Below are 275,685 nucleotides of genomic sequence, written 5' to 3' on the forward strand. Positions count from 1 at the left end.
GCAGCAGTGGGTTTCAGGCTGTGACTGGGGCCTGGGGGGTGTTTGGGGTCCCTGGGGAGCTGCTTTGGACGGGGATCAGTGCTGGGGGGCTGGCAGGAGGTGTTCTGTGAGCCCAGAGAATCCTGCTGGAGGTTGGACTTTACAGATGTGTCAACTTGGCTCTTCAGCTGGGGACATGCTGACCTGGCAGGGAGGGAAACTAGAGCTGGCCTGGAGTCCCCCTCCATCCCATGGGGACTGGCTGGGGCCGATGGGTGCAGGCAGTAGGGAGGTGGCAGGACCTGGAGCTGTTGGGTGTCAGGGTTGCTTGGGTGGGGTGCTGGAAAATGAGACTTCTGCTCCAGGCTTGGATGAGCCCACTGGAACCGGTTAGACACGCTGGGGATGGGGTGAATGACCACGAGGTGTGGCACAGGATCACCCCCAGCATCCAGGGGGGCAGGAGCATCCCCAGATCTCCCAGCCTCCTTTCACCAGGCAAAATGTTACCACCCAGCGGGCGCTTTCCCAAAACCCAGGGATTTTTGGAGCTGATTCCTGGCACTGGTTGAGACGGGAGGCAGGAGAACGTGGCCAAACGTGTTTGTGACGTGGCCAAGAGTGCCCGGTGGCCCGGCTGGGACAGCGGGGGCTCCGCTGCCCGGGACCCGGCGGGCTGGCGGGGGCCAGCGCCGGGGACAGAAGCACCGGGTGCCGCGGTGTGTCAGCGGCAGCAGCGCCGGGAGCGGGCGGTGATTCACGGCTTCCCAGCAGCTGATATTTATTACTCAGCCTCGCTGCGGGGCCGACATGAAATGTGGTACGGGGAGGGGGAACAAACACGGAGCGAGGGGCGGCAGCGTCGCCCGTGAAACCTGATGGGTTTCCCCATCCTCCCCCTCCCGCTGCTCTCTCCGGCTGGTGGATTTTGATGGAGGAAAATAAACGCTCACGAAAATCACTCTCTCTCCCTCCCGGCTTGTCCCCGTTTGCCCTGTGCTTTGGCAGCTCCGCCGGGGTGGGCTGGGACGTGGCGGGAATGGGAGCGAGGAGGGAGGGACGGCAGGAAGGGGCTCCCCTGGGACGCTTGGCCCCAGCGGGGTGATGGGACTGAACTGGGACCCTCCTCCTGAACGGGACCCCCCTCCTGCAGCCTGCTCTCCGTGGCTTTTGGAGAAAGCCAGTCAGGATGTGGAACTGCCCGAGGTATGCGGGCAGAACTGCCCAGGTCGGTCCACGGATGAGAGGCAGGGATGGGATCCCAAGGGATGAAGAGGTGGGGGAGAAGGGGGCTGGTCCCCAGAGCTCATCCCACACCCTGAGGAGGGTGGTGTGGGGAGAGTGAGGCAATTTGAGTCTGGGGGTGGATCCGATGGAGGGAGGAGGACCCACGGCAGCAGGGTGGACCCACGGCAGCAGAATGGATCCATGGCAGCAGGGTGGATCCACGGCAGCAGAATGGATCCATGGCAGCAGGGTGGATCCTCAGCAGCAGAATGGATGCTCAGCAGCCGGGTGGACCCACGGAAGCAGGGTGGATCCATGGCAGCAGAATGGATCCATGGCAGCAGGGTGGATCTGGTGCAAAGCAAAGGAGCCAAAGCAGAAGGATGCAGCTGCTGCGAGGGGACAGATCCAGCACAGAGGGATGGGTCGGGTGCAGGCGGCTGGTTGTGCTGCAGGGGATGGAGCTGCTGCAAAGGGACAAGTCTGATGCAGAGGGATGTGACTCAGAGTGACAGAGTGCCGGGCTTTGTGTATCTCTCCCCCAGCCCTGCCATCAGCCCCGGCCTGATCCCCTCTCCCGCCCCAGCATCGCAAACGGGTCCATCATCTCCCCTCGCCCCCTCAGCAGAGCCCCACCTGTGCCTCAGTTTCCCTGTGCAGCAAGGGGCAGAGGCTGCTCCGTCCCCGTTTCCCTGTGTGCCTCCGTGTGTCCATCCACCCTCCAGCAGCACGGCGAGGACGGGGGCTCTGACCTCCTCCCGCCGCGGCCGGGAAGGGCCGTTGTGAGCTTCCCCCGGGTTATTTCTCACAGCTCCAAGCGCCGGTGCGCGGCGGCAGCTCCCGGGGATATTTTTAGCCCGCTGCAGGGAATCACGGCAGCGAGGGCTCGGGAGCAGCAGGAGGGAGGCAGAGAGGGAGAGGTGCCGCAGCACGAAACCCTGCCAGCATCCCTGCTCCAAAAACCTTTTCCAGGGAGGAACCCCGCTCTGGGATGGCTGCGGGGTCACACCCGGGCTTGGCACCCTCGCATCCCTTCACGGCCTGCTGGCACCCGAGGGACCAAGTCCCTGTGCCAGCCGAAAAGCGGGGCTGCAGGCTGGGCTGGGCACGCACAGGAGCCGAGGGCGGCTGCGGCACAGGAGCTGCGCAGGCTGCCCGAGACAGGAAGACATCGGAGAGCAGCGCTGTCTGCATCCCTAATCGGCCCCGCTCCCCGCCCAGCGCTGCGGGAGAGCCGGGCCGGGGACCCGGGAATGCCGGGCCAGGGAACACGGGAATGCCGGGCCAGGGAACACGGGAATTCTGGGCCAGGGAACACGGGAATTCCGGGCCGGGGACCCGGGAATGCCGGGCCAGGGACAACGGGAATGCCGGGCCAGGAACCACCAGGAAAGCCAGGCCAGGGACCCCAGGAAAGGTGGCCCAGGGATCCCAGGAAAGCCAGACCAGGGATCCCAGGAAAGGTGGCCCAGGGATCCCAGGAAAGCCAGACCAGGGATCCCAGGAAAGGTGGCCCAGGGATCCCAGGAAAGCCAGACCAGGGATCCCAGGAAAGGTGGCCCAGGGATCCCAGGAAAGCCAGACCAGGGATCCCAGGAAAGCCGGGCCAGGGACCTCAATGAAACCGGGCCAGGGACCCCTAGGAAAGCAGGAGCAGGGACCCCTGGGTGCTCCATCCCTGTGGTGGGTGCTTCTGCCCACCCCGCTGCTGCTGCCACCCCTGTCCCCATGGGTGGGTGCTTGCAGCACCCGTGTGGCACTGCCACACACAACCCCATGTGCACATGTACACACACACCCGTGTGCACACGTACACACACACACCCCCGTGCGCACATGTACACACACACCCACCCATGTACACATGTACACACACACCTCCGTGTGCACATGTACACACACGCCCCTGTGTGCACATGTACACATGCACACCCATGTACACATGTACACACACACGCGTGTGCATCCCTGGCAGGGAAAGAGCACCCACCCCATGAGCTCTGGGCTCACCCACCCAGGCCTTGCCGAGTGGGGAGGGACCCCTTGTGCCAGCCCCACAAATGCTTGTTGTTTTATTCTCCTGTGACCCTCTTACACCCAGTGCCAGCAACGCTCCCCATTTGCCACACCCCAAAGCCCATTACAGCCTTCAGCAGCTGCAGAGCGCTCGGTGGCTGCTTCTCAGACACCCCAGGATTTGGGCACGTGAGGATCTGGGCATGCAGGACCAGGGCTGGGCACCCCAGGGTGCAGGGCTGGGCACTCAGAGCTAAGGCTGGACACCCCAGGGTGCAGGGCTGGGCACTCAGAGCTAGGGCTGGGCACCCCAGGGTGCAGGGCTCAGCATCCAGGACCAGAGCTGGGCAGCCCAGCATGCAGGGCAGGATTGCCAGGACCAGGGACAGACACCCTGGGGACAGGGACAGACAGACATTCACCCCTGGCAGCACCAGCGGGGCATGAGGCTGATATGTGAGGCACCACCCTCCTGTTCCAGGCAGTTTCCCAGTTTATTTTCTCCCCTATTAGATTCCAGCTGGCAGGATGGTTCCTATAAATATACATAAGGGCTCATTTACATGACAGTTTATTCGGGAGCAAATTCCACAGCTGCCTGGCAGACGCTCACTGCAGTGGGTGAGAGTCGTGCCCGAAACCAACGCTGCCTCAGTTTCCCCATCTGCAACCCAGGTGACAGGGAATGGCTTTCCCCACATTTTTGACAATCCATTCCTGGAAAACCCAGGGTGTTATTATCAAGGCTATTTATAGCCTGGTAAATGTGTTATTAATATGATTATTTGCCGTGTGGCAATGGGTAATTGCCCTGGGTGGGGATAACACCAGCATGTGTGAGGTGCTGCATGGGGACAGTCTCAGACCCAACCTGCCTCCAGGGGGGGAAGCTCACCCCAAAAACCCCAGGAGGGCACTGGGATGTGCCTGGTGGGCGATGGGGTCCCAGGGCAGAACAGGAACCCAGGGCAGGTGAGGGGCTTTGGTGGCTTCGTGCTCCAGCGCTGGAGTCCAGCTCTTGTTTCGATCATGATGATTAGCTGAGTCACAGCTGGGGTGCTGCTAATTAAATGTATTTCTTAATTAACAAGATCACAGAGAAGGCCTGCCAGCCCGGCCTGGCTCTCAATCACGGCTGACAGAGGCAGCTGCGGCCACGGGGCTCGGCGGGCCCGAGGTGTGGCGGGCACCCGGTGCCCAGCGCTGCCCGCGGCTGCTCCGCTCCCTCCTGCTCCACAAGGCAGCTCCCACAAGCAGCAGGAGGGTGAGGATGAGGAGGGCTCATGGCTGGCATCACCCAGCCCTGGCTGTCCCACTCTGGGGTGCAGCGAGTGCGTCAGGGCTCAGGGCTGGGCCACCTCCTGCCCTGTGACTCAGGGCTGCTTCATCCCTCCCTGCCACCTGAGCCCCGACCCAGCCTGGCTATTAATTAATATTAATAATAACCCCCTGCAGCTGCTATTCACTGACCTCAGAGCACAACCTGAAGTAACCCCCGTCCCGATGGGGAAATCTCCATTCCTCACCGGATAGGGAAACTGAGGCACGGGAACTGGGGCAGGAACCGTGCCAGAAGCTTTCCCTGCGCACCCATAGAGGCTGGAAAATGAGGAAGCAAAACCCCAGGGACTCCCCCCCAGCCTCACGGCAACGCATGGATGGATGAACCACAGTGAATGGAGGGTTTTTCTAGCTGGGAAAAAAAAAAAAAAAATAGAATGAATAAATAAATAAACAAATAAATAAATAAGTCCATTGTGCCCCCCCTTGCCGAGCTCTGCCCGCGGCAAGGGGCTGCCGCTTCCCTGCGAAGTGGGAGGCTGAGCTCCCCGGGGGGATTTCGCGTGTCCTCGCCCGCCGGCGCGGGCAGGAGCCGGACCTGGGGCTTCTCCCGGTTTTTGGCAGTCTGGTCATGTCCTGCCGGCGGAGCAGCAGGACTGAGTCACGTTCCAGCGGCAGCAGTGACTCACGGCCACCCCAGCCTCCCGGGGAGCAGCCAGCACATTGCAGAGATTCCTGGATGGAGGAAGGAAAATAAAATTAAATAATAACAACTGCCAGCTTCCCCCCCACCACCTCCGCCCCTTTTTCCTTCCCCCATCCTCCTGCAACACGGGAGCAAGCAGCAAATTCCTGCGGCACCGGGAATCACCTCCCGCCTCGCCAGGCGCCGGGATGCGCGGCCGGCTTCCCACCCGCACCGAGCGCCCTTTGCCGGCGCCTGCGGGGGCCACGAAAAGCAGGTGGAAGCTTCCCCCCCTCAAACCCTCCCCCAAGCGCGGGGACACCCCCACACCCCCACGGCGAGGTCACTGCAAAAACGGGGCGCAGCTGGGTGGATACTTGGGATCCCCCTCTGGATCTGAGTTGCTTCCTAAGGGACTTGGGGGGGTGAGGAGCAGGGTGGGGTACCCCAGTCCTAAGGTTACACAATCCTGGCTGTGGGGTTTGTTGGTTTTTTTGGGTTTTTTGTTGTTGTTGTTGTTGTTTTTTTGGTTTTTTTTTTTTGAGGGGGTATCACAAGTATTTTCCATCATTTAGCATCATCTCACATCTGTAAATCCCCCCATGCAGGGGGTGCCCCCGGACTCAGGGCACACAGGGCTCCCCGCAGCCCTGGCACGGCGGGAGCGATGCCCCGGGGCAGGGCCCTGCTGTGGCTGCCTCCCAACTCAATTTATTTGTGATTTAAAGCGCTTGGCGGGAGCAGAGGAAGCCCCGGTGGGCTGCAGGGGCTGCGTGGTGGGAGCGGCTGCGCTGCTGCAGCTCCAGCACCGCGGCGCTGCGGCCACAACTGCCCAAAAAATGCCTCAGGGAGGGGGGCTGCCCCACAGCGAGGGGTGTGCCCCCCAAAATCTTACAGTGAGGGATGTGCTGCCCCAAGAGCCCCATGGTAAGAGCTGTCCTGTCCAGTATCCCGCAGTGAGGGATGTGCTGTCCCCGAGCAGGGACTCTGTGGGTCACAGCCCCTCCAGGGAATACCCCTATGGAACTCAACACCTACAAACAGTGTGTGGGGCTGGCCCCTATGGAGCCCAGCACTCATACAACCAAAGCCCAGAGGTTATAGAGCAAAATCTGCTGCTCCAGCAAAACAGACACCTAACAACAATCCCTAGAGAGCACAGAACCCCATCCCATGTAGTGCAGAGGGACCTGCAATTAGTGAGTGAGAGAACATGCCCGGTGGAACAGCCCCCAAAGAGGGGGACTGGCCAAGCATGGAGAGAGCCTGTCCCTATGGATCAAGAGCCCGGACCCCACAGAGCAGCTCCCAGAGCAGCCCTGCAGGCTGGGCTGTGGGGTTCTGGAGGCCCACATGGTTTCATCCACCCCTCACCTGGAGGGGCACCCACTGAGCCCCTTCCTGGGGATCAGGGGAGATTGCACCTCACAGAGCCCTGCAAGGGGGTACCACAGCTGTGCCCCTGCCACCCCCTCTGCTCACTCGTGCCCTCGAACCTCTCCACATGCCCCTCCCGCATTTTGGATGGAGGTGTGGTACCCAGGCAGGGTTTGGGATGAGCAGGACAGCGCAGCCTCTGCAGGGCAGCAGCTGCAGGGACACAGGCTCCCCTGGGCGGGCTGGGAGCTCTCTGTGCTGCCTGTCCCGGCCCCAGCACAGCCACTGTGGCTTTCACAGGGTATTTTGGTCAGTACTTACGGGAAGAGGCGTGGGGACCCGTGAGGGGATGCCAGTAAATGGCCTCTGAGCCTTCCCCATTCTCGAGAATAGGAAACTGTGGCTTTTGCACGGGGGTTTCACTTTCTGTTCTGGAGGCGGGAGGCCAAACTGCTCTGCTTGACCACTGCTGTGGCACCGCCTGGGGATTGAGACAGGACAGGCACAGAAAATTCATCTGTGTAGTCTCTGCACATGTAAAAGTGTTTTTTGTTTTTTTTTTTGTTTTTTTTTTTCTTTTTGTAGGAAGGCAGAGTTGGGGAATCATACAAACCCCTTAAAGTTGGGTCTCCCACCCTCCTGTTTGGGGATGCTCAGGGCAGCGATGCTGTCTCCCTGTCTTTGAGGGCAGCACAATGCCAAAGCCATGCCAGTGGCCTGCTCCAGTGCCCTGCCACTCCCTCTGTCCCTGGGCCACCTCTCTGTGCAGTCACCTTCCCAAGGACTCATGGGTGCTGCAGTGGGACAGAGGTCCCGAGAGTGCTGGGGGTCCGGAGGGAGCAGAGCAGGAGCTGGTAAAAATAGCCCCAGGTGCCCTCTGCCCCGGGAGCGATTCCTCACTGGGTAAACAGGAAATTTATTCTTAGGCCATTGACGAGCTGAGGGCAGCTCCCTGCTCGGGGCTTGTTTTGTTCCTCGCTGACACAGCGGTGACGCCGAGGTGGAAGGGCCACCACGCAGAACCTTCCAGCCCCGCGGGCTTCCCCTTGCTCACTCTTTCCTCCCTGCAGCACCAGCACTGCTGGGGTTTCCCCTTCCCACAGGGTGATGGTGGGAGGTGAGGGCTGTTTTGGGGTGTCTCTGGAAAGCCCTGTTTGTGCTGTTTGCATCTGGGCTCAGATGGCACCCTGAGGGGCAACTGCTTTGGCAGAGCTCTGGCCCTGACATGCAGCTCCTCCTCTCCCCCTTCCTTGACAGGATCTCTTGAGTTGGAGGAGATAAAACCATCACAGTTTACCCTGTGCCAGGATGAGCTGAGTTGAATAGATTGAGGAAGGACACTGCTCACAGCTTTTTCCTGTCTCCTCAAAGCCCCCCAGAATGATGGCAGCTGTGGTTCATCTTTACCACCCCCCCATCCTTTCCCCAGGTGTTATTCCCATTTGCAGTATCCTGCTCCACCTCCCTTCCCAGTGTGCAGGGATCTGTTCAGCCTGTGACACCCCTGGGCCCTGCCCAAGGCTGCTGTGCTGGGGCTGCTGCATGGTCCAGGCAGCAAGCCCTGCCTGCCAGGGATCATGGGCTCCTCCAGCTCTGTGCACGAGGCCCTGGCAGGCTCAGAAGTGGCAGCTTCTGCCTGGGCAACATTTTTAGGGAGCTAAAGAGAATGCAGAGAGAAAAATGTGGGGCTGCAGCCTAAAGCATTGACTGAAATAGGTGCTCGTTATGCTGATGGTGGAAGGGGGGATCCCCCGTGTCACCCCAGCATCACAGCAGCACCTGTGTGGATATGACCTTGTCCCAGGGTGTTTTCCCCCTGGACACGTAACTGAGGGAGGTACAAGGCTGGAAGGTGTTTGTGGGCAGGGAAAGTCTGGGATGGGCAGGAGTGTGGGCTGGCTCAGTGAGGCAAGTGAGGGCTGACTGTGGTTAAGGAGTACCCCCACACCACAGGGCTGCAGTGTGAGGCCAGGAGCGGTGACAAGCTGGAAAAGGGACATCCTGAATCCAGCACTGGGGTTCCCTGGGCTGCGAGGCTGAGCTACAAGCTGGGTCCCGGACATATTTGTGACATATATGGCAATGTGGAGCCACGGGGACAATCCCACGGGGCTCTCTGCAAAACAGACGTGCAACAAAAGGCTACAGGGTTACAGAGAGGGTCGCAGGTGGGTTTATCCCGGCAGCCCCAGCCCCGCAGGCTCGCCCGGCTCGGGCCATCCCCGCCCGGCTACGGAAGCGCGGGGCGCTGCTGCCCTCGCGTGGCCGCCGGTGGCACCGCACAGCGCCCGGCGTCTGCGAGCCGCGGGTCCCCAAAATCCCCCAAATCCCCCAAATCCTCCGCTCTGCCCAGCGCGGAGCGTGAGCAGCGAGGGACAGGGCATCCGGCTTGTCCGTGTGCTGCCAAACGTGTCCCCGTCCTGCCCCTGTCAGGATGGAAAACCAGAATGCAGAGATGTCGGGGGTCTGCCCAAAGCCAGCAGCGAGAGCAGGCAGAGCAGGGCTGGGAACGGCCTCATTTGGCTTCATCTGCATCCTCCTCCTCCTCCTCCGGGTGCGTGATCCCCGCAGCAGAGCGTGCCATGGCCTTCATCCAGCGTTGTTTCAGCTCCTCAGTGTCGGCCACGAAGGTGAACACCTGCCGGGACTGCGCCAGCTGGAAGAGGTGCCGGGACTCGCTCTGGGGCATGTCCCGCACCTGGTAGCCCAGCAGGGGGATGGAGGTGTGGGCTCGGACATCCTGCCAAGAAGAGACAGCGGTGGGAGGCGGGGGATGACAGCGGGATGTCCCCTGGGCACAGCGGGACGTCCCCTGGGATGGATTCGAGGCAGGCCTCACCTGCGGGGCTGCATAGATGTAGAGCACGAGGGGATCGTCCTGTGGGATCACGAACCAGCCCCGTGTGCCCCCCTTGCCGTTCTTGTCCAGCAGCTGCAGGGTACTGCAGAGCAAACTCCTGCTTGATACCTCTGCAGCTCCTTTCTGCCAAAATAACCAACCAATCCCTCAATACCCAGTGCAGATGGTAGAAAGGGCATTGAGCTGAGAGAATTTCCTGGGGAATTCCCTGCCCACTTCAGGAAACCCCCTGAAGGGGGTTTAAAGGTCCCCCTGTCTTAGAGGTCTCACTCCCAAAGCAGGTCCAGGTGAGGGGCTGTCCTGGCCATGACGATGCTGCTGACATTCTGTGGTGAAGGGAGCCCTGGCTGCTTGATCCCAATGCTTAGAGCACGAAGGAGGGAGATCAACTCATGCACCTTCTGACTGCTGGGGGAGTGACTCCCACCCCTCCTGCTGCGGGCGCAGGGCCGGGCTGGGACAGCGAGGCTGGAGACCGGGGTGGGTGGCAGTGCTCAGAGGGCAGCCTGGGGCGGAGCTCACCTCCAGGATGCCTTTGTGCTTCCCCTCGCGGTCCTCGAGCACCGTGTGGCCGGTCAGGAAGATGAAACACTCCTGGCAGACCCGGTTTGGGCGGTTCCCATCGTACTGCAGCTCGGCCTTGTAGTCAGAGCAGCGAGCACACACCACCTGCAGCCACCAGACAGCGACACTGGTGACACTGGGGCAGGGCTAGGGGACCCAGCGACAGCTCCATGAGGAGCTGAGGGGCAGGAGCAGCCCTAAGCCTAGGGATGGGGTACAAGGTGTAGGAGAGGTGCACTCCTGGCCCAGCAGGCACCTGAGCAGGCCAGGAGGGATGGAGGGGGGCGCGGGGGGCTCACATATCCACAGGCTCGGCAGTGGTGCCTCCGGCGGGTGATGGCGTTGAAGGGCTCCTTGCAGCGCATGCACATGGTCACCAGATTGTCCCGCACCCACTGTGGGGCTCGGCGGCCCAGCTCCTCTGTCTGGGGGTGGGAGACCATAGTGTGGGTGTCCTCACCCCTTCCCCTCCTCAGCTTCCACCCAGGTCGGTTTAGCTTGAGAAACTGAGGCACAGCAAGGTGTTTTCTTCCAGGTGGGGCACAGGGAGAGCAGAAAGGTTACCTTCAGTGCAGGGGTGTCTGTCTCCAGTCCATGGACTGCTGTCTTAAAGGTCTCACTCCTCTTCTCCTTCCTGTCAATGGCATCTTGGAAGGCCTAGAGGGGAAGGCAGGACTGGAGGGGCACTGGAGGTGCCCTGACCCAGGCATCCAGCTGGGATGAGGGGGCTGTGCCCCCTCTCCCAGCACTCAGTGGTACCTTGATCCAGGCGTTCATCTCCTCCCTGGACCTGGGTACAAAAGGGACCTGGATGAGCTGTTGTCCCTCCTCCCTGAGGGTCTGCATGATGTCACTCTTCCCCTTACCTGGCTTGGAGCTCCAGCGTCCGCTGCTTTCCCGACACCAGGAAGGTGTGAGGGAACTCAGCATCCTTCAGCTCCCGCACCTGTGGGAGACCAGAGAGGAGATGTGGAGGTGAACCCACTTCCAGCAGCCCTGGACCTTTCTCCATGATGTGGAGCACAGGGATGTCCCGCTGGCACAAGCCCTTCAGCCCCTCAGATCCCACAGGCACAAGATTTCACTGGCATTTCCCAGGATCAGAGTATCAACCCCACTCACAAAGCCACCTCTGCCTCCAGCTGCTCCCTCCCTCCTGAGGAAGTTTGGGCAACAGCCACACCCCAGAGCAGGGGCTTTTGGAGCAGGCAGGAGCTGGGGCAAGCACAAAGACAAGGTGTCTGTCTGACCTTCATGCCCCCCACATCCATGCGGAGGTGGACCTGGAACTCGGCGCCCACCTGGATGACCTTGGGCACGCAGTACAGCAGCATGTTGTTGAACTGGGAGGGGAGAAGAGGGTGGGTTGGAGCCCAGCACTGCCTGCTCTGAGCTGTGGGCTTCCCTGGGGCCAGGGGTCCTTCACTGCCCAGAGCTGAGCTGGTCCTTGGGAAGAATCCCACCTCAAACCTATCTGTTTCTGCCTCAGTCCCCTCCCACCCTGCAAATTCCCAACCATGTCCTGCACAGGGTGCCCTGCACTGAGCGGGGTCGAGTCAAACCCCCATCCCCAGCTCTGAATTCAGCCCCTCAGTGTTCAGGTGACCCAGCAACACCCTGGCCAGGCTGTGCTGCCCCTCTCCCCACTCCTGTCTCATCTGCTCCCTCCCCTTGCCCCAGGCATCCCAGCTCCCACCAGGAACAGGTACTTCTCCGATGTGCTGTTGTTGCGGGTGGAGATTTTTTGGATTGGTCCCTCCTTGATCAGCTCATTGGAGGGATCCACGATGTCATCCTCGAGGCCCAGCCTCTGATAGACTACCCAGAGGTTCTGCAGCCGTTCCTGGGGTAGGCAGAGGGACCTGTTCTTGTGGGGTGCTGAGCAGCCAGGACCCTGTCGCTGCTGGGTCCCCTCCATGCCCGCCTCCCAGCCTGTTGCTGAATACTGGGAGAGGTAGCACAGCTCTCTCAGCCCAGACTGATCTTTGGGAGCAGCTCCCAGCCTTGACCAGCTGGTCACACCCCAGCTGATGCTACAGATGTGACTTCCACAGGCTTGGGGTGGTGAGGTTGGGCATTGAGAGCAGGGTTTAAGCTCCACAGCTGAACCCACAAGGCTCTTGTCCCTTTCAGGGGACTGTGCCATGAGCTGCAAAGCATTTCCAGCTGGGACAGAGCCTCACCATCTCGGCAATAGCTGCATTGGAGTGCTTGGCCACCATAAAAATCATCTCCAGGGCCTCTGCAATGAGAACAGACAGGAGGTGAAACACCTGCTCTGGAGCTGTGGGAGGAAGCTTCTGGCTCTGTCCCTCATGGATGCACATGAGTAGCAGCTGCTGCCCTTCCACGAACACAACCAAAGTGGCCCTGAAGTGCTGTGCAGGAGTCTGGGTACAGCTGGACTGCACATGGAGGGGGCTTGGAGGGACAGACAGCCCACTTGTGTATCCCTCCATCCCAGCAGGACTGGGAACTGTGTTATCCACAGGGGTCTGAAAGCTCTCCCACCTGCCACAGGTCTCTTTAGGGGATACTGTGGACACCTGACACACCATCCTTTCCCTCCCCCAGCTCCTCAAAAGGAAGATTAATCCCTCTCCCTGCTAGAAAATGATCAGAGAGGTTTATCCAAGGGCACAGGGCAGCTGGTGAGTGAATCCAGGTTTTCTGGTGCCCATGTACAACACCAGGCGTTGTTATTTCCCTACAAACCCACCCTGTTCTCCCCACCCTGGAGACGCAGAGTCCTTACTCTCGGCGTCGCCCCTGTCGGGGGACTGGGGCGGGAGTTTCCGGACGTAATCCTTCAGCAGGAGCTCGTAGCGTGGGATCCTCTGCACAGGTTCCAGCATGTGGTGCTGCAGCGTCAGGTTAGCACAGACCTTCCTCTTCTGGGCAGGACAGCAGGCACGGAGAGAGGAACAGTGACCAAGGCAGCTCCCACCCGCTGTTGTTTCCACGTTCCCAGGAGATTTTGGGAGCTCTGCTGCGACGCCCCCACCCTGCCCTTACCTGGATGTCAGCAATGAGCTCCTGGAAGGGAGGTGATTTCTCTGACCAGGCAGTGATGAGCTCCACGGCCTTGTCGAAGTTCTTCACGTACTCCCCGTACATCTTGAGGAAGGGTGCAAGCTTCTGGATGACATCCCCAATGCGGGGGTTGCTGTTCCTGCAGGAGGGAACCACAGCAGCTTCCTCAGGACAGACAGACAGTGAGGGATGAACTGAAGGACCACGGTGGAGGACTGAAGGACCCTGCTGCAGGCTGCTACATCCCCACAGTGTTTCCTGCCCCCACCTTGCAGCCAGCCTGGGCTGCTCATACCCAGGCACACCCTCAAACCACCTGAGATGTCTCCCAGGTTTCCATACTCTGAGTGTTTTAAGGAAGTGTTTTCCAGCAAAGACACTTGGAGCAAAACAGGCTGAGTTCTGGTCCTGGTGAGAGCCCACACTCCGTGCTGCTCCCCCATTCTGGCCCTCCTGCAGCTCACCAATCCTCCATGCGCTTCTGCAGCTCTGGCAGGAAGAACTCAGCGTGGAACTGGTAGATGGAGGAGATGTTGGAAAAGATCATTTTCACCACCTCCTCTGGGACTGTCTTCCCAGTTTTGGCTTCTTTCATCAGCTCTGTATAGAATACCTGGAAGAAAGAAGGGTGAACAAAAAGGGCCAGGGAGGTGTTTGAGGATCCCATTCCCCCTCTGAGACTGGTGCATCACCCAGTGAAAGGCCTGACTGTGCACTAGGAAAATCCCAGGCCCCAAGAGGAGAGTGGGATGGAAGGCTTTGCTAGGACAAGGGTGCTTCCCAGAGGTGTGGGGTATAGGAAAGGCAAAGGCCAGACCCAGTCTCTGGCTGAAAAGACCAGCAGCCCATGTGTTTCTCATTTTTACAGCTTCAATCCCTCCAAAATCCCCTTGCACTGGTCCCTCCATTCCCCAGTTCACCTGGTCAAGGAGGTGGAGGCGGTTGACATAAGCCTGCTCTGTCTCCAGCAGCTCCAGCGCGATTTTCTTTTCCTCTGGCTCCTGCATGGGGAGCAGGGCTCAGTCTCGTGGGCAGAGATGTGACCCTGAGCCAGCCCTGCCTGAGCGTGGGCACCCACCAGCCTCTGGAGCTCACCTGGCTGCCAGGCTCCAGGCCTGGGCCCTGTGGCCTCCTCCAGCTGTCCTCACGGATTTTGCATCGCAGAGAACGGAGGCATTTGAAACTGAGTCCACGCTGACCTTGCTGATCCTTCTCCTCCTCATTCTCTTCTCTGCTCAGGGAACGCCTCTGGCTGGCAGGAAATGCTGGAAGCTGCTGGGGCTGCCTGCCTGCCTGCTTGTCCCTCTGGGCAGATGTGCTGTCCCTGCTGCAAAGGAACGTGATCAGCTCAGCCATTGCCCCAGCACAGCCCCCAGCTTAAAGCCACCAAAAGGGACAAAAGCAGCAGCTGCCCAGCGCTGACGCTGCTCTGCTCCGCTACAGCCCTGCAGTAAAACATCCTCAGCATCCTCCACAGGGCCAGGATCCAGCCTCTCTTCTCCCAGAGCCCCCTGCTGCTGTGCCCAGTCCCTCTCCTGCTCTAGAAAAGCAGGATCCTGCTGTTTATCCCACCCACAGCTCTGGATTTCTGCCTGCTGCCACCACGGAGAAAAGCAGGGAGAAGCCAAATAGCCAAGAGCTTTGAGCCAAGAGCAGGCCATGTGTGGGTGGTTTTACAGACAGGTTGTTTTTGGTGGTGTTCTCTCTTCCCTTTTCTGGCAAAGACAAAGAAAGCAGGTCCAGAGCAGGCATGAGGGAGAAGCCAGGCTGTGAAGGTGACAGCAAGTGACTTGTCTGTCATCCAAGAGCTGGTCACTGCAGGAAACTGCTCTGGGCAGAAACTGGAAAGACATCCACTGTTGGCCTGCAGACAGGAGTGGGATGGGTAGGATGGGAAAGACATGAAGAAATTTGACACCAAACTGCAAAGTTGAGAGTAGGAAGTGACTTGAGGTGCAGACGCTCATCTGAAGACGATGTCAGCTCCATCCTGTGCTCAGGATGTCTGTGAGCTCAGGAATGCATCCACAGCCATGCACAAATCCCCTCCTGTCCAGGGGACTGGCAGAACCCTTCAGAGACAAAGAGGATTTTTCCATCTCTCTGGTGCCTCCCAAACCTCTATCATCCTAAAGCCACAGCTGAGTCCCAACAGGGAACTTCTATCTTTCTACTTATGCTGACTTAGGCCAAACCATTGTCTGCTCCAAAATGCTCTGCTCATTCCCAAGTTCCCCAGCTTCCTCTGAAAGTCTCAAGTTACTTTTATTTCCTCTAAATCAAACTCACACTCCAGAGCAAACAACAAACACGCTGCAGCAGTGACATGGGGGCAGAGCAAACACTGCAGTGGTTCCAACACAACATCCCTGTGGGATGATGGGGACAAGCACAAAGTCTGGGGACAAGCACACAGCAGAGGTGCAGGAGTTCCTAGAATGAAAGGAAATCTTGTGCCTCAGCATCTTCAGGAACTGCTGCAAAACTCACCTGCCCAAACACCCAGCCCCTCCAAGGCTCACTGAGAGCATCTCATGGGTACAAGGTATGGCAGGATTCTGTAGCTTGATCCATCAGAAGGAGAAACTGAGGCACAGCTCTGACTACTCACCTGAAGCCTCAGAATTACTTTTACACCAGAGCCAGGGCCGATCCCCTTGCTCAGACCCCAGCACATACTCCACTCCAAAGGCAGGAGCTGTTTTATGAAAGGAATTCTTTCTCTCCCTTAACATAACGCCTTCTGTTTCCTTTCCTAGGAGCCACATCTTTGCAAACAGGTGAACAGTCTGAGGCTGGAACCCTCCCAGACACTCAGGCAGTTAATTCTCAGTGACACCCCTCTGCCTACATATTTCCAAACCACAATTCCTTTCCCCAGCAGCAGCAGCATGCACCAGCCAGGCTGAGTGTGAAGATGCTGGGTGTGGGGGAATGGCCTGCCACAGCCTAACCCTGAGCCAGGCAGAACCACTCACACCCCACTGAGGTTTTCAGATTCTGCTCATGACCCACAGCAGGAGGAAGACATTGAGGCAGACCTGAGTTGTGAAGAACTGCAAATCACCATGTCAGCTTCTCCACATGCTCCAAACCACCTCCACAGTGGGTTTCTTCCTTCCCAAACCCATTCCACGTGGAGCCCTAACACACCCTCAGCACCCAGAGCCCTCCTGCCTTACCAGTGCTCTTCAAACGCAGCCACCAGCTTCACCACACTCTGCTGATTTGCCGCCTTTCCTTCCATGGCATGGGCTGGGAGCAGGTCCTGGGTGTCCTGGAGCTGCAGGGGCAGGTTCTGGGGACTGCAGCTCCTTCTTCTGTCCCCCTCTCTGCTCTGAAGTGTTTCTGGCTGCAGTTTGGGAACAAGGATTTGCACGAGGCAAAGCCCACCCGCTGCCCCCTCTGTGGTAGCAGAGCTTGTTTCTGGGTTGGCCTCAAAAGGGAAGGGAAAGAGGAAGCACAGCAGTTTGTGGGTAGGAGAAATGCTGAGAAAACACTGGGAATCGCTTCAGTTTGGGAGGGATCCAAGTGGTGGCACAGCCAAGGCCGAGCAGCAGCAGGGATGGTGTGACCTGGGACACCTCCCGGCTGTGCAGCCCCGGTGGGGTGGGCTGTGTCCCACCAGGGTGGGCTTCAGGGTGGGAGTCTGGACAGCCTGGATGGCTGGAGGGGCCAGGAGTGGGCTGGCAGGACCCTGGTGCCCAGCTAGGGCTGATGTGTCTGTCCCAGACTCCAAGAGCTGCATGGCCGTGGGGCCAGCCAAGGAGTGCTGGTAACAACAGACAAGGATTTCGGTAACAACCATGAGAAAGAACAAGAGGTGGCTGGAGAAGGGGCCACGTGGAGGTAGGGCAAGACTTTTCCAGAAAGATCTATAGGAGTGCACTGTGCATGAGAACCAGTTTGCATGGCAAGTGAGAAACCCATCACAGAGCTTGTGCCCCAGGAGCCTGGGCACCCCATCAGCCAGAGCAATGCTGGAACCAGCACTGGAGATCTGCTTTGCTTTCTTCTCTTTTCCTTTCCTTGTATTTTTTGGTGTTTTCCTTTTGTTATGTGTAGTAGATATAATTCGTGCCATTTCTAATATGATATATGTGATATTGAATGTTTGTTAGAGTATCCACGTTTGTATTAGGATTTCCCCGCCACCCTCCCAGGGAGACTGGGTGTAGATTAGAAACTGATGTACAAGTAAGAAGGTGCGGCTCCCCAGGAGATGAGATGGGCCATGGCTGGGGAGATACGGGAACCCCAGGTGCTGATCATGGCCTGAACGACCCGAGATGGATCTCATGGAAATCCTCAGGCAGATCCATGTGAATGCAGCATTCCCGAAAATTTCATCAAGGGATTCAACAACTCCAGACACTGAATTGTTCTCCCTCATCTCCAAAAAAAGAGAATCTTATTAACATATCGACTCTGAATAGAAGAAAAGACTGATTACTGAAATCTTGGCCTCAGGCGGAATTTTCCCTATAAAAACCTCTTGTGCCAGGATGGAGGTGTGTGGGCACGGGGAAAAACCTCTGCTGAGGCTGACTCCTTGTGGCACACCCAGGGCCGACCCCGGGCTCGGCTCTGTTCTTTCCTTGTGGCTGGCTAGATAGAATTTGATTGCAAAATAAATATTTTATTTTTTCATATTAATTTGGCTAGACAAATTTTCATTTATAATCCTTTCCTCCTTTCCTTTCCCTTTCCTTTCCTTTCCTTTCCTTTCCTTTCCTTTCCTTTCCTTTCCTTTCCTTTCCTTTCCTTTCCTTTCCTTTCCTTTCCTTTCCTTTCCTTTCCTTTCCTTTCCTTTCCTCCATTTCCATTTCCATTTCCATTTCCATTTCCATTTCCATTTCCTCCCGTCCCTCCCCTCCCCTATCCTCAACTCGTATCCTCTTTTCTCTCTCCCCTTTCCCCAAACCCCTCTACCGTGTGCCCACAAACCCGGTCAGGCACTAAAACCCAACTCCACAAATCCCTAAAATCCCTAAAATCCCTCTCCGCTTTCCGCGGCCTCTCCCGCCCCTCTCCCGCCATCGCCGCCCCTCAGGCGGGCCCCCCCCCTCCCCCGCCCCGCAATGGTTCCCCCCGGCCCGCGCCGCAATGGTTCCCCCCGGCCCTCCCCGCAATGGTTCCCCCCGGCCCGCGCCGCAATGGTTCCTCCCGGCGCGGTTCCCCCCGCCCGCGCCGCGGTGGTGCGGCCGGCGCGCGGCGCGTGACGCGCGAGCCATGGCGGCCGTGGCGGCGCTGCCCCCGGGGCCGCTGTCGCCGCCTGGCGGGGGCGCGGCGGACGCGGCGGGGCCTGAGGGCGCCGAGGGCCTGTTCGTGCTGCTGGGCGCGGGGCTCGCCGCCGCCAGCCACCCCCTGCTCTACGTCAAGCTGCTCGTGCAGGTCCGCTCGGCGGTGGGAGCGGGGAGGCGGACGGTGGGGTGGGAGTCCCGTGAGTGACGGGGGTGGCGGCTCCAGGAGAACGGGATTAACGGGAGGATGTCCCGTTAATGCGCCCATGGAGGCCTCCGTGCGCTGGGGGTCGCTGTGTGTACAGCCCTTCCCGTGTGACGGGGCCCCCTGCGCGATGGGGGCGCCTGTGGAAGGGGGGTCTCAGTGTGTCTGTGTGTAACGGGGTGGAGAATCGGGACCCCGGTGGAACGGGAGGAGGTGGATTCCTGCAGTGTCCCTGTGGAAACCCCCATGTTATAGGGTTATATGTACATGTTATGTTATATATGGACAGCACTCGCCCTTACAGTGGGACCCCCTGTGCAATGGGGGCAGCTATAGAATGGGGGGCACCTGTAGAATGGGGGACCCCCATATGTAACGGGGTGTCCCTGTGGAAACCTCCATGTTATAGGGTTATATGTACATGTTATGTTATATATGGACAGCCCTCGCCGTTACAGTGGGACCCCCTGTGCAATGGGGGCAGCTATAGAATGGGGGATCCCCATATGTAATGGGGTGTCCCTATGGAAACCCCCATGTTATAGGGTTATATGTACAGTATGGACAGCCCCCCACATTAACAGTGGGAACCCCTGTGCAATGGGGGCAGCTGTAGAATGGGGGGCACCTGTAGAATGGGGGACCCCCATAGGTAACGGGGTGGGGTCCCTGTGTGTGATGGGGGATTGGGACCCCAGTGGGGTGCAAGTGGATTCCTGGTTCGTGCCCCTGTGGAGGCCTCCATGCCCTGGGGGTCACTGTACATGCAGCCCCCCCATTAGAATGGGACCCCCTGAGCAATTCCAGAACGAGGGACATCTGGGTAATGGAGTGCCCCAAGGGAATGGGATCCCCTGTACACTGGTGGACCCTATACAAAAATCAGGTTCTCTATAATAGGAGGGTGAGGATGCCTTCTACAACAGGGGCACCCTATACAGGGACTAGAGGACGCCATATAATGGAGGGGTGAGGCCCCCCATACAGTGGGGGCTCCTTTGTAGTGGGGTGCTGGGACCCCTCCTGGGAATGGGGACACCCAGTAATATGGAAACCCCTATAAAATTAATCCTCTACCATGGAGTCTTCCATATAAGAAGGGATAGGAAACCCCAAGACCCAGTCAGTAACAGAGACCCCCTAAAATGGGAGAGTGGAGGACCCTCTGTAACCTAGGGACCCCATAAAATGGGGAAATGAGTGCCTGAGAGTGATAGGGGGATGCTGGGATCAATTCTGTTCATCCCAGGGACTTTGAGAACGCCAGAACAGAGACCTGCTCACGAGGTTTCTCTCTCAGGTTGGGCATGAGCCACTACCTCCAACCATTGGAAGAAATGTATTGGGAAGGAAGGTCCTGTACCTGCCCGGCTTCTTCACCTACGGTGAGTGACTGTCCCTCCCTGCCAGCACGAGGTCCTGCCCTCATGGAATCAGGGCTGGGAGCTGCCAGGCAGGCTGAGCTGACCCCCAGCAGCACTCCCACCTCCCCTTGGGATCATTCCGAGGCTGCAGTGAGGCATAAACCACCACAACTGCTTGTAAGGCTGTCAGATTCATGTACCTGTTGCTGGAGACAGGGGGGTGTTGGTGCTGCATCGTGTTCCTGTGACACTTTGCTCTGGGTTTGCACCGTGGTGGAGGGGTTTGGGAGGTTTTAGGTGGTGTAGGCTTGTTGCAGAAGGATTTTTTGTGTTTTGGAGGTTGCAAAATACTTTCCTTCTGCTCCAAAACAGCCCTGGAATAACCTGCCCCCTGCTCTGCTCATTTGTGTTGTAGATGGAGCTGTAAAGGGACAAAAATACCAAGAAAAGGGCAGCTAATATGTTTAGAAGGAAAAAAAAAAAAAGTGTTTTCCTGTTTTTGTGGGTGCAGCAGCAGGAGAGGTGGGTGAATACTTTGTGACCTGCTGTCACAGCAGGTTTCCCATGGGGAAAGGGAATGCACTGTCCTGACAGCTGACTTGGTCCAATCCCAAAATCAGCCAATGGTATCCATGGGATGGAACCAGCACAGGAGCAGGATGAGAGCACTGGAAGCCCATCCTGGGACACCCAGGGCTGGAAATGCTCCAGTGCTGCCCTTTGGAAGATACAAGTTCCAAAGAGATGGGAAGTGTTGGGTGGTGGGGAGGTGCAGAGCCCACCTGGCTTTGCGTGGACAGCACAGGACAGGGGTCAAGAGCACATAGTGGGTTCTATCCCACCTTATTGTATGTAGGAGAAATGGGATCTCTGGGCTTTTTTTGCAACTGAAGACCTGAGGAAGTTTGCCTGGGAGAAGGTGGTGGGGCAGGAACTGAACATGGGTTTGTGAGATCCGTATGAACCCTGAGTCAAACCTTGCTGGGGTGGAGGAGGAGGTGACAGCACAGAGCACATGGGATGATCCCCCCCTGCCTGGTTCAGTCCAAACTGCTTTGGAGCCCTTTCAGGTGAGCAAAACCATCAAAAGACAAAATAGCCCAAAATAGCCCAAAATAGCCCAAAATATTGTAGCTGTCCTTCCAGATTAGGCAGATGACAGTAAGAATTCTTGTCCCCCAGTAAGAAGTTTCTTTAGGACTGTGACAATAAATCACTGTGGGGCCGTGGAGTGGCTGCCGTACCGAGCTGAGCCTCGTATGGTTTCAGCTGAACCCTGGGGCTGTTTTGGGGTGCTCTCCTTGCATGGTCCCCTTCCCCACTGACAGCAGCCTGGTGTTGTCCCATCCAGCCAGGCACATTGTGGAAGTGGATGGGAAAAGAGGCCTCTTCCGTGGCCTGACTCCTCGCCTCATCTCAAGCACTTTATCAACCATCACCAGGGGGAGTGTGAAGAAGGTAAAGGTCAGCTTCTCTCTCCATTAATCACCTGCAGGGTCAGTGCTACTGCAGCAAGGGCTGCACAGGAGGACTGATGCACCATCCCTCTCCATCTCCTAAGGGAATAGTCCTCCAGTGCCCTTATCCTCAAAGCATTTTTTTGATAGATTTATAAACCATTTTAATTTGATTTGGCATCCCTGTGCCTTGTATACTCTGTCAGCAGTTTTGTGACTCCTCTGTTCTTGTATTTTACTTTCCATCCTTTCTACTCTTGTGTTCCTTCTTGCCTGTTTGTCTTGTCCTTGTATCTAGAGCATGGCTTTTCATGGTTTCCCCCTGTCCTCAGACATTGTGGGTCAGCATCTTCATCAGTTCTGACTGTGTTGCTTCCCTCTCCACTCAGGCTTTTCCACTGGAAGACATGGAGCACGTGTCTAACAAGGATGATATGAAAACTTCACTTAGGAAAGTGGTCAGAGAGGTGAGAAGTGGATATTGTGCATTAATCAGTGGCTGGGGAAATCCCTGGGGACTTGGGTGAAATTACTTGGAGAGAAACTGGGGTGAGAAGTTTGTGGTGAGAAGTGTGTAGATTTGTTTGTCAGTTTAGTGGCTGTTCTGTGTCCATCCATGAACTAAATCACAGGAGTAGAAGTTTATCACAAGAACACATCTCTAAAGAGGGACCCGAAATGTGTTTTCCCACACTGAGGGAAAGAGCCTGGGCTGTGCAGGAGGAGCAGCACAGTTTTTCTCACAGGTGTTTTCTCCTCCCTCCCCAGACGTCCCATGAGATGATGATGCAGTGTGTGTCCCGGTTTGTCTCACACCCGCTGCACGGTGAGTCCTGTCCCCTGGCTGCAGCCCCCTCCAGACTGGGCATCACCCAAACCCTGCTTACTCAGGGGGATGATTCTTATGATACTTCTCTGTCACATGAGGCTGATGCTGGGCTTTGCCTTCAGCCACTGACACCACTGAGCAATGTGTTTCTCTCTTTCCACTCATCCAGGACCTTGTCCTAGAGATTCCATTGGGGTTAGGGCCAGTAGTAGCCTTCCAGAGCCTAAAGGGGCTCCAAGAGAGCTGGAGAGGGACTTTGAACCAGGTTATGGAGAGACAGGACACAGGGAATGGCTTCCCACTGTCAGAGAGCTGGGTTAGATAGGATATTGGGAAGAAATCCTTCTCTGTGAGGGTGGAGAGGCCCTGGCACAGGGTACCCAGAGCAGCTGTGGCTGCCCCATCCCTGGAAGTGTCCAAGGCCAGGCTGGACAGGGCTTGGAACAACCTGGGACAGTGGAATGTGTTCCTGCCCATGCCAGGGGGTTTGGAAAAAGATGATCTAGCAGGTCCCTTCCAGCCCAAACCTCTCTGTGATCCTCTGAAATCCTTCCCACCACTTACAGGCTCAGGAAAGGCCCCAGTCTCTAATGAGTCTTGCAGTGCCGATGACCACTGAGAGGAGCTGGAGATGCTGTGAGTTGAGGGAGAGCAGAAGGGTCATGTTTCATTTTCCTTCCCATCCATTACAACCCAAACTGGATTTGTTTGTCTATCAGCCCTGTGTTTCTTTCCTCCCAGTGATCTCCATGCGCTGCATGGTCCAGTTCGTAGGCCGGGAAGTCAAATACAGGTGAGTGGCTGCAGGGTCTGGGGTCTCCTGTGTGCTCCCATGCCATGGCAAATAGGTTGTCCAGGAGGCTTGAGGGACTGAAAAAGGAATCTGAGCTGTGCTTAGATGGTGGGGCTTGAAGGGATGTGGGAAAACTGGGCTCTGTCCCTGATGTGCCTCTGTTCCACCTTGTGCCCTTGGGGGTTTGGGGCTGGATCACCCCTTGCTGACCACACAGTGAGTCTCCCTTTTTCCTTTGACTATTAATGGAAAGGAAAGGCAGCAGGGATAACACAAAGCTTTGCTGCAGCCCTGCTTAGTCTGTAGAATTTTTCCAAGCCTTTTGCAGTACCAGCTGCCTCTCTGCAGGGCAAAAGTGCCTGTGGAGCAGCATGGAGGCATGCTAGACAGGATTGCAGCCAGTCCACAACAGCCAGCTCAAGTTCTCAAAGGCAGGACAGGATTCTTGGGCTTAGAATCAGCCAAATCAAACCATATCGCACAACATCTGTAGCCACTCACAAATCCCCAGAGCTCTTGTACCTTCAGATTGAGCAGTTGTGTGCAGGTTGGGTGCTTTCAGAGTACAGACATGGCCTTCCTTCCCTCAAACCTACCTGGTCTGAGGAGAATAAGCAGAATAAGCTGCCTTCTGCTGGAGTAATGGCTGGGGAGGCACTGCCATGGCTGGGGGCTGCAGGATGCGTGTGAAGCTGCACAGGGCAGAGGTGGAACAACTCTGCACACTCACAGCTCTTTTCCTTTCTTGGCAGCGGTGTGTTCAGTGCCATTGGCAGGATATTTAAGGAAGAAGGGATCCTGGGATTCTTTGTGTACGTGAGTTGCTGTTTAAATACTTTCTCTCATAGCCTGAAGACACTGATGGCTCTCTCAGCAGCTCTGCCAACCCGAGCAGGAGTCACACTGAGCTGAAACCTTGTCTGACCAAGGGAATCCCACATCACTCCCACGATTAAATCTATGCTTTTAACAGCACTCCAGTTTGACCATTAAGTTTGCCCCAGATCTTATCTTCAATCAGACCTTCAGAGCCCGGAGGAAGCTGTATTTTTTCTTATCTTTCTTTTTCCCTAGGTGTTTCAGTGAAGGGCCATTTAAAGCATTTGTTTGTGCAACAGGCACCAAGATCAAGTGTAACAATAAGTTCCCTTGTTGAAATGAAAGTCAGGGCCTGGATAAGCATCATATTCCTCTGCAGAGCACCGTGGTTGCTTGTAATGGGCAGCTTTACCTGTGTGCTTGGAGTGTGGTGGTGCCTGGACCAGGAGGAGCTGAAAGGTGTTTCCAGCTGCTTACAGAGCATGGCAAATTGGTGCATCACTGAAGTGGAAGTTTAGTGGACACGTTTTTGCTTGAACCCTTAATTAATGCTTCCTGCCTTTCTTTTTCACATCTTTATAAAAGCAAAACCACCTGCTGTCTCTGCTCATGGTGAGGAGATAATACACTTTATTATGTCAATAATAAAGTGGAATTTCAGTAGGGGTTTTCAGGATGTCTTTGGCTCTGCAGTCACAAAATATGGACCTCTAGATGAAATCTGAATGCATCAGGAAGAGGGAGGCAATCACAGGGGGTCCCACCCTGTCCTTCCCCAAGGGGAAATGGCCAGAGATCTGCAGAGACCCCATCCCTTGAGTGTCACTGCTTCTTCTTTTGGCAGCCCACAGTTTCTCAGCTGAGCTGTGCAGCTCCAAATCTGCTCCACTAAATACAGGATCCTCTGGGATGGTCCCTGTGAGTGAGGGATGGCTGGAGCAGGCTGCTCACAGCCCTCCACCTCCCAGGGAAGTGATCTGAAAGAAGCCACCACATTCCCTTCCATCCACATAGAACACTGCTGGTAGCCTAATGAAACTTAATGGTTCTCAGGAAAGGCTTTAACACAACCCAAATTGTCTCAGGAGGGCTCTGAAGTTCTACATGCTCTGTAATCCTGTTAGGAAATCCCACTGCTTTGAGGGGAGCACAAACTGCATCTGAAGGACCAAACTGTTGGTTTTCTCCTCTCAGCCCTGGTGCAATCCCAGCACATCCACTGCCTAAAATCATGGCAGTGCACTTGTTTCTCATGGCCTTATAACCACCCCCAGCAGTAACAGTGGCACACACTCTCTGGGTGTGTGCCTATCTAGAGATAAAGACTTTTCAAGGATGCATTTATCTCCCTTCCCCTCACATCTGCAGCAGGCTCCTGCCAGCCCAGGAAGGTGTTCCCTGAGCTCCAAAGCTGCTGGGCATGGTCAGCTCAGGGTTGGCTTGTCCCAGGTCCCTTGCACTGGGGTTTCTGCTGTTGGGTCACATTACTGTACATCATTGAGGCTTCCTCCTCTGCCTGCTGCTATTCCAGCTTTTCCTCATCTTCTAAAAATATTCCCAATTCAGATCTTGGACATCTCAGGTGTAAGAATTGCAGCACTCACTTTTTTATGTCAACAGTAGTAAAGCTGTGTAAAGGCAGCACTGGAATTTCAGGAGGGGTTTTCAGGCCTGATGTCTTTGGCTTGTTGGCTTTTTTTAGTTCCTTTCTGCAGCTCTCAGACTCCTGGTTTCCAGTCATCCAGCTCAGACAGCAGCTGTCATTGCTTTGGAGGGGAGGAAGGGATGGGATCCTTATTGGAATTGGAATAAACAGTCTGATTCCCTATCAACAGTTGGGTGAGGTTTTCCTTATGGGGCTGCCCTGGCCCAGCCCTTTGCTTCTGGACTTTATTAGGTTCTGTTGTATCTGCAGCAGGAGCTTCAGACTTAACTTAGAGTTAGAAAAAGAATGTTTTTTACAAAGGCTTAAAGCCAAACACAAAGCAGAACATCTCTTTGGGGCCAGAGAGCTTTGATTTCTTTGTCCTGTCTGCTGCTCTCATGTATGACATCTTTGAAGCCAGTGAATCTTCTGTTGAAGGTTTCTGCTGTGCCTGGCCCCTGAGATCTCAGCTGCATCCCCAGGGCTGCTGGGGCCTTAACAATGCACAGCTTGTTTCCAAAACCAGCCCCAGTTGCTGCTCTGCTGCTGCAGCAACCACAGCAGGAAACAAACTGGTCCATTGGTCTGAGGAGGCAACGTCGTGTTTGGGAAGAAATAAAAAACTCAGATTAATGTGCCTGGAGGTGGCTCTTTCCAGCTCAGCAAACACTTGTGTGGCTCTTGACTGGATCCTTTTGCACTGGAACAACCCCTGCAAAAGCAGGAAACCCTGCACTGCAGCACCAACAAACTGGAGAAACCCTCTGGAATATTTCGTTAAAGTTTTAGTGCTATTATCTGCAAAAGCTGGCAGTGCTGGTGCTGCTGGGAGCTCTAGTGTGTCAGTGGGAGGCATTAACCAAAGAACTGTGCTCCTGGGGGCAGCAGGGACTGGGAAAAAGAAGTGTTCCCTCAGCTACTCCCACTTCTCAGTGGAGCAGGTTGTGCAGGAACAGCCCCTCTCATTTTGATTTCTTAAAGAAGGGAGATTCCACAAAGAAATGAACTTCTGATTCTGCATCCAAAAGAGCATCTTCAGAAATGGAAATCACTTAATCTGTGTCTCACTTGGGTTTCTCAGCAAGAGTTGGGCTATGAAGGGATTTGGGATAGAACAAGGGGAATTGAGTCATGCCCAAAAAACAGATCCCAAAAAAATTTCAGCCAGAGCAGTACCTGTAGTACCAAGTTTGAAGGCTGAAAGAGCTGAAATCTCTCTTTTCAGTTCCTCCCAAAGTAAAAATTTCATTTTGGGGGTGTGGAGTTCCTCTGAGCTGGTAGAGGGAAGAAGGGCTGGGCATCTCAGGAGTTGACACTGGGACCCTCCTGCACCTCACACCCCTCTTTTTGCCCTTGCAGTGGGTTAGTCCCTCACATCCTGGGGGATGTCATCTTCCTCTGGTGCTGCAACCTCCTGGCTCACTTCATCAACACCTACGCTGTGGATGACAACGTGAGTGGAGGGAGGGCTCCTGAGGGAGGGCTTGGGGTCTGGACCAAGCACCTGCAGTGGGAAAGAGTAACTGGGAGCAGGGGCTGATTTAATACAGACCCCAGGCTTTGGGGACATCCCTATGAGAGAGCTGGAGGGGCTGTGTCTGCTCAGAGCTGTGCTGTTCCTGCACCCTGGGGGATCACAGTTCCCCAAATGCCTTCCCAGACTCTCAGCTGGAATGCAGCTGCTCTCCCTTGCTTTCTGCATCGTTCCCTGCCCCTTGCCCTTCACCTCAGGCACAGGAAGTGTCACGTAATGACAGTGCCAGCCTGGTGTCATCCCCTTGCTCCACAACCCCTTTGGTTTCTCTCTGCAGTTCAGCCAGGCATCGGTGATCCGGAGCTACACCAAGTTCGTGATGGGGGTATGTAGGCAGCTGCCCTGTCCTTCCCCCTCCTCCTGCCATCTCTGGGCTGAGAGCTCGTGCTCTGGGGACTAAGGCTGGTCTGTACTCAACATCCCTTATCCAAGGATAACTCTGCTAACATGCAAAAGCTGGAAATAGCGTTTTTGACATGGGGAGCGTTAGAGAGGCTGCTGGTTTTCTGTGCTTTCAGATCGCTGTGAGCATGCTGACCTACCCGTTTCTTCTCGTGGGAGATCTCATGGCAGTGAACAACTGTGGGTATGTCCTTCACACTGAGATCTAAAGCTTTCCCTTCCTTTCTTGCAGCCCCTTGTCTGAATGGGCTGCTAACGACCGTAAAGCTTTCCTACAGCCCCGTAAACTCTGTGGCACCTCGAAGAGCTGGCTCATTTCCTGTCCCAGGTTGCTTATAATTTTAGATCAGAGGGCACAGACACGAGCAGCAGAAAAGCTCAGGTGGTGAGAAATCGGGAGAGTTGTGGTGGTGTGGTCCGATCTGAGCTGAGCTGGAGGCACAGGGATCAAAAGGACAGTGCTGGCTCCAGGGAGCAGCACGAGGGAAGCAGAGTTCTTACTGCAGCGATGGGAGCAGACAGGAGCAGGACCAAGCCTGCCTTCCCAATTGCACTGCTGCAAATCTGCATTTTTGCTCATGAGAGCGGGATCCAAGTTTGATGGCGTGCTTTCTCAGTATCTGCTGCTTTTGAAGGTGTAGATACAGTCCTGGACTCTCAAAGTCTCCAGGCAATGCTCCTTGTTTGTGCACTCCAGGGGTAATTAAATTACAGATCTGCTGCATTGTAAATAACGAGCTGTCACTTGGCCGCCAGCCCGGTGCAGACACTGTCCCCGTGTCCTCATTCACACTTCCTGCTGCTCTTTTGTTACCTGTGTGGCTAAGGTGACACATCCAGCTCAGCTGTTCCCTGTTGCCGTGCAGGTTGCGTGCCGGCCTCCCTCCCTACGCTCCCGCCTTTGCATCCTGGATCCACTGCTGGAGGTACCTCAGTGCTCAGGTGAGGGAGCAGGGCACACACACGGCTTTGGGCTCCCTCTGCTCCTTTCCCAAATCTCCAGCATTCCCCAAAAGTGCCTGTGCTGCATCCTTGCCTTGCTCTGTAGCCTGATCCTACCCCTCCAGTTCTGGCACTGGTACCAGCGTGGCAGTGCTGCTCTGCCCATTGCACACCCCGAGCTTTTATCCCGTGCATTGCACACAGCAGAGTCTGTTCCCCTCTGCATCTGTCACCCCTGCGGGAAATGCTCCGTGGGTGCTGGAACCTCACTTTGTCCTGCAGAGCAGCCCAGGGTGCCCAGGCTTTGCAGCCCTGCCTTGGCCATGGAGTCGGGCCCTGCTAAGACAGCTGCAGTTCCCTGGGCAGGTCTCAGGCTGCCCTGACCCCGGGCTCTCCTCCTCAGGGGCAGCTGTTCCGTGGCTCCAGCCTGCTGTTCCGCAGGGCGCCCGTCCCAGCCGCCTCCTTCCCCATCGACTGAGCCTCGGCAGGGACAGCTCATCAACGTGGACTCCTCAAGAAACCCCAAGCTTGTTTCGGTATCTGTATATTTCTATTTTCTGATCCAAAGTCCATGGTGCCACAACTGACACCTCCTCTCCAGCAAGGCCAGGAACAGACTTCTGGACATCTGGCTCATGCTCCAGCTGGACCAAAGCTCCATCCTCATGGCTGTCTCGACTGGATGTGTCGCAGAGAGAGCAGAAAGCCTTTGTCTCTTTGGTCCAGGCTGTAGCTCTGGAGTTGTTGGGGAAGTCCAGGAATCCAGAAAATGCCCAGGTACTAAAGGAGCCAGCCATGAGCTGCAGGGACAAAAGACTGCTTTGTTCTGCCTGAGCTGAAAAGCAGCAGGAGATTCAAGGTCACCTCCCTGGGAAGGTTATGCCAGGTGACAGCCTCCTGCCTCAGCCTTTCTGGAGAGAGCTCCTTTGCCTGGCAGGTAGCTCATCCTGGGCAAGATCAACCTGGCAACCATATTTAAGGTTTGAGGGTACCTGAACACCCAGGAGCATCCCACCTCCCATGGGCAGGAAAAGGAAATTATAGGATCAAAACAGGGAAGGGAAGCTGAGTCCTACTGCAAAGAACAGAAGAGTCCCAAAGAGCAGGTCCAGCCCAGCTCAGGGCAGCAATGGGATGTGGACATGGAGAGAGCCCTTGGGAAGGGACCTGTGCTGCCAGTGGTGCTGCTTTGGGCAGGATTTCAGTCGTGGAATGGACTGTGTTTAGGATACACCCAGCAGAGCTGTGGGCTGGGCAGGCAGCCTGCACACTCTGGGGGAGGCAGGTGCTGGGTTGGACTGTCCTGGCTGCACCAAGGGGTATCTCCCAGCCAGCAGCACCACGAGCCCTGCTGGGCTCCTGCTCCTGTCACTGATGGAAACGGAGCTGCTGGGATCTGAGAGCTGCACACAAAGGCCTCTCCTTCATCTGGGGCAGCCTGCAGCCTGTCCAGGGCTATCTGCAATGAAGGGATACACCTTGAGCTGGCCAAAGGCTGGTGTTCAGTGGAGTATGGCTGGCTCTATGTGTAGCAGAGCTCACCAGTGGCACCAGGGCAGGATTGATGCTCAGCTCCCCAAATAAGAATTTCTTTGCACCAGTCTGTGCTGTGATGGCAGCCAGGCAGATTTCCCGTTTCAGTTCCCCACGAAGCAGTCTTTTGCACAGAGGTGATGCTGCACTCCCTGGGAAGAGGTTTAGCATTTCTTGAGCAGGTTCCCATGTGCTGCAGCAGCAGCAGCTGGGGTTACATCTCATCCTGGTCCTCTGGGGACCTGCCATCACAGGGGTTTTTTTTCTCCAGCAGGCAGGGTCGATGCACACCCCCAGGCAGGGCTTGCAGGGCAGTGGTGGTGCGTGCTGGGGCTGGCAGCCCCCACCCAGCTCCCTTCAGTGTCGTGAAGTTGGTCCTGTCTGTCCTCCCTCAATCCCATTTGTGTTACAGTTAAATAATGCATGGACCTGTTCTCTAACACCAGAGATTATTTCAAAGAGGATTTAATTATGCTCCAAAATACAGTTATAAAACAACTATTGGGTGGTTTGTTTTTTTGGGTTTTTTTGGTGATTTTTTTTCCCCTGCATAATGTGCTCCCTCAGGGAAGGTTTCAGTTTAAGACAGGCACTTCCTTTGGTCCTTTCTCCAAATCAGGGGCTAAACCAGATGTTTAAAACTCAGATTCCCTCTGATTTTCCTCACCTCCATGGAAGGTGGGCATATTTAGGCTGAGCAAACTGCAGTGGGTGCACCTGGAGTGAGGCAACAGAGGGCTTGGGTGCTTGAAATAATATATGTGGAATTAGGTTTTTGGAGTTAAAATTGACCCTGACATCTTCTGGAAGGGGTGATGGAGACCCTTTGCTGCTCTCAGACTTGTGAGGTGGGCCCAGCCATTCCATCTTCCCTCACAGCTCCATCCTTCCCTACTGGCCTTCAATCAACTTGTTTTATGACCTGCTGCAACACAGGGCATTGCACCTTCCAGGTCACACAGCACCTGCTCAGGAACAAGTACCTTTGCCCTCCAAATTAAAGCCATCTTCTGCTGCTCCATTGCCTGTCAAACTTCTTGCAGCCTCTGCACGGCCTGCCTGCAGCCACTGCAGGGAAAAGTGCTATTTCCTGTCCTTTCAGGAATTTACCTAAGGGATTTACCTAAAGCTGCACCAGTGTATGCATCCTGCCAGTAATTTCTGCCCAGTTCATCAGGGCCCACAGACTTGGCTGAAAACCCAACAGTTGACTGTAATTTTTGCTCAATTTAAATGAAAACCAGGTTTCAAAGCTTTCAGTGCACTGCCTTACTTTGAAGCAAGGGGCTGCCATTCTTAGGATGATTGAATATTTTCTCACCTCCTGATTCTTCTTGTCCCATTCTTCATTTGAGGGGCCCCACCACCAGGATAAATCTCTGCACCGGGAGCAGGCAAGGAGACAACCCAAACCCTGCTTGGGCATCCCTCTGCTTTAAATTGCTACCTATTAGTCTGTGCCTGACCCTGCAGCTGGTGCTCAGGTATCCCAGCTGAAGGGGATGGGGCCCCATTCCCACAGGAGAGGGGATCCAGGGTGGAACATGTGGTCGGGAGAATAAATGAAGGGGTGGAGGAGGAGGTTTGGGTCTGGCTCCTGGGATGGAGTTAGGGGTTTCTCCCACTGGTGCTCCCCTGTCTGCCCAGGAAACAAACTCTGGTTTAAATATTGACTCTCCTGCACAAAGCCAGGCTGAGTGGGGATCGCTGCTGTTCTGTGCCCGTGCCGTTTATCAGCCTCCAGTGGAGAGCTGAGATTGCCGGGACTTTGGCCTCATCTGCTCCCAGCTGCCCGGGGGAGAAGGGAGGCAGCGACAGCAGCCAGGAGAGGGAATCTCAGGTCAAGGCTGCTCTGTCTCCGCTGGGCATGGATGCTCGAGTCTGGCAGGATCTGGAAAGCAGCAAGATGAGCCTTTGTGCCCAGGGAAGTGCAGCTGAGCTCAGAGCCAATGCTCCATCCTCTCCTCTCCCCTGCAGAGCCGTTCTGCTGAAGACCGTCCAATTCAGTCCAAACCCCCTCCTGGCCATGCCACTCTCCTGCCATGGAGCTGGGAGGGAAGCATCCCAGAGAGCTCTCCCGATGCCTGGATGGTGCCTGGTGTCTCCCTGGTGTCTGGTCAGTGGAAGGCCAGGGGCTGCCAACCCTCCCCCTCAGCCATGGAGGGCCCCATCTTGCAGCCACGCATGAGGAAGTGCCCTGTGGCACAGCTGCCCTCGATAAGGCTGTTTGCTCTGTTCTCCTGCAGCGCTGAGCTCCACGTAGGCAAATAATTCCTTAAAAGAAAAAAAAAAAGAAAAAAATAATAACCCTCACAGAGGAGATTCTGCTGCCGGGGTGGTGGGGCCGGTTGGTGCCTGGAAATGCTCAGGGTGGGGACTTGGACTGGACCCAGGCAGCAGCAGTGCGGTGGCTCTGGACCTGTCCCTGTCTTCACACAGCCATCCATCCCCTGGGATGGCCTCCACTTGAAATGCAGGATCCAGAGCCTCATGGATTCCCACCTGGATAAGGGAAATCCCATCTGGAAACAAGAAGAGGCCACAAAGATCACGGGAGCAAAGCTCGGCACAGCGGCCTGACTGCCACGCTGACAGTGACACGGCTGGTAAGAGGATGGGAAGGATGTGGGGAAGCTGCTTTCCATGCTCCTGCTTGCCTGCTGTAGGCCTTTTAGGGTAAACTCCCTGAAATCCCCCTAATCTAAGATGCTGTGTTCCCTCCTGGGCAGTGCTGGTGGTATTTCATCCCACCCTGAGGGGATCTGGGTCTTTTGGGGAAGAGGTGGCAGCACAAGGTCAGCACAAGGTCAGACTCCTTTCCCTGCAGCCACCGTGACCCCTGCACACCTGCCTCAGCACTTACACCGTGCTGGACCCCCCATCCCAGGGGAGAAACAGGAGGGGCAAAGTCTCCCCAGCTTCAAACTCAGCCCCTCTCCCCCCGCCGTGACCCCAGGCCGGGCTGGCGTGGCGAGGGTGGGCATGGCTGCGGCTGCGGCCCTGGCTCGAGGCGCTGACCCTCGCTGCAGACCTGTGAACGCTCCCATCCCTCGCGATGGAGCTGCTCCCCGGGAAGCCGCCTGCGCTCTGCGGCCGGGCGGCTCTTGTCAGGCTGCCAGAGGAGGCCGGAGCAGCGTCACATGCAGCAAAGTTTTACAAGGCGAGCGAGCGGCTGGGGAGAGGGACGGGAGAGGGACCGACACCGCACGGACGCGCACGCGGAGGAACCTCCAGGCTCCCTCCAGCTCTCATCCCAACGCTGATTTTTTTTTCCTTTCGTCCTTTTTTGCTTTTGTTTTTGGAAGAACAAAGACTTTGGGGTGGGTTGGCGCTGTTGTTTTTCCGGGGTTGCTGTCGGTGGACGGGGGGAGGCTGGAGGTGGAGGGGGGAACCGGTGGCTTGAATGCAAGAAAGTCCCAAATTTCCCTGGCCGAGTTGCCGAGATCGTCTGTGCGAAACTTAGGGGAGGAAAGACGGGGGAGGGGGGGGAAATAATTAAAAAATAAAATATGATTACGTCACTCGGAGCAGGGGTGCCTTCCCTGCTGCCTGTCAGATGCGCCTGAAAAGAACAGGGCAATAAAACAACAGCCGCCTCTGTCTCCCTCGTTAAACACGGCACTAATTGGATGTTAATTTTTCCTTGCTCTTCTCGCTGCTCGATTGTGAGGGCTCTGCCTGGCTCTCCCTCTCCTGCTTCCTTTCTTTCCTGTTGCAATGCTCTTGGCAGCTCTGAGGGACTCCGGACTGTGCGCTCTCCTCCCGCTCGTGGACTGGAATAATTCAGGAGCTGGGAGAATTAAAAAAGACGAGGCGCGGGGGCGAACGGTTCAGAAACGGGGCGGGCGTGATGGATTTTGAGAGCTACGCTAATCTCCCCGTTTCCCGTGCATTGTCCTGCCGACTTGGAGCTATTCTTTTCCCATTTGATTTCTCTTCCCCTCCTTTCCCTTCGTGTTGGGTTTGGACTGCAGGGCAAAAATATATGTTTCAAAAAAAAAAAAAAAAAAGCATTAAAAAAAAAAGGGAAAAAGGCAGGAAAAAATAGAAAAAAGACTTAAAAAAGGGGAAAAAAGAAGAAAAAAGCCAAAAAAAAAAAAAAAAAAAGAGGAAAAGAAAAAAAGCCTGGTTCAATGACGACAAACCCCCAAACCTCCTCCCAGCTCCCCCCGTCTCGCCGCGCTGCCTAACCCCTGCGTGGAAACAGGCGTTTTAGGGAGCCGGAGCAGGAAGTTGTTGTTCTCTGTCTTGCCCAGGTCATCCTTCCAGGGTATGTGTGCAAGGGCGGTGGGCACGAGGGCTCGGTGGGCGCCCAGCAGCCGTGGGCTGCCCCCCGTGCTACCCCCGGCCAACGAGGCGGGTGAGCAGCGCAGGGGGAACGGGGGCCGGGTGGTGTTTTGGGGGACGCAAGAGGGGCCCAAGGGACAGGATGGGTGGGGGAGCGGAGGGGAGGGAGCAGGAGGCGGAGGTGGGGGGAGAGAGCGAGAGCCGGGGAGTAAAGTCCTACCTGGGATCGGTGCCAACTTCCTGCAAAGGGTTACAGACCCGCGGCTTTGAGAGCCCACCAGAGGCGAGTGCGCTCTTGTCACGGTTCCAAGGCGAGATGAAGGCAGCGGGAACAGGTACAGCAGATGCCGAGTGGCCTCGTTTGCCCGCCGAGCGGGGCTTCGGCTCGATTTAAGCCTCGCCGACGAGGAGCCTTCGGTGCTCCCGCCGGTGGGGGCCTCGCCATCCCTGCACGAGGCCACTGGGGCTGTCGGGTGCCAAGGGTGGGGTGGGCGGCTCGGTGGCAGGGGGGGTGTGTGTGCATGGCACGGGGGGGCCTCTGCCGCTCGCTCGCCTTCTTGCCGTTTGGATTAACATGCGGAAGATGCGCCTGTCACTTTGCTTACTGTCAGCGCCGGCTCGGGGATGGGTGACGGCTTTGTTCGGCGCAGCCGGGGGAGCCGTGCCAACTCGGACTTGGCAGGCGAAGCCGGGTGGGCAGGGAGAGGGGGACGAGGGAGCGGGAACGGCTGCTGGGGCGGCTGTGGAGGGACGTGGCCGCAGGCCCGCGTCTGAGCACGGCGGCTTTCTGTTGGCGTGCGCCTCCCTCTCCCTCCCTCTCTCCCGCGCTCGCCTGCGCCCAGGCTGGTGCAGACAAAATGAAAACGTGTTTTGTTTTGGTTTTTTGGCATCTCCCCAGCAGTGCTACCAACCCCAGCTGCCCCCCCTCTGCTCCCTTCCCCAACCCGCTGTGACTCCCTTTTACAATCGGCACGACCCAGGTGCTCGGGCAGCAACAAAATAAGGCCAAAAATACCCCCTGGCACCCAAACCACCCCCAATCTGCCACCCTGGGCAGCAACTGCTCCCAACCGCTCTCCATGGCGGGTGGGTTGTTGTTTGTATGTGTATATATATATTTTTTGCCCTCTTTTTTTTCTGCCCCCATCGAGTCCCTCTCGCGTTGGGTGTATGTGTTCCTATTCAAGGACCCGCCACCTCCTGTCGTGCTAAAACCAGGAAGGAGGGAGCCAAGGGCTCATTTCTGCCTGGACGCCGGGGCGGCGTGCGAGGGAGACAACGATGGAGGACCAGAGGAGGGAGGAGAGGGATGGGAAGGCGGGAAAAGGAGCATGGGGAGGGCGGAAAAAAATAATCCACCTCCCCAGGCCTTTTGTTTAACCTGCATCGATGCAAAGAGGGGTCTTGGGGGTTTTTTCCCTCCCCTTGTCCTTTTTTTTCACCATGTGCTTGAGCCTCATGGGGCATTTTGGAGCCTGATGGGGCAACTTTCCGGAGCGGGTGGTGTCGGAGGTTGATTTTTTGGGAGGTGGCGGGCTCGTCCCGCAGGCGCGCGGCTCCCAGTGCAGGAATTCCTGCCAGCTTGCCTTTGTGCCAGCCTCCGTTGGCCTTGGGTGTCTCGTTCGGATGGAGCCTGGCATCCAGGCACCGCCCATTTCTTGGCATTGAGCTGCGAGGAGAAGGAAAGGGGAGAGAGCGAGCGAGAGAAGGGAAAAAAAAAAAGCTGTCTCACTCAAACTGGCCTTTCTCGGAAAAGGATCCTTCCCTGATGATTGTCCGGATAAGCGGAGCTAAATCCAGCACTACTCAACAACAAAACCACTCTCTTCCACGGTGCGTCTCTCTTGCTGCCTTGGTACGAAATCGAACCTCACTCTTAATTTTGGTTGGTTTTTTTTTGGGTTTTTTTTTTTTTTTGTCCGTGTGGTTGGGGTTTTTTTGCCTTTGATTTGCAATAATGTTTTGTTCCTCCAGTTGCTCCGTTGCTTTGTTGTTGCTGTAACCTGCCTTCTCCCTGAAATCCCTTCCCGCCGAGTCCTCTGGCCCTTGGTGCTAAAACACCCGACTTTAATCGGTCTCCTAGAGAGGGATGTGTAGCAGATAGGCAGGTCCCTACGTGCAGCATCCGGAGCAGAACTGGACAGGGATTTCTCTCCCTGCCCTCGCCCCACCACCCGGGACGTCACCCGGAGCTGGGTGTTGTCGCCCGGGTGCCTCTTTAGTTCCCCACCGGGCACCACCGATGGGGGAGAATGTGTCGAATCATGTCGGATTTGCAATTCAACATGGCAGCCGGAGCAAACGTGGTGGGAGACGCTGGGCACGGGCACTCCCGGCAGCGCCAGCGCAGGGTGGGGGCACGGCGAGAGCGGATGCACGGACAGGGAGGACGAGAGGACAGCGGGGAGGACACCAGGGTGAGGTCAGAGCAGGAAGATAATTTTATTTCATTTCATTTGAAGGGTGTGAGTTCCACCAGGAGCGGTCTGGGAAGGAGGGAACTCAAGCTGCCCGGTTTTGTCAGCATTAACTGTTTAGAAGCTGGCTGGTTCCCCACGCTGGCACGGCGTGCCCGGGCGGGCGCAGGGCTGGGAGATGCCCGGCAGCGGGGCGGGACAGGGCACTCCAGAGGCAGCTTTTCCTGGAGCCACGGCGGCCTCGGGGCCGGGCTGGCTGCTGCTGGAGGAAGCCCAGAGAAGGCTTGGGATGTTCCAGGGTGCTCCTGGAGGAAGCCCAGCAAAGGCTCGGGATATTCCTGGGTGCTCCTGGAGGAAGCCCAGCAAAGGCTCGGGATATTCCTGGGTGCTCCTGGAGGAAGCCCAGCAAAGGCTCGGGATATTCCTGGGTGCTCCTGGAGGAAGCTCTGCAAAGGCTTGGGATGTTCCCGGGTGCTCCTGGAGGAAGCCCAGCAAAGGCTCGGGATGTTCCTGGGTGCTCCTGGAGGAAGCCCAGCAAAGGCTCGGGATGTTCCCGGGCCGTGCGGCTCCTCCGGCCTCGTGCAGGTTCACGCCTCACACCGGGGCGAGGTTTGGCACGACCCAGGCTCCGCAGGGTGGCCCGGCCCTACCCGAGCCCAGGGCTTGCCCCAGCGTGGGGGAATATGCCCTCTTTCTGTCAAATTTAATTTAGGCCTGGCTGGGACACAACAAAAGCAGCTTGTTTGCAGGGCAGGGTCCTCCTTCCCGGCTGCCGTGCACTCCGCAGGCGCTCGGAGCCATGAAAGCCACCCCTCCTCCTTCAACAAATTTTTCCTCCTCTTCCCTGCTGCCCAGCCTCCTCGCTCCTCCTCCTTTCACTGAGAAAAAAAAACCCCTTTTTCAGTGAGGACGCATGGCCCTACAGTAAAACCTTCAAACTGGCCACAAAGCACCCAAATGCTCCGGCCCTTCTCTGCCTCTGTGACCCAGCCTGCACTGGCTGTATCAGCCTTGCTCTGGGGACATTCCCAAAACTGCCTTGCCCACCAGGATGGTGACAGCCTCCCAGAGATGGTGTCCTGGGCATTTCACACCTTCCTGACCCCACAGGGAGCTCTGTGGCCTCGGGCACCCTGCTTTGGTGGCTGGGACGCTGGGGTCCAGTCCTGGACCTTGCTTGTTGTGCTGTTCCCACAACACCCCATGGCTGCTTTGCCAGCTGAAATTCCCACACTGGGGGAGCTGGGAGCAGTCAGGCACTTGTGGGGTCTGACCCTCAAAATGTGCCAGGATGGTCTCTTCAGCAGAGTGCGTGGACACAGTGCATTACATCCAGACCCTTAATTCCAATGAAGAGGCAGCACAAGTGTTTTACTCATCATTCCAGCTTTTCCCTTGCGGATTATTTATACAAAGAGTGGCTGGGGTGAAACCAGACCTTTCCCAATTTGCTCCCAATCCCTATTTGCTTTCCTGTGAAAATCTGGTGGAGAAAAAAATACTAAAAAACCCCAAAACCCACTGAATCTCCTGCAAGCAGCCTGAGAGGAAAAAAAGTCTGAACTCAAGCAAGGCTCTTCTGACGTGTCCTAAGCAAAACATCTGGCACCCCTGGAAGAGCCATCCAGCCAAGGGACACAGCTGTTTTATTCCACAGCTCACAGCAAAACAGGGCTTGTGCTTCCAGAACATGGCTCAGCAGAAAGGGTGAATTCTTGAAAGGGGGAGTCAGATCTTTCTGCTGTTTATTGCCTCTGAATCCCCAGTTTGCTCTCAGGCTGCTCTGGTGTGAGCTCTGCTCCATCTCCTGGCAGGAGACCAGGAGCTTTGCTCTGAGGCTGGAGCCTTGTTCAGCTGCTGTAACCCCCAGCAGGCAGCAGAGCCACTCTGGATTTGCACAGACATTCCTCACAGCAGGATCAGACCCCCAGGTTTTTCGAGGGTGGCTCTGGGTAATTTCCTTTCCTTAAAAGGACCAAGTTTGGCCAAGGCAGAGTTTGAATTGTGATTTCCTTTTCTCTTTTTCCTCTTTTTTTTTTTTTTTTTTTCTTTTTTTTTTTTTTCTGTAATCCCCTACAACTCACAGCAAAATTTATACTGGTGAGAACTGCCTGATTTACAGCTGCAGAAAATGTTGAGCTCTGTGTCTCCACAGGCCAGACCTGAGGGGAAAAGGTTCCCCCATGCTGGACCATCCATGTAAGCAGCTTCACCACTCCCGGAACCACTTCTGGTGGGGAAAGAAGGGGTAAAAGGCAATGAGATTAATTTGACTCCTGTGGGCTCCACCCTCAGCCTTTCCACTAATTGTTCCAAGGGATTTGGGGGTACAAGTTTCATGAGATCCTTGTAGGACCCATCCAAGGAGAGCTGACACTGGCAGGCTCCATGGGGAGCACAGTGTCCAAGCACAGCCAGATCGGATTCACCCTCTGTACCACCCCACAGCTGGGCCTCAGAAGAATCAATACCATTTCTTTTTTTCCCTGCGGTGCTTTTCTCTCTCTGCCACCACTCTCAGCTCCTGATTTCTCTCTAGATTTTTCCCATGGTACTGTTTTTTTATATTGGGTTGCTCATAGCTACTGTTTAACTTTGGGGATAATTGGCTGCTGTGGAAGGTGAGGTTTGGGAGGACGCAGGAGGTGACCAGTTTGTTATTGTAGGGCTGCTCATGGGCACTGAGCTGTGCTGTCTGGCTCTGCAGCTGGAAAGCCCATGAGACACGCAGGGTTTGGCAAGCTAAGGCTGCTCTCCAGGTAGTCCTGGCCACAGAAATATAAGAGAAGTAGCCCAGCAAAGGACACAACCAACATGCTGCATGAGGCGAGGTCTGTGCAGTGTTGCTGAGGTGATGGCAGCCAAATATCATCTTGTTCTGGGAGCTCTCTGGGGGTGGCTTCACGTGAACCTCTCCTGATTTTCTCCTCTATGGTTGCTGCCAGCATCACCATCCTGCTGGGCTTGGGAGGCCTTGCCCAAGGGAGGTGGCCGTGCATCCCTGGCTCCTGCAGGACTGGACAGGAGGTTTCTCCTCATCTGCAAGACCACAACAAATATTGTGCTTCCTCCTCCTCCTCCTTTCTTCTTTCTCCTCTTCCTCTTCCCCCCAGCTTGAGGGCTCAGCAGGGCAGCCACAGCCACCTTTATCTCAATCTTAGGTCCGGTTTGGACTCATGGGATGATCCATGTTGATGTTTTATTGCCAGATGTGGAGACCTAAAGCAGCTTTGCAAGGTGTGGGAGCTTCTGGGAGTAACACCAAGAGTTCAGGTTCTCCCATCCTTCAGTCTGGGTTTGCTCAGCACTGGGCATCAGCTCTGATAAGGGAAAGGGAGGTTGTGGGGCAGCACGTGGCATCCTAGCACATGAGCCAGAGTGAATCTGGATGGGGAGCAGGCAGCAGGGTGGCAGCAGGCACAAGGTGGAAGCAGCACAAACACGGGAGCAGCCTAATTTGCTTGCATCAATTTTGACAACAGAAATGTGAGTTCAGGCTGGTAGTGGAGGCACCCTGGGCATGCAAGGAGAGAAGGTCCCAAAATCCCAATTCAGAGCAACAAGTTGGGTTATAGAGTTTTCCAAGCGGGTGACTCCTCAAAGAGACTCCACCAAAAGTCAGGGCAGCTGCTGATGCCAGTGTGATCGGCAGCTTTAGTGTCTGCACATCTGCTCCCGGAGCTCCAGTTTGAGGGAGGAGGATTGGGCTAAGACCTTTGGAGCTGAGCAGCCCCACAGGGAGGATGCCTGGGACCATCCCTCCAGCTGCTGTGTGTTGGGAGCACATTGCTGCCTCTGAAGGGAGCTGGAATGAATGCAGAGGGACATGGATAAAAGGAGGGCTTTGCTCCTTCCTCCAAGGTGGCACTGCAGAAAATCCAAGCAGGTGATGAAACCCAACCACTTGGCATGTTTCAGTGTCCCAGATATAATACAGATGAGCTTTCCAACATCAGCTTCCAATTCAGTCTGGCTGGTCATCGTACAGCGTGGTGGGGAATTGCTTCTGCTGTTTTCAAGCCACACAGCTTCCTTCTCTTCCTGTCCCCAACAGCCACGTGCTGTGAACACACACCAAACTCCACCCTAAGGGCGGCTGCATCTCAGCAGAGATGAGGAGACACACAGTGAAGGATGTATCAAACCCAACAGTCTTTGCTGTTGACTTTGCTAACCCTGAAATCTTCCTGGCTCTTCAGAGAGGCGGCAGCAAGAGAAGAGCCTGGCAACCAGCTCACAGAGTAGGGAGAGCTGAGCTGATGGAGCCTGAGGCAGCCAGGATCTGCCCCTGACCTGGGGCTGGATCCAGCCTTGCCTGGGCACGGCAGGAGTTCCCATCTGGATCTCAGCTTTGCAGCCCAGGCCCTCCCAGCCCAGGGGATTAGCAGGGCTGCGGTTCCCAGGGCGGGGGAAGGGCTAATGAACAGAGGCAGGATAACGAAGCAGGTAGGGGCTTCCTGTACTTTAGGGCTCAGGAGGAAATCCTGCAGCTGGTGAATCTGGCTACGATTAGTGTCCATTTCTCCCTGTGTAATCAACCCATCTGTTCATCCTTGCGCATCAGCCGTGCACGCCCCGCTGCAGGCTGATGCCTCTCGGGCACTGTTTTCATCCCCATCGGATGAGAACAAGGCTTGCCCTGAGCCCTGGCAGTGCCTGCTCCACTCCCTGCCGGGCTCAGAGCCGGGCTGGGCAGCCCTGGGGGAGCTGCAGCCAACCCAGCCCTTTTTTCCCCTCCTTTTATCCTTTTTTTGCGCCATGTGCTTGATCCTCATGGAGCATTCGCTCATGGGGCGGTTTTCTGGAGCGGGTGGTGTCAGAGGTTGATTTTTTGGGAGGCTCCCAGTGCAGGAATTCCTGCAGCTCGCCTTTCTGCCAGCCTCTGTTGGCCTTGGGGGTCTCATTCAGATGGAGCCTGGCATCCAGGAAAAGCCACTGCTTTGCCCGGCTCCTCCAAAGGGCTTGGAGCAGTTCAGAGGGATCGCTGTGACACACAGATAAGCTCAGCTTTCCAGACTCTGCCTGCTCATCCCAGCTCAGCTTTGCCACAAGCAGGTAAAGATGGATTACGTTTGGCTGCCTGGCTTCAGAGCCTTGTTCATGCCATGGGATGCTGAGCACAGGACATACAGGCCCCTCATGGGCAGGGGAGGGACTGAGCTCTCAGTCGTGCTCCGTAAGAACTCTCCCAGAGTTGATAGGTGCTGTGCAGGCTCTTGAGGGTTCATTTCAGCTTCTTTTCCTTGCCTGTGCAAAAAACACGACAGCCCTGCAGTGGGTTACAAATGTCAGGTAATGCACCAGCCTGGGCTGAAATGAAATCAAAACAGAAGCTGGTGTGTGGATCAATGGGTTATTTTTTGTAGTGCAGTGTCTCAAGTTTGTATGGTTCTTTGGGATCTTCTGAAAGGTCCAGCTTAGTGACAGAGTTGGGATAAAACTCAGGGTTACAATTCCCAATCCTGGTGTCCTGTATACCCAAACAGTGCCAATTTCCACTTAAATAACTCTTACTGGTGGTCACTGGAGTGTCCTGGGTGTCTGTCACACCAAATGCTGTCTATGTGAAGATGAAGGCGGTCCCTGCCCAGGGGAGTTTACATGTGCAGCCCAGTCTTCCCCCATGTGTGGTGTTCAGGGATCCAGGCACCTGAGCTCCTGCCAAAGTGTCACTACAGCCAGGAACAATCTCAGGAATGCAGCACAAGTTAAACATTTCATTTGCTTTCAAGGACTACTTGTTGCTTAATTTCTAAATGAAACCTGTCCTCAGCCCCTGTTACATTGCTCTGGGCTGCTCCTCAGCTCCTAAATCTTCTGGTTTTTGTTTGGTTTGGAATGCACTGATTTACCATAAGGAATAAATGAAAATCAAACAAAAACAGCACTACTTGTTTGCATAGGCCCTATATTGTTCTGTGCTCTGCTGCTACTGAAATAGGAGTGACAAATCCCAATCCCTGGACAGAGGTTTTTTTGGGTGGTGGCTGTGTGCAAACAAGGCTGGGGAAGATAAACAAGCAGAAGAAAAATGGGTTTAGGAAATGACAGTTGAGGATGGTCAATCAACTGATGGGTCAAAGCCAGCACAAGACCATCAATTAGCAAAGCCATATTGATATTGTTTCTCCAAAGCATTTTTGCATCCACAAAGAGGGCTGAGAGCTGGATCTGTGGTCAAACTTGGCTGCAGTTAGGATTCTGTACAGCTTCTATGTTGCAAAGGGGAGTTTTAGAAAGGATTCTGCCTGTAGAAAATATGTCCACAGTTCCAGAAGGGCTCAGCCAAAAGGGTGATGAAAATCTGTCTGTTGGTGTCATCGTCAGAACTGCTGGAGGTGGGAACATTTGCTAATCTTGCTTATTTTAGGGGCCCTGCTTTCGGAAGCAGTTCAGTTCTGAAAATGCAGCTCTGAAAACTCAGCTCTTAAGAGTCTCATACAATACATGCCTCAGACTAGACTAAAGAGGGATGAATTTTTCAGACTGTAGGTTCTTGCTTGCCTAATTATGATTTTCAGCTTCTTTCAATTCGGTCTTTGCATTGTGTAAATGTGACACAGAAGAAATAGCTGTGACATTGCCTGGCATTTTCTGTTCCAGCTGGGGAGGAACCAGCTAAACCTGCAGGGTTTCAGAGCTTGCAGAGCTGGTGTGGAAGGAGATTTTAGTTTCACGTTTGGGAAACAAACTCAGTTCCCTGAGTAATCTAAACTGTCATAATCTCTCTTCCTCCAGCACCCCCAGGCCTAGGGACAGTGTCACTCTTAAGAGGTAACTTTGGTGCCCTGAGGCAGTGCAGGGTTGAGCAGGATTGTTGTATTCATACCAAACATGAATTCAAGGCAAGTAACTTTCACCAGCTCCAGTGTTTATATTTCTATTGGAACCTTTCAGTAGGTTAAAATCTCTACTATGGGTTTTGACTTCCCTGCTCAGTTGTCTCAGTAGACACATAAAGTGCCTGAAGATGCACAAAATGGCTTTTGGATGAGCTCAGGACTGGCCAAAGCCTAAACTGGTTTGTCTTGCAGGATTTGTGGCAGCTGCAGCTCCAAATCCAGTCTGGGATGGGTCCCAGAGATATGGATAGAGAAGCCATCTCTCCCTTCAGAGAGCTCTCTGCCACCATCCAGCTTCTGGAAGAGAGGAGAAGCTGCCCTGGGTGTGAGCAGAGCTCCAGAGCAGGGTGAGATGTGGGTCACAAACTGCTGGGCATGTACTAGAAAGGTCAGCAAATCTTGTCAAAAACCCTGGCTTGGGGTTTGTCTGTGTTTTGTGGGTCTGGAGCCCCAGAGCTTTGTCTGTGATGTGGCAGCTCCATCTTCATCCGTGGCGGGAGCAGGAAAGAGCTTGGATGTACTCTGGCCTTTGTGCTTCAGGAGTGCCAACAGTATGAATAATGTATAGGAGTTCAATTCTTCTCTCCCTGGCCGAGGGCAAGGTGTCCCAGCTGATAGGAACTGGGAGCCCAGTCTTGTTAAAGCCAGTGTTAGACTGAGACCTTCATGAGATCCACTGCCTCAAGCAATTCCATTGTTCAAAGCACATTTGGTTAATTAGTACATTAACTAATAACCTTCTCAGCATCCCAGGTAGGGAATATCTGTCTCCCAAAGGAGGGAACAGGCAAAGTGACTCACTAAGACTGGATGCAGAAGCTTAGCAATGCAGCTGTTAAGTCTGGGTTTTTCTGTCCCAAATGATTTTGTGTGACTGCTGCTGCCTTATGCACATAATTTCCCTGAAACAGAAGTAGAGGAGTCCTAAAATCTCTCAAGAGAGTGCCCAGGCCCAGTGAGGGAAGGTACCCTGGACAAACCTGAGAAGAAAAGAATCCATCCAAATACTCAGAGGAGGCAATTTGCTTCACCCACATGCACCAAGGAATAAAACCAAAACCACTTTGCCTCATTTTCAAGGAAAGCTTTTCTCACCACCTTGGCTTTTTACTCACATCTTCATCTACTCTAAATTTCATGAGCAAATAGCCAGTGTGGGGAGGAGAGAGCACATGAGGAATGGCAGTGGGGCTGTGTTTTTGCAGGCTCACTGGGATGGGATCAGACCAGAGGGATAAGACCTGAAGAGATTCAGACAAACAGCTAGAGGGGAAACTTTCATGCTGAAGAAGTCCTTCAATTCCGACACATGATGATGAGCAGCTGATTTACACAGCTTTGCAGCGTGGTTGGAAAAAGCCCTGAGCTGAAGCACAAGGGTAGAGTTCTTTGGCTTGCCAGACCCATGACAACACCACAGACCCTTTCTCATGAGCCCTGATCCCAAACAGAAAGGAGAAGCTTGTTCTCTCCACCCAGCTCCGACCTGGAGGCGCTTTGTGCTTTGCCTCCTCTCAAATGACAATTCTCAGCTGCAAGGATATGTGTGCAGAGGAATGAGAACCAACCCCTGCATGCAGGGATCCATCCCTGAGGAGGAGAATCTCACTGGGTTTAATTATGGGGCCACGTGCCTTATCAGTCTGCTGGCCTCCAACCAGCCCAGGCAGCCACAGCCCTGCTCAGCACTGGAATGTCAAGGGAGTGTCTGGAATGAGGGAGCTGGTGAGGTCACAGAAGCAGAAGGCAGCAAAGCAAGTGGCTGTCCTGTAGAAGGGACTCCTTTCACACAGCTTAATGCACCACCAGTTTGCTGAGCCCACAGCAGCCCAGATTGGAGGCTACAAAAATATCCCTGTTCAGCAACTCCTTCCTTGTCCTTTGTGAAGCTCCAGCATTTTAATCATGTTCACACCTCCCTCTCCTGACACAAACCATCTCAGCTCCCTCCCAGGTCCACAAAACCTGTGCATTCCTGGTCTCATTCTCTTGCTTACACGTCAGACACTCTCCCCTCCATCAGCTTCCCAAATGTTCCCATTTCTTATCCTCTGTATTCCCATCTTTCCCCCCCTGCGCCCTCATTTGACTAAGATTTCTTGAATAACCAGCTACTGCTGAGGGGCTACATGCAGCTCTGAGTGTGCTGTTGATGGATTGAGCAACCCAGCTCCATGCATGTCCCCAGTCCCGTATTTCTCCATCTCTGGACCACCAGGAAGGTGCTGCTGATGTAGGGGCCCTGTTATTGGGAAAGGCAAAACACCCCACATGTGTCTTGTAAACGTGTCTCATCCTGCTCTGTTCATTTTCACTCAGAATAAGGGTAAAAACAGAGTTCCTCAGGTTGTGGGGGTGCCAGAGCAGCTGAAATTGGTTTTCATTTTTAGCTTCAGTCTGATACGCTGTGTGTGGCCATCCTTGATCTGTTCTTATACACATCTAGAGTCCTTTGGTCATCATTCTCCAACCTGTCTTACTGGTTTTCCTAGAAGAGTATTACACAATAAATGCACTATTCTCTCCATGCACAGGTGTTTTCAAGCAAGCCTGGTCTTCTCAAAGCCTAGTAAAATAAACCAGACTTGGATCTCTCAAATACCTTCAAAATTCCCAGACTTTGAGGTTAATACAAAGTGCACAAACCTACTTGTGGGGTCACATGGCTCCACATCAAACCCATACCAGAAATCAGGATATCCTGAGCAGGTTTTCAGTGGAGTTTGTTACAGGTGATGCTCATTTTTAGGGACATTTTAATAAGCCTAATGGATCACAACAAATTACTAATAAATCCATAACAGCTTTCATCTGGAAGATCTTAGGTTACTTTGCCAGAAATTGCAGTGAGGAATAGTGTTTTTTAACAAAGACCTAAAGATTTAAGTTTTTTCACAGGGTAATTCAAGATGTTGTCATTATGCCTCTGCTCTGAATTACTTTGCAGAGAAATTACCCTCACCACTGACTTGAGAAAGCTGAGCAGGTCCAGCCTCTTGTGCTTAAATTTATCCCATGTGAATATGGCACAAAGTGCCTCATCCTATAGACAACCTTCCTTACAGGATTTTCCTACAGGTCCTGTAACATCTTCAAAGCTGTGCTGGGTTTTGGCATTTCCAGTTCCCTGCATCCTCAAGGGATAGGGCTTCTAATGCAGAGATCTTAGTCCTAAATCCTGGGAATACTCCTGATTTTCACAGCTTGTCCCATCTACAGAAGCAGAAAGCTCAGGGGTGTTTGATTTGTGTACTCCTAAGGGTCTTCCAATGCCGGTTACTCCTAGGCAGATTTGTGAGGTGTTTGCCTTGCTCTAAAACCCTGTCATTGGTTTTGGTGAGGATTTGGAGGAACATAATGCCTGTGGTGGAGGGTGGGATTCATCTGTGTGTCGTGTTGGATGCTAACAGGGACTTGAGCCCTGTGCTTTAGGGAGAAGAGGGTCCAGTGAGAGGCCAGTTCCTCCAGCCGTGGGTGCATTGCCCGGATGGGCAGCTGTGGTGCTGCTCCGTGGAAGGGCAGCAAGATAAAAGTGGTGGAGCTCATGAGGCTTTTTGTGGGCACAAGGTCCTTCTGGAGAGAGCCTCTGTTTCCGAGGCAGGCACGTCCTGGCGGGACTGAGAGTGAGCAAGGAAAGCTGGGGTTGCTGTTCCCGCGGGTGCCATTGGGCTCCGCGCTGTGGAGGCCACGCTGTCCCCAAGGCCGGGTTCCTCTCCCCCTCTCCGCGGCTGTTATTTACACCATTTCCTGCCCAGGGAAGTTCAGGAGTTTGACGTTACTGGCTTGGTTTCCGCTCTCCTGCCCGGCTCCCTTCGGGAGCTCCCGCAGAGCCCGGCAGCAGCGGGCGGGATGGAGGTGCCAGCCTGGCCCAGGGAGGGAAGTGCCACCCATATCAGGCCAGACAACTCGGGCTCAACCGGCTTGGGAGGGCTGGAAAACCAGCCCTGTGTCCATCCCTCCGGCTCAGTCCCGCTGTGGGACTGGACGGGGCCGGCAGGAGGAAGGAGGACGCGCCCGGGCATGGCTGCAGAGCTTTTGGGTTCCTGCCGAATTGACGCCCTCCCCTCTCCCCCCTCATCCTTCCCGCCTGGCCTGCGTCTCCCCTCCCTTCCCTTCTCCCTCCCATCCCGCAGCAAACAAAATGGCTGCTCCATGGCCATTTTGTTTCCCGTCTGGAAGGGGGAACCGGGACGCTGGGACTTGGCTCTTTTTTGGAGGCTGCGGCCATGTCCGAGCCCAACTCTCCCGTCTCTACGTGGCACCGGCTGTAGCAAGAGAGAGAAAGGGAAAAAAAAAGAGAGAAAAAAAAAAAAAAAGGATATTTTGGAATGAAACCAAAGGCAGAGGCAGAGAGTGGGTAGTTTTGGCGTATGTTGAGCACTGAAAATGCCTGGAATTGCCAAACTGAGCTTTTGTATGAGCAGCGTAAGGGCTACTCGGTGCACGCAGAGCCGCGGGGCTGCACGGAATAGCCGGACGGAAAGGTTTGTTCGCTATATTCAATAAAACAGCCCTCCTTTCTTCTGGATTTATAAAGTACCAGAGAGCACTGTTGTCTTAATTTGTTTTTGGACGGGCGGATGGTTTTACACATCGGCTTGGTATGACCAGAGCCGGTCATTGCCGGACGGTAGCATTTTAACCTGTTGTGTGTCCTCTTGTTTTTGGTGCATATGGGATCTGACCTTTCCACCGAGCTGGCACTGCCTGGATTTAGCTGATGTAATCCGGAGGATATTTTTTTAGGGATTTTTTTGTTTATTGCCTTCTTGCCTTGAAAGTTTTCATCTCAGGAATAAAAACATCTTAATTTAAATATTTAAAGCAATAGCTGTTCTTGGCTTTTTAAGCCCTTGCTTTTCTCCCAAGGCTGGAGCTGCACTGTGCTCACAAGCTGTTTACTGCACTCTGTGTGTATCCTGCACACGTAAAGGTGTGATACACAACAGAAACACCATCCACAGGAACACGCCTTGAAAGTTTAAAGCAACTTGGTGGCGTTACCGTAAAATTTTGTGCAGAAGCAGGGCAAAAACACCACAATATGCGCCAGATAAAAGTGATTTTTTTTTTTTTAAGTGATTCTGCATTTCCTTCAGTAGCCTGGATGTCTTGGCGTTAGTAGCCACGTCACTTTGTTTGTGGACACTCTGAGGAGCAGATCCCTGCCCTGTGGCGCGGGGGGGATCAGGCTCTGATAAGGTGCTGGAATGATCATCCTGCTGTTCCTTGAGTGGCTTTCCAGACATGTGGAGAGAAGCAGACACTTCCAGAGCGGAGCTGGGAAGGAGAGCAGAAAGAGGTGAAATGGCTTTCCTTGCACAGAAAGGTATTTGATTTGCCTCCATATCCCCTGGGCTTGTTTGCAGACAGACAATAGAGAGGATGGCAGGGCCACGGTGGTCCTGGAGCTGGGGCTGCACGGGCGGGCGCTGGGCGGGTGCTTCACGGTGCAAATGAAATGTTCTGGTCCAGATCTACATTAGAGGTGGACATTACCTGCACACCTTTCATGAGCACCTTATGAATTCAACGTTGAGAAGGTTAACAGTGTTAACAGAATAGTTTTATAGAGTATTACAGAAAAAAAATTTTCTTCCGATTTTTGAGTTAACCTGTAGAATTGAGTGCAGAACAGGTAAAAATTAGCCTGAAGGATATTTTTTCCTCTTATAATTAGTATTTAATGAAATTACACTGTGAAATATCAGTAGCACCTATCTTTTATGACAAAAATTCTGGGGCATTTTTTTGCTTCAGGAGAGGGTGAGGTATATACAAATTAACAAAGAAAATGCACAAACATTTAGAAAAAGCATTACCTTTATGGCCTAATGTATTTAGGAAGGGTTAATGAAAGATAAGTCATATAACAAGCAGGTTACAGATGCCTGCATTATAGATAACAATATCAGATTCATTAATAATGATCCAGATGTTTAGAAATATCTGATAGGACTCAAGACAACCCCTAAGAGATAAGCAGCTGTTTATAAAGATACCTGCTAATTGTTTAATAATAAATGCGATGACAAAGTTGATGTGAAATATTCCCTGTGTCATTAGAAGTGTGTGGAGTAAAAGCATTGCTGAGAGACATGGGCTGTTGCAGCATTGAATTGTAAATATTTTTACTTCCATTTCTCTTTCCCTATTCATGGTGTCTGTGATTAATTGTTTCAAAGTGAGATATTTAATATTGACTTTAGCATGGGGTGTTTGCAAAGTTGGTTGGCCTTGCTTTGCTGAGAGGTTTTCCTGGCCTTGGGAGAAGCTATAAACAACTTGTCTTCATGGCTAGTTTGGCAAGTGTCATTTTTTATGCTTTCCCGTGGCACAGGGTGTGTCCAAGATGGGTTTTTGGGTTGTTTTCTGCTCTTCGTGTGAGCGGGTTCCTCGCTGCCAGCCGGATCAGCAGCTCCGATTGGCGCTCTGGGGGTCCCCACAATGTTGGGGAGTTACTGAAAACCTTCCATCATTCTCTTGGCTTATTTTTGGTTTGATTTTTAATTTTTTTTTTTTCATGCATTTGGTTTTTTTATTTTTCCAGCCAGGTTGGGAGGAGATGAAGCCAAGGGAACAAAATGGCCACACTCGGCCATTTTGTGCCAACGCCGCCGTTCCAGGGAGCCGGGGCTGGTTCTGCCCCAGCTCCAGGAGGCTGAAAATCCTCTTGGAGACTCAGGGTCCTGATTTCCCACTGAGAAGCCCTCCCTGTCCCTGGCACGTTTCGGCACCGACACAAAGGCTGAAAGTGGTGTCAGCTTTTAAAGCGGAGACTTTGTTGTTTTCTGGTTTCCTCCTCCCCCCTCCTCCATTTCATTCAGTGCTCCTTAATGAACCAGATCAGCTCCTCAAGGCTTCGGAGCCTTTCCAGCTCCTCTCCGAGGTGGGCTCCTTTTAAATGCAGACACTTGGCCGTGCTCAGGAATCTCTGATGCAAAGATATTTCAAAATTTGGGGGGCATCATCTTGGGTTTTCGGCTGGGGTCATCACAAGCCATCCTGAGCCCTGATAAATGAGGAGCAGTTTAGGTCACTTCTTGATTCCCAAAAACAAGTCTGAAAGCTGAACTGGCAATGCTATTTTTATTGCAGCCTGGATGATCTTACTGTGAAAAAAACACACTCTTTTGCCTCTCAATTTTTCTCACCCCTCCAAGCACCTGTAGACAGTGGGACCATGTAGTGACACACTCTGTGCACAGGACCTTCGTGCAGTGGCTTGAAGAAACCAATGAAGTGTTTTCACAGAAATCAGATTTGGTAGATTTTGAGGGACCCATATAAATATGGAAAGTGGAAATTACAGGGCCACTGCCTTAAGGCCTGCACAGAAAGTGGTGTTTTTTGAAGAAGTTCTTGGCAATCGAGTATCCAAAAATCTTCCAAAACTAAGTTGAATCTCAAAAGGCAGTGAGAAGCTTTGGATGTGGGTCTGTGACGCCTACAGACCCTGTTGGCTGTTTTATCCAGAATTTTGCATAGCTGCATCATATCCAGGCAAATTTGGGCACATCTCCTTCCTTCCCTGTCTTTTGTCTTGATAGTTTAGACCTCGAGCCATGAGGAGAGGGAATTCTTGTCATTGCAATTTGTGTAGGACAAACAAGTGTGACAGCGATACTAAGGGTAGGATGCTCTTAGTCATCCTTACCGGGCATAAAAAATCCCCCTGTTTGATCCATAAATCCTCCTGTTTGACTCCTTTCCTCACAGATCCTGCTAAAATCAGGATTCCATAGTCAGCAGCTGGGTATTCCCAAAACCTATACTCATTAAGACAATTATTATAATTAAGTCTTCTGTTTTCAGGTTTACTTATAGAAGTCAGAAGGGATTTTTTTCCCCCCTCTCGCCATATATAATTACATCTATGTGAGCTCAGAGTTATTTAATGTAATTTCCCACCAACAGTTTGAGATTGGCCCAAATGCCTGTTGTCTGCAAAGGTATCAAGAGTGACCTTTGAAATGCCTGCCTGATACATCTGGCTTATGTGCTTAAATTAATAGAAACCACCAGATTGGGAACCAGGAAAAATTGTTCCTCCAAGTCAGTTGCTAAAAATCTCTTTGGAAGAAGACAAACATCTTCTGCCTTTATGCATCACCCAGGAATCATCTAGACCACCTCCAAGTCCCTGACCAGTGCTGCATCTGGTGGTTTTTCTTGCCACTCTTCTGTTGATGCTTGTGGCAGCAGCTTAATTTTTGGGAAGCTGAAACATGTTAGTTTAAACTAACCCTTCTGTCCCCAAGGAGCTGAGCAGTGACTGACCTGATGGACCCTTAAGCCTGGCTGTCACCTCACTGAAGTTCTGGCTGGTGTTGCATGTGCTGAGGAGGGATGTGCATCCCCTGTACATCACTTTCTATGCTGATAAAACCAGGAGAAACAGCATTTCCCATCAGGAGGCTGTTTGGGATGCACTTGGCAGCTGGGATGGGCCGGGCACTCCAGTGCTGCAGGATCCAGTTCTGCCACGTTGTTCTTTCCCTGGTACACCAGATGGCCCAGCACAGTGGGTCATTCCCTGTCAAGGACCAGTTTGTCAAAGGAAATTAAGAGAATTACCTGGACTGTGCTGAATGCCAGTGAGGAGAGCCTGTGGAGAGCTCTGGAAGAGAGCACGTCCAAACCTTGCTGCAGAGATACCCTTACACCTGAGGCCATCCTAAACTCTCACAAGGATTCCAGCTACAGTAGTTGACCAAAAATTTGGGATTATTTAGGCTGTTGCCTGGTAGCTGTGGAAGCACAAAGCATTAGGCAGCTTCTATCCCTTTGGAGACTTCTGCCTGAGCGCCCTCCTCTCCCACCTGCATTCAGCAGATGCTTGTGGAGGTTGGGGACATGTCCTGCTGAGCTCCCATGGGAAGTTATCCTTTGGGACTGTGCTGGGCTGCACATGCAGCCTGCTTGGCGTGGCTCCCTCCTCATTAGGGCTTCTTTAATCTCCAGGGGGAATTCTTTCTTCTCCTTGCAAAAGAGCCTCACACGTTTCTTTCAAACTACCAGATTAATACCTTGCCTCTGTATTTGGGTGTGCAGAGAGTGAAGAAGCCTCAGAAGGTGAGCCAAGGGCTTGGGGGAAAGCCAGTCTGTCTCGGATCCATGCTAATACTGCTTGGCTGGGCTGGAGCATTAGAGGGACAGCACGGCTGCATGTTGCACTCATTTGTTTAGGAAATAAGATCTGCCTTGATGTACTCGATACCATTACATTTGCAGCCTAAAAGCTTCCTTGTACTTAGTTATTTCTAATCTGCTCAATTCCCTGGAGTGCACAGCAGCTAAATTGATGGATTCTCTTATCTGGTCTGGCAGGTTTGTTCTAGATACGCTGTGTGTTCAGGAGGTGAGGTCAGCCTGGCTGGGTGTGCTTGGCGCTGCTGCAGCTTCCCGAGAGCTCTGCTATCTCCATGTGTAGCCCCAGGTTCCAAGGGCAGGGCTGCTGCTTTTGTGCACCCTTGGGTGCATGAAGTCTGCAGCCAGTGTAATTGCCAAGCACAAGGTATAGTCCAAGTGGGTTGAAGGAGGTTTGAAGAAGGAGAAGGAGCTCCAGGACAAGGTTGGGTATGACTCCTCTCCCTTGCCATCAAGAATTTTGATTTTTCATGCATTCCTCTTTGCAGGACCTGCAGAGCAGCCAATGCCTGGATAAGGATCGTCTCAGTGCCTGGATAAGGATCATCTCAATGCCTGGATAAGGATCACCTCAATGCCTGGATAAGGATCATCCCAGTGCCTTAGACTGCCATGGTCCCAAGCTGTCCTTGAGGCTGAGGTAGTAGATTGAATAGTTGTGGAGTCTGGTCCTCCCTCTGAGCTAACTATACAATCTACTGTCTTTCCTAAGGAGACAGTCAGGTCTTCAGGTCTGCACATCCACTTCTACACCAGGTGTGGGGCAGGTGGTGCAAGTAAAGCAAATCCGTGCCTGTGACCCGTCTGTTCTGCTCTGTGGAGGTGAGGTAGTAGGTTGTATAGTTTGGTGGGAGGGATTTGATCCCATTTCAGGTGATAACTATACAGTCTATTGCCTTCCTTAAAGAGCAGCAAAACCACCGGAGGAGGAGCTCCCGAGGCATCATCGCTTCTTTTGTTGAGGATCCAAAAACGCAGCGTGGCATTGTTAAACAACTCAGTGGGTGTTTCTCTTACAGCATCCAGAATTGCATTCTTCCAGGAATTGCTTCATGCCTCAGGCATTGGAGCACGGAGCCACCTGCTTTCAGGGAACCCACCTCTCTTTAAGATTCGAGGGAAATGAGTTTGCACAGCAGCTCCCAGTGTTCAATTCTACTCTTTTTTTTCCAGGAGATGGGTTCAAGTTGTAAAGTGTTTAAATGTGTGTTGATCTTCTCTGGTCTGTCCTCAGGTCTGGAGGGGAGCAGATACTTTTGTATAAATGGGACAGATCTGAGCTCATGCTTTAATTTTGCTGTGCCCAGTTCTGAAGCTTGGGTCAGAACCAGACCCAGGGGACTGTGGACTCAGCCCTGGGAGCTGATCAGATTTGGCTGGTTGGGCCCTGCTCAGGAAGTGCATTTTGTTTTGGACAAGTTCCCAGCCTGTCCCGTGGAGCAGAGTTAGAGGGTAGTTCTTTTTTTGATCTGATAATCCCTTATCAACTGAACTCCTTCACATGCAAACCCTGTCAGGGAAGTTTGGGTCTCTTGGATATTTACATAGGATGAACCAACGATTCCAACTTGTCCCAACGTGGAGACAGGTAAGGAAGAGACGTGAGCCAAAAGGAGCAGGTTCTAATCCTTCTGGGTTCTCCCAGGCAGTCACCTGACAACAGACATGCGAGAAGTCATCATGCTTCAGAGCTCTGGCCCTTGGCAAGGGACAGGCAACTGTTAATTCTTCTGTTTCTTAGGAGCAGATGGGACTATCCCTCTGCCGTTTTCCAGAGTAAGTAGGATCGAGACCACGAGAGGAGCTGTAACACGATCAGGGCTGCATCAGGAAGGACATTTCAGGCCATTATCACGACCATCTTTCTGCCAGGGAGACTGTGAGATCCGAGACACCAGGGAGCGGGGGCAAGCAGAGGACACCTTCTCAGATGAAGTGGGAGGGAGAGAGCAAAACGAAATTGGAGGCCTCAAATTTCACCCTGAGCAAAGGCAGAGGGGGAGGCAGACCTGGCTGCTGGGGCTGTGGGAGTCCCCAGCATGGAGCAGCTCATTTCAGGCCCTTCTGCTGGGACTGGGCGTAGCTGCAGCGAGGCTGGGACACAGCTGGTGGGTGGGGATGCTGCAGTTCCAAACGGCGAAGGAATGCAGCCCTCTCTCCATAAATCTGGCTTTTCAGCAGTCCTGGCGACTTGCTGTGCAAAACTACAGCTTGGTCCTCTGAGCTGCATTATTATCCTCCAGCTGCTTGCTCAGGGGCAGGGCTCCTGCCCGCAGATTGCTTGGAAGGTACTGAAATAGCAGCACGAGCATGGGAACAGGGCGGCATGTCCACTTCATCTGGAGAGGTGTCCCCTGGAAAAGAGCTAATCCCACGTGTCTCAGATGGAATCTGTTCAGTCCCCCTGCGTGGCATTGATACTAATGCAGAGAATCTCAAACAGTGGAACTGTGTGAGCTGGAAGCCATGAATAAAATATTGCTGGAGATAGTCCCTTGTGAAAATAAAATTGGTTTGACTTTTTTAAAACAGAGTCTTTTTATTGCCCTGAAGTGAGCTTGGCTGGTGAACTGGGACATCTTGAGGGGTGGTCACTGTTCCTGACTGAACAGAATCCTGGGTGTGAAAGGGAAGCCAGAGATGAGGATGTGGGGCAGACTGATTTGGCCAAGCAGCTTAGACCATGTGTGCTGGCTGTCAGCAGGTGCTTTCCTTACACAAGTTTTCTGCACAACTTCTACACAAAGCCTGACTTGATTCCTCATCCTCAGTCAGCTCAAGGGCTGCAGGTGGGGCTTCCCTCTGCCTTGGATAGTTCTTGCTATAACACGTTTATAATGTGTATACCAGCAAGAGGAGAACACAGGGTCCACTAACCCAAATAAATCCCATAAAGGGCTAAGAAACCATCCCAGATAAAAGTTTAATTGTTCCAATGCATCCTGGCACAAAGGAGAGGGAAGCTTTTCCCAGGAGGAGGGTGACCAGCCTGGCTGAGCTTCTGCCCATGGATATGTGGGACACTCACCTGACTCACTGGCCAGGATCCCACAGCACATGGCACTGGGGCAGCCACATCATCCTTGCCACAATGTCAGGGAGGAAAAGGCACATCCTTTTAGCAAAAAGCAGCCAGGAAGCAAGATCAAGATCAAGAAAGGTGGGTCCTCCCCAGACCCTCACAGGACATGGAATGAGGCCATTTTCAGCCCAAACACTCTGAGGAAATACTTGGAAGCTGGATGGAGCTGCCAGCAGCATAACCCCAAATGCAAATACCCAGCAGGGTGGAGGTGCTCACCCCAACCTTTCTGACCCACTGCATTCATGGGAGATCCAGGAGCTGAAGCAAAGGAACCTCCTCTCGCTCAGGCAGCAGCAAACACCTCCCTGTCCCTGCTGGGAGCTGGCCCAGGGATGGAGAGAGGTGAGGTTCACAAAGAAGCCAGGCCTCATAAACACCACAAATCCCACCATTTAACCCAAGTCAGCACAGCTGATGGGTGATGCCTTCTCCTCCTCCCAGCACTCAGGGCCATGGGGCTGTAAGAACCTGGCAGAATCTTTGCCAGGGCCACGCCAGTGCCAGAGTCCCCTTGATGCCAAGCCCAGAAATGGAGTGGAAATGCTGCAGAAGTCTGCCTTGAGTGTTTGTGTGCACTGCCCTGTGCACCACACCAAACCCTGCCCAAAGGGCCAAAGTCAGGATTAAGGCAAGCCCCCCAAAGGCTGTGTGGGCAGGCTCAGCCCCGCTGTCCCGGGGAGCAGGGCAAGAGGAAAGCGGATTTCCTTCTGGCTTGGAGCTCTCTGCTGCAAGGATCTCTATAAATAGGTCCTTGCACAACAGCCTGTCCCCACAAGTCCAAACCTTCAGGAAAAGAAAACCCAAGAGTTTTCACAAGGTTCACAGCCCCACACCGCTGATAAAACACTTCAGTCCTGGAATTCTGTTGGTGGCTGATAATCAGCAGCACCGCTGGGCCTCGATGGCTCTCAGCAGGGTGGGGGATCCAGCACTGCAAAAATCAGGGTTTGCCTGAGTGCCCTGATCTTGCTGGGAGGAGAAATGCTTTTCTGCTCTTGGTAGTGTTTCTAGGGAACTGTTAGGGAATGCCAGACTGGCCTTCACCCAGATGCAAAAGCAGACGAGGTCCTGAAATGCTCTCCCAGCTCTGAGCCCTCTCCCCTGGCACGGCTGAGGAGCAGCCTCTGGGGCTGTATTTTCTCATCTGCCCATAAGGCAGGCAGGGATTTCTCCCCCGAAGGCAGCTCGGCAGCAGGAGCTCAGCCTGCTCCCAGAGCGTGCAGCAGCCAGGGCACCTGGGCACGAGGTCATTTAAAATCTGATCCTTCACTACATCTGAGGCTGGCAGTGAAATGAAGCCCAGGAGTGCGGGCAGGGCTGAGCTGCCCAGTTCTCAGCGGTGCCTGTCCCAGTGCCATCTGCTGGTCACCTCCTGGCTGGGCTGGGCTGGCCAGGGAGCTGAGAGCAGCCCCAGGCAGCTGGGCTCCTGCAGGAGAGGAATGTGCAGCAGCTGCAGGGCGGCTCTGCTGCGAAAAGCAGGGGCAGGAGGACGGGGAAAAGCAAAAAGGCAAAGTCAGGTACCAGAATCACTCCAGTGCTGATTCCGCCTGTCGAGGCCCTTTCCTCGTATGCTGCTGCCAGAGGGATGTTCTGATGTTAAAATGCTGCAAAAAAAACAGAATCTTGAGACGTACACTTGTATTTAACTTTTTTTCTGTGCCACAGAGATGAAATTGTGTGTGAGAGGTTTGTGCTGGGCTTCCTAAAACAGCCATAGTTTTTATTTCTTTTTTTGCTCTGAGCTCTTTTTGCCTTGCTTTCCTTGTCCAAGAATTCCTGGTGGGGACACATTTTTACTTTACACTCAGCTGGATGCTCAAGAAAAATTCCCTGCATCATCCTCAATCCCCATGGCCTACTGCTGCTTTTACAAAGGTTTAAAAACATTAAGCTACACCCTTACAAAAAGCAGCACATGGATGCTTTTGGAAAGCTAAAAAACCCCTTCAGGACCCACAGAAGTCATGTTATCTTTTAGCAATTCTATGTAAGCACATAATTAAGAGCATTTTACAGGTATAATAAGTAGCTCCCAGGTGTCCAGATCCCCCAGAGAGAGAGTGAACAGACTTTCACAACAGGATTTATTCAGTGCATGCTCTGGGGATGCACAGGACAGAGCAGCAGTGGAGGACCTGAATAATGGTCTTCAAGTCATCCTCCACCTCATCTGTAGAAATGAAAGGTTGCAATGACCAGAGAAGGGGCTGTATCTCCCCATTATTTTCCTTCCACCTATCTGCAAAGCTTGTCACATATTTAACACACCTAACTGGGAATCCTCAGGTGAAGGGAGGGGAGACGTGGGGTAACAAAACACAGTGGCCCAGACAATGCCAGTGGTCCTGCAACAGGCCCAGGAGCCACCAATAACCTCTAACAATGTCACCTGTATCTCTGGAGCTCAGATTGTACCAGCACAAGTGGGGACTTGTTCTCCTTGACCACACACACACAGATTACATGTCAAGAGGAATCTGTATCTAAATTCAAATACACTGAAATTATGCAAAGAATGAAGCCATGCAGGGAAAAGCTGCATAAAGGAGCTGGTGGCCTCTCTCAGCTCTGGAGGTTTCTCTTCTGTGCATGCACACAGGTGCAGGCACACGCGTAAAATAAATCTGTGGCATTGGAGGAGGCAAGGGCTGCAGAGTGTGAGGAGGAGAGGGGTGAACAGCTGGGCAGTACTGGCCAGAGCTCCATCAGAACCAGGAGGAAACAGAAATCCTGAAAACAGCCACTCTATTTGGACAAGAAGGGAAAGAGGTAAAACTTGTCCAAAATTGAGACGGGCACATTGGGAAGGAAAAGAGCATTTCTGCTGGTAAAAACCACCAAAGCCAACCTCCATGTCTCATCTACAAATACCAAAGCCAACCACCATGTCTCACTGTCCCCAGGTCACCCTGCTGTCCCCAGGGTCAGGCTGTGGCAGGGCCTGCCAGCCACACGAGCAGATGGGTGGGAGAGCTCAACACTTCCAGCCTGGAATGGAATAGAAGCCAGGAAAAAGGAGAAGCATCCAAGGTCACCAGCATTATGGCAAACACCCTCCTGCCCTCAGGCCTGCTCAGGAAGGGGACAGAGTTCCCCCAGCACTGATGGCTGCCCTTGGCTCGCCGAGGCTGCAGCAGAGAAGGCAGCGTAAGGAGGGAGCGTGTGAATTGTCCAAGGAGTCTCCTGAGCCTGCCAGGGCTGTGGAACAACCAGCGCTGACAAAGCCTTGGTGAGGGGTGCAGGGACAGCTGAGGAAGACCCTTCAGAGCAGAAGGCCCAGCAGGATGGCACTGGGGAGGAGGAAGAGGGAAAGGCCCAAGCAGGTACTGGGGGCTCCTCCTTTGGGTGGATCCACACTTGTCTGGTCCGAGTTTGTCTCCAGTTCTTCTGTGTCCAGGGCACCTGCTGGAAGAAGAGAGGAAAATGTGGAGTTAGAGGGGAAGATCTGGCAGAAGAGAAGCTCCCACTCATGCAGGTGTGCCATGACGTGCCCCGAGGCTCCTTGAGGCAGCAGAGCTCTGGTCCAGGGAAGCTGTGTGTTAGTGGGAGCAGGCTGTGAATGGGACCATGCTTCAGAGATGAGACATCCAACCAGCCCCTCAGGGTTAGAGCAGAGTGAGGAAAAGGTTTGGTGGCACATACAAGAGGAGGATCCAAAGGACCAGTCTGACACTGCTCCTCCCAAGCCCTCTCCATGCTGCTTGGGGATCCCTGAATGTCCAAGTGTCCATGCCAGGACAAACTCCACGGTTGCCTTACCTGAGAGGGAGGTCTGGAAATGGGGGCTCGGCCCTTTTTTGTCTTTGGAGGATGATGTTAAACGCAAGAACGTGGGCTCTTCAGGGCTGAGGACCACTGACTTGGAGGGGGTTATGAGCTCAGCTCTATTGAAACCTAGCTTCATCTCTGGAACAGCTTGGCTGAGGGATGGAGACAGACTGGGAAAGGCTGATTTCTCTTTCCCGTGCTCTTTGACACCTTTCTTTATTTCTGGGACTGATCTGGGGCTGAAGGCTGTGCCCATGCTTTCTAATAAGGCTGGATCCTCTGTAGCGAAGGAGCTAAGAGGGTCTCCAGTGTCTGCCTCTGGAGATACATTATAATCTGGCTCTAAGGTGGGCTCAAAGGAAAGAGCGATCCCGGTTGCCTCAGTAGGATCAGGTCTTTTTGGTTCTGGCTTTGTGGTTGTGGCAGTTTTCAGCTGTGTCTTTGCTGTTGTGGCAGGTGCTAGTGTTGTAGCAGCAGGCGTTGGCTTGGCTGTAGTGGTGGTAGATGTTGGTGTGGTGGGTGTTGGTTTGGCTGTGGCTGTAGCAAGTTTTGGCTTAGCTACAGTTGGGGTGGATTTTGGTGTGGTAGGTGTTGGCTTGGCCATAGTTGTGGTTGGCTTTGGTTTGGCTGTAGAGGTGGTTGTGGTGGGGTTTGGTGTGGTGGGTGTTGGTTTGGTGGTGGTTGTGGTGGGGTTTGGTGTGGTGGGTGTTGGTTTGGTGGTGGTTGTGGTGGGGTTTGGTGTGGTGGGTGTTGGTTTGGTGGTGGTTGTGGTGGGGTTTGGTGTGGTGGGTGTTGGTTTGGTGGTGGTTGTGGTGGGTTTTGGTGTGGTGGGTGTTGGTTTGGTGGTGGTTGTGGTGGGTATTAGTTTGGTGGTGGTGGTTGTTGTGTTGGGTTTCAGGGGGGTGGGTGATGTCTTGGTGGTAGTGGTGGTTGTTGGCTTAGTGGTGGTGGTTGTCAGGGTGGGTTTTGGTGTGGTGGGTGTTGGCTTGGCCATAGTTGTGGTGGGCTTTGGCTTGGCTGCAGTGCTGGTGGCTGCTGGCATGGTGGGTTTTGGCTTGGCCGTGGCTGTGGGGGCTGCTGGTGCTGAGGGCTTTGGCCTGGCTGGGGTTGCTGTTGGGAGCGTGCTGGCAGGTTTTGGCTTGGCTGTGCTGAAGGGTGCCTGTGCTGGGGCTTTGGGCTTGGCTGTGGCTGGGTGTGTGGCTGTGGGTGGTGGCTTGGCTGTGGTTGTGGTTGGCAGTGTGGTTGTAGGTTTTGGCTTGGCTGTGGTAGACACTGGTTTTGTGGGTTCAGATTTGGCTGTGGTGGACGATGGTGTGGGTTCAGGTTTTGCTGTATGTACTGATGTTGTAGGTGCTGGTTTGGCTGTGGTGGACACTGGTGTGGGTTCTGGTTCAGCTGTGGTGTGAACTGGTGGTGTGAGTTCTGGTTTGGCTGTGGGCTCTGGTTTGGCTGTGGGTTCAGGTTTGGCTGTGGACTCTGGTTTGGCTGTGGGCTCTGGTTTGGCTGTGGGCTCTGGTTTGGCTGTGGCTGTGGGTTCAGGTTTGGCTGTGGGCTCTGGTTTGGCTGTGGGCTCTGGTTTGGCTGTGGACTCTGGTTTGGCTGTGGGCTCTGGTTTGGCTGTGGGCTCTGGTTTGGCTGTGGGCTCTGGTTTGGCTGTGGTTGGGGTGGATGGCCTTGCCTTTGTTGTCACAGAGGCCGGAGTGGTCTCTTCTACAACGAGTTCTGGTGAGAGATGAAAAGTGCCGTGGGTTAGGGCTGGCTCAGCTGACCTCAATGGATCCCCTGCACTGAGCAGGACCAGCAGAAGCCAACGAGGGCAGAAACAGCAGCCAACCCCTCTCAGGTCACTCTGGGCCATCCTCCATTCTGGGGTTCCCAACCTGGAGACAACTTATGTCCCTCACAACCTCCTGCCCCACAAGAGGCAAAACCCACTGCCTAATGGGGTACAAGCCCCTCCTTATCTTAAGGCAGTTGTCCTGTCTCATGGTCCAGCCCTGGAACTGCAGCTCAAGGGCTTCCTGACAGCTCCAGCAGGGTTCAGAGCTCAGACCCAGCCCAAGGTCACAGTCCCAACAGCCCCTCCAGGGGCTCTGTGGCTCTGCTCACTCACCACACAGGTTGTTCACACAGACTGTGTCCATGGGGCACATTTCACACGAGGCTCCTTCCATGTAGGGTTTTTTGCCTTTCATGTTACCCCTGGAAGCAGAAAACACCAAGATAAAGAAGGCATGAGGGAAGGGGAAACACCCATCCCAGAGAGGGGGCTGATTCAGCTGGCATATCCCAGCCAAGGCAAAACTTGGGATTCATGTAGGATACAGTTCTTGGACTTCTGCCACAGCCTGTCAGGGCCATTTACTCACCAGCCTGACCCCAAGGCAGCTAAAGCCAGGGCAGACAACTCCATGGAGCAGATCCCTCACCCCCCTTAGAACAGAGCAGGGGATGGACACTGGGACAGGGAATACTTGTCTGCCTCATCCCAGGAAGGTCTGCAGCCACTGGGCACTCTTGGTGCTCTCAGAAGCTCCAAGCAAATGGTGCCAAGGCTGGTCAGGAGGTAACCAGCTCTCTTCCCACCTCCAACCCTTCCTGCTGCTGCAAAAGGGCTTCTCCACCCCAGGCAACAGCTGCTGCTGGCAGGGAAGAACAAGGCTCAGGGCAGGGGAGTGTCTGTACCCTCAGCTACTGCCACCTCAGCCTTGAGCAGCTCTCAGGGAAGAAGGTCCCACCCTGGCTGTGTTCCAGGAGCTGAACCAGAACTCAGCAGTCACAATCATAGGCCAGGATCTCCAGACAACCCTTCCTTAGTCTGGGACCAGCCCAAGATAACAGAAGCATTATTTGGAACATCTATTTCTGACCAAGGACAAACCCTGCTGTGACATAAGGGATGAAGCCAGGGTATTTCCAGCACAGAAACCCCACTGAGATGCACCAACCCATGCAGGGCCTGGGACTTACGGGGGATAATAGTTGCAAACAAGCAGGTGCATGTTCTCTGTTTCAATTCCATCAATCTTCTCACAAAAATGTGCCCCACAGCCGATCTGATGTGTGCTTGACCAGACCACCTAAGGCAAAAAACCAGGGTGGAGGTGAGGGGATTGGTGAAGGAAACTTGTCCCCTGGCCTTAAAGGCTGCTCCAAAGACCTCCTCATCCCACAGATCCCACATCCCCATGTTGCTTTGGCATCCCCCACCATCTCTGCTCCTACCCAAGCTGCCAAGAAACACTCAGACTTCATTTCTCTGTCTGAGAAAATCTGGCACCCAGCTCTGCTGAGCAGCCACCCCTCCACCCCAGCAGCTGGTACCTGGGTGTAGTGGCCACACATCTGCCCGGGGACACATGTGGATGTTGTCAAGTTGTAGAATTTCCTCTCCCCATTCCAGTCTTCCATGGCGAATTCTAGTTCCAGGGTTGGGGCCATAGCAAAGAGGTTTTCTCCCCGTCGGCCCCTCTCCTTGTTGTGGTCCCAGATGCACTTCTCTGCATAGGATTGAGCAAGGGCCTCCAGCTCCTTGTCCCAGGTCTGAAAGGAGCTCAGAGTCAGCACACAGAGAGGGACACTGGGCTCTCCAACAGGAGCAAGGCACTCACCAAGGACCCCTGCAATGCCTGGCTGCAGTTTCCCCATTCATGAGGAAAATTCAAACTCCTACCCAACACAGTCCTCAGGAGAGGGGAGCTCCATGGTCAGTCCCAGCACAAACTGAACCTTGGTTTATGGGTCAAAGAGGAGAAGGTCAGGGCACCAGCACAACTCTCACACCCTCTCCTGGAGCTCATCTAACACCATCATGGAGCATCCACAACTCAGCATGGAGAAACCATGAAGTCATGGAGGAAGAAGGAAACCCACTGTGGGTCACGCCAGAGGGGTCTGGGGCCATCCCTCCTCGCCCAGGGTGGGGATAGGAGAGGAATGGGACACATCTCTCCTGGCAGCTGAACAAAGCCTGGGAGCACTGGCTCCTGGGAAGCATCATCTGTTTGCCTGGAACTGAGATGTGGCTGCTGGCCAGGAGCCCCCTCTGGAGCGGCAGCGGCCCCGCCACCAGCTGAGCCCCCAGCCACAGGGAGGAGAACGAGGAGGAGGAGGAGGAGGAGGAGGAGGAGGAGGAGGAGGAGGAGGAGGAGGAGGAGGAGGAGGAGGAGGAGGAGGAGGAGGAGGAGAAGGTGGAGAGCTTTTCTCACAGGCATGCATATGGGGAATCCTGCACTGCAGCTGTTTGGACCATCCCTGATGGAGAGAGCAGCTTGGCTCGGGAAGGCAGCCCTGCAAACAGGGGGTCCTGAGGGGGGACCAGCCTGGACAGAGCCAGGGCTGGATCCAAAAGGTGCCAGACAGGAGGACATGTCACCACTGGGGTGTCGAGGGGGTGAGGACAGGCCTGAAGGCACTGTGGGGAGGAAACACCTGGATGGGACACAGGGTGTTGGTTCAGCTCCCACCATGGCCCCAGGCCATGCTGACAGAGATGGCTGGAGACCCAATTTGGGGAGCACACACCCCTCTCCCTCTGACACAGAGCCGGGCTCCATAAACAGGGGACTCACACCTGCAGACTTGCCTCATTAGTAAAGTGGCTTTAGGATAGAGATTCCCCCCCTTCAACTAAATATTTCCAAAGCAACCAGCTCCATGTCCCAAAAGGAAGCACGGAGTGACCTCAGCCAGGCACAGTGCCATGGCAGCAGGTGAGCCCAGAGGCAAACTCAGCCCAAGCAAAGGTCCCGGGAGGGAGATGAGGACGGTGTTCTCATGGAAAACCTCTACTGAGGAATCATCAGGGCTGCTGTGAGCTAAACATTTGCTGGCTACAAATTGAAAAAGCCTTTGTCCCTGGACCACGAGCAGGTCCTGCGTGTTCAAGCAGGAGCAGAAGCTGCAGAAGGAGCATCTCAAACCTGGGTAGTGCTATCAAAGATTCAGCCACAAGCAGCCCCCACAGGTTTGGAATTGACTTAAAGACGCTGAGAGATCATTTCCCTCAGGCTTTCTCTGACTTTGGCTCTAAAGCCCTGATACTCTGAGTTTGCTGTGCCTGGTGGGATCATGGCGCTGAGGATTCTGGCTCTGTCCCCTTTGATTCTGCAGTTACTGGTCAGGCCTTCTCTCCCTGAGTTTAACTTTTTGCTTCCTCTAATTGTTAAGCTCCCATTTACCAGCCCAAAAAGGTTTTACTCATTCTGGGCAACTTCTGGGCCAAGCAGGGAGTTGTCCTCCATGCACACTGTGACCCAAAGAGGAAAGGACTCCAGCTCTCCATGATAAGCAATTATCCTTCTCTGTGTGATTTGCAAACAATAAGGAAAAAAAATATGTGGTGCAAGATAAAATTTCAAAGCCAAATTCTAATCAAATCAAGAGTCTGAACACGACAAAAAGCAGCAGCAGCACGAAACTTGTTTTTGGTCCTACTACAGGTCCCACTATGACCTACAGTCGGATTTGATTGACTCGATTTTCCCAAGCAAAATAGGGGATCCCACATCTCCAAGACACCAAGTCATGGCGAGGATTAGGAGTGTGATGAGCCCAAATAACTGAAAGACCTTGACTGACAAACTGACATTCCCTCCAATATATAAAAGTACCTTCACCTCCAAAGGCAGATACAGAGCACTGTGTGATGTCCCACACAGCAAGATTCCCCCACCAGCTCTTGGCAATGACCATGGCAAAGTCTCCAGGTCATGGCACCTGCTCAGGGCAGGGTCTCACCTGCCCTTTCTGCCGTCACAGGGAGCTCCAGCAGCCACATGTGGGTGAAAGCTGCATCACTCTCATGGAAGAGCATCTGGGGACTCACATCACATTTAGGAACTTCCAGAACATGCTCAAAGACAACTCCAAAGGTAAAGGAAACTCTTCTCTTTAGGGGCAGTTTACGGAACCCCTTACTTGTAACCCTACAGGAGAATTGCTCTGCCTCCCCTAAGGAGCACCCAGATCCCTCCTCGCATTGAGATCGAGCCTTGGACCACACAAACACCCCAATATTCCTCTGTAATCAAAGCCACTTACCATCTTCATCATAGCCTTGGCAGGAGGAGAGACCTGGGAGCGATATTTATTATGCTCATCCAAGATGATCTTCTTTTCTTCATCACTCAGGGACCAGCTCAGCCCCAGCACAGAGAGCACCAAGAGAACGGGAGGAAGACCTGAGCTCAGCATCGTGCAGGCAGCTTCTGCTCTCAGCAGCCCACGGCTCTGGCAGTCAGATTTAAAGCACCTCCCAAAAGCAAGGAACACCCAACAGCTTGAAGATTGGGGAGGAAATATATTTATTAGAGTTTTGGAGCCATGCAGAACACACCCATCTCACATATCGGCCTTGATGGAGAAGCAGCAGTGCCAACAAACACGCAGGGTCCTCTCCCTGGGACAGACCCTGTGCCTGAATCCCAGTGCCTGGATTGGCATTCTTCATCCAAGCCTCTGCTGCTCCAAACCTCAGCCATCCCCTGAGCCCTCACTTACAGGTCCTCTCTTCTACCTCCTGTTCTATTTTTCTAATCTATAACAATAATCCCACAGCAAATGACACAGCCCTGTTTCCACACGGGTCTTCCCCCGTGCCTGGAATGCAGCTGTTAGAAACAAAGGCAGCAAGCTGCAATTGCTGAGAGCAGTTTGCAGCACAGCAACTCCCCAGACAGAGTCAGAGCCACCTCGGCCACCCCGTGTCTGTGCTGGGGACAGCATTTGGCAGCTGGGGAACAGCCCCTGGGCTCCCCAGCCTGCTGGCAACAGGGCAAGCAGAGGGTTGATGCCTCTTCCCTGAGCCATCAGGAGAAGGGGGAGCAGGAGAGGAAGAACAGGGAACAGAGCTGAAATTGCCCCAAACAGGAGAGCTGGGAGTGTGTGGCTGCCCTCAGGGCTGGCTGCAGTACCCAAAGCATGGCTGTGCGGGGACAGGCTGTGCTCCCTGCCCGCAGACACCGGGAGGGTTCAACAGCCGTGTCCCGCAGCCCCCCGGGCTGCTCCAGCCTCCCCAGCTGCGATTGTGCAAGCGCCCGGCCCGGCTCCAGGAGCTCCGCCGGGATCGCAGGCTGTCGGAGAGGATCAGCGGGTGGGCAGCGCTGGAGAGCGGAGCCAAGTTCGTCACACGCCGCCGGCTTTGCCTCCCCCTCCCCTCCCCACTCCCCAGGCGATGCTTTGTCGGTTTTCCTTTGGTTTTGGACCACCCGGATCACTCCTCTCACCACAACAGCTCTCCTGCTGCCCCCACATCTCTTAGCTCTGTGTATTACCTTGGCCTTCACTAGCTCTGGGATCAGTCGTGCCCTCAATTGTCCAACAATTCCTGCAAGTGGGGTCTGAGGCCGAGATTTCACAAGGTTTTCAATCAGATGGTCAAACCAGAGATTCCCACATATTGCTAAGGTAAATCTGTCACTTGATGGAGACACCTCAATACATTTGCTATTGGATTTCTGGAGACCTGGAGAAACATCTAGAAAACATCAACATAGGCTCCAGCTCCTACAGGCCAGCTCACCATGGCCTGGCTTACATGGAACAAGGTGGTGCTGAGAATTTTAGAGCCATGGAATGAATGGTTTGGGTTGGGAAGAGCTTAACTTGAGAGCTCATCTCATTCCAACCCCTCTGCCATGAGCAGGGACACCTTCCACTAGACCAGTACAGGTGCTGGTCTCTCCAAAGGTGATGTGGAGATGCAGGGCCAAGCTCCCCATTGCCCCTGGCACTACAGCACCCTGGCTGAGCCCTGCAGGAGATAGTGTGGCAACAAGGATGAAGGAAAATGGGATACACAGAGCTTGTGAGGAAGAGCAAACAGCCCAGGAGGAGTCATCTTCAGGGCATGTGGCTCGTGGGGAAACGTGAATAAGAGCTGATGCCTTTGGCACATGCAGGGCAGCTGCCAAAGGGGTGCAGGGCCATTTCTCAATTCCCAACCTGCTCTGACGGCTCCTTCTGGAGCCAATGTCTAAAGCATCAAGATTAGCAGTGCAAGGTCCAAGCCCCACCCTGGAGCTGACACTCGTGTCCAGCCGGCATTAGGTAAGTGTGTGTGGCTTGCAGCTTTTCTTCTGCTCGCTCAAGGAACAGCCCGTCCCCACACCCCGGGGAGCAGCAGCCACTGCATGGGGACATCAGGAGCCACACACCAGCACCTGACGGGCTCTGCTCCAGCCTGCTGGCTCCAGAGAGGCCCCACTCTGCAGCACAGAAGTGACCAAGCCTGGCCTTCTTCTGATTCACATCTCAAGGGTCTCCAGCGGGGCTGGCCGGTGTCTACAAGGCTCCTGCACGGGCGTGGGAGAAACAGGATCTCTTTTCTCCCTACTCGCCTGGATTTATGAGCTCTGGAGGAGTTTATCGTCTTCCACGCTATTCATTTATCCATTCGATTATTTAAAAATGCTGGGACGCAAGTGTGGACTGGGAATCCCTCTGAACTGGGCAGGGTGAGAGTGGAGTATTCCAAACCAGTACCGTGAGTGCCAAGGAGAGCAGAGGTGAGGGAGACCACGGTTAGACACCCTATGGGTGACTCAGCTGATTGTGTCTGTCACCACAATGCCTCAACAGCTGCAGGAACAGCCTCATTCCCACCCAATTCCACCTCATCAGGTCACTAGGAACACCAGACTCTCTAGGGAGGTCCCGGCCTCCTGCAGCCTTTCCAAGGATCTGTGAGACTGGAGCTCACTTGCAGTTCTTTGGGCAAGGTATCAAAACCTCCCCTTGGTCATCCCAGTTTTGCCATTGTGGGTTTCCCACCCTGACAAAGCAGAAGATGTGAGCACCACGTGCCTCTGGCAGCTGAAGACAGGAGCTACTATGGAAGCCGTGCTGCAGACAGGGGCTTGGCAGATTTGGTCCAAATAGATTCCTTACCACCAGAAGAAATGCCCTCCTGTTTTAGTTTTGTAGATGGTTTCAATGGCCTTGAAGGGCAACACTTTTTAGCAAAAAGCAGCCTGGAAGCAAGATCAAGAAAGGTGGGTCCTCCCCAGACCCTTACAGGACATGGTGGAATGAGACCATTTTCGCCCAAACACCGGAAATACTTGGAAGCTGGATGGAGCTGCCAGCAGCATAACCCCAAATGCAAATACCCAGCAGGGTGGAGGTGCTCACCCCAACCTTTCTGACCCACTGCATTCATAGGAGATCCAGGAGCTGAAGCAAAGGAACCTCCTCTCGCTCAGGCAGCAGCAAACACCTCCCTGTCCCTGCTGGGAGCTGGCCCAGGGATGGAGGGAGCCCAGCAGGTGAGGTTCACAAAGAAGCCAGGCCTCATAAACACCACAAATCCCACCATTTAACCCAAGTCAGCACGGCTGATGGGTGATGCCTTCTCCTCCTCCCAGCACTCAGGGCCATGGGGCTGTAAGAACCTGGCAGAATCTTTGCCAGGGCCACGCCAGTGCCAGAGTCCCCTTGATGCCAAGCCCAGAAATGGAGTGGAAATGCTGCAGAAGTCTGCCTTGAGTGTTTGTGTGCACTGCCCTGTGCACCACACCAAACCCTGCCCAAAGGGCCAAAGTCAGGATTAAGGCAAGCCCCCCAAAGGCTGTGTGGGCAGGCTCAGCCCTGCTGTCCCGGGGAGCAGGGCAAGAGGAAAGCGGATTTCCTTCTGGCTTGGAGCTCTCTGCTGCAAGGATCTCTATAAATAGGTCCTTGCACAACAGCCTGTCCCCACAAGTCCAAACCTTCAGGAAAAGAAAACCCAAGAGTTTTCACAAGGTTCACAGCCCCACACCGCTGATAAAACACTTCAGTCCTGGAATTCTGTTGGTGGCTGATAATCAGCAGCAGCGCTGGGCCTCGATGGCTCTCAGCGGGGTGGGGGATCCAGCACTGCAAAAATCAGGGTTTGCCTGAGTGCCCTGATCTTGCTGGGAGGAGAAATGCTTTTCTGCTCTTGGTAGTGTTTCTAGGGAACTGTTAGGGAATGCCAGACTGGCCTTCACCCAGATGCAAAAGCAGACGAGGTCCTGAAATGCTCTCCCAGCTCTGAGCCCTCTCCCCTGGCACGGCTGAGGAGCAGCCTCTGGGGCTGTATTTTCTCATCTGCCCATAAGGCAGGCAGGGATTTCTCCCCCGAAGGCAGCTCGGCAGCAGGAGCTCAGCCTGCTCCCAGAGCGTGCAGCAGCCAGGGCACCTGGGCACGAGGTCATTTTAAATCTGATCCTTCACTACATCTGAGGCTGGCAGTGAAATAAAGCCCAGGAGTGCGGGCAGGGCTGAGCTGCCCAGTTCTCAGCGGTGCCTGTCCCAGTGCCATCTGCTGGTCACCTCCTGGCTGGGCTGGGCTGGCCAGGGAGCTGAGAGCAGCCCCAGGCAGCTGGGCTCCTGCAGGAGCTGCTGCTGCTGCCGGGCAGCAGAGCCACCAGTGACCTGTAACAGCATCACCTGTATCTCTGGAGCTCAGATTATACCAACACTTGTGGGGATTTGCTTTCTCTGACCACACACACAATATACACATCAAGCAGGATCTGTATTTAAATTAAAATAAAATGAAATTATGCAAAGCATGAAGCCATGCAGGGAAAAGCTGCATAAAGGAGCTGGTGGCCTCTCTCAGCTCTGGAGGTTTCTCTTCTGTGTATGCACACAGGTGCAGGCACACGGATAAAATAAATCTGTGGCATTGGAGTGACTGAGGAATGGGACATGTGCCAGCAGTAGAGAGGGAGGAGGAGAAAGGGAGGCAGCCAGTGCTGCAGGCTGTGAGGAGGAGAGGGGTGAATGTGATGTGGAGAGGGGTGAACAGCTGGGCAGTACTGGCCAGAGCTCCATCAGAACCAGGAGGAAACAGAAATCCTCAAAACAGCCACTCTATTTGGACAAGAAGGGAAAGAGGTAAAACTTGTCCAAAATTGAAAGAAACACATTTGGAGGGAAAAGAACATTTCTGTGGGAAACTCCTGGCAAACACCAAAGCCAACCACCATGTCTCATCTACAAACACCAAAGCCAACCACCATGTCTCACTGTCCCCAGGTCACCCTGCTGTCCCCAGGGTCAGGCTGTGGCAGGGCCTGCCAGCCACATGGGCAGATGGGTGGGAGAGCTCAACAATTCCAGCCTGGAATGGAATAGAAGCCAGGAAAAAGGAGAAGCATCCAAGGTCACCAGCATTATGGCAAACACCCTCCTGCCCTCAGGCCTGCTCAGGAAGGGGACAGAGTTCCCCCAGCACTGATGGCTGCCCTTGGCTCGCCGGGGCTGCAGCAGAGAAGGCAGCGTAAGGAGGGAGCGTGTGAATTGTCCAAGGAGTCTCCTGAGCCTGCCAGGGCTGTGGAACAACCAGCGCTGACAAAGCCTTGGTGAGGGGTGCAGGGACAGCTGAGGAAGACCTTCAGAGCAGAAGGCCCAGCAGGATGGCACTGGGGAGGAGGAAGAGGGAAAGACCCAAGCAGGTACTGGGGGCTCCTCCTTTGGGTGGATCCACACTTGTCTGGTCCAAGTTTGTCTCCAGTTCTGTGTCCAGGGCAGATATGGAAGGAAAAGAAGAAAAGATGTAGTTAGAGTAGAAGTTCCTCTTTAGTGAAGGAGCTAAGAGGCTCTCCATTGCCTGCCCCAACCTCTGGATATGGGTCTGACACGGGCTCAAAGGAAAGAGCGATCCTGGCTGCCTCAATAGGATCTTTGTGCTCCGGCTTTGTGGTTGTGGCAGTTTTGGGTTGTGTCTTGCCATTGTGGCACATGCTGGTGTTGTACAAGGAGATATTGGCTTAGCCAGAGTTGTGGTGGGTTTTGGCTTAGCCAGAGCTGTGATGGGTTTTGGTGTTGTGGGTTTTGGCCTGGCTGGGGTTGTTGCTGGGAGAGTGGTGGCAGGTTTTGGTTTGGCTCTTGTGATGGGTGAGAGTACTGGGGGTTTGGTCTTGGCTGTGTTTGGCAGTGTGGCTGTGGGTGGTGGCATGGCTGGGATTGTGGCTGGAAGTGAGTTTTTGGACGGTGGTTTGGCTGTGGTTATGGTGGCCTCTGTTGCCACCACTGGTTCTGGTTGTGGCTGTGAGTTTTGGCAGGGCTATTAGGGTGAATGAAAGAGATGCAGAGATGAAAAGTGCCGTGGGTTAGGGCTGGCTCAGCTGACCTCAATGGATCCCCTGCACTGAGCAGGACCAGCAGAAGCCAACGAGGGCAGAAAGAGCAGCCAACCCCTCTCAGGTCACTCTGGGCCAACCCCCACTCTGGGGTTCCCAACCTGGAGACAACTTATGTCCCTCACAACCTCCTGCCCCACAAGGGGCAAAAACCGCTCCCTAATGGGGTACAAGGCCCTTGTCCAATCCTCATCTTGAGCCAGTTGACCTCTGTTAGGAGCAGCAATTGCTCCTGATGTCTCATGGTCCAGCCCTGGAACTGCAGCTCAAGGGCTTCCTGACAGCTCCAGGAGGGTTCAGAGCTCAGACCCAGCCCGAGGTCACAGTCCCAACAGCCCCTCCAGGGGCTCTGTGGCTCTACTCACTCACCACACAGGTTGTTCACACAGACTGTGTGACTGGGACAGATTTTACATGAGGGTCCTTCCATGTAGGGCTTTTTGTTCTTTATGTTACTCCTGGAAGCAGAAAATACCAAGATAAAGAAGGCATGAGGAAAGGGGAAACACCCATCCCAGAGAGGGGGCTGATTCAGCTGGCATATCCCAGCCAAGGCAAAACTTGGGATTCATGTAGGATACAGTTCTTGGACTTCTGCCACAGCCTGTCAGGGCCATTTACTCCCAGCCTGACCCCTACCAGGGGTCAGCTAAGTCCATGGAGCAAAGTTACCTCCCTCAGAACAGAGCAGGGGATGGATAGCAGAGTGTGGGCCTGGAACTTACGGAGGATAATAGCTGCAAACAAGCAGATGTACGTTTTCTGTTTCGATTCCATGCATCTTCTTACAAAAACTGCTCCCACAGCCAATGCGAGTTGTTTCTGCCCAGACCACCTAAGGCAAAGACCAGGGTTGAAGGTGAGGGGACTGGGTGAAGGCAGTCTCTCCCCTGGCCTTAAAGGCTGATCAAGTATCTTCCTCATCTTCCAGCATGTGCCCCAGATCCCCATCCCCACGTTGCTTTGGCATTCAGGTTCTTCTCCCTTGCCCCTGTCTGAACCAACTTCCCAAGGTCATATATTCCAGTGCCACTGCTTTCCTATCATGTAGCCCACCCAGGCAGAGCATCACCACCTCCACTTTGGTCTTGGAACTATCCATCCACCCATCCATCCATCCATCCATCCATCCACTTGCCACCACCATTGCTTCTCCTCTTTGCTCCCACCCAAACTGTGAAGGAACACTCAGACCTCATCCTTCTACCCAAGACAAGCTGGCACTGAGCTGGCACTGCTGAGCAGCCAAAAAAAGGGCTGCAGAGCTTGTCTCAAAAAAGGTCTTCTCCAAAAGGCCGCTCATGACTGACACCATGCCCAGATCTGCCTCTATCATTGTGAATCCCACCTGGTTCCCTGTTATTTTGCAAAGATTTTGGGAGGAGCTGGAGCAGTGGTACAGCTCCTGTCCCAACAGCCCCTACACCCCAGCAGCTGGTACCTGGGTGTAGTTGTCACATGTCTGCCTGGGGACACACGTGTATGTTGTCAAGTTGTAGAATTTCCTCTCCCCGTTCCATTCTTCAATGGCCAGTTCTACATCCAGGGTTGAAGCTGTAGCAAAGAGGTTTAACCTGCCTGGGCCCCCATTCTGGGTCCAGCTGCACTTCTCTGCATGCTCTTGAGCATCAACCTCCAGATCCTTGTCCCAGGCCTGAAAGGAGCTAGGAGTCAGCACACAGAGAGGGACACTGCGCTCTCCAACAGGAGCAAGGCACTCACCAAGGACCCCTGCAATGCCTGGCTGCAGTTTCCCCATTCATGAGGAAAATTCAAACCCCTACCCAACACAGTCCTCAAGAGAGGGGAGCTCCATGGTCAGTCCCAGCACAAGCCTTGGTTTATGAGTCAAAGAGGAGAAGATCAGGGCACCAGCACAACTCTCACACCCTCTCCTGGAGCTCATCTAACACCATCATGGAGCATCCGCAGCTCAGCATGGAGAAACCATCACAGTGCAGAGGGTTCTGGCTCCTCCCCATGATTTTCAAACAATGAAGAAAATCACATGTGGTGCAGGATAAAACTTCATAGCCAAGTTCTAATCAAATCAGGAGCCTGAACAAGACAAAAAGCACCAGCTCTAGAGCATGGTTTTGCTCCTGCTGCAGCCACATATAATTTGGGACCTGACTTGATTTCCTCAAGCAAAACAGGGGATCCCTCACATCCAAGCCAGCCCTGCAGAAAGCATGGGGAGGAGTAGGAGCATGATGGGCCCAAAAAACTGACAGACATGACCAACACGTTTGAAGTCAATGATGCAGATACAGAGCACTGTGTGATGTCCCACACAGCAAGATTCCCCCACCAGCTCTTAGCAATGACCATGGCAAAGTCTCCAGGTCATGGCACCTGCTCAGGGCAGGGTCTCACCTGCCCTTTCTGCCGTCACAGGGAGCTCCAGCAGCCACTCATGTGGGTGAAAGCTGCATCACTCTCATGGAAGAGCATCTGGGGACTCACTTCACATTTAGGAACTTCCAGAACATGCTCAAAGACAGCTCCAAAGGTAAAGGAAACTCTTCTCTTTAGAGGCAGTTTAGGGAGTCCCTCCATTAACACCCACTTGTAACCCTAGAGGAGAATTGCTCTGCCTCCCCTAAGGAGCACCCAGATCCCTCCTCGCATTGAGATCGAGCCTTGGACCACACAAACACCCCAATATTCCTCTGTAATCAAAGCCACTTACCATCTTCATCATAGCCTTGGCAGGAGGAGAGACCTGGGAGCGATATTTATTATGCTCATCCAAGATGATCTTCTTTTCTTCATCACTCAGGGACCAGCTCAGCCCCAGCACAGAGAGCACCAAGAGAACGGGAGGAAGACCTGAGCTCAGCATCGTGCAGGCAGCTTCTGCTCTCAGCAGCCCACGGCTCTGGCAGTCAGATTTAAAGCACCTCCCAAGAGCCAGGAACACCCAACAGCCTGAAAATTGGGGAGGAAATACATTTATTAGAGTTTTGAAGCCACATGGGACACACCCGTGTCACATATCAGCCTTGATGGAGAGGCTGCACTGGGGCTGGTGCCAACGAACATGCATGGTCATTCCCCATGCCTGAACTGGCATTCTTCATCCAAGCCTCTGCTGCTCCAAACCTCAGCCATCCCCTGAGCCCTCCGTTATGGGTCCCCTCCCTTACCTCTTGTCCCTTTTCTCAAAATCACAGAATCTCAGAATAGATGGGGTTGGAAGGGCCCTCTGGAATTCATCTAGTCCAACCCCTCTGCAAGATCACCTGGAACAGGTAACACAGGAATACATCACAGTGGGTTTGGGATGTCTCTAGAGTGACAGACCCCATAACTCCCTGGGCACCTCTTCCAGTGCTCTGCCACCCTCCATGGAATGAAATTTTTTCTTGTGTTGAGGTGGAACTTCTTCTGTTTTGAGCTTATGGCCATTGCTCCTTGTCCTGTTTCTGGGCACCAATAAAGAGTCTGACACCATCCTCTGATGAGATCCCCTCTCAGTCTTCTCTTCTCCAGACTAACCAGGCCCAGCTCCAGCAGCCTCTCCTCATCAGAGGGATGCTCCAGTCCCTTAATCTTACGGCCTCCATTGGACTCTCTCCAGTAACTCCCGTCTTTCTTGAACTTGGAGACCAGAACTGAACACAGATATGGCCTCCCCAGGGCAGAACAGAGGGTAAGGATCACTTCCCTAACCTGCTCACCACACTATTCCCAATGCTCCCCAGGATCCCGTTGTCCCTCCTGGCCCCAGGGCACACTACTGGCTCATGGTCAACTCATGGACCCCCTGATCCTTCTCTGCAGAGTTGCTCTCCAATAGGGCACCTCCAGCCCGTGCTGGTACCTGGGGTTATCCCTGCCCAGGTGCAGGACCTGTATTTGTTCTTGTTGAACCTCATTAGGTTTCTCTCCACCCAGCTCTGCAGCCTGTCCAGGTCCTTCTGAACAGCAGCCAGCCTTCAGGTGGATCAGCCACTCCCCCAGTGCTGTATCATCCCCAAACCTGCTCAGGGCCCATTCCATCCCCTCATCCAGGCTGTTAAGAAAGAAGTTGGATAAGACTGGACCAAATACTGATCCCTGGGGAATGCCACTGACTACAGGCCTCCAGCTGCATTCTGCTCTGCTCACTACCCTCTGAGCTCAGCCATTGAGCCAGTTCTTGATCCCCCTCACTGTCCATTCATCCACCTCACATTTCCTGAGCTTATCCATGGGGATGTTACAGAACAGTGTCAAAAACCTTGCTGAAGTCAAGGTAGACACCACCCACTGTTCTCCTCTCATCAACCCATCCTGCTGTGTCATCATAGAGGGCATCAGATTGGTCAAGCAGGATTTCCTCTTGGTGAATCCATGCTGACAACTCCCGATAACCTTCTTTACTTTCAGGTGCTTGGTGATGATCTTCAGAATGAGATATTCCATCATGTTTCCAGGGATGAAGGTGAGGCTGACTGGCTGGGAGTTTCCCAGATCCTCCTTCTTGCCCTTTCTGAAGACAGGACTTAACACTGGCTTTTCTCCAATCATTGGGCACCTCTCTCATTCTCCAGGGCTTTTTGAAGATGGTGAAGAGTGGCTAAGCAACAAGCAACAACCTCTGCCAGCTCCTTCAGCACCTGTGGGTGCATCCCACCAAGGATTTTTTGGGTGTTAAGTCTGCCTGGCTGATCTCTCTCAACCTTCTGTGACAAAGGGAAAGTTTTCCTTTCTCCATCCTTCATCTCTTACTTCCAATATCTAGGATTCCTGAGGGCTGCTCCCAGGAGTAAAGCCTGAGGCAAAGAAGATGTTGAGCAATATCACCTTCTCTGTGTCTTCCATGCCCTACTGGATTCAGCAGCAGCCCCACATTTTCCCTAATCTTCCTTTTGCTGCTGATGCACGTGGAGAAGCCCTTCTTGTTGTTCTTGATATCCCTTGCCAGACTCAACTCCAAAGGGACTGCCCTTCCTCGTTGATCCCTGCATAGCCCAAAGATGTTCCTATAGATCTCTCATGTGCCTGTCCCTTTTTCAACATCCCATAAATTTCTTTCTTCCATTTGAGAATTGCTAGAACCTCACTGCTCTTCCATGCAGGTCTCCTGGCCCCTTTGCTTGATTTTTGGATTATGGGGATACACTGGTCTTGAGTCTGGATGCTTGAATATTGACCAGATTTCTTGGGTTCCCTTCCCTTCTAGAGCCCTATTCCATGGGATTCCTCTAGGTAGATCTTTGGAAAGGTTGAACTGGCTCTCTGGAAAATCAGGGTTCTAGCCCTGCTACTGCTTTGCCTCCCATGCAGGATCCTGAGTTTCACCATAACATGGGTCACTACAGGCAAGGCTGTCCCCAAATTTCCCATCTTCAACCAGTCCCTCCTGGTTTGGTAGTACAAAACAGAAACACACCTCTCCTCCTTGGCTCCTCCACCACTTGTATCAAAAGGTTGTTTTCAATGACCTGCAGGAACTTCCAGGACTTCCAGCCTGTGCAGGGCTGTGTTGTCTCTCCAACAAATACCAGGATGATTGAAGCTCCCCAGGAGAACCAGGACCTTTGACCATGAGGCTACTTCCAGCTGCCCATAGAAAACCTCATCAGCTTCCTCCTCCTCAGAGGTGCCCTGTAGTAAATACCCACCACAGTGTCACCCACAACCTATAACAATAATCCCACAACAATTGACACAGCCCTGTTTCCACACGTGGTTTCCCCCTGTGCCTGGAATGCAGCTGTTAGAAACAAAGGCAGCAAGCTGCAATTGCTGAGAGCAGTTTGCAGCACAGCAACTCCCCAGACAGAGTCAGAGCCACCTCGGCCACCCCGTGTCTGTGCTGGGGACAGCATTTGGCAGCTGGAGAACAGCCCCTGGGCTCCCCAGCCTGCTGGCAACAGGGCAAGCAGAGGGTTGATGCCTCTTCCCTGAGCCATCAGGAGAAGGGGGAGCAGGAGAGGAAGACCAGGGAACAGAGCTGAAATTGCCCCAAAGAGGAGAGCTGGGAGCGTGTGGCTGCCCTCAGGGCTGGCTGCAGTACCCAAAGCATGGCTGTGCGGGGACAGGATATTGTGGCTTGCAGCTTTTCTTCTGCTCGCTCAAGAAACCCATGCCCCACACCCTGAGGAGCAGCAGCCACTGCATGAGGACATCAGGAGCCACACACCAGCACCTGATGGGCTCTGCTCCAGCCTGCTGGCTCCAGAGAGGCCCCACTCTGCAGCACAGAAGTGACCAAGCCTGGCCTTCTTCTGACTCACGTCTCGAGGGTCTCCAGCGGGGCTGGCCGGTGTCTACAAGGCTCCTGCACGGGTGTGGGAGTAACAGGATCTCTTTTCTCCCTACTCGCCTGGATTTATGAGCTCTGAAGGAGTTTACGTCTTCCATGCCTCAAAGTTTGGCTAAAACAAACTGAATTGTGAAGGAAAGATGGAGATTGTTACTGGGAAGAAAATAAAGGAGGGACAGGCAGAGCTGTTGCATCAACACTGTTCAGAGAATCAGGCTGAAACCCACAGAACATTTCCCAAACTGCTCCTTTTTCACAAAGTGTTTCTTATGACATTTTCCTAACAAAAGTGTTCTGACTTTTCACTTCCCTTAAATTACACTTCCCTTAGAAAAAGTACCCAAAAAAAGGTTAAATAACTCCTGAATAGCTGACATGCAACATGCAAATAAAAATCAGGAAAAGGGAAAAGGGTCATTAACACTTGTATTTAATTGCAAAAATTAAAAACTTTTTTATTCTTCTTACATACAAATTTCATTTATTTACATACTTTACAGGCTTTTCCCAATTATTTACAAAATTTGCAATATATTAAATTAGGACCATCCATAAAATTCTGCATTAAGTGCATATTCACATTCTTTTTTTTTTTTTTTTAAATCCATCACTAAGTTTAGTGTTCAGCATTAAAACAGTCTTTATGCATATATAGCTTTACTTCCCAGCACCTCTGAGCATTCCGAATGTGACTCCCCTCCCCAGGACAAGGAGATAATGCTAAAAATAAATCACCTGTCATTTGTTTGAATCTCCAAAGCAAAGGGAAGTCCAGCATCTCCTTTGTCTATCTCTGCCCTTTACAAGGAGAAGGTTCCTGAACAGGATATCGAGTTCTGTCCATAAAATTTACCAAGAGGAAGTTTGGTTTGCAGGAAGCCAAAGCTCTTTGTGCACCCACTGAAATGGCCTCACCCCAGGAAGTGTTCAATTCTCTTGGGGGCCACAGGGCTGAACAAGGACCTGGGATTGGGGTGTGTGGAAATTTCCCTCCTGGAGGGAGGGAACCAGAGGGTTTCAAGGCAGAAGGATCCCTTTTCTGAGACACTGCTGTTTATGTAGCTCACATATAGCATCTCTACCATGAGATGCTCTCCTGCTCCCCACCTCCTCCTGCTGCAGCCCAGGAAGCTGTGAGGGGAGGGAGGTGCTTTTTTCCAGCCCAGAAAAACCAGCTTCTCCTCCAGAACATTGCAAAAACAGGCCTGGTGGGAGAAACTGCAATCTGGAGACTCCTGGGAAATCTGACTCAAAGCTCTCCAGGGCCTTGCAAAGAGACCCCTCAGGGGAATCAATGTGTGCAGTAACAGTGGGCAGGGAAAAAAACAGGGAAAAAAAATGAAACAGAACAAAGAAAGCAAAACAAAGAATCAATAGAAACTGCCAGGTTGGCTCCCGTGGGGGCCGCTGATTTCCTGGTACTGAAGTAAATCATAATAATCCTTTCTCCTCCTTTCAGTTACCCTGAGTTCAGGACTGACTGACAGCACCGGTCAGTGACCCCTGCTTTGGGGAGCAGCTTTAAACCACGATCCTCCTGCCCAGCTGATGGGCACAGCCCAGCCTTCCAGCCTGGCAAGTGCAGAGGTGACCCCTCCTCACCTCTGCCCACTGGGCTCGTGGGTAGTACCGATTTCTGGTGTGATTTCAGAGCAGCTTTGCAGCCTTTGGAATGTGGGGTGAGGAGGAATCCATCTCCCAGCTCACAGGCAATGAGTTCTGAAGCACACAAAGGGATTTTTAAATGTGTTAACTGGGAACTTGTGTGAGCTGGGGAGAGAGAGAATGGGAGATTGTCCAAACCAGCACAGAGAGTGCAAAAGGGGAGTTGAGGTGAGGGAGACCATGGTGGGACACGCCCTCTGTGAGTTATGTGATCATGGCTGTGAAACCTCAATAGCTGCAGGAACAGCCCTGTTCCCCCCAGTTCCACCTCAGCAGGCCACCAGGACCACCAGCCTCTCTAGGGAAGTCTGCAGCTTTTCCAGGGGCTCTGTGAAGCTGGAGCTCTGGATGTGGAAGACGACCAGGGCTTGATTGCAATAAAGGTATCAAAACCTCCCTTTGGCCATCCCAGTTCTGCCATTGTGGCCTCACCTCTGGGTTTCCCACCGTGGCTGCTTGCCTGCCCTGGGATGTGGAAGGTGTGAGCACCACTCCTCTGGCAGCTGGAGACAGGAGCTGCTCTGGAAGCTGTGCTGCAGACTGGGGTTCAGCACTTTGGCCAAAATCGACTCTTTATCAGCAGGAGAACTGCCCTCCTGTTTTAGTTTAGCAGCTAATTCCTTACAGCTTTTGGAAGAGGAAGAGAAAATATACCGGAGAGCTTAAAAACAAATGATGTAAGCTCCGAAGGGAGCGAGGCTGGGACATATGCAATGTATCGTTGAGACAGAGCTGGAAACTTATGCAGAGCCCATAAAGTGCACTTGGAAGGTTGCTCTGCAAACAGGCCAGACTCACCAGCTCCTGTCCAACCAGCTGCAACTCTTTGAGGGAAGGAGAAGCACTACGTGAGAACATTTCTGCTAAACAGGCACAAACCTGCCCCTTCCTCCCCCAAGTCCAAACAGCAACTGTAAATAGATCCATTTTCTTTGCTTCTTCCCAAAAGAGCCAGACAGCCACAATGGCTTAAGTGTGACTCTCAAAATCCAAACATTTCACAGACATTTGGGAATTGTCCCCGCAGCTCTTTTACAAGTTACAGTCAAGGACACTTAGCAGTGACAGTGTCACTGAACCACCACAATCTCAGCAAGAATGGCTCCAGCAGCATCTTTGAGCAAATGCTTTACAAAAATGGGTCAAATACAAAACCAGTAAGAGGTGAAGTAACCTGGTCAGCCTTTGAATTTGATTTGAGAAGCTGCCAAGGTGTAAATAGCAACAGTCACTAATGAGGCCCTAATTCTGCCATCACTGAACTCCCAAATTTCCATTAACTAAGACCCAAGCTTTAAGAGGGAGAGGGGTGGTGTGGGTGTATGTGTGTGTCTTGGCATGTACAAAACTGAATGTAGTGTCATGAGTGTGAAATAGACTCCAAGCAGTGAGAATACTAATGGAAGTTACATTAGTCCAATTCCCTTTAATACTTGGTAACAAATTATATTAGTGCTTTTCTATCCTGACAGAGCCAGACTCTCCCCTTTTGGTTCTGCTAGATCTGGTGTGTGTCCAGCACCAAGGGCCATGCACAGACTGACATAGGTGCTGGGCTTGTTCTCATTGTTTTGACAGGAGAAAAATAAGGGTTATGCATAGAAATGTTTGTACTGTCAAGGCCTCAGACTAAATTCTTTGGAGCAGGAACTGTCCTCTGCCTTATTCTTGTACAGGAGCCAGACATGGTCATCCCACTTGGCAGCTTTTGTCAGCTCCTAATCAGATTAGCACAATGCTTGCTCCCATTCTCCTCAAAAACAAAGGCTGGACAGACATTTTCCCAATCTGTCATTTTACATGTACCTAAAATATTTACAGAGAAAAAGGCTCTTGCTCCTGAGAACAGAGTTAATCCGCTGTCAACCAAATACCCCTCCCAAATCCATATTAACAAGTGTGAGAGTATGTCCTGAACTCCAGCCCTGGCCTATGAGTTCAGCCTGACACATCTGTAAATGATCTTCAGCAGTGGGATCAGACCCAAAGGATCAGACTTGGAAGGGACTGGAGCATCCGCAGTCTGCAAACTCCGAACCCGAGCCTCTCTCAGGGCACTGGAGACAGCACTGCTCCAGCAGCAGGAAACACGCAAAGGCAGCTTGGAAAGGACCCAGGAAAAACCAACGTCCATTCTGAAGACAGAGTTCCAGGTCTGGAAGGAGTCAATGCAAAAATATGCCAGGGAAGAGGGAGGTTTCAGGTGCTCCCAGAGGTACCGTGGGCTGGGAACGTAGGCAGTGCTTCCAAAAACAAGGAGCTGCTGAGAACGGCTGTGCAGCCCTTGGTGGCTGAGGTGAAAGCTGGACAGAGCTGCTCTCTCCCAGCCCCAGCTCCATCCAGAACTCCTGCACTGCCAGCACCACTAACACATGTGTGTCTCCATCCAGAACTCCTGTACTTCCAGCACCACTAACACATGTTGGTGTTTTTACAGGAAAGGAAGTGGAGGTGAAGAAAAGCATGATTACCATTTGACTCACTCACAACTGCTGACAGAGAGCTGCAGAAGGGTGATCACAACACAGAGAGGCTTGAAGGGATTCTTTTGGTACAAGAAGGATGCAGTGGGTGAGAGTTTCTGCCCTCAGGCTCAAGGCTCTCCCCAGCCTGGGAGCAGGAGCCAAGATCAGCTCTGCAGGGCTCACACAGCTGCGGACGTGAGGGAGCTGGGACACATCACCAATTCATTCCCTTTATAGAACTGGCCTGACTACACAGGCTCAAAGCTTCCTCCTCAGGAGGAATGTACACAGAAATGTCACACACCCCATCCACTCCCAAACCCCCCAGGAAGTTTCAGAAGTGCCATAATCCACAAAGAACATAAGGTGAATCTCATCCTGAGAAATCCATCTGCTGCTCCTGGGAAAAAAACCCCTTTGCTGCAAACCCAGGGCTTACCTGAGGGGACAGGGAGGGTCATAAATAGCTTGAGCTTCTCCCAAAATACATTTGAGGAAAGGCAAAGGATTACCTCAAGGATCAAGAAAATAGTCCTTTTTAAACACTGTAAACATGCAGGGTGGCAAAGCTGCCTGCCCCAGTTGCCCTGGCTCGCTCCTCTCAAGACGTTGCCTTGGCTTCAAAGCTGAAAGTCTTGTTCTGGGAACAGCTCTGTTTTCTCACCCCAGCATCCTTAGCTGGCAGCTCCATCACAAATCACCGCTGGCTCTGTCCCTCTGGCCATGAAGCTCATTGTCCAGTGATCTGTGCTGGCATAACCTTGGGAAGAGGCAATGGAGAGGCTCTGTTAGATGAGCCCATCCTTAATGAGTGCTCCCATTTCCCACAGAGGGATGTGGTCATGCTGCAGCTCTTTGGAAAGACACTTCCCTCAGTGGGCACCGGGTTTGTAATACCCATTGTGTACCCACACTGCTCAGCTTTGAGCATCTCCAGTGTTGGTGTTCCAGGCCACAAACTCCCACTCCCTGTGCTGTGACAAGCAGGCACACACCAGTCTGGAGGTGACAATGGCACAAACCACTGTGTCAGATGTGTCAGATGGAAAAGACCCAGCTGGAAGCAGTGTCCTGATTCCACTCCCAGTCCCTGCATGCCACAGCTCTGGTACTCACCCAGATCTCCAGCTTCCAGCTCCACCTTGAACACCTCACAGTGTCCTCTGCACGTGTCCAGAGGTGCAACAGTCAGGGTGAGCTGCCCACTCCCAACAGCAAAGAGGCTGTGCAGGCTGTAGCTCTAGGACAAGAGGAGAGAATTTCAAAAGCCTGGACAGCTTTCCTTGGCTCTGTCTGCCCAAAGCAGGGACAAGTGACTGTCCTGCAGGCAGGCAAGACAGAGCAAACAATATGTGTGCTGCTCCACCAGTTACCAGTGGATCACAGAATCTTAGCTGAGGTCAGCTGCATGCAAGGGTTCTCCTCTCCTCCAAGGCAAGGCAGGGCCTGCACATCCCCACAACTCAGGAAAACACAGAGGAGGAGATCAGGCCAGAAGCTTCAAGTGTCTCAGAATGAGTGAGATTCACTGCCAGGAACAGCTTCTAAAATGTAACTCTTAAAACAATTCTGCCCAACTGTGCACAGAAAGACCTCACCCAGCTCTAGAGCAAGGCCAGACACATTAATGGAGCAGGCAAGGGGTGTTGGAACAAGATGATCTTTAAAATTCCTCTGTTTCTGTGACATTTCCAGCTGCCAAGGGAGATGGGCACAAGGTATCTCCTGCCCCAAACTAGACACAAGTGCTGGGAGGCAAAGCCACCTTGAGATGCCACTTTACACAGGGATGGACAGAACTGATACAACCCCAAATGCTCCTTTTCAGGACAGTATCAGCTAAAAATACCCTGTGAATCCCACAAAAACTCAGAGTTCCCGGGAGACAACTCACAGACAGGAGTTGGAATTAATTAGCTGGAAGGCAGCTTTTGGAATTAATTTCTCACCTTATTCCCCAAATCTGGGTGGTGGATGAGGAAGCAGCTCTCCAGGGACACTGTCTTGGGGAAGGACAGCAAAGAGGAAGCAGGGAAAAGTTCCTGGAGAATCCGGGATCTATTCACAGACTTGTTCCTAAACAAACCAGCCCATATTAAAGAATCATCATACAATGATAATGTTTGCATTTAAAAGCTACTTTCCAGATAAAATTCTTGCCAAACATTCATGCTTGATAAACAGCATGTCAGACTAGCCCTGGGAGTCAGGAGCACAATTCAACCTCAGCCTCCAAACCTGTGCTCCTTCCCTCTTTCCTCTGGACTCCTGCACCGGGACCATATAAAGAGGGAACAAACAGATCCTTATGGATACCTGAATTTCATTTCCCTCTCCTTTTCCCTTAAAATGACCCAAGTCACTGGCCAGATCCATTCATTACAAAAGATGCAGAGAGGTGGCATCATACACAACCATAACCAAACCCACGTGGTGAGGCAGGGGGGATCCAAGGCTGTTCTCTAGACCAGAAAATGTAACCTGGAAAAGGCCAGGTGGAGCTTGTTATCTTTACATCCCTGTCTAGGGGACTGACATGATTAATTCTTCTCTACCCTGACCATCCCTCTAGCAGTTCTTACTCTGACACCTCAGAGAGCTCCAAGTTGCTCACATGTCTTGTTCACATTAAAGACTTTGGCCTTTATGAGGCAAAGAGCTTTTGGTTAACAGGGCAGGATTAGAGTTGGCTGTATTTTCTCCAGAAGACCAAACACTAATTGCAGGATTCTTTGATTTTCCATTACTTCTCAGTGTTTGCAGAAGTCATGGCATCTCTTCTCAGTCGGCACAAGTGGTGGAGGATTTCCAATCAGTAGACAGAGGTGATAGAAATGTGAACCAGTTGCTTCAGGTGATGAGCTCACAGCCCAGATGATTTACAGCCTGAAGAACAGGACCAGGCAGTCCCTGGGACAATTTTATCTTATAAAGGGAGCAATAGCTGGAGACCAAGCACCAATTCTCCATTTTTAGTGCAGAAGTCTTGTCCTCAGAACAAATCAGTGCCAGCAAGCAGAAGCAGCCTGTAACCCACTCCTGTACACCTTCCCTCCAGTTTAACTGCAACTTGCAGGCACTGGTGGTTCACACAGGCAGAGCCTGAGCACCCCTACAGAAAGGATGTGTCCATCCATCACAAGTTTTGTCTGACTCACCAGGGAAAGAAAAATGGGCAGCTCCATAATTCAGCTGAATTTTCTTCTATTATAACCTCTGCCAGTTCTGGGTCCTGGGACTGAAAATGCTTCAGTTCTTCATAGGAGAGATGCTGCCCTGTCTTAAAGAACAAGAAACAAAGATAAAAGCTGTGCCCACAGGGCTGCCCCCTGCTCCCATTTCCCTCCCACTAGAAAACATCCAAGAGCAACAGCCACGTGAATTGCTAAGTGTCCAAATACAATGATCATTAGTCAGAGAAATAATGCAGGGAGCTCTTTCCTCCCACATCTTTACACTGGTGTGAGATGTCTTCTTAGACACACGTCCTGAATGAGCAGCTTGAGTTCATGGGTGAAAATACTGGGCAGGGGTTTTGGGCTCGTGCTGTTCAAGAGCTGGGACTCATCACCCAGCTTCACAAATCCCTGCATTACCTTGATTAGGAAAGGCTGGTGCCTCTGGAGCTTTTCTGATAGCTCTCTGGAGTCTGTCACTATGTGAAGGCTTTTCACAGCAGAACAGACTGTGCAGTTTGCGGGAAGTGCGGAAGTGTTCTGTCTGCAACCTGCTGCCCACCAGTCCTGGCATTCTGGGGAAGAAACAAGGGAAACCTCTTTAGCAAGACCAAAAATGGAATGGAAAGGAGACAAATTCAATGATAAACTCATTATCTCTAACATGAAACACTGAGATTTCTTATAGTTTCCGGTGGCTGCAACTCAAAAAGAGGGAGCTTCACCAGGCAGGGAACTGGAGGGAATGTTTCCAGCACATTTTGGAAACACAGCTGAAGGTTGTGAGCAATGGAAGAGCTTATGGAAATTCCACTTCTCTGTACATGAGGCACACAGGCTCAGCTACCCTTCCATGAGCAACAGAGGGACAGCAACCATCATATGTAGTGTAATTAAACTGAAACAACTCCATAAGCAAAAGAGCAACCCAAAAGTATTATCAAGGAGATAACACCCAGTAAACAAAAAAAGATCCAGGTTGGAAAGAGTAACTCCCACATAGTTAGCACTCATGTCATGAACCCTGTTAGGACATACCTGAAATCATCACCCTCCCCTTTACCACTGTGGTAACCTAGAAATACTTCATCCCAGGCAATGGTTGCCCAGTCTCTGATGAGCACAAAGTGCTGGGGAAATGTCAGATTTCACCAAGACATGCTGCTGCTGTTTTCATTCATCCCATGCATTGACTTGAAGATGAAACTGGGAGAAAGTCCCAGCAACCCCTGGACCACAGCCACATTCCTTTTGAATTCCAAAAATTGTTATGCCACAGTCAGCTGAACTGGCCTACAATAAACACTGCATATGTTTACATCTTCAAAAATTTAATTTTTACATGAAAACACAATTTGATGCTTATATCTGGCCTCCCTCCTCCAATTAACAGCTCTCCCAAAAAATCAAAGAAACCTTAAGAGACTTGTTGCAGCAGGGAATGAGCAGGACAATGCTGAACACCCCATGCATTTCTATGTAAAGGATGTGCAGAGCAGCCACCACGCTAAAAGGGTGTGGCTCTAATTTACAGAACCACATGATGATCAAATTCCAGCTCTTGGCCCTGCACAGAGACAGACATCCCAAACTCCCTCCCTGTGTCTGAAAGCATTGTCCAAACACTCCTAGACCTCTGGCAGCCTGGGGCTGTGCCTATTCCTTGGAGAGCCTGGGCAGTGCCCAGCATCCTCTGGGGGAAGAACCATTCCCTGATATCCAGTCTAAAAGCCCTCAACATAAATTTTATATTTGGAGATAAAGCAGCAGGTTCTGAGAAATGGGAGAGCTTAATGGAAATTCCACTTCAAACACAGATTTTATGGCAGTGACAGCCCTTGTTCTGCAGCCTTAATCCAACGGGAGAGGCTTAACTTGGGCAGTGGCAGCAAACCCATCCCAGGCCTGATCTGTCAGGGTGGCTCAGGAAAAACCCAAGGCCTGGGACACATCTCACGTGGACTATCCAGGGATCTGTCCTCACCAACAGGCCCACCCTGCCAGCACATGTCAAAACAGCTCCAAAGTCTCCTGGACATTGCTGCAGGCAAACTCGGAAAACAGAGGGGATGGCAAAGGGAGAAAGAAGAGTGAAGTCCAGCTGAAAAATCAAGTTGGGAAATAAGGATATACAGCAGCTTTTTGGGGCAGAAAAGAGCGTGCACAAGCTGCCTGTCACTGCCACTGCAATTTCCAGCCACACTCAAGCTCTTGCACAGGGCTAAGAAGGGATGAACAGCACTTCATAGGGAAGCTCTTGTTTTATTTTCCTCTCTGACATCTGCAGCAGGCCACGAGGAATGGTATAGAGGATTTATGTTCACTGGGACATAACAACAAGAACACTGGGATTCATTTTGCTTCTTTCTTGCTAAGTATTTTCCAACTCCCAAATGCTGCATTTCCCACCCTACTGCTGGGATATGGACTGAAAGGGATCAGGATATAATTCCTAGTTTTTCTGGAAGACACATCTACACTGCTTTCAGGGAAAGAGGAAAAAGGCAAAACAAAGTGTAAAATCCTTCTTGCAAGCAGAAGTCCCAGTCCCATGAGAAACTGCTCCGATGTACTTTCCCTTCCTGCTCACAAGAGAAAAAAGAAAATCTTTGTTCCCCTGCCTGTAGAAAGCTTCAGTTTTACAACAACAAAAAAACTCAACTCACAAAAAACAGCTGGTCAGTGACAGGAAACAAAAGGCTGAAAGATCTCAGCAGAGAAAGGGCAGTCACTGTGAAGAGAACACGAAAACATCTCTATGGTCTGTCATGGGTGTAGCAAGACTGTAATTTCTCTCTGGGCAAAACTCAGAAACCTCATCCCTAAGCATTAAGCACAGTTGTCCCCAAATTTTCCCTCTAGGCTCAGGGAAGTACCCCACAGAACAGGATGCTAATCAGCTTGACAGTACAGAGCTTGATTCCTCTTTTGAGCCAGGCTGGGATATTTGCATTCTCAATTGCTCGATTCAGGAGGTGATTTCTTTTCCCCATGAATAACCAGAGCAGAGCACTGGTTGAGCCGCATTTCAAATGCTGCAAGTGGGGTTGTGGGATTTTTTTTTTCCTAGTAATTAATCTTTTTGATTTATTGTGGAGGGTGTTAGTCTGTGCACCAGCATGTGTGTGACTGGCATGACAAGTACGGGCAGCGCCTGCCCTTCCCAGGGAGGGCGGGAGGAGAGATGGTGCTCAGAGGAGCCAACTGCCACTGGGGACCAGGGCAGGATTTTACCCAGGATGCTGATTTTGTCTCCTTACCCTCCCTGCATTCCTTTTACATTATCACCCTGCCTGCCCAGACACCCTGGGGATTGTTCCGGTGGAGCGCGCTGTCTGTGCACACACACGGCTGCTCGGGGATGCAAATGGAAGTTGCTCTTTTCATCCCAGCACAACCCTCACACCATGGTCCCATCCACTCCCATGCACATGCAGAAGTGCTGGGTGTGGGCAATTATCCCTGTGGAGCTGCAGTGCAGGAGAGCAGCTGTAGCAGTGACACATCCAACTATCCATTACACCACAGAAGTGTGGCCAACTTCTCCCTGCTTCCTCACCCCTTTTTGAGGGGCAGCCTTCAGTTTGTTCAACAGAACTTCAGTTCCCTATTGGCCATAATTACCTAATATTTCCTTTTATGTGTTATTATTTCTCCAGAACAAGAGCTGCCTTCTCCCCCCTGTCAGGAGAGCTCCTAGCAGAGCCAGGGCTGGGACTTTCAGCTGCTAACACAGCCCAGACCAAGAGATAACAATCTTCCCTTAAAACGCATCTATGATTAATACTACAAGGAGTTTATGACTCTACTTTCCACTATGCAGAAAAATAATTTTCAAGTCACCCTCAATTTAAAATGAGTACCCCGCCCTTCTTGGCTGTTTTCACAGAGGATCTCCCAAATTTTTGGCTGCCCACAGCACTAGAGAGGGGTGTGTGTGCACAGCCCCAGAGATGCTGGGTGTGGATGATCAGATTGTAAACTCAAGGCTCCTGAGAAGACCTGGCCCTGCTTCTGCCTGTTGCAGCAAAGCAAATTAACTCATGGAAACTTGCCCACATGGTTGTGAGAGCAGGATCTCAGCAAGCCCTGCTCTCTTTAGGCACCATACAGAGGCCGCAGGATCAATCTGCCAGTGCAGAAGGTTCAAAGGGAAGCCTCTACCAGGGGGAACTTTTGTTCCTGCAGGATACAGAGCCAAGGGCTGCTCCTGACCCTAACAAAGTGTTCAAAACACAAAACCTGCTGCTTGTAGCACTGCAGGTGCTAAGGCAGTTTGCTGGCTCCCCACCAAGCTGGTTTGCTCCCTAGAACTCAGGGCTGCAAGGCTGAAGCAGTCACCACCAGGCAAGCACCAGCCAGGTCTGCACAGAGAAGTCTGGCCCCAGGAAGACCCCCCAGGACTTCACAGCCCTCCCAGGTGTGGTGTCCGTAGGGGCTGTTGCTGCCATCACCCACAGTAACTGAAAGGAAGCTCCCCAGAGGACTGGCTGATGTACTGAGCAGCTCCACAACCTGCAAAGGCTGGTTCCAAATCCCAGATTCCTCTTTCTGAGCATGAGACTGTTCCTCAGACCAATCATGTACTTCACTGGGGCCAATCCTTGGAATATTCAAGTAACTTCAGCAAGCACTGGATGAACTCAGGGCTCCCAAGAATGGCTGTGCATTGAATATTCCCCAGATATTTCTCTGTCCTTTCTTGTAGGTCCATTGTACAAACCTGGGTGTTTCATTAAAAGGGGATTCTGCCCCTGTGCCCCACTCAGGTGAGACTCCACCTGCAGAGCTGCCTCCACTCTGGACCCCAACACAACATGTGGAGCTGCTGGAGTAGTCCCAAGAAATCCACAGAAATGCTCTGAGGGCTGGAGCCCCTCTGCTCTGCAACCAGGCTGGGAGAGCTGGGGTTGTTCATCTACAGAGGAAAAGGCTCTGGGGAGACCTTAGATCCCCAGTGCCTAAAGGAGATCCCAAAGAGCTGGAGAGAGAGCTGGGACAAGGCCTAGAGTGTCAGGATGAGGGTGATGGCTTCCACTGCCAGAGGGCAGAGATAGATGGGATATTGGAAAGAAATTCTTCCTGGTGAGGGTGGAGAGGCTCTGGCACAGGGTGCCCAGAGAAACTGTGGCTGCCCCATCTCTGGAAGTGTTCAAGGCCAGGCTTGATGGGACTTGGAGCAACCTGGGACAGTGGAACAATTCAGGCATCAACTGATGATCACAATCCATGACACAGGTAAATCCCATTATTCTCACATTATAGATGTAGGAATTCCAAGCTCTGTAGTTACCAGGTGGCACAGTTTGGAAGAGGCATTTGGAGCACTTTGTTGCACAAGCAATGTTTCCATCTTGCTGCAAATTCTTCACTAGGCTAAAAATTAATTTGATCATTTATAATGTCATGTCAAAGTCAGGCTAAACTGATAGGCTCTTAAGTAAGTCAGGCAGGAAACAAGGATTATTAATCACAGCCTGCAAGTCCTGATTAAGGACTGCATCACAGTGAGGTTTTAAATATAAACTTACAAAGAGTGTCCCTGTTCAGCACAAGATCCTCACCCCTCCCTCATATTGAACTTTTATTGTAGCTCTGGCTATACTGAATATATTTATGCCACAAGAAGAAAGTACCTCCCAGTTTGGTTCACAACATTTTTAGGAACATCTAGGAACAAAATAACAACTACAAAAAAATCCATCAAGAACCCCTTTATTGTTGTTCTGGGTAGAAGTCAACATTGCTTGAAGAACTACTCATTCATCTCACTAATGGGTAACGGCTGCTCCACCAGCACAGGGATCATTAGTCAACCTTGAGCAAGGCACGAAAATGATTTTGATCCAACCAGACATTGTGAAATTAAGTCTGCTGAGCTGAGCCCAAGAGGAATTAACAGCCCACTGGGGCAAAAGAGCATTATTTCCAGGAGAAATCTGCACCTACCAGTCTCAAGAATGGAAGGCAGGGGCCAAGCTGTCAGGAAAGCATCCCAAGTCCACTCCAGCTGCACCTCTGGTTACCTGCCCCAATGACAGCTTGTGCTGCATGAGCAATCTGCCTCAGAGGAACAGCTTTGGAAACAAATCCCTCCCAGCTGCTGTCACCTGCCTGATGGTGGCCTCAGCCTGTAAAAGGTTTGACATGTCTGTGTCACAAGTGTACAGAGGGCTCTGCCAGGCTGCTAAATGCCTCTGCAAGAGGACACCTATGGCAAATGCTCATTGCAGGGAAGTGAATCCAAAGTAAGGATTCACTCTGCAAATGAGGAAACAAGACATTTTGGGGGCTTCACAATATAGAAGTAAAAGGAAGAGTATTTCATGTTCCACAGCACCACAATGGTTTGGGGTTAGTTTACTGCCAGCAAACCCAAACAAACAGCTCACTGGCTGAACCAAGGCCAAAGTAACAGAGTATGAACAGCTTGGCACCACCCTGCCCTGCAAAGTCAGCCGTTTTTTTTTCCCCTTTGAACGAGCCAACACATGTCTGCTGGTTGCTCTCAGGTTATATCATAAAAGGGTTGTTTACACACACAGATCAGATAAACTGGCAGCTGTGCAGGGATGGGAGAGAGCCCTGCATATGCTGTGACCCACAGCCACCTCCAAATGCTTCAGCCCCCAAAGTGGGTGCATGAAAACACGCAGGAAAACAAGAGCAAAAACCACTTCAACTTTGCTGAGGAAAAAAAAAAAATAACATCCTTTGAGAGCAATAGGAGAGGCAGCAAGTTAGAAATCAGATCCTGCCTTACCTCCCAAGCAGCCTTATTGCTCAACCCTTCATTCAGAGCAGGCCCATGCTCCTTGGGCTCAGGAATCCCTGAGACAGCATGGGTTGCAAAGCCCACGGGCAAAGGCTGGATGAACATTGGGGTGCTCAGCTCACAGGGAAAGGCTGGATGAATGCCTGGGTGCTCAGCTCACATGGAAATGCTGGATGAACATTGGGGTGCTCAGCTCACAGGGAAATGCTGGATGAACATTGGGGTGCTCAGCTCACAGGGAAAGGCTGGATGAACATTGGGGTGCTCAGCTCACAGGGAAAGGCTGGATGAACACCTGGGTGCCCACGCTGCTCTCAAGAAGCAGCAAGTCTCCATGCAAGGCAGGCATGTTGGATACTCCCCTTCTGCACAAAGCTGTGCCAAGGATAAAAACACTTCAAGGCTGGAGTGAGAGAAGCATAGGGAAAAGTGTTTTGCCTGCAAAGGGTTAAGATCAGGGAAGAGAGAGGGGCTGGCCAAGTGCCAAGGCAAGTCTCCAGCTAAACCCAAGGTGGGCCAACCAAGAGGCAGAGGCTGCTGCCCTCTCCCAGTAACCAGCTGCTGCCCTCCCCCAGTAACCCAGCCTGCTGTGACCCATCCCCACAAATAGCTCTGGCACCCAGCAGGCTTTAGTAACACAGTGACAGGCCATTTACAAGGTGTTGCTAAACACTGCTCCTCCAGCTGGGCTCCTTTCTCTACAATAATTACACACAAACCCATAAACATGAGTTTAGCCCTACTGGTCTAGGCTGAAAGGGGTATTTAACACTTCTTCTCCAAGCTGGGGATAACTTGCACAGGATCTCTTTTCCAGCACTGAGATCCATGTGTGCTTTTGTCTGATTTTAGGTGTGCTGAGCAGTTACTGACCCAGCTGACTCTGGGCTGTGCAGGATGAGTGTACCCAGGTCCAAGTGTCATTATTAAAAGCAAAGCTGAATTTTCCTTGAGGTCATTACAACCTCTGCTACCAGTACAACGTGCAAATTGTCACGTTCCTGTTCCCTACTGAGAGACTTGCTCTGCTGAAGTTTTTGAGCTGCAAGGACTGAACTTAGCATGGGCAGACACATGAGTTAATGTGAGAGCAGCTTAATGCTCTCCTCATCACATCATTGCATGGCTGGCAGAGAACACTTACCAACCAGCTGACATCAAAAATCATATTTAGATATTAATAAAGCTGTAGGGATGGCACAGTTGTGAAGGAAAGAAATATCAAGTAGAGTGACCACTAGTGTAGTTTTAAAATTTCTGTTGAATAGAAAAACCCTTTTCATTTGGCTTTACTGCAGACTTTGAGAGTTTATGTATTCCTAATACTTCCTAATGCTTGCAGGGGAGAGAGGAGCACTCGTATCCCTATTTTGCACCAGAGAACTGAAAACAGAGGGAATTGTCCCTCCCAGCCTATGTGATAAATTAATCCAGAATGCACAGGTCCTACATTTCCCTGGAATAGCATTAGATAGCCATGAGTTAACCCATGTGCCCATCAAAATACACTGTGCTCCTTACAGCAGGCAGACCCAGAGCTCTGACAGCCCACTGCCTCTCTGGGGCTATAAATGAACAACAGCTGATGTGCCAAGAGCTGCAGGCCCAGAGCAGCCAACATGACCCAGCACCAGGGCTTTCACAAGCTCTGCATAAACACCAGCTCAGGAAGAGTAAATGCAAACCACATTTCCACAGACCTTTTCTCCAACCACAGGGACCTTGCCCTGGGAAAACAGCTGGAAGAGAGGCACAGACCCAAGGGTCTAAGAGTCAGCTATCAAGGAACAAAGGGTGGGAACATAAGGTTTAATATGGGAATTGATCTGGGGGAAAAAGTCAGCAAGAAAGAGAGCACAGAGACAGGCAAAAAGGAAATTTACTTTGGACTCGATCCTATAAACAATGCAAGAGAGTTTTGTGGATGCTGCTCCTCACCTCGGCTGCTCAAAGGTCCACCCACAGCCACTGACAGGCAGCCCTTGTCACCCACAGCACAGCTCTTGGGTGGAAGGGACAAGGATTGAGGGCAGGTCACCACGAGCAGGAGGGAGGGGGGAGCACATCCTGCACCTCTGCACCTCCCAAAGCCTCACCACCATTCTGACCGGAGCTCTTGGCTCTCGGGGGAAGCCCAGCAACTGAGCTGCCCTTGTTCTGCAACACAAACCTGGCTGCTCAGCCCACACCTCCCTCCAACCTCAAGGCCGGACACAGGAAAGTTGCCCCAAAGCTCAGGAGGGACAGCACAGCCCAGGCTGCCCCTGCCTGCCCAGGCACAGAGGAAGGAGCCAGACCAGCCGTGTCCACACCACGTAACGTGTGCCAGCACTGCCGGTGGGTGAGCCACGGCAGCCTCCAGCTGGCAACAGGTGGCTTTCAACAGGACCAGCCCAAACTGGCTTTGAACTGGTGCCCGAGCACCAAAAGTTCCAAGCTCCATCCTCAGCCCCCTCAAAATTTTCTTCCCAGAACCTACGTAGGGAAAGGAAGAGGAGTCTGTACGTTGAGTCCCTGCATTAGTGGTTTTCTCTGCTGCTCAGGCACAGTGCAAACATCTCCCTTCCAGAGACAGAGGGGACCTCATTAAGGCATATAAATATCTCCAAGGGATGCCAAGAGGATGTGCCAGACTTTTCCATGGTGCCCAGCAAGAGGACAAGTAGCAATGGCCACAAACTAAAACACAAGAAGTTCCAACCTCAACCTGGGGAAGAACTTCTTTCCATGCAGGGTGGCAGAGCACTGGAACAGCTGTCAGGGAGGTCATGCCCCCCACTCTGTCCCCATTCCAAACCCACCCATTCCAGGTCACCCTGCCTGGGCAGTGGGGTTGGACTGGGTGATCTTTCCAACCCAAACTATTCTGGCATTCTATGATCAGACAACACCAGACCCGCCTGCAAGACCTCCTGGACTTAAACTCTCATCAACAAATAAGACACAAAGTGCAGCTTTACCCCTTCCCTTCAGCAGACCACAAGGCCTAAATTAGGGGAAAAATAATACAACACACACAAAGCAGGGCTGAAAGGGCTTAGGAGAGCACTCAGCCCCAAGCCATCGAACTCCCTCTTCCAGATCCCTGCTGGATGGTTTCACCAGTGTCCTCTGGGCAGCAAGCTGTGATGGTGACACCAGTGTCACTGGGACAGTGTCAGTGACTGCAGCTGCCTGCTGGGAAGCCAGGACATGAGGGATTCCCACAGGAACCCAGCCAAGGTTCAGGCTGGGTGCTGCACTCTCCCATTTAAATAGCCAGGGTCTTGTCTAGTTCCTTTTGCCAAGGCAGGATCAAAGTCACTCCAGCTAACCCCAGTGAATCTGTTAATTGGGACATGCTGTGGCTTCCACCACAATCTAATTCTGTGGAAAAGAGAGCAGGAACTGCCTCTCCCCTCTCCTCTTTTTCCCAGAACTGTATTGCTGCCTACCCTATTGCTCAGCTTCTGAAGACTTACAGGATTCACAGAGGCCTGAGGGATTTTATATGCATTTAAATAACAACACTGCATTCTTCCTCTCCACCCATCCTTCTCTTTTCCCCTGTTCCTATGGATGTTTCCCCATCTCCTCATCATTCAGCTGTTTTTTTCCAAAGGTAGGCCAGAACTACTCCTGCTCTTACTTATCTTTACAAGGAGATCCTCATGGTTTCAGGCAGCCCTTTTCCTACAAACCTTTAGGTGTGCCAAAAAACCTCCTTGGGCTCTTCTCATCCAAAGGGATCAGTGGTAGCTGAAGGAAGAACCCAACTACTTTCTGAATAAAATCTGACTGAACAAATGCAATAGAACCACAGAATGGTTTGAGTTGGAAGGGACCTTAAAATTCACCTTGCTTCACCCTGTGCAGACACCTTCCACTATCCCAGGTTGCTCCAAGCCCTGTCCAACCTGGCCTTGAAAGCTTCCAGAGATGTGGCAGTCACAGCTTCTCTGAGCAACCTGTGTCAGGGCTTCCCCACCCTCACAGGGAAGAATTTCTTCCTAACATCCAACCTGCCTTCAAATTTAGGCCATTCCCCTTGTCCTGTCACTCCCGGCCCTTGTGAAAAGTGAAACCAGCATTAAAATTCCCATTGGATTCCACCTCAATACAGGAGCAGGGGAGTGTTCAACCATGGAAAAGCTGGAATGCAGTAGATAAGCAGGCTCTTAATGTCAAATGCTTATCAGAGCCATCTTCTCATCTTTGTTTTTCACTCCCAGAGATATCCCCATCTATAAGGAATAAGAACAATGAGGGATACCCTGTCCCACCCATACAGATTGGAATCAACAGAAATCCCATGTTAGCATTATCGTCATCGGAAAAGAGGGAGGGAGAAAATGCAGAATGGTGCTGGCATTTCAGGGAGCCCTTTTTAGCTCTGGCAGGAAGGTCAGAGCCAACACAGACAACTCCAACACAATGAGGTGTCCAATCTAAATATAAACCTGACAAGGGCACGGCTACAGGAGTTTGTTTTTACAGTGAGCCACCAGACCACCAACATTGTGCCACATCCCTGCTCAAAATAATTCTTAGCTTTATCATCTCTGACAGTCTTTGTGTTCCAGCAGAGGCAGAGCCCAGGCTTGCACCCACCTGCCAGACTAAGTCAGTGAAATGATTAACCAAGAATGAGAAATAGCCAAACTTTTCCATTTCTATAATGCCATTCTAGGAAAATCTAGGATATTGCTCTCCTGTGATGGGATCACCTCACAGGGAGCCCTTATCTGACTTCCTCATACACACACACTGCCCTTAATGTCACGCAAACATGACAGCATTCAATCCCCCAGGCCTTTCCCAATATGCCACTTGGCAAAAACTCCTTTTCCTGAAACGAGGCCAAAAGTTGAGGTTTTTACACTTTGCTTACAGATATCAAGATTTGGTTGAGAAACTGGTTTTACCTTACTCAGAAAAAACAAGAAAAGGTGACATTTCCCTAGCAAAGCTATCTCAGTTCTGGTTCTCAGAAGTGCAAAGATTTCTAGAGAAAAGGAAACTCTTGTGGAAGAAAGACCCAAGGTGTTAAAAGCGAGGAAAAGAAAATGTGCAAGAACAAAATTATCAAGTTAGAGATAAAATATACTTCAGTCCCAGTGAAGCTAGAACTCAGGATGCTATTTTTAAGTACAGTGGTAGGAAAAGAGAAAACCATGATGCCAAGCCAGCAACACATTTGTGGTGCCCTGGAGATGTTCGAGTGACTCTCGTGGCTGGTATTTAAGCTGGTATTTCTTGCTAGGCTTATGTTACAGCAGGGAAAACATTTCCTTACTCTCCAACATGTACTTCTTGGCAATGGGCAGGGACAGCAGCCGGATGTGCCCAACGAGGGAGCCCCAGGCCTGGGCTCTGGAGAGCGGCGCCTCGGGTGGCAGCAGGTTGTAGGGCTGGATCACCAAGTAAACAGTCAGCAACACCAAGCCCAGGGTGAGCAGTCCCTGCAAGGGAAAACAGGCACAGGGTTAATGACACTGCAGGGAGCTGAGGTGTCCTCACACCAGGACACACCTTCTGCTGGTATCAAAGGGCTGTGGTTGTGCGCCACAACGCAAACACTCTTATTTTTTGCTGTGTCTCCTTGTTCAGCTGCAATGCTATTTATGTACACAGAGTTGTCAGCCAGTTTTATTATTAGGGCTGTCCACGGATGAAATTAAGCAGCCATCAAACCCAAGCCACACAACAGCTTTGTTCCTGTATTTTAGCACTGCAAATAATCCAGCATGAGATCAATCAGGATTATCTACAGATAGTTCCTTTTCCTCCCTACCTAATCAAATAAAAGCTTGCACTCCTGCCATGCCTCTTACACAAGGAAAACCCCGTGGCTTTTGCAAACATCCGTCAAGCCTCAAAACACTTTGGCAGAGTTGGCACCAGCTCCCTCCTCCATACCAGAATCCCAAATAAGCCTTAAAGAGATGACATGACGCATTTCTCCCGCTGGCCAAAGTCAAACTGAATCAACAGCAAAAATGAAAACAGAAGCTGAAAGTTCAAATTTGCAGTTTCCTGTTCTCCTGCCTCATTTTACAGCTTTTTATAGGACACGAGGAAGAGAGCTTGAATTTTTTTCCAAATAAAATCCATTGCAATGGATTTGTAGAGATGACACTAAAGTATTACTGAATATTATGTCAGTGGGAAGCTTTTCAGACTTGAAGAAAACATCTGGTCTAGTGGAAGGGGTCCTGCCCATGGAAGGGACTTGGAACTACATTATTTTTAAGATCTCTTCCAACTCAAACCAGTCTGGGATTGAATGGTCTTAAACCTACCTAACAATAGCATCCTTTCACCCACTTTGCAAAAGTTTTTACAGAATCTTTCAGTTAAGGCTTTTAAAGCATTTTTCTACCATCAAGCATGATGATAATAGCTTTATTTCATAGACCAGAAGGAGAATAAAGACATGTAGAAGTTTGTGGCAGGGTCAGAGACAGAGACATGTTCACTTCATTACTCAACTCTGAACTTCAAGAATCTCTTACCTTCCTCACATTTCCATTCAGGATGCCAACACTAGGAATCTTAGTCAGAAAATCAATCCAAATCTCATTATTTAATAATTTATGGGAGAGGAAGACGTGGACAATGTAAATTTACAGCACAGATAAGCAATTCCAAATCCTGGGCAGCTGTCTCCTGCTCTCAAAGCAGCTCATGACATGAAGGAAGAAAGCTACATTTCACAGTCTTTTAAATAAAGATCTTGGAAAATTCATCAAGAAAATGCAATGGGAAAGAAAAAACTCAGGTGCAAAGGAGAGCTCTGACCCTCAAATGCTGTGTTCATGCACAAAAGTCGTCTTACCTTGTAGAGAGCCACTAAGACAGGGTACCGTGGAGGGCCCCTCTGGGGCTCGTTTCTCTCCAAGAGTTGCTTGATGAACTTCTCAATGGCTTTTTCTGACATGCCACACTGGTGGCCAGTCTGCCTCACCAGATCAATGGTCTCGGAGAGCTTGTCATAGATGCTGAGCTCGTTGGCTGAAAGCTCCATGGCCTCTGAGGAGAAACCCCTGAGGAGAGATTTGGTGTGTTAACAGGAATCAACTGCAGCCACACAGCCCAACAGCAGCGTGTGCACTTCCATCCCAGGAATGTGTTCAGGAAAGAGGGAAGGCTCCTCTGGAGCAAACCTGCTCCCAGCCGACAGCACAACACTGAGCTGCTCTCCTAATCATCTCTGCTGCTTCAGGATCTCCCACCGACTCAAAGAAGCCGTGAAATTTCCTGACAAGAGCAGAACCGGCCGAGATTCGCAGCTTATGTAAATGAACAAAGCTTCCCAGAAATCCATGAAACTTCATTTATTCATCTCCTCCAAATGAATCCATCCCATAAAGCAATTGCTCACCAAGTACAAAAGCCAACAATACAAAGCTGATCATCACACGCAGCAGCCCTGCTAAGCCCTCCCGAGCTACAATTTCAGTCGCTTATTTTAACCCAGATTTGTTTTCATTAAATCTCCCGTTAGCAATGGGACAGGACAGAGAAACAAACACAATGTGTCGGGCAAAGTTCGGCAGTTCACAATTTGTTTAAATTTTCGCAACCTAATGTCAAAGCCAACTGATTATTGAGTAACAGCAACGTGAGAGCAGCTGCCCTGCAGGCAACAAAGCCCCTACCTTCCTCTCTAAGCTTGCCTGCAGGTCAGAGATGCCACAGAACTAAATATCCCAGCAAGAACTCCATTGTGCTGGGTGACAAAATGGCATTTGACAGCAAAATATTTCTCACTTATAGGAACACACCCATGAGAGATCGACATTAAGTTACCAAAAAAAAAAGTATATTCCTCTACCACTTGCATTCTGCCATAAAGGCCTCTTTGAGAGCAGCTGATTGGCTCAAGAAAAGATGTAAAGAAACTGCTGGACAAGGAACAAGCTGCCAATGTGAGAATCACACTGCAAACATTTTTCCCATTGCCTGGGAAAAACACTGGCACTGCCTGGGGGAAAGGCAGAATCTGCAGAGTTTTGCTTTGCCTCTTGTTTCTGATGTGGGTAACACTAACCTGATCAAACTGGGCCAGCAGGGAGAGAGTTGAGCAATGCTCTGCCCTGAGAGCACAGCCTGAGGATCACCACATAAAAACACAAGAAGCACGACGGATAATCACAGCTGAAAACTGAAATCATGCCCCTGTCCCCATTTTGCTCTTCAGTTTCCTGGCCCCAGGAACCAGCTCATGAATCTACTTCACCCAATTCACCACTTTGCTCAATTCTGCTACCAGATTCTGTCCCTGCACTGTGAGAACTGTTCACAGGGCTCTGCACACAGCTGCCAGCACAGCCCTGCTCTGCTCACCTGAGCACACACTGACCAGCCCTGAGTAACAAGCCACCTCAACTTAGACTTGCTCAGCTGCAATTTGTTCTGGTTGCTCCCACAGCACAAATCAGCCATAACTTTATGTATGGATAGAACTAGAGACATGATAAAGTTCAGATTTGAACTCTGATTTGCCTTTAAAGAACTGGCTGACAGCCAGGGTGATGTTAATATCTTCTTTTTAATGCAACACTGGGATGTATTTTCAGAAACCCCCAGGTTTCACAGCTTCAGCGATTGCTCCTCTCCCCACAAGATCCCCCCTGTTCTGCCCTTGCACACTTGTTTATGTGGTCATGTGGAGCATCAGATCAGGAAAATTATCTGGCTGAAAAATAACCCAAATTTGTTTGGTCAGCAGCTGCCTAAGCATTCAACTCCAGCAGTTAATGTCAGATGTTACATTCACATCAGTGTCAAATTTCTAGCCACAGCCACAGAACCACCAAAAAGGTAAAAATGCCAAATTAAAACCCAAGCCCAAATTAAAACCCAAGAGAACATACTGCACTGCATTGCTAGGTTAATTAGCTCCTCTTCTACCGACATTCCCTGCATTCCATGCAAATATTTGTCCCAGATCTTGCCACCTGAGCAGCCCCATGGGCAAGCAAAGCAGGTTGGGTCAATAATATCTCATATTAACCTCTCCAAGACAAGGGCTCTTTTTCCTCATCTGTAAAGCACCTGCCACACACGTGACAATAAAAACAAGCAATTGCTTTACTAACTCTTTCATTCATGCAATACCCTGATTCATGGAACAAGCAGAAGCCAGCACATCTGCAGGATATTAAAGGCCTTTTTCCCCCCCGCTCCAGCTTTTCTGGTTACTCCAGTTGCCTGGACACTGTAAGTGGTGTGCAAGTGGTCTAAAATATTATCTAGTGTTCTGTGGCTCCCAAGTGCCAAAGCTTTCCCTCCTGAAGCTGTCCCGTGCAGAATTCCAGCAGATTCAACAAGCTTTCAGGATCTGCCTGGAACCACTTATAACAAACATCCCCACAGAAATGCTGTCAAACACTGTGGTTTCCCCTTTTCCAGACAACAGAAAAATCCTGCTAAAATACAACACTGAGCTATATCCCAGTTCCCACCCCTCTCCATTTACATTCCATTCTTGAACAAACACCTTTGTAGACAACCCCTGTAAATCACAGACATTAAAAACTCAATCCAGCTCCTTGACAAATTCAAGAGTTACTCAATCCTCAAGCTAGGATATAAGGCATTATGCTCCCACATTGTTGGGAGAACAGACTGAAGCCTTAAAAAACAAATAAGAATTCATTATTTCCCTTCCTATCCCTACAATACAAACGACAAAATAATAACAACAGGCTACTGTACCCTCTTTGCCAGTACACACACTGAGCAGGGCTCATCCCTTGCAAACCCTTTAGAGAGAGGCCTTTGAAGGAGGAACCCATATGTTATTCTGTTTTTTTATGAACTCCACCACCCTGGGAGGAATCTGCAGCTCTCTCCACAATGACAGAACAGAAACAGAACAGAAACAGTGATGGCACTTGGCTTGCAGGGTTTGCACCCCAGCGTCCAGTTCTGCCCACAGACCCCAGGGTGGTTAGTCCAAGGCTTTAGAAGGTAAATATTTAGACAGAAACGGTGCTGGGGGAATCTTTAAAAGGTAAAGCTCGTTCACCTTGTGGGTGAACCTACAATGATGTACATATATACAGATATAGATATAAAAATACATTCCCATCTGCTTGATGCCGCCTGTCTCGCCCTGCCAGGGGATCAGGTCCCAGCCTCCTGCTGGAGGGACCCTCACCCGGCCACAGCCCCACGGCCTCGCCCGCGCTCCTCTGAGGCAGAGGAGCCCCAGCCAGGGGTGTTCTCAACAATAAATCAATAAACTCAGCAGGACACCCCCACCCCCGGCTCCAGCCTCCACAAGCCGGGGAGCCCCCCAGGCCGAGGCCGCAACCCGGGCACCCCCCCGCGACCCCCGCCCGCGCCCGCGGCCTCACCCCGCTCGCGTCCCGCCCGGCGGCTCCTCCCGCTCCGCCCGGGCCCGGCTCCTCCCGCTCCGCCGGGCCCGGCCCCGCCTGCCCGCTCCGCCCGGGCCGGCCCCGCCTGCCCGCTCCGCCCGGCCCGGCCCCGCCTGCCCGCTCCGCCCGGGCCCGGCTCCTCCCGCTCCGCCCGGCCCGGCCCCGCCTGCCCGCTCCGGCCTGGCCCGGCCCCGGCTCCTCCCGCTCCGCCCGGCCCGGCCCCGCCTGCCCGCTCCGCCCCGGCCCGGCTCCTCCCGCTCCGCCCGGCCCGGCCCCGGCTCCTCCCGCTCCGCCCGGCCCGGCCCCGCCTGCCCGCTCCGCCCGGCCCGGCCCCGCCTGCCCGCTCCGCCCGGCCCCGGCCCCGGCTCCTCCCGCTCCGCCCGGCCCGGCCCCGGCTGCCCGCTCCGCCCGGCCCGGCCCCGGCTCCTCCCGCTCCGCCCGGCCCGGCCCCGGCTCCTCCCGCTCCGCCCGGGCCCGGCCCGGCCCCGCCTGCCCGCTCCGCCCGGCCCGGCCCCGGCTGCCCGCTCCGCCCGGGCCCGGCCCCGCCTGCCCGCTCCGCCCGGCCCCGGCCCCGCCTGCCCGCTCCGCCCGGCCCGGCCCCGGCTCCTCCCGCTCCGCCCGGCCCGGCCCCGGCTGCCCGCTCCGCCCGGGCCCGGCCCCGCCTGCCCGCTCCGCCCGGCCCGGCCCCGGCTGCCCGCTCCGCCCGGCCCCGGCCCCGCCTGCCCGCTCCGCCCGGCCCGGCCCCGCCTGCCCGCTCCGCCCCGGCCCGGCCCGGCCCCGGCTCCTCCCGCGGCGGGGCGGGCGCGGCCCCGCTTCCGGCTTCCGGCCCGGCACGGCCCGGCCCGGCTCGGATCGGCGCGGGGCCCGCACACTGCCCGGGGGGACAGCACGTCCTGGGGACCGCCACATTGCCCAGGGAACCAACAGTGCCCAGGGAACAGACACGGCCCAGGGAGTCTCCACGGGCACCCAGCACTGCTCCGGGCAATAGACACTGCCCCGGGACTGTCACACTGCACAGGGAACCAACACCACCCGGGGGAACCAACACTTCTCGGGGACCTCCACATTGCCCGGGAACCTCCAAATTGCCTAGGGAACCAACACTGCTCCGGGACCGCCACATTGCCAGGGAATCAACACTGCCCAGGGAGCAAACACTGCCCGGGGACCCAACACTGCTCGGGGAATAAACGCTGTCCGGGGACCCAACACTGCCCAGGGAACCTCCACGCTGCCCGGGCACCCAGCAACTGCTCCAGGGAATAAACACTGCTCAGGACTGCCACATTGCACAGGGTATCAACCCTGCCCAGAGAAGCAACACTGCCCGGGGAAGCCCTACACTACCCCGGGACCCAACACTGCTCCGGGGAACAAACACTGCTCAGGGAACCAACGCTGCCTGGGGACCGTCACATTGCCTGGGGAACCAGTGCTGCCCGAGGACCCAACACTGCCCTGAGACCGCCACATTGCCCGGAGAACCAACACTTCCAATAGAACCAGCACCGTCCAGAGACCCAACACTGCCCCGGGGAACCAACACCACCCCGAGGACCTCCACATTGCCTGGAGAACCAACGCTGCTCAAGGACCTCCACATTGCACAGGGAACCAACACCGCCCCGGGCACCCAACACTGCCCCAGGACTGCCACATTGCCCGGGAAACCAACACTGCCCAGGGAATCCCCACACAACCCGGGGACCCAACACTGCTCTGGGGAATAAACGCTGTCCGGGGACCCAACACTGCCCCGGGACTGCCACATCGCCCAGGAAACACCGCCCGGGGAATACCAACACTCCCCGCCACTCCCAACACTGCCCGGGGAACCCAGCCCTGCCCTGGACCCCCCACACCACCCGGGGCCCTCAACACCCGGGCCGGCCCAGTCTGGGACCCCCAACACTGCCCAGGACTCCCAACACCCTGCTTGGCCCAAAGCCTCAGCATTCCCCAGGACCTCACCAGCACCCGCCCCTCTGCTGTCCCAAACACCCTTCAGGGCACTGGCCCCAAGGCCTTGCAGTGTCCCAAACACCCCTCAGGACCCCCAACCACCCCAGTTCCTCCCAACAGCCCCCAGCACCCGCATCCCTCCCTGCTGGCATCCCCAATGTCCCCCTGAGACTCCCTGCATACATTTCAGCCCAAAATATGGAGACCCCCTTTTCCAGCACCCATCTCAGTCCATGATTATCCCAAACCTAGACTGGCCTGAGCCTCCCCTGGATCATCAGAGCTCCTCAGGACCCCTAAAACCCTTCCTAGCACCCATCTGAACCCATTTAATACCTTGAGACCACCCCAACAACTGCCTGACCCTGTCATTACACACAGGCACCCCACCAGTACCTACCTGAGCCCAGAAACACCTTGAGACCACACTCCAGCACCTGCCTGATCCCCCATCACTCACAGACCCCCCAAGAAACCTCTGAGCCCCCAGGTCCTCACCAACACCTTGAGACATCCTACACAGCACCCACATGAACCCTCCAGCATCTTCTGGAGCCCACGGCACACCCAACACCCTCCAGAATGCCCAAAGTCTTTCACAGCCACATCCCACAGCATCCCTAACACCTCCCTCAACCCCCCAACACCCCATTAGTCCTCAATATCACCCCACAGCTCCCCCCAGACACTCCAGCACCCCCTGGAAGACCCACTTATCCCCCTGAACCCCACTTATCCCCAGCCCCATGAGGGGTTCTTGAGTGCTTATTCCCACAGGTCAAGTGATAAGCACTGAGCACACAGTTAACACCCCCTAAAAATATGTGGGAAAGCCCTAAAAATTGTGGGAAGGGCGTAGAGGAATAAAGGGCTGGAGATGGGGCAAGAGAAGGTCCATGGAGGCACCCGTGGCATGAAAAGCTTGGGAGAATGCAGGAGTGAGGGGCCTCAGCCTCACCCTGCTGTCAGACATGAGCTTCAGTCCTTAAATGCAATTAAACGTATTTTCAGTCAGCTCTTGATTGTGGGTGTGATGGGTGTTTTTGGTATCTCTCTGATGCATTTTCGTAGAATCCTGGAATGGTTTGTATTGGGAGAACCTTAGAGATCATCTCATTCCACGCCCCCTGTTCCACTAGACCAGGTCCCTTTAGAGCAACCTTGTTTAAATTTCAGCCTTGTTTAAGTTCTCGGCCTCAACAACTTCCTGCAGCACTGAGTTCTGCAGATGAATTAAACATTGCAAGAAAAAGGACTTCCTCTACTCAGGTTTGGATTTCCTGCCCTGTCAATCCCAGCCCAGGGAGTGGGATTGTCTCCTCATCCCAATTTTACTGCCTTTCCAGGGGAATAGGGTGGAATTCTGGGAGACACTCCTGAGCAAAACCCAAATCCTATGGCTGGGGCGCTGAAAGCTGTGGTTGAAGATTTGTTCCAACTTGTCAGAAGCTCTTGTGGGTTCTCAGCTTCCAGGGTGGATTCATCCAAGCAGGATGATGCTAAATGCCCACTGACTTTGGGCTGAGATCCGAGATCTTCCCAATCTTGGCTTGGCTGAGGCAGCTCCTCTAATTCTTGTGGAGCGCCTTGAGGAATTTCAAACAGCTTTAAAAGAAACCACCTGATTTAAAAAAACACATCCTGTGGTCCAAACAAGTATGCATTTCCCTCTTGCTATTAATATCCCAGGCCTTGATCCTCCTCCAAATACTGTGCAGGCGTTTAATGGCTTGCAAAGGAGCGGTGCCTTTGATCCCAGAGTGGGAATGTTTGCTGGAATGTGAATTATTAAAGGTGCTTTCAAGTGCAACATGCTGCCCATGTTTTCCAATGTGATTTATTGCCTGCCCGGCGTTTCTCCCAGCCTGGCAATGAAAAATTCATTTCCAAGTTTGACAGGGAGGTTTGGAGTGTAGTAACTCATGCTTTGGGCACAAACTCCATCTTTTTTTCTAGAGGTGATTTCCAGGGGAATAAGATAGACATTTCTTTCTGCCTGCTGTTCTGGGAAGGCTTTTTGGTTGTTTTTTTTTCAGCTTCCACTTTGGGCCCTGTTCAAGCTCCCTGGTACTTCTCTGCAGCAGCAATATTGCAGTGGGGAGGAATTGCTGCAGCTGCTGCCATCTAATGGGAAAATTCAGCCTGCACAGAATTTGGAATTGATTTGGAATAAAAGAAAACCATTTCTTGCACAATCCTGCTGCCACTCGGCCAAGCAGCATCTTCCATATACAATCCCAGCATATTTAGGCAAAAGGAAAAGCTGATCTGATGGGTGGCTTTACATGGGGAAGTGTTACAGACCCAGTAGAAAGTTTTTGGGTTGATCTGGCTGAAATGGTGAATCTCTTATTATGAATCAAATTTGCAAAGCACACTTGGATTTATATTTTTTTTTAATAAAAGAAGATATAGTGAAGAGGGTCCCAAACAAAAAGAAAAAGCAATTCCAGATATCCCAAATACCAAACCCCCTCAGGCACAGCTCTGAGCTGAGCCACATAAATCCTTCCTGAGGAACTGCTCCATCACTAAAAATATTGTATAAAGAAATACGGTAAAGAGGGATGGAGAAGGGAACGGGAGCATTAAATATATTGCATTAAGAAAATTAAATGTTTTAATGATGGGGCCAAAGGAGAATGACTTGAGGTAGGCTGGGGGCAGATACAGGGGATGGACACTTAGGGTACAGAGGTACTGGAGTGATAAATCAGGGTGTGCAGGAAAAATAAATCATCCCTAAAAGACTCAGAAATTCCAGAGTCACTGCAAAGTTGGACCCTGGCTGGTGAAGCTGATATATATAAAATACATATAATTATATATGAAAATATATAGTGTTGCTAGAAGCCCAACTCCTGTTGTCACTTTATTTTTCTAAAGCACAAAATGGCTACTATTATGCTTTGCCATTATGTACATATAAATAATAGTGGCAACAAAAAGTAAACCCAACTAGGCAGAATTATTTCTGCAAAATCTGCACATAAGCAGAGTCTTTAAATATACCTGTTGAACTGCTGGGAATTTACATGGAACATACAAAATACTAAAATATAGCACTTGTATTCTTATTTATTTAGTCTGTATGTCTTTTTTTTTTTTTTTCTGCAAAACTATAGTTCAATCAAGCTGTAAAAAGATTAAAAAAAAAAACCCTTGAAATTGTGATGTGCTTATTTAAGTTCTTCAAGCTGGATTTAAAACCAATTCAGTACTTCAAAAAGAGCAGAAGGGCAGGATGCAGCAGCTCATTCTTCTCTGCCCAGCCTGAAATTTGGTTCAATAATCCAGAATTTTGCTCTGGGGACAACACAATGAAAGAAACCTCTTGCAAGCATTTATCTTCTTCTTATCCCGGACGTGCTCTTGAGCTTTTGAATTTATTTTCAGCAAAATATTTAGTAGTTTCTGAAAAGCCCCATCACTGCTCACTGGCAGGATAAACCACGAAAGGGAAAAATTAGCTTTACCTTGTGTCACTGGAGAGATTTAAGTGCATTTAGATTATGTTGAATATCTCATTGCTCCTGATCAAATCCAATCAGATTGCAAAGACAGCACAAAAATCCCCACAGCTCAGACCACCAACAGCACTAAACCCCCTTGTTTTATACTTGGGTGGCTTCAGGTTTTCATTTCTTCTATCCCAAGGCTTGGGTTTACTCCCTGTTGCTTCCAGTATCATTGCAGCATCTCAGACTCAGCTGGGTTCCCTTTCTGCCTCTTTTCTTGGCCTGTTTTTGGTCTCCAAAAGAAAGTTGCAAAGTTCCCTGAGAAGTATTTTGGAGGGCTGGTGTGCTCTGGGGGAATGGCAGGGGGTCCCCCACAGCAGCTTTTGCTCTCAGCATCCAAGGAAGATCAGGCAAGGAAGACACACAGGAAAAGAGAAGTTGTCCAAGGATTATTTTTATGCTTTTCTGGCTGTTGGTGCAGTTTCAGATCAGTGTGTGGGGTGTCTGTCCATCACCAGCAGCAGCCCTTTTTCTTCTGGGGTGCCTTTGGTACCTCTTCTGCCTTATTTTTCAATTCATCTTCACGAACTTTGAGCAACCTGGAAGCAAAGGAAGCAAATTAGCTGGGTAGTTCCCCCATTTTGCATTGCTGTGCTGTTTGTTTTGACAAGCCTTGGTACAAGAGGCTCAGCACAGCTGAAAGGAGTCAGGATCCTTCCAGTTCCATGTGATCCAAGAGCTATGGATGCTGCTAAAAATTCCAACATAAATCAAATCACAGACAGAACTTGTTCAGTCAAGCCAAGGAGGAATCAGCAGCATCCCCAAAAGGGTTTAATTCACCTCCTTGCAATGCTGGTTGTTCAACAGACAAGTTAGGGCAGTGCTAAATATTCATCCCAGCAGGTGCTTCCCTGACATTTGGGCATGGAGTCTCTGGTGATGGTGACATCCAGTATTTGGAGTTAAAAGAAGCAAGGAGGGAGCCCATTTAATTGAGGACAGCTGGAAAAATCCAAGAGCGTGGCTCACCTGGTGAAGCTGGCCATGGACTCGAAGACGTTGTGGCCCGAGGCAGCGCTGCACTCGTAAAACATGAGCTGGTGCTCCTGGAAGACACAGACCCCAAATGGAAATGTAACATTCTTGCACTGGACTAGTTGAATGTGGGAATAAATTGCCATGGGACAGCCCGAGTCAAGGGGAAAGAGGAGGGGATCAAGGAAACAAATAACTCAATAACTTATTTACTGGAACATGAGGGTGAAATCCAGATTTTCTGGTTGCTATGACACCAGCTTTTAATACAAGGAAAAGGACGATTGTGCAGACAGAAGAATTTTTGATGCCTTCTGGTTATGGGAGCAAATACAGACAGAGACATAAGTAGCTGTTCCCAACTCTTTTGCTCCTTACCAGTTTGGGAAAATAAGCATCTATCCCTCATCTCCATTAGCAAAACTGGTCTATGGATTCTGCCCCAAATCCCATAAGATTTAACATTAAGTCAGTAAAAGTGAGATTCTTCTCATTCTCCTCATCTATTTTTTTTTTAGCCATCTATATGTGAAGAGATTAATCAAACATTGATCATTTCAGTACCTTTAAACCAGGTTAGTGCTCAGTGGGTTTATTATTTTTATAATGCTGGAAAGATACTTAACATTTCATAGCAAAGATAAGCAGAGCTGAAAATGTTTTAATTTACAAATCCAGTTCCATAAACCAATTTACTAGGATGGTGCTGAGGCAAAATTGAAGTGGCAAAGGGAAAGCAAGGCAGGGAAGGGTGAGAGATGGGTTCAGAGAACATTTTGTCAACCAGTGATGCAGGAGGGGTAAATTAAAGGCTTTTCCCTTTCTCCAGCTCTTCAGGTTGGTGGTGTTGATCTTTAGCTGTCCCTGCCTCGCTTGGGTGGCTGTGCTTCACCACCTACCTTGGCCAGGCATTCACCCTCCTTTGTAGGGACCTGCCTCTGGGCAGCACAGTCGGTTTTGTTCCCAAGAAGCAGCACAGCAACTCCATCCTCTGCTCCTTCCTGAGTAAGAAAGAAGGGAAGATCAGAACAGCTTCAAAATCTTCCTTGAATCCCAGCTGGCCACACTGTCTACACATATCCTGGAACACTATGACTGGCACCCACGGATTTGGGCTAATAACAAAACTCTAAATTATTAAATCATTTCAACAGCATTTAAGATTTTTTTTTTCCCCTTAAATCATCTGCCTATGTCTATTAACATGACAGAGCACTGGATGAGTTACACTTATAATGAATTCACTTTATGCTCAACTACAGCAGTGTCTGAAGGTGTTCTGGCTGGGATTTACAAGCACCAAGTGAGTCAATATCCTATTTTGTTTCAGAATTTTAAACACTGGCTTTGTGTCAACCGGAAATCTCTGAAGAGAAGTTTTAAAAATGCCTTGAATAACCTCCCATTCTCTAGGACTCAAAGTGGACTATTCTTGATGTAAAAACAACATTTTTCATTCCTTTGCACTAGTTTTTAATTGTTTAAGAGTTGATTATTACCCTACTTGTTCTATCAACATATTAGCCTGGGAAACACTGCCAGCGTGTAAAAATCTTCTATATCTGACTTAAATCCTCCACGGGAAAAAAAAAAAAAAAAAAAAATTATAATGAACGCAATGCAGAATACCCAAAGGGTATTTCCAAAGGGCTTGGCCGCTGCTGTGAGTCCCAGGAGCTCGGGACCGCCCTCACCTGGATGCAGCTGAGCCAGAAGCGCACGTCGGAGAAGGAGAGCTCGGAGGTGATGTCGTACATCAGCACCACCCCGTCCGCCCTGCGGAAGAACTGCTTGGTCACGCTGCGGTACCTGCGGGCGTTTTGGAGGATCACCAGTGTTATGTGCAGTAAATATAATCCGCGCCATTCCTTGTATGAAATATGTCATATTGGATGCTTGTTAGATTATGCCCGTTGTATTAGTTCCACCCCAACTTTGCAGGCGAGACTGGGTGTATATTGGAAACTGATTTACAAGGAAAAGGATGCGGCTCGGCCAGGAGATGGACCATGTCTGGACTCCAGGTGCTGACCATCGGGACTCCAGGTGTTGATCATCTTGGGTAAACGACCCAAGATGGAAATCATGGAAATCCTCAGACAGATCCATGTGAGTGCAGCCTTCCCGTAAAATCTCATCAGGGATTCACCTACTCCGGGCACTGAATTATTCCTCCTCATCACCAAGAAAGAAAATCTTATTAACGTATGGACTCTGAATAGAAGAAAAGACTGATTGCTGAAATCTTGGCCTCAGGCAGAATTTTCCCTATAAAAACCTCTTGTGCCAGGATGGAGGTGTGTGGGCATGGGGGAAAACCTCTGCTGAGGCTGACTCCTTGTGGCACACCCAGGGCCGACCCTGGGCTCGGCACTGTTCTTTCCTTGTGGCTGGCTAGATAGAATTTGACCGTTAATAAAATTATTTTTTCCTTTTTAATCTGGCTGAATAAATTCTCACTTATAACAACCAGGATGGTCTAAGGAGGTTTGGTTTAGGAGTGGTGTGAAATCCTACTGGAAAAGGTGGGAATGCAGGTCTACAGAACAGGCAACCCCCAGATTTGGCTCTTGTCCTGATGGCAGGGGCCATAGAACAGCCTGAGTGCCAGTTTTATCTTAATTACTTCCTTTATTACGCTTTATCAGATCACATATTGTACAGAGTCCCTCCTTGAGCAATCTCACCTTTGCTTAGCAAAGCAAAGGATATCAATTGCCCCTAAACTACAGGGGGAAAACCCAGGTTGTGTCCCTAAGCAGCACAGCACCTCACCTTTCCTGACCAGCTGAGTCCCACAGGCGGAGAGCAAAGCGCTCATTATCCACAACCAGGGTTTTGATCTGGTAATCCAGTCCTGGAAGACACAAAAAAAAGGATATTTTGATGCTGTAGAGTTCTTCCCTGCGACAGAAGTTGGATGGAGAAGAAACATGGTACAGGGTGGTCTGAAGCTGCAGCTCCAGAGGTTGGTCCCAAGTGAACCTCTGGCTTTTAGATGTTTAATCACTGGATTTTGGGAAGGTCTCTCATCTCATGATGAATAAAACCAGGCTGGTGAAGAAAGGAGAATGGAGCTAAAAGGCAAAGCAGAGGAAAGCACTGGGCCACTGTTGCTAGGAAGGCCAAGGAGGAGCAGCATTTCCTGCCCATGAGCGCCCAGGCGTGGGGACTTGGTGGTTCTGCGTGGCCCCTGGGGACTGCTTGTACACCACGCTTGGCAGGAGCTGGAACAGGCATGTGGGGACCTCCAGCAGCTTGTGGGGTGGAGGAGGGGGAATTGCAGCCGTGACCCAAGCGAGTGTTGGAGGGGGGCTGGAGGAGACCTACCCACTGTGGCCGTGAGGTGGGGGTTGAAGGTGTCGGCGTGCAGACGGTACAGGAACGACGTTTTGCCCACGTGGGAGTCCCCAATGAACAGCACGTTGTAGAGGTGGTCTGGGTCCAGGGCAGCTGTAGGACAGCCCCTTGGGGCAGCTCCTGCCCCACCTGCAGTCACAGCCCCTGGCTCTCCTGAGCTGGGCTCACCTTCCTGGCTCATTGTCTGACCAAACTCTTGCATCTTCTCTCGTTGACCAACACTGAGGTCTTTGCTCTGTTCTCCCAAGAGCTGCCCTTGCCCCAGTGAGTTTTCTCTGAGGATCACCCCCAGCTGATCACTCCCAGCATCTCCTGGTTGCATTGCTGTGTGCAGTGCTGATGCTGGTGGCACCTCCTGCTTCGGATGCTCAGCAGGTCCAGCAGCCGTGTGCTCCGGTTCCATCGCGGGTGCTGTCTCCCCCTCTGGCTGTTGGGCCACTGTGTGAAGCCTCCCCTCATGTCCCTGTGCTGAAACCTGCTCCTGAAGCTCCCTTTGGGCTGCCTGTCCCGGAGCACAAAGCCGCCACACATCTGGAATGAGAACATTCTCCTGCATCATCGTTTCCAGCTTTAGGAGGCTGAGTTGTGACAGCACCTCAGAGACCAGGGAGGCCAACGCAGCATCATCCTGGCCCTGGTTTAGTCCTAGACCCTGAGTTTTCACTCCATTCCTCACCTCTGCCTCCAGCCTATCTCCCTGTGCCCCTTCCAGACCGTGAGCTCCATCCAGAGGCTGCCCCTCTGCAGGAGCTTTCTCTCCCTGCAGTAACTCCTGTGCCTCCAGAATCTGCCCCTCAGGACCAATGCATGCTCCCAGTTTTGCTTCCAGACCAGGGCCCTCTGCAGGAGTGGCAGGCTCAGGACACGAAGCAGCCTCTGTTGGAGGGGGCACATCTGCAGCAGCAGCTCCTTCCCATGGGTTTGCAGTGGGAGATGGACCCAGAACTGCCTCCAAACCTAGAGTCAGGCCCTGCTCCCCTTTCCACAACCCAGCTACACCCAGAGGTGTCAGATCTGCCTCCGTGCTCCCTCCTGAGCCTGATTTGGGCATCTGCTGATCTGTGATCAGCTGCACATCAGCATCAGTGCTCTGGGCCTCCAGGCTGAGCAGGCTTTCAGCTGCTTCCTGTGGCTCCATTCCTGCACCAGCCTCCTCTCCCTGTCGGCCTCGTGCTCCTTCTGGAGAAAGCACAGACTCCTGAGGCAGCCCATTCTCACCTTGCACTTGTGCCTCACCCTCCTCATCCTCCTCATTGAGAAGGGCTGTTCCCCACTCCCCTCCCCATGGGCCTCCTGAGCTGAGACCCTCTGACAGCTGCAGATCTGCCTGGGCATCCTCTGCCTCCCCTTCCAATAACTCTGCTTTATCCCCCTGACCCAGGGGTTGCACCTCCAGATCCAGTCTCTCTCTCTGCTCTGTCCCTGGGGATCCAGCCTCACCCAAGGGCTGCAGATCTGCCTCTGGTCTTTCTTCTGAGATTGATTTGAGCTCATTCCCCTCTGCAATCAGCTGTACATTGGCTCCAGTGCCATGGTCCTCAGTAGTGTCCAGGCTTTCAGCCTCCTCCTGTGCTTGCATGTCCTCATCTGCCCCCTCACCTTGCCTGACCCCTGATTTGTGCAGATCAAGCACAGGCTCATGTGGCAGCTCATGCTCTCCCTGTCCTTGTGCCTCATCCTCCTCTTCCTCCTCCTCCTCTTCCAGCTGAACAGCTCTTTCACTCTCCCCTCCCCATGGAGCCCCTGGGCTGGGACCCTCAGTGAACATCCTATCTTCCTGGACATCCTCAGCCTTCCTTTCCAAAAACTCTGTTTTATCCTCCTGATCCAGGGGCTGCACCTCTGGATCCAATCTCCCTCCCTGCTCTGTCCCTGAGGATCCAGCCTCACCCAAGGGCTGCAGATCAGCCTCTGTGCTCCCTCCTGGGGTCAGTCTGAGCTCATTCCCCTCTGCACTCAGCTGCACATTGGCACCAGTGCTCTGATCTTCCACTGCGTCCAGGATCACAGCCTCCTCCACTGGCTGCACACCTGCATCTGTCCCCCTTCTCTGTCTGATGGTCACTGCAGACAGGTCAGGCACCAGCTCCTTCATCTGCCCACGCCCACCCTGTCCCTGTCTCCAGTCCCCAGCGCCATCCCTGGGCTGCACAAGTGCACAGTGCCCCCCTGCCTGGGGGTTTTCTGGGCTGGCAGCCACACTCAGCTGAGTGTCTGCCCAGGAGCCCTCTGCCTCCACTTTCACTGACTCTGCTTCATCTCCCTGATCCAGGGGATGCACATCTGGAGCCACATTCCCTCCCTGCTCCATCCCCATGGAGTCAGTCTGGATTAAGGGCTGCAGATCAGCCTCTGGTCTTTCTCCTGGGGTTGAATTGAGCTCATTCCCCTCTGCAATCAGCTGCACATTGGCTCCAGTGCTCTGCTCCTCAGTAGTGTCCAGGCTTTCAGCCTCCTCCTGTGCTTGCATGTCCTCATCTGCCCCCTCACCTTGCCTGACCCCTGATCCATGCAGATCAAGCACAGGCTTGTGTGGCAGCTCATGCTCTCCCTGTCCTTGTGCCTCATCCTCCTTTTCCTCCTCCTCCTCTTCCAGCTGAACAGCTCTTTCACTCTCCCCTCCCCATGGAGCCCCTGGGCTGGGACCCTCAGTGAACATCCTATCTTCCTGGACATCCTCTGCCTTCCTTTCCAAAAACTCTGTTTTATCCTCCTGATCCAGGGGCTGCACCTCTGGATCCAATCTCCCTCCCTGCTCTGTCCCTGAGGATCCAGCCTCACCTAAGGGCTGCAGATCAGCCTCTGGTCTTTCTCCTGGGATTGATTTGAGCTCATTCCCCTCTGCACTCAGCTGCACATTAGCACCAGTGCTCTGCTCCTCAGCAGTGTCCAGGCTTTCAGCATTCTCCCTTAGTTGTAGCCCTGCACCAGCCCCCTGCCCCTGACCCAAGTTCACTGCACTGGGATGAGGCACAGGCTCATGTGGCAGCCTGTGCTCATCCTGTCCTGCCCCATCCTCTTCCTCATTCTCTTGGAGCTGAACAGCTCTTTCCCCCTTCCCTCCCTGGGGGTTTTCTGGGCTGGGACCCCCAGAGATCTGCAGATCTGCCTCCACCAATTCCAGTGCCTGAGACTTACCTGGGAACAGCCCACACAAGGCTGGGCTGCCCACAGGTGCTTCTGCAGGGGAAGGACCCTCACAGTGCACTGCAGCAGCCCCCATTTCTTCTCCCAGCCCTGCCTCTGGTTTATCCTTCTCCAGCTGCACACCTGGATCCACGCCCCCTCCCTGCTGTGTGCCTGGGGATCCAGCCTCATTCCAAACCTGCAGCTCTGCCTCCACCTCTGCCAGCAGCTCCATGTTGGTGCTGCTCTGGGCCTCCATCAGTTCCACATCTGTTCCCACTCCTCCCTGTCCGTGGGTGGGTGGCACAGCCGCTGCCAGTGGCTCCAGAGTGGCCTCACTCCCTCTCCACCCCACACCTCCCCTGGCACACTCACCCTGCAGCTGCTGCTCTGCCTCCCTGGACTCAGCTTCCTCCTCCTCCTCTTCCTCACCCCTGGCTCTGCTGCTCCCTGCCTGCTCAGCTTGGGCTGGCATCACCTGCAGCACTTTGGAGTCCGTGGTGTCTCCCCGGGGCAGCCCCTCTGCCCTGGCACGCTCCTCCTCCAGCCCTCCTGGGCCAGGAGCCACTGTCACCTCGGGGCCACCACTCCCACGGGCTGCTCCCACTTGTGCCTCAGCCCAGGACAGTGGCTGTGGCTCCAAGTGCTCTCCCAGCTCAGTTTCCAGTTTCCCAGGGAGCCCCAATGCTGGCTCAGCCCGTTCCTGCAGCGCTGTGCCCGGGGCCTGCCCACGTTCACCCAGCACCCTGCCTGACTGCTGCTCATCCGTGGCAAGGCTCTGTCCCCCTGCTACACCTTCCTGCCCAGCCTCAGGTGGCCCCAGACCTGCCTCCAAACTTTCCCTCAGGCTTATCTCCACTTCCTCAGCTTCTCCCAGGAGCTGTGGTTTTGTTTCCTGCCGCCGCTCTGCTCCTTCCACCTCCACCTGCACCTGCTCTCCTGTCTCCATGCTCTCTCCCAGATGCTCAGCCACATTCAGCACCATCTCCTCCACACCAGCACCCTTTCCTTGCAGGAATAACATCCTCTGTGCCTCCTCTGGGCTCTCTCCCTGCTCTGCTCCTGGCTCCTGAGCCGTGCAGTGCCCAGCTCCCGCGGACGCACCAGCCTGTGTCACATCCGCAGCACGAAGCTCAGCTGAGGCTGGCTCCTCTTGCAGGTCTCCTTCCAGCAGCTCATGATGGGTGTGGCCAGGGAGGGTCTCCTGCAGGACCCCAGGGGTGGTTTCATGGGCTGTTGCTGCCTCTGGCCCTGTTTGGGGCTCAGCATTGTCCCAGGGGTGACAGGGAGTGTCTGCCAGGGGTGCACCCAGTGCCTGTGCCTTCAGATGTTTGCTCAGAGCTGCTATTGCATCATTCATCTCTCTTAGCAAAGAGCTTTGGAAATGGACACCTTCCTCTTTCAAAGGTTCTGGGGAGGGATCCTCTTCTGCAGAGCTTGCTTTCTGTGGGGCTCCTGAAAGGTTTATTTCTGCTGGCAGCATTTCCCAAACCCTGGAAAGGGCAGAAAATGAGGGCAATGAACCAGCTCCCAGGTCAGACCCCAGATCCCTCCCATCCCCAGTCAGTCCCAGAGGGTTTTGATCTACAGCCTCACCCCATCCCTCTCCAAACCCGATTTTATTTCCCCTCACTGCACTTGGAGTTCACACAGGCAGCAATGGGGGCAAGGGAAAGGGGATGCACACGCAGGCAGCCAGACCCGGGGCTGCATCCTGGCCTCTGCCCAGTACCCATCTTAACATTGTCAGACAGGAAAAGACAACTCTCAGCCACCTACAGCCCGTTCCTGAGCCAAGGGGGTGATGAGCTGGGATAAGAGATGTGAGCTCCAGGGTGAGAGATTAGCGGGTGGGAGAGGAGTGCTAAAAGGACAAATATCATTGTTTTCCCCGGGAGGGTGGAGGAAGGGCCTGGGGCTCAGCCCCAGCTCAGAGCCCAGGGGCACACACAGGAGCAGCAGGACCCCTTACACTTGGTGGGTGCTCTTGGCTTTGCTCTCGCTGCTCTGGGATCCCAGCCTGATCCGCATCTCGGAGCGGAACTTCTCGCTCTTCCCAGGACTCAGCTGCAGGAAACGGGGTGGGAAGAGGAGAGAGAAATGCTTGGTGAGGGAGAATATCCACCTGAAATGATGTGGAGTTCTCCAGCAAGTATCCAGCTGTGCCCACCCAAAATCTTGGGGGTACCAGAAGTAAGGTGGTGCAACCCCCTCCCTTCCCAAACATCTGTGCCAGCCCCTTTTGAGAGATTTTTGGGGAGGCAGTGCTGCAGGAGCTCCCTGTGCTCTGGAGCTCCTCAGCAGTCCCAAATGGAACAGCACAAGGCCCTGGGCCCCCTGTCCTGTCCCCGCACACCCAGCTGAAGTACCTGTGGGGACATTGGCACCTCGATGGGTAACTCTGCCACCACTCTGTCCCTGCAAACACAGAGCACAAGGGTCAAAATGAGAACTCCATCCTCTCCACCACATCCACCCAGCACCAGAGCTGTCAGGGTAGTGATAGGGCAGGTCAGCAAAACCCACAATCCTTGGATCAGTCCTGCTGAGCCCTCGTGGGTGAAGGACACCCCCATCTCCCTGGCACTGCCCTCCAGGGACACATCCAGTGCATGGTGCTGATAGTCCTGCTTTTCCCTCTGATGCTTTGCACACCAAGCCACGAGTAACCTGCACCATGGGCAGCACCGTGGTGGTTGAGGCCCATCCAACTCATTGCCCATCCAGGAGGAAATGACGTGTGTGGGGACACGTGAGTGACACACGGTCACCCAGCTACTCACCCCGGCTCCCCCATGTGCTCCCAAGCCACGGTAGCCCTCATTGTCCTCAGGTGGCCCTGGGTGTGCTGCAGCTGCTGGTGCAGGTGCTGCAGGTGCTGCTGCAGTGCCCGGTTGCTCTGCTCCAGCTGCTGGTTCTCCGTGCTGGTGGCTTGCTGGGAGCTGTGGAGGCTGCGGCAGCGCCGCTCCAGCTGCGGGATGGCAAGCAGGACACTCAGAGCCAAAAATCCCCACGCAAAATAATTCATAGTCACCTCCTTTAGACCCGGGGCTGAATTCCACACACCCCCCAATACCCGGGGGAAACTCAGCTTGTGTCCTCTGGGGATGGAGGGGAGTGTGAGGATGGGGGTGGCAATGCGGTGTAGAGTGTCCTGTGGGACAGCCTGCAGCAAGGGCTGCCGGGGACACACCGGGATGGGCTGTGCAGCACCGTGGGGTCGTCACAGCACAGCCCAGAGACCCCTGGCTCACAGAGGGGGGTTGGGGCCAGCCCACCTCCATCTGCGCCGTGACCAAGCGCTGCACCTCCCTCTCGCTGGCATCCAGCACTCGCTGCAGCTCCTCGCCCTGCTGGCGGCTCCGGGCCGTGCTCTGCGGTGGCACAAGGACACCGGCACCCCCTCATCCATCGGCAGCTGCCGAGGGGTTTTGGGGTGCTGCGTCCCCCCGGCAGGGACAGCCAGGGGACAGGAGGAGCCGGGACCCACCTGCTGCTGCAGGCGCAGCCGCTCCTGCTGGATCTGCTGCTCCAGGACCTCGCAGAGCTGCTGCACGTCCCTGTCGTGCTCAGCCACACGCCTGTGGTGAGGGCAGGGCCGAGGAGGGGTGTCAGACCCTGCTGCAGGGGGTGCGGGCCCTGGGACCCCACACTGCCCTCGGGAGCCTCGGGCTGTGGCTGGCTTTGCCCGGAGGGTCACCCACGGAGGGTCACCCAGTGTGGATGTGTCCAGCAGCCCGAGTCTGGCCCTTCTGCCGCCCCCTCTGTGACTGTAGAGGGAGCCGACCCCAAAAATTGGCAGAACCTCTGCTCCGGCCGCTGGTGGGTGTGCTGAAGGCACACAGGTTTCTCCACATGGCTGGGGTGGTCCTCCAGGGCTCCGTCCCTGTCCCCAGCCCTCTTATCCCCTCCCTATGCACTATCCTGGGGTGGCTCACTTGTTCAGAGTCTGCTCCAAAGCCTCCTTCTTGCTCCTGGCTTCTTGGATGCGCTGCCTCATCTTGGCCAGGAAGTCCTCCAGGTTGTCCAGCAGCTGGGGCTCATCCTGCCGGAGCTTCACCCAGAGCTGCCAGATCTCCTGTCTGCAGGGAGAGGGGTTTTTTGAGGTGAGCATCCCCCCAGCAGCCCCAAAGCCAGGCCAGCTGAGTCACTTCACTCACATTTTTGAGGTGTGTGAGGGCAGGTGAGCTCTGGGGTCACTGTGACCCTGCTCCTGTGCTCAGGCCAAAGGCACCTCCAGGCTCCCTGCCTGTGTGGGGATCTCCTGCCCCAAGCCTTCCCCCTCTATCCATCCTGCAGGACACCCATGGGTGCCCAGCAGGGCACTTACTCTTCAGAGAGGTTGTCTGTGCCCAGCTGCTCCATAAAGGCAGCAAAGTGTCTGCGCTCCTCGCTGTCCCCCACTTCCAGCGCCGGGGCAGGGAGCACCAGCCGCACCCTCCGCGACGCCGTCTTCCTCCGCCGGTGCTCCCTGGCAGCTTTTTGGGAGCTCAGGAACTGCCCTGCTGACAGACACCCCAAACCCTCGGTGCCCAGGCAGGGCGACAGCAAAGCCCAAAGCCCAGCGCTTCTCCCTCCACGGCTTCAGCAAAGCGGTTCAGCACAGCAGGACCCCGCTCCAGGCGAGCCAGGGGCTGAGAGCTGGTCATGGGGACGATTCCTCCTGTGCCACACAGCAAAGGCAGCGCCTCACATCCCCAAGGAGAGCCCCGGGACCGTGGCCAGGACCAGCCCAGGCTGCACTTACGGAGCCCGGCCGTGAACTCCTCTGCGCCCAAGCGCCCGGTGCCAGCGGCATCCAGCCCATCGAACACAAGCTCCAGCTCCTCCCTGCTGCACGGCAAACCTTCCTCCTGCAGCTTCTAAAAGCAAAGCAAATCAGGGTAAAACCCTCCCATCGCTCCATCTGCAGCGACCCAGCAGCGCTGGAGCCCGGGGGACAGCCCCATCCTCACCTGCATGTCCGAGCGGGTGACGGCCGCCTGCTCTGCGTCCCCGGCGCCGAGCAGGTGCTGCACCCTCTGCACGATTTCAGATGCCCACGGGGGCTCCTCAGCGGGGCCCTCCTGCAGCTGCTTGCGCCGGCTGGAGCCCAAGCGCCGGCCCTTGGCGCCCGCCCGGCGCTCGGACATGGCCCAGCCCGGCCCGGACCCTCGGCCAGCCCTGCCCTCGCTGGGCGCCTTTGCTCCAGCCTGGTAGGAGACAGCAGAAAGGGAGCCAGCTGGAAATTCATTTTGCTGCTCTCAAGGGCCCAAACCTTGATTGCTGAGGAGGGTTTGGCAACAGGAAGGGAAGGGAAGCCCTTATTTTGGATTGCACGGTGCCAATGGAGCCTGGGACTGCAGCAGCAACTGCTGCTCCTGCCAGCCATCCCAGGGGCTCCCAGCCCAGCTCCCACCTGCTGAACACTCCACCAGCCAAGCACCCACCCCAAATCTCCCCGTGCTCTTCCCTGGCTGTGGAGGATGCACAGGACACCAGCACCAGCGAGGGCCACCCAGGAGGTGACACCAGCAAAGGAGCAGCCAAGGTGACGCTGGAGGTCTGAGCAAGACGTGCTGGTTCCACCTGCCTTCTCAGAGCTCAGCAGCACTTTTTAAAATTCCTCCCCCAGTTTTCACAGCTGTGAGTCACCTCCGGGCAGAGGGCACGAGGCCTCGGGAGGTTTCTGTCATGCTGCTGCTTGCCCAGGCTTGTGGGGCCTGAGCTGGGACCCCCAGTGCCCTGTCCCCAGCCTGGATGGGTGGCCGTGTCACCCACGGCCACCGTGCCATCCCCAGGAGGGGCTGTTCTTCGTGTGGCAAAGCTGAAACTCCGAGGGGAGGAAAGCAGAGCTGTGGGGAGCGGTGACGCAGAGCCGGGGCCGTGCTCGGTCTGGCTGAGCCCAGCTCCCACTCCCAGCCCGGGGGGACAGCAGCTCCTCAGCCCTCAGCCCCTTCCTTTGCCAGATCCTGCTAAACCCCAGTGTACATCAGAAATGGGAACAGGGCCCAAAACCAGCCCCAACCCCTTACAGCAAGAGGGTCTTGTGGAGTTGCTGGAGTCCCACAGGACCAGAAACACCCTTGTGGTGGTCCCAGCCTCGAAGGCAGCAGAAGTGAGAGCTCTGGGGGGCAGGGGGGTTGTTCAAGGCATGGAGAAGCCCCTGGTTCCTGTTCCAGCTCCAGGGCAGGTGAGCTGAGCCCACAGCGTGATGGAGGTGCTGAACGAGCAGGGGGATGGGATGGGATGGGATGGGATGGGATGGGATGGGATGGGATGGGATGGGATGGGATGGGATGGGATGGGATGGGAATTGTGCCCCTCCCCCCCAGCCAAGCAGGGCCCCCCATGGCATCACCAGCTCCTGCCTCTCTCCACAACACCCCGTGCCCTCAGAAAGGAGCCCCCAGCCACAGTCCCTCACAGGCAGCAGGAAAAAGCCCCCTTGGATCACCACCAGCAAAATAAAAACCCTTCATTCCCTCACTTTTCTCTTTCTTAAGGTGGTGCTTGAGCCATCCCCGGAGCAGCAGGACTTACCCTCCCCACGAGGGACGCTCAGTGTGGGGCACACGGGGCCCAGGGGCTCCCCAGGTCGCAGGGACGCCGCTCCTGCCCCGCGGCCGCCCCCGCTCTCATCTCTCTTTCTCAAGGCTCTTTCCGTTCTGGGGTGACAGCAACTGCCTCTGCTCACACATTTCCTGTTTGCTGCGTTGCAAGTGGGGCGCAGGAAGGACCCATCCAGAGGGTCACGGCGTCCCCAGAGTCCCCAGATCCCCAGGCAGCTCTGCCAAGGCACTGCCAGTGCCATCAGGAAGGGCAGCAAAGTCCCTGTCCCTTCCTGGCTTGCAATGCTCTGGGGCTGGGGGGCGTTTGGAGTGGGGGGAAGAACAGCAGACAAACAGCAAATGTTTTTTTAAGGCTCCAAATAACCCAAAATACAAGATTATCTATAGCCCATGGATTATAACATCCTACCAGAGGAAGAACAACCTGAAAATTGCCCCTGTGGAGGCTCTTTGGCCCTAGAATTTGAAGAAATCCCCCCTCTGCTGTTCTCTGATGGTTTTTTGAGGCTCCTGGCTGAACTATAAACTTGGCTTTAAACCCAGCACCAAACCCACTGGCTGCTGCTTCATGAGGGACAGGGGGATAAGGTGGATCACAGGCATTTTTCCTGCTCTTTAATTGCAAAACGTGAAGAGAACTCAGGCAGGAGGAAATGTTCTTACTTCTAGGACATTGCTCAAACATCCCCTGGCCCACAGCAGATGTGAGCCCAGGCCCCAGGGCAGGAGCTGGGGGGTGGAAGCTGATGCCCCAGCTCTCTCTGCCCATCGAAACAGGTGAAATCCCTCAGTGGGAACCAGCCACGCCCTGCTTGTTTGCTGTTTAACCTAAGGAGCAGCAGCCAGCTCAGCTCCATCTGCTCCATCACGGCCAACAAAAAGCTCAGCTGGTTCTTCTCCACCCTCCAGGCAAAGCTGGTGCTGCTCACCCCACACTGAAGCATCCCCTCGGTCAGGCTGGGGGGCTCAGCGTGTCCCCTCACCCTCCAACCCTCTGCAGTGTTTGTTGGTGCACAGAGTAGGCTGGATTTTGGCTTTCCCCAAGGATTTGAGGAGAAAATTTTCCCTTTTGAAGGGAAAACATATTGTGCAAGACTCTGGCATTGTGCTTCCAGAGGGCACAGCCCAGGAGGGAGGGCACGATCCAACCCCGAGGAGGTGCTGGAAGGTGCCAGTGAAAGGGGATTGAATGTGGGCAAGGGAAGGGAAGCACCCGACCCTCCCCCTGTGGGGGTTTGACCCTCAGCATCCCTGCTCTGTGCTGAGGCCAGGCTGGGGTGGGAGCAGCAAAACACAGCCTGGGCTGAAATGGGAGCTGCTGGGAGCCCATCACTGTTTTGTGTCCCAGAGCTGGGGGGACACAGTCCTGGAGTGTCCTGGTGCCCAGCAAAGGCAGAACCTGGCTCTTCTCAGAGCCACAAGCACAGACAAGGGGGTTTCACTGATTTATTCCTCATTTCCTTCATTGCTGCTGCTCCTGGCAAATGGGAGGTGACAGCAGAGGGGAGCTCCTGGCAGCAGCCAGGGGGTTTTGGAAGGACTGACATAAGGGGAGAGATTACAGGGGCTAAATCTGTAGGGTTTGACTCAGCAGCAGCTCAAGGGCTGAGTGTGTGTCAAGGGCCATGGGGCTGCACAGATGTCACCCCTCACTCAGGGACAGGCAGAGGCTTTAGGGATCCTCAGCTGAACAATGACACGAGGCTGTTCATTGCCATCAGCTTTCTTTTCATCTGGATCCTCTGCAAATCAGGTGATTTCTCACATTAACCAGAACCTGAGTCTGCATCCAAGCCTTGCTCAGTCCTCCAAGGAAGCAGCCAGTGGCAGAGACATCCCTGACTCCCCTGGGATCTCAGTGCCACCCAGGAAATGCCACTGCACATTTCCACCAGCTGTGCCACCGCACGCTCTTGTGTCCCCATCCCACAGTGTGGGTCACCCTGTGGCCTGGGCACCCAGCACCCCTTTAGAGGGGTCAGGGAGGGGACTAATGGCCACTTGCACCATGGGATTGGGTCCTGAGGGTTAGGGGGAACAGGGTCACAGTGGGGAAGGGAGAATGATGGGGGCAACAGAGGAACCACAGGGGCCCTCCAGGGACATCCCACACAGGTGGCACTGGCTCCTGCTGGGGACAGGGTGGCAGCACCAGACCACTGTCCCCAGGGAATGGGGTCAAGCACAGAGCGTGTGGCAGGGCTTTATCCCTCTTAGCCCTCACAAAGGCAGATCCCAGCTCAGGGCTGCACCCCCAGAGGGATCCCCAGTCCCTGGAACACCCTCCTCCCCCAGCCAGGCCCTGCTCCCCCAGTCACCCACATTAACCCAGAATGCCTTCGCACAGATGTTTATTTAGAGTTAACACTTACAGACAAACAGCTATTTCCCCTCTCCCCACATACACTTAATAGCATTATTTTAAATATAAATAATTTTTTAATGCTGGGAGCTTGGCAGCTTCACCGACAGCAAAGTGCATTGTGGTGCAAGGTGGGAGATCAACCCTGTCCCTTTTCTTCCTGGGACCATCTTGCACCAGTTTCCAGAGTCCAAATCCAGCAGAGCAGGAGATGAACTCCATGAAAGTGCTGAGTCCCTCAGGGACTCATCCTTCAGTGCTGGAACTGAGCAGCCTCTGCTCCAGGCCATCCCTTGGTCCCAGAGCAGAGCCAGGAAAGGATCCTCTCCCTGCCAGCCCCAAAGGAGAAAAATCCAGGAAAACAAGCTACAATTCCTTATTTCAGCAGCATCCCTGCTGCTGAGCAGTTCTTCCTAGAGGAGCAGAGGCAGAGCAGGGGCTCCCCAGCCTGGAGTCAGTGTTAAGGGAGGCAGGGACATGGGGGCAAGCAGCACCACTCAACAAGCCAACAACAAGGAAAGAAAGTGGGATTTGGGGCCAGCAGAGTGCAGGGGATCCCAGAGCCTCCCGGGGGCAGTGTTGGTCCCCGGCTGGGTGCGGGGAGTCACCCCAGGAAGGTTTGTCCAGGAACGGCTTCCTCTGCCCAGAGCCGGGGGAAGGAGCAGCCTCCACATCGCTCTGCTCCCACGCACGGCCAAGTGCCCGGGTCCATCCTGCTGGGACAGGGGGCCACCCCCATGTGCCAGCAGCAGGGGTGTCCCAGGGCTCTACAATCCACACCAGTGACTTTTCTTAAAGCTGTCTGGTGCCACCAGGTGGCTGGGACACAAGTGTCCCCCAGTGCCAGCCCCCAGGCAGGGGACAGACCACGGGCTGGACAGCAGGATGGCACAAGGACAGTGTTTGGACCCACAGGCACAGGGCAGAGGACGCTTTTCTGCAGGCAGGGCAGTGCTTCAGTCCCACCAGGTCCACCTCAGTCCTCCTCCAGCCCCACCATGGGGCTCCTCCTCTACATTGCACACAGTGAAGGTCCCTCAGGACCCCAGAGTTATTCATAAATAGGAACTACAGACTCTACATTGCTACAGGTGAGCACAGCACAGGGCGGGGGAGCCACGCTCGCCCCGGCGGCAGCGGCTGCCCCAGCGAGTCACGGCTGGGGCCGGGCAGGGACGATCCTCCTCTTGGAGCTGTAGAAGTCTGGAAGGAAGAAGGAAAGGGTTGGAAAGTGTCTCCAGCCCGCTGGGAGCAGCAGGGCAGGAAGAGGGAGGTGTCCCCAGGGAAGCACCCCAACAGCAGCCCAGGTGGGTTTCACCCTAAAGCCCCCATGCAAAGCTGCTGAGAGCAGAGCTGTAAGTCTGCATCATCTCTGCTGTTTGTCTCATCTGCAGTTCTACTCCAGGCCCTGCCCATGGAGCACATGAAGCAATTTTTCACTGTGAGGCTGGTGAGACACTGGCACAGGTTGCCCAGGGAGGTTCTGAGTGCCCCAGCCCTGGAAGTGTTCAAAGCCAGGATGGATAAAGGCTTCAAGCAACCTGGGATAGTGGGAGGTGTTCCTGCCCATGGGACCTTAAAGATGATCTTTAAGGTCCATTCCAACCCCTTAAAATTCTGTGACTCTATGATTGGGTCAGGCCATTGGAACTGAAGGTGAAGAATCTGGGGTCATCTTCAGCTACAAAACCCACAGGCCCAATGCCAGTCCCTGCACAAACCCAGCAGCCCAAAGGCACCCAGCTGGTGGCCTTTTTCCCTTTGGAAGATGGGCTCTGCTTCCCTAGGGGAGATCCAGGGAGGGTGGGACCCCTCCCCATGCCAAGAGCCAGGCAGGGCTCTGGCACCCAAGTCCCCTCTGTCTGTCCCTGCCATGACATCAGTGCCACCAAGCCCCCAAGGAGTGACACCGACCCCCAGCACTCACCTTTGATTGTGGTCTGCCCACGTTTCAAGCTCTGCAGGGAACCAGCCTTGTAAACCTTCGAGCTCTGCTGAGTCTCCTCAGGGCAAATCCTGCCAACACGGTCCTTGGGGGGGACCCTGTGGGCCAAGGAGCTCCTGCTGTCACTGCTGATGACAGCCCTGACCAGGCTGTGAACCTCCTGGGGCGGCTGCTCAGCCACCAGGATCCTCTCCCACTTGAACGGCCCTTCCAAGGGAGTCTCTGTCTCAAAGTTGAAGTTCCAGCGCTGCTGAGCTTCTTCCAGCTGTTGTTTTATGTTGTCCTCAAAGTCCTGCTGGAGCTGCTCGTGGTCCACGGGGCCGAAGAGGTTCCTGCAGGCCTTGCTGCCACAGGGGCTCTGCCCAGCCCTGCTCTGGGACAGCGGCATCGCGGCGGCTGCGGGGAAACCAGAGCGAGTCACGGGGTTGGGATGGCAGGAGCCAACACAGGGGAGTGCTGCCACCGGGGCAAAGCACACGGAGCCAAGGTGGGACAAGCTGGGCTGGGTCTGCAGTGAGGCAGCCCAGAGGGGACTGACACATCCCACAGATTTTAGCAAAGACTTGAGCGCGGCTGAGGTCACACACAGCCCAGTGTGAGACAGGAGGGTGGGGAAGGTGTCAACATTCCCTATTCCTCCTGCAGCAGGAAAAGCCCTGCCAGGTCAGGGTATCAAGCACCTTGCTGCTGTCACAGACTCCACCCAGAACACCCTCGGGGTGCCAGCCTCAGAGCCACACCAGGATGATGCTCCTCTGGTCCCCAGCCACTGCCCAACCTGCTCATTCCCACTCCCATGCAGGCAAGGGCAAGTTGGCACACGGGCAAGTGAAGCAACAGAATGTTTTTCTGGCCAGTTTCTTCATCTCAAGAACTCAGACCCCGTGGTAAGGAAACCTTCAAGCAACTGCAAGAACGTGCCACAAGCTTGACCACTTTGTTAACCACCCTCCTTATCTGCAAGGAGCTGTTGGGTAACCAGAAACAAGACCTTGTTTGTTTTTTTTCAAATCGGTGCCAAAAGTCTTGACCTTCCCAGTAAGTGACAAAACCTTTCCATCTGAGCAGTTCTTCCCCTGACACACATATGGGGATAATGGACCCCTCACTAAACCCCACTTATGAGGAAGTTCACATAGAATCAGAATTGGAAAATACCTAAAATATCATCAAGTCCAGCTGATAAGACTCAGCACTGCTCTGGGATTTGAGTTTTCAGAGCTAAGGCTTGCCCCTGCTTTGACAGCCACACTCACTAAATCAGCTTTAAAAAGGGAGATTCGTAGCTCCCATTTCCTACCTAATCTGGGACTCTCAAAGCCAGGCCACAAAAGATCCTCCCCATCCCCAAACTTCCCCAAGAAGTGAGTTCTCAGCCTCCTGCAGGGAAGATTTCTCCCCAAACTCAGTACCTGCAACCCCTCTGGATTGCCTGTGCCACATTGTCTCCCCCACATTCCACCCCTTGAAGTGTGCAAGAAATGACTGAATGTGGCACTCAGAACTCTGGTCTACTTGACAAGGTGTGGATCGGTCAGATTTTGGACTCGAGGATCTCAGAGGTCTTTTCCAGCCTTAATGATTCGATGATCCTATTACCAGGCATGCCACCAACCCAGTGTGCCAGTGGGCAGCAGGGGAGTGCCCAGCCCAGGGGGCTGGGGGGCCACATCCAGTCCCTGTGGCCACCCCCGTGGGCACCCTGTGCTCAGACTCGGCACCCCGAGTAAAAATAGAAATCCAGCTTCCTATCTCCGGGCAGTGTGAGCACAGACAAGGGTGACCTCACCGCCAGGCAAGTCCCAGCATGTCCCGGCAAGCCCGGGCAGGTAGTGGGAGGGGGACACGCTCCATCACCCTGAGCAGACACCCCCCGGCCCTCCCCGCCTGCGTCGCGAGCCGATGTCCCCATTCTCAGGTCAGCGACGCGACTCAGGTGCCACCCTGGAGCCTCAAGATAACACCCTCGCCCTGACTCATGGCTGCAGATTGCCAAAGCCACCAAAGAGGGAGGGACCGGGGCCGGGTCATCGTCCCCTCCCATGGGGCTGGTGCCGCTTCCAGCGACCTCTGCCCAGCAAGAGCCCCGAGGCTCCCGGCAGCCGGCGGGAACCCCAAGATTGGGGCGAGGAAGCGGCAGGTGCACACCCCATTAAAACCTCTTCCAGCCGAGCTGGGTGATGAGAGCACCCCTGGGGGACACCCAGCGGGGCTCCACAGACACCTGCGACACCCAGGACCAGTCACACCAGTTTGGGGAAGGCTGGGCGAGCAGGAGGGGCGGGGGGCACCCGCATCCGGGAGCGGCTGAAGCCGCTGATCCCGCGCAGAGAACGCCCGGGGGCAGCTGGCACGGGGTGGGCGGTCCCCGCCCGGACACGCAGGATGCTCGGTGGCGGGACCGCGCCCGCACGGCACCGCACACGGCACCGCACACGGCACCCCGCACACGGCACCGCACACGGCACCGCACACGGCACCCCGCACACACGGCACCCCGCACACACGGCACCCCGCACACGGCACCGCACACACGGCACCCCGCACACGGCACCCCGCACACGGCACCCCGCACACGGCACCACACACAGCACCCCGCACCCCATCCTGCGCGGCACCGCACCCCGCACAGCGCCGCACCCCATCCCGCACCGCCGCCACCGGGGGCCGAGAGCGACCCAGCCCGGCCCGGGGGCTCTGCATTCCCCAGGGGGCTCCCAGGGCTCCGCACCGCCACCCCCGGCACCGCCACCCCCGGCACCGGGCGCGGCCCCGCTCTCTCCCCGGCTGGGGACGCGGCCCCAGGCGAAGCCACCCCCGCTACGGCGTTCCCCCCGCCCCAGGTACCGGCGCTTCCCGGGACACCGGCGCTTCCCGGGACACCGGCGCTTCCCGGGACACCGGCGCTCGCCCCCCGCCCTGGCCAGCGCAGGAGCGGAGCCGCCAGTCGCGGCCGCGCCCGGCCCCGCCCGCACTCACCGCCGTCTCCCCGCGTCTGCCGGTGTCTGGAGCGTCCCCGGCGTTTATAGGAGGGCGGGGCGGGGCCGGCAGCCGGTCCCGGCGTCGCCCGGGATTTCCCTCCCGCCCCGCCCCGGACCGGCCCCGCGGCAGCCGCCCCCGTCCTGCGTGTGCCCCTCACCCGCACCGCCCCTTCCTCTCCCATCCCGCTTCCCGGGAATGCGCGCGGTGCCGGGGAGACCCGGGCATGCCAGGACCGTGGGCACCGGGACTCCCTTGCTAGGGACGGCGGGGACCTGTGCCGGGGGATACCGGGACCCCCTCCCTGGGGAGTGCGGGGACGTCCCTACAGCAGGAGATGGAGGGACCCCCATCAGGGGTGGGGGGAGCCCCTTCCTAGGTCGGTGCAGGGACCCGGCCTCAGGGAGCAGAGATACCAGCAGATACAGGGCCCTCCTCGCTGGGAGGTGCAGGGTTCTCCCCCATCAGGGAATACATAGATCCCCCCATGAGGAAATGCAGGGACTCCCTTCCTAGAGGGGTCAGGGAACAGGGAGATGCCTCTGTGAGGGATGCAGAGACCTCCTTGTCAGAGGAGCCCCCGGCAATGCATCCAGGGTGCCACATTCCAGCCGGGAGAAGCAGGAGTTCAGCCAGCTCGAAGGGGGTCCGTCCTACCCAGGCTGTCCCACCCACCGGGCCGCTGTAGGAAGGAGATCCATGGATCAAGGAAGGGTGGCTCAGCCCCTCGAGGTGCCAACCTGAGAACCACACGGTGATGATCCTCCCCTGGCCCCCAGGCACTGCCCGACCCGGGCCACCCCTGGTCCCTTGGTCTCTCCAACTGGATTGTCTCCCCCAGGCCTGGCTCTGCTCCACCAGCAGAGCCCCATCAGCTGCTGTGGGTGGAAAAAAATGCTTGGAGTAAGACCTGCTGCTCTGAGTCCTGCAGATGTCCAAGCAGGGACGAGGAGGAGGAACAAGTCTGTTCATGTCCTGTGCATGTCCTGAACTGTGGCAAGGATTTGAGGGGACCTGTGGTTTAGCTGGAAAATGCATCCAAGGAAAGGTGTGAAGACAGGTCAGCTTCTGCTGGGGTTACTCTGTGGGCCTGGAGGGAGCTGCCCTGAGCCTGGCCGGTGGCTCCATCCCTGCCTGGCAGCCTGAGAAGGGAAGGGATGCCTCAGAGCCAGCCCAGGGGGCACAGGGCTGTGTCCTGCCAGCCCAGACCTCACGGCTCGGGCACACAGAGACAAGCACAACCTGCTCCCGTGGGCACAAGGAGGTGACAGCACAGTTCCAAGTGACAAAGACCATGTTAAAGTGATCCCTTGGGAATGCCAGGTCTCCTCAAAAGCCCCTGGAGGCAGCAGGTACCGAGGAGGACCCTTAGTGTGCAGACCACTCCTGCTTTTTCCAGCTGGAGTAGCAGATTCCCACTGGCCAAGGCAGCTGGAAAACATTTTTGGGCATGTTTGACTGGAGGTTGCCACAAGCTGCAGGAGATTTCACAATTACTTGGCCCCACTCTGGAGCTGTGCCAAGGTGCTGGAATTTAGTTCAGTGGTGGCTGTCCAATCCCCCAGAGAGGCACAGTTAGATGGAGAGGAAAGGTGAAAGGAGGATGAGGAATGGGAAATTATCATCTTAAATCATGCTACACCGCTGAAAACCCATCCTGTAAATATGCTGTCTGGACTTAAAGGCTCCAAATTCATCCTGTCTTTCTGTTTGTAATAGGCAGGGAGAGCAGGGGACAAGTTGGGACAGGGAAGTTGTCACTAGTTTTTCCACTAGGGATGATTTCTGCTTCTGGGTGAAAGGAACAGCCTTCAGAGCCTCATGCAGAGGCACTGGGTGCTTGCAGATAATTTCCTTGCCAAGCTCCAGCTCTGCTCCAGCTGCAGGTGTGGGTGCTGAGTGCTTGCAGATCATTTCCTTGCCAAGCTCCAGCTCTGCTCCAGCTGCAGGTGTGGGTTTGCTCCCTCTGGATGTGAGAGATGCAATTGGCACCACCCAGCCCAGGCATCCCCTGGGTCAGTGCAGCTCCAGTGCCACCTGGGACTCTGAGATGAAGCAGCATTTACCAGAGGATGCTCTCTGCTTCAAACACATCCCTTTTTCTCTGTAAAAGGCCCCTTCCCTCCTGCCCCCCCGCCCCGTGCACAAAAGGAAATGGGAACATCAAACCAGCAGCTTTTTGAAGTGGTAGAGGAAGGGGCTTGTGCAACCCCAAGTGGCCCCAGAACCACTGGGGCAAGACTGAGGGATTCAAAAAGTGAGATAAGCTGACCAGCCTGGCTGCTGGGAACACCCCAGTTACACCAGGGGTTCATCCCAGGACTAAACCAGTGAGAAAATCAGATATAAATGTTCCTTTAGGAAAGTAACTCTCAGTGATTTTTTGGTGGGGTGAGGGTTTACTCCCCACACCCCCACAGCCTGGGATGGGAGATATGGGGAGGTTTCTGGCTCTTGCAAACTCCACTCTCGCTTCCCTTCCTCCGGGAGAGAGGAGCTCCAGCCACGCCAGCTTCCGAGGAGATCTCAGCCAAGTGGGTTATTGGAAATGGGAAGTGGGGAGAGGGATGGCGTCAGGGTCTGGGTCAGGAAGTTCATGGGCACGTCTGCAGTGGCATTACCAGAGTAAAGAAAAGAAAAAAAAATAGGGCTTGTGACAGGGGAAGAGTGATTAAGAAGGCAATACAGGAACTTAAAAAAAAAAAAAAAACAAAACAAAACAAAAAAACCAGAAAATCCCAAAGGTGATTCATGGTGTTTGATCCTACAACACGGAGGAGAAGGAAGAGAAGGAGGAGGAGGGCAGACACAGGATTGGGGATCAGGATCAGCGCCGAGGGTTGATGGGCTATTTCCTTCTCACCATTATAGCCATAGTGTGGGATCTGTCACCTCCCCTGTCCCGGGCTCACTCTCCCCAGGGCTCCCAAACCCCCACCGGGGAGGAGTGTGGTCGTGGGAGAATCCATGTTTATCATTTCCTTTAATAACCCGTCCCAATGCCTAGAAGCAAAAGGAATATATTAAACGACTGCATATTTCACAGCCTTCAAAGGAACCTCTTCCCCAGCACCGGGGGCACCCAAATACCGAGCAGCAGCTGCTGCCTCAGCCAGGGAGCCCCCGGGAGCATTGAATTCCCAGGGGATCTCCCCAGGTGGGTCCCGCAGAAGCCGAAGGGAGTGGAAGCCTCGGCAGACACGGAAGCAAAGGCATCACTCAGGGCAGGCAGAGCCGGAGGGTGACTCAGCCCATCCACGCAGAGCCACGGATCCCTCAGGGAACGTGCCCGGGCACATCGCTTCTGACCGGGGCTCCTCCCTGCCCCTGTCCCGTGTCCTCCTCTGACTCGGGAAGCAGCACCCCCAAAAGCCACGGGGACATGGGGGCAGTTCCAGCGTGGAGCAGGGGACGGCTCGGGGCGGATGGAGGAAGCGGGGTTGGAATGCTCCAGCCTCGGATAGGATGGAGAACGGGGAAATGTGGAACCGTGTTTACAGGAATAACACACTGAGGTCCAGCCCGCGCTCATCAGGACTGTTTTAAATGCACACAGATTTTCCACGTGTAGGGATTTTACACGGGTTTGAGATTTAGTGGTCAAAGGTCTATGTGGAGAGGGTTTTTTTGGGGCGGGGAAGTAATATTCCTGTTAGATCAACCAGCATAGAGGGGGAAACAGCAAAGATTTGGGCAGATAAGCATCCCCTCAGGTCCTTTGGAATGGAGATGGCAGAAATCAGGGCACACGTTTCTCAAGGTGAGATAAACACAAACTCTGCAAAAAGGTGAATTTCTACCCAGGGAAACACCCTGAAAATGGGGGGAACTAACACAGGACCTCTGCCCCAGCACGGAGAGTGGGGAGGTAAGCACATGGGGTTGGGGTTCAGTCCTGCAAAACACCACCCTACACCCCAAATGTCCAGCCAGGTTGTGTCCCACTCCATGGAGCACAGGGGTGATTTTTTTCCCCTACCTTAAGCAGCTTTTATTTGCCAGAACACCCCAGGCAGGTGGAAATTACTCAACTCAGGACAGCAGATTGCCAGTGACAAAGTCCTGAGTATTCCAGCACTAAAAAGCCTCTTCAGCAAGATTCAAATCACCAGGAGTTTTTTCTCTGTGGGTTTGGTTTTTTTTTTATTATCTCTGCTAACAAGCTTTTTTCTTTTAAGTGGGAAAAGTGAAGGCTCTTAATGAAATCCTCACGCTCCAGCAGAAGTCTAAATGAACCCAGTGTTGGGCTGGAGGGCGTTTATATCCCAGCGAAGCCTGTTTTCCCATCAGCTCTTTGAAGTGCCCTATTAAGTGATTTTATACTAATAGGATTTTCCCAGGAAAGAAAGACAAGAATGACAAAACGCTGAATGCTTGATTAACTCTGCCCCTAAAAGAACTCGGATCGTGTTAATTGACTGTTCCCCTGCCATATCCAGCCCTTGTTTGCCCCATTTATGAAGGCATTTTGATGAGACACCAGACCCAGCAGAGTGGAAATAGAGTCCCACCAAGCACAAATAGGGGATGAGACAGTCCTAAAACAAGGCCTTTGCTTACTGGAAATATTCCTGGATGCGGGAGCCAGGCTATGAATCGGTCACTTCATTCGGCCCCTCACTCATTTTCATCCAAGATTGTTTTTAGCCCCATTCATAGTCATTAACGTAATTGCTTCACTGACTTTCCATGAGCAGCTTGGAAGCTTTGTGGGGTTTTTTTGCTGGCAGCAAAGGCCTCATTGTTCGGAGTACGGCCGGGTGGCTGCAGTACCTGGCTCCAAACCCTGCACCCGGCTGCCCCTTTATTCCCTGGCTGCTCCACCTCATTGCCCACGGCCCCGGAGCACGGCAGGACGGGGCAGACACTGGAGGGGACCCAGACACCCACTGGGAACCAGGGCGAGCGGCTCCAGCCTCTTGCAGTGCTTCCTGCAGGGAATAAGGTCCATCCAAAATGCTCACTGGGGGTTATTTTACAGCCAGCAGCTCCCCAGCATCTCAGTGAGGGCAGGGGGAGGAACAGCAGAACCTTACCCAGCAGGATAAGCAAGTGGAGGGAGTGCAGGGCAGGATTGCTCCTGTCCATGCAGCTCATGGGTGCCCAGCCCTCGGTGCAGCCCAGCCCCTGGAAGCTGTCAATGGATGTAATTCTTCCCAATGCACAGCACGTGTGGCACGGTGCTGCTGCTGAGGGATTTGCTGCTCTCCAAGCCATGGATGGCTTGAAATCCATTGGGAGCTCAATCTGGCCCTTTATAGCCACGAGAAGGAGGTGAGGATGAGGAGCCCTGACTAAGCACTTGCTCACGATGTCACCTCTGAAACAACCCCGATCCCATGGGCACCCTCTGCCTGGAGCACCCAGACACCAGGACGGGGCGTCTCCACTCTCAGGTGCTGGGAGTTTGGGTTGTCCCACACAAACCTGGGCTCTGGGACGTGCACACTGGCCCCCTTGCCCATCCCAGCACCCGCTGGCTCAGCGTGTGTCACCATCTCCTGGGATCTCCAGTCACACCTTTCGGGAATGCCCCAGTCCAGCACAACCTCGTGATTCACTTTGTGCTGGAGGGCGAGGAGTGGGGCTGGCCGTGGGCAGAGGGAGGGAAGGGGCACAGCCAGGGGCAGGCAGACCCTGCACATATCATGAAATGGGATCTGTAGGAGGGCAGGACCAGGACCCAGACCTCAGACAGACAGACAGAGCTCTGCCTTGTGACTCATGCACAGCCCAGAGCAGAGCAGAGGCAATGGGAGGGGACAGCTGAGATGGCAATAAAGGCAGGGGTGATGATATGGCAGCCACCACCTTGACACAGGGTAAGGGTCGATTGCACTTTTCTTCCTACATGTCAGTCAGGCAGAGCAGGATTTCTGGGAATGGGGATAGAGGAGCAGCTTTCACCCTGCTGGCCCCTCAAGCTGGGCCTTGGGGGTGGACATGCTCCACACACTAGAGGGGCTCTGCCCAGTTCCACAGAGATTAAAGTGAGGGAGTTCCAGGTGCCAAAATAAAAATTTCTCTTTCAGTTTCAGGAAAAAAAAAGAGAATTTGTTGAAACATAGAGCTGTGGACAGCAGTGCCACAGAGGATGGAAAGAGAGTTTAAAATGTTCTGTACTTCACCCACCAGTAGCAATGCTGCACCAGAGCCCTTCGCACCTCTGCACAAACCTCGGCTTTGCAGAACACTGAGAGATTTATAGATCATCAATTGTAAATCCACAAAGGGAGCAAGGAGGGAGACAAAGGGAGAGGGATGTTGTAAAGCTGGGAAGCGCCCCTGCCCCTGTGCTGAGCACTGCTGAGGCCACACCTTGAGTCCTGGGGTCAGTTTTGGGCCCCTCACAACAAGAAAGACATTGAGGGCCTGGAGTATGTACAGAGAATGTAACAGAGCTGGGAAGGGTCTGGAGCACCAGGGGGGGCTGAGGGAGATGGGGGGGGGGGCTCAGCCTAGAGAAAAGGAGGCTCAGGGGGAACCTTGTGGCTCTGCACAGCTCCTGACAGGAGGGAGCAGCTTGGGGGGTGGGGCTCTGCTGCCAGGGAACAGGGACAGAATGAAAAGAAACAGCCTAAAGCTGCACCAGAAGTTTAGGTTGGATATTAGCAAAAATTCCTTCACCATAAGGGTTGTCAAGCACATGCACAGGCTGTCCAGAGCAGTGGCAGAGTCACCACCCCTGGACATAGTTCAAAAAAGTGTAGATGGGTTAGTGCTAGACCTGGCAGTGCTTGGGGGAACAGTTAGCCTTGATGATCTTAGAGGGCTTTTCCAACCTAAGTGATTTCATGATTCTATGAAACAGGAAACACTGAAAACATCTGTAGATCAAAAAATACCCCACGGGTCCCTGTCAAACATTCCCTGCACAGGGGAACTCCTAACTCCAAATCTGGAGTTTCATCCACGAGTTTCTGAGCGGCACGTGTCAGCCAGGCAGCTGCAAGGACAACTTGGCAGGACTGGCAACAAACCACACCTGGAGCTTATCTCCCCAGCTGGGGCAACCTCTCCCACAAAGTTTATAGTACAAGTGCATGAAAAGCTGATCAATCCAGCACCAGGAAGAGCAGAACCCATGCATGAGGTGTAATAACAGTGGTGTTGGGCAAAAATCCTTCCCTGCAATGAGGCTGAGGCTCTGGCACAGGTTGTTCAGAAAAGCTGTGGCTGCCCCAGCCTTGGAAGTATCCAAGGCCAGGTTGGATGGGGTTTGGAGCAACCTGAACTAGTGGAAGGTGTTCCCGTCCATGGTACAGGGTGGAACAAAATGAGTTTTAAGGTCCCTCCCAACCCAAACCATTCTGGGATTCTGTGAAACACTGACTGCAAACACTTTGTATCAAACACTGACGGCAAACCCTCCATCAGCAGGGAGGGCTGGGACAGCACCGAGACTTCCTGCTGAATATTTTTGAATATTCATGTTCTAAGTAGCCTCTGCCCACGAGGAGATAATGCCTCTCTCACAGCTGGCAGGGGTGATCTTCCCAAGTGACAGCCCAAGTGACACAGTGCCCCACCCTGACACCACTGCTGCACCCCGATAGCGCGGTCCCGGCAGAGCGCCGGGGCTGCCCAGGGCCTGTCACACAGCCCGGACTGTTTTGGGGGTGGCATCAGGCAGTGGCACAGGACAACTTCTGTGTTACCCAGCGAAATGCCCAAGAACAACGTGACTGCAGTAGGAGAAATCCCCTCAGTCAGGGAGGTTGTGGAGTGACACCGCTGGACATGGTGACACAATCCAGATGGGAAGGACATGTGCTTCCCTTTTCTGACTGGGATCACTCCCACAGAAAATCTGACGGCAAAAATGACTTAGAGAAGCAAGCAGAAACACCACCCAAATCAATGTGAAGATTTGTTTGACTCCCGAGTTATGTCAGCCACTAAATTATTAAATAATAGCCACATGAATCACTTGGGAACGAACATAGTGTTCCTCTTGCATGTCTATTTTGTATTTGTCTGGATCCCGTGTTTATTTTAGTCCCCAGCCGTGTTTGTTGAAAGGCATTAACAGAGGAACTCGTGGCCGTGCCCCAGTGAAACTGCAGAAACGAAAGAGCAACCCCAGACAGCGATGGTGTTTGGAGGAAGCCAGAACACTTCTCACGTGAGAGCCTGGGATAAGGCTTCAGCTCTGGCAAGCTCCTGACTGACCGACTGCAAAGCATGGCCAAGCAAAAACTGGCTTTATTCTGCCTCTTCCTGGCAGGTTGGGGTTGTGCTGCATTCCAGCAGCAGGGCAGTGGGAGCTGCCTCTTTATGGCAGGTAGGGCACGGTGCCATCGCCCCGTGCAGGAGCTAAGGTCCAACCGGAGCAACTGGAATTGCACTCCTGCCCTTCAGCCTTTTGTTTGCAAAAGGGGCTGATGCTCCAGTTTTTTCACTTGTTTTTTTTCTTTTTCAGCCAAGAGATTCTGTGCTGTGACAGCACCAGAGCAGGCTGACCTGTGGGGGGAACTACAGCTCAGGTTTTAGGACATTATTTCTGGGGCAGGATTTGGTAGCAGAAATACCTTTGTCCAACATTCAGCCACTTTGAGGATCTGTGTATTAGGAGACATTGAGGCAGCTCATGGTGATGAGATCACAGCAAATGAAAGTAAAACTGGGAAACTGAAAAGAGGTGATAACAGCAGTAAATAGCTGCAGAAGTGCCCAGGCTCTGCTGGGGGAACGGCTGAACTCAATGTTAGTAAGAGGGCTTTTCCAACCTTAGGGATTCTATGATTTTATTAATAAACACAAAAGCCTGAAAACATCTATAGGGAAAAAGTCCTTCCAGCAATGGGTTCTGCTGACAGAGCCCCACAGAAGCAGGAGAGGTTCAGAGCTATGAGGTATAACCTGCCCAAGGCTGCTGCAGAAGATCCATGGACACTGTGTGGTGTCTCCCTGGTTTCAAAAAGAAAATGTAAAGGCAGAGGATGAAATGCAAGGCCCCTCCATCAGTAGCACATTGCAGTTCCAGCTGTGGCTGGAGGACAGAAGAGCAAAGCTCCAGAACCAGACTGGGTTTGGAGGATGGGGGAGGGTAACACAGCACACCTGTTTGTCCAAGAGTAAAAAAGCTCTTCTTTCACAGAGCAAGGTTTGGCTCTGGACTCCTGCAGCTCTTTTCTCCTCTCAGAGGGGAAGCAGCAATCCTTCCCAAGGCTCAGGTTTGAAATCAACACCGGGTACAATCCATACTGGCTCCCTTCAGCCTTCTGAACAGGGTCAGCTCAGACAGGGTAAGGTACCCTAAAAACCTGGTGAATTTGAGTGGAACAGACAAAAACTATTTTTCAAGGGATTTTTTCCTTGTTTTTCTAACATTATCTGTCAGCCTTCCTTTTCTCCAGTTTTTGTCCTAACTAGCATATGCATATGACATGTCATCCTGCACATGGAGCAGCCTAACCAGAAGCACTGTCAGTGCCTGGGATGATCACAACTCACTCAAGCATGACCATGTCTGAAGGCCAGTGAAACAAATCCCAACAAAAGCAAGGACATTCTAAACCTCTCTACTTTGTAAGTGCAAGGCATATTCTTAACATGATCTTTGGTCATAAATAAAGAGCAGCATGTACATAAAAAGAAAAAAAACAGATTCTCTTCTTTGCAAACCCATTTGCACACGATGCTCTCCCCAGGGAGAGTATACAAAATAAATGGGATGTGCTCAGGCACTGCTGAGGATTGACCCCAAGACGCTTCTGCCTGAAGCAGGTGCAGTTAAACCCCTCCCCAGATTTGAAACACCATGTAACATTACTGTCAGCACCATGAAACCAGGCCCTGAAACAATTTGGACGGTGTCAGGTAGCAGCAATTGCTCCATCACTCCAGGGGTCTCCAGAGCACGGCTGTGGCTGAGGTTTTGCCGAGGAGCCTTGGCTAGTGTCCCCCTGTCCTACCCTGGCAGGGACAAACTGCTTGGTGTTACCTCCTGGTGTCTTGGGGGAGAGGAGAATCTTTGGGGAGAGGCAAGGGATGTCCCTGACCTTAGAAAACCAACACTTCCTTGTACATTTAATTTGAGAGCAAACTTTGTAAACACAATACTCCCAGGCTGGTCACTCCCTCAGACAGGAAGGAGATGCCTGAAACCCACAAATGTGCTGGTACATAAAAAATAGCTCATTACCTATACCCTGTGGGAAGGGCTGTCCAGTCAATGCTTATAAATATTTATACATTTCCTGTATTTCTCTAGAAGCTGTTCATTGTGTTCCACTTCAAACTTCCACCTGATTGTATAAAACCAGATCACTTCTGATCTGAGGGGAAACTTCTTCATTCAGCTGTGGAGTAAAATAGCCAGAAACCTGAAACTGAAATGCTTCCAGTTCCGCAAGACTGTTGCGTATGAAAACCACAACCCATTTCCCACTGTCTCTGGCACTTCAGATTTCTCTCCCTGCAGTAGCTGAACTACTGAAGGCCCCTTGTTCCCCCAGGTAACCACAGGAAGAACGTCTGTGCCGGCAGAGGCACCGTGAGCTGTGACCCTTCCACACATCCGACACTGCCAGAGGCACGTAGGGAAAGGGAACAGAACCAAGCAGGGCCCCGGGCAGCCCCCAGAGCTAGGCTGGAGCCCCGGGCAGCCCCCGGGCCCGGAGCTGGGCTGGAGCCCCGGGCAGCCCCCGGGCCCGGAGCCGGGCTGGAGCCCCGGGCAGCCCCCGGGCCCGGAGCCCCGGGCAGCCCTCGGGCCCGGAGCTGGGCTGGAGCCCCGGGCAGCCCCCGGGCCCGGAGCTGGGCTGGAGCCCCGGGCAGCCCCCGGGCCCGGAGCCCCGGGCAGCCCCCGGGCCCGGAGCCGGGCTGGAGCCCCTGCAGAGCGAACAGGCCCCGGCCCGAGGAGCCGCGCTGACCTCTGCCGGGTACCGGCGGCACTGCACGGCCCGAGCCGGCTCCACCCGCTGCTCCCTCACCCTCCGCAGGTGAAACGAGGCCCCGCAAAAGCCGGGGACGGGCCCGGGCATTCCCAGCTCACCGCTGAATCCCACTCCAGGGGCAGTTTGAACTGGGCTGTGAGTGCCTCTCGCACCACATGCGGGGTGGGAGAAACAGCAACACACAGTCTTTAACTCATCAGCAAAGCCTCAGAGGGGTTGGAAGAGACCTTCAAGACCCAGCCCAACCAACACTGTTATTAAATAAATCAATCCAGACACTGAGGTCAGCAGCACCAGCACATCCTTTTCTTACAGCTTTCATCGTCTCCTTGTCCCTGCCTGGAAGCAATCAAGCAAAGGCAACTCCACCACCGGTGTTTATCATGAGGGATTTAATCCAAACCACACAACTGAACCAATGGAGCAATCTGGGATTCAGGTGTTAAGGGAGCCCTTGGGCAGTGTGGCAGCTCCACCTGCCCTCCAGCCATGCTGCATTTCTACAGGAAGTGAATCTTCAAAGTAAATTTTGGCTTCCAGACTGAGATGGGATGAATACCTTAACTGCTGCTCCCAACCCACAGCCCATGGGGAACCTTTGCATCTCCAGCTGGCTTTCCAAGGAATCACTGCAGGGCTGACTGTTGGGCAAAAAAAAAAAATCAGGTGGCATTAGCTACTGAGCACCCCAGCTGAACCTGTAAAACAGGGATTAGACTGCCATGGGAGTGACACCCTGCACCTCACCACAGACAGGTGAGCAGGTACAGCTGTGCTGGACACTCACAGCTGAGTTACAGCCAGATGGGGTGACTGTCACAGTCAGGGACGAGTTAAATACTCAACAACGAGTTGTAACCAAAACTTTAATCCCAAGGATCTCACAAAAGACATTTTACAAGTGACATGAAAATTCTTGTACAGTAAAGAAATGTTTAATATCTAATGTTTACAATGTACCATTAGACACAACACATCCACTCCAGGTGTCAGTTCTGCTGTGGATTTGGTCTATTCAGAGCTTCTGGAATACATGGTCAATCAACAATCATCTAATGAAGGACTCTACTCACACCAAGTACAAAATTAACTGACCCTATAGCTAAAAAGTTTTATTTCATGGAATATAAAGCAGCTCAGTCAGAACTGGAGCTGGATAAAGCTGAAGCCCCCAACCCTTTCCCTCCCCATGCCACTGGCTCACTACTCTCTTTCCCAGACCTGGGCTATGGAGCACCTGTGTCCTGCTCTGCTGCTGACCTGATCCCACAAGGGACACATCCATCCCTGCACACTTCCTCAAGCTGAGCCCCAGCAACCCCCAGCCCAGCCCTGCTGTCCCAGCTACACGCCATTCCACACACACACACACCTCATGTCTAATGGTACATTGGAAAACCATTAATATTACAAATCATAGGATCTGCTCAGAACCATATACAGATTCACATCTTTACATTTGCCACCTGTTACAAGATACAAGGAACAAAGCAAGTTCAACAGCTAAAACATTTTAAAAATGCACCAAGCTTTATGAAGTCTCAAAACAAAACAATGTTCTGTACATACTCCTGGCCTCGGATCTCATGACTTCCTGTACACAGCTCCTTCCCACAGTCCTATTTCCTCTCATTTGACCTGGAGCGACTGAAGAACAACAGACAGGTAAGGTTAGGATCGGGTGTCAGGAACAGCAGCCCCCAGCCACAATCAGCAGGTGGTATTTAAGCATTTTAAAAATACTGTTCATTTAATAAAACTGAGTATTTTGCTATTTAGGGCGAAGAGTCTCCTATGACACTACATGTGGTTCGCCAACAAGGCACAAAGTTATTTTCACATTTACTCAGAAGACACAAACACTGAAGGCTGTTCTCACCTGCGTGACCTGGAAAAGGAGCGAGAAGGCTTGTGGTTCCTCTCCCGCGAGAGCGATCTCTCTCTTCTTCTGTCTCTGGAGAGGGACCTGGTACAGATCACAACACCACATCGTCAGAGCAAACCTTCCATCAGGCCAAAGAGGCTCCCTGAGGAACCTCCCTTCAGGAGTGAAGGTTTCAAACTATTCAACCAGGGAAAACCTGTTAGCCATGCTGCTATTAACCCTTTCTTGAGGGAAGAATAATCAGCCTGAGCCAACAGCTTATAATGTGCTGTAAACAGGCATGTAGTACTTTGCAGAAGTTTTGTGGGTGTTTTTTTGGTTTTTTTTTTTTTTTTTTTTCAGAATCCCACTAAATCACATTCTGATTTATGGCTGGACTCAATCTTAATTGTCTTTTCCCACCTCAGGGCTCAATGATCCTATGCTCACAGTATCTGTGAGAGAGTAGCACATTAACACTTAAACTTTGGGGAAAACTGACAGAAGACACCAGGCCCCTGCAGAAAGGAAATTACTTCTTCTCAGTATCCTTCCACTGCTATCCCTGGAATCTCAAACAGCTCAGTAATTCCAGGCAAACAATGTAACAGAAGCAAATCTGTTTCTCTTTTACCAAACTACTGACTGTGCACAGCCCACACGTGGAGCTGTTTTGGGCTGTTCTTTTCAACCCCCTAGGCCAGAGCAATCCATGGGGTAGGGAAGGGATTTGTACCTGCTGCGGCTCCGGGAGAAGCTTCTCCTTCGTGGTGATCTAGAACCAGAAAATAAAATGTGAGGCACTTTATCCATTCTTTGAGCTTTAACGGGGCGAGGCATTTCCCAACTTGTCAAACTCACTGTTGGGCCCAGGGAACGTGCCAAGAAAAACTGGCATCCATCATCCAGTAAAAGGCATGGAAAGATTAAGCAGTAAAACCAAGCTCAGTGTGAACAGCACGTTTCCAACCACGAATTCACTTAACTAAGAACACGTCAGAGCAGAGTTGTCCAAAGCAACACTTTCCATTTCAACTAAATACACTGCCCAGAACACCACACCAAAGTCCCATAGGTGGTTCCAAAAAAAAAAAAAAAAAAAAATAGCACAGAGCAAATGTTTTGGAACCCATGCAAGCCAAAAAGGTCCATAACAAGACATAAGAGATATCAAGTGGAAAAAAAAAAGTGAAAATGCGCTCAGTGTCAATATTGATAATGCCATTAAGTGCTACATTAGAACTGCATATTTGTGATTGTCATTTTTAATGCCATAGAGTGTGTTTAGACTATTTTCTTATAAAAAATAAAAAATTAAAAAATATAACCTTAGCTCGGCCCAGTTCATCCCAAAAAGTAATTGTTTTTTTAAGTTTTGAAAACTGTTAGTAAAACCATTTAAAGGTGATAGGATTTTTCTGGCAAGGAAAAGCTACATCTGTTAGAGCTTTATTAAAAATTTAGTTTGGCATCTCACATGCAAATATCCTGGTTTTTACATTATTCACAGTGTAAGAGCTTCCATATCACCCTTAAAAGTTTTCTCAAGCAACATATGTACGTTACCACTCAATTATGCACAGCCAGCCTTTGATTGAGAAAAGTAATTACTTATAAGCCGCTTACTCCTTATTTTAACCAGCAGTAAACTGTATAAGCAGGAAAAACTTACAAGTCTTTGGTTTCAACAAGCTAGAAATGGTGAGGTGAGGCTGCCGGACTGACTGCCAAGAAGAATTTGCTGAAAAGGTTTTGCCAGATGTTGCGTTGTATTTAGTTGGTTGGCGAAGGGGGTGTTGTGGATTTTTCCTGCTTTTTTGTTAGCCGAAGGCTGCTGCTGTAGTTGTTGTGAAGACATTTGGTAAATAAACAGCTGAGCTGATTGGCCGGGAATGTGTGGGCGGTCGAGGTGGCTGCTGCCGATTTGGTTAAGGTTGGAGAGAAGGCTGAGAGAAAACAGCATGCTCGGGAACCAAAGGGCGGTGCAACCTGACGACTGGCCATGCCTGGGTCATGTGAAACGACACCAGCCAAGCTGCATGGGGCGCGCTGGTCACATGACGCTGAAAGGGCTAGTTGGCTGGCTAATGCAGACTCAGAGGGTGGTGAGAAGAGACATGATGGTGACTCTGTAACGGGTTCATTTTTATTAATAGATGGACCAAAAAGCATAAAAAAAATGAAAAACAAGCCATCAGTACAACCATCTATTAGCTAACAAATACTCCTAATGTGTTATTTTTTTTTTTTCAACAGCAAAAGGGTAAGCTTGAAACCCTGGCTTGGGAGGACTTCACTCACCTGCCACAGGTAAATTCAGTCCTGTAAAAACCACGGTGCACACTTAAACTGCCAGACAAACTAGTCTGGGTCCAAGAACGTGCCAGTTCCCAAAAATCCTGCTATATGCTAGAGCTGGGTTTGCAAACCTCAAGTGACAGGATTGTCACACGATGCTTTATTTCCACGCTAACACTAAAGTGTCAAGATTCCAGATGTTTAGAGCAACTGTTACTCAATTATTAAACAGCTGTCTGCTCGGGAAGTATTTAAGTTCTGTAAACAAAATGGAAAAACCCATTGGTATGGAAATGCTATACTGCTGTATGTCATGTTTTGCCATTATGGAGTAAAGGAAAGGAACAGCCTAAGTTGAAGTATGGGGAAGAAAGGGAAAGTGTGACTAGAAGATGAGCAGGTTTTTAAGAGGAAGGAGGATAAGCCCAGGACAGAGGGCACTGACTACCAACTGCACAGTCACCTAAGGACAAAAGCCAAGAACATTCAACACAACTCAAGTTCACCTTGATTTTGTGGGGGGTTGATTTTGGGGTTTTTTTTGGCATCTGTCATTTCCGAATCACGATCAGATAGATGAATGCCATCCATCAACATGCCTTTAACAAGCCTGCTAGAATTCTAGGATGCTATGTGGAAACTGTGCCAAGAGCTCTAGGAGTGTGCTGTGCCCAGGTACCTGCGCCGAGGAGGGGGACTCCTCCTGCGATAGTCATCCCGAGGGCGCCGGCCCCACGACGGAGGGGGGCCACGGTTCCGACTCCGCTTCTCCCCGTTGGAGAGCTCCACTCGGACGCGACACCCGCACAGCGTTCTGGAACAGAGGGGGACTCTGGTTAGCACTGCCAGGGAAAGGCGGTGTGGATAAAGCATACGTGATCCAGAAGATGGAAGAACAATGCATAAGGGCAAAAACATTCTGTCACCGAAGCACAGTGCCCAGAGTCAGCTCCAGGATGACTGCAGGAGACCCTTCTCTGGAAGCCTCCAAGGCCAGGCTTGGAGCAACCTGATCTATCTAGTGGAAGGTGTCCCCGCCCACGGCAGAGGGTGGAACTGGATGGGCTTCCAGCCCAAACCATTCTGATGTTCTTTGGCAGACAAAAGGTTTGGCTGCTTCTCAAAACTGCTGTGCCAGTAAAGAGCAAAGGAGAGTCTCAACAATCAGTTTTACCTCTTTATAGTAACACCATCTGCAATTTAATTAACACATACAGAGATGCAAATAATTTCTAACTTGGGAGTTCAACTGAGAAGTGCAAAATTAACCATTACAATGCTATTCACAAAGGAGGGTAGGGCTAGATGGGATTTTGGGAAGGAGTTCTTCCCTGTGAGGATGGGAAGGCCCTGGCACAGGGTGCCCAGAGAAGCTGTGGCAGCCCCTGTATCCCTGGAAGTGTCCAAGGCCAGGATGGATGGGGTTTAGAGCAGCCTGGGATGGTGGAAGGTATCCCTGCCCATGGGGAGGGTAGGACTGGATGAGGCTTGAGGTTCCTTACAGCCCAAACCATTCTGGGATTCTACTGCTACACTATAAGAACATCCTTACAGTATGATACAAATAAACAGTGCGTAAGAAATATTGAATGTACCAATGTTATGTATGAATGAGAGTTTGGCAAAGCACATCAACAGCACTGCATATCTGTAACTGAAATTCCTCTATTCAGATCCTCTCATTTTTTCAAGCGCAAAAAAAAAGTCAGTCCTGTAGTTTAAGCTTCACAATTTAAAACTGTATCATTCCTATGACATCTCATATTTTGAGCAGCCAAGGCAAGCACACTTTACCTTCCATCTAGTTCTCTTACTGCATCAGCTGCATCTCGGGGATCTTCAAATTCCACAAAGGCAAACCCAGGAGGATTTCTTGCCACCCATACACTGCGCAGTGGTCCATAGTAGCCAAAAGCTCGCTCTAATTCTGTTTTGTTGCCATTGTTTCCAAGGTTACCCACATAAACCTTGCAGTCCAGCGGACAAGAGTCACGATGCATTGCTAGGACAAAAAAAAAAAGTTTACATGTATTTTAACACAGCGCACGTGCTTGTTCACTTCCAAGGGAAGTCACTCTATTGGTTGCTTCCCCCTGAAACATCAGCAGTGATGCGTTGTGATGGAGACATTGTTTGGAAAGGGCGCGCGGGGTGGGAAAAAACTTAAAACACAACAAGATTTATCTGCTATGCCACAGTGTGATTAACATCCGGTATTTCGGGGAATTTCGTTTACTTTTACTGTTTAGATTTGTGGAGGGAGGTCCCTGTGCCCCTTTTCCTGCTCAGTACGGGGGGATCTGCAGAGGGCGCTGCGCGGGGGAAGCTCCATTGTTCCCGGAGCGGGATTAGGACCAGGGCGATCCGCGCACGAACGGGGCGGGGGGGGCAGCGCCATTTCCCGCCGAGCCCCGCGGGCAGTGCCCGGGGCCTCGCTCCGGAGCCGCTGCTCGGCGCGGCCCGAGGGACCAGCGCTGCCACCGGCGGACGGGACGCCGCCACCCCGCTCCCGCGGCACTTCCCACCCCGCCTGGCCTCACACCCCGCGGGGAACAGGCTGCGAACGGGCTCCTCCCGGCAACGCGCCGCCTCCCCGCCCGGCTCCCCTCAGGGCCGCGGCAGCCGCCGCCCGGCCCGGCCATACAAAATGGCGGCTGCTCTTTGTTTGCCGCCACCGCCGCTTCCATCCGCCCTGCCGGGCACCGAAACCGCGGCTGCCGCCTCCCCCCCGCCCTCCGGGGTGAAGATCCTCACCGGTGCTTAGAGGGAGGGCGCGCGAAGGGAGCCCGCGCTAAACTCAGCCGACTCGACCCTCAGCGAGACCCCAGCTCCGCTTTTCCTCACTGGACAAAATGGCGGCTCGCACGGACCCCGCCCGCCTTTATATAGGACCAGTACTGTCTCACGTGATGCTAGGCGACGGCGAATCAGAGGGCGCCGTTGCGCTGATTGACAGGTGGCGTCACGGCGCGCGCGCGCGCGCGGGTTCTCAGCGATAATGGCGGGAGCGCTGAGGGGGCCCCGCCCGGCCCTGGAATCGCAACTGCTGCTTTTCCGGCTAACATGAAAATAAAGTTTTATTTCCTTTTGTCTGTGGCCTGATGAGATCCGTCCAGGGTATGGTTTACACCTCTGAGCGCATCAATTCTCTCAGACCCATTTCTCCCCCTGAGCTTTAAATTAGTGTGTTGAGCTAACTGCCGTAAGCCAGAGTTTTTGGTAAATTTTATGTCCGGGCTTGGCTTACTGAAGCACAAAGAACAGTTTTTTAAATTTTTTTTTTCGCTTGAGAAAACGAGAGGATCTGAATGGAGGTATTTCAATTACAGATACGCAGTGCTGTTGATGTGCTTTGCCAAACTCCCTTTCATGCATAACATTTGTACATATAACATGACTTTTAACCTCTAATTAAGGTATTAACTTGCTCCAAAGGGGTTGCCTTAGATAACAAACCTCCTGATTTTGGTTATCAGGTAATATAAGAAACTCACAGGGTTGTTGCTGCAATAACCTCCCAAAAATCTCCCCTTGCAGCCAGGCTGGGTTTAATCCACACTTCAACCTTTTGCCATGGGCCAGAGAAGACAATTTTTTCTGGTACAGGTATAATTAATAATATTTTAATCATGAAACACACAAAAAGGCATTTTGAGTACAAATTAAGCTCATTGACTCTGTTTTCCAAGCAGGAACTGTGCAGGGGATGGGATGTCCTTGTCTACCAGAATTCCAGAAACCCAACTGGAATTAAAAACAACCAGCTGATATAATTAGTTGGAATTTTCCAAAATCTTTTGCAGCATCCCCAATTATTTTTAAGAGCTTTTTCTCAGTAAAATCCTCGACAGGTCAAAATTGGCCAAGAGACAGAAACACAACAATGATTTTGAGGTAATGAATGCTCCAAAGTCTCTTTATTGTGTATAGTTATCTGAGAGTTACCTGCCTTTAATTAAGGAAATCTAATCCATTGCAATCTAAATTAGCTGATGGCTAATTTCCTGAGGCAACACAAACAAAGGAAATAATTTCAAGCTATTTTTCACTTTGTGACTTCTTTGAGGCGGTGATTTCCAGCACTCACCTCCCTTCTCCAAGGGGTTTGCAGCATTCCTAGACCCTCCTCACTTCACATAATGTGCATTTCAAACATGATTTAAGTTTTTAATAATTGATACTAAAAAAAAAAGAAACATAACAAATATTAGAGAGCAATCTGGACAACCTTGTAATCTTAACTTTTAATTTCATACTAAAGTTACACATGATGTATGAAAATAATTCCAGGTGACAGACTTGGGAACAAAGGATTTATTCAGAAGCCAGCTCAGCTGCTGCAAAGCAAACAGAGCATTCAACACTCACCTAGGACATGTTCCCTGCTCTATTCAAGCACTTCTTCCCTGCAGTTAAGCCTGTCACCACATTTTATAAATCACAGCCCACAAAAATCACATCATACAAACATAATCAGTTTTTAGTTTGTTTTTGGTGCTATTCAGAAATTAAACATGGCCCATCACCGGGACACAAGGCAGAGGTCAGAGTGCTCAGCCAAATTCCCAGAGCTGAGGTTGGGATGTGCCAGCACAGCCACAAGACTCTTGTGTCATTCCAAAGTCAGTGGTTTGATTGTCCTCCCAAAGCTGGTCCCCAAACCAGCCCCGTGGATGTCACGTATGTGGAAGCTTTGTGCTACATTACTTCTCTCCTTCTTCCAAGTTTGTGAGTATTTGGGAAATCCTGCTGCATTGCACTCGCTGGCTTTTACCACTTGCATCCAATACCATTGGTTAAATGTTTTATAATACCCCCAGGACCAGGATCCACGACCACACTGATCTGGAGTAAGGTGTTCCAGTCAAACTGTTGTTGTGGTTTCTGAGATCTCAGTCTCAGGGGAAAATGAACACATTCTAGGCGTTATGATTTTGAAGAAACCTCAGCTGTGTGAGCCAAATTTAAGGAATCACTGAACCATAGAATATTCTGAGCTGGAAGGGACCCACAAGAACCATTAAAAATCTACACCTGGCCCTTCACAGGGCACCCCCAAAATCCCACCATGTGACTGAGAGCATTGTCCAAAAGCTTCTGGAGCTCTGGATACCTCAGGAGACAGATAATATTTACTGGAGAACACTTCTGTCTGCAAGAGGATCTCTTAGAGCTGCTCCTCAAGCAAAACTAGACACCAGCAAAACCAGTTATTTACTGGCACAGTTCTGCCCATGGAAAGGCCTCTTGTGGGAAATGTCATTGCTGAAACACAACAGGAACTGGTGGGGGAATGCATCTTCAGTCAGAAACTGCACACGGGCACATCTGAGCCTGCTGTCATGAGGTTCCTGAGGATTCGCCCCATTTTCACATCCTGCCCATCCACCAACCCTGCTGAAGGCTGTTTTCAGAAGAAACAGACACTTACACAAGCCAGATCTTTAGATATATTTCAGTGCATAGGTTTATTCCCACACACTCTTCTGTTTAAAGGGTACAAGTCCCTTATTTTCTCACTTTTAAAACATATATTTTTACACAGTGAAAGCTTTTATCTCTACCTCAGACTTCATGTAAAGAGAGAGTGAAAAAACAGACTGTAATTTATATATCATAGACCTAAAGAAAGAGCACCAAGCACAGGGGCACAGCACATCCCTAAGACTCACCTGGGGCTTAATTAGTGTGACATTTCTTCACTTGGATGACATTTAATTGCTCATCCTCCATCCTTACCCTTCCAGGTGTGAGGATTCTGCCACTGTTGGGGTCTCGTGTCTAAGCTATTGACACCACAGTGACATTCTTTTGCAGGGGCAGACCCCAGAGAGTTCCTTTTCATGGAGACAGGGCCCATGGCACTGGGAGACATCCCTTCTTGGTTTTGTTTTTACTCAGGTGAGGTCCTCAGGAGACTTCTGCAACACTGTAGAACCTGAGATAAACTCAGAGTCCAGTGGGTGTTACAGAAGCAGCAAAGGGGATCTGAAGCTTTGTCTCAGTTTCACCTGAATTTGTTTTGCACACATAAAATATTCCATCTGGAGACTATTTTGGACAGAAAAGAGAACCAGCCCCAGGCTTGGCTTCAGGCAGGTTTTGGAGGACAAAACACTCATCCTTGCAACTATGTTCAGATAGAGTTGTGAGTCCCAGGAGCTTCTGCAGATCTGGCTTGAAATCAGAAAATGGAAAATGAAAACAGCGAGCCTGAGTCACTGCTGTTCAACTCTAATTTTAATTCCCTGGAACATGTGAGTTTTCTCTGGAATGGCACAGTACACGGTACAAAGGGGCCATGATTTCAAACTGCTCCTGGAACAGTTTGCCCCCCTCCCAAATGTGATTGCTGGCACCTCTCTAGATGGCACAGGACTGTCCCCAGGGGCACAGAGGTGACACAGAACAGCTAAAAGCACCCAGAGGGAGGGGAAGGCTGGAACTCACTCCTGGAAGCTGAACTTCACCTCTTGAAATGGTTATGGAAGCCATGGGTCTGCTGGCTCCTTCCCCGGGGCCAGAGAGCTGCTGATGCCCCTGTAGCACCTCGAGAGCAGGTGTGATGGTGCCAAAATCTTCGTGGTTTGCTGTGAGGTGTCATTTCCTCCCTTCTCTGAGGGAGGGAGGCCAGGGAGGGCAAACAGCCCCTCGGCAGCTGCTGCTTCTCCAGCAGCTCAGGGCAGCTCTATTTACCCTGAGCGTGGTCACAGCGTTTCCTCTCGGCAGGGCGGTGCCCGGCTTCCCACACACGGCACAGCAGCTCAAAGGATTTTGGCTCTGTTGGGCTAAGAGCAGTAAGGGAAAAAAAAAAAAACAAAACAAAAAAAAACAACCACAACCCAAAAATAATAATAGAAAAAAAGTTGATGTTTTCGTCAGGGAACCAGGAAGATTTCTGGAGCCCACACTCCTGTTACTGGTGAGTAACAGAGAACAGCACACAGGAAAAAATTTCTCAGATCTCTCAGTCTCCCTACAGATAGAGGATCCCTTTGATGCAGCAGAGTCTTTGTTTAATTAAGTTTTCAAATCCCAGGCCAGAGGATCCCCTTTATCCTAACAGAGGCTATTTGCACACTTGCTTTGCTTTCTGTTCCCTCCCCCAGTTCCTTCTTCCCCCTCAGCTGGGCCTCCAGGCTTTCTCTTCCCTTTTTCTTTCATGCCCTGCAGCAGGCCATATTCCTTTCCTCCCCCACCTGGCTCCCCGGGGAAAGGACTGGAAAGCAAAACAAAAGAATCACTCCCTGGGAAACTATAATTGGCACAACCCTCCTGCTCCAAAACTCCCGCTGAAGGTGAGGGAACAGCGAAAGCTGCTCCATGCAGGGACCAGGAAAAGCCGGAGGGAGGGAGCGAAGGCTTTGAAGCCAAGGCTGAAACCTTCGATGGCTCCAAGAATGCTGCGGGGGAGGCCCCGAGGGGAGCAAGCTCTGGTCAGGCAAAATCCCTCCCTCGTTACCTCCCCTGCAGAACGGGCTCCTGCTCCACTCTGCACCGCTCAGGCCTCTCACAGAGGTTACCTTATCCCAGCTAAAAATGCCACTGGGAGTGCTGGTGGTACAATTTCCCCCTGTGACATTAGCACCGACCCCATTGCAGCAGGGAACGTTTCCTCCTGGGTGAGTGCCTGGAGTGTGCAATGGACACATTTTATGTTTTCTTTAGAAATCTTGTATCTCTCGTGGATATAGAGTAACCCTGGCACAGTCCGACCTCAGGGAGATGTCACAAAGTGATGACCGTGGTTATTCTGATTTCTCCAAAGTTCTTGGTGGAAGGAATTGGCCGGTGGAAGGGCAAAGCCATGGCAGTGTGGTGTGACCACCAGAACATTCTCCAAGTGCTCCTGTCCTGATCCCACACCACCATCTCTGCTTGTGGTCACTCAATGTTTTTCCGGTAGAGATGCCGATAACTACATCCAATGATGAAAACCCATTGTACTCTGGAGATTTCAAAAGGTCACGGATTAATTGTCCCAGATGTTTCACACAGGACTTTGGCCAATGCTTATTAATCCTTGAAGATGTATCCAAGGGATCCATGGTGGATAATTTGGTGTAACAGTGTAAGTGCTGCCCTGGAGACTCAGAAGTGAAGCTGGGCCCTGATTTACCAATATTTAACGAATGTCAGACGTAATTGGTGGCGCACTCAAATGGGTGACACTCTCCTTAACGATCAGGACTCAGGTAATTAAATCGGGAATGTTTATTGGGTGTCTCAGACATAGTGTGGGGCTCAGACAAGCTGCCTTGAGGAACAGAATGAAAAGCAATTTGGTGTCCATGGAAGCTGTGAGAGCAGAGGCTGTGAAGCCCTGCGAGGGGCCTGTCTGTGCAGGACAGTGTCTGCATCCACCCGAGCCTGGCTTTGTCAGGAACACAGCCCTGTGCCTATGGCAAAGGAATCCGTGCCTTTGGAAAACACTGAGCAAATGATCTTTCCAGTCTTCCCAAGGAATTGCTACTCAGAGGTGACAAATGCTGTTTTTCACTTTGAGAAGCAGGAACTGGTCCTTTTAAGTAGTTCCAGCCTAATGATCCAGCCACACCCTGAATATACAAATTCTATTGAAATTAGCTGCTTAAAGATCATACAGTGAATCTAAAACCTTGTGTGGTGTCAGCTTGCAGAGTATCAAAACATATCAGAATTTGGCTTTTTGCCTGTACTACTACTTGCATTTTATTGTTTAGTGAGTTTCTCCCATTTTCCAAGATTTCAAAAGATTTTTTTTACTGTAAATTAAATCAACAGATTTTTTAAGTTAAATTTGTACTGAACATAAAAACCCAGTGGGATCTTATTTTGGTTGCCCAGAGAAACTGTGGCTGTCCCATCCCTGGAAGTGTTCAAGGCAAGGTTGGACAGGCTTGGAGCAACCTGGGATGGTGGAGGGTGTCCCTGCCCATGGCAAGGGGTGGGATGGTGGGCTTCCAGTCTACCCATTCTGGGATTTTATTTATTATTTACCAGCTCCTGAGATTTTCTGTGAGTAACTTGAACCTGCTTGAACATGTCCAGAGGGAGGAAACAAGGCTGGTGAAGGGCTTAGAACACAAGCCCTGTGAAGAATGGCTGAGGGAGCTGGGGGTGCTCAGCCTGGAGAAAAGGGGACTCAAGTTTGACCTTATCCCTCTCTACAGCTCCTGAAAGGTGGCTGTGCTCAGGTGAGGCTCAGTCTTTGCTCCCAGGAAGCCACTGACAGAATGAGAGGACACACACTTAAGCTGCATGAGGGGAGTTTAGGATGGACATCAGAAAAAAAAATAATTCTTAACTGAAAGAGTGATTGGGCACTGGAATCATCTGCCCAGGGAGGTGGTGGAGACTGTCCTGGATGTGATTACAAAAAGCCTGGACGTGGCACTCAGTGCTGTGGTTTAGTTGACGAGGAGGTGTTAGGTCATAAGTTGGACTAGATGATCTTAAAGGTCTTTTCCAACCTGGTTCATTCTGTGATTCTGTAACTGGGTTTTGCTGACTGTACATTGCAGGTGTCACCAGTACTGTTAATTTAGATTCCTCTTACCCAACTCAGGGTCCACACCTGAGCCATTAAGAACAGGAAAGGAGCAAAATCTATTTCCACACCAGAGATGCTTTTCCTGATCAACCCTGGAACAGCTGGATATCCCCTGTCCATCATCTTGGGGCACACTGTGTTAGAATCAAAAGTTCTCACAAAACACTAGAGCCTGCAAAGGAAGAAGAAACTGCCTGCAAAGCTGTGATCTTTTCCTTAGTCAGAGCTGAATCTTTTAAAATCCAAGATTTATTATTGCTGGAGCTGTCTCATTTGCCTGGCACAAGGACTTAGTCACGGGCTGTGCAGCCCATTCCCATTGTTCCTGAGCTCTCTGGGCTACTATAAAAGGTGGCCAAGGGCACTTGGTGTCACTGTGCTGGAGCATCACCACGGGGCTGGCAGGAGACTCTGCAGGTCACGACTTCCCTGGGATCCAAACACCACCAGTAAGTGGATAATGTTCCTTTTGTAACTGGGAGATGCTTTTAATTAGAGTTTACTGTTGATGACAGCAGCAAAGTGTCATTTCTCTATCGTGTCTGAGCAGTTCTGCATTAGCATAACTTCAAATATCCCTCAGCATTTAATACACACATCTCTATGTATATTTATGTGCATGTATCTGCATTTAATACATGTTTTTTATCAGAACTAATGCCTGCTTGTTATTTCACATCTAGTTTGATTTCAACATATTGCCCAAGCAAATGATTCACAAATTACTGAGGCAGGCTTATTAAAAGCAAATACAGAATTGATGTGTATTCATGTTCTATTAATATATAATTTGCTTTATTATCCAGTCACTGACAGTATTCAAGTTAGTATAAAGACAAGTCTTTTGAGGAGATACTGAGGTTTTTATTATCCCAAATTTTTTCTGAAAAGAAAGAATCATTCCTACAAAAAAATTGTACAGCAACTTGTCTTTGCTACTCTTACATAACAATTTAAATGCTACAACTTATGTTTTGTTGTCCCTCCAGGTTTCGATGTAACAATTAATACAGGATTTGCTTGTAAATGAATAAAGGGCTGGGCTGGAGCCAATCCTAAAGCAGGGTACAGTCTTTAGTACCAAAAATGCAGAAATTTTAGGGTTAGACTTGGCAATAAAGGTGTGGTGGGGTTGAAGGGATGGGTAGGTATGGGTGTACCAATGCCAAGAGCAGATATAAAGCTGGATGAAAGGATAACATAGATTAAAATAATAATTTTTAATTGCACAATTACATCTTCTAGTTGTCCCTTCCCTAAGCCAAAAATCCACTTCTTCACAGAAAATAAATCCAGCATCAGCCTAATATAATCCTGGATATTTGGGTGTCAGCACTTGTATTGCTCATGGAAAAGGTTGTGCTATTGAAGGCCCAAACCCCAGGGCTGTGAACAAGTTTTAACTTGATATTTCTGCTCCACCTTAAATACCTTTTGGATTTCATGTTTTCCAGCAATCCTGATCTTTGTGTCAAATTGCTGTGAAGTTTTTTTTAATCAGAAGGGTCTCTTCCAAGTCCTAAAACAATTTTCTGTGCTTGCAAATGCACAAGAGTTCAAAATGTTATCTCAAGAGGCAACAATGGGAAAGGAGATTTAGGACTCTAAGCAAGGAAATGTAGAAATATCCTGTGAATCCTGTCTGTCCTTTTCTGTTACAAATCCACGGGTCTGGGATGATGTGGGAGGTCCTGGGATGTTTTACCACAGCACAGTGCTCCACTCTCACCCCTGCTTAAAGGCTGAAATTCATTTTGTCAGGTGAAAGCAAGAACAGAGGAAAAGATTTCTGATCACACCATCAGCTTCTGGTCCTGTGGAGCCGATTTAAAGAAGAGAGAAAATGTTCCTGCCCCAGATATCTCTGCAGACAGTTACATTTTTGGCAATTCTTTTTTTTACCTGTTTTGCAATGGGCCAAGACCTTGAAAAGTAAGCAATATTACCTTTTTACTTCACTGATATCATTATAAAATTTCTCAGTTTTGATGTCATGGGCTGTGTTCTGCACTGCTCTTAGTTACTGCAGGCATGGCAGAAGAAAAATTTGATGTATTTGATACAGCACCATTTTACCTCACCCTCTCTGCAGTATAAAATAAGACCAATTGCATTTTTAGATGTGCAACATGGACCACATTTCAGCTGTCACTTTTAAACACAGTGTGGCAAATCACATAAGGATGTTCAACAGAAGCCATGGAGATGGCACATGCTGAAATTCCACATTTAGGTTCCCATTCAGATCCAAATCTGCAGTAGGAGCCTATAGCTGCTGTTAGATATTATCTAAGCAGCCTGGAATCCTGAAACATTTGCATCTGAGATTTAGCCTGCCCTCCTCAGTCAACAGTTGACTCAAAAGTTTTGGTGTATCTGAAAAAAATCCGAGTTTGGTTTTATTTCATGGACATCAGTGATTTCAGGTAAATTACTCCTGAGTTACAACTCTGGAAGAAAAGAAACAAACCCAAGAGTCCTGTAACACTGAGGGGATGGAAAAGGAACTTTATTCTACTATTGAAACCTGTGAAAAGAATCAAAATTTGGGGAAGACCAAATTGCCAGTCTCCCCAGATTACCTTTCTTAAAAAGGAGGAGATTCAAGGCATGCCTTTGGGAATAGCACACAATTTCAGCTTTGTTGGAATCTGAAATGCAGGTAACCCTCAGAACTTTGGGCCTGTAAACCAAAGTTTAGAATTAAACACAGGATTTGATCTGAGACTTTCAAAAAGGCTGCCCAATTTAGGTGCTTGAAGCAAGAATGTGGGTTTATAGTTTAAAGCAGAGATCATTAAACTAAACAGAAGAAAGTTTAGAGTTTTAGAGTACATTACTGCAGCTTTGTGTGTCATAAGAAAGCTTACACTGTAACATAATTCCATAAGATGAAATATTTAAAAATTAAGTCAAAAACATAAATATCCTTGTTGACAGTGTTTTATTAGTTAATAAATCCTTTAAAAGTCTTGTAACTAGAGGCCTTGTGATCATCTGAGCCATGCAGCGAAGATGTGAGCCAAACTCACTCTTCCTGCCTATGCAGAAGAAAAGAAAATCACACCATCTAAAACAACTCAAAAATCCCATCTCTATATTAATTCAAAATTCTTTCAACATCCCCACAAGTTTCCCATCTGCAGGAATCTTTATGCTTCCTGACAGGCTGCTGGAGCCTGAGGCATTTCCAGCGCTCCTTAGTGCAGAGAAGCAGCTGGGATGGATGGCTGCAAAGCAGCATCTCCCGTGCCTGACTCCGTGCTCCTTCCCCTGCAGCAGGAGGGCAGTGACCGAGCACCAGCTCCTGCACGACAAAGGGAGGGCGGTGCAGGGGCTGAAGCGGCTGATGTGGCTGCAGCACGCCCTGGGCGCCGTGCACACCGCCAGCAGCAGGGACATCCCGCTCCCAAACGCCAGCAAGAGCCAAGATCCCTCCGATTTCAACAGCAGCGATGGAGATGAGGCTTCCAGCCTGATGAAGCAGCTGCTGGAACCGATAGAAGCTCAGGGCTTCCTCCCACCAAAGCAGGTGGATGGGAAGATCTCAGAGGGTAACTGGAGCCCACAGTGCCTTTTCAAGCCCCTTTGACTTCTCCCAGCAGTGTCAGCCCAGCCGTCTTCAGATATTCTTCAGATACACCACCTGGCTTTACACGTGCACTGCTGGAGGGAACAGCTCCAGCACAAAGGGGAACAGCAAAATAAAAACCCTTAAGGGCATTCACTCCCACAAAGGGTCAGGGTTAGAGTTAGGGTCAGGGTCCTCTCCCATCTGAGCGCTGTGACTCTGAGATCCAGAACTCCAACAGGGCCCTTCTCTTCCCCTGCCAGGGCCTTCATCATCCCCTCCATCTGCCTGGTCTGTCTTAGGGATGCTGCAGCCAGCTGGGGCTCCTGGAGCTCACACTCCAGGAAGTTTGGGTCATTAATCTGCACATTCACAGCCTAATGTTTTGACAAAGAACTTTGAATACAGGTTCTCTTCCATTCACACCTGCCTGCAGTAATTTCACGCTCTGCTCTAATAATCACTTTTCTTATAGTGTAGTTACAAAGGGTTTTTCCTGCTCCCTCAGCATGCAGACTGTTTTAGACATCTCGAACCCTCAAGTTTGCCTTTGTTTTCTCAGGTAGAAGTTGGCAGTGATCCCCATTCAGCCAAAGCCCCAGACAACCATCTTGTTCTGCTGGTGGAGGAGATGAGAATGAGCTTTCAGGGTCCCTCTTTGATCCTTTTGTTCCACAATTCCTTTCCTTTTCTCAAGTGATAACTCTCCAAGAGCTCTCACAGCAGCAAGAAAAGAGATTCATGAGGCCACCTGTGTCTCCTGAGAGGTACCACTGGATTTTGCTGTTCACCTTTGATAACAAATTGATCCTCTCTGTCTAAGCAAAGCAAGGTCCAGTTTGACTGCAAAGTCAGTCTTTCAGAAATTAAACCTGTCATGTGTGTTGCAAATATATCAGCTTTTCCATTGTGTAGGGACAGTTTTAAATCCTGAAAAATTTTCTCTGTTGCTGATAGACTTCAACCGTGCTGAATACAGTTCTCAGTGATTAAAATATCAATAAAAAATAGCCTTTTCACCCTCTTAATTGCACTTTTTAAAAATTTTTTTCTTTGGTAGAAATGTAAATAAAATAAAGCAGAACAACATTTTCCCAATGTCTCCACATATCTGGGATAAGTATTTGTAATGTCATTCCTCATAGCTCCCTACTAGGTTCCCAAGGCCAGCCAAACAATTATTGAAGCTCATGGTTTCAGATATTTCAGATGAGCTGGGAGGTGCAAGATGAAAATGAGTTGTGCAGCCCAAGCTGTACAATGAGTTTGCTCAGCTGGGATGTGGGAGCTCTTCCTCATCAGAGTCAGAGGATGGAGCCCCGGGGACCTGATTGTGACAGCTCAAACCTCTGGGAAGTGATCCTGTCTTGCCCAGCACACTGCAGATCAGCCTCTCTGTCCTTGTAGATGCAGTTTCCTCAGGGACTGAGGGTTTATTTCTTTGATCCCTGAGAGGCAGAGGTGACTTTGGTGGCTTGGTGGCCTCTGTCCCCCGGGCTCCTGTGGCCACTGGGGGATGTGTATCTCCTCTATGGGGACGGGAAAAACCAACCTCCTCTCGACGGTGAGCCCAGGCTGTGCACTGGGAGGCTGCAGGTCCCAGCACCATTGTGGGAAGGAGACAGGCAGGACAGGGCTTCCCAGGCTGGGAGGAATACCCCAGGAGCATCCTAGAAGCAGGGCAGTGTAGATACACAGCTGTGCTAACTGGTAAAATGGGCTACAGCTGCGTAGGTCAGGGGACCTGTATTGAAGGTAGAGACATGGAGCACCGAGGTGCACTGACCAACCACCAAAGGGTAGAGGGCACACAGGTGCAGCGCATGAACGATGAGGGTGTAAAATGTTGCGCTGAAGAACAAGAAAGGGCAAACTCTTGCAGCCATCTGAAGTGACATGATGTTACCCTGTAAGTCAGACGCTTGAAGGCTTCTGCTGCGGTATTGTGTTATTCTGTATGGGCGGATTCTTAAAGCTGTCTGAAATCGTATGGCGATACTCTGTACATCGTGGACGTCTGAGCTGTGACATACGGAGGCAGGCCGGCACCCAGAGCTGGCGGCGCCTCTGTCCGGGCCCAGGGCAGAGCAAGGGCTGCTGTGGGTGCGCACCGCGGCTGCGGGCGCGCCACGCGGGCCGGGCGCCCCACGCGGGGCGGGGCGGGCGCGGGGCCCCTCCCGGGCGGGGCGGGCCGGGCGCGGGGCGCCTGCGCCGCCGTAGCGGTCCCTGGGCCGCCCGTCCCGGCCGGGTCGCTGTCGGTGCGGGGGGCGGCGGTAGCGGCTGTGGGGCTCCCGTGGTCCCGAGCCCCCACCACCATCACCCGCCGCTCCGCAGCCGCCTCGCCGGGACGCCGCCTCGCCCGCAGCTCCTGCCGCCCCTCCCGGGGCTCCGGGTAAGCCGCTCCCGCCTGGCTCCCACGGGCGCCCCCCACCCAGCGCTCCGCATCCTCTGCCCGCCCTCCTCTCCGCTCCCTCCCCGCGGGCCCTTCGCCGCTCCGGGGCAGCGGAGCGGAGCGCTCGGGTCCGTCCAGCGGCCGGTGCCCCTCCCGCGGGCGGGCCCGGGGCCGGCGGGCATCCCCCGCGCCTCCGCTCTTGGTGGCTCGGGCTCCCTTTGTTCGCTGCGGGGATGCTGCCAGGCCCCTCCGCCGCTCGGGCCGCGGGGCCGCCACGCCGGTGTCACCTCCCCGGCTGAGCCCCGGTGCGGGGGAGTCCAGCCCCGCTCCCTCCCGCAGCCCCCGGGGTGGTGGTCGGTGGGCTCCGAGCGCCCATCCCCGTGGAAGGGGCCCCGAGCACCCACAGGTGGTTTGGCACCGATACTTTCTCTTTTCCCCCTCCTTTTTTTTTTTTTTTTCCCTGCACCCCCTTTCTGTCAGATAATTTTCCTGGTTTGTTCTTTAGGAAGTGAAAACCACCCATGGTTTTACACCTCCCAGTCACAAATAGAGTGTATAACCCCCATTCCTAGGAGTGTCAGCACTCACCTCTGGGGGTGTAACCCCATATCCAGGGCTACTCGCAGAGTGTGACCCCCTCGCCTCCTCACTCGTGCCTGCCACTCTGAGCTGCTCTTGCATAAAGCCATGATTCCACCTCACATAAAGACTTAATTCCATCTCAAAATCCACCCAGCTGGAGATGCTCACCAGCTCGTGTCCCACGAGGAACCTGTAAAGACAGCAAACACCTAGCTGCTGTCTGGGAAGGAGGTGGCTTGTGGTGACACCTTGTAAAGATCTGCAAAAAGTGAACAGAAAGAGTCATTCGAGTGTGTTGGCAGCACCCTGGGTTATAAAAATGAGAAGTGTCTCACCTGTTTTGTCTGCAATTTCTAGTAACAGTTGCAAAACTTTGTTACCTTACTGCGAGTTATGTGATGCACAGGAGAACCAGGGGTGGTTATACATTTGAAATCTTTAGGGTTTTTTAGGCATATCAAGAAACAGAGCTTGGATGTCAAATACAGTGAAGCTGCTACATGTTAGGGGTGCCACACTCCATTTATATACTGTATTCTCAGAAACTGAAGCAATATTAAAATACATATATCTTTCTTAGAAATAAATACATTTGATACTTACACTGGGACTTGGGGTTTTGATTATTTTTTAAACTACAGCTTGCTCAAAGGCACTGATCCTCTGGATTTGGCCAAATTTCTGTGAGAAAACATCTCGTAAAAGTACTTAAGGGCAACTAAATGACCTTTTTGCTCATTCCTCAGTTGCTCCCTTTTTGGGATGATTTTCAGGATTTAGATAAATTTCACAGAAGAGCCAGTAGGCAATTGGTGGAATTATTTCTGCAGGGGTTATGGGAAGAATAACTTCTGGATTAGATGTTTCAGTGTGATATTCCTGAATTTTGAACATTCATTAAAGATAGAATGTGGTGGGAACAATAAACATTTGCAGTGCTGGCTGAAATTGTGGTTTTTGAGGTACAAGGTTTCTTAAGTTTCCTTCCCTCTAATTTCAGATCAAAAAATGTTCAAAACAGGAAGTTTGACTTGTACCTTTTATTTTGTAAGACTTTTCCCTGCTTAGCTTAGACTGGTGGTATTTGTTGTTAAAATCTGAGCTCTGTGATTAAGCATCACTTAATGGGTTTGGACTCTCGTTTGCAGATTATTTGTCATTTATGATGTTTGATGTTCCTCCTTTCTCCTTTCCTACCAGCCATGGCCATGACAGGCCCTACGCCATGCTCATCCATGAGTAACCACACCAAGGAGAGAGTCACAATGACAAAGGTGACGTTGGAAAACTTCTACAGCAACCTCATAGCTCAGCACGAGGAGCGAGAGATGAGGTAAAAATCCTTCTTGTTTCCGTTCCGTACTGAATAAGAGCCAAACTTGATATTGAATTAATTTCACTTTCAGAGCAAAGATAATAAAATGACAGATTGGTTTGTGTTGGAAGGGACCTTAAAGCTCATCCACTCTCACCCCCTGCCATGGCAGGGACACCTCCACTAGCCCAGGCTGCTCCAAGCCCCGTCCAACCTGGCCTTGGACACTTCTAGGGCTGGGGCAGCTCTGGGTACCCTGTGCCAGGGCCTCAGCACCCTCACAGCCAAGAATTCCTTCTCAGTATCCCACCTAACCCTGCCCTGTGGCAGTGAGAAGCCATTCCCTCTTGTTCTGTTCTTCCAGGCTCCTGCCCAAGCCCCTCTCCATCTCTCTTAAAAGGAGCCCCTTTAGGCACTGGAGGGGGTTCTGAGGTCTCCCTGGAGCCTTCTCCTCTGCAAGGTGGGCATTCCCAGCTCTCCCAGTGTGGCTTCAGCCCTCAGAGCATCTCCATGGCCTCCTCTGGACTCTCCAGCAGCTCCAGCTCCTTCCTGTGCTGGCCAGCTCTGCAGGTGGGGTCTCACCTGAGCAGGGCAGAGGGGCAGAATCCCCCGCTGCTGCCCACACTGGGGGCTCAGCCCAGGGCCTGTCCAGCTCTGCCTCTCCAGCACCCCCAAATCCTTCTCCCAGGGCTGCTCCCAGTCCATTCTCTGCGTTTGTGCTGGGATTGCCCTGATCCATGTGCAGGATGGACAGGAAGACAATGCAGGGAGCCAGGGGGGGCTGTTGTGAGGAGTCACTCAGTGACTGTGCCTGACCTGAACTTGGGCCACCTCTTTAAGCTCCCCAGTCCAATCCAGCCATGGACTGCACTGAGCTGTGGGACTGAGCTTTGGCTGGAACCCTCTCATTTCTGAGTACCCTCAAGTTGTAGCACTGGGACTTCTGCTGTTCTCCCAGCTTGCCATGGAGTCTATAACCAGAATTTGCAAAATGGTTCAGTGTTAGTTTGGCTTTGCTGCCATAGCTGTAACGAGCTCCCTGAGGAGCTCCCCAATACCTGCTCACTGCAAGAGCTGTAGAAACAAGGAAGCAATTTAGAAATAAATACTAACTGCAAAGATATTTGCTTCAAAGCTTCCGATGAGTAAAGAGAGACTGAGGTCCAATTCAGACAGAAAATATCACTGATTTAAGTAGTTTCTTTCTCCTCACACAGCTCTTGCTTTAAAATTTATTTACTTACTATGAGCACTGTTGTGTATTCCCAAAATCTTAATTTTTTTTTTTCTGTTTAGGATCAAGACCTTGTCTGAACAAACAGACTGGAGTTTATAAGTCACATGTTTTTTGTAACAACAGACATCTGTGGGTGTGTAATTTGGAGTTTAAATGGTGTTGACACTGTACCCTGAAGTGCAGATTGACCCTGTTAGGGATATTTGGGGGAGTTTCAGCATGGCTTTGGCATCACTCAGTCCTGCTGAGCTGTTTAATTCTGTGTATTGCACAGACTTTGCTACTGGAGTTGCTGTTTTGAGTGTGAGTTGGGATGACTGGGCAGGGTTCACTGGTACTTGAGCAAGGGCATTTTCATTGTGCCCGATTCTGAAGTGATAACCCCAAATATTATCACATCACAGCAGCTGCAGAGAGCCCCAGGAGACAGGAAGAGGATCTTGCAAAGAATGACTTGCAGAAAGAGAAGGAATTTTTTAGTACAGTTGTTACGTTCCAAACCACCAGGCCCAGTTCAGCCAGCTGTTGATACAACTGGCACTGGGAAAAAGTTCCCAGAGGATAATCATTGCAAATGTCCCCTGAAGTCATTCCCCTTCTAAAGTCTTGCTTCTTCCTTTCTTTTCTCCCAAATAATCCTTTTGTACTAAGACTGTAAATATTTCTGATCCTTTAAGGGAGAGACCATGTACAGACAAGTTTCCTCTTCCTGAACATTTTGAGTATTTCAGGGATTAGGAAATCTGAAATAACTTTTCTCATCTTTCATGTGAATAGTTTGAGATGCAGAGAAATTTTAAATGTGTTCAAATACCAATTCTTCCTGAAATAAGTGAAATTTTGGTATTTAAATGCTTCTTATGACTCTGGCCTGAAGTGACTTGCCCAGCTGTCAGAGAGAGATAAGAACAGATCTCTCAATTTGTATTTGTGTACAGAAAAAATGTAGACTTGAATAACTTGTGGAACTCAAGGCAGGTTTAGTTTATTAAAACCACAGAGGACAAGGTTGGAATTATAAAACTGGATAGTAGATTCTTCAAAATTAATTTCCTGTCTGAGTCTTCCCTTTAAAGGAAGGTACATCTTTATCTCATAACTTGCTGGCACAGACCAGAGATTGTGGATATGTGCACCTTGTTAAGAAACAATGTTAATGATTCAACCTGGATTTTTTTTTCTAATTTCAAGGTTAATGATTCAACCTTTATTTTTCTAATTTGTCTCTGCTCTAGACAAAAGAAACTAGAACAAATGATGGAAGAAGAAGGCCTAAAAGATGAAGAGGTAATGAATATCAAAAAGTATCTTAATGGTTAAATACAAGAAATTTTCTTTTTCTAAATGGAGATCTGGGACCTTTGCTTGGATTTGCTGTGGTCCCTGTGGAACCCACCTGCAGAACTCTCACTGGGGTCTTTTAACTCTAGAAAAGGATCAGGAGGTCAGCACATGCACAAAAGGAGACAGAGTTCCTTCGCCTGAAGAGAACCAGGCTTGGACTGGAGGACTTTGAGTCTCTAAAAGTAATAGGCAGAGGAGCATTTGGAGAGGTGAGTCCAGAAAAAAATGACTACATGTTTTTTTAACTGGCTCTGGTGTTTGTTAAAGACTCACTCAGTTTCTACAAGCAAAAGGAAAGTGTAACAATCACAGATTGACATTAGCTGAACAGTCACCTGCAGCTGTTTTTTTACTAATAAATGCTGGTTCAAGACATCCTGTGCTTTAAAGGAAACAGAATGATGTTGAGAAGGACCTGGTGGACATTTAAATACAGCTTTGCAGTGGGTTTTAAAGGTGAACTTCTGAGGCTGGACTTAGGGAGAGGTGGAGGGCCCTTGCAAAGTCTTTTCTGGTGCCCTTCAGAGAAGGGGCTTTGGACCACCTGCTTTAGGTGTGTGTTGGCTTATTGTTTTTTCTGATTTAGAGATGGGGTAATTGAGAGGCGTTTTAAAAAAATGCATTCTATTTTTAGCCTTATGTGAAAGGTGAGACAATACAGATGTTATAATTTACGCCATCACAATCAGAAGTTAACTGTTTCTTAATTACAAGATATTATTAGTGTTTCTTGACCTGTCAGTTTTTGCTACCCTATGTTGTAAATGCTTTAAAGCTAGTTATCTAAACTTTTGTGGGTCTTATTATAATTTATTTCTTTTAAAACTTGCTTCTAATTGTATTTTTCTCTCAACAATGTTTATCCTATTTCATAATATTTCTAAGTTAATATTTCTTATCTCAAAGTTTGCATACAAATGAATACTATGTGAACTTTCTGTTAAACTTTAAGAATTCTCTACAAATCTATTTCCTACAGGTGTGAATCACTCATGGTCCTTTGTTAAAATAACTGCAGCTCTTAGCATTAACAGGACTTTCTGCCATTGCTGTGCCCTGTGTAATGCTTCTTGTGTTTTATAATCTGAGACACTTTCATGAAATGGAAGCCAAGGGCTTGATACCCAACTTTGTCAAGAGCTGTGCTGGGTTTGATGCAATCTTTGTGTGCCCCCAGGTGCGCCTGGTGCAGAAGAAGGACACGGGGCACGTTTATGCCATGAAGATCCTACGCAAAGCTGATATGCTTGAGAAGGAGCAGGTGAGGAACACCCTGAGCAGCAGCTGGACCATGGAGCACTCTAGGAGGTCACTGTGGTGTGTGCAGAGGAGGAATAGGCATCTGTGCTTTAGTAGCTAAAAATTCTGGGTTTTTTAAATCTTTTCTTATAGAGGAAATAAGTGAGAAAAATCTCTGAACTCACAAGGATTTCTTTTCCAGTGGACTCTTTCCACACAAGGTCCTGCGCAAACGATTCAATGCAGACTTCAAGGCCAGTGTTTTACTGCACATTTGACTTACAGGATTGGATATAAATACCAGAGATACAGCTGCTGGAATTCAGACTCAGAGACATAAAGCAGCAGCATTTATATTTAAGGCTTTCCTTTGCTAGTACTTCTGGATATATAATGATCTGGGACAGTCCCGTGTTCAGCACTGGGATGAAGCTCTTATGTTTTCAAAAAGTGATCTAATGAGTAGGTATATTTGTAAAGAACTGAGATTTTTGTTTATAGGGTTTATATAATGTATAGGTTTACTAGGTGTGTATATATAATATATATAAAATAAATAATATATTTTATATAAGATATATATAAAATATTTTATATGCATAAAAATATATGTATATAATCAACCACATGTTGAAATTCTGATAGTGTTTCTGCCTTTGTGCAGAAGTTTGACTTTTCTCAGTATTTGATGCTGTTCAGTATAATAATTGAATTGCCTCTGAAATAAATGCATTTAATAAAACTTATCCAATGCACTGTGTCTGTCCAGGTTGGCCACATCCGTGCAGAACGGGACATCCTGGTGGAGGCAGACAGCTTGTGGGTTGTGAAGATGTTCTATAGCTTCCAGGACAAGCTAAACCTCTACCTGATCATGGAGTTCCTGCCTGGAGGTAACTCTCTGGAATGCAAAGGCTGCTCTCCTTTTGTTTGAGAATTGCTAATTTCTTCATTACAAATGCAGTCTGGGACTAGAGTGCACCTGGTGTTTGTACTGTACATCTGGAAGTAAACAAGATTTCTGCTTTTTAGGATACTGAGGTGTTTGGGCAGGCTTGAGGTTTGTTTGGGTTTCAAGCTGCAGGTATTTAAACTTGGCTTTAATATTCTTCTATTTAAACTTGGCTTTAATATTCCTCTAGTTCCCAAGTTGCTATGCTCTTGCTATCTATTGAGCCACAGCATATCCAGGTTTGGCAACCTCTAACCTGCTGTTTTTAGCTGAATGCAGCAGAAATAGCTTTTTTTCTATAAATGTCTTCAAACTCAGTGAGAGTGGAGCCCGTGTGTTCACCTCTGGGGGGTTTCCAGGTGACATGATGACACTGCTGATGAAGAAAGACACTCTGACAGAGGAGGAGACGCAGTTCTACATCGCCGAGACCGTGCTGGCCATTGACTCCATCCACCAGCTGGGATTCATCCATCGTGACATAAAACCAGACAACCTCCTCCTGGACAGCAAGGTATGGGCTGGCCACAGGCTGGGGAGGAGCAAAGGGGCCTTGTGATTGCTCATACTGACCTGAAGGGGTGGTGACAGTTGTGGAAGAAGATGGTGCTTCTTTATTTAGCCCTGTTCCTTCCAGCTTTTGAGAGCATATCTGCCGAATTACCGGGGAAAATCCTCAAAAGCCAGGAAAGACCCCAGCTCCACTCAGACCTTGAGTCTTCTGACAGCTGTTTAAACTATTTTTGGCTATTTCAGATGCAGTTTAAAGCACGTGGTTTCAGTTCCCTCTTAGGCAAAGCTGTTTCCCTTTTCTCTCACATCTGTTACACTCTCACTTGCCAGCTCTGGTCGTACCAAACATGAAGGACATGGCTGTTCAGTAGCCAGGCTGAGAGTGAGAACCTCCCTCAGGATCAGGGTGTACCCTGAGGGCTGACCAGGTTATTGCAGGCACTTTGCAAAACCTGATAGTTTCAGTGTCCTCCTATCGCTCGCTCCAAGTTTGCCTAAAGTCAAGGTTTCTTGGAAAGAGTTTGCCAGCAGTAAATAATGACTTTCCCACCACTGTGTAATGCACTGTTGGAATTACTGCAGAATCCCAGAATGGTTTGGGTTGGAAGGGACCTTGAAACTCATCCTGTTCCACCCCCTGCCATGGGCAGGGACAACTTCTGCTGTCCCAGGTTGCTGAAAGCCCTGTCCTTGGACACTGCCAGGGATCCAGGGGCAGCCACAGCTTCTCCAAGCAGCGTGTCCAATTCAGAATGCTCACATGTAGACATGACTACATTTAGGACTTTGAAAAGGAGGTATATTTTATAGATACACTTCTAAAAATAATCAGTGTGGTCATATTATACACCATGACAGGTTCAATCACTGAATCAAGGCTGTTTATATCTCTTGGGGCCAATACACAACCCAGGGACTGCAGCTGCCTCTGGAGACATTTCCTTTCACCCTGAAGTGGTTGAGAACTTGCAGAGCAGAGGTTTCCTGAAGTAAATTGTCACTGGGCTTTCTCTGTGGAGTAGCAGTGGAAGTATTGATGGCTTCATTCCCTGTACACATCCAGTGTTGGGTTTAAACAAGGAAGGCAAAGGACACTGAGGGGCTGGAGCGTGTCCAGAGAAGAGAATGGAGCTGAGGATGGGTCTGGAGCACCAGGAGCAGCTGAGACACCTGAGGGGGCTCAGCCTGGAGAAAAGGAGGCTCAGGGTGGACCTTCTTGCTCTCCCTGACAGGAAGGTGCAGCCAGGTGGGGGTCAGGCTCTTCTGCCATATCTCAAGTGAAAGAACGAGAGGAACTGGCCTTAAGTTGTGCTGGGGAGGTTCAGATTAGATATTAGATTTTTTTTTTCCCACTGCAGGAGTGCTCAGGCATTGGAATAATTTGCCCAGGGAGGTGGTGGAGTCACAGTTTCTGGAAGTGTTCAAGAGGCATCTGGATGAGGCACTTGGGGACATCATTTAGAGGTGTTGATGGTGGTGTTGCGTTCTCTTCCAACCTTGCTGATGCTGTGATTTACTATGATTTTTTTTGTTTTGTTTTGTTTTTATTTCTAGGGCCATGTGAAACTCTCAGATTTTGGTCTGTGTACTGGACTGAAGAAAGCCCACAGGACAGAATTTTACAGGAACTTGAATCACAGTCTTCCCAGTGACTTCAGTAAGTTCTTTGGCTTCAAAGGGTATCTGGTTGGTTGCTCTTGAGTCCTGACAAAACTCATTTCAGTGTGAGGGCATGGCTGCAGTGAGGAGTCTAATAATCAACTTTACATCTTGAATTGGATTTTCATTTTCTGTAAAATAATTTTAGTTACTTTAAACCCTTTTTCATTTCCAGAGGTTTGTCTGTGAAACAGACTCTGCTCTAGCCCTTTGCATGTGTAATAAAGTGAGAACTCAGTGACTTGGTAGCTGCTGGTTGGATCTCGAGTATTCCTGAAATTAATAAACCAGCAAAGTCTCTGAGTATTCAGGATTATTCTCAAGGGAGAGGACTTGGATCATGGAGTTACATCAACCCTGAAAGCATGGCTTGCTAATGAAAAGCTCAATTAGATGTTGCCCACATTTCATAGGTTTGGAAGCTGCTGCGAGGTTTAGGTTTGGGGTATTGACACACATCTTAAATGAGATATTTACTGTAATGGTTTTGGGGTAAAAATATAATAAGTGACCAGTAGGATTCAGTCACAGCTATTGAATCTCCTTCAGCTTTCCAGAACATGAATTCCAAAAGGAAAGCAGAGACTTGGAAGAGGAATCGCCGGCAGCTGGTGAGTAGGTTCCACCTGCTGGGAGATGTTCCTGCTGAGGTGTTGCATCCAAATGGAACATGGATTTACATGGAAGTTTTTAATGCATCTGAGTTCTGGACAATCCTGAAAGGAAAAGATTCAGGCATTTTTTTTAAAGAAGAATGACTCCAGTTTGTCCTTCATCCATCTGCTGAACAGCTGGTGACATATGTGCTAGAGATAGCACTGCCATAATTATTTACATGGATATCTGAAGTCTTTCAGCCAAAACTATCAGTTCTTGCCACTTCCAATCTCACAAAGGGCTGCTGACCCATTCCAAGGTGACCCATTCCAGGACAGTGATACTCTTCCCTGTTTTCCTGATGCTATTTTATGACTCTTTCATGTGAAGATGTTAATTTTATCTCTACATATCTTGGAGGAAAGGCTTTAAACACCTTTGCTAAAGGATCTCAGAGACAATCAGGTGTCTTCCTCAAAATAACCAGTGTTGTATAAGTTCCCATGTCCATGTCAGGTAGTTTCCCCTACAGATGCATAACTGATGGTGTTTGTTCCAGGCTTTTTCTACTGTGGGAACTCCAGATTACATTGCTCCTGAGGTTTTCATGCAGACTGGATACAACAAGCTGTGTGACTGGTGGTCCCTGGGGGTCATCATGTACGAGATGTTGATTGGTAAGGAACAGGCAGGGCAGGCTGTAAGTGGGAACGGTGGAGCAGGACATCAGCTGTATCCAAAGAACCCCAGACTGGTTTGGATTGGATTGGAAGGGACCTTAAAGCTCATCCCTGCCACCCCCTGCCATGGGCTAGCCAAGGTTGCTGCAGGTTGCTCCAAGCTCTGTCCAGCCTGGCTTTGGACACTTTCAGGGCTGGGGCAACCACAGCTTCTCTGGGCAGCCTATTTCTGGGCTTGGGGTCAAGTTCTCAGAGCATCCACTCCTTGCCTGGTCTCTGAGGTGTGTTTTGGCTTCAGGAATTAATTTTGTTTGATCCAAGATTATATTTTTGTTTCTTTTCAGGTTATCCACCATTCTGTTCTGAGACTCCTCAAGAGACGTACAAGAAAGTGATGAACTGGAAGGAGACCCTGACATTTCCTCCAGAGGTTCCAATCTCTGATAAAGCAAAGGATCTTATTTTAAGGTGCCAGCCCCATGGTTTGCCAGTTAATACAGCACTGATTTTTCTTGTCTTGTCTCTGTATTCTGTATCCTCTCATGTCTTGTTTCACATGGAAAAGCCCTGATGCTACACATATTACACACATGCATCAAATGCTGAACACCCTTGCCAAATACTTTTGTCTCTCAGCCATTTAGTGGTTCCCTGATTAAACTGTGCTAAAAAGGAGTTCTCATGGAAGTGCTACTACTCTGGCAAAATGTTTCTGCTCCTTATTTTGCCTGCAGGCTTCTCATGGAAAGACACAAGTTCAATCCTTTTGACAGAGCTGACTTCTTGCAACAGCAATAATTTTGCCTTTGTATGCACTGGAGCATACAAATGTATCCCAATGCTTGCTGACTCATTTGTACTTCAGTATCTATTCTCAGGACAGAAATATAAATGTCTGGTTTTCTAGGATTTATATGTTCTCCTCTGCTCTGGTCCTGAAATAGAAAGGTCGCATCCTATTGTGAAGGAGTAGCACATCTTAACTGTGGCATTGGACATGACATTCCTATACATAACTTTGTGTGTTGGTTTTGCTCTAGAAGTTTTTAGTCTGCTCCATTTATATGTTAAGAAACTGCAGCAGTATCAGTTCAGAAAGCTGTTCCATTTCTGGATGGAATGCTTTCGTTTTCATTCTCCCTTCATTTTCATTCTTCCTTCCATCCCAGATTTTGCTGTGAATGGGAGCACAGAATTGGTGCATCTGGTGTGGAGGAAATAAAGAGTAACCCATTCTTTGAAGGGGTTGATTGGGAGCACATCAGGTAAGATGCTTTACAAAAAAGCAACTGCTCTTCTCTAGGGACTGCTCAGGCCAGCCCTGGTCTGCAGCAGGGAGCAGCTGACTGGCATTTATCATATCCAGCTGTGGGTGAGAGCATTTTGTTCTCTACCTGAAGCTTGCTGAGGTTTAGGTACCTTCAGTTTTGCTTCTGTTAGGAAATGGAAGGTGGCTGAATCCTGCTTTGTTTGCTTTTGAAATCTCAATGCTTCATCTGCTCTTCTTGGCAGAGAGAGACCTGCTGCAATTTCAATAGAAATTAAAAGCATTGATGATACCTCAAACTTTGATGAATTTCCAGAATCTGATATCCTTAAACCAACAGGTAAATGATTGTTTCATTATTTGTGTAAACCTTCCTTTTCTCCTGCAGAATAATCCTTCCTGTTAGTCAGATCTTACTAGATGGTGATTTTATTTTTTATCGTGACCAAATGGCTTGGAAGCCTTGTGGTGCAGGGGGTGCAAGCTGGAATTTGGGTTCCAGGAGATGCAGGCTTGTAAATGATGTGGGAGTTGCCTGAGAAAGGGCAGCACTCAGAGGCAGCAGAGCTTCCAGAAAGTTCAGATCTCAGCAGGGCCTGAGAGCCCAATACTGCCAGCTCCCCTCAGTGCTGATTCCTGCTGGCACTTGGGGTAGGGAAAGGTGGAACTCAAGGGGATTTTTTGCTGTGAATCTCTGAAGGATCACAGCATAGTCACACATTTGTTCCGTGAGTTTAAAAACAGAATCTCAGACTGGTTTGGGTTGGAAGGGGCCTTAAAGCTCATCCCACTCCACCCCCTGCCATGGGCAGGGACACCTTCCACTATTCTAGGTTGCTCCAAGCCTATCCAACCTGGCCTGGAACACTTCCAGGGATTAGGGCATCCACCACCTCTCTGGGCAACCTGTGCCAGTGTTTCACAGCTCACATTGTAAAAAATTTCTTCTTTCTATGTGGTCTGAATCTACCCTCTTCTAACTTAAAATGCTTGATCCATGTTCTGTGTCCCAGCACTTCTTTCTTTGGCTGAAGCATGAAGCTGCATTTTCATTTAGGATATTTTTTTCCTTTAGAAACATTCATCCTGTGTTTTGTATGAAAATAAACTCTGCAGTTCCAAAGGATAATTCTATTTCTTCTATGTCTTCCCAGTAGCAACAAGCAACCACCCAGAGACAGACTACAAGAACAAAGACTGGGTTTTTATCAATTACACCTACAAGCGTTTCGAGGGCCTGACGGCCCGAGGAGCAATTCCATCCTATATGAAAGGAGGGAAATAACACAGCTTTACCTGGGACTTCAAAGCCGTGGAATTCTGTTGCTGTACTTTGGGTTTTTACCCATAGAAGAACTTGTTTTTTTTTTTAAAGAAAACTTGAGGGCTATCAACTCTTGGAGAAGACTTCAGGACCCTGTTTTGTTACACACCTGGTTGTTATTAAGGATTTTTTTTCCCTGCGCCATTGAAAAATCCCATGTTTGCATCATCTCTGCTGCCGGCACCTTTTGCTTCTTCAGGAGCAAGAGTTTTTTTTTTTTTTATATTCTTTGCCAGACTGTCCAGTCCACTGGGAGATGAGAGCAAGCTTTCCCTTTGGCATTGCAAAGCATGGGATTCTATAGGACTGCATCCAGTCCTGCATGAAGTGACAAACTCACTCTGCCAATTCTGCCAGCACTGTTTGCCCAGTACTTGAGGACTCCAGGACAGAGGAAACAAAGCAATAATTGAAGCTTGAGACAGACAACTCTCCAGGAAACTGTCTAGTGGAAGGACACAACTCGGATTGCCTTAACCTTACTTTGTAGTGCTGTTTTTATAATGCTCCCTGGAAGCCTCTTCAATAGCATTTCTCAGCTCTGTTACTGTGGCCCCCAGTTCTGGTGCACTTTACTTTTGGTACTAAGTGACCCTCAAGCCATTTAATGTTTTTTCTAAATTAAAAAATTTTGCAACACTTTTTCTTTCCTAAATAGAGAAGAAATGGGCCATTTCCTCCACTGAGTGCTGAGTTTTTGGTTACTGTATGTCAGGTTGGATCCATAAACAATGCAGATAAACTACAGCTGGTCATATAAGTGGGTCTGGAATTAGAGCAGAGGGAGGGAATTCCAGGAACCTGATCCTTGGTGAGCAAGTTGTGCACAGCTGGGCCAGCCCCGAGGCTCCCCAGGCCTGCTGCTGCTGTTTCTTAGCCACCTCTGAGCTCTGCTGCATCTTCAGTGGTTTAAAGGCCAAACCCCAACTTCTGTGGCCTTTTTGCTGTTGGTTTTGAGCAGAACAGGATCAGAATGTTGCTGATGGAGGCCTGCCTGGTGTTCCCTCACAGAGCTGCTCCTGCTGTCCTGGCTGTACCATCTGTACCTGGAGTGTTCCACAGATGGTGCCTCATGGGGTCACTTTTGGGGCACTGGAACTCACCATGTCCATGTTGATTGTTTTCTACTCTAATTTACAAAAGTACATTCAGTTCTGATCAGGAGATCAGTTGTCTCTCCAGGAGAGCCCCAAAGTGCCTTTCCTTGCCTGAGCCTCTCTCAGAACATGACAGCATTTTGGGAGGGAGGATTCTGCTCAGCTGAGCTCTTCCTGATTCCTTTTTCTAACCACAAGCTCCACTTTGTGCCAGTTTGTAGTTAACTCTGCACTTCCAGGGGCAGGTGGCATTAACCCTTGGACCTGCATGGTTCCAGTCTGGAATTTACAATCAGATATTAAAAATACAATTTATGAGTTTTCTAAAAGTGTGTGTCAATTCAAATTGTCTTGGATTCATGCAAACTTCTCGGTGCTGAACACTAACTCTGGAGTACAGACAAGACAAAGCTTCAGTGATGTCCCACAGAAAAAAAAAAAAAGGCTTCCAGGTCTGTTTAGTCCTGACTTTCTTGATTAGAAAATGAAACAAAATGGATTTGTAGTGGAACTTTTTTTTTATATAGGTGCTTTTAGGGAATGTTTACCTAGATGTCTCTTGACTCGAGTGCCATCCTGAAGGACTGGGGGGGGACTGCCAGTACTGTACAGAACTGTCAGGTCCTCCCTCACCACCCCGTGCTTGTTGTACATGTCCTGTGAGTTTATGACCTGCCAGAAGCAGTTCAGACAGCAGCTGGATCCTACCAAGCTGAAATGCAAAACTAGCCTTAATTGGAAGTCCCAGGATCTCTGCAGTCAGAAGGGCTCACTCGGATGAATAAGGGCTAATGGAAGGAATGATTTACAGGATCAGGCTTTCATCAACTCATCCCTGGATCACATTCTGCTCCCTTTTGACTTTGCATGAAGGACTGATACCAGCTTCTCAAAGTGTTCCATCCTTATCCTGCAGTTTCTTCTAGCCATTTGACAGTGTTGCCTTATAAACCATTGGAATTAATGTAAGATATATTTTTTTCAATTCCTAACAGCTTAGTTACTGCCTTAAAATAAAAACAAAAATCAAAATCCTTTGAAGCTGCTGTGAATTAGGAACAAATTGTTTTGAGATAATAGCTGCATTCTCAGCCTTTTACTGAAAGGGACCAGCATTTTTATTTATAAATACCAAAGATGAAGAAGCGAAACAATTTTAAGTTGTGATAAGTTGCTGTGAAAAACCAACTCTCTAGTACTGTGTATTGTGCATTTTTAGTGCTGTGTTTGAAGTGGGACCCCTCAGGTGTGTCACTGGAGTCCAAGGTGAAGTTTTCAATGGCACGAGGAGCAGTTGGGTACCTCATTCCTGTTGTCTTCCAGCAAAAGCTGGATGTCTTTGAATCCAGTCCTGCTGGACACACCTTTGCAGTGGGAGGTTCTGTATCCCAGATGTACTGTAAGCCTGCATCCTTTTCCAGTTTTTTACTAACATTAGGGAAAAAAGTGTCTCCTACAGTATCTCCCAAGATCCATACTTCACTGCTGACAGTAAGGATTTTGTATGCCTGTTACATCTCTGATGGTAGCCAAACATTTTTACACTTTTTTTTGTATTTTGAGGTTCTTATTACCTTCTTTTACCTCTTTTTTTTTTTTTTTTTTTTTAAGCTGCAGTTGCTGGATTTGTAGAAGTAATTCCAATCTGAATTTTCAATGGATCTGAACACTTTATGTTGCCAGTTCATCTCTATCATGCCTAGCACAAAGCTGCACTAAGTGTTTCTTATCACTGTGCCCTGACTCTGCCTTAACCTCTAAGTTGAAAAAGTGTTCTGTAAATATTTAAAAGCTGTTACAAAATTGCACTGTACAATTTGGCAGGTGTAGTCAACTTTTTATGGAGCGATCTTGTTGTGTTGTGTAAATAAAATCCTCTTAGTAAATACACTCTTGTTGGTATATTTTACAAACAGGAATCAGGGAATCCTGGAATGGTTTGGGTTGGAAGGGTTTAAAGCTCATCCATTCCTATGCCCTGCCATGAAGGGACAACCCTCAGGTTGCTCCCAGCCTTGTCCAACCTGGCCTGAGACACTTCCAGGAATGGGGCAGCCACAGCTGCTCTGGGCACCCTGTGCCAGGGCCTGCCCACTCTCACAGGGAACAATTCCTTCCCAAAATCCCATCCATCCCTGCCCTCAGGCAGTGGGAAGCCATTCCCCTTGTCCTGATGAAGAGTCCTCAACTTTTCTTGTAGCCCCTCCACATAGTGGAAGGTGCTGTGAGGTCTTCACACAAATCCCACCTTGTTTGAACTGTCAGTGCCCTTCCCAACCTTCATCAAGAGAAGCCTGGAAGTACAGCCAAGGCTGAAGGTGGAAATCAAAGCCATACCTGTTCCAAAGCTGTTTTCTTCTGAAGACAAGTAGGTACAAGTGGAAAGCACTTTTTACAGCACTGATCAAAAACACTGGGGCTTGCTAGAGATGCTGCAGTCCGTGGGTCAAGGAGGTGCTGTCTGTGCTGTCTTTAGAACATCACTGCAATGAGATGTAGGGATGAGGTGAACTTTGGGGTCCTCTCAGCACAAATGGTGGGAACACTTCCCTGCAAACCAGGCTCTGATGCCAAACTTCTAAGACTTTGGAATCACAACCCACACATACTTAATGAAGCAAGGAAACAAAATCTTGTAGTTCTCTATGCCCTGCCTATTCTACTCCACATTTAAAGCAATTTAAATTTTTTAAAGGAGCCAAACAAGTCACATATAATTTATACTTTAATACAGAAAAGAAACCATACATCCGGTGTTCATACACAGCACAGGAGCACTTCAGTACACCTAGAGTAAGACAAAAGTTGACCTTGTACTTGAAATAGGTGACCATGAGAGGAGGAAAAACAAAACACTTTTAAAATTTGATTCAGTGTTCCAATGGAACTCACTCTACTAACAAAATTTAAAATCCAGAATGAGTAATTACTTGGGAAAGCCAATAAACTATAGTGGGTAAGTGGTAAAAACTGCATGGAAATCATGGGAGCTGGATAATGTGCACCCCATGCTGAAGGTCCAGTTGATTGCACAGGAAACCACAAACTCCTACAGACACTGACAGTCTGTAACTCCCAAAAGGGCTGGGTGCAGTTTAATAAACTGCCTAAATCCTTCCAGAGGCCGAGCTGCCCCTGGGCTCAGGGACACACTAGGTGGGATTTGGTTTGGCTGGACATGGTACTTTAGCTGTCAGATCCCAAAAGGTGCTGTTGAGGTGCAATTCTCAGCACCTGCTGCCTTGACACAGTCCTGAGAAGGAGCTCTGAACAACACCCACACTTCAGTCCTTAGAGCAGAACATGTGGAACCTCCAATTCCAGCTCAGCTGGGCAATACCAACACTCATTTACTTAAACCTGACACTGCTGGGGAAATAAATACAGCCTGGAAAATATAATCACAGAGCCTGGGGACCATCACTGCTGGGCACTCAGGGCCTAGGGACAAGTTCCACCACTGCTGGGCTCACCAGTGCTTCTGTTTGTCCTGAGGAACAGCTCACCACCAAGGCAAGGACTGGGGCTGGTCTGGCCCCTGCTGGAGGTTCATGGTCCATGTGTCCTCCATTCTCTACCACATACACAGCAATTCATCTGCACCAATAATGGAGTGTCTGCCTATCACCCCAGCTCCGTGCAGGCACCAAAGGACACTTCTCTCTACTGACCCAATGACACACAGGAAGGAGTTTTCAAAAGCAGTCAAGAGAAATTTAGGCATCTGAACACCTGGGATTCTTAGGAGGTCCTGAAATCTTCCCACAGGCACTTCTTTTTAGAAGAATTCTTTGCTGCACTTGGGAAAGAAGCTAAGAATGGAAACACTGAGAGAATGGAACTTGTATCCACACTAATGGAAACTAAAATGTGCCTTGGCAGAGATTTGTTACTTGCAACTAAAAATTTCTGCTTGATCTTGTTATGTTACTTGCACTGAAAACCACAAACACCTTGGCAGCAACCAGCAGCAAACTTCACTGTTCAGTTCACCATGCACTTGGCAGTCAGAAGAACAATACAAATTTGCTTGATGTTGCAGCCTGGCAAAAAAGATTAAACTTTCTGGGGCCAGACTGATACCTACACCTCAGTTTTGCCTAGCCTGACCAGATAACTCAGCATTCATGCAATCCAGGTTTTGACACCTGACCTGCCCAGTTTTGTGAGGAGCTCTGTCCCTCTCCTTCTTGAATGGTTTCAGCTTTTCTTTGCACCAGCACCATGTTTTAAAACTCTGGTTTGGGTACATAGAGCCTTTACACAGCCACCAGAAGGGATGGCTTTGTGAGGCAGCCCAGTTCTGGGTGCCCTCAGCTCAGCTGGGGCAGGGCAGAACTCGCTGTGTGTTCATCAGGGGTTAAGCCACTTCCTACAGGGAATTCCCACAGGGAATTCCTACAAGTGACTCCCCCAGGGAACTCAGCGCTGCAGGAGCAGGAGCAGTGAGGCTCCAACCCACCTGAGCTAAACCAGCCTGGAGTGTGCCTGTTCTTACAGTCACAGCTTTGTTGGCCCTGAACCCAAACTCCCAGAGCCTTACATAGATCAGGACAATACACTCAGAGCAGCAAAGGAGAGCTCTTCCCAGGTATGTGCATTTTTCTCTGCTGAGGGCTGGTTTACTGTTGGTATTTCTTACCTGCCTGACAAAAATGATCCAGTCAGTTCCAAATTGGGAAGGAAGTAGCTGGCTTTTTAAAGCTGCAGCAGCAGCTCCTTGGAGAGTCTACAGCAAGTCTGACTAAGGTTGACAAGACCAAGGATTTTACTCAGGTAGTAAACTGGGAGCTCCTCCATTGGCTTTATTTGTCTTAGCAGGGGGATGCAGAAGACAAAGTCTTCAGTATGCACAGTCACCTCTAGAAAGCTTCTTACATCTATTTAGCTATTAACAGATTAATTTTATTGGTAAAATATCAGCTACAGTCTTTTTTGGGTTTTCCTTCAGCATGATCTACTCATTTTACTGAACTTTACAGAAAACATCCCTAAAAACAGTGATTCCATCTCACAGATAAGTACAGATGGGGAATTCCTGTGAATATACTTCCTACGGAACTGGTTCCTCCTTCCTAGGGCAGCAGTACACCACACTGGATCCAAAGCCAGGTGGCAATGCAAACAGATTCCTCCATGCTCAGGGTTTGCTGTCACACTGTGCTACATTTCTGCTGGTTGATACAGAATATCATCTGTCCTGCTTTGATGTTCACTCCTCTGTAACTCACAAAAACAAAGCTGTGCCTAATGGCAAAGGAAACCTTTGTCATGACAGGCCCAGAATTTCCTCTCTCATGTCACACAAGACGTTTCCACACACTTGTGCTCTTCTTTCAAAGTTTAGATAAAATATTCAGCACCCACAATCTGGAAGCCTTTGTAGTAGAAACAACAGGTCATTTCTTTTTGTCTGAGCAGACGTTGCTTTTGATTGTACAATTAAGACTATGCAGTGTTGCTCTTTATTAACATGCTTGAAATATGACAACGTAGTAAGAGCATGAATGAGGATAAAGCACCTTGCAGGAGTCTGTGTCCCATCACCTGGGATGAAACTACGGCGAGAGGTTCCGACATCCAGCAGGATTCTCCACCCTGAGCCACACTAGTCTGGTAGATCATTAACAACCATCTGGGAGAAGGGGGCATTCAGCCTGTCCAGTTCATCCACTTGTGGGGGGTGATGCATTATAACCTCGTGGTCCTCTGAAACATCATCCCCCACGGTGACCAGGTTTGTTAGGGATTTGCTCCGAACACACTGGAAATCCACGTGGCGGCTCTTGCCCTCCTCCTTCTCCCAGGACATCTGGATGAACGGCCGCTGCACGTAGTTGTAGATCACCTCGGAGCGGCCACCAGGCCTCCTCTTCACCTTCTCCTTGCAGGTGGGATACCCTGGAACACAGACAGCCACTCAGTTCCACTGCACCTCTCTGACTCACAAAGGGACAACAGGATTCAAGAACACCCAGGTAGGAGTGACTGTGGGGTCAGGGAGAGACACACACACAACTCAGTAGACAAATGCTCAGATTCCAGATGAATGCTCAGATTTCACATTTAGCATTATTGGTTTGCAAAAAACTGTCCTCTTTTCCCCTGTAATGGAGTCCTGGAAGGCTGGACATACTTCAAGAAGGAAAACTTAAAAGCTCCAGGAGCAGGTCATCCCCATGTGCCAAAAAGATGAGCCAGCGAGGATGAGAAGGAAAAAGAGCCACATAAATCAGGAGGACTATGAGGAGGTTATGTGGGGAGAAAATGAGGAGTCAAGCCTGAACATGAGCCCAGGTAGGCAACAAGGCCATGGGGACCTGGGCTGTACCAGCCATGGTCTGTCCAGCAGGCCCAGGGCAGTGATTGTCCCCCTGTGCTGGGCACTGCTGAGGCACCTTGAATACTAAGTTCAATTTTAGGCCCCTCACAAGAAAGATGTTGAGGGCTGAAGCGTGTCCAGAGAAGGGAACAGAGCTGGGGAAGGGTCTGGAGAACCAGGAACAGCTGAAGGAGCTGGGAAAGGGCTCAGCCTGGAGCAAAGGAGGTTCAGGGGGGACCTTGTGGCTCTGCACAGCCCCCTGACAGGAGGGGACAGCCTGGGGGGGTCGGGCTCTGCTGCCAGGGAACAGGGACAGGACAAGAGGAAACAGCCTCAAGCTGGGCTGGAGGGGTTTAGATTGGATATTAGGGAAAATTTCTTCACCAGGGTTGTCCAGCCCTGGCACAGGCTGTCCAGGGCAGTGGTGGAGTCATCATCCCTGGAGGGATTTAAGACATGTGGATGTGGCACTTAGCAATGAGGTGGGCTTAGCAGTGCTGGTTCAATGGTTGGACTCAATCATCTCAGGGGCTTTTTCCAACGAAATAATTCCATGATTCTCTGACAAGAGGGGGCAGCACTGTGTGTAGTCAGCCTGCAGGTGCTGCACAGCACCAGCCATTCTGTGAGCAAACATAACTACTATAAAAATAAGTCTCCCAGGACAGAGCCCAGCATCCTCTAAGCTCCCTAAGGGAAAGCTTGGATAAGCAGGTGGAAGCATTTGACTCCTGTTTCCTCATTCCTAAGGAGACAAGTCTTTCTCATACATGTTATGTACCTTTCACTTTCCTTTAACTTTTAAGCCCCTTGGCCAATTTCAGTGGAACACAGTAGAGGTAAAGGAAAAGCATGCTAAGTTTTAACTGGCTTTGTAAAGATATATGTAAAACACAGAGTAAACAAGGAAATGCCTGGAGTCCAGAAGAAATCAGGCTTTGCTGACTGTGGAGTCACCTGGTTATGCATTTCCCTTGCTGAAGCAGCACTTTACCTTCGATGCCAATGCGAATGTTCTTCAGGCCCCGTTCCTTTAACACAGCTTTTGCCACATCTCGGTTCTCAATGTACTTGAAGAATCTGTACAGCTTGGAACTGTAAAGGACTTGAGAAATAAAAGGGTGATTAGAATCAACAAAGAGGAACGTTCTCCCTGCTTCTGACATGCCCCACTGTGCCAAAAGCCAGGTGTGGATTCCAAGAATTACTTCAGGTGTCTGTTTTCCTCACTAGGATTAATTGCATTTCCTTTTGGGAGGGCAGAGTCTCAACAGACTGGGTGGTGATGGGAGTGTAAAGCAAAGAATATTTCTTCACTGAGGATCCTGGAAAAGGCTGAGGGGGAGGGAGAAACTGAAGGAAAAGTGCAGTGAGTGCTGGAATCAGTTCTAACTAGCCAGGCATCCTGCCTCCAGCAGCACCGAGCTCATACTGAACACACAAATCAGGCTTCATGTGCCTGCATCTCCTCCCGGAGGAAGCCAGTTTGGGAATGTGTCCTTTCCTTATGGCTGGGTGTGTGTGGAACAGAGTGCAGAGCCCTTACTTTGTGAATACTCCTCTCCCATGGGGGGTGGATGATCCTCATCCCAGTCCACGGTGTCCTCATCGGTCAGCACGACGATGTGACACTCCCGCTCGCCCTTCCGCGCGCTGTCCACCATGATGGGCAGGATCAGCTCCTCCAGGTAGCTGTCAAACTGCTTGTGAGCCCCATCATTGGAGAGCTCGTGTAACAGAGCACCTGAGGAGACACAGATCACAGCAGCTTTGCTACAGCATGAAAATATCTCAGCTCTGCTCTTCCCAGATCCATCCAAGAACACAGCCAGAATTATTCTTCAGGCAAAATGCTCAACATATGTTCAGACACATCAACAGCCTCCAGATCCAGAACTGGCAAAGTCAGAAGTGCAGACTGCATTTCAAATGGGATGCAAATTGCACTGCAGAACTATTCCATTCCTATTAAAAACTCACCAGGCTCCAATCAATACAGTGAAACAGTAACAGACTGAATAATTAATTCATTATGATACTTAACTTAAATTTCCAGCAACAACCTCTGCCCTTGAAAGTACATTTTGCTGCCTTCTCTGTGATCACTCACCAGAGAACAGGGCAGGAAATTCCACCCACAACCTGTGTTATGATACCACACACCCCATTTCAGCAATGTGCCTTTCACAGACCTGCCTGTGTTAAAAGTACTTCTTTTTGCCAGCATGCCCACCAAAAAGCTGCTCCCAATCAAATCCCTTCATGACCAGGAATTCTACTGCTCTCCAGATTTGGTATCCTTGGTTCCTGCTCTGCCCATCAGCCTTTAGCTTAAATTATTCATGATTCTCTGGTACATTTTGGATAGGGGTTATAATCCTGCTTTTAGCCTTCATTTTGCTGTAGTAACAGCAAGCTCTGCTCAGCCTCTGTTAGAAAAAGAGACTAAAATGTTTGTAATTTTCTTTTGGAGCAAAGTGCCTGTGTTCTGAAAGATTCGGTCACTCCACTTTGGATTGAAACAGCCAAAAGGAAGCTTTTTAAATGCAACTTGAGCCCCAAGGAAATCCACGTGTTCATGCTTGAACTAAAGCTCAAGATTAAGAACTGCACTGAATCAGGATCAGAGTGCTCAACACCCTGCAGATGATCTCCTAAGAGCTGATTTCTCTCCATACTTACTTAAATCTTGACATTTGATTGTGTTGAAATCAAAGTTTATGCAGAGGTAATCACATGTGTCTCGAAGGTCTGGGATGGAAATCCCATCAGGGCAGTTAATGATTCCGGTTTTGTAATAATCCTGTGAATAAAAGGACAGTTTTTAGAGAGAAAAATTATGAACATCTTGGACTATGATAATTCCTAATTATTTCTTTATTTTGTTTATTAACATTGGACAGATATTTAAACTATTTATAGTTCTGTGTACAGCAAAACAGCCCTGCTTGTCCGAGAATCTACATCTTTTTGCAGATCCTCTAGGGTCTGATAAATGATGAGGTCCAATTAAAACTTTTCATGGCACAGGGTTTCATAATATCATAATATGCAATATGTATTTACATGCAACCACAAAGTCAGAATACAGCTCAGCAATTACAACAGCAGGACATAGAAAAGGTGAAAGGCAACATGAGCAAATATTTGTAATGTGGACTTATACCAAAGCTATATTTTTTTTCTTTAGAAATCACAACCTAAAACCAGAATGTCCAGGGAGTGCCTGGAGATGACTCAGCTGTGCACATGTGACAAACAGATTGTTTGTTTCTTTTCCCCCACCTGCAGAGCTGCCCTTACCAGCACGGTGCGGAACACGGCTGAGCTGATCCCTTCTGCAATCTCGTACTCGCCCTTCTCATTTGGCCGGGTGAAATTGTATTCTCTGCCTGGCCCAAACATTCTGAAAGAGTAAGGAACTGTGTAAGTGCACAAGAACATCGAAATGCATTCATTCCAGAGACAAACAGATACACTGGGGTTAAAAATCCTTTCCTCTGAGGGCGAGGAGGGCCTGGCAGAGGCTGCCCAGAGAAGCTGTGGTTGCCTCAGCCCTGGAAGTGTCCAAGGCCAGGCTGGATGGGCTTGGAGTAACCTGGGAGAGTGGAAGGTGTCCCTGCCCATGGCAGGGGGTGGAATGAACTGAGCTTCAAGGTCCCTTGCAGCTGAGGCCACTCCATACAGTAACTTAAACCTTCACTCCAATCTCTTCCTTAGTAAATAAGGACAAGAGCTGGCTCAGGGAGGCCTCTGTTGCTACGGCTACTGCACTCTAAGGAACAAGCCAGAGGAACAGATCATTCAGTCCTGGGGCAGAAAATCCCTGGCAATAAAGTCCTTGCACTGACCTAGGCAGGTAACTCCACATGGCTTTAGATGCCTTGTTTCACACAATAACCCACACAAGGGTCAGTGACCCAACAAAACCCTTTGGCCAGAGAGGTGGGAAGTGCTGGCAATACAGCACACGAGCATTTCTTGGTGCAGCAACAGGCTCCAACCTCTCAGCAGGAGCTGAGTAACTTCTTTTTCGGAAGAGTATCAAGAAATTGGAGAGATAGGCAGCAGAAGGGGTGGCAGCAGCAGGGGATGGAGCATTATCATAGTGCCCATTCAGGAGGAAGGTTATCAGCTGGGGACAGATGTACAGCTGACAGACCAGGCAAACACTTGGGGAGAATGAAAAGGAGACCACCTTTGGCTAAAAGCGTGCATGTTGTAATGGACATAGAGACTTATCTAGAGAACTACCAACTCTCCATCTGCTCAGGTCTTCCAGGCCTCACTCACAGCCAAATTCTGTCTGAGGCCACTGTGTGTTACAGATGAGATCACAAAACAAACATTACATGTTTATTCCATTAAATTTTTTTTAGATTGTCTTGAGGTACCTTGAAGGTAACAGAAGTGACCCACCTTCCCAGCATGGTGTCAGGGTGAGCAGTGAAGATCTGGGGATTCACTGCAAAGCGGGTGCCATCCACCACCAGGGTCACTTTCTCTGGAGCTACTGTCTGGGAACTGCTGCTTGAAGACAATCCATGGCGTTCCTGGGTATTAAAATATTCCAGCTGTCTCTTATTTCCATCTGGGATATGGCAGTTGTGAGGTTCTTCAGGAGCAGACAGCATGCTACTGATCTGGGGATTTACTGGGCAACTGTGTCGGCATTCAGAATCCAAACCTGAGGGACACAAACAAACATTGCAAGGGAAGGAGGGAATTTATTGAAAAATAACATTTCATAGTAACACTTCCTACTGAAATGAGAAAACTGAGTCATACAATAATTAAGAATGCCATAACTGTCAGGGTGATGCTATATGACATGAAACTAGGCTGTTATCAAACGGAACCAGCAGCTGGATGTTTTGGTGAGCCATGGTGCTTAATGTTCCTGGTTAAAGCCAGGATTCAGGTGAAAAGGGCAGCAGCACAGGAATTAAACAAGGCCAGAAATACAGACCCAGCCTCTGGCAAGACTCCCACAGGAAGCTGAGCAGCAGCACACACCTCACCAGAGTGGTGTAAGGCAGCAGTGCCCAGTGCCAGTCTGTGCTGGGCACACAGGACTGTCCAGATGCCTGCAGTGAATCTGTTCAGGGCCAGCTCCAGGCGAGCCAGGGCACTCCTGTGGGATGGTCTTGCCAAGATGCTGAACTCTGCTGTGAACTTCTGTCCTTTAGAGCAGCCTGGCACAGGCAGGGCACATACTGCCCAGTGCAAACTGCCCTGTGGCTCTGGAACATTTTCCAAAGCACAACACCCCTTAAAGCCCAAAAAATAATCTCCCTCAAAGATTGAGGGCATTTTCCTTACCCTCAGTCCTGGGAACTGCAGGGCTGTGACCTCCTAACACCACAGAACTTTCTTCTGACTCATGGACTGCTACAGTTCTGTTTTCCACAGGACAACTGGACTCCAGCTTTCTCAACCAGTCTGTGCCCCCAGCACAGTTCCCATTCATGCTGGGCCTCCGTGCTGTGAGGAGTTGGTGGCGTTTCCTAAGAGAAGAGCTGGAGAGGGAATCCAGGTTGTTAGTTTTGGAAGAAACTCCCAAGCAATGAAGTTCAAATTTCTGTATCTGGTACTAAAAACAAGGTCCCCCAGGCTCAAAAGGCATTTCTTCAGGTATTTAACTGAGTTTCAGAGGCTTATGGTGCTAGCTATGCCCCTACCCTCACCAGGGAAATGGGGAAAAAAGATTTTAAAGTAATCAGGGGTCTATTAAATCTACTTATCTACAGACCTTCACTTTTTTAAACGTAAGCCTAAAGCCACTGATGTATTTAGATCATGTATGTACTCCTGCAAATACCTCCCTGGAAACTCCTCCAAGACCTCTACAGCCCTTTAAAAATGTTTATAATCTTGACTCCCAGTCCAGGCCAAATGAGCTCTATAACATGGTTATAGACTGAAATAAAACATTTTCCCAGTTAACAGCTCAGGCATTGCCTCTTAACCACTCTGAGGTTTCACCAGGAGGTTCCCTGCTGCCAATCATTGCTTAGTTTTGGTTCTTTCTTCTTGATTTATGCCATGCTGTCACACAGTGCTGCCCCCAGTATTTAACCCACTACAGTCCCAGAACAGACACTTGGATGGTGCAGAAGAGCCATGGCTGGAGCAGCCCCACACAATGCTTTAACCTCTGCCACTCACATCTGGAATGCTCTTCCAGCATATGCAGAGATACAGCTTCCTTTTTTTTCCAAGTAAAATTCCTTCCTCCTTTTATCTTTAAGACCTGCTTCACTACTTTGTATCTCCTAACAGATCAGATCTCTTTGCTGTTTCTTTCCCTCATTCTCTCTGGCATTTGTTTTGCTCTGGACAAGAACCAGCTCTCCTTTCTTGGCTTCAAGTGTTTTCCTTTCACTCTCTCAAACATAAAACACCAATTTCCTCATTAATGAATTTTTCCAATTTCCCCCCTGCAGAACAATTGTCCTGTGTCTTTCCCTTGGCTGAATGATGACTGCAGGGCCTGTGGGTGGCACCTCTGACGCCTGGCAGAAGAACACTGCCATGGCAGAGACAAAATAGATAAAACACAGCACTAATAAAACAGCAAAATGCCAAGTCAGAGTTGCTGAGTTTTCTGGCCAGCACCTGCTGAGGGTGAAGGCCTTAATGAGCAGTGGTGGGTTTCAAGCCCATTGTTACTGGCAGTCTGAATTAAGCTTTTTATTCCTAATGAGAATTTAAAAATAGGAGTAACAAATAATTCCTTTTGTTCTGTAAACCCAATTCGAAGTTGCCAGCATTATTATATCTGTGTATTTTTAGAAAATCTGCAGCTTACACATCATGTGATAGTGGTCCAACGGAAGATTTTTGGCAACAACAAAACCATTTCTTTTTTTAAAGGCTCTGGCTGGCAGCACAGTGACACAGGAGCCCCCAAGGGTCATCTCAGTCCCAGCAACCTGAACAGCACCCAGAGCACTGCCTTGCTCTCTGCTCTCACCAAAATACCCAGTGTGGGAAAACTCCCTCTCCCCACACTTTCCAGGCTGCTTTCCTGTCCTGGCTGCCTGGACCCTGGAGAAACCCCTCAGCAGTCCCACCAGAAACCCCTGTGAATGCTGCCTTGTACCTGGGAATAGACTTAAGGAATATCTTGAGCTGGAGAACATCAGCATGAGAGTCCAGCTCCCTGCTGCTCACAGGGCCACCCACAACTAAACTGTGTGACCAGGCATCCTGCAGGGAGAATCATGGAATATCCTGAGCTGGAAGGGACCCACAAGGATCACTGAGTCCAGCTCCTGGCCCTGCACAGACAGCCCAACAATCCCACCCTGTCCCAGGAGCTCTGGCATATTTGGGGTTGTGCCCATTTTCTGGGGAGCCTGGGCAGTGCCCAGCACAGTCTGGAGGAAGAACCTTTCCTACCATCTTAATTGGGATGGATGTGGTCACATGAAAAAACCTTTTACCTGAACAAAGCTCCATGTGAACAATCTGAGCAAGCCTCTGCCCTCTTCTCTCGTCTGCCAGAGCAGCAAAGCTGTGGTAGCATGTCCAGCAGTGCCAGGCACTGGGACACAGGGGTGTGGAGGGAAATCTAAATATAAAAACTCACATACCCTAAAACACCCTGGAAGGGAAAAAAGCCCACCCCTACCTGCCATGCCACCAAAAGTCTTTAAAGCAATTCCAGAATCTACAATGTCCAGTGGAATAAAAAGTCACTTATTCCCCTGTTTCACAAAACTGTAGCTATTGTGAAGAAATGGAATTTTTCAAGACTGCAAATGTTAAAGTATTAATGCAACCAGTAAAGTGATTTCAAACACATTCACTGAATTATTATATTGTATGTTGTGACCCTGAGATTAGCTCAGTTGGCTGGAGCATGATGCTGATAACATCAAGGTTGTACATTTAATCCCTGCATGGGCCATTCACTGAAGATTTGGACTTAATGATCCTTGTGGGTCCCTTTCAACTCAGAACATTCTGCAACTTGTAACCTGAACCAAAATGCTTTAAAATTTGGTGACTGCACTGAAAGCCAAAACCTGTTTTTAAAATGCAGTTTGAGTTACTTAGGGAAAAGTATTTTGAGATGGGGAAAAGAATACCCCTGTTGAGCAGATACAAAATCATAACCCTAACCCTAAGGGAAAGGCCTTAAAGGGAGTAATTATTGAGACCTGCTGGCTGTCAGGAGGAACCCCAGAATACTCTGGGTTGGAGGGACCTTAAAGCACCTTGAGGGACACCTGCCACCAGCCCAAGCTGCTCAGAGGAACAGACACCACAGTGGGTTGTGCTCAGGAACTCTTCTCCCCCAGCATTAACATTCCTACACTGAAACAATATCCCTGATAAAACTGATGTTACCACACTCACCAGGGAATAGAATTTACTCTGTGAGCTGACAAGAACTCCATTAAGAAAACAAGATAAGCCTAAAATTTACTTCTTGGGCCTCTTTCTTCCAGAAATGCTGAATTGCTGCAGCTCTGCCAAAAACCTTCCCTTGTGGTACCTGAACAATCTCTTGATTATTTAATACATTACTCAGCAGAGAGGAGAAATTAGGCAGGAAATCAGATCAGTAAGTAGAGTACAAGAAGGCAAAGAGCAGTGTTATTCAGGGACACTTAGACTCCATAATTTCCCCAGAGCTCTGCCTTACAAGCCCCATTTAAATGATGTCAAATAGCATGAAAGACCAACAGACTGAATTTCACAACAACCAAACTGGGCTGGGTGAATGTTGAAATCTTTGTTCATCACCTCAAGCTCAGAATTAAACGCAGAGACTCTGCACACCCTTCAGCAGAGTCCTTAACTACAGCAGCTCAGAAATTATTTACAGAACTGTCACCAGTTACTCAGGAACTACAATACACCAATTTTCCTTTGTCATTCCACACTTCTGCTGCTTAATCTGCTAAGCAGGATTGTCAGGGAAAAAATGTCCCAGCTGTTTGACATCTTTCTCCTCCTTCTTTTCTGTTTTCTTCAACAAAGTTGAGCACCACCAAAAACTGCTGAAAACAGCTGCTCTTTGCAATGTGGTGCCTCTTCCAAGCATAAGATCTGACTTTCCTCTTTCCTGGAAATGGAACATCCAGTCCTGCTGATCATCCTACCCAGCTCAGGCTGATGGCATTTCCCTGTCTCCTGGCCCCTCCTGGCATGCCAAAATCCTGCACGTCCTGTGTCAGCAGAATTGAGGGAAATGAGAAAAGATCTTTTGGCACATCTGGCTGGTGCAATAAATCCCCAAACTGATCATTTAATGTGACAAATATATTGCAAACACACCCAGAACCCAGTGGGGAAACAAGTACACAAAGACTTCAAGGCCAAACTCCTGCCTGACCAGCTTACAAATGTCCTGGTTTCCTTTCATACCCAGGATCAAGGAGAACTACCCGTGGTGAGAATGAATGCCTATAAATAATAATTAGCACCATTCAGCTTCAAAGCTTTTTACAAATATTAACTGCTCATTGCTCTTAAGAGCCCTGGGAAGCACTGCAGGGAAGCATTTTATGAGAGAAAACAGGGACACAGAGGCAGAGACCTAATCCTCGGGCTCAGAGCAGCAGCCCACTGCCCACTCAGGTGTTACTGACTCGGAGCACGTTCCCTGCTCAGCTCCCTGGCCCTGACCAGCAGCTCCCCTGTGCCAGCAGGACAAACCCTCCCAGGTTACCACCTCCTTAGAGGGCTCCTTCTATGCATGTTTCCACCCTCTGGGAAGTGTACATTGGCTGGTACCACAGGATGGCTCAGGAGCAGTGAACAGGCACCCTGATGTCTTTCCTTGCTTCTCTGCGAGTTGTTTGCTCGCTCAGACCCTGAAGGATCAGGTAAGGACCAGTCCACAGAGGAGCTGAAGCCTCACAGCTGGACTGTGGGAGCTGGGCACTCAGGAGCAGAAATAGCCCCATGTCATATTCAGCACAAAAGATCAGAGAAAGAGCTCCTCCAGCCAGAGAAAGGCTGGGTTTTTAATTTTTCTTAAGGGAGTCAGTATCAGAATCAAAAATCAAAATTCCCATCTGGCTCTGGCCATACATGGAGCATGTGGGCCCCTCCTTCCTCTGGAACACAACAATGTCAGGAATGAGCTGTGCAACTGCACAAACATCTCTGTTCTCCAGACCCTGTGCTGGTGGTCCCACTGAAATAATCTCTTTTTAAAGTTGTCTAGAGCCTTGTCTTTTGTTGAGGGAAAAACATGGACATTATATTTAAGTTGTTTTTAATCACAAAGTGAAAACACTTTAATTTTGCAATGCACCACTGGTACAAACAATTCATGCTGCAAATGTTTTGCAGAGATAAAGAGGCTGATCCCTGTTCTTTGCATTCCTTAAGGAAGCTCCTGGAATGTAAAGAGGCTGTGACATCTTCAGTACATTATCCTTCCCCACCCTAAGGGATCTAAAGCCCATCCACAGCCACTTCCCAATGCATACAGCTCTCACCCCATTACTGGAAGAGCTGAATGCACAGAGCACCATAAACAAGGTGATGTGTGTGTGCCATGAAAAGAAACTCAATTATTGCAATGTGGCCAGCAGAGAAAACCCATTTAGATACAGCACATTTATTAAGCAAGAGAAAACAAATGCATCAGTACAAACATGCTGGTTTCTGCTTTTTATTTATTGTATTACATAAATACAATATTCTATTATATTTATAAATACATACTCCTTATCATTGGATTTTTTAAAATTCCAGTGATAGAGTATTTTAGGTATTAAGAACTTCACAAAAACTTCAAAGAAAAACAATAAAAAGCCTAGCTGCCAAAATCCATTGAGGAGTAAAGCCCTTGCTATAAGACCTGACAGAATATACAGGGTCTCACTGTCATCTGGCATGGCAAAAGAGAAGGTGTAAGAGAGTAAAAATAGTAGAAATGAGTGACTTTACTTCACTATTTTTTTTTGCAAATTGTGAGGAAGCACCAGCAGTAAGTGAATCAGCTGGTGAACAATCCTCCCCTCTTCCTAAACCACAGCCTAACCATCACGACAGAAATAAAACTCCAAACAACTCATTTTTAAGGTGACAACACTCCTTTAAGCCTACAAAAACATTCCCATGTACAATTATTCTCAGAAATATGAGCAAGCAGGAAACACGCATACGCAGGGTGTGCCTGACCTAATTCCACAGTCCTACACTGAGAAAAGATGGATTTCTAATGGAACTGCACGTCTTTCCACACTTCTGGCTTTAATTTGTGTCCTGGTTTAACCCCAGATGGCAAGTGAGCCCCAAACAGCCACGTGCTCACTGCTCCCTGGTGGGATGGGGAGAGAACTGGAAGAGTAACTCATGGGTTGAGATCCAAATGTTTTAATAGGCGAAGAAAAAGAGAAGGTTTTGTGGATACCTCACAGCACCTTCCAGGATCTGAAGGGGCTCCAAGGAAGCCAGAGAAGGACTGCTCATAATGAACTGGAGTGACAGGACAAAGGGGAATGGCTTCCCACTGCCAGAGGGCAGGGATGGATGGGATATCAGGAAGGAATTGTTCCCTGTGAGGGTGGGCAGGCCCTGGCACAGGGTGCCCAGAGAAGCTGTGGCTGCCCCTGGATCCCTGGAAGTGTCCAAGGTCAGGCTGGATGGGGCTGGGAGCAACCTGGGATGGTGGAAGTTGTCCCTGCCATGGCAGGCGGTGAAATATGATGAACTGTAAGGTTCCTTCTACCCCAAGCCAGTCTGGCATTCTATGACTCTATAAAAGCTGTGCGTGCAAGTAAAGCAAAAAGCACTTTCCGTGGGGAGGAAGGTGTTCAGCCATGCCCAGGAGAGCAGAGCTCCATCACTTGGAAAGAAAAACAGCATGACTCCTAACATTCCCCCCGTTCCTTCTTCCCCCAGCTCCAAATGCTGAGCACGATGCCATAAGGAGTGAATACCCCTCCCTGGGACAGCTGGCCTGGCTGTGTCCCCCAGCTCCTGTTCACCCCCAGCTCACTGGTGGGTGGGGAGCAAAAAAGGCCTTGGCTCTGTGTGAGCCCTGCTTAGCAATAACTAAAACACCCCTGTGTTACCAACCTCTTTTTTCCAGCAAAAATTCAAACCACAGCCCCCTGTAAGCTACTAGGAAGAAAACTAACTTTATATCAGACAAAATCAGCAGAAATTCTTCAAAGGTCTCCTTAAAATATTCCAAAATCTCTAAACATAAAAGCAGAGAAACAAATTAGCAATTGGCTTTCTACTTTGGAGAGAAAAAAGGCAATCTCATGGGTTTAAGATAAATAAGGAGAAATGTTTCCTGTACATAAGGATTAGGGGAATCACTGAAAGGTATAAGCCACAGCAGGGAATGCAGCATGGAGATAATGGAACTCCCCTGGGCTGGGTAACATTGGGCAAGTAAAAAAGTAGCCATCAAATATGATCTGAACATAGCAAGTAGGCAGAAATCCAACTTCTAATTTTCATAATAACTATTTGCTTCTGATCATCAGATGAAGACTTTCCCAGAGAAAGAGAAAAAACAAACGATTCTGCCTGTCAGCTCAGTTCACCTGCAATAAAAACTTGAAGTGGCACAGAGGCATTCACACACTTCCAGAGTGACAGGAACTCATCCAGTAGAAATAAAGGCAAAAAGTGAAATGTTCCCCTCTATTAAAAATTAGACCTGACCTGATGGCTCATTCTGTAACTATGAAGGATCTCAAAGCCCCCCCAGTGCCAGCCCCTGCCATGGCAGGGACAACTTCCACCATCCCAGGTTGCTCCCAGCCCCATCCAGCCTGGCCTTGGACATTTCCAGGGATCCAGGGGCAGCCACAGCTGCTCTGGGCACCCTGTGCCAGGGCCTGCCCACCCTCACAGGGAACAATTCCTTCCTGATATCCCATCCATCCCTGCCCTCTGCCAGTGGGAAGCCATCCCCTTTGTCCTGTCACTCCAGGCTCTTGTCCCAAGCCCCTCCCAGCTCTCTTAGTCCCTTTGGTCCCTGGAAGAGGGTCTAAAGTCTTCCTGGAGCTTTCTCCCACCCAGCTTGGACAACCTCAGCTCTCCCAGCCTGGCTCCTTAGGTCTCTCCCAACCAGGGAAACCACCACTTCCAGGCTGAGCCCCAAGCACTGCCCCATGCACCTGAGCCAATGGAGATGCCCAGGGCAAGGTGAGACTTTGCAGGTGTGGGGTTTTCACTCCCTGGCACCTGCAGGTACACCTGGAGCACTGGAGAACAAAATGCTCCAGGCATTCACCTGGACTGCACCAGAGAGAAAAACATCCACCTGCAGCTTTCACGTGCTTTTCACAAACCTCCTACTGATCCTCATTTCATTTTCCCAACACAAACACAAGCAGACAATAAAATCTGATTTAGAGGTTGAACCAGCACAGGCACATGACAAAAAGCTTTTCCCTTATTATGAAATAACTCTATTAATATACAGAGGATTCATTTTCTATCTGGCTTCAAACGATAAATGGAAAATAATGTCCAGCAGGCCTGATGCAATGCAGGACAGCCTGAAAATGTTGGCAAGAGACAGCAAGGAGGCTGATGAAATGCTTGATTGTTTCTCCCATTCTCTGCATAGTGCTACACTGTTAGCAAAGTTTACTGACTTACTCATTTACTTGAGGCTCAACAAAAATCCACTGTTTCTACAAATGCAATTCAAAACTACAGTTGGCAATATGGGTTTAAGGGTTTAACACTGCACTTGCACACCTTGATTTAAGACCCAGGGTCACCAGGTCCTTCTGTCACCACCAGTGCTCAGTTTATGCACTGAACTGACCCCCATCAATGCCCCACACTCACAGCAGCTTTTCTTTTGCCAACTTACAATCACCAAGACTAAAACCTGCAGAAAAATAATGGATATTTATTAACTGAGTGTAACTTATTACAGACTTTCCCAAAATAGGAAGGTCACACCATGGCAGCCTCATCAACAGAACAGATGAAATGCATCCAGCAGTGTTCCACCACGAGAGTAAAATTCCTCACCAGGGCAACAAGTTACTGCTTTTTTATCTCCCTCCCTCTGAGGTCCAAGGTATTCATGTCAGAGAGCAAACCCAAGTGAACTGTAAAGGGTATTTCCTCACAATATTGGAATAAAGACAGTCACCTGAAAAATTATATTTGATCCTCATAAAACCCTTCTTACCACTATGGCAATGGCAACTTTGCCAGTGCTGTCTGATTAAATTCAGCACTTCTAATAAAGCTGGCCCATACAGAATACACACCTACCTCCCTTGGCAGAAGGTTGGATTGTGAATATATGATCAGGGAAAAGGGAAAAAAAACTGTGGCAAAAGATGAGCTGCTGCAAATATAAGCAGGATATTTTTACCCAGAGACAGGAAAAACTAATGTTCCCTGCAAAAATAAACAATACTGAGCTACATAAAGTTTTAAGGAAGGTGACACCTGTGAGTTACACTTTCTCTTCACCTGTGTTAAATTAAGCTACAAATACTTAGGTGAAAGCCTGCAACAGAAGTAAGTGCTGCAGACAGGTTGGGCTGTGTTCTCTGTTCTACCATTTGCTGCAAAAGTATTTATAAAGATTTCAGAAAATCCCACACACTTCAGCAAAGCAAAAAAGAGCAAGAGCTGCCTTATCCCTTTGGATTTACTAAACCTTTTATTTTTCAATTTTTGTTCTTAGGCAGTTAAATCACACTTGGTTCCAAATTCACACAATTCCAATTTCTGCATTTGCATTATAAGAAGTCCAGTTTTTCAATTATAAACTACAGCAAACAGCATAAGGACAAGAGTATTTCTGAGGGCGCTCTAAGAGACAATCTGATCCACCTGCAAGCACCAGAAGTTGTGAGCAGAACTGATCATCCACATCTCCTGGTGTAACTCTGGAGCAAACCCTCTGCCCAGCACCCCTCACTTACTGCCGGCTCATCCGTGCTCGGTGCTCCCAGCACCACGACCCGAAATCCTCCCGCAGCACAGGGAAGCACCAGGGCACGGCAAAGCTTCGGAGTTTAAACTCCCCGAGCCCAGGTCACTCCCCCCAAGCCCGGGCGGCTGATTCATGTAAATATTTCAGGTTAAAAGTCCCTGCAGCTGATTCGTGGGAAGTTTGAATGCAAACTGTGTGCTAACAGCTTAAAGTCTCCTCTTTCCAGTAAAAGCCTCCTTAATATCTCCCTCCAGATTCCTCATCCGGATTGTTTTTGCAGGAATTGTGTGGTAGAAAAGGCTCATTTTTATTAAACCTTCGATGCCATTTGGTAAAACACCCTCCTGCCACACATCCCTTAGAGAGGCAGAGAGGAATGAGCCACCAGAATTTTTGGTTATGTATGTAAGTATGTGCACGTGGATTCCCAAGCCCAGGAGCCCTAGGACGTGGGCCCAAACAAATGTACACTAACTGAGGATAAAATGAGTTATTTTGACACATCAGTGCATTGCTGAAGAGCCTCAATAAGAAGCACCACTTTCCCTCAGTGCTCTGGTGCCATGGCCAAGGCAATACATGTTTCTGTCACCTGGAAATGTCACCCTCTGTCAGCTCAAATATTAAATCAATCGATTCTATCTCTTACTGCTTTCCCCTAGGATACAGCTGGATTGCTCAGAGACTGCTCCAAACACAATTTCACAAAACAACAGAATTAAACATATCACATATAATATATAATTTTTAATGCAAAGAGAACCTAAACAGGCAGGAAACTATTTTCCTCCTGACTCATGCCAATGATAAGGCACATGTACCCTGGCAAGTCTGAATAAAAGGTGCCTTTAGAGTGCTCTTAATTAAAAACAAACCAAGCAACACAACATAGAAAAAAAAAATCCAAGTCAGTAATTCACTAACTTTTGTATGCAAAAACTTGTTATTGCTTTTGGTTTGGGAGCAAGATTTTATTTCTTTAATGCCCAATTCTCTCATCTGTCCAGATACAGGTGTAATAAATCACCTGTGCCCTGGTAAAGAGGCTGAGGGAATGTAAACAGCAAGAATCTCTAATCACCAAGAGGTGTTGTCCCACACCAGGTGAAGCTGGTGGCCATCATCAGGAAAAAGAATGGATATATATATTTTTATATATATAATTCGTGTATGTATAACTTATGAATTAGCTTTTATAATTACCCTATTTATTTTTAGCACAGCAACTGTCCACTGCAGATCTCTCAAGATAAGCACTGGAGTATTATCAGCGTGTTTTGAACGACAAAAGTTTTAATTAATTTAAGTAAAAACTAAAAATTCAGCAGAGATGATATCCTAAACCAAAACTCCTTTCCTCATTCACAGAGCTTTTGGCTTGCTACAAAAAATTATCTGACATTTCACCCACGGCAAAAAGCACCTACTTGTTTGGACTCTTATTTTAGAAAGGCTATGAGCAGCTCAGAACTCCACCTTCCTTCTCTGGAAGGGATCCCAACAAGTAACTGCTCACTCATTCCCAGCTCATCTGCTACAACTCTGCCCTACAACTCCAACTGCCATTCATTTCTAACCAATTACATGGCAGCAGCTCGGAAAACTAACAATAGGTGGCACATTTTTGAAAGTTGGATGCAGTCACAGAAGCTTTCAAAATAATAACAATGCAAATACTCAAAGCAAAGCCAAGAAACAAACCCAGGGAGGCTGCAATGGCACGCAATTAAATTTGCAAGGAAATATTGCCGCGTTGAGAAGGGGCTCAGACTGCAGGTCCAGCAGCAGTTTGTGTCGAGGGTGGAAGGGCAGAAGCAGGCTTGGCACAAGTCAGGAGTGCCCAGCACTGGGAATCTTGTCCCAGGTCTGGGGTGGCTCAGGCTGGCATGGGGTCCCTGCCAGGGGCACTATCTGCCCTCCCCACTCACCACAGCTGGGGCTGGAAGCCTCTTCAGATACAGCCACAGCCGAATTCTCCTCTGCAAGGGCAGAGATGCTCCTCTGACCTGAGGCACAAAGGGAACATTATCAGTGTTGTCCTTAGAAAGAACAGAGTTCTCTGAATCAGACACGTGGTTTAATTCTTATTAAGATACAGACAATAAGAAAAAGGAAAACAAACATAAGGCTCCTTCCACAGTGCAGCTGCATTAGTAACTGCAAGTAATACTGAGTAATCCGAAACCAAAATAAACACAGGAGTTTTATTTAGCACAATTACAGCTCTTTGGAAAACACCTTCTGATTTATTTTGAGGAAGGCAAAAGCAGGGGCTACAATTTCATCTAGGTGAGGCCAACCATTAGCACTCCGCCAATTCATGTCAGCAGAGAACCTGATACCTTATTTTCAAGAACTGAAAAACAGTTCATGATTTCAAACCAGCCAAGGTTTACAAGGGGACATTGGCAAGACATCTCTTGCTTTGTTTACATGCCTGGATAAATATTTTACATGTCAAGCATAGTTATAACACTTTCTAAGAATATTCCATTACATTCTTTCTTCTATGACTAATAATTCTTCCACAAAAATATTTGGCTAGTGCAGCATTACAGCAAAATTAGCCAGGAACTGGAGACATATTTTGAGGGAGTAAAAAAAGGGAAATACCACAAAAAAAAAAAAAATACAAAACTGAAAAAGCAGAGAAGATGCCTATTTCAACACACATAATGAGGTGTTTGTGCTGGTGGAAGGTGTCCATCTGGGTACTGGATAAGGTCACTCTTGAAAGGGTAAAGTTCTAAAATTGAAGTGTATTCCAGAACAGGCCTCTCTGGCTTGTTTTCACCTTGACAAGCAAGAACCCAGCAATATTCTAGGCAGCTGGTTTCATGGCTTTCTCAGAGATAACATGCAAAAGAAATTCCAGGAATTTAAAAAAATTATTTATTTCAAGGAAATGATCTTCAAAGCCTGTCCTTGTGAGGAATATTCACTCTCCTGCTGAATAATCCAAGAGAATCTCAAATTAATTAGCATATTTCGGCAGTAGAGCTTATGTGTGATTTTAATAAATCCTTAACAAGAAGACAGAATTTCCTGCAGAGCTTGCTAATTAAAGGGTCTATAAATGTCCCAAAAGCAGATCCCTCCAACCCAAGGATTTCAATTCAGTCCTGGCCAGAGGTGACCACACTGTGACATTTTAGAGCTCTTAACATGGCCTGCATGAAATGAGGTGGCTTTTGTCAGTCTGGCTGAAGACACAAGACATCAATCACCTCTTCCTGCTGAACCTGGAGCACCTCTCCCATAAGCAGAAGTCCCAGTAGGGGAACATCTCCAGCCCCGTGTGCCAGACACGTCCTGGGCAGCATGAGGGGCTGGAATGCTCCTTGTCAGGGCTCCAGCTGCTCCAGAAATAAAGCCTTTAAGGCTCACAGCTCTCAGTCTGGTTCACAGGAGGTTTTGTTTTGAGTTGTTATTTTTACTTCAGCTGTGACAGCCTTCTAATTAAAGACAGCACTAAGTGTCTGCAGAACACAGGGTGAGAGGCTGGAGAACACTCTATTTTTTGCACTAAGAATTATTTCATCTCTCAGAAATGCAATCATTCTATTCTCCAAGTGGTGAAGTGGCATTTCCCATAGCTGTTCATAACACCTTTAAAATGCTCTTGGAATGACTTAACAGCACAAAGTCAAGACACACAGAGGTGCCACAGCCATGGCGTATTAACCAATTTACTGAAAACAATTGATTTTCAAAACCAACTTTAAAAAAGAGAAGCCCATGATCTTGGCAAAGAACATTTTGTAATAGGGCCATTTGACAGACAGGACACCACATAGATATAGCACAGCACTAATGCACAAAGCTCTCCACAGCTTTGTAATTATCAATACACAAGCCCAGCTTCCCCCTTGCTCAGCCAGCACAAGGTAACAGAAATCATTAGACTGGTTTCACTTCAGTATCTTGTGCAGAGCATCCCTGCTGACCTAATCTAACCCAGTTGTTTATCACTCCTTGGGCCCGAGAGCAAAACTGCACGTGAACACAGCTCCTTGCATCAAAGAAACTCATTCTGGTCTTTCTGAGAGCCACCTTGTTCAGCCCTGTGAGGAGACTTCCACCCCAGAACAGCAGGAGCAGTGACAGAGCTGTCACAGTGCCTTTCCCACCCCACCCAGCACATCTCAGCACAGAATCACCCTGAGCCTGAGCTGGGACAGGGGCAGAGACGCTCCAGCCCCATTACTGGATGTGAAACAGGAGAGAATGCTGGGAATGAGAAAGCTCCTCTGCCACGTGCCAAGAAATGCTCATGGATCAATATCGTTCTCCATTAGAGCAGCATCCAAATCGATGCATTCGACCGTGCTCAAAGGGAGCTCTGAAATCAATGGGCAGCACAGCTGACTCCAGAGATCAGCAGCATTTAGAATAAAAGCTAAAACCTGCCTGTCCCAAGAGACTCAAACTAATTAGCTAATTTACACATGCTTAGGATGGATCCCAGCAAAGCCTGGATATGGGCAAAACCTTATGGTCTTTAGGTGCTTCATATTAAAGGTGAATCATTTCTCAAATATATCTGAATAATCTGATTTGCACATGACTGAATAATCTTATGATTTTTCATTTTTGTAAGGAAAGGAAAAAGAAAAATTAGATCCTATAGAAAAAAGGCTAGGTTGTGCTCATATATATGAAACTCCATGGATTTAAGAGATCAACTTTTAACTGCAAATCAAATCAAAACCTGAGATTTTAATAATCTCTATTTTTTTTTATTCCTTAGCTAGATTCCTTTCCCAGCACAGGCGGTAAAGTCTTTTTTTCCACAACCCCTATCAGTTTAAAGGCCTTTGCTATGTACATGTCCATCTCCTGAGGCTGTATCAGCCCCTGACACCTGACTAAGGGCTTCTCAGCAAGCATTAGACTACAGGGAAGTCTGCAAGTGCCTGCTGGAACATTTCCGTCAATGGATTAGGGAACTCATTCATAACCACCAACTGCCACAGCAGATAACATTCCAGACAGACGGAAGCTCTTCTGTGGGTAGAGATTATGTAACACCATGATTTTTAATCCACTTGCCCAGAGAAAGAAGAAATGAGCTCACTTTCACGGAGGTTAAACCTTCCTTATTCTATTTTTCTCCATTATTTGTGCCAGTCATGTTGAACTAGCAGATGATACTGAGCACATGAACTGAGGGACTCAGAAAATCCACTGTGCTCATCTCCAGTCCATCCAGAAACTCTGCTGCTGCTGCCATCACTTGTTCTCTTCCTCCTTTTCCAAACTCACATCTTTTGTGGACCTCTCACTCCAATTTATCCAAGTTACCAGAATAACCTGAGAATTGCAGTCATTCAGTTATAAAACAGGCACCACTTAGAAAAAAAAATAATGTGCATGGTTATTAAACTGAGCATATCGCTCAGGCTGGGGCAGATGCTTAATCCTGGCAGTTCACAGGACATCCAGTGGCATCACATGGACTCACAGGCTTATTTCAGGAAACGTGACTGTCCCAGCACAGCAAGCCACAGCGCTGGGCTCCAAGGCACTCACCTATGCTTTCTAGTCCAGGAATTACATTTATTGAAAACCCCTCTTTTATTAAACATGGCCTTGTTGTTGTTTACATCTTCCTCATCTGTTTTGCAAAGCTTCGTAGCCAAAACTTTGCATATGAACCACGTGGCAGAAGCAATCACTTACACACCACCTCTCACTGCTGTCACAAGGGTCACTTCTCCTGTTTTTATGGCTGCCGAGCTCTGCTTCCTTCTGAAAACTTCCTGATTCAATGGACTAAACTCTGACACCCAGCACAGGTCAGGGACATAGCACTGTTTTATGGGAGCTGCTTGGGAAATGCATTCATTCCCCAGTTCTTGGAAATGCTGCTGCCACTGAAAGCAGGACTGACTAATACACTCTAGACTATTTGTCCACAAATTGCAGAGTTAGATATGATACTGAGCTGTACTCTCATTTTTCTGTCTTTAGTCCATTTCCATCACCTCTTTTTTATTGGTTCTTTTGGCTACTTCTGTATTGAATCTCAGGCAGCTTTCTATTCTCGCAGTAAAAGCCGAGCAATTCTCAGGCACTCTCACAGTGGGATACATAACATTGTCACATTTTATAGTTCACAAGGGTATTTCTATATTTGTGTGTTCAGTAGCAAAACCAAAGCAATGGTTGCACATTCCTGCTCCCAGGAGCAATCCATGGATTAACACAATTTTTAATAGCTGCACAAAACACACTTGAGGTTGTTCTGAGGGCAACAAGAAAAAACCAATCACAAATTGCAGAAGGAATTATTGAATGTTGAGCTTCAGCAACTACAGCCCATGTTCAATGCTGCTTCCAAGACTAACACACATTGATTTTCCTTCTCAATTTTAGGCCTGTGCTTATGGTCCAGCTGCCCTTCAAAAGTCCTTAGTGCTCTTTTGTGCTCCAAAAAGTGGATCCAAAGCCCACAGGGGCCAGTGAAGTCTCTGCTGAGGCTGGAGGACACATTGTGAGTGCAAATCAGAACTGGAGCAAGACACAAGAGGAGAAATGGTTGTGAAAACAGATGGAATAACCCAGGGAAGGCAGGTCCCAGGACTTTAGCTACTTCAGCACCTGTAATTATTGCCCTGTAACACCCAAAACACATCCCCTCCCCACTACCTGGATTACAGCTTTCCTGCACTGTCATGGCTCAGAACAGGGAGGCTGTTCAGTGAACAATTAATGTGGCAAGGCCATCCAAAAGCCAGACACCCAAAATTGTACCAACCTTGGCAAAGATGGTCCAGCAGTGCTACCCAACTGTCATGTTGGAATGGGAGGGGATATTGGGATCAGAAACCTGAAATCAGAGTGGCTTTCATCAGCAGCCAGGCCAGGTCTCCAAAAGCCAGATACTGCAATCACACCGTTTCTAGAAAAATGTAAATGACACCAAATTGGTAATTTCTAAACTCTACATTAGCTCTAGTTATGCTATTTATTAATAAAGTGAAGAAAAAAATGCTGATAGCTCCCCATCTTTTTGCATTTTCCTCCACAGAAAAAGTGTTTATTGTGCTGCTTGTCTGGATGTAGGTTAAATTATCCAGTAATACTATAATCCCCTGGCTAAATTCACTTTTAATTAAGAAACTAATTTAAAAATCAGGAGATCTTTTAGACAGCTCAAGTGACCTTTATCAGCAGGCACCAACTCAGCACTTTTCCTGTAAAGAAAGAGCTCATTATCCACATACTCCTCTAGGATCGCCAAGCAGAATACAGAAGTTCCAGAGTCCATCCCAAGCTGAAGCTTTCAGAAGACTCACTTTGCATTTACTGGGCAGGATTTGACTTTCTAGGAGGAGGAAGAATTCTCAACAGTGGCTTTGGCAAGCACAGGCAGCAAGGAGAGCTCACAGGTGCTATTTCAGGAGTGCTGCAAGGCTCCTTCCCCCAGTTATTTGGCTGCTGAGTTGGACTTTCATTGTGCAGTGACTTTCCAAACAGACTCTGCAGCTCTGTGATGCAATTATTAATCCAGTCCCAGTGCCTGGCTGATGACCCTTGGTGATCACAGCTTTTGGCAAAGGGGGACAAAGGTGTTGTTAACTACAGCACTGGAGCCTTACAGCAAATTCATTACACAGGGTGAAATCTTATTTACTTATCTCTACATCCAAATGTTCTGCTTATGGCTTTTCAGGTGTTTAAGTAGAATTAATAGCAAGACTTTTAAACAATATTATACTTTGATTCTCCTGGGTGCACTATTACACAGTGAACTAAACACTTGGCTGTCTGTCATGGGTACGTGGAATGAGTTCAAGATGAGGTTGAGTGACAAACACATCCTGGCACGGCCCAAACTCAGGGCTGAAAGCATCAACTAATGAAATGAGATGATGATTCTTACTTCTTGTGACCTGTAAAGACAGACCGAGTCACCACACAAAAAATGTTACACTATCCTGAACAGAAAACTGCAAGCAAGTGGTTATGAAACCTCCTGGATTCTGAGAAGGCAGGACTGAGCATGCCAGAACATGAAGGTATTTCAAAGAGACTGAGGTAAGATCAGATTTATGATCAAATCAGATGAAGTAAGAGAGTTTCTCAAGCCTGATGATTAAAAATACTTTGGGGACGCATATATTGATTACTGGTGTGCAGAGCTCAGGTAAGGAACACTCTAGAGCACAGGAAAACAAAGGGTAACTTAGAGTGATTTTATATTGGACACATCCAACAACTCTAGATGGATCTTAGACAATACATTTCTGTTAGCACAACCAGTGATGAGGCTTCTGGAATTACTATCTTATCTGCCACTCCAAGAACTGTCTCAAAACCTTTCCAGAAAATTAACAACCCCAAGAAAACCCCAAATCTATTTTCTCTGTCTGCAGGTACATGCACATTACATCCAACAGCTCAAATGACTTCTGCTACTTGGTTCTCACCACTGTTAAGAAGGATAGAAATAACCAGTTTGCTTCTTTCATCTACAACTCCTTCCAGCTGCCCCTGCAGCTTGACTGAGCTCACTGAGCTCCACTCACTTATACAGAATAAATACAAAACAGAAAGCTCCCCCAAAATAAAATGATGTAATGAACTCCTACCATAAAGATCATTCCTTTCAAGCCCAAATCAAACACAACACTCATCCCCTTTAATTCTGGCAGCACAGGACAGCATCAAAAGATATCAAAAAGCATTTTACGTGCTGCAAATTAGCCTGTCATGAAACAAACACCAACAAATCAGCACATGCCTATTTTCATGACAGCAGAACTTACTTTTATCTGTCCTTAATTGCTTTAAGATAAGGTAAAGTAAGTCTAGACATGGGATTCTGCACAGGCTTCCCCTGGTTTACATAAGCTGCTGCATTTCAGCCCTAAGATCAGAACATGGATGTTATTATGGAAAATAAAGACAACCGTTGTACAGGCTGCTTTGCAGAAGAGCATTTGTTAGTGATGTAAATACAGAGTTATGCTATAAACAGTGTATTTATTTTAGCAAAAGGTGACTGCTTCCCTAAACAGAATAATAATAAAGGCACATGGAAATCCAGTCTGGAAAATAATAAGTCTCACAAGCAGCTGTGCCTACACACTAACCCACAGCTCCTGACCCAAACAATTCAATGTTTTGATGCTCAGCTCACTGAAAACACTTCTGAGAACTGAGCACTGAGGTATTTATAACCCTCACAGCCAGGTGACTGTGAGCAGTGCAGCCTCTCAGGCCCCGCACAGGGTAAACAAGGACACACCTGAACAGGGAAAGCTCAGGGATCCCGTTGATTCCCAGACACAACTTCCTTCCAAGGAGCTGTGTGTGACTGCTGCCAACGCCAGCAGCAAGGACTGGGACTGACGTGAGGATAAGGCTCTCACAGGGAGCACAGGTGAACTTTCTGCCTTAAAGCCATCACCTACAGCTACAACACGATTTGGGTTGCAGCAACCCTAAACACTCTCCCTACAGAGATTCTCAATCTCCCAGGTTTACAGAATCCCAGAATTGTTTGAGTGGGAAGAGATCTTAAAGCTCATCCTGTTCCAGCCCCTTCCATGGCAGGGACACCTTCCACTAGCCCAGGTTGTTCCAAGCCCCATCCAGCCTGGCCTTGGACACTTCCAGGGATCCAGGGGCAGCCACAGTTTCTCTGGGCACCTGTGCCAGCACCTCCCCACCCTCACAGGGAGGAATTTTTTCCCAATATCCCATCTAAATCTACTGTCAGGGTGAAGCCCTTCCCCCTTGTCCTGTTACTCCAGGCCCTTTTAAACAGTTTTTCTCCATCTTTCTGCAGGCTCTCTTCAGCTTCCTGGACGGCCACAATACAGTCACCCCAAACATTCTCTTTTCCAGCCTGAACAATCCCAAGTCTCAGCCTTTCCTCACAGCAGAGCTGCTCCAACCCTTTGATCTTCTCAGTGGCCTCCTCCAACAGCTTCATGTCCTGCCTGTGCTGGACCCCAGGGCTGGAGGCAGCTCTGCAGGTGGGGTCTCACCTGAGCAGGGCAGAGGGGGAGAATCCCCCCTCCAATGCTGCCCACACTGGGGGATCAGCCCAGGGCTCTGGGGGTTCTGGGTCCAACACATGTGACCAGTCCATGCCATTTGGGAATGTCCAAGCAACTCTTGCCCAAATCCTTCTACCAGAGCTGTTCTCCAGCTCTTCATTCCCAGCCCGGATTGATACTGGAGGTTGACCTGACCCTGAGGCAGCACCTGGACCTTGGTCCTATTAAACCTCATACCCAAGACTGCATTATTATCATCCCTGCCCTGAAGGGCCTCAGATCACTGAGATGGCAGAACAGAGACAGGAAGGATCACAGCTGACACAAAAATGTGCCTATGAGCAGAGGTGGGCTGAGGTCTCACCCATTTAGGGGAAAACTCCTTAGAAATTCCTGCTCCTTTCAAAGCACAGTGGGGCCAGAAAGGAAGGAGGAAAGGAAGCTCAAGCCTAAAAACATGTTTAAGACTAACACTGCGTCAGCCTACAGCCCCACAACACGTGTAGGAGGGTGGTGTGTGACCAAGCAGCACCCCAAGGGGAGACTGGTTCCATTCTGGGGGTGGTGGGCACAGCACAGGGCACTGGGCACAGTCCCAGCCTCACACACAGCCCAGGAACACGGCAGAGACACGAGGCAGGGACACGAGGCAGCCGTGCTAACCTAGGGATAACAGTCCCAGCCCCCCAGCAAACAGAGTGTAGGAGACACTCCAAAGACCCCCTTGGCAAGCAAACACTACAAAGGTGGCAGCATCCCCACTCCCACAGATGGCCCCATCAGCTCACACAAGGTGCTGCCCCCAAACACCCTCAGAGCAGCCCCCAAAGCTCCCCAGCCTCTCCAAAGCACATTCACAACGACAGAGTCTGCTGTGACCCCCACACAGCCCCACAGCCCACTCCAGCACATCCTGTGTGACCCCCAAACACCCTCTCAGCCCCACAGCCCACTCCAGCACATCCTGTGTGACCCCCAAACACTCCCTCAGCCCCACAGCCCACTCCAGCACATCCTGTGTGACCCCCAAACACCCTCTCAGCCCCACAGCCCACTCCAACACATCCTGTGTGACCCCCAAACACTCCCTCAACCCCACAACCCACTCCAGCACATCCTGTGTGACGCCCAAACACTCCCTCAGCCCCACAGCCCACTCCAACACATCCCGTGTGACCCCCAAACACCCTCTCAGCCCCACAGCCCACTCCAGTACATCCTGTGTGACCCCCAAACACTCCCTCAACCCCACAACCCACTCCAGCACATCCTGTGTGACGCCCAAACACTCCCTCAGCCCCACAGCCCACTCCAACACATCCTGTGTGACCCCCAAACACTCCCTCAACCCCACAGCCCACTCCAGCACATCCTGTGTGACCCCCAAACACTCCCTCAGCCCCACAGCCCACTCCAGCACATCCTGTGTGACCCCCAGACACCCCCTCAGCCCCACAGCCCACTCCAGCACATCCTGTGTGACCCCCAGACACCCCCTCAGCCCCACAACCCCTTTGACGGCCAGACCCCCCCCAGCCCCCTCATCCATGTCCCCCGACACTCTTCCATGTCCCCTGTGATCCCCAGATACCCCCCAACCCCCTCCAAAGCCCACTCACAACAACGGAGCCCCCGTGACCCCCAGAGAGCCCCTCAGCCCCCACTCCCACCTTTCCTGTGCCCCCCAGGCCTCTCTCTGCCCCGCACTCTCCTCTATGCCCGCTGGGCCAGGTAAACCCCCCCCCCCCAACCCCCTTTTCCGGACACAGAGCGCGCTGCGGGCGCCGCCAGGCCCGTAACCGCCCTCAAAGCACCGAGAGCACGGAGAAGGCCCCCCGAAGGCCAGAGGAGAGCGGGAAGGGGTCCCCAAAGCCCCGCAGGGCCCGCGGCCGCCCCCCGGCCGCCCAGGCCGCACTCACCGCGTCCCCGCCGCGGCCGCTCCCTCAGGCGGGCGGTGGGCGGGGCCCCGCCTCTGAGCCCCGCCCGCCGCCCACGCCGCCACGCGATTGGGCCAGCTCCGTGATTGGCGTCCACAATTGGCCAATGGGAACCGAGAGAGCGTGAGGGGGCGGGGCGCGAAGGGTCCGTGCCCGCGGGGGGCGGAGCCCGCCCAGCCCGCCCAGCCCGGCCCGGCCCAGCCCGGCCCAGTCCCCTCCCACAGCCCCTTTTTGTCCCTAAAAGCGCCTCCCAGTCCCATCCACTCCTCTCCCCTCCATCCCAGTCCCCTCCCAGTCCATCCTCCTATAGCTCAGTTTATGCCGGTGCCTCCCAGTGGTTCCCAGAGCCCTTCTAGTGCCCCGCTTGTTCCTAAAAGTACTCGTCTTGTACCTCCCAGTCTATCCCAGTGCTTTAACGGTCCACTCCCAGCACCCTTTTTGTCTATTAAAGTGTCCCATAGTCCTTCCCACTCCTGTCCAATCCCTCCCAAATCTCATTCAATCCCTTCCATGTCTATTCCAGTCACTCCCAGCTCATCCCAGTCTATCCCAGTGCCTTCCAAATCTATCCCAGTCACTCCCAGCTCATCTCAGTCTATCCCAGTGCTTTCCAAATCTATCCCAGTCACTCCCAGTCTACCCCAGTGCCTTCCAAATCTACTCCAGTCACTCCCAGCTCATCTCAGTCTATCCCAGTGCTTTCCAAATCTATTCCAGTCACTTCCAGTCCATCCCAGTCTAGCCCATTACCCACCCCAGTCACTCCCAGTCCCCTCCCAGTGCCCCCTTTTTCCTAAAAGAGAACCTTTTTCCCTCCCAGTCCCTTCAAAGCCCATCCCAGCCCCTCCCAGTTCCCCGTAGAAGCCCACAGCGTGTCTGTCCACACATCCCAGGGTGTGCGTGGGGCAGGTGGGCTCCGTCCAGGTGTGCTCCCACCTCCCGTTGCTCCGGGACCGGTGCGCAGCTTTCCCCCTTTCCCCCTTTCCCCCGGCCCCAGCCGCGCCTGGCGGAGAGAAAGGACGAGCCCCGGTGCTGGAGCTGCGCCCGGCGCGTCCCGGGATCGTTTCGTCCTCCGCCCGCGGGGCTCCGGGAGCATCGCGGTGCTGTGCCGGTACCGGCGGAGCGGGGCGAGCCGCGGGGCTCCGGGAGCATCGCGGTGCTGTGCCGGAGCATCGCGGTGCTGTGCCGGTACCGGCGGAGGGGGGCGAGCCGCGGAGCTCCGGGAGCTGGAGCATCGCGGTGCTGTGCCGGTACCGGCGGAGCGGGACGAGCCCCAGGGCCCCGGGAGCATCGCGGTGCGGTGCCGGTACCGGCGGAGCGGGGCGAGCCCCGGGGCTCCGGGAGCATCGCGGTGCTGTGCCGGAGCATCGCGGTGCTGTGCCGGTACCGGCGGAGCGGAGCGAGCCGCGGGGCTCCGGGAGCATCGCGGTGCTACCCCGGTACCCCTCTCCGCCGCGGGGTCAGGGGAGCTGGAGCATCGCGGTGCTGTGCCGGAGCATCGCGGTGCTGTGCCGGTACCGGCGGAGCGGGACGAGCCGCGGGGTCACGGCCCCGGCGGGGGCGGGGGGAGCAGGACCCGGCCCCGGGCGCTGTCCCGGCGCTCTCTCCGGCTGCCCGGGCCCCCGGCTCGTTTCGATTTCGTTTTTCGCCAGGATCGCGCCCGCGGAGCGCTCCCGACACCGCGGCGGCGCCGGGCTGCGCTCGCACCGGGCCGGCGAGCGGCCGCCCACGGCCACCGGCCATGCAGGTAGGAGCCCGGGCCGGGCCCTTGTCCCCCCTCCTGCCCGTCCCCTCTCGGGATTTCTCCTCCTCAGTTCGGGCTGGAAGTTCCTGCCCTGGGGGTGACCCCTACCCCCCTCCAAACGGCCTCACAAAGCCCGCAGCAGCCGCGAGCCTCTGTTCCCCCATTCGGTCCTGAGCAAAAAGCTGCCCTCATACATCTGGGGCTCCCTTTTCACCCTACTTTTTCTCACTTTCCCACTCAAACACCACCAAGGACAGTATTTCCCCTTGAAGAAAAGAAAAGCCATCTCAGAAAAGTCTGAAAGTAGCTAAGCAGGGATAAAAGCAAGAACATAAAATTAGTATAACATAAAAATTCCGAATGTATCTCAAGGCCTAGAAATCTTTGGGAACAAGAAAAATACAATTTTTTTCCTGGTCTTACTGTAATCTCTTTTGTAAGAGAGTCACATCGTTGGGAGAAAATTAAAGTAACTTTTAGAGAGTTCTAGACAAAATACACTGCTAATTTCTTTCACTTTTATTTTCCCCATAAGCTTATTGCTTAGAGTGAATCTGAAAGATAGTTTGCATTGCTGCCAAGCCTGCTCAGAGTTTATTCTGGAGTCTCACTGTTCTCCTCATGCAGTGTCATGTAGCTGCCTGCTTTTTCAGTCCAACCCGGTGACCACCAAATTGTCCTTCTGCTGAAGAAACCCCCTTGCCAGCCTGATGCCTTCATCCTGCTGTAACTCCAAGGGAAGCATTTTTCCCTGGACTGATGCACTGTATTGCTCCTGTCTCCTGTTCTGATTTTGGGAGCTTCAGCTTTGCACTTAAGAGGTGTCCAGCTCCCATCTCCTCACCCCTCATTTTCAGAAGGCTCAGCTCTTCTGCCCACACACACATTCAAGGGGTGGCTGCTCTAAATCACCTGCAAAAGCCTGCCTGAACCTGAAGTGCTCAGATTTGGTAACTGCTTCAGAAAATACCATTTGACAGCAAAATTGTTAATTTTCTGGTGAGTGAAGCTGAGAAATTGCTGGGATTCACATTAATAGGTTTTTAAGGGGAAACATTATCTGCTTGGCTGCCAGTAATATTTCAAGATCTAGATGTGGCTGGAAGCAGGATCTGAGCTCCCTTCTGGCTCACATGCCCTGGCTGAAGGGGAAAAATAATTATTGAGGGGCCAGAGCTCCATGGAGAGTGCGCAAGAGGAGCTTGCTTCCCCCTAAACCATGGGATAGCCATTTCCACTTATGCCCAAATGATCACTGGGCATGATACTTATATTTACAAGGGTGTTATCTCTAATTAACCAATAGGATAAAGAGAATTAAAGACCAATCAAGTCCAACTTTATCATAGCTATCTATAAAAGAATATATAATATCTAATAAAATTTACATTTACCTTCTAAAAACCTAAGGGTTTATGTCACTTCATTCATGCGTCCTTAATACAAAAACAACACACATCACAGCACACCACACTGCTATGAGAAATTCCCAGTTAGGAAATACTGGGGCAGGTGGAGGCATCTCCAAAGAAGAGGCAGGACCAGAATTTTCCCCCACTGATGCATCTGATCTCTTCCCCAGGGCAAAGTGGCCATCAGCTCTTCCAGCCCCGTGGTGGCAGTGTCCTCAGCACCCCCAGCCCAGGCCAGACCCTCACCCATCAGCACTGGGCACATCTTCAGGCTTCCAGGGAGGCTGAGTGAGTAGAGGTTAAGCAATTCAGTGTTGCTCAAAAAAGAGTTCCCATGGGGTGGGACAGGGTGGGTACAGCCATGGTGTCCCCCCAAGGGACCATTCCCTGCTGGCAAGGGGGACACGGCTTTGTCAGGGTTCATTTTCTCTCTTTGTGGTGTTTTTGACTCGTGAGAGCTTAATATAGAGGGAAAGTTTGGCGATGGACAAGAAGCTCTGCCCTGCCACTCAGCAGGTTCGAGAGCAGAGTTGTTTGAGAGGCTGCTCCTGGTTTCAGGGATCCAGCCCTCGCTGTGGAGCAAGGATGATGTGATCCACTGGCTGCGGTGGGCTGAGAAGGAATATTCCCTGCGGCCCTCTGACGAGAGCAAGTTTGAAATGAACGGCAAAGCCTTGTGCATCCTCACCAAGGATGACTTCAGACACCGAGCTCCCAGCTCAGGTTAGAGCCAGGGGTTTGTGAGCATCAATCCAGCACAAGGTGTGCTCTGCTGGGAGGGCTCGACGGCTCCCAGCAGCCTGGGTTTTGTGCTGGAGATGAGGACAGCTCTTCCTTTCTCTGAACTGCAAATACTTTGGGATGGGGAATAACCCCTGTGGGAATGCAGAACTTCCCTCTGGCTGCCCTGGCAGGTGTGGGACCCTGGCAGGGGTCAGGAACCCCCCTGGACAGAGCCCCCAGAGACACTGGGTGTGATCTCTGGCCATGGAAAAGAATTTTCAATCTTACAGCATGAATTACCAGCTCTGAGTGTTTGATATAAGTAATAATTAAGTGTGGCACAGGTGCAAAAGTAAAATTTTAGGATTCTAGATGAGGGGTCCAAAGGGGACAAGATGGAGGAAATTGGGTGTGCCTTGTCCTTTTTCTCCTTCTTCATGCCCTCCATGTCTCACTGTGGTGTTGGCATTTTTCTGTTGGTCCAGGCTGGGGACACACTGTCCAACGTAGGTGACAGATATTGGCACGTTCTTGTAAATCCAGCCCAGGGAGTTTCTGGTATTTAATGTTTGTCACATCCCACTGAGGGCAGAGCCCCACACGCTGCCCTGCAGGACAGAGCTGGGCAGGGCAGCAGAACATGTGAGAGATCAACAGAATAAACAACCTGGAAACCAGCACAGACCAGGGCTTACAGAGACTTTCTACAATCTCAGAATCATCAATACCACAGATTCTGACCAAGCCCGTACTGTGTAGTTCAGGATCTCAGCAGCACTACCTGAGAGGGATCATTATCCAAAGTCATCTGAGTAGTTTCCTTCCCTGCAGGGGATGTGCTTTATGAAATACTCCAGTTCATTAAAACGCAGAGAAGAGCTCTGGTGTGCAGCCCCTTGCTGAGCTCACCCTTCAGGAAACCCAGGAGCACAGAGGAAGGTATGATGGGAGAAAAATATCCTGGGAGAATGGCAGTGTCCAGCAGGCAGAACTGCCTGCTTGCACACACCTGGGGCTTGCAGCTCAGCCTGCTGAAACCATCCCACACCACCTGAGAGTGGCAACCAAGCTCAGCAAAGTCCAGGTCACCTGGGAAGTTTGTAGTGATGCAGCAGGTCAGAACCAGTGCTGTGGGGGTCTCTGGCAAAGGCTGTGACTTCCCTAAGAAGTCTGCCTGCACATTAAGATTTGGATCAGGGGCGGTCAAAGCCATGCAGAGGCAGAGCCCTGCTGGAGACCAGTCCTGCAACATAGCTGGGAAAGGGCTGAGGAGCTGGGGCTGAGCTTACACAGAGCTTCTGGGTCAGTGGGTGGGGTGGGGAGAGGGCCCGGTGAGGTTGGTGGGGGCCCGTGAGGCTTCTTCGTGCCCTTGGGGGACCCAGGTAGGAGTTAGGGTGGGGCTGGATTGGTGTCAGAGGTTGGATATGTGTGGAGGTGGATCTGTGAGTACTTTCCTGGGCTCTTCTACTGGTTCATGTGCAAGGTATTAACATATTAAGTCCCCACAACAATTTACCAAGGGGTGCCTGGGCTCTGGGGCATTTTCCTAGGCCAGTTTTTCTTCTGCATCTGACCCTTACCCTACCTGGTATCTCCTCTAACCCCCCTGGACTTTTTGCTGCTCCAGCTGTAGGAAAACCCCAGGTTTTCTTCAGCACCCTCCTCCTCTGCTGGGCTGGTCCCAGGCTGATATCCACCCCAGGCTGTCCCTGCCCTCCTCTTTCATGGCTTTGCAAGGTCTGGGACCCTAATGAACCACAGGCTGCTTATTAGGGTGGTTTTTTTGCAGGTGCAGATTGCAGTGCTGAGGCTGCCCCAGTTGTTTCTTCGTGGCTGGGCTGTGCAGAGCAGCCCCTGTTCCACAGCCACACGCAGCCACTGAACCTCTCCCACCACAGCTCAGGGAGTAGCTGCAGGCCAGGTGCCATCTGCTCTTTTCCTGCTACCCTGTCGGCCCCAGTGGATGGGAAAATTGCAGGTAATTATGAATTTATAGCCTTGTTCCTTGGGGAAATGAGATGGTGCTTTGTCCTGTCTGCCCATCTGTCTCCCTTCCCCTCACTCCATGCTTTTCCACCTCAGTTTCCCCGCCTGAAAAATTATAATTGCTCTGAGATCTCGCAGTAAAAGCGCCGTGCCTGAGCTCTGGCTGATTCTCATATTCATTATTGCTGCTCAATGTGCAGTCCTGCTGCCTGGCCAGCCTGGCTGGAGCACAGGGGCAGCTCAGTGAGCAGCATTTCCCCTGCTCAGACTGCAGGCTGCTGTGGGAATACGTGTACCAGCTGCTGGCCGACCCCCGCTACGAGCCCTACATCAGGTGGGAGGACAGGGAGGCCAAGGTCTTCCGCGTCGTCAACCCCAACGGGCTTGCCCAGCTCTGGGGCAACCACAAGGTGAATGCAACTGAGGGGGAATTTGTCATCCCTGAGAAGGAATTTGTCATCCCTGCATGTCCCTTTCATGAGCTGTTCCCTAGAGCTGATGGCCCAGGGGTTGGGGAGGGGGACACGGGGTTAGTGGGAGATGCCAGCCTGGTGGTTCAAGTGGGACTTTCTCATCCCTTGGAAAGCAAACCCATGAAGCCAGTCTGGGTTAGGGAGCCACACTGCAGACCCACAATGCCCCAAACATCCTCAGGTGTCCCATGTGTGGCCCTGCTGCACACAGACCCAGAGCTAGCGTTGTTGCTCACTTTTGCTCAACACCCCACAATCCTTTTCTCCTTCCAGAACCGGATGAACATGACCTATGAGAAGATGTCACGAGCGCTCAGACACTACTACAAACTCAACATCATCAAAAAGGAGCCAGGGCAGAAGCTGTTGTTCAGGTGAGATGAAGCAGAACAGAAAAATGAGCTGCCTGGGACGGCATAGATGGGGCATGGAAAGGTGATGAGCTCCAGAGGCTGGCAGCTGCTTCATCCAGCAACATCCTGCCCTGCACATTCCCCAGTGGGTTTGTGCCCAGGCTCTGTGCTGTGCCAGCTGGGAGCTCAGCACTTCCTGGGATCCTCAGCAAAGCCCAAGGATGGCAAATCCCCTCTGAGCTCCAGAGCTCAGGTGATCACAGACTCATGGAAGGGTTTGTGTTGGAAGGGACCTTAAAGCTCATCTCATTCCACCCCCTGCCATGGGCAGGGACACCTTCTACTCTCCCAGGTTGCTCCAAACCCCATTGAGCCTGGCCTTGCTGAGGGCATGAGCTCCAGCATTTGCATCTATGCAAATGCAAAGGCTCCCCTTTGTTTTGGGGCTGGGTTTGGACATGCCCTTAAAGTCATCACAAAAATGTATTTCAGGTTTTTGAAGACTCCGGGGGAGGTTGTCCATGAGAAATCCAGCAAACTGGAGCAGCTGGAGAATGAGGACCATGAGGATTTGAAGGAAGAGCCAGTGGAGGTTTCACCATAGTAAATCTTTGGAGGCTTCAGTGCACACAGGGACACTTGTGCTTTGCTGGGCAGTGCTGGTGTCTCCTGCCTCTCTTGGACAGAAGGCCACAGAGCTGGCCTGGATTTCAAAGCCTGCTGTGAGCCAAAGCTGGGACATCTCTGGGGCTTCATTAGCAAAACACACCCAGAAGCTCTCCCCCAGCCCCAAATGCACAGGGGGATGTGTGGGCTGGTCTTCTGCCGGTTCTTCTCGTGCCCTTCAGGAGGTAACGTAATCATTTTGCTTTGAAATGTTGATGCTTGTCTTTAAGGTCCAAACCTGTGGAAAAGATCCCTCTGTTCTTGCAGGGAGATGAGCAGAGCAGAGCAGGAGCTCTGGGCTGAGCACCTGCAGCTCTGCTGGGCAGTGAGAGCTTCCCCAGCTGGGAGCGAGGGCACAGTGCAGACGTGGTGCCTGCTGGAATCTCTGGCTCCTCTGAGGCTGTTCCTGGGATTTAGCTTAGGAGTGTGCTGAAATACCTGCCTGCATCAGGCCTGGCTGAAACTCCACGGTTTAACTCCTTTCCTTATAAAAGATAATGACTTCTGTAATTAATTTTGTGATTAAATAATGTGAAAAGAAACAAAGCCGGTAACAAATATGACCCCACCCATGGTCAGATATGTGATTATTTGTTTTGAGTTTGAAGCAGGAATACCTGAAGTGAACAGAGTGTCTGTCTGTGTGTGTGTGTGTGTGTGTGTGTGAAAACAGAAAACACCCACTACTATTTTCACTTTACTTTCCACAGAGGAAATAAAATGCTGTGACTGTAAGATTGAAAATCTCACTTCTTGCTGTTTGAAGGTCTGAAACTGGGAAATCCAAGCTTTCCTCATTTAAAATCAGCTCCTCTGGGCACCCAGATCTCATCCCCAACATTTTTTGGCACCAGTCTGAGCTGCTCAGCAGCTGATGGGTGAGCACAGCATGGTTGCACCATGAGGTTTCCACCAAAACTGGTAACTGTCGACCTGAAACTACAGCCCCTTTGGCTGAAACTAGTCTTGGTCCTGCAAAACTGCTTCACATCTGCAGCCTGGAGATGCAAAGTGGGCAGTAGCCAGTGAGAGACAGTGGTGGGATGGGTGGTGGCTGGATGGCAAAGCTTCAGCAGTGCAACATCTCTGGAAAACTGGCTGAGGAGATTCACCTCCAGCAAAAATCACCAGCTCATCGGCAGAACAGAGGTGCTTGAAAATTTGGGTGGTGGAGGAGAAGGGAATGAGGAGTTTGAGTGGAGTAAATGAGGAAGGGAGGCCACAGTCCCTGCTAAGAGAAGGGGCTAAAGGTTACCCAGCAGCCACCCAGCCACAGCCTGGAAATGCTCCACAGCAGCAAGGTGCAGTGAAGCACACAAACCTCATCCTTCCCTCCACAAAGGATGCTTTTTATCCCAGGGAAGAGCCAAACCAAATCTTTCTCGGGGTGAAATGCTTCAGCTTTGGTGGGACAGCAGATCTCCTTCCTTGGGAGCTGTAACATCCAGGCCCTGTGCCACTCCTGGGATATGCACCAGTGGGTGCATTCTTCCTGATCTCCTCTTTCCACTCCACTTTCTTGCAACAGAAGCAGCCCTGATGGCTCCTGAGGATCCCACTGCTTCTCCCAGCTGTGTTTGTTTTGCTGGAGCAGGTGACAGTGGGTGGCCCTGGCTCGTGCTGTGCTCGCAGGGAGCGTGCGAGGTGACCTCTCTTCACCTGCTTTTCCCGTGATGACTAAAGATCACTCTGGGCTTGGCTGGGGCTTTCCTTTCCTGGCTGGGAAGCTGCCAAAAGCCCTCAACCCCCCTTGTGCCTCCCTGAGCAGCTCTAGAGGGGTCTTGGGGAGTGACAATCCAAGGGCACCTTTGCAAGGATGGGTTGGAATGATGAGCTTTGTCCACACTCCTAGGAAGCTTTCGTGTACCTCCTGGAGAAAGAAATACCTGGCTTTGCCTGTGACAAACAGAGGCAGGAGGGCTGTAATCCTGCACCTTTCCTGGAACAGGAACCCATCCCTGTCAGTAAACAACAAAACAACCACTGTTTGTGCCAGAGTTTGCTGTGGGGGTGTGGGGAGGGACAACACACGGTTGTTGGTGACTTTTGGCACGGCTGGAGTTCAGAAGCTGTGAAACACAGACAGGTGCCTCATGTGAGCTTTCCCAGAGGTTTTCAGGTGTTTCATTCCCTGGAGAAGATCAGCCACCCTTCAGCAGCCCCACATCTGCTGGTGTTTGGTGCAGGGAATTGCACATTGCTCATCTGTGGGGGGAAGCAGCTAAAACCACACCCAGGGCTGGAGGAAAAGAGGATTTGCTTTGGGGGCTGGTGCCCACCACCCTCTTGGATCAGAGGAACTGCAGAACTGGGCTGAGAGGTTTCCACTGAGGCCATGTGCTGGCTGGGGCAGGGAGCAGTGGCTGCCCTCCACATCCCTACCATGGCTCAGGTTCTTCCCTCCACATCCCCACCATGGCTCAGGTTCTTCCCTCCACATCCCCACCATGGCTCAGGTTCCTCCCTCCACACTCCCACCATGGCTCAGGTTCTTCCCTCCACATCCCTACCATGGCTCAGGTTCTTCCCTCCACATCCCCACCATGGCTCAGGTCCTTCCCTCCACACCTCCACCATGGCTCAGGTTCCTCCCTCCACACCCCCACCATGGATCAGATCTGCAGCTGCTGTGGTTTTGTGCCCAGGTTGATGGCTCGTGGCTGTGCTGTTTTGTGCCCGTGGTTGATGGCTCAAAGGGACCTTTGTGGTCAACATAAAACACAGTGGCCTCCTCCACCAGGTTGGGTTGGCTGTGGCTTTGTGTGGCCAAGCCTAGAAGGCCTCCAGAGGAGGTGATTCCCAACCCCTCTAGACACCCATCTGAGCTTGTCCCAGCCTCAGGCAGAGGAGAGCTTTCCTGATGTCCAATCTCAGCCTGTGTCTTCCCAAGGAATTCAGGTGCTTTGACACCTGCCTTCTGAACCTGTTGTTGCCCTCTGCACCTTGCAGCTCCACGTGGGGAAAGCCTCTCCCTTGTTTTTTTTTCTGTCTTCTGAAGCAATTTCTGGTGCAGAAGCCGCTTCTCCCCTGCTGTGCTCCCATGGGTTTAGTTCTGCTTTTCCCCCTGGTGTAACTGGCCTGAAGGTGCCAACCCCAGCACTGGGTGCTCACCCCTCACAACTGCATTTCCTGCCAGCTCCCTTGTTCTCTCCCAGCACTGATAAGAAAATTGGATGAAAAGTTTGGGTCCAGATCTCTTGCCCCCACTCTGGTAACGGGATTTTGGTTTATCTCAGTCTCCCGTATCTTTTTCTTGTGCCTCTCTCTCTTTAGGTTTGAATATGTCCCAAATCCCAGGAGTGATCTGAGCTTGGATAAAGGTCTCAGTCCTGAAACACATTTCAGGTGAAGATTTCTCCTGGGATTTGGCTCTCCCATCTTCTGGCTGTGTCTGGAAGAGGTCAGACATCAATTCTGATTCCCAGTGGAATCATGAGCAGGGATGGTGTTTGGTCTCAGCCTTGGGGAATCTCCAGTAGAAAGATCTCCAAATGGGCCCCAGGTGGATGTGGCTTTTTGTTTTATTGAACAAAATAGATTGTGAAACTCCTCCTCATCCCCTGGAATCGACTTGCTTGTGGAAGGATGTGGACATGAGGTGGGAAGTGGCCTGGAAGCTCCTCCTCACCCATTTATCAGTCGATGGGGGTACTGAAAAACTGAGCCAGGTAATTCCTAATCAATACCAGACGCTGATTCAGCCGTGTGGGCTCAGGAAAAATGAAGGGACATGGTCTGGATCCCTCTCAGACACAGGAAATTATGGCATAGAGAGTTTATAGAAAGAGAAATAAAACAGTCTTGATTGCAAGCTGTACTCTGTATCAGGAAAAAAAATAAAAAATTATCCAGGAGACACCTTGGCTGAAGATCATTCCAGCTGAAAACAGCGCTGCTCTGGTGGAAATCTTCCCGAGGGGTTTTCCAGAAGGGGGTTTTCCAAAGCCTGCGTGCCCGGCCCATCCCTGCGAGCTGCAGTGCGGAATTTTGCCATCAGATGGCAAAGCAGCGATGGGGAATAGTGGGAGGCACCTGCCGGATGCCACAGCCACGGGAGGGGACACTGGGGTGCCAGACGGAGCTTTGGGGTCAGATCTGCTCGGCCCGGGTGCAGTTTGTAGCTGCTGGGTTGGGCAGATCTGCCCGGTGGGAGATTTTCCATCCTTGGGTGAGGCTGAGTGGGAGCCACGGGAGCGGGAAGGATTTGGGACAAGAGCTGGCTCGTGTTTTCGGGTGGAAGCACGGGCTGGCTGAACCCAGGGTGGGTTTCAGGGATGTTCCAGCCCAGCTGTGCCCAGGGTTGTGCAAGAACCTGGCAGTGCCACGTCCCAAAATGTCTGTGGCCCCCCAGGAGCCAGCAGGGACCTCCAGGGATGTCAGCAGGGCTCACATCTGTGAGCCACATCTCACACTCTGCGTCCTGCACTGAAACCCTGCTCACCCGAGAAAGTTTTAATTCCCCTCACAAACACAACTCAGAAGAGCCCATTTCAAGCATCACACCCAGTAAAAAACAAGAAACCAAACCAAACCCAAAGGCAAACAGCTGCCTGAGATAGCTGGTCTCAAAGGGCAGTGCTTACACCAGGTGACAGGTGATTTTATGTTGTTTTGCTGCTACTTGTCATCAGGAAATTGCTTTCCCTTCCAGTGAAACTCACGCCCATTGATCTCCACCACGAGGGTGGTGATAGCGAGGATCCCAGGCGGAAGTTTTGGCTGCTCTCCTACCTGAATGGCTGCTAAAAATAGGACTTAACTCAGCCACCAGCTTGGGTATAAAAAGGCACCTCCCAGGAGAGCCTGGGATCCCTCAGTGCCCGTGGCCCAGGAATTCATCTTGAGCTGTTTCCAAAGGAGCAGAAATAATGATGGAAAGGTAAAAACCAAACCAGCAAATAACCAATGTTGCGGTCAATGTACTGGAATCAATCAAAGTAGGATGGGGGTTGTGTCTTCTTTGCCGTGATTAAATTTAGTGGGATGATTTTTTATTGAGTGTTTGGTGGGCTTTGGTGGTGGCTTGGATGAAAGGAACTTGCCTTTCTGACCCCAAAAGCATGCTGAGGTGGGGTGGGTGGGTGTGCTGTGTGTTGTGATGACAATCTCTGGGGCTGAGCAGAGGCTGATTCCCAACTCCAGGGTGCCTTGTACAGCCAAGTGTACCAGATTTCAGTGCTGGCTCCCCGTGTGCTGTTCAGGGGTGGAGAAATGTGGTTTGGGTCGTGTTCTTTGAAGGTAAAATTGGTTATGGAGGTAAAACCAGCACAAGGCACCATCACGGCTCTCTGGTTTTCCAATAGCAGTGTCTTTGGTTGAATTTTGCTTGTAAATGTAGAGAAAATTGTGGTGGGAAAGGCAGGGGTTGGTGCTCTGAGCTCTGTTCCCAGCCCTGCTCTGGTGGGAGCTCACAAGGGCTGTGCCATCACAAGGTGACCAAGGCCATTTGCAGGAGCCCACATCCCTTGGCCTCTCCAGGGGCTGCAATGATTTTTAGCAGCCAATACTTTAAGGGGAAATACTCGAAATTCTGTGTCTCACTGGGTGCTCCTGGGGTGTGGTTTTTCATGTTAGTGTGGGAGAATGTTGCTGTGAGATAATGGGATGGTGTCTGGGTGATGTCCTTGCTGGATAAAACCCCCGGGGTGATGACCAGGCTCCTCCTCTCCCAGCCCATCTCCCTCCTCTCCACAGTTTCGGTTCCTTTACCAACGAGTCTGTGCTTATAAAACCCCACGTGGGCCGACTGCATCAGGAGCACTCAGATAACAACCATAAAACTGACTGATCATTAACCAGGAGCATTAACAACCCCAGACACCCACAGCACCCCTGCGTGCCAGCACGAGGGAGGTTTCCATCCGGCCCAACCCAAATGTGCAGTGGCCCGGGGAAGGCAAAAACCAGACTGAAAATGTTGTTTTTTTCTCCACAGCAACACTCAGGCTCTGGCTGAGGAGATGCCTCAGTGGGATGTGGGGAGGCAGCCACTGGGCAAGATCCTCTCTCTGGACAGGCGAGAGGCCAAGAAAGTGTTGGAGATTTATGTCAAGCGTTCACTGAGCTGCCGTGAAAACTCACTGGCGGCCAAAAAATCCCTTCAGGAGAAAGACAGAGGGCGAGGGAGGAAAATTGATGGGCTACATCGGTCAGAAAGTGATTTCTGCACATACTCATGTGCCAAACCCAGCCCCAGGAAGGACCAGGAGGAGAGACTCAAAGCACCAGACCTGGAGGAGACTTCGGGTGATGACAGCAAGGTGCCTAAAGAGGGGCTGAAGGCCAAGAGGAAAAGCACAAAAAACTCTTCCCTGGGCAAAACGCAACACTCGGGTTCAAAACCAGCCTGGCTGAAAGGTTTCTTAAATCTCTTCTTGAAGAAGAGCCCTGAGGACCAGAAAGAAAACACAGGGCAAAAAGCAAAGGAGAAAGATGTCAAAGCTCTTCAGGGCTCCAAACCAGAAGGAGCCAAAAAACACAGAGTAGACTCCAGCACGTCCCCAGCTTTGGGCAGAGTCCTGAAGAAGAAACCCAGCCTCAAGAAGGTTTTCTCCCTGAAGAAGCACGGTGAGGAGGAGCGGGGAGAGCCGGGATCCGGGGCGAGGAGCAAGCGGCCCAGCTGCCTTCCCCTGCGGCACGTCCTGGCCCCGGGCCAGCCAGGTGGGACCCCACCCCAACCCTGACCCACCCCTGCTGCCAGCAGAACCCTGCTGGGCTTCTCTGGGGAAAGCCGTGGCGTTTAGTGCTGGTTTCTAACCCCCTCCCAGGGTTTTCTGGGGTCTGGGATAGGTTTTGGGGACTCCAACCCCAACCTGCTGCCCCAGGAAGGATCGTTGTGCCCCTGCTTTGGGCACAGTCACTCCAAGTCAGCTTGGGCAGTTGTCACCCAAGCGTGAGCTTTCCTCCTCTGGCAACCAAGGCTCACAGTGGCTTAGTTCAAACCTGTATTTGAGCCCTGGGATGAGATCCCAAGCCACTCTAGGGCCAACGTTAAGCTGCTTGAGATCTGCCTTGGGGCTGGGCGCAGGCAGAGCCCGCAGGACACCATCCCCAGCCCAGCCCTTCCCGTGCCAAAACCCTGCCCAGGGCATTTCTGAGGAGCTCTGGCGGGTTCGGGGCAGGTCCCAGCCGCTCCGCTGCTTCCTTGGCTTTCGGAATGCGCTGACCCGGGCCGAGCATCGCTGTCCAGGCAGCGCAGCCGAGGCCATCCTCACTGCTGGCTCTGGGTTTGTGTCCCGGCAGAGGCGGAGCCGCCCGATGGATACTACAGCCAGGTGTCCGAGCAGATCGGGCTCATCGTGCAGGGCAGCGAGAGCCGGGGGGGCACAGCAGGACGATGCGGGGAGCCCCCGCAGCCCCCCGGCACCGACGGGGTCGGTGAGTGTTGGCCTTGGGAACAAACGTGGGGAAAACTTGGGATCCAGCCCCGCTTCAGCCCTGCTCCTGGGACATCCCTGTCCCCCGAGAGCTGGATGAAGACTTTGCGGGAGATTTTCAGCCTCAGGGTTTGATTGGGGGACAGGGAGATTCACAGAATCCCAGAATGGGTTTTGGGTTGGAAAGGACTTTAAAGAACCCTTCATGTCAGCCCCCCCGCCACGGGCAGAGACACCTTCCACTAGACCACATAAAAGACAAAATTCAGGGGTAAGAGAGTATTTATGCTGGCTGAGGGTAACAGAGGTAACAAGGCACGTGGCAATAGGCTGAAATAGGTTTTGGAAGGATGGAGGTGGATAAACATTGCTCAAGGAATTTTTCCTGGGGATTAAACAGAGCATGTGGATGAGTGAGGCTTGGTGAAAGGGCTGGACGTAACCTGGTGTCTCTCTACAGATGAAGCCATCAGGAGAATCGTTGCCCTGCTCCGGAGTGCAGGAGATGAGCTGGACAGGCAGGTGAGAGAGCTGTGGACAGCTGGATGGGGCTGAGGGAATCTGGGCCAGGCTCTGCACTGCTGTAAAATAAATACAGCAACACTATGGATTTCCCCGGGACAGGAAAACACTGAGGGAAATCAGGAAGTGGCAAATTTTAATTCCTTGCCTGGGCGTGATGGTGCCTGGCTGTCTGTTCTCAGCTGCAGTCCTGGTGTGAAGGTGTCAGCACGAGGGTGGCACGTGGAGCCCTTCCCTCACGATGTGCACTCACTTGTCTCCCACCCAGGTGAGGGAGGACGCACGGCTGCAGCAGTTCTTCAGGGACATGTCCTACAGCTCCTTCAAGAACCTGGCTGATGCCTACGTCCAGAGGGAGCTGACAGCCAGCAGGCCCAACGTCAACCCCCAGGAGATCCAGTTTGCCTACACGGTCCATCTCACCGCCACGGTGGCGGGGATCTGCAGCCAGGCAGTGAACAGGATCATGGGCTTCGGCACCCGCTACCTGGACGATTCCTTTGCACCCTACGGCAAAATTCTCCAGGTGAGGAGCAGGGTGAGCCTGGGGCTGAGCTCCCAGCAGCAAGTTTGGGCAAGTGCCCCAGGAAGTGGAGGCTGCTCATCTGTGGAAGTGTTCCAGGACAGGTTGGATGGGGTGGAGTGTTGGGAAGGATGGATAAATAGAATTGCCTGGCAAAAGATTCACAATAGTACAGCCAGGATGAAAACAATCCCCCCTACTGGTTGGACAATACCCTTACCTACAGATAGGTCCAAAAGTCAAATGGACTGTTCCATCTCAACCCCCAAAATGTACTGTTCATCCCACACCGTAACCCTCCCCTGAAGCATCAAGTGTCTGTGACCCCATTGGCCCAAGTCTTGTTCCAGCCCACCTTGAAGCCCCCTGATAAGGGGTCTCTGAGGGGCCACACGGCCTCTTGGAACTTCCCCTCTCTTAGAACTTCCACCCTTTCCTAGAGCATCCTCTCCACCCCCTGTCTCTTCCCTCCCTCATCCCCTCAGGCCTTGCCCCGTGCTGTGTCTGGCAGCTCCAAGCAGGACCTTTCTCCATCCCTAATAAACCTGATATCCCAAGAGCAGCTTCAGAGATCCCTCATCTCCATCCATCAAAGCTGTCCTGGAGCCCAGCATTCCCTGCAGTGGAAACCTGGGGTAATGGAAGGTGTCCCTGCCCGTGGCAGGGGTGGAACTGGATGAGCTTTAAAGGTCCCTGGTAGGCACACGGTTTGTGGTAGCTGGGATGGGGCTGTGCCCAGAGCCTCATCCCAATGGGTCCAGCACTGCATGAACCACGAGGGGTAGAAAGGGCTGGGCTGAAGAACAAGAAGTGCAGATGCTTGAAGCTTTCTGATATTGTATGGTGTTACTCTGTGTATTGTGGCTGTCTCAAGTGTGACATATGCTGTGACAGTCCCTTCCAATCCAAAGTATTCCATGATTTTAAGAATGTTTCCTTCTGTCATGGCAGGAGAGAGAAAAGCTCAGGACAGACCACTGTGACAGCCCGGACTGACACGGCAGCTGCAAGGGGCCCGTGGTGCCCGGGAACCCAAGGATGAACATTTAGTGGTGGGAGGGCAATCCCTGTTGGTGACCTGGATGTGGGGTGAATTTCTGAGCTGTGGATTTGAAATCTTTTCAGGAGAACCAGCAGTGTGAAATACTTGAACCCCACCTGGCTGGGGGCAAAAAGTCAGTAAATCAAACAGAGCCCAGATTTCACCCTGTATTTGTATTTTAGCTCCTGCCAAGTGCTTGTGTTGAACCTCAGGGGTTGTTGCTGTTTGTGCACATGTATTTATTTACCTGGTTTTCTAAATGTATTTGTGAATGTACAACATAATTTTTGTTGTTTCTGCTACCAGCCAAGAATCCAGTTTGGAAAAAAATCTCAAACTCAAATAAATTGGTGCCTAAATGCCAGCCAGGCTTGTCTGCTGGGACTTGTGTTATAGATGGAACAATGTTTGCTTTGCTCCAGCTGCTGTGGGCTGCTCCTTTCCAGCCAAATTCCAAGTGGCACAAGGGACTCTGAGAGCAGATACACAGTGTTGTCCTGCCATTTTTACAATTTACAGGCCTCCCCTTTCCAGCAGAAGGAGATTTACTACCCAGAGCAGCTTGTTCTGACACCAAGAACTGGGTAAAGCTCATTCCCAAGCGGTGCAGGAGCTGTAACTTCCTCAAGGACTGAGGGGATTTACAGCTGCCAGGGTCTCACCTATGAGCTCTAAGAAGATGTGAAATGCCAAAGCGATTTAAGCCCTAATCACTGGGAATGTTTCCAGCTAATCTTTGCCCAGACCCCTAAGCAGGGCCATGGATTAAGGCAGCTCTGGGCTGCGTCGGGGGGGTTGCCAGGGCTCAGTGTGGTGGCACCAGCAGCAGAATCTCCTCTGCAAGGCTGGACCTGGCCTGGGGTGAAGGAGATGAAGTTTTGGAGTTTGCATTGTGCAGGAGGGATGCTCTAGTGAGTTGAGGGTGATGGTGGTGGCAAACAAACGTGTGGGTGTGTGTCACTGCCACATTTTGGGTGGCAATCCCCCATGGGCCACTGGTGCCAGTCCAGGTCTGCCCAGCACCTCCTCTTCTTGAGGATCTGACCTTCTTGGTCCTTGTAAACCCCAAAGTAAATGAAAATGGGGAGGCAGAGCCCTCACAGGACAGAAGCAACTCTTCCCCACCCAGATCCACTTTCCCAGAGCCTTCAGGGCTGTGTTTGACAGACACAGGATTGAGTCACCAGCTGCCGAGGGAGGGGGGACACCTTGCAGGGCTCCATCTAATGCAGCCTGGGGTAATTAGAGTGTGGAAAACATTAAATCCCACTCCTGGGTCCTGCCAACAGCATCAGCACTGTGATTCCTTCTGGCTGGGAACCACCCAAGAGATTTTACTGTGGACAGACTGGAACTGCCCTCGTTTGTTTGCAACAATCCAAACATTCACGTGCCCTGCCAGACCCTGGGGCTGTGCTGGGACCAGGGCTGGGGAGCTGGTGCTGGGGATGTGGTCAGAGGGTCACAGGATGCCCCAATCTGTTTTGCATCTGAGCTCATGTGGGGCCAGGGATGGGCTGGGATTTGCATGGAGCAGAAAAGGGCTCTGTCTCTTCATGGACTTCCCAGTGGAAAGTCAAATATCCTCTTGTCCCGGAAGATATCATCCTCCATCAGCATGTGAGATGCACCTGCCAGGTGCAACATCAGAGAGGAAAACTCCCATTCCCTTCTCCTGTGCTATTCCCAATACCACAGCTGAACCAAACACTCTCCTCTGCTCACTGGACCTTTTCCCACTCATCAGGGCAGCTGTGCTGGGGGAACAAGGCACCAAACCTGCCCAGCCCCTTGCACAGGAGGTTCCTGCTCTCAAAAATCCCAACCCAGTGTGCAGGGCTGCTGCTCCAGCTGGGCATGGTGGGATGAGGTGGGGAGCAGCCACAGCTGCCTTAGTGCTATACCCCAGGGCTGGTGGCTTTTGGAGTCCAGGTCCCTTCCCGTGAGCAACTCCAGCTCCCTGGATTAATCTTCTGATTATAAAATTGGGACCTGGCTGCCTGTGACCACTGAAGATATTAAGAAGGTTTTAAAGAAGGGCAGGTTATTAGTCCTGGGGGTTTGAGCCGTTTCCAGCTCTCGGCATTACCTTCATCCTCCCCCGAACACCCCGTTGTGGCTTCCCTCAGCGGAGACAATCGCCTCGCACGAAAATCCCCGGGTCATGGGCACCGGCCATCTGGGCAGCAGATGATCCTGCCCGGGCAGGACACAGCCCTGCACGGCCCCCAGCCCCCCCAGGGCTCCTGTGAGCCGGGGGCTTTCACCCCAGACCCTCCCAGCTGCTGTGGGGACCCTGCATCTCCAAAGCCCTCAGTGCCCTCTAATCCTGCTTTGGAGTGCTGGGGGGTAGGGCAGCTTAGAAAATCAGCTCGGCACTTAATGAGCCAATTAATGCAAAATTTGCTGTCGCTAAGAGGATGATGACAAGGTTTCATCTCACGGGAGCGTGGAACTGAGCCAGGCAGGATGATGCCTCCTGGATGCTGTCCCGGGCTGTGGTGTTGGCAGTGGGGAGGGTGCAGGGGAGATTTGGCACCTTGGCCCTCCAGGAGAAGCCTCCGTGACCGAGTGCAGGACAGAGCTGTGTGTGGACAGAGGAGTGTGTTCCCACAGCTTCCATGGGATCATTTATACCTTTCCCAAACCTTGGGAGTCAGGGCTGGGCACGGCTGAGGAGGTGCAAGGGCTGAGTGAAGCAGGAGCATCCTACACCTCTTTATGAAGAGATAGTTGGAGTCCCTGGGGGCCTGAGGCAAACAATAGGAACAGTTAATGCACAGAGAATGTGGAAACAACTCATCAGCATACAAACCCTCTGCACTTCCAGTGTCCTGGAGTGTCTGGACCAGTCACAGCAGCAGGTGATAGTTTCATCCTTCATGAACTTGCCAGTGCTGGAAGAAAATCCTTTAAATGAAGGGATTTGCTTTCCTAAGGGCTGGAGGAGCCAGTGGCCTGAATGATGCAGATCAGAGCTTTAATATTTCCAGGAGGCTGGTGGAGAGGCTGGGGCGTGTGGGAGACTCACCCAGCAAGGAGATCATAAGAAATGTCAGACACTGGAAAGAAAAGAAATTAGGGGCTCCAGTAAGGCTGTGGATCTAGAAGCCCTAAATCAGGCAGTTGTTCAGCTCCAGGGTAATCCCATTCTTTATTAGATATATCTTGGAGCTGGCAACCTCCTTCTGTGTGTCCTGACATCCAGGGAGCCCCAGAGACCAGTCCTGGCTGTGCTGTGACATTTACCTGGGGGGTTCCAGGCAATGTCCACCTGCTGCTTCTGGTGACATTTCAACCCAGGCACATTTTGCATGTCAATGTGGGGGACTCTGCTCCAATTCCTGCCTTGAGGACCCAGTCATGGCTGGAGAATACAGGGAAAAATGTATGAAAATTTGGGGTGAAACAGCACTACAAAGGTGGTATCAGGATGCTGGGACCATGCCATGGTTCCCTGTACTGTGTACAGACACAGGGAAGGAGAGCCTTGTTCCTTACCCACATGCCCACGTTGTGTTGTGTACACAGCCCTAATCCTAACCCATGGAATGTTTCCTCTCAGTGTGCAGCTCTGTGGATTTGGACAACAGAAATGACACAATATTTACCAGTACTTAATAAATACATCTGTTTAAATGGCAATTTTTGTTCTGTATGTTGGCAGCAGCATTGGATTATTAAGGCTGAAAAGACAAGAAATCTGTGGCATTTCTCCCTGGTTTTATAATTATCCCCCAGACAATGAAGACAGTTTGATTCCAGTTCAAAGGCAGTTTGATTCCAGTTCAATAACCACAGGTTTGGGTCATCTGGTGCTGCTGTAGGGCTTTGTTGAGAGGGGAGAGAAAACCATTCTTTGGTTTTTGTCTGATGCAAACAATATCCAAGGGTCAGGCAAGGGCAAGACCCTTCCAACAGGCAGCAAATCTAAAGAATATTTCCAAACCTATCCCAATGTAACGCCCTGCATCCACCCCTTGTGTAACGCTCTCTGGCTTTAAATGTCTTATACAAGCCTTTACTCACTCAGTACTGAGCTGTGCCTAAGCTGGGATTGATGGAGAATCCAATTTAGGAAAACACCCTTTGATGAAGAAAGCATGAAGCAAAGAGGAATTTTTGCACGGACGTTTCCAAGTGCGACAGGCACAATAACACCAGGACCCTCTCTGGGAGGGCTCCTGGGGCACTGCAGACCTGTTGGCATGAGAGGAGAGCCCTGATTGAGCCCTGAGCATCCGAGTTGGCTGTGGTTGAGGATTATAAGAGCTGTTTTGATCAGGGGAAAATTTCCATTTTTAGCACAGGCAGCAATTAAAATAGCTTGCGAATCTCAACGCCTCGGGGAGCTGTCATAAAAGGCGGCAGAAAATCCGTCTTCTGGACTCCTCTGCAGCTAGAGATGAGCCTGGAGGCAGCAGAGTAGAAGAGAGGCTGAGCTTCACCTGGTGAAAAAGGACAACCCCAAGACCTTGATTCAGATCCACTGCTGTGATCTCGAGATGGCTGTGGAGGATCTCCAGGCTTCCAGCACCCCTTTCTCGCTCTCCTTTTCGGGCAGTGGCTTCCTGGCCCTGTACCAGGTCGGGGTGGTGCAGTCCCTGCTGGAGTTGGCTCCTGAGCTCCTCAAGTCTGCCTGCAAGGTCTACGGCTCCTCGGCCGGGTCGCTCATCGCCGCCGCCGTCGTGTGCGGCGTCGGCCTCGGTAAGAAAACCCTCCGGGAGCTCTGTGCTCCATAAACCCAGGGGTGATGCCCCGGGGTGCTGGGGGGCGGTGGGGCTGGTGGAACTCTCCTCGCTCACCAGGCTTTACAGAAACCCAAGGTGTTGCCACCCTTGGCAGCCAGTGCAGCGTAGTTTTGGGAGGTGGAAGCTGAAAAGGCCAGTTCTGACAGCCCGAGTGATCGCTGGCTCAGTGGGTGGAAATTAGGGGGAAATCTGCATGTATACCAGTCATTCCATATTCCATATTCTACTGTCTCCTTTTCCTGCTTCTGCTGGAGGAGCAGATCTCCTTCCCTTCTGCTCTCAGGTCTGAGGGGTGCTGAGGTGTCCGTCTGTGCAGCCTCAGGGGCTGGATTTACCCACATAAAGCCCTCTTTTCCCCATGGATCACGTTTCTCGGGACGTGAAGCTATGAAGGGACACAAGTGGTTGTCACACAGCTATCTATAGAGCTGACAGCCTTGTTTGATGCCACTTTGGCCTATCCCACTCAGCCTTCCCAGAACAAGGGGAGGAGTTGTGTGATTCCCAACTCCGGGTGCACCTTCCCCTGCTCCAGCAGGATAATCCTGGAGGAACAGCAGTCTGCTCCAACCTGGGGCCGGGATTTCTCTTATTTCTAAAGGGGTTTTCCTCTGACCCTCTTTCAACCATGTGGAAACAAGTCCCTCTAGCAACAAGATCCTCCATGTGGAGAATTAATTCAGAGTAGTTAATCCACTTTTAATCATCACATCCTCCCATATTTCCAATTAGTGCCCATGTGTAAACAAGTGTACTCAAGGCTCTAAAGCCTGATCCAAGTTTTGATTCAAGTAATAGGGACTCATAGGAGGAGCAGAAGGTTTTGGGGACCAAATAATGATGGAGGAAGCTGGAGGGAACACAACGGTTCCTGAAACTTCTGGTGGGTGCTGGATCTGTTCTTCTGCAGTTAAAAATAATTCAAAACATTAGCAAATACGTTTAGACAAGGCAGAAAGGAACATTTCTGCCCACATGGGGATGAATGCCTCCATAAATAAGCAAGGGCCCCAAAATTTCTGATTCCTCCTGCTGCTCTAATGGATGCTGGGTCTGTCCAGCAGTAAAAATACATTCAACAACTGCTCTTGCTGGGGGCACCAGTCCTGAACTGGGCATCTGCTTCCCTGGAGGTGGAAGGCACCATCCATTTAGGGGGGCTGAGATGATCTTTTGCCCAAAATATCTTCCCCAGAGGAAGAAAAGACACTTTGGATAGTGATGACTCTGGTCGGGTTTCCAACAAGGAAAATGAATGTGGCACAAGTTCTGTCATATTCACACCGGGGATGATAGGGTCAAAAAGAGGGTGAAAGGTGTGTTTGGTGTCCCACGGGGTGGCTGCAGTCAGGTGCCCGTCCCCTGCCCTGGGCTGGCTGAGGAGCTCTGAGCTCCCAGAGCCAGGCTGTCCTCTGTGACCCCACCAGTCACCTCGTGGGGACATCCCTGTCACCAGGCTGGTGCAGGCAGGAGCAGTCACATTGCTGCCAGGCTCGTCCTTCACTTGCTCTGCAAAGCTGGGCTCAGCTCTCACATCTTACTCGGCACTTTGTGGGCAGTTTTCCCATGCTTTCCCCTATTCCCAGGACCCAGAGCAGCCGGACAGGGACCTGGGCGTGCCCCACCCTGTTGGAACTCAAAGTGTCTCTCAGACATTTTTAGAGGTTCCAGGCCTTGGTCAGAAGCATTCTAGACCCTGGCAGGCAGCTGAAAAACAGCTGTGATTTTGAGTTTGAGCCATGGAATGAGTTACCAACTTTGAAGGTGGAACAAGCAGTCACAAAGGGTATAGCAAAAGTAGCTACAAAACAGAGGGGAAATTTTTTTAGTATTGTACAGGGGGGTTTTAACACTTGTACAGGAGGGTTTTTACTTTGTACATGGGGGTCAGAAGTTCTAAGATGGAGGAAAGTGGGCTGATCCTGTTCTTCCTCCTTCTTCTTCCTCACCTCCATGTTCTTGGTGATGTTGGCACTCACAGATTGGTTTAGAATAGAAAAGCACCTTGTAATATAGGTAGTAGGTATTGGGGAAAAACTGTAAACATATAATAGATAATATATCATATAAAAGATAGCAGCAGCCCTGGGTGGGGATAGAGAAGAAGAAGAGAGCAGACAGGGAGGTTGTCAGGGTGTGTGTGTGCCTCTGCCCAGGCCGCTGACCAAGCAGCCGCAGCCTGAGAAGAAAATCTTTTAGATAACTCACAATAAACTGCCTTGAGACAGAACAACAAGGGGCTGTGGAGTTTTTCTTTGGAAGCACGGCTTGGAGGAGAGACTTTACCACCACACGAGACCCCAGACCAAGCCCGGGGTTCTCACACCACCCCCCTGGAGGTCCGGCTCTTTCAGCATCCCCTCCGTGCAAACCTGCCCAGTGTTAATTGTTGCCCCGTGTGGCCTCAGCATCTGCTCAGACACACATAACCCCTCTTAATGCCTGTGTTGCTCCAGTTGCCTTCAGGACACGCAACCTAATCCGTCTGTCCGTCCACACAATCCCATGAGACTGCACAGAAACCTGTGCCCCTGCAAAGCCTTGGTGCTGAGCCAGGCCCGTGGCCTCTTGCTGGTGCAGGGTCCCAGGTGCAAGGACAACTCTTTGCAGCTTCAGTGCTGGACAAGCTTCACTGCAAGAATTTAACCCCAGGTGGGATATTTCCCCAGGTGAGCTTTCCATGTCAGCAAAGGCACCAAATTCCCTCTATATGGGATCAGGCTGCCTGCAGGGTTTGCTTCACTCCTCTTCCTCCCCATCACAGTGAAACCTTTAAAGCCTGGAGTCTCCTGAACCCTTGGCCAGGGCTCCAGGGCTCTGCTCCTTTAACCCAGCTCCTGGGATCTGCAGACATATGTCATGGCTATTAACACCTCCTCAGAGGTCTGAGGTCCAGGGGGAGATCAGGTGAGCCAGAAATCTCAGCAATGTGGAGCCAGGACACCTAGCTTGCAGGAAAACCCTGAGCAGAAGAGGTGCCTCTTGTACCCTCATCCTCACTCGGGAGCCAGCCCAGCTCCCTGTAAAGCCTGGGGCTGCCCACATGGAAAACTGGAGGAGGAAGGCAGGAATGTGTTGTGCAAGTCTCATTGTCATGGACAACTCAGTGTGCCCCTTCCTGGGGCTCTCTGGAGCCTTTCCCTAATCCCGACCAGGAACATCTTGAGGCCCCATCTCTGGTGCAGGTGGGGAATTTCACCAGTGGGGTCACACAAAGACATGATGTCCTTTGAGGACATTATGGGGGTCATGCCCCCCTTTCTGCCCTGCCTCAACATCCCCCACTGTAGCAGCAATATCATCCTGGGGTAACACAGAGGGGCTGCAAGAAGCTTTATTTGTGAGGAGTGTTAAAAATAGGATTTAAAATATAACTGTTAGTGCAGCAGGCATATTGACTTTCTCTCCATCTTTCCCTCACCTCTTTCAGATGACCTCAAGGAGTTTTTCTTTGCGCTGGCAACAGAAGTCAGGAAAACCATCCTGGGCCCCCTCTCTCCCAAGTGCAGCTTGCTGGCCAATCTCAAGGCTGTCCTGCAGCGGATGCTGCCGGAGGATTCCTACCTGCTGGCCTCGGGGCGGCTGCACATCTCGCTGACGCGGGTGGTGGACGGCCAGAACGTCATGGCCTCGGAGTTCAGCTCCAAGGAGGAGCTCATTCAGGTAGAGACCTTCCTCTGGTGCCTTAGGAAGGGCTTCACTGGCTGCCTGGGATGGACATACTGCAAGTGCTGGTGGCTTCAGCTGCACTTTTTCTGCTTGAGATGGGGAGAGAGGCAAGAGGCTCTGCCAGAGCTGTGGTCCTACACCAATGGGCTCCACGAGCTTGGTGGCAGGGAGGAAGGTCTGAGTTCCAGGATCAGATGGAACAAATCATGCTAGAAAAAGCAGCAGGTTTGTTTCCAGCTTCATAAAGCTGATGTTGGGGCTCTAATAGTGACTTTTTCAAAGAGCCCTGTCAGTGCTGATGTGACCTCTCAGCTGTCCCTACAGGTCTTTCCTCAGGCATCTGGCAATGCTTTTCCTTGTTGCCTCAGCACTTTCCTGGGAGGAAAGAGCTGGACAAAGCTGTTGCTGAACAACAAGCAGCTCATTAACCAGTAAATTATCTGCTGGGGGGAGAATCCCAGGGTAAAATCCTAACAGAGCTGACTGTGAAGTCCTGGGTCCCTTGTCTCAGGGAGACAGTGAGGATGGCAACTCCATGGAGGTATTGGAGTTCACCCCATGGTGCCTCCTCTAGGTAGCCCAGGAGACCAGGGTGTTTATTCTCAGCTGATGAGATTGGTGGGAAATGGTTGCAAATTGCTGACAAATCCCAGCAGGGTGAGGTTGCCTTGTGAGGCTGTCTTGATTTTGTCCAAAATCCTGCAAAGATGGAAATTAGCCCCAAAGCTTCAGCTTGCCACCATCAAAGGACAGCGTTGGACACGGACATGTAGATTTACAACTATTCTGTCAGGTATAAAATTAAAAAATTCAGTGTTGTGCCCTCCTTCAGAGAAGTGTTTCCACTTCAATGAAATCAGATGTTTTCCCTTTCTTGAAGCCTTTCTTGCCACAGTCTCTAGCAAAGTCCAGGTGGCACCAACAGCCTGGTTCCAGACTTTGTTAAGGCTGAATTTTCAGGCACCAAGACAGCAGCTTTGACAGGAACATTGACTTCTGCAATCCCTCTCCTCCCCAGGCTCTCCTCTGCAGCTGCTTTCTTCCAATTTACTGTGGATTCATCCCTCCATCCTACCGAGGAGTGGTGAGTGATATTTCCACTAAAACACACGCTCCCAGCAGGGGGTTCTTGGTTTGAACTTTACATTCCTCTGTAAAGGAGGAATGTACAGACCAGGGAGGGATAGGTGTTTCCAGGCTTTTCCTTTAGCTGATGGAAGATGATAAAGCCCATCAGCTTATTCTTCACCACATCCTAAGATGACGGCCGGGTGGAATTGCCATGTGGAGAGTCCTCTCCTGCTTTGCCCATGGACAGAGTGTGGATGACCTTGCAGATCTCTGAGTGAGATAAGAGGATGCCCACGGTGGGGACCTGGAGACACAATCCAGTTATCCTGGGCAGGTTCATCCCTCGGCTCAGGTGCTGACTTGCACAGCTGAGGCATGGAGAGTTCGTGGGAGGATCCTCCTCCAGCCCTGAGCATTTCCATGCTCTGCTTGTCTGAGGGAGGGGAAGGAGGAGCTTGGCAGTGTTTTCCACTGGCAGTGTTTTCTGGGCAATCTGTGCAGGGCCTCACCATCCTCACAGGGAAGGATTCCTTCCCAGTATTCCATCTAACCCTAATGGCAGTGGGAAGCCATTGCCCCTTGTCCTGTCACTTTATCCCTTCAACTCTCTATCACTCCATCTTCAACTCTCTTGGAGCCCCTTCAGGGTCTCCAAGGTCCCTGGAAATGTTCAAGGCCAGGTTGGATGTGACTTGAACCAACCTTGGATAGTGGAAGGTTTCTCTGCCCATGGCAGGGGGTAGAATGCGATGAGCTTTAAGATCCCTTCCAACCCAACCCATCCCCAGGTGTGTGATTGCTCTGTGAGGCCTCTCTGCACTGTTATTTCAGCAACATTTAATTTCATCAGCTGCGACTTCCAATCCCATTGAGGTGGGTGGAAAATCCAGATTTCTTTTGGAATAGAGCAATTGACATTTTCCCTGCCCAGTGAGTAATCCCCCATGAATCTGCAGGCAATTATTAAACGTGGGGGCTCTTACTGCTCAAGCTCAGGACTTGAAAGTTACACAACACTGTGCATTCGGTGATGTCTGAATTGTCTCTTGACTGCCAAAAATTGTTGTACAAAGCTTTGTGAATGAAAGAATTGTATTTCCAATTTAACAACTGCTGTGGATTACAGACCAGGTTGAGGAGCTGGTTGGGTGCCAGGGCCAGGGCAGGGGAAGGAGCTGGTGAAGGAGTAAGGAGCACAGGTGGGACAAGACGCTGTTGGAAGTGGGGATGGACTCATGACAGGAATGTCATCTGTGCAGCTGCTGGCTCCCAACTCAGTGACACTGCCAAGACCCCCAAAGCAAACCCTTGCTCTGCTCCTCCCCCAGCGCTACGTGGATGGAGGTTTCACGGGCCTGCAGCCTGTGTCCAGCCTGGAGGAACCTGTGATCACCGTGTCCCCGTTCACCGGCGAGCTGGACATCTGCCCCCGCGACTGCCCTGCCATCTTCTTCTGCTTCCAGATCTTCAATGGCAGCATCCAGATCTCCATAGAGAACCTGTGCAGGATCAGCTACGCTCTCTTTCCACCCAGCACCATGGTGAGCCCACCAGGACTTCTCCCAGCTTAGTTTTGGTGAAAAGATTAATGCTGCTCCTGCCTTCTCAAGATTTAAGGTTCAGCTCAATCTCCACTGTTAATTAATGGGATTTCAAAGGGAGGGGGCAGCACTCACTATTTTTGCAGTACATTCTGGGGAAGGGACACTGCTGATGGGTGCTAGCTTGGGATGGGGTCCACAACCTGCAAAGGACCAGAAAAAAACAGGTGATCTCTAAGGTCCCTTCTGACCCAAACCATTCTGTGTTTCTCTGACCGGTGCTGTGGTGGTTGGAAACCAACCAGTGCCTTCCCAAATGGGCCATCCCAACCCTCCACAGACAGATCCTGTAGTACTGGGGTCAGGGCTCTCTAATGACCTCGAGTGTTTCTCCTTGCAGGTCTTGAATGACATTTTCTCTCAGGGATACCAGGACACTGCCCTTTTCCTGTACAGGAACAGTAAGTGACGCCCCAGTGCCTGAGGGACACCTCAGTGTGACACAGACAAGCATCATCCCTTTCTCTCTGTGTCTCCCAGATGCCTTTGGCTTTAATTACTTCGATGGCAATTTCCGCTTTGGCAGCACCTGTGGGAAAAATGACTCTGGAAAATCCAATGGGACACACCCCGGCCTGCACAAAAGGGTCCCTCAGTGCCTGACCCCTTACTTCCTGCCAGGTAGAGGATTTGGGGTGATCAGCTTGGGTTTAGGGCTGCTGCAGCCTTCAAGAGCAGCAGTGTTATATTTCAGACATTACTGAGTTGTTTATTAGAGTAAATATTTCTATTGCAAAAAGACTTTGTAAGAGTGGCTCCAGGTGGACTCTGCCTGGGCTTCAGTACCTACCAGAGCTGGGCAAGAGGAGCTATTGAATTTATTTCATTATTTGTAATTACTGGTCTTTATTTCCTTCTCTGCTGTCATTCCTTGAGTGCAGGCTTGTGGAAGAAGGAGCAGGTGAATGGACTACAGGACCCACTTGCAAAGGTCCTGCTGCAGCCATACAGGCTCCCAGCCTTATTCAGGAAGGGGTAAGAACATCCCAACAGAGGCATTAAGGCATGATACACAAACCAGGGCTGTCCCTTTAGCAGTGGTGGGGCAGCTGAAGGGACACATGCAGGGATTCGGTGTTCCCTGAAGGCAAGATCCAAGGGAGAGCAGGTATGGCTGGTGGGAATGCCACAGCACCTCTTGGTTATGGAAAAGGTTATTACAGTGTGCATTTACCATGAACATCCACCCCTTTTGCTGCCTTCTGCCATCATTAAACTCAGCCTGTGTACTTTGCTTTTGCAGGGTGAAGAAGGTGTGGGGGCTGCTGGAAGGTGTCAGGTCCCTGGTACGACTCCACAAGCTCCTCCAAACCTTGGTGCCTGGTTTGCCTAAGACAGCCGTGGACAGGAGGAGGTGAGGGGCTGGAGGGCTGCAGACCCTCAGCATAAAGAGAGAAGGGTGCAGAGCTGGGAGACTTTGGGAACCTCACCCACTGGGTCACTGATGCTGAGTGTGGCTAAAAACTCCAAATCTGGAGCAGCCCACATTAAAAGTAGCTATTGTTTTATCCCTGTGATATTATTTTGATATCTCAAGCTACAGTCCATCTTAGTGCCACCTCCCTAGTGCAATACATTTGTGTTCCAGATATTTATCTGCTGGGCTCTGTCCTGGCAGGACACCAGGCACACTCACCAACACCTTGAAAGATGTTCTGGCACTAAGCTCTCAGGGATTTAAGGCATATCCCCCTAAAATCTGCTTCCAAGTTCCCTCCTGTGCAGCTGCCCAAGAGTCTCGGATTGACTTCACCCTGAGGCAGCTGCAAACTCCTCAGCTGTGAGAAAGTCCTTTGGAAGCAAGCATTCCTGGGACTGCTCATCCCTGTCAGTACCTCGACCCTGCCTCAGCTCTCCCTTTGTTCCCACAGGTAGCAAGGTAACAAGGATTGTCCCAGCGGGGCCCTGGGGGTCTCCAGCGCTGCCTTGGAATGTGGTGGGCAGCACCAGCACACACCAGCATGGCTGCTGGTTCTCGAGGGAATATTTGGGGAGTATTTTTTTCTTCAGACCCTATCTGGTTCTGTCTGCAGTGCTGCCATTGCAGTGCCCCTGCTAAGGCCTCACCTGCTTTTCCATGATGGCTGAGGCAAAGCTCTGGTGCTGCTCCTGGGACCCATCCCTGGCTGCAGGGGCCACGGGGCAGCTTTACCTGCAGACCTCATAGCCCAGTCCTTTTCCTGCCCACTCCATCTCCTCCCCACCAGCAGCATCCCTTCCCTGCTTTAATACAGATTACAGGGTGGGCAGTTGCCAGGAAATGCCAAGTTTTAAGTGTTTTCTTCCCACTCAAAAACTTCAAGAGACATACCTCAGAGAGAGAGAGAAGACTTAGGGAGCATCATACTGGGCAGGAACTAATTTTTCTACAGTTCCCTGAAGTTTTTTTACCAAGTATCAATTCTTGAGCTTCACACCTGCCCATAGCCCTTCTTCTGCTGCCTGTGGAAGTGGGAATGCATTTGGATCCCCTGGAACTTTCAGATGTGGAGAAGGATGGAGTAACCTAAAGATTAACTTCCCCCTACTATGGAGTCCCGCAGGCTGAATCTCCTGACATTTCACAAATATACGAGTTCTTCTCCTGCAATTTTCTGTAACTCATGGTCACACAGAGAATGGCCCAGGCAAACGCACCCTGTGTCACTGGGCAGCACACAGAATTAATTAGCAGCACTGTTAATTCTCCCAAAACCGTGCTACATATCAGAGGCTGTGGATTGTCTTTGCCCCAATCTGTGTCTCCCCTGTTTGTTTGTTCCCAACAGGCAACAAATGGATCCCAACAGCAGCAGCTGTTTATTAGAGCAAATAGCCTGTTTAATTGCACAAAGGAAAAGGGAACAGAGGGAAATTTCATCCTAAGGGTTGTGGAGACTGCAGGATGAATGCAGGGAGTAGCTGAAGGCAGCCCTGATGTAACCAGACTGAAAGTTAACTAGGAGTGCTGTGTGAAAGAACAATAACCTGTGTTCTGCCATCTTTGTTTGAAATCAGTGACCTGGGAATACATTCTGTGGAATGAGTTTGATATAGAAACATGGATGCTTATTTTATAGATTCATGAAATGGTTTGGGTTAAAAGGGACCTTAAAGATCACACAGTTGCAACCCCTGCTATGGGCAGGGACATCATCACTATCCCAGGCTGCTCCACGTGCAATCCAGCCTGGTCTTGGACACTTCCAGGGATCCATAGGCAGCCACAGCTCCTCAGGGCACCCTGTGCCAGGACCTCCCCATCCCCAGAGGGAAAAATTCCTTCCTAGTATTCCACCAAACCCTGCCCTCTAGCATGGGTAGCCAGTGACCCTTGTCCTGTGCTGGTATTTCCTGATGAGGGGTCCCTCTCCAGCTTCCCTGTAGCCCCTTCAGCTCCCTGAACAGGCTGTGAGGTCTCCACACAACCTTCTCTTCTCCTGGCTGAACAGCCCCAACTCGCTCAGCCTGTCTCCATAGGGGAGGTGCTCCAGTCCCCCTATAACGTTCTGGCCCATTCTGATGCATCCCGTTTGCATTGGATCCTGTCTGCTCCTGTCTTGCATCCATCCTGGATGGATTTCACTTCTCAAGCACTGCAGCCAAAGGCAGGCTGCTCCAATCCAGCTGTTCCTGCACAGGGCAAAGTGGAAGGCTCAGAGACACCCAGGCCTCCCCAGGCAGGAACAATCAGTCCATCATTTGCTTTTGCACCTCTGCTCCCTCCCACTTATCCAACAGCTCCTTCTCCAGGTTGCTGCAAGCACCATCCCCACCTCCAGGGAGGATATTACCATTCAGTGAGCCTGAGGCAGCTACCCTATTGAAATGAGCATTAAAATCTACCAGAGAAAATTCTCATCTAGGAATTGGACTTCCAAATCCATTAGATGCATCTGCAAACCTTAGACACAAACAGGAGCACAGTTTGAAATGCCCAGCATGTCTCCCCTGCCCCATCTGGTGCTTGATCATAAGCAATGAGAAAAGCTTTGTGAAGTTAAAAAAAAAATCCATCTACAAGGAATCCCCAAACTGAAATGGTATCAGCACAGACTCCTCCTGCTCCAAACCTGCAGGAATGAGGAAGAAATAAGTATTTAACAATTCTGTATTCCAGTCAGCTGGGTTTTGCTTTATTAATCCCTCATCTTTTCAAGCAAGCAGAGCTGGTGCTGTCTCCTCTTGGAGACACGAGCTTGGAGCTAATGGCAATGGAGACTTTGACAGAGGCATAGAGGCAAAGTTTGGCATTGATTGGAATCATCTTGTACAGGAGCTTGTTTCACTGCAAGGAAGCAAAGTGGGAAGCCCAGCTGCACCCAGTGGGGTTAGAACCAGCCTGGAATGCCTCCTCTGGGGGTGAATCATGGGAATCATCCAGGGCTGAGGCCCTGCCTGTGCTGTGGCATTGCTGGCAGCGCCCATGTGCTCCTCAGGGCAGGTCAGGCTCAGCCTTCAGGCTGGGTTCCAAGTTGCTCATTGGGTTTTTAAAGCAGAAACTGGGGCCAAAAGCAGCAGCAGGCTCAGAAATGCTCTTCTGTAGCCGAGCTGGTCCTCAAGGGAATAAAACCACGTTGGTCAGTCTGACAGACACCTCTGGCAGTTCCTGTGGGACAAAGTGGATGCCGTGGGACAAAGCGCCTGGTGAGAGCTGCTTCCCTTCCTCCCGATGTCTGAAGGGCAGCCCGTTTTGGTATCCTCAAAATATTACCCTTTGTACCCCCATCGTGTTGCTTGTCTCCTTCTGCTTTGAACTCAGCAGGAATGTGAAGCCTGAGGTGGATGGGATGAGAGTCTGGAGACAAGCCAAGGCAGCAGAGCTCCCTCTGGAGCTGGAGCCCGCTGCAGCTCTAGAGGGAAGAGTGCTTGAGTCCGATCCTTGAAACTGAGCCCAACAAAGCCAAGCACGTGCCCAGTCCTGCCTGTGGCTCTGGCTGTTGGCTGCAGGTGCTCTATGCCAGACTGGGTTTCCAGTCTGGGCACGAAGGAGGGTGCAATTCCTTGTGCAGTTGTTCTGCTGGGCACACAGATAAGTGGCTACTGGATAACCTGCTAGTGCAGCCTGAGCCTCGTGGGATTGCAGGCTGCAGACACTTGTCCAAGGAATCAAGTAGAAGTTGTTCACAAGTTTATCCCCCTGCTGCTTTGGTAGCATCACTGCTGTTCTGGCATTGCACAGAGAAACAGTGAAAGAGCCTTTTCCTGACCTTGATCAGTAGGGCTTTTCCTTCCCAGAACTGGAGAATGTGATGTGCTTCTGCTCTGGAGGTGGAGAGCCTGGACTCTCTCCTTGATTGCTCTCTGGCCTAGCAAATGAGTCTTGTTTCCTCCCATAGGAGGAATTTTTCACCTCAGGCTGGTTAAAAACCTTGCAGCCCAGCTGCAAAGCAGAGGCAGTGATTCCTGACAGCCCAGAGCTGCCCAACTTCCAAAGAAACCTCATTCCCACCCTGTTGCTTCCAAAAGCTCCACATAGGTCAGACTGATGGTGCCTTTATAAAAGCAACCAGGGAAGCAACTTCTACAGCCTAACACTGTGTCCTGCACTGCTTAGTGGGTTGAGAGTTGGCTTGTTTTCAAAGGAAATCTCTTTCTTGGTTCCACTTTGTTTTCCAAACTCTTGTTTTTTGATCTGGAATGGTAATGGTCCTAGTCCTTCCCATTTATATTCCTCATTTCTTCTAGTCCTTCCAGATATACCTGATTGTATAATTTTTCAGTTTTCATCTAATTTATGTGGCTGCATTTTAGATAATCACCATGTTAAAAAAGCAGAGAGACTTCTAGTAATCTGATGAATTCTGAATTGTTGAAAGACTCAGAAGGAAAGAGAAAATAGAGAGTAAAATGGAAATAAATATTGCATTTCATCAGATGATTCTTGCTAGTTTTTTACTAACAGCAAACTGGAAACAGAAAGACTGTGTGGATTGTCTGGTTTTCCATGCAAAACTAAAATGGGAGCAGGCATTATTTTTCACAGAACTGCAGAAAACTATAAGTTTAGCATTTAAACCTGCCTTGTGTTCCTTGAAAATGATGCAGCTAGAAGTTTACCTGCAGCTGTAATATGCTTTCCTTGCACTTTGTGTTTGCGTGGCTGCAGCCAGAGTTCCTAAGGAGAAGTTTGGATTTGGCTGGCACAGCAAAGGCAGCTTGAACCCTTGAGACACCCCTAAAGAAGGGATGTGTGGGCAGAACCTGTTCTTACCTCACTGGGTGAGTGAATACATGGCCTTCTCCATGGAAGGAGCTCCTTGTCCATGGAGCCCTTCTGACCCAGCCACCAATGAAGTCCTCAGTGCTCACCCCAATCCAGAGTGAGCAGGGCTCAGTGTGAGGCCTCACTTGTAACCCCTGAGGTGAGAGGGAAGTTTCTCCCATCCCTGTCCATTCTCACCGGCCCCAGAGCCTCTTTGGGCACTGACAGCCCTGGGCAAGTGTCACTTGAAAATGGATGGGGTAAAGGAAGAGCTGGTTCTTTACCTTCCTGGGGGTGGAGAAGGTGGTTTGGGGCTTCCTATTCTTCCTTATCTGCTGCCTGGACGATTCCTGGATTCTCTTTGTTGTCATCCTCATGATTGGTGGCTCTGGAGTGAAAAAGCCTCAGTCGTGGCTTCAGGTGCAGGGTCTCGTCACCTTTCTGATTTGATTCATTGGCCAAGGAAAGTGTGAAGCCCTCAAAGTAATTCACCTGGAAATCCCCTGGTGGGAAGAGATTCCAGCTCTCAGTGCTTGTTGCTCAACTGCCAGGTCTGCAGCAGTGTGAGGCGAGACCTGGGCTGAGGGCAAATCAGGGATACTGATGAGCCCAGGGCTCGGGAATCACCAAACATTGCTGCTCTGTGCATCAGGGGCTTATCAAACACCACGCAGGGCACGTGAGCCTGCGCTTGTGCCTAGGGGTCCTGGGACCTGTGTTCCCTGGGGAAAGCTCTGTCATGCCCAGTGTGGCAGAGAAAAGGGGAGTGTGGCTCTGGAGGCAGCTTCAGGAGAGGCCAGGACTCAAGGAATCCTGGCAGTGCCAGGAATACAGGCATTTCTCTGCCCCAGTCACTCTGGGGCAGCATCTCTTACCGTGTCAGCAAACCAAGGATGTAGGGGAAGCACCCAACCTACGTGTCCACACTTCCAGTCACTTACTCAGTCTTTTTAGGAAGGAGACCGTGTCCTGGTAGCCCTGGACAAAAAAGCGGTCCATGACCTGTGAGGGGAGGCAGCAGTCAGTGCAGCTGGGCTGCTGCAGGGGCCTCACAGCTCTGGCTACCTGGAGGAGCTGCTCACCTGATGTGTGGGAACCTGAAAAATGTGCTGTAAGCGGCAGATGTTCATTTTTGAGATCTGTAAGATACAGTCAGAGAGCTGGAAGGTCAGGAAGGCAGCGGGGCCATCCCTGGGGCAGATGTCGTATTCTCCGGCGAAGGCAGAGATGGTGATGGTGGTGCGGGACACGAAGTCGGCTCTCCACATGGCCAGCTCCCCGTCCACGTAGCGCTGGGAGACAGAACAGGGAGCCCTGAGCCTTCCCCTCGCAGGGAGAGCAGTGCTGCTCACATGGGCAAACGTGGGCCTTGTTCCCCAGCCAGGCCCACAGCAGACCAAGGTTCTGGGGCTCCACAGATCCTCTTCCAGGGAACTGCCCCACCTGCTGTTCCCATGCTCCAGGTCCAAACCTGCCCTACTCCCTTCCCCCTGAAATCTGCAATGAACCTGGGAGGAAAGTGCAGCAGAACAGATGTGGGGTAACCCCGGGGGCAGGAGTAGATGGACAATCCTGTAGGAAGCTCAGTCCTGTCTGCAGTGAGATCAGATTGTGGGGCCCTATTCTTCCCTCTGCAGACACTGGGGGAACCCAGCCTTGAGCTACATTGGTGGCAAACCCAGATAGAAAGGTCCTGAATGCCACCACTGGAGAAAGGAGAGAGGCTGGAGGGGCCCTGGGCCTGAGCTGGGACAGGGTCTCCAGATCACAAAGCTACTCACCACCCCACGGAACGTTGGAGGGAAAATCCCAAAATACAGTGGAATGAAGACACTGCAAATCACAGCCTGTGGGTGAGATAGGATGGACAGAAATGAGTGAAGATCCCCAAAAACTGTTACCTTTGGGAGGGGTGGTTCATCTGTGAGTGCCAGAACAGGGTCCCCCAGCTGGGTTATTGGGCACCACGGACTAATGGGCACCAGACCATGTCAGCTGCCCACAGCCAGGGCAGAGAAGATGGAAGGGAACCTGTGAAATGCCTCAAATTGCTCTCTTCATGTTCAGCATAATTGAGGCGGTAATCAAAAGGGCTGATTTTTGAAAATTATTTCAGCTTGTCAGGATGCAGAGGGTGGCAAGGACAGAAATCATGGCATGGACTAGAATGGACCAGGGCCTGTTAGGATGAGACAAGGGCTGATGGTTTGTAACTACACGGGGGGAGATTGAGATATAGGGAAGATATTTTTTACCTTGAGGTTGTTGAGGCCCTGCACAGGTTGCCCAGAGAAGCTGGGCATCCTGGAAGCATGCAAGGCCAGGTAGGATGGGGCTTGAGACCAGCCTGGGACAGTGGAAGGTGTCCCTGCCCATGACAGGGTGGATCTTGATGAGCTTTAAGGTCCCATCCAACCCAAACCATTCTGTGCTTTTGTGCTGTGGGACATGGCCAGGCAGCAAATGTCTCCCAGCTCCTCCCTCACGGGTGGCTGCGGCTGCTCCCACCTGAATCAGCTCCTCCTTCGAGGCAAACTCGGACACTGTCACACATCTCCAGTCGTGCAGGCGGGTGAGGATAATGTGCAGCTTTCCAGACACCAGCTCGTGGGCATTTGGAGGCAGGAATTTCTCTAGGGTCTCCCTTAAGGCTCTAAGTACCCGTCCTCCAGGGACAAGCCCCCAGAGAGAGATTTCGAAGCGGCTGAAGAAGTACTCAGTCACATCATCTGCAAAGCAAAGCAAAGCAAAGCAATCATTCTACATCCCTTATAATGTTATTTATTTCCATTTTGAGCTGCACTTCCACATGAGAATGGGGTATTTTATCCAGCTGCTAAATGCTTATTTAGTGCCATTTTGTTTTTTTCATTATGGCTGAAGGTCCCAGGTGTGGACCCAACCTTTCCAAGGACTTTCAATATTGAATGAGGCAGAAGTATTCTGTTTTCTTTTTGCATTTCTCCCCATTTTCTGCATAAGACACCTTAAAACTTTTTGGACATATGGTAGAAAATGGACAGGAAGCCTTTGTAGAACATTTCCTCCTGTTAGTTCTGCATCTATGCCCTACTAATGTATCTTCTTTCTCCTTGTTTTTTTGGGAATCTAGCAACAGTCTCAAATGCCTTATCAAGGAGAGCACCTCTCTTTCTTTTATTAATAAGCTTGCCATGAATTCCCGTTAAGAAGATGCAATGACTGTTTTCCATGTGCTGCATAATTTACACATTTTCTGCTATTCAAGAAGGAAATAAAGTTTAAAAATTTGAGGAATTAACCATTGATAATGAAACAAAAGTATTTGGAACTCCAATATTCCCAGGTATTCCATCTCTATGGATACAAAATAAAAAGAAATCTGTATCCCTTACCCACATCACATCCACACAATCCAGCTGTAGCTACAATAGATCCTGAAGATGCTCCATAGATCCTGTGTGCAGATTTCATTATGTCAGGAGACAAGTCCCGCAAAGCAGATAACACTCCAGCTTGGTATACAATCATGAAACTACATCCTCTAAACAGTATAGAGTAAGGTCTTCCCTCTTTACCACTTATTTTCAGCATCTCTGCTAACTCCAAGCACCCCAACAACAAGGAAAGAGCTGCCCAACAGCTTTAGTGGGTTGTCCAGAGCCAGGCAGCGCTCAGCTGTGGCTCTCTTTCCAACCACACTCTCACTGTCTTATATCCCTCTGGGCCAAAGGTGCAGTGAAACAGCAGCAGTGGGCAGAAATGGATGATGTGATGTCCTAATGTTCATTAAAATAAGATTACTGCATTGCAGGGTGCCTGAGGTGAGCACTGGCAGCCCCAGGCGATGGGGACAGCCACATGTCACACTGATGTGTTGGGGGAGCAGCCCAGGGGTCTGATGCTCCCCAGGACTGAGCCTTCGTGAGGGAAAAGCTGCTTCCCAAAGTGGTAAACTGCTTCAGTGATACCCTGGAGTTCCAGCACAAAATTCCAGCCCCTTGGGCAGTAGGAATTCTCAAATATTCCCTGGCACAAAAGAGTCTTGCAAGCTGCTGCTTAAAACACTCTTGCCCCATTTGCAACAGGTTGCCAAACCCCATCACGGGGAGTGGAGAAGGTGGCTGGATTACTAAAGAAATCTAAACCCAGTTAGTTTTCCTGGTTTCACAATTTTCGTTTGCTTACAGAAGGGTAAAAATACAGAGTCCAAGTAACAACTGATGGTTTCACCTGCTTCCTAGATGGCTGAAGTTTCAGTAGAGAAAGAGGTTGATAAAGAAGGAAAGACTGGGGAGAAACATCTGACAAACACAGGGATTTGTTGGTTATCCATGTAGAAATGCAAAGCCTTCTAAGCTTTGCTGCTGGGTGAGACATTGGGAAGCTGCTGGTGGGAAAAGCAGCGCTGAGAGCTGGGCAAGACAGAGGCAAGTGGCCAGCACAGCCAATAACAACTTGGACATGCCTCTTCTGATATACACAGAAATCTCCCCAACACCTTCAGGCAAAATGCTCCCAAGGCCACCAGGAGTGCTTCTCTCCCTCTTGCTGTGTGCCAGGGCAGTGCTGGAGTGATTTGGATGCAGCCCTGCTCTCTGTGAGGGGGCTGCAAAACAGCCCTGAGGCTGAGGGAGCAGCTGTGCTGGACCTGCTGGGCTGGCAGGGCTGTGGGCTCCACTAAGCCCAAAGCATCAGCGCAAGGTTAATCCAGCCCCAATTCCACATGGGAGCAGTGTCTGCCACCAGCCAGGAGCCAAGGCCCTGAGCTCCTTGCACACACCTTGCACACGGTCTGCTTTTCTCGTTGCTTCGAGGGCTTGGCCGTTCCCGTTCCCGTTGCTCTGAGGGCTCAGCTGTTCCCGTTCCCGTTGCTCCGAGGGCTCGGCTGTTCCTGTTCCCATTCCCGTTCCCATTGCTCTAAGGGCTTGGCCGTTCACGTTCCCGTTCCTGTTCCCGTTGCTCCAAGGGCTCGGCCGTTCCTGCCCCTGGTGCTCTGAGGGCTCGGCCGATCCTTCTGCCCTCACTGCTGCCCTTTGACAACTTGGCGGCTGCAGCAAGCCTCGTCCCTTCACATGCATCGTGGGAGTCTTTAGAAACGCAGGTAAGGCTTGTTAATTTGTGGTGATTGCTATGAATAGATATTTTTTTTGCCTGATGTTCCATTCTCTCTGCACAGCCCAGACCATGTCCGACAATGATGATGAAGCTGGGCCTGTTGTCACCAACACCCACTGTGTGCTGGTGCTCCCAAATCAAGGAGGATTTTGAGAATCCTAGACTGGTTTAGGTGGGAAGGGGCCTCAAAGCTCATCTCCTTTCACTTCATTCCATAGGTTGAGGACATGGAGATGTTTCAGCTGATCATCATCAGCTGGAAGGTGTTTGGGCTGGCTCAACTGAATTTCAGCCTAGAAGAGATTCCTTAGTCTCTGTGAGCCCTTAGGATCACCCAGTGATACCAGAAAGACACTTGAAAAGTAGATCACAGAATCCCAGAATGGTTTGGGTTGGAAGAGACCTCAAAGCTCATCCTGTCTCAACCCCTGCTATGGCAGGAACACCTTCACTATCCCAGGATGCTCCAAGCGCGTAGCCAGTGACCTTGTCCTGTGCTGGCAGTTCCTGATGAGGGGTCCCTCTCCAGCTTCCCTGTAGCCCCTTCAGCTCCCTGAACAGGCTGTGAGGTCTCCACACAACCTTCTCTTCTCCTGGCTGAACAGCCCCAACTCGCTCAGCCTGTCTCCATAGGGGAGGTGCTCCAGTCCCCCTATAACGTTCTGGCCCATTCTGATGCATCCCGTTTGCATTGGATCCTGTCTGCTCCTGTCTTGCATCCATCCTGGATGGATTTCACTTCTCAAGCACTGCAGCCAAAGGCAGGCTGCTCCAATCCAGCTGTTCCTGCACAGGGCAAAGTGGAAGGCTCAGAGACACCCAGGCCTCCCCAGGCAGGAACAATCAGTCCATCATTTGCTTTTGCACCTCTGCTCCCTCCCACTTATCCAACAGCTCCTTCTCCAGGTTGCTGCAAGCACCATCCCCACCTCCAGGCAGGATATTACCATTCAGTGAGCCTGAGGCAGCTACCCTATTGAAATGAGCATTAAAATCTACCAGAGAAAATTCTCATCTAGGAATTGGACTTCCAAATCCATTAGATGCATCTGCAAACCTTAGACACAAACAGGAGCACAGTTTGAAATGCCCAGCATGTCTCCCCTGCCCCATCTGGTGCTTGATCATAAGCAATGAGAAAAGCTTTGTGAAGTTAAAAAAAAAAATCCATCTACAAGGAATCCCCAAACTGAAATGGTATCAGCAGAGACTCCTCCTGCTCCAAATCTGCAGGAATGAGGAAGAAATAAGTATTTAACAATTCTGTATTCCAGTCAGCTGGGTTTTGCTTTATTAATCCCTCATCTTTTCAAGCAAGCAGAGCTGGTGCTGTCTCCTCTTGGAGACACGAGCTTGGAGCTAATGGCAATGGAGACTTTGACAGAGGCAATGGATAGAGGCAAAGTTTGGCATTGTTTGGAATCATCTTGTGCAGGAGCTTGTTTCACCGCAAGGAAGCAAAGTGGGAAGCCCAGCTGCACCCAGTGGGGTTAGAACCAGCCTGGAATGCCTCCTCTGGGGGTGGATCATGGGAATCATCCAGGGCTGAGGCCCTGCCTGTGCTGTGGCATTGCTGGCAGCGCCCATGTGCTCCTCAGGGCAGGTCAGGCTCAGCCTTCAGGCTGGGTTCCAAGTTGCTCATTGGGTTTTTAAAGCAGAAACTGGGGCCAAAAGCAGCAGCAGGCTCAGAAATGCTCTTCTGTAGCCGAGCTGGTCCTAAAGGGAATAAAACCACGTTGGTCGGTCTGACAGACACCTCTGGCAGTTCCTGTGGGACAAAGTGGATGCCGTGGGAGAAAGTGCCTGGTGAGAGCTGCTTCCCTTCCTCCCGATGTCTGAAGGGCAGCCCGTTTTGGTATCCTCAAAATATTACCCTTTGTACCCCCATCGTGTTGCTTGTCTCCTTCTGCTTTGAACTCAGCAGGAATGTGAAGCCTGAGGTGGATGGGATGAGAGTCTGGAGACAAGCCAAGGCAGCAGAGCTCCCTCTGGAGCTGGAGCCCGCTGCAGCTCTAGAGGGAAGAGTGCTTGAGTCCGATCCTTGAAACTGAGCCCAACAAAGCCAAGCACGTGCCCAGTCCTGCCTGTGGCTCTGGCTGTTGGCTGCAGGTGCTCTATGCCAGACTGGGTTTCCAGTCTGGGCACTAAGGAGGGTGCAATTCCTTGTGCAGTTGTTCTGCTGGGCACACAGATAAGTGGCTACTGGATAACCTGCTAGTGCAGCCTGAGCCTCGTGGGATTGCAGGCTGCAGACACTTGTCCAAGGAATCAAGTAGAAGTTGTTCACAAGTTTATCCCCCTGCTGCTTTGGTAGCATCACTGCTTTTCTGGCATTGCACAGAGAAACAGTGAAAGAGCCTTTTCCTGACCTTGATCAGTAGGGCTTTTCCTTCCCAGAACTGGAGAATGTGATGTGCTTCTGCTCTGGAGGTGGAGAGCGTGGACTCTCTCCTTGATTGCTCTCTGGCCTAGCAAATGGGTCTTGTTTCCTCCCACAGGAGGAATTTTTCACCTCAGGCTGGTTAAAAACCTTGCAGCCCAGCTGCAAAGCAGAGGCAGTGATTCCTGACAGCCCAGAGCTGCCCAACTTCCAAAGAAACCTCATTCCCACCCTGTTGCTTCCAAAAGCTCCACATAGGTCAGACTGATGGTGCCTTTATAAAAGCAACCAGGGAAGCAACTTCTACAGCCTAACACTGTGTCCTGCACTGCTTAGTGGGTTGAGAGTTGGCTTGTTTTCAAAGGAAATCTCTTTCTTGATTCCACTTTATGTTTTCCAAACTCTTGTTTTTTGATCTGGAATGGTAATGGTCCTAGTCTTTCCCATTTATATTCCTCGTTTCTTCTAGTCCTTCCAGATATACCTGACTGTATAATTTTTCAGTTTTCATCTAATTTATGTGGCTGCATTTTAAATAATCACCATGTTGAAAAAGCAGAGTGATTTCTAGTAATCTGATGAATTCTGAATTGTTGAAAGACTCAGAAGGAAAGAAAGAGAAAATAGAGAGTAAAATGGAAATAAATATTGCATTTCATCAGATGATTCTTGATATATTTTACTAACAACAAACTGGAAATGGAAATGCTGTGTGGATTGTCTGGTTTTCCATGCAAAACTAAAATGGGAGCAGGCATTATTTTTCACAGAACTGCAGAAAACTATAAGTTTAGGATTTAAACCTGCCTTGTGTTCCTTGAAAATGATGCAGCTAGAAGTTTACCTGCAGCTGTAATATGCTTTCCTTGCACTTTGTGTTTGTGTGGCTGCAGCCAGAGTTCCTAAGGAGAAGTTTGGATTTGGCTGGCACAGCAAAGGCAGCTGGAACCCTTGAGACACCCCTAAAGAAGGGATGTGTGGGCAGAACCTGTTCTTACCTCACTGGGTGAGTGAATACATGGCCTTCTCCATGGAAGGAGCTCCTTGTCCATGGAGCCCTTCTGACCCAGCCACCAATGAAGTCCTCAGTGCTCACCCCAATCCAGAGTGAGCAGGGCTCAGTGTGAAGCCTCACTTGTAACCCCTGAGGTGAGAGGGAAGTTTCTCCCATCCCTGTCCATTCTCACCGGCCCCAGAGCCTCTTTGGGCACTGACAGCCCTGGGCAAGTGTCACTTGAAAATGGATGGGGTAAAGGAAGAGCTGGTTCTTTACCTTCCTGGGGGTGGAGAAGGTGTTGTGGGGCTTCCTATTCTTCCTTATATGCTGCTTGGAGGATTCCTGGATTCTCTTTGTTGTCATCCTCATGATCGGTGGCTCTGGAGTGAAAAAGCCTCAGTCGTGGCTTCAGGTGCAGGGTCTCATCACCTTTCTGATTTGATTCATTGGCCAAGGAAAGTGTGAAGCCCTCAAAGTAATTCACCTGGAAATCCCCTGGTGGGAAGAGATTCCAGCTCTCAGTGCTTGTTGCTCAACTGCCAGGTCTGCAGCAGTGTGAGGCGAGACCTGGGCTGAGGGCAAATCAGGGATACTGATGAGCCCAGGGCTCGGGAATCACCAAACATTGGTGCTCTGTGCGTCAGGGGCTTATCAAACACCACGCAGGGCACGTGAGCCTGCGCTTGTGCCTAGGGGTCCTGGGACCTGTGTTCCCTGGGGAAAGCTCTGTCATGCCCAGTGTGGCAGAGAAAAGGGGAGTGTGGCTCTGGAGGCAGCTTCAGGAGAGGCCAGGACTCAAGGAATCCTGGCAGTGCCAGGAATACAGGCATTTCTCTGCCCCAGTCACTCTGGGGCAGCATCTCTTACCGTGTCAGCAAACCAAGGATGTAGGGGAAGCACCCAACCTACGTGTCCACACTTCCAGTCACTTACTCAGTCTTTTTAGGAAGGAGACCGTGTCCTGGTAGCCCTGGACAAAAAAGCGGTCCATGACCTGTGAGGGGAGGCAGCAGTCAGTGCAGCTGGGCTGCTGCAGGGGCCTCACAGCTCTGGCTACCTGGAGGAGCTGCTCACCTGATGTGTGGGAACCTGAAAAATGTGCTGTAAGCGGCAGATGTTCATTTTTGAGATCTGTAAGGTACAGTCAGAGAGCTGGAAGGTCAGGAAGGCAGCGGGGCCATCCCTGGGGCAGATGTCGTATTCGCCGGCGAAGGCAGAGATGGTGATGGTGGTGCGGGACACAAAGTCGGCTCTCCACATGGCCAGCTCCCCGTCCACGTAGCGCTGGGAGACAGAACAGGGAGCCCTAAGCCCTCCCCTCGCAGGGAGAGCAGTGCTGCTCACATGGGCAAACGTGGGCCTTGTTCCCCAGCCAGGCCCACAGCAGACCAAGGTTCTGGGGCTCCACAGATCCTCTTCCAGGGAACTGCCCCACCTGCTGCTCCCATGCTCCAGGTCCACACCTGCCCTACTCCCTTCCCCCTGAAATCTGCAATGAACCTGGGAGGAAAGTGCAGCAGAACAGATGTGGGGTAACCCCGGGGGCAGGAGTAGATGGACAATCCTGTAGGAAGCTCAGTCCTGTCTGCAGTGAGGTCAGATTGTGGGGCCCTGTTCTTCCCTCTGCAGACACTGGGGGAACCCAGCCTTGAGCTACGTTGGTGGCAAACCCAGATAGAAAGGTCCTGAATGCCACCACTGGAGAAAGGAGAGAGGCTGGAGAGGCCCTGGGCCTGAGCTGGGACAGGGTCTCCAGATCACAAAGCTACTCACCACCCCACGGAACGTTGGAGGGATAATCCCAAAATAGGGTAGGAGGAAGCAACTGCAAATCACAGCCTGTGGGTGAGATAGGAAGGACAGAAATGAGTGAAGATCCCCAAAAATTGTTACCTTTGGGAGGGGTGGTTCATCTGTGAGTGCCAGAACAGCTGGGTTATTGGGCACCACGGACAAATTGGCACCATGCCATGTCATATGCCCACAGCCAGGGCAGAGTAGATGGAAGGGAACCTGTGAAATGCCTCAAATTGCTCTCTTCATGTTCAGCATAATTGAGGCGGTAATCAAAAGGGCTGATTTTTGAAAATTATTTCAGCTTGTCAGGATGCAGAGGGTGTCAAGGACAGAAATCATGGCATGGACTAGAATGGACCAGGGCCTGTTAGGATGAGACAAGGGCTGATGGTTTGTAACTACACGGGGGGAGATTGAGATATAGGGAAGATATTTTTTACCTTGAGGTTGTTGAGGCCCTGCACAGGTTGCCCAGAGAAGCTGGGCATCCTGGAAGCATGCAAGGCCAGGTAGGATGGGGCTTGAGACCAGCCTGGGACAGTGGAAGGTGTCCCTGCCCATGACAGGGTGGATCTTGATGAGCTTTAAGGTCCCATCCAACCCAAACCATTCTGTGCTTTTGTGCTGTGGGACATGGCCAGGCAGCAAATGTCTCCCAGCTCCTCCCTCACGGGCGGCTGCGGCTGCTCCCACCTGAATCAGCTCCTCCTTCGAGGCAAACTCGGACACTGTCACACATCTCCAGTCGTGCAGGCGGGTGAGGATAATGTGCAGCTTTCCAGACACCAGCTCGTGGGCATTTGGAGGCAGGAATTTCTCTAGGGCCTCCCTTAAGAGTCTAAGTACCTCTACGCCAGGGGGCAGGCCCCAGAGAATGATTTTCAAGCGATTTACGACATAATCCTTCACCTCATCTGAAGCAAAGCAAAGCAAAGCAATCATTCTTCATCCCTTATAATGTTATTTATTTGCATTTTGAGCTGCACTTCCACATGAGAGTGTGGTATTTTATCTAGCTGCTAAATGATTGCTTAGAGCTATTGTGCTTTTTCATTATGGCTGAAGGTCCCATGTGTGGACCCAACTTTTCCAAGGACTTTTAATATTGAATGAGGCAGAAGTATTTTGGTTTTTTTTTCCCACTTTCTCCCCATTTTCTGCACATGACATCGTAAAATATTTTGGACATATGGTAGAAAGTGGACAGGAAGCCTTTGTAGAATATTTACTCCTGTAAGCTCTGCATCTATGCCCTACTAATGTATCTTCTTTCTCCTCATTTTTTTGGGAATCTAGCAACAGTCTCAAATGCCTTATCAAGGAGAGCACCTCTCTTTCTTTTATTAATATGCTTGCCATAAATTCCCATTAAGAAAGTGCAATGACTGTTTTCCATGTGCTGCATAATTTACACATTTTCCGCTATTCAAGAAGGAAATAAAGTTTAAAAATCTGAGGAATTAACCATTGATAATGAAACAAAAATGTTTGGAACTCCAATATTCCCAGGTACTCCATCTCTTTGGACACAAAATAAAATGAAATCTGTAGCCCTTACCCACATCACATCCACACAATCCAGCTGTAGCTACAACAGATCCTGAAGATGCTCCATAGATCCTGTGTGCAGATTTCATTATGTCAGGAGACAAGTCCCGCAAAGCAGATAACACTCCAGCTTGGTATACACCCATGAAACCACATCCTCTAAACAGGATAGAGTAAGGTCTTCCCTCTTTACCACTTATTTTCAGCATCTCTGCTAACTCCAAGCACCCCAACAACAAGGAAAGAGCTGCCCAACAGCTTTAGTGGGTTGTCCAGAGCCAGGCAGCGCTCAGCTGTTGCTCTCTTTCCAACCACACTCTCACTGTCTTATATCCCTCTGGGCCAAAGGTGCAGTGAAACAGCAGCAGTGGGCAGAAGTGGATGATGTGATGTCCTAATGCTCATTAAAATAAGATTACTGCATTGCAGGGTGCCTGAGGTGAGCACTGGCAGCCCCAGGCGATGGGGACAGCCACATGTCACACTGATGTGTTGGGGGAGCAGCCCAGGGGTCTGATGCTCCCCAGGACTGAGCCTTCATGAGGGAAAAGCTGCTTCCCAAAGTGGTAAACTGCTTCAGTGATACCCTGGAGTTCCAGCACAAAATTCCAGCCCCTTGGGCAGTAGGAATTCTCAAATATTCCCGGGCACAAAAGAGTCTTGCAAGCTGCTGCTCAAAACACTCTTGCCCCATTTGCAACAGGTTGCCAAACCTCATCACATGGAATGGAGAAGGTGGCTGGATTACTAAAGAAATCTAAAACCAGTTAGTTTTCCTTGTTTCACAATTTTTGTTTGCTTACAGAAGGGTAAAAATACAGAGTCCAAGCAACAACTGATGGTTTCACCTGCTTCCTAGATGGCTGAAGTTTCAGTAGAGAAAGAGGTTGATAAAGAAGGAAAGACTGGGGAAAAACATCTGACAAACACAGGGATTTGTTGGTTATCCATGTAGAAATGCAAAACCTTCTAAGCTTTGCTGCTGGGTGAGACACTGGGAAGCTGCTGGTGGGAAAAGCAGCGCTGAGAGCTGGGCAAGAGAGAGGCAAGTGGCCAGCACAGCCAATAACAACTTGGACATGCCTCTCCTGATATACACAGAAATCTCCCCAACACCTTCAGGCAAAATGCTCCCAAGGCCACCAGGAGTGCTTCTCTCCCTCTTGCTGTGTGCCAGGGCAGTGCTGGAGTGATTTGGATGCAGCCCTGCTCTCTGTGAGGGGGCTGCAAAACAGCCCTGAGGCTGAGGGAGCAGCTGTGCTGGACCTGCTGGGCTGGCAGGGCTGTGGGCTCCACTAAGCCCAAAGCATCAGCGCAAGGTTAATCCAGCCCCAATTCCACACGGGAGCAGTGTCTGCCACCAGCCAGGAGCCAAGGCCCTGAGCTCCTTGCACACACCTTGCAGGTCCTGCTGCTGAGCAGCAAAGTAAAACTGAAGACTCGAGAGGCATAAATATATCCCATGCCTAATCAGGAGGACAAATGCACTGGAAATAATTTTCCATTGACTCTTGAGTGCAAGGGTCCCCTAAGAATTGACTGCAATGAGAAGAGTCAACTTCAGAAGCAGCTTCTGGTGCAGGAGGGAAGGGGCATTTGGAATGCATGGGTGAGGCACACAAAGCTCTTGAGCTTAAGGAAAAACTTTCTGGCCACGTGCATGGCTTGTGGAAAATCCCAGAGCCAGTCTGGGAGCAGCACCAGCATTCCCAGTGCTTCAAGCCTTGTGTTCAAGCCTCCTGCCCTCAGTCAGCAGCACGAGAAGGAACTAGAAATGTGACCCATGATTGCACTGCTTTCCACATACAGCTGGAGAGCTCTGGCACTCCAGTCCCAAACCAAAGCCACGGATCACACCACATGGGCCAGGTCTTACTCTTAATTGCACCTCTGCAATATTGAGAGAGTTTGTAAATCCCTTTGTTTTGCCTTCTTACCCAATCTTGCAGCATCAAGAAGTAAAAAGTGTATATCTTGGAAGAGCAGAAGGAAGCCAAGAGTGTGCCTGCTGATTCCCTCCTAGCATTAGTGCCACGTCTCCCTGGCTTTCAAAGGCTTGGACTGTCCCAGGTGTCTTCCAAAGGGAGCAGGGAGTTAGAAAAAATGTAGGTGGGTGCAGTTGTTGTCAGAGTGAGGCACCAGGGCTCCAAATAGGTGGGGTTTGGAAAGCAGCAATCCAGGTGATCAGAGAAGGAGTGACCCAGGTGGCATAAACAGTGATTGGGAAATGCTGCTGTGGAAATGCAGAAGTTGTTTCTTGTCCTCTCTCTGCCCTGCCCCAGGATGGGACACAGGCTGTGTGTGTCCCTGAGTGATGCCCTGTGTTTCAAGCATGTTGTTTTACCAGGCCAAACACCCTCATGGCATTTGGCATTTCCCCATCACTGGGTCAGAAACCACTGGGAGGGACCCTGCCCATCTGTCCCTCATTTTTTCATCCTGGCTTTGGGGACAAATGTCTCCAGTCCTGCTTCCCCACACAGCAGCCTGGTCTCAATGCCTCCTGCTCCCATGGATAATTGGAAATACCCTGTGATGCTGCAGGGTCTGAAACAGGGAATCTGACCATTCTCTACAGCTACAGCAGGGCGAGAAGAAAGAACTGAGGAGCAGAAAGACACCAATGCAGAAAGGCAAAAATGCAGTTCTGTGTTGGGTTGAAATCTTCCCATGTAAGAATCTCATCTTAGCAAACCCCAGTCTGGGTTTCTCTCCTTCATGAAAGCTGGATTTTATTATTTGTGTTTAAACAGTCTGTGATGAATCAAGGCATTTCCACGGCAGCTCCCCAGCTGAGTGCACTGGAACAGGAGCAGAATAAAGGAGTGGCTCTGGCAGGGGTCTGAACTTTGCCATGCTGGGGCCTTGCTCACCTGTGTGTGCTCACCTGGGCCCCTCAGTTGCCTCTTGGCTGCTCCGTGTTTCCTCACATGCCAGTGGCTGCCTCCTCAGCAGGCAGGGCTGACACTGGCCTAGGGAGCACATTCCCATCCCTGCCCTCCCACCAGGACACAGATTTTAGCAGAGTTGACAACACGAGTGATGTTTTTGCCACTGATGTCGCAGGCAACCTTTCTTCGAGGTGGGAAAGAAAAGAGTGGAAATGATGCACCCTGGTCCTTGCCTCACTAATTGGTATTTCTGTGGCTTTGACAGCTCCCAGAACGTGCCCCAGCACACTTACCTTTCCTTCTACCGAGAGTGTGGCACAGGAACCTCCAGCCTATCTTCTGTTCGGCATTAAGCAGAGGAACCTTTTCCCTGCTGCTGTGACAAACACCTCATCTGGGCACACGAGGAGATGATGTCAGTGCCCAGGGCAGTTATGAGAGCTGCGCTGACAGAGATGAAATGGTGACTTTGGCACGGTGACTTCACCCAGCTCTGGAGCAGCGCCTGGTGCTCCCAGCCAAGGGCAGGCCTCTGCAGGACAGACCTTCCTGCTCAGCTGCACCCTGGGCACAGAGCACCAGGAAATGTTGGAGCAGATCACCTCTAGCTGGAAGGAGTTCTGGCAGGCACAGCTTCATGTCAGGCCAGAAGAGATTCCTTAGCCTTGCCTGAGCCTTAGGATTACCACTAAGACATTCACTAAGAGAATGGTTTGGCCTGGAAGACACTTTAAACCATATCCAGTTCCACCTCTGCCATGGCAGGGACACCTTCAGTAACCCAGATTGCTCCAAGCCCTGTCCAACCTGGCCTTGAAATAATGACACACCAGAGCCCAAGGGGGAGTCCTGCACGATGTAGGCACAGCTAGACTGCTGGCTTAAAGGTAAAAGGAAAAGCTCAGCCTAGATGGATTTCCGGCCAAATGACAGCCTGGGAGGCTCTGGTGCAGGGGCTGCTGCTCAGCAGCAGGAGGATGATGTTCCTACAGAACCGTGGAATCATTGACTCATGGAATGGTTTGGGCAGGAAGAGACCTTCATGCTCATCTCATTCCACCCCCTGGCACGGGCAGGGACAACTTCCATTAGAGCAGATTTCTTCAAGCCCTGTCCAGCCTGGCCTTGCTTCAGGTGCTCCTCGGTGAATCCGTATTCCCTGGATTAACCCTTTTTTCCTGGGTTCAGTTGCCCCCGCTCCGGGCCTGCTTTTCCCGTTGCTCTGAGGGCTCGGCAGCTCCCGCCCCTGGTGCTCTGAGGGCTCGGTGGTTCCCGTTCCTCCAAGGGCCCTGAGGGCTCGGCTGTTCCCATTCCCGTTCCTCCAAGGGCCCTGAGGGCTCGGCTGTTCCCATTCCCGTTCCTCCAAGGGCCCTGAGAGCTCGGCTGTTCCCTTTGGTCTGAAGGCTCGGCCGTTCCCGTTTCCGCCCCTGGCGCTCTGAGGGTTCGGCTGTTCCCATTCCCGTTCCCATTGCTCTGAGGGCTCGGCCGTTCCCATTCCCGTTGCTCTGATGCCTTGGCTGTTCACCTTTCCATTGTTGTGAGGGCTCGGCCGTTCCCATTCCCTTTGCTCTGAGGGTTCGGCTGTTCCCATTCCCATTGCCCTGAGGGCTCAGATGTTCCCGTTCCCGTTGCTCTAAGGGCTCGGCCATTCCCGTTCCCTTTGCTCTGAGGGTTCGGCTGTTCCCATTCCCATTGCCCTGAGGGCTCAGATGTTCCTGTTCCCGTTGCTCTAAGGGCTCGGCCATTCCCGTTCCCTTTGCTCTGAGGGTTCGGCTGTTCCCATTCCCATTGCCCTGAGGGCTCGGCTGTTCCTGTTCCCACTGCTCTGAGGGCTCGGCTGTTCCAGTTCCCATTCCCGTTCCCATTGCTCTAAGGGCTTGGCCGTTCACGTTCCCATTGCTCCAAGGGCTCGGCTGTTCCTGTTCCCATTCCCGTTCCCATTGCTCTAAGGGCTTGGCCGTTCACGTTCCCGTTCCCGTTCCCGTTGCTCTGAGGGCTCGGCCGTTCCCGTTCCCGTTGCTCTGAGGGCTCAGCTGTTCCCATTCCCATTACTGTTCCCGTTGCTCCAAGGGCTCGGCTGTTCCTGCCCCTGGTGCTCTGAGGGCTCGGCCGATCCTTCTGCCCTCACTGCTGCCCTTTGACAACTTGGCGGCTGCAGCAAGCCTCGTCCCTTTGCATACATCGTGGGAGTATTTAGTAACGCAGGTAAGGCTTGTTAATTTGTGGTGATTGCTATGAATAAATATTTTTTTTGCCAGATGTTCCATTCTCTCTGCACAGCCCAGACCATGTCTGACACTGATGATGAAGCTGGGCCTGTTGTCACCAACACCCACTGTGTGCTGGTGCTCCCAAATCAAGGAGGATTTTGAGAATCCCACACTGGTTTAGGTGGGAAGGGGCCTCAAAGCTCATCTCCTTTCACTTCATTCCATAGGGTGAGGACATGGAGATGTTTCAGCAGATCATCATCAGCTGGAAGGTGTTTGGGCTGGCTCAACTGAATTTCAGCCTAGAAGAGATTCCTTAGTCTCTGTGAGCCCTTAGGATCACCCAGTGATACCAGAAAGACACTTGAAAAGTAGATCACAGAATCCCAGAATGGTTTGGGTTGGAAGAGACCTCAAAGCTCATCCTGTCTCAACCCCTGCTATGGCAGGAACACCTTCACTATCCCAGGATGCTCCAAGCGGGTAGCCAGTGACCTTGTCCTGTGCTGGCAGTTCCTGATGAGGGGTCCCTCTCCAGCTTCCCTGTAGCCCCTTCAGCTCCCTGCACAGGCTGTGAGGTCTCCACACAACCTTCTCTTCTCCTGGCTGAACAGCCCCAACTCGCTCAGCCTGTCTCCATAGGGGAGGTGCTCCAGTCCCCCTATAACGTTCTGGCCCATTCTGATGCATCCCGTTTGCATTGGATCCTGTCTGCTCCTGTCTTGCATCCATCCTGGATGGATTTCACTTCTCAAGCACTGCAGCCAAAGGCAGGCTGCTCCAATCCAGCTGTTCCTGCCACAGGGCAAAGTGAAAGGCTCAGAGACACCCAGGCCTCCCCAGGCAGGAACAATCAGTCCATCATTTGCTTTTGCACCTCTGCTCCCTCCCACTTATCCAACAGCTCCTTCTCCAGGTTGCTGCAAGCACCATCCCCACCTCCAGGCAGGATATTACCATTCAGTGAGCCTGAGGCAGCTACCCTATTGAAATGAGCATTAAAATCTACCAGAGCAAATTCTCATCTAGGAATTGGACTTCCAAATCCATTAGATGCATCTGCAAACCTTAGACACAAACAGGAGCACAGTTTGAAATGCCCAGCATGTCTCCCCTGCCCCATCTGGTGCTTGATCATAAGCAATGAGAAAAGCTTTGTAAAGTTAAAAAAAAAATCCATCTACAAGGAATCCCCAAACTAAAATGGTTTTGGGTTTTGCTTTATTAATCTCTCATCTTTTCAAGCAAGCAGAGCTGGTGCTGTCTCCTCTTGGAGACACGAGCTTGGAGCTAATGGCAATGGAGACTGACAGAGGCAATGGATAGAGGCAAAGTTTGGCATTGATTGGAATCATCTTGTGCAGGAGCTTGTTTCACCGCAAGGAAGCAAAGTGGGAAGCCCAGCTGCACCCAGTGGGGTTAGAACCAGCCTGGAATGCCTCCTCTGGGGGTGGATCATGGGAATCATCCGGGGCTGAGGCCCTGCCTGTGCTGTGGCATTGCTGGCAGCGCCCATGTGCTCCTCAGGGCAGGTCAGGCTCAGCCTTCAGGCTGGGTTCCAAGTTGCTCATTGGGTTTTTAAAGCAGAAACTGGGGCCAAAAGCAGCAGAAGGCTCAGAAATGCTCTTCTGTAGCCGAGCTGGTCCTAAAGGGAATAAAACCACGTTGGTCGGTCTGACAGACACCTCTGGCAGTTCCTGTGGGACAAAGTGGATGCCGTGGGAGAAAGTGCCTGGTGAGAGCTGCTTCCCTTCCTCCCGATGTCTGAAGGGCAGCCCGTTTTGGTATCCTCAAAATATTACCCTTTGTACCCCCATCGTGTTGCTTGTCTCCTTCTGCTTTGAACTCAGCAGGAATGTGAAGCCTGAGGTGGATGGGATGAGAGTCTGGAGACAAGCCAAGGCAGCAGAGCTCCCTCTGGAGCTGGAGCCCGCTGCAGCTCTAGAGGGAAGAGTGCTTGAGTCCGATCCTTGAAACTGAGCCCAACAAAGCCAAGCACGTGCCCAGTCCTGCCTGTGGCTCTGGCTGTTGGCTGCAGGTGCTCTATGCCAGACTGGGTTTCCAGTCTGGGCACGAAGGAGGGTGCAATTCCTTGTGCAGTTGTTCTGCTGGGCACACAGATAAGTGGCTACTGGATAACCTGCTAGTGCAGCCTGAGCCTCGTGGGATTGCAGGCTGCAGACACTTGTCCAAGGAATCAAGTAGAAGTTGTTCACAAGTTTATCCCCCTGCTGCTTTGGTAGCATCACTGCTGTTCTGGCATTGCACAGAGAAACAGTGAAAGAGCCTTTTCCTGACCTTGATCAGTAGGGCATTTCCTTCCCAGAACTGGAGAATGTGATGTGCTTCTGCTCTGGAGGTGGAGAGCCTGGACTCTCTCCTTGATTGCTCTCTGGCCTATCAAATGAGTCTTGTTTCCTTCCATAGGAGGAATTTTTCACCTCAGGCTGGTTAAAAACCTTGCAGCCCAGCTGCAAAGCAGAGGCAGCGATTCCTGACAGCCCAGAGCTGCCCAACTTCCAAAGAAACCTCATTCCCACCCTGTTGCTTCCAAAAGCTCCACATAGGTCAGACTGATGGTGCCTTTATAAAAGCAACCAGGGAAGCAACTTCTACAGCCTAACACTGTGTCCTGCACTGCTTAGTGGGTTGAGAGTTGGCTTGTTTTCAAAGGAAATCTCTTTCTTGGTTCCACTTTATGTTTTCCAAACTCTTGTTTTTTGATCTGGAATGGTAATGGTCCTAGTCTTTCCCATTTATATTCCTCATTTCTTCTAGTCCTTCCAGATATACCTGATTGTATAATTTTTCAGTTTTCATCTAATTTATGTGGCTGCATTTTAAATAATCACCATGTTGAAAAAGCAGAGTGATTTCTAGTAATTTGATGAATTCTGAATTGTTGAAAGACTCAGAAGGAAAGAGAAAATAGAGAGTAAAATGGAAATAAATATTGCATTTCATCAGATGATTCTTGCTAGTTTTTACTAACAACAAACTGGAAATAGAAATACTGTATGGATTGTCTGGTTTTCCATGCAAAACTAAAATGGGAGCAGGCATTATTTTGCACAGAATTGCAGAAAACTATAAGTTTAGCATTTAAACCTGCCTTGTGTTCCTTGAAAATGATGCAGCTAGAAGTTTACCTGCAGCTGTAATATGCTTTCCTTGCACTTTGTGTTTGTGTGGCTGCAGCCAGAGTTCCTAAGGAGAAGTTTGGATTTGGCTGGCACAGCAAAGGCAGCTGGAACCCTTGAGACACCCCTAAAGAAGGGATGTGTGGGCAGAACCTGTTCTTACCTCACTGGGTGAGTGAATACATGGCCTTCTCCATGGAAGGAGCTCCTTGTCCATGGAGCCCTTCTGACCCAGCCACCAATGAAGTCCTCAGTGCTCACCCCAATCCAGAGTGAGCAGGGCTCAGTGTGAGGCCTCACTTGTAACCCCTGAGGTGAGAGGGAAGTTTCTCCCATCCCTGTCCATTCTCACCGGCCCCAGAGCCTGTTTGGGCACTGACAGCCCTGGGCAAGTGTCACTTGAAAATGGATGGGGTAAAGGAAGAGCTGGTTCTTTACCTTCCTGGGGGTGGAGAAGGTGTTGTGGGGCTTCCTATTCTTCCTTATCTGCTGCCTGGAGGATTCCTGGATTCTCTTTGTTGTCATCCTCATGATTGGTGGCTCTGGAGTGAAAAAGCCTCAGTCGTGGCTTCAGGTGCAGGGTCTCGTCACCTTTCTGATTTGATTCATTGGCCAAGGAAAGTGTGAAGCCCTCAAAGTAATTCACCTGGAAATCCCCTGGTGGGAAGAGATTCCAGCTCTCAGTGCTTGTTGCTCAACTGCCAGGTCTGCAGCAGTGTGAGGCGAGACCTGGGCTGAGGGCAAATCAGGGATACTGATGAGCCCAGGGCTCGGGAATCACCAAACATTGCTGCTCTGTGCATCAGGGGCTTATCAAACACCACGCAGGGCACGTGAGCCTGCGCTTGTGCCTAGGGGTCCTGGGACCTGTGTTCCCTGGGGAAAGCTCTGTCATGCCCAGTGTGGCAGAGAAAAGGGGAGTGTGGCTCTGGAGGCAGCTTCAGGAGAGGCCAGGACTCAAGGAATCCTGGCAGTGCCAGGAATACAGGCATTTCTCTGCCCCAGTCACTCTGGGGCAGCATCTCTTACCGTGTCAGCAAACCAAGGATGTAGGGGAAGCACCCAACCTACGTGTCCACACTTCCAGTCACTTACTCAGTCTTTTTAGGAAGGAGACCGTGTCCTGGTAGCCCTGGACAAAAAAGCGGTCCATGACCTGTGAGGGGAGGCAGCAGTCAGTGCAGCTGGGCTGCTGCAGGGGCCTCACAGCTCTGGCTACCTGGAGGAGCTGCTCACCTGATGTGTGGGAACCTGAAAAATGTGCTGTAAGCGGCAGATGTTCTTTTTTGAGATCTGTAAGGTACAGTCAGAGAGCTGGAAGGTCAAGAAGGCAGCGGGGCCATCCCTGGGGCAGATGTCGTATTCTCCGGCGAAGGCAGAGATGGTGATGGTGGTGCGGGACACGAAGTCGGCTCTCCACATGGCCAGCTCCCCGTCCACGTAGCGCTGGGAGACAGAACAGGGAGCCCTGAGCCTTCCCCTCGCAGGGAGAGCAGTGCTGCTCACATGGGCAAACGTGGGCCTTGTTCCCCAGCCAGGCCCACAGCAGACCAAGGTTCTGGGGCTCCACAGATCCTCTTCCAGGGAACTGCCCCACCTGCTGCTCCCATGCTCCAGGTCCAAACCTGCCCTACTCCCTTCCCCCTGAAATCTGCAATGAACCTGGGAGGAAAGTGCAGCAGAACAGATGTGGGGTAACCCCGGGGGCAGGAGTAGATGGACAATCCTGTAGGAAGCTCAGTCCTGTCTGCAGTGAGGTCAGATTGTGGGGCCCTGTTCTTCCCTCTGCAGACACTGGGGGAACCCAGCCTTGAGCTACGTTGGTGGCAAACCCAGATAGAAAGGTCCTGAATGCCACCACTGGAGAAAGGAGAGAGGCTGGAGGGGCCCTGGGCCTGAGCTGGGACAGGGTCTCCAGACCACAAAGCTACTCACCACCCCACGGAACGTTGGAGGGAAAATCCCAAAATACAGTGGAACATAGCCACTGCACATCACAGCCTGTGGGTGAGACAGGAAGGACAGAAATGAGTGAAGATCCCCAAAAATTGTTACCTTTGGGAGGGGTGGCTCATCTGTGAGTGCCAGAACACGGTCCCCCAGCTGGGTTATTGGGCACCACGGACTAATGGGCACCAGACCATGTCAGATGCCCACAGCCAGGGCAGAGAAGACGGAAGGGAACCTGTGAAATGCCTCAAATTGCTCTCTTCATGTTCAGCATAATTGAGGCGGTAATCAAAAGGGCTGATTTTTGAAAATTATTTCAGCTTGTCAGGATGCAGAGGGTGGCAAGGACAGAAATCATGGCATGGACTAGAATGGACCAGGCCTTGTTAGGATGAGACAAGGGCTGATGGTTTGTAACTACACGGGGGGAGATTGAGATATAGGGAAGATATTTTTTACCTTGAGGTTGTTGAGGCCCTGCACAGGTTGCCCAGAGAAGCTGGGCATCCTGGAAGCATGCAAGGCCAGGTAGGATGGGGCTTGAGACCAGCCTGGGACAGTGGAAGGTGTCCCTGCCCATGACAGGGTGGATCTTGATGAGCTTTAAGGTCCCATCCAACCCAAACCATTCTGTGCTTTTGTGCTGTGGGACATGGCCAGGCAGCAAATGTCTCCCAGCTCCTCCCTCATGGGCGGCTGCGGCTGCTCCCACCTGAATCAGCTCCTCCTTCGAGGCAAACTCGGACACTGTCACACATCTCCAGTCGTGCAGGCGGGTGAGGATAATGTGCAGCTTTCCAGACACCAGCTCGTGGGCATTTGGAGGCAGGAATTTCTCTAGGGTCTCCCTTAAGGCTCTAAGTACCCGTCCTCCAGGGACCATCCCCCAGAGAGAGATTTTGAAGCGGCTGAAGAAGTACTCAATCACCTCATCTGAAGCAAAGTAAAACAAAGCAATCATTCTTCATCCCTTATAATGTTATTTATTTGCATTCTGAGCTGCACTTCCACATGAGAATGGGTTATTTTATCCAGCTGCTAAATGCTTATTTAGTGCCATTGTGTTTTTTTCAACAGGGCAGAAGGTCTCATGTTTGGACCCAACCTTTCCAAGGACATTCAATAGTGTAGAAGACAGAAGTATTCTGTTTTTTTTTTTTTCACATTTCTCCTCATTTTCTGCATAAGACACCTTAAAACTTTTTGGACATATGGTAGAAAATGGACAGGAAGCCTTTGTAGAACATTTCCTCCTGTTAGTTCTGCATCTATGCCCTGCTAATGTGATTTCATCCCATTGTTGCTTTGGGAATCTATCAACCATCCCCAGTGCCTTATCAGGGAGTGCATATCTGCTTCTTTTTCTAGATATGCTTGCCATGAATTCCTGTTAATAAGATGCAATGAGTATATTGACACTCTTTTATCTTTGCTGCTTAGTTCACCCGTTCTTTTCAACATTCTAGAAGCCAATAAGGTTTAAAAATCTGAGGATTTAACCACTGATAATGAAACAAAAATATTTGGAACTCCAATATTCCCAGGTATTCCATCTCTTTAGACACAAAATAAACAGAAATCTGTAGCCCTTACCCACATCACATCCACACAATCCAGCTGTAGCTACAACAGATCCTGAAGAAGCTCCATAGATCCTGTGTGCAGATTTCATTATGTCAGGAGACAAGTCCCGCAAAGCAGATAACACTCCAGCTTGGTATACAATCATGGAACTACATCCTCTAAACAGTATAGAGTAAGGTCTTCCCTCTTTACCACTTATTTTCAGCATCTCTGCTAACTCCAAGCACCCCAACAACAAGGAAAGAGCTGCCCAACAGCTTTAGTGGGTTGTCCAGAGCCAGGCAGCGCTCAGCTGTTGCTCTCTTTCCAACCACACTCTCACTGTCTTATATCCCTCTGGGCCAAAGGAGCAGTGAAACAGCAGCAGTGGGCAGAAGTGGATGATGTGATGTCCTAATGTTCATTAAAATAAGATTACTGCAATCCAGCGTGCCTGAGGTGAGCACTGTCAGCCCCAGGCGATGGGGACAGCCACATGTCACACTGATGTGTTGGGGGTGCAGCCCAGGGGTCTGATGCTCCCCAGGACTGAGCCTTCGTGAGGGAAAAGCTGCTTCCCAAAGTGGTAAACTGCTTCAGTGATACCCTGGAGTTCCAGCACAAAATTCCAGCCCCTTGGGCAGTAGGAATTCTCAAATATTCCCGGGCACAAAAGAGTCTTGCAAGCTGCTGCTCAAAACACTCTTGCCCCATTTGCAACAGGTTGCCAAACCCCATCACATGGAGTGGAGAAGGTGGCTGGATTACTAAAGAAATCTAAACCCAGTTAGTTTTCCTGGTTTCACAATTTTTGTTTGCTTACAGAAGGGTAAAAATACAGAGTCCAAGCAACAACTGATGGTTTCACCTGCCTCCAGATGGCTGAAGTTTCAGTAGAGAAAGAGGTTGATAAAGAAGGAAAGACTGGGGAAAAACATCTGACAAATGCAGGGATTTGCTGGTTATCCATGTAGAAATGCAAAACCTTCTAAGCTTTGCTGCTGGGTGAGACACTGGGAAGCTGCTGGTGGGAAAAGCAGCGCTGAGAGCTGGGCAAGAGAGAGGCAAGTGGCCAGCACAGCCAATAACAACTTGGACATGCCTCTCCTGATATACACAGAAATCTCCCCAACACCTTCAGGCAAAATGCTCCCAAAGCCACCAGGAGTGCTTCTCTCCCTCTTGCTGTGTGCCAGGGCAGTGCTGGAGTGATTTGGATGCAGCCCTGCTCTCTGTGAGGGGGCTGCAAAACAGCCCTGAGGCTGAGGGAGCAGCTGTGCTGGACCTGCTGGGCTGGCAGGGCTGTGGGCTCCACTAAGCCCAAAGCATCAGCGCAAGGTTAATCCAGCCCCAATTCCACACGGGAGCAGTGTCTGCCACCAGCCAGGAGCCAAGGCCCTGAGCTCCTTGCACACACCTTGCGGGTCCTGCTGCTGAGCAGCAAAGTAAAACTGAAGACTCGAGAGGCATAAATATATCCAATGCCTAATTGGGAGGACAAATGCACTGGAAATAATTTTCCATCGACTCTTGAGTGCAAGGGTCCCCTAAGAATTGACTGCAATGAGAAGAGTCAACTTCAGAAGCAGCTTCTGGTGCAGGAGGGAAGGGGCATTTGGAATGCATGGGTGAGGCACACAAAGCTCTTGAGCTTAAGGAAAACATTTCTGGCCACGTGCATGGCTTGTGGAAAATCCCAGAGCCAGTCTGGGAGCAGCACCAGCATTCCCAGTGCTTCAAGCCTTGTGTTCAAGCCTCCTGCCCTCAGTCAGCAGCACGAGAAGGAACTAGAAATGTGACCCATGATTGCACTGCTTTCCACATACAGCTGGAGAGCTCTGGCACTCCAGTCCCAAACCAAAGCCACGGATCACACCACATGGGCCAGGTCTTACTCTTAATTGCACCTCTGCAATATTGAGAGAGTTTGTAAATCCCTTTGTTTTGCCTTCTTACCCAATCTTGCAGCATCAAGAAGTAAAAAGTTTATATCTTGGAAGAGCAGAAGGAAGCCAAGAGTGTGTCTGCTGATTCCCTCCTAGCAATAGTGCCACATCTCCCTGGCTTTCAAAGGCTTGGACTGTCCCAGGTGTCTTTCAAAGGAAGCAGGGAGTTAGAAAAAATGTAGGTGGGTGCAGTTGTTGTCAGAGTGAGGTACCAGGGCTCCAAGAAGGTGGGGTTTGGAAAGCAGCAATCCAGGTGATCAGAGGAGTGACCCAGGTGGCATAAACAGTGATTGGGAAATGCTGCTGTGGAAATGCAGAAGCTGTTTCTTGTCCTCTCTGTGCCCTGCCCCAGGATGGGACACAGGCTGTGTGTGTCCCTGAGTGATGCCCTGTGTTTCAAGCATGTTGTTTTACCAGGCCAAACACCCTCATGGCATTTGGCATTTCCCCATCACTGGGTCAGAAACCATTGGGAGGGACCCTGCCCATCTGTCCCTCATTTTTTCATCCTGGCTTTGGGGACAAATGTCTCCAGTCCTGCTTCCCCACACAGCAGCCTGGTCTCAGTGCCTCCTGCTCCCATGGATAATTGGAAATACCCTGTGAAGCTGCAGGGTGTGAAACAGGGAATCTGACCATTCTCTACAGCTACAGCAGGGCGAGAAGAAAGAACTGAGGAGCAGAAAGACACCAATGCAGAAAGGCAAAAATGCAGTTCTGTGTTGGGTTGAAATCTTCCCATGTAAGAATCTCATCTTAGCAAACCCCAGTCTGGGTTTCTCTCCTTCATGAAAGCTGGATTTTATTATTTGTGTTTAAACAGTCCGTGATGAATCAAGGCATTTCCACAGCAGCTCCCCAGCTGAGTGCACTGGAACAGGAGCAGAATAAAGGAGTGGCTCTGGCAGGGGTCTGAACTTTGTCATGCTGGGGCCTTGCTCACCTGTGTGTGCTCACCTGGGCCCCTCAGTTGCCTCTTGGCTGCTCCGTGTTTCCTCACATGCCAGTGGCTGCCTCCTCAGCAGGCAGGGCTGACACTGGCCTAGGGAGCACATTCCCATCCCTGCCCTCCCACCAGGACACAGATTTTAGCAGAGTTAACAACACGAGTGATGTTTTTGCCACTGATGTCGCAGGCAACCTTTCTTCGAGGTGGGAAAGAAAAGAGTGGAAATGATGCACCCTGGTCCTTGCCTCACTAATTGGTATTTCTGTGGCTTTGACAGCTCCCAGAACGTGCCTCAGCACACTTACCTTTCCTACTACCAGGAGTGTGGCACAGGAACCTCCAGCCTATCTTCTGTTCGGCATTAAGCAGAGGAACCTTTTCCCTGCTGCTGTGACAAACACCTCATCTGGGCACACGAGGAGATGATGTCACTGCCCAGGGCAGTTATGAGAGCTGCGCTGACAGAGATGAAATGGTGACTTTGGCACGGTGACTTCACCCAGCTCTGGAGCAGCGCCTGGTGCTCCCAGCCAAGGGCAGGCCTCTGCAGGACAGACCTTCCTGCTCAGCTGCACCCTGGGCACAGAGCACCAGGAAATGTTGGAGCAGATCACCTCTAGCTGGAAGGAGTTCTGGCAGGCACAGCTTCATGTCGGGCCAGAAGAGATTCCTTAGCCTTGCCAGAGCCTTAGGATCACCCTATTATACCACTAAGACATTCACTAAGAGAATGGTTTGGCCTGGAAGACACTTTAAACCATATCCAGTTCCACCTCTGCCATGGCAGGGACACCTTCAGTAACCCAGATTGCTCCAAGCCCTGTCCAACCTGGCCTTGAAATAATGACACACCAGAGCCCAAGGGGGAGTCCTGCACGATGTAGGCACAGCTAGACTGCTGGCTTAAAGGTAAAAGGAAAAGCTCAGCCTAGATGGATTTCCGGCCAAATGACAGCCTGGGAGGCTCTGGTGCAGGGGCTGCTGCTCAGCAGCAGGAGGATGATGCTGCTACAGAACCGTGGAATCATTGATTCATGGAATGGTTTGGGCAGGAAGAGACCTTCATGCTCATCTCATTCCATCCCCTGGCACGGGCAGGGACAACTTCCATTAGAGCAGATTTCTTCAAGCCCTGTCCAGCCTGGCCTTGCTTCAGGTGCTCCTCGGTGAATCCGTATTCCCTGGATTAACCCTTTTTTCCTGGGTTCAGTTGCCCCCGCTCCGGGCCTGCTTTTCCCGTTGCTCTGAGGGCTCGGCAGCTCCCGCCCCTGGTGCTCTGAGGGCTCGGTGGTTCCCGTTCCTCCAAGGGCCCTGAGGGCTCGGCTGTTCCCATTCCCGTTCCTCCAAGGGCCCTGAGGGCTCGGCTGTTCCCATTCCCGTTCCTCCAAGGGCCCTGAGAGCTCGGCTGTTCCCTTTGGTCTGAAGGCTCGGCCGTTCCCGTTTCCGCCCCTGGCGCTCTGAGGGTTCGGCTGTTCCCATTCCCGTTCCCATTGCTCTGAGGGCTCGGCCGTTCCCATTCCCGTTGCTCTGATGCCTTGGCTGTTCACCTTTCCATTGTTGTGAGGGCTCGGCCGTTCCCATTCCCTTTGCTCTGAGGGTTCGGCTGTTCCCATTCCCATTGCCCTGAGGGCTCAGCTGTTCCCGTTCCCGTTGCTCTAAGGGCTCGGCCATTCCCGTTCCCTTTGCTCTGAGGGTTCGGCTGTTCCCATTCCCATTGCCCTGAGGGCTCAGCTGTTCCTGTTCCCACTGCTCTGAGGGCTCGGCTGTTCCAGTTCCCATTCCCGTTCCCATTGCTCTAAGGGCTTGGCCGTTCACGTTCCCGTTCCCGTTCCCGTTGCTCTGAGGGCTCGGCCGTTCCCGTTCCCGTTGCTCTGAGGGCTCAGCTGTTCCCATTCCCATTACTGTTCCCGTTGCTCCAAGGGCTCGGCTGTTCCTGTTCCCATTCCCGTTCCCATTGCTCTAAGGGCTTGGCCGTTCACGTTCCCGTTCCTGTTCCCGTTGCTCCAAGGGCTCGGCCGTTCCTGCCCCTGGTGCTCTGAGGGCTCGGCCGATCCTTCTGCCCTCACTGCTGCCCTTTGACAACTTGGCGGCTGCAGCAAGCCACGTCCCTTTGCATACATCGTGGGAGTATTTAGTAACGCAGGTAAGGCTTGTTAATTTGTGGTGATTGCTATGAATAAATATTTTTTTTGCCAGATGTTCCATTCTCTCTGCACAGCCCAGACCATGTCTGACACTGATGATGAAGCTGGGCCTGTTGTCACCAACACCCACTGTGTGCTGGTGCTCCCAAATCAAGGAGGATTTTGAGAATCCCACACTGGTTTAGGTGGGAAGGGGCCTCAAAGCTCATCTCCTTTCACTTCATTCCATAGGGTGAGGACATGGAGATGTTTCAGCTGATCATCATCAGCTGGAAGGTGTTTGGGCTGGCTCAACTGAATTTCAGCCTAGAAGAGATTCCTTAGTCTCTGTGAGCCCTTAGGATCACCCAGTTATACCAGAAAGACACTTGAAAAGTAGATCACAGAATCCCAGAATGGTTTGGGTTGGAAGAGACCTCAAAGCTCATCCTGTCTCAACCCCTGCTATGGCAGGAACACCTTCACTATCCCAGGATGCTCCAAGCGCGTAGCCAGTGACCTTGTCCTGTGCTGGCAGTTCCTGATGAGGGGTCCCTCTCCAGCTTCCCTGTAGCCCCTTCAGCTCCCTGAACAGGCTGTGAGGTCTCCACACAACCTTCTCTTCTCCTGGCTGAACAGCCCCAACTCGCTCAGCCTGTCTCCATAGGGGAGGTGCTCCAGTCCCCCTATAACGTTCTGGCCCATTCTGATGCATCCCGTTTGCATTGGATCCTGTCTGCTCCTGTCTTGCATCCATCCTGGATGGATTTCACTTCTCAAGCACTGCAGCCAAAGGCAGGCTGCTCCAATCCAGCTGTTCCTGCCACAGGGCAAAGTGGAAGGCTCAGAGACACCCAGGCCTCCCCAGGCAGGAACAATCAGTCCATCATTTGCTTTTGCACCTCTGCTCCCTCCCACTTATCCAACAGCTCCTTCTCCAGGTTGCTGCAAGCACCATCCCCACCTCCAGGCAGGATATTACCATTCAGTGAGCCTGAGGCAGCTACCCTATTGAAATGAGCATTAAAATCTACCAGAGAAAATTCTCATCTAGGAATTGGACTTCCAAATCCATTAGATGCATCTGCAAACCTTAGACACAAACAGGAGCACAGTTTGAAATGCCCAGCATGTCTCCCCTGCCCCATCTGGTGCTTGATCATAAGCAATGAGAAAAGCTTTGTAAAGTTAAAAAAAAAATCCATCTACAAGGAATCCCCAAACTGAAATGGTTTTGGGTTTTGCTTTATTAATCTCTCATCTTTTCAAGCAAGCAGAGCTGGTGCTGTCTCCTCTTGGAGACACGAGCTTGGAGCTAATGGCAATGGAGACTGACAGAGGCAATGGATAGAGGCAAAGTTTGGCATTGTTTGGAATCATCTTGTGCAGGAGCTTGTTTCACCGCAAGGAAGCAAAGTGGGAAGCCCAGCTGCACCCAGTGGGGTTAGAACCAGCCTGGAATGCCTCCTCTGGGGGTGGATCATGGGAATCATCCGGGGCTGAGGCCCTGCCTGTGCTGTGGCATTGCTGGCAGCGCCCATGTGCTCCTCAGGGCAGGTCAGGCTCAGCCTTCAGGCTGGGTTCCAAGTTGCTCATTGGGTTTTTAAAGCAGAAACTGGGGCCAAAAGCAGCAGCAGGCTCAGAAATGCTCTTCTGTAGCCGAGCTGGTCCTAAAGGGAATAAAACCACGTTGGTCGGTCTGACAGACACCTCTGGCAGTTCCTGTGGGACAAAGTGGATGCCGTGGGACAAAGCGCCTGGTGAGAGCTGCTTCCCTTCCTCCCGATGTCTGAAGGGCAGCCCGTTTTGGTATCCTCAAAATATTACCCTTTGTACCCCCATCGTGTTGCTTGTCTCCTTCTGCTTTGAACTCAGCAGGAATGTGAAGCCTGAGGTGGATGGGATGAGAGTCTGGAGACAAGCCAAGGCAGCAGAGCTCCCTCTGGAGCTGGAGCCCGCTGCAGCTCTAGAGGGAAGAGTGCTTGAGTCCGATCCTTGAAACTGAGCCCAACAAAGCCAAGCACGTGCCCAGTCCTGCCTGTGGCTCTGGCTGTTGGCTGCAGGTGCTCTATGCCAGACTGGGTTTCCAGTCTGGGCACGAAGGAGGGTGCAATTCCTTGTGCAGTTGTTCTGCTGGGCACACAGATAAGTGGCTACTGGATAACCTGCTAGTGCAGCCTGAGCCTCGTGGGATTGCAGGCTGCAGACACTTGTCCAAGGAATCAAGTAGAAGTTGTTCACAAGTTTATCCCCCTGCTGCTTTGGTAGCATCACTGCTGTTCTGGCATTGCACAGAGAAACAGTGAAAGAGCCTTTTCCTGACCTTGATCAGTAGGGCTTTTCCTTCCCAGAACTGGAGAATGTGATGTGCTTCTGCTCTGGAGGTGGAGAGCGTGGACTCTCTCCTTGATTGCTCTCTGGCCTAGCAAATGGGTCTTGTTTCCTCCCACAGGAGGAATTTTTCACCTCAGGCTGGTTAAAAACCTTGCAGCCCAGCTGCAAAGCAGAGGCAGCGATTCCTGACAGCCCAGAGCTGCCCAACTTCCAAAGAAACCTCATTCCCACCCTGTTGCTTCCAAAAGCTCCACATAGGTCAGACTGATGGTGCCTTTATAAAAGCAACCAGGGAAGCAACTTCTACAGCCTAACACTGTGTCCTGCACTGCTTAGTGGGTTGAGAGTTGGCTTGTTTTCAAAGGAAATCTCTTTCTTGGTTCCACTTTATGTTTTCCAAACTCTTGTTTTTTGATCTGGAATGGTAATGGTCCTAGTCTTTCCCATTTATATTCCTCATTTCTTCTAGTCCTTCCAGAGATACCTAATTGTATAATTTTTCAGTTTTCATCTAATTTATGTGGCTGCATTTTAAATAATCACCATGTTGAAAAAGCAGAGTGATTTCTAGTAATCTGATGAATTCTGAATTGTTGAAAGACTCAGAAGGAAAGAAAGAGAAAATAGAGAGTAAAATGGAAATAAATATTGCATTTCATCAGATGATTCTTGATATATTTTACTAACAACAAACTGGAAATGGAAATGCTGTGTGGATTGTCTGGTTTTCCATGCAAAACTAAAATGGGAGCAGGCATTATTTTTCACAGAATTGCAGAAAACGATAAGTTTAGCATTTAAACCTGCCTTGTGTTCCTTGAAAATGATGCAGCTAGAAGTTTACCTGCAGCTGTAATATGCTTTCCTTGCACTTTGTGTTTGTGTGGCTGCAGCCAGAGTTCCTAAGGAGAAGTTTGGATTTGGCTGGCACAGCAAAGGCAGCTGGAACCCTTGAGACACCCCTAAAGAAGGGATGTGTGGGCAGAACCTGTTCTTACCTCACTGGGTGAGTGAATACATGGCCTTCTCCATGGAAGGAGCTCCTTGTCCATGGAGCCCTTCTGACCCAGCCACCAATGAAGTCCTCAGTGCTCACCCAAATCCAGAGTGAGCAGGGCTCAGTGTGAGGCCTCACTTGTAACCCCTGAGGTGAGAGGGAAGTTTCTCCCATCCCTGTCCATTCTCACCGGCCCCAGAGCCTCTTTGGGCACTGACAGCCCTGGGCAAGTGTCACTTGAAAATGGATGGGGTAAAGGAAGAGCTGGTTCTTTACCTTCCTGGGGGTGGAGAAGGTGGTTTGGGGCTTCCTATTCTTCCTTATCTGCTGCCTGGAGGATTCCTGGATTCTCTTTGTTGTCATCCTCATGATTGGTGGCTCTGGAGTGAAAAAGCCTCAGTCGTGGCTTCAGGTGCAGGGTCTCGTCACCTTTCTGATTTGATTCATTGGCCAAGGAAAGTGTGAAGCCCTCAAAGTAATTCACCTGGAAATCCCCTGGTGGGAAGAGATTCCAGCTCTCAGTGCTTGTTGCTCAACTGCCAGGTCTGCAGCAGTGTGAGGGGAGACTTGGGCTGAGGACAAATCAGGGATACTGATGAGCCCAGGGCTCGGGAATCACCAAACATTGGTGCTCTGTGCATCAGGGGCTTATCAAACACCACGCAGGGCACGTGAGCCTGCGCTTGTGCCTAGGGGTCCTGGGACCTGTGTTCCCTGGGGAAAGCTCTGTCATGCCCAGTGTGGCAGAGAAAAGGGGAGTGTGGCTCTGGAGGCAGCTTCAGGAGGGGCCAGGACTCAAGGAATCCTGGCAGTGCCAGGAATACAGGCATTTCTCTGCCCCAGTCACTCTGGGGCAGCATCTCTTACCGTGTGTCAGCAAACCAAGGATGTAGGGGAAGCACCCAACCTACGTGTCCACACTTCCAGTCACTTACTTAGTCTTTTTAGGAAGGAGACCGTGTCCTGATAGCCCTGGACAAAAAAGCGGTCCATGACCTGTGAGGGGAGGCAGCAGTCAGTGCAGCTGGGCTGCTGCAGGGGCCTCACAGCTCTGGCTACCTGGAGGAGCTGCTCACCTGATGTGTGGGAACCTGAAAAATGTGCTGTAAGCGGCAGATGTTCATTTTTGAGATCTGTAAGGTACAGTCAGAGAGCTGGAAGGTCAGGAAGGCAGCGGGGCCATCCCTGGGGCAGATGTCGTATTCGCCGGCGAAGGCAGAGATGGTGATGGTGGTGCGGGACACGAAGTCGGCTCTCCACATGGCCAGCTCCCCGTCCACGTAGCGCTGGGAGACAGAACAGGGAGCCCTGAGCCTTCCCCTCGCAGGGAGAGCAGTGCTGCTCACATGGGCAAACGTGGGCCTTGTTCCCCAGCCAGGCCCACAGCAGACCAAGGTTCTGGGGCTCCACAGATCCTCTTCCAGGGAACTGCCCCACCTGCTGCTCCCATGCTCCAGGTCCAAACCTGCCCTACTCCCTTCCCCCTGAAATCTGCAATGAACCTGGGAGGAAAGTGCAGCAGAACAGATGTGGGGTAACCCCGGGGGCAGGAGTAGATGGACAATCCTGTAGGAAGCTCAGTCCTGTCTGCAGTGAGATCAGATTGTGGGGCCCTGTTCTTCCCTCTGCAGACACTGGGGGAACCCAGCCTTGAGCTACGTTGGTGGCAAACACAGATAGAAAGGTCCTGAATGCCACCACTGGAGAAAGGAGAGAGGCTGGAGGGGCCCTGGGCCTGAGCTGGGACAGGGTCTCCAGACCACAAAGCTACTCACCACCCCACGGAACGTTGGAGGGAAAATCCCAAAATACAGTGGAATGAAGACACTGCAAATCACAGCCTGTGGGTGAGATAGGATGGACAGAAATGAGTGAAGATCCCCAAAAACTGTTACCTTTGGGAGGGGTGGTTCATCTGTGAGTGCCAGAACAGGGTCCCCCAGCTGGGTTATTGGGCACCACGGACTAATGGGCACCAGACCATGTCAGCTGCCCACAGCCAGGGCAGAGAAGATGGAAGGGAACCTGTGAAATGCCTCAAATTGCTCTCTTCATGTTCAGCATAATTGAGGCGGTAATCAAAAGGGCTGATTTTTGAAAATTATTTCAGCTTGTCAGGATGCAGAGGGTGGCAAGGACAGAAATCATGGCATGGACTAGAATGGACCAGGGCCTGTTAGGATGAGACAAGGGCTGATGGTTTGTAACTACACGGGGGGAGATTGAGATATAGGGAAGATATTTTTTACCTTGAGGTTGTTGAGGCCCTGCACAGGTTGCCCAGAGAAGCTGGGCATCCTGGAAGCATGCAAGGCCAGGTAGGATGGGGCTTGAGACCAGCCTGGGACAGTGGAAGGTGTCCCTGCCCATGACAGGGTGGATCTTGATGAGCTTTAAGGTCCCATCCAACCCAAACCATTCTGTGCTTTTGTGCTGTGGGACATGGCCAGGCAGCAAATGTCTCCCAGCTCCTCCCTCACGGGCGGCTGCGGCTGCTCCCACCTGAATCAGCTCCTCCTTCGAGGCAAACTCGGACACTGTCACACATCTCCAGTCGTGCAGGCGGGTGAGGATAATGTGCAGCTTTCCAGACACCAGCTCGTGGGCATTTGGAGGCAGGAATTTCTCTAGGGTCTCCCTTAAGGCTCTAAGTACCCGTCCTCCAGGGACAAGCCCCCAGAGAGAGATTTCGAAGCGGCTGAAGAAGTACTCAGTCACATCATCTGCAAAGCAAAGCAAAGCCAAGCAATCATTCTACATCCCTTATAATGTTATTTATTTGCATTTTGAGCTGCACTTCCACATGAGAATGGGGTATTTTATCCAGCTGCTAAATGCTTATTTAGTGCCATTGTGTTTTTTTCATTATGGCTGAAGGTCCCATGTTTGGACCCAACCTTTCCAAGGACTTTCAATAGTGTAGAAGACAGAAGTATTCTGTTTTCTTTTTGCATTTCTCCCCATTTTCTGCACAAGGCACCTTAAAACTTTTTGGACATACGGTAGAAAATGGACAGGAAGCTTTTGTATAACATTTCCTCCTGTTAGTTCTGCATCTATGCCCTACTAATGTATCTTCTTTCTCCTTGTTTTTTTGGGAATCTAGCAACAGTCTCAAATGCCTTATCAAGGAGAGCACCTCTCTTTCTTTTATTAATAAGCTTGCCATGAATTCCCGTTAAGAAGATGCAATGACT

At 51.1% G+C, this 275,685-nt stretch overlaps 15 protein-coding genes, 1 long non-coding RNA gene and 1 pseudogene across 36 annotated transcripts; 7 read left to right on the plus strand and 10 right to left on the minus strand.

Moving 5' to 3' along the window:
* Window positions 1–8,715: 8,715 nt before the first annotated feature.
* On the minus strand, window positions 8,716–18,105 carry FGD2 (FYVE, RhoGEF and PH domain containing 2). Of its 2 annotated transcripts, none has more exons than XM_085561394.1 (16): window positions 16,205–18,105; window positions 14,118–14,349; window positions 13,943–14,023; window positions 13,487–13,536; window positions 13,005–13,161; window positions 12,745–12,883; window positions 12,173–12,231; window positions 11,686–11,832; window positions 11,240–11,332; window positions 10,856–10,935; window positions 10,749–10,779; window positions 10,554–10,646; window positions 10,289–10,414; window positions 9,948–10,094; window positions 9,405–9,548; window positions 8,716–9,305 (listed from the first exon to the last, which is right to left on the minus strand). In XM_085561394.1, the coding sequence occupies exons 1-16, from the start codon at window positions 16,267–16,269 to the stop codon at window positions 9,081–9,083; spliced, it is 1,869 nt and encodes a 622-aa protein (XP_085417520.1). In that variant the 5' UTR covers window positions 16,270–18,105; the 3' UTR covers window positions 8,716–9,080. The 2 variants fall into 2 exon arrangements, with proteins under 2 accessions (XP_085417520.1, XP_077645143.1); XM_077789017.2 differs by having other exon boundaries at window positions 13,487–13,635; window positions 16,205–18,101.
* A 112-nt stretch (window positions 18,106–18,217) lies between these two features.
* MTCH1 (mitochondrial carrier 1) lies at window positions 18,218–30,286 on the plus strand. Of its 2 annotated transcripts, XM_021535283.4 has the most exons (12): window positions 18,218–18,416; window positions 19,771–19,855; window positions 21,186–21,292; window positions 21,681–21,758; window positions 22,060–22,117; window positions 22,862–22,913; window positions 23,666–23,725; window positions 26,737–26,830; window positions 27,189–27,236; window positions 27,430–27,497; window positions 28,180–28,255; window positions 28,659–30,286. In XM_021535283.4, the coding sequence occupies exons 1-12, from the start codon at window positions 18,255–18,257 to the stop codon at window positions 28,731–28,733; spliced, it is 963 nt and encodes a 320-aa protein (XP_021390958.1). In that variant the 5' UTR covers window positions 18,218–18,254; the 3' UTR covers window positions 28,734–30,286. The 2 variants fall into 2 exon arrangements, with proteins under 2 accessions (XP_021390958.1, XP_085417527.1); XM_085561401.1 differs by lacking the exon at window positions 28,180–28,255.
* LOC110473045 (uncharacterized) lies at window positions 30,238–34,437 on the minus strand. Its single transcript, XR_002465805.4, has 2 exons — window positions 34,296–34,437; window positions 30,238–32,062 (listed from the first exon to the last, which is right to left on the minus strand). It is a non-coding gene; the product is annotated as an uncharacterized LOC110473045 (long non-coding RNA).
* Window positions 34,438–36,327: 1,890 nt separating this feature from the next.
* Window positions 36,328–55,016, plus strand: LOC146765291 (uncharacterized). 2 transcript variants are annotated; one of them, XM_085561395.1, is made up of 2 exons: window positions 36,328–48,663; window positions 52,973–55,016. In XM_085561395.1, the coding sequence occupies exon 1, from the start codon at window positions 36,328–36,330 to the stop codon at window positions 37,372–37,374; it is 1,047 nt and encodes a 348-aa protein (XP_085417521.1). In that variant the 3' UTR covers window positions 37,375–48,663; window positions 52,973–55,016. The 2 variants fall into 2 exon arrangements, with proteins under 2 accessions (XP_085417521.1, XP_085417522.1); XM_085561396.1 differs by having other exon boundaries at window positions 36,328–43,681.
* Window positions 55,017–57,192: 2,176 nt separating this feature from the next.
* On the minus strand, window positions 57,193–65,677 carry LOC146765292 (uncharacterized). Of its 2 annotated transcripts, none has more exons than XM_085561393.1 (6): window positions 65,380–65,677; window positions 62,662–62,880; window positions 62,308–62,417; window positions 61,451–61,539; window positions 59,329–61,059; window positions 57,193–58,971 (listed from the first exon to the last, which is right to left on the minus strand). In XM_085561393.1, exons 1-6 carry the CDS (start codon window positions 65,530–65,532, stop codon window positions 58,832–58,834), a joined length of 2,442 nt encoding a protein of 813 aa, XP_085417519.1. In that variant the 5' UTR covers window positions 65,533–65,677; the 3' UTR covers window positions 57,193–58,831. The 2 variants fall into 2 exon arrangements, with proteins under 2 accessions (XP_085417519.1, XP_085417518.1); XM_085561392.1 differs by having other exon boundaries at window positions 57,193–58,974.
* A 521-nt stretch (window positions 65,678–66,198) lies between these two features.
* Window positions 66,199–77,579, minus strand: LOC146765293 (peptidase inhibitor 16-like). Of its 3 annotated transcripts, none has more exons than XM_085561404.1 (6): window positions 76,828–77,579; window positions 74,140–74,378; window positions 72,889–73,101; window positions 72,173–72,282; window positions 71,817–71,905; window positions 66,199–70,821 (listed from the first exon to the last, which is right to left on the minus strand). In XM_085561404.1, the coding sequence occupies exons 2-6, from the start codon at window positions 74,290–74,292 to the stop codon at window positions 70,700–70,702; spliced, it is 687 nt and encodes a 228-aa protein (XP_085417530.1). In that variant the 5' UTR covers window positions 74,293–74,378; window positions 76,828–77,579; the 3' UTR covers window positions 66,199–70,699. The 3 variants fall into 3 exon arrangements, with proteins under 3 accessions (XP_085417530.1, XP_085417529.1, XP_085417528.1); XM_085561403.1 differs by having other exon boundaries at window positions 74,597–77,579; XM_085561402.1 differs by having other exon boundaries at window positions 74,140–77,579.
* Window positions 77,580–78,117: 538 nt separating this feature from the next.
* C26H6orf89 (chromosome 26 C6orf89 homolog) lies at window positions 78,118–102,248 on the minus strand. 3 transcript variants are annotated; one of them, XM_085561399.1, is made up of 8 exons: window positions 102,131–102,248; window positions 98,602–98,809; window positions 97,060–97,225; window positions 85,430–85,584; window positions 84,992–85,113; window positions 83,783–83,909; window positions 82,950–83,073; window positions 78,118–82,593 (listed from the first exon to the last, which is right to left on the minus strand). In XM_085561399.1, the coding sequence occupies exons 2-8, from the start codon at window positions 98,788–98,790 to the stop codon at window positions 82,508–82,510; spliced, it is 969 nt and encodes a 322-aa protein (XP_085417525.1). In that variant the 5' UTR covers window positions 98,791–98,809; window positions 102,131–102,248; the 3' UTR covers window positions 78,118–82,507. The 3 variants fall into 3 exon arrangements, with proteins under 3 accessions (XP_085417525.1, XP_085417524.1, XP_085417523.1); XM_085561398.1 differs by lacking the exon at window positions 102,131–102,248 and adding an exon at window positions 99,817–102,085; XM_085561397.1 differs by lacking the exon at window positions 102,131–102,248 and adding an exon at window positions 99,148–102,085.
* A 4,246-nt stretch (window positions 102,249–106,494) lies between these two features.
* Window positions 106,495–123,833, minus strand: RAB44 (RAB44, member RAS oncogene family). Of its 2 annotated transcripts, none has more exons than XM_085561405.1 (16): window positions 121,621–123,833; window positions 120,054–120,290; window positions 119,846–119,960; window positions 119,429–119,600; window positions 119,037–119,180; window positions 118,589–118,679; window positions 118,377–118,472; window positions 117,882–118,069; window positions 117,468–117,516; window positions 117,071–117,165; window positions 111,943–116,591; window positions 111,388–111,469; window positions 110,307–110,421; window positions 109,512–109,613; window positions 108,607–108,683; window positions 106,495–108,173 (listed from the first exon to the last, which is right to left on the minus strand). In XM_085561405.1, the coding sequence occupies exons 2-16, from the start codon at window positions 120,228–120,230 to the stop codon at window positions 108,086–108,088; spliced, it is 6,240 nt and encodes a 2,079-aa protein (XP_085417531.1). In that variant the 5' UTR covers window positions 120,231–120,290; window positions 121,621–123,833; the 3' UTR covers window positions 106,495–108,085. The 2 variants fall into 2 exon arrangements, with proteins under 2 accessions (XP_085417531.1, XP_085417532.1); XM_085561406.1 differs by having other exon boundaries at window positions 111,943–112,503; window positions 116,203–116,591; window positions 120,054–123,833.
* Window positions 123,834–123,983: 150 nt separating this feature from the next.
* CDKN1A (cyclin dependent kinase inhibitor 1A) lies at window positions 123,984–128,953 on the minus strand. Its single transcript, XM_085561407.1, has 3 exons — window positions 128,804–128,953; window positions 125,939–126,352; window positions 123,984–125,214 (listed from the first exon to the last, which is right to left on the minus strand). The coding sequence occupies exons 2-3, from the start codon at window positions 126,342–126,344 to the stop codon at window positions 125,165–125,167; spliced, it is 456 nt and encodes a 151-aa protein (XP_085417533.1). The 5' UTR covers window positions 126,345–126,352; window positions 128,804–128,953; the 3' UTR covers window positions 123,984–125,164.
* Window positions 128,954–140,685: 11,732 nt separating this feature from the next.
* Window positions 140,686–146,852, minus strand: SRSF3 (serine and arginine rich splicing factor 3). The gene is made up of 6 exons (XM_085561421.1): window positions 146,750–146,852; window positions 145,790–145,997; window positions 144,675–144,809; window positions 142,434–142,472; window positions 141,713–141,799; window positions 140,686–141,480 (listed from the first exon to the last, which is right to left on the minus strand). Exons 2-6 carry the CDS (start codon window positions 145,993–145,995, stop codon window positions 141,453–141,455), a joined length of 495 nt encoding a protein of 164 aa, XP_085417547.1. The 5' UTR covers window positions 145,996–145,997; window positions 146,750–146,852; the 3' UTR covers window positions 140,686–141,452.
* Window positions 146,853–146,908: 56 nt separating this feature from the next.
* Window positions 146,909–158,108, plus strand: LOC146765298 (parathyroid hormone 4-like). Of its 2 annotated transcripts, none has more exons than XM_085561422.1 (3): window positions 146,909–153,976; window positions 155,289–155,459; window positions 156,807–158,108. In XM_085561422.1, exons 2-3 carry the CDS (start codon window positions 155,371–155,373, stop codon window positions 157,117–157,119), a joined length of 402 nt encoding a protein of 133 aa, XP_085417548.1. In that variant the 5' UTR covers window positions 146,909–153,976; window positions 155,289–155,370; the 3' UTR covers window positions 157,120–158,108. The 2 variants fall into 2 exon arrangements, with proteins under 2 accessions (XP_085417548.1, XP_085417549.1); XM_085561423.1 differs by having other exon boundaries at window positions 156,810–158,108.
* Window positions 158,109–159,314: 1,206 nt separating this feature from the next.
* Window positions 159,315–175,184, plus strand: STK38 (serine/threonine kinase 38). Of its 2 annotated transcripts, none has more exons than XM_085561408.1 (14): window positions 159,315–159,490; window positions 161,273–161,405; window positions 163,860–163,911; window positions 164,055–164,177; window positions 165,146–165,229; window positions 165,977–166,100; window positions 166,519–166,673; window positions 168,227–168,329; window positions 168,881–168,942; window positions 169,488–169,605; window positions 169,953–170,076; window positions 170,778–170,873; window positions 171,121–171,215; window positions 172,030–175,184. In XM_085561408.1, exons 2-14 carry the CDS (start codon window positions 161,275–161,277, stop codon window positions 172,158–172,160), a joined length of 1,398 nt encoding a protein of 465 aa, XP_085417534.1. In that variant the 5' UTR covers window positions 159,315–159,490; window positions 161,273–161,274; the 3' UTR covers window positions 172,161–175,184. The 2 variants fall into 2 exon arrangements, with proteins under 2 accessions (XP_085417534.1, XP_085417535.1); XM_085561409.1 differs by having other exon boundaries at window positions 172,033–175,184.
* An 824-nt stretch (window positions 175,185–176,008) lies between these two features.
* KCTD20 (potassium channel tetramerization domain containing 20) lies at window positions 176,009–206,478 on the minus strand. Of its 8 annotated transcripts, none has more exons than XM_085561415.1 (10): window positions 206,453–206,478; window positions 201,281–201,352; window positions 196,449–196,526; window positions 184,941–185,137; window positions 184,038–184,305; window positions 182,922–183,024; window positions 182,301–182,421; window positions 181,165–181,362; window positions 180,613–180,723; window positions 176,009–179,197 (listed from the first exon to the last, which is right to left on the minus strand). In XM_085561415.1, the coding sequence occupies exons 4-10, from the start codon at window positions 185,086–185,088 to the stop codon at window positions 178,905–178,907; spliced, it is 1,242 nt and encodes a 413-aa protein (XP_085417541.1). In that variant the 5' UTR covers window positions 185,089–185,137; window positions 196,449–196,526; window positions 201,281–201,352; window positions 206,453–206,478; the 3' UTR covers window positions 176,009–178,904. The 8 variants fall into 8 exon arrangements, with proteins under 8 accessions (XP_085417541.1, XP_085417538.1, XP_085417539.1 ...); XM_085561412.1 differs by having other exon boundaries at window positions 201,281–201,424; XM_085561413.1 differs by having other exon boundaries at window positions 201,281–201,424; window positions 206,348–206,478.
* A 1,595-nt stretch (window positions 206,479–208,073) lies between these two features.
* On the plus strand, window positions 208,074–214,558 carry ETV7 (ETS variant transcription factor 7). Its single transcript, XM_085561420.1, has 8 exons — window positions 208,074–208,217; window positions 209,797–209,914; window positions 210,185–210,349; window positions 211,181–211,288; window positions 212,139–212,327; window positions 212,603–212,745; window positions 213,082–213,182; window positions 213,654–214,558. Exons 1-8 carry the CDS (start codon window positions 208,212–208,214, stop codon window positions 213,763–213,765), a joined length of 942 nt encoding a protein of 313 aa, XP_085417546.1. The 5' UTR covers window positions 208,074–208,211; the 3' UTR covers window positions 213,766–214,558.
* Window positions 214,559–218,197: 3,639 nt separating this feature from the next.
* BNIP5 (BCL2 interacting protein 5) lies at window positions 218,198–224,545 on the plus strand. The gene is made up of 6 exons (XM_085561418.1): window positions 218,198–218,706; window positions 219,763–220,487; window positions 221,070–221,204; window positions 221,664–221,725; window positions 221,994–222,251; window positions 223,200–224,545. Exons 1-6 carry the CDS (start codon window positions 218,696–218,698, stop codon window positions 223,242–223,244), a joined length of 1,236 nt encoding a protein of 411 aa, XP_085417544.1. The 5' UTR covers window positions 218,198–218,695; the 3' UTR covers window positions 223,245–224,545.
* A 2,754-nt stretch (window positions 224,546–227,299) lies between these two features.
* On the plus strand, window positions 227,300–263,992 carry PNPLA1 (patatin like domain 1, omega-hydroxyceramide transacylase). Of its 3 annotated transcripts, none has more exons than XM_077789056.2 (9): window positions 227,300–227,997; window positions 231,472–231,704; window positions 232,729–232,794; window positions 234,110–234,322; window positions 234,723–234,783; window positions 234,863–235,003; window positions 235,264–235,357; window positions 235,626–235,736; window positions 263,654–263,992. In XM_077789056.2, exons 1-9 carry the CDS (start codon window positions 227,796–227,798, stop codon window positions 263,700–263,702), a joined length of 1,170 nt encoding a protein of 389 aa, XP_077645182.1. In that variant the 5' UTR covers window positions 227,300–227,795; the 3' UTR covers window positions 263,703–263,992. The 3 variants fall into 3 exon arrangements, with proteins under 3 accessions (XP_077645182.1, XP_085417545.1, XP_021390938.1); XM_085561419.1 differs by lacking the exon at window positions 263,654–263,992 and adding an exon at window positions 237,151–240,239; XM_021535263.3 differs by lacking the exon at window positions 263,654–263,992 and adding an exon at window positions 236,254–240,239 and having other exon boundaries at window positions 227,301–227,997.
* Window positions 238,797–247,733, minus strand: LOC146765301 (omega-hydroxyceramide transacylase-like; annotated as a pseudogene).
* Window positions 263,993–275,685: the final 11,693 nt, after the last annotated feature.

The sequence above is a fragment of the Lonchura striata genome, chromosome 26 (genome assembly GCF_050655825.1).
Source record: "Lonchura striata isolate lonStrDom1 chromosome 26, ASM5065582v1, whole genome shotgun sequence".
In the NCBI taxonomy this organism is placed as follows: Eukaryota; Metazoa; Chordata; class Aves; order Passeriformes; family Estrildidae; genus Lonchura; species Lonchura striata.

Bases quoted from the DNA above. Each gene is read 5' to 3' on its own strand.
- PNPLA1 (XM_085561419.1), top strand. From the start codon at position 227,796: ATGGCTGTGGAGGATCTCCAGGCTTCCAGCACCCCTTTCTCGCTCTCC. The intron at 232,795-234,109 runs GTGAGTGATATT...CTCCTCCCCCAG, and splicing joins CTCCATCCTACCGAGGAGTG to CGCTACGTGGATGGAGGTTT. The intron at 234,784-234,862 runs GTAAGTGACGCC...TGTGTCTCCCAG, and splicing joins CCTTTTCCTGTACAGGAACA to ATGCCTTTGGCTTTAATTAC.
- ETV7 (XM_085561420.1), top strand. The intron at 209,915-210,184 runs GTGAGTAGAGGT...TCCTGGTTTCAG, and splicing joins CAGGCTTCCAGGGAGGCTGA to GGATCCAGCCCTCGCTGTGG. The intron at 212,328-212,602 runs GTAATTATGAAT...TCCCCTGCTCAG, and splicing joins AGTGGATGGGAAAATTGCAG to ACTGCAGGCTGCTGTGGGAA.
- C26H6orf89 (XM_085561399.1), bottom strand. From the start codon at position 98,790: ATGGAGCTTTCAGCCAACGAGCTCAGCATCTATGACAAGCTCTCCGAG. The intron at 85,585-97,059 runs GTAAGGAAATGT...TTTCTTCCCCAG, and splicing joins CAAGAAGTACATGTTGGAGA to AATGCCAGGACTGGTGGGCA. The intron at 83,074-83,782 runs GTGAGAAATTAA...CTCTTGTCCTAG, and splicing joins ACCCAGATTTGGGGAATAAG to AGCTACAGCCTGCACAGCCT.
- MTCH1 (XM_085561401.1), top strand. From the start codon at position 18,255: ATGGCGGCCGTGGCGGCGCTGCCCCCGGGGCCGCTGTCGCCGCCTGGC. The intron at 22,914-23,665 runs GTGAGTGGCTGC...CTTTCTTGGCAG, and splicing joins GGCCGGGAAGTCAAATACAG to CGGTGTGTTCAGTGCCATTG. The intron at 26,831-27,188 runs GTGAGTGGAGGG...TTCTCTCTGCAG, and splicing joins CCTACGCTGTGGATGACAAC to TTCAGCCAGGCATCGGTGAT.
- KCTD20 (XM_085561417.1), bottom strand. From the start codon at position 201,199: ATGACAGTGCAGGAAAGCTGTAATCCAGGTAGTGGGGAGGGGATGTGT. The intron at 180,724-181,164 runs GTAAGGGCTCTG...TTATTTCTCAAG, and splicing joins GGGAGAGGAGTATTCACAAA to TCCTTTACAGTTCCAAGCTG. The intron at 179,198-180,612 runs GTAAAGTGCTGC...TCTGTGTTCCAG, and splicing joins CATTCGCATTGGCATCGAAG to GGTATCCCACCTGCAAGGAG.
- LOC146765298 (XM_085561422.1), top strand. From the start codon at position 155,371: ATGTTCCTGCCCCAGATATCTCTGCAGACAGTTACATTTTTGGCAATT. The intron at 155,460-156,806 runs GTAAGCAATATT...CTTCCCCTGCAG, and splicing joins ATGGGCCAAGACCTTGAAAA to CAGGAGGGCAGTGACCGAGC.
- LOC146765291 (XM_085561395.1), top strand. From the start codon at position 36,328: ATGTGTCGAATCATGTCGGATTTGCAATTCAACATGGCAGCCGGAGCA.
- LOC146765292 (XM_085561392.1), bottom strand. From the start codon at position 65,532: ATGCTGAGCTCAGGTCTTCCTCCCGTTCTCTTGGTGCTCTCTGTGCTG. The intron at 61,060-61,450 runs GTGAGTGAGCAG...ATCTCTCACCAG, and splicing joins CTGTGTGAACAACCTGTGTG to AACTCGTTGTAGAAGAGACC. The intron at 58,975-59,328 runs GTAAGGCAACCG...CTCTTCTTCCAG, and splicing joins TTTCCAGACCTCCCTCTCAG to CAGGTGCCCTGGACACAGAA.
- RAB44 (XM_085561405.1), bottom strand. From the start codon at position 120,230: ATGTCCGAGCGCCGGGCGGGCGCCAAGGGCCGGCGCTTGGGCTCCAGC. The intron at 119,181-119,428 runs GTAAGTGCCCTG...CTCTCCCTGCAG, and splicing joins ACAGACAACCTCTCTGAAGA to ACAGGAGATCTGGCAGCTCT. The intron at 118,473-118,588 runs GTGGGTCCCGGC...GTGCCACCGCAG, and splicing joins GGCTGCGCCTGCAGCAGCAG to AGCACGGCCCGGAGCCGCCA.
- STK38 (XM_085561408.1), top strand. From the start codon at position 161,275: ATGGCCATGACAGGCCCTACGCCATGCTCATCCATGAGTAACCACACC. The intron at 166,674-168,226 runs GTATGGGCTGGC...TTTTATTTCTAG, and splicing joins ACCTCCTCCTGGACAGCAAG to GGCCATGTGAAACTCTCAGA. The intron at 169,606-169,952 runs GTAAGGAACAGG...GTTTCTTTTCAG, and splicing joins CATGTACGAGATGTTGATTG to GTTATCCACCATTCTGTTCT.
- CDKN1A (XM_085561407.1), bottom strand. From the start codon at position 126,344: ATGCCGCTGTCCCAGAGCAGGGCTGGGCAGAGCCCCTGTGGCAGCAAG. The intron at 125,215-125,938 runs GTGAGTGCTGGG...TCTTCCTTCCAG, and splicing joins TGGGCAGACCACAATCAAAG to ACTTCTACAGCTCCAAGAGG.
- SRSF3 (XM_085561421.1), bottom strand. From the start codon at position 145,995: ATGCATCGTGACTCTTGTCCGCTGGACTGCAAGGTTTATGTGGGTAAC. The intron at 142,473-144,674 runs GTACCTGGGCAC...TTCTGGTTCTAG, and splicing joins AGTCCCCCTCCTCGGCGCAG to ATCACCACGAAGGAGAAGCT. The intron at 141,481-141,712 runs GTGAGAACAGCC...GTTGTTCTTCAG, and splicing joins TCCTTTTCCAGGTCACGCAG to TCGCTCCAGGTCAAATGAGA.
- FGD2 (XM_077789017.2), bottom strand. From the start codon at position 16,269: ATGGAAGGAAAGGCGGCAAATCAGCAGAGTGTGGTGAAGCTGGTGGCT. The intron at 14,024-14,117 runs GTGAGCTCCAGA...CTCCCCATGCAG, and splicing joins GCCTGGAGCCTGGCAGCCAG to GAGCCAGAGGAAAAGAAAAT. The intron at 11,833-12,172 runs GTGAGGCTCTGT...TGCCTACCCCAG, and splicing joins ATGCAGCTATTGCCGAGATG to GAACGGCTGCAGAACCTCTG.
- LOC146765293 (XM_085561404.1), bottom strand. From the start codon at position 74,292: ATGCTGAGCTCAGGTCTTCCTCCCGTTCTCTTGGTGCTCTCTGTGCTG. The intron at 73,102-74,139 runs GTAAGTGGCTTT...AGCTCCTTTCAG, and splicing joins CCAAGGCTATGATGAAGATG to GCCTGGGACAAGGATCTGGA. The intron at 70,822-71,816 runs GTGAGTGAGTAG...CCCTGGACACAG, and splicing joins CTGTGTGAACAACCTGTGTG to AACTGGAGACAAACTTGGAC.
- BNIP5 (XM_085561418.1), top strand. The intron at 221,726-221,993 runs GTGAGAGAGCTG...TCTCCCACCCAG, and splicing joins GAGATGAGCTGGACAGGCAG to GTGAGGGAGGACGCACGGCT. The intron at 222,252-223,199 runs GTGAGGAGCAGG...CTGTCATGGCAG, and splicing joins CCTACGGCAAAATTCTCCAG to GAGAGAGAAAAGCTCAGGAC.